The sequence below is a fragment of the Equus asinus genome, chromosome 5 (genome assembly GCF_041296235.1).
Source record: "Equus asinus isolate D_3611 breed Donkey chromosome 5, EquAss-T2T_v2, whole genome shotgun sequence".
NCBI classification, from domain to species: Eukaryota; Metazoa; Chordata; class Mammalia; order Perissodactyla; family Equidae; genus Equus; species Equus asinus.
The window spans coordinates 64,038,774-64,327,131 of record NC_091794.1 but is presented as its reverse complement, the minus strand read 5'-3'; the positions used below and the strand labels follow the sequence as shown (position 1 = coordinate 64,327,131).

Below are 288,358 nucleotides of genomic sequence, written 5' to 3'. Positions count from 1 at the left end.
TAAATCCTTTTCTTTCAGAGAAGAAAGTTCAAAACAATGTGTAAGCCGGACACCTCTTCTCCCTTTGGACACTCTTGTGTTTGGATGGGGAGTTATGGGACAGGCAAGGAAGCTAGGGATGAAAGTGACACACTGAGGATAGAGAGCAGAACGGAAAGACAGAATCTGGGTCCTTGGTGATCTGCACTGAATTAACCAATCCCGGAGTCTACTGTAATCTACTGGGTGTGCAAGGGCCTCGGTGACAACACTGTCAATGCCTGTGGCTTCCACATTCAAACACTTGGCACAATTGTACTATCACCACAGTTTGGCATGTCTTCTATACAGGATTTCCTATAAAACCCTAAAAGCGAAGAAAAAGTCAATGTTAATGATAAGATACATTATTATTAAGCACTGATAATGTACCATATCCTTGAGGCTACCCGAAGATGGATAGCCGTTTTGGACTTGAATTTTACCACCTATGGTCTTAAATATTTTCATTCACAAAATTATTGAAAGAAAAAAATGACTTCACTTAAAATAGCCCCTAATATATGTATAGAAGTTTATACTTTTAAAGAATAATTTTGACACATAAGTTACTATTCTAAAGAAAAAAATTATTACGTGCTAGCTACTTCAGAAATGCTGAAGAAATGAGTAAGACCACATACATTTGTACAAGGACTTTTAAATATATAGAATTACCAAGAAAAAAATTGTTTTTAACTTTGCAGGACAAAAAAATAAATAAATAAAAATAAAGGTAGGTGGAATTTTTTTAAAAAGCGTGAAACCACCTTTAAAATAAACTTATAATCACAAGTGTTGGAACTAATCTTATCAATATGTTTGCTGGTATTGGTGGAGATTCACGGAAAGTGACTCAATCTCTAACTGTTTTTCTCAAGTAGCCACAAAGAAATTTACCTATAACTAATATACAATGGCGACAGCTTGTGATTATTAAGCTCCATGGCTGTGCTAGGCGCTATATTGAGAACTTGATGTGCATCTTTTCATTTACTTTTTGCAAGTATCTTTGGAAGGGGGTACTATCATTGCCCCCATTTAGCTTGAGAAAAGTATAATCCCTGAGGTAGGATTTGAACTCAGACATGCTTGGTTCCAGAACCTGAGTCCTTAGCTACTGTGTTACATGCTCTTTCATTATATATGAAGAAATCCACTATCAAATGCGAGAACGATGCCTCGGCCATCTTTGAACAGATTTCTGTATTAAATATTCGATGTGGGTGTTTTAACACGGGCTGAGTGTTCTCTGACTGCAGGTACGCACGTCTGGTATTCCGCTCAGCTCTGGATTTCTCTTTGTGTTTAGATGTACTTCACCCTGGACCGGATATACCGTGTAAACACTGCTCTCATGTTTATTGGGGATTTTAATACCCTGTAGAATTCCGCTTACTCACCATATTGTGCTGTCTAGTTTTGATTTCATGTTCCCATAGACTTGCTTGTTACAGAGCTCTGTCGCAGTCCTCAGTTTTGTCAATCAATCATGCACTCACAAGAAAGAAAAATGAGTGAGCTGGAGGGGCTCAGTAAGGGGGAGGAGATGATCAGACCCCATTCTTGGAGCAGAACCTGGGAGCCATCTGAGCCAAATGCACGGGGGAGAATAGGCCCTTTTGGCACCAAACAGAGAAACACAGAGTCTAAAGTCTCCTGATATGGCCATTGCTGGTCTACCACCCTCTAAAGATATTTCCTTTGTTTGCCGAGGAATTGGTACAAAATGGCTTGTGAACAATGTCCCAGCATGCTCCTGACAAGCTTCGATATGGGATTGGAAACCATTAAACAGGATTGGATTGTCCATAAGTGATATGTAAGAACATCAACATTGAAAGCTTATATTTCTATTTCAATTATTTAATCTCTGCCAGGTCCACACGGGTCTTCCCTGAAGCAAAGCAGGCCGTTCCCACCTCCTTTGGAAATGGAAATGGAGGTGTCATGGGAGCGTGGAAACTAGAGATGGGGAAATGCTCTTCATCATAATAGCTGCTAATTAAAAATGCACAATAATACCACCAGGGACTTTGTGCAGTGGGTTTTCTTGATGATAAAAGTTTTGATCAGATGAGGCCTTTTGCTCTGATGGTGCACACAGCCCAGCTGCAGCCACTTTCTCTGTGGATGTTTTCTGAGGCTGGATCGTCCCCCAAATTTCACTTTTATGGCAGTCTTAGGAGTATGGATATTCCCTACTGGAAGGGACCTTAGAGCCATCGAATCCAATGGGTTTTTTTTTTTTGAGGGAGATTAGCCCTGAGCAAGCATCTGCCACCAATCCCCCTCTTTTTGCTGAGGAAGATCCGGCCTGAGCTAATGTCTGTGCTCATCTTCCCCTACTTTAGTTATGGGACACCTGCCACAGCATGGCTTGATAAGCAGTGTGCAGGTCTGCACCAGGGATCCAAACCAGCGAACCCTGGGCCACTGAAGTGGAATGTGCAAACCTAACCACTATGCCACTGGGCCGGCCGCTCAAGTCCACTGCCTTTGTTCCATGGAGGAGGGAATAGAACCCAGAGAGAGGAGGCAGCTTGCCAAGGTCAAAGTGATGCCTTACCTCAGTGTCCAGAACAGAACTCAGGCTTTCTGAGCTCACAGAGTCCTTTCCTCTGCTCTGCAAGGCCTTTCCTCCTAACATACCCTGTCGTCTGTTAACTCATTGACAAGAGACGTTGTCACAGGATGCAGGCGAGCCCATGGGTTAGTTGAGAGGACACGTCCATCCTGTGAACGTGTGTCCAGTCTTTCTCTCGGGCACCCAGACCCCTGGGGCCAGACATGCACAGCCTTGTTCTCTTATTGCTGGAGGGTGGCATCATGGGTGATTTAAATTTTCTCTTTGTCCCTTAAAAAAGTTATCAGTATTTACATTATTTCTCCTATGGTGAGTCCATATTGCTTTTGTGGGTTAAAAATACAATCAAATATTTTGAAAAGAATTTCAAGGTCCAAGATATGACCGTGGGAACGGATTGTTGGATCAGAGCAAATAGTGTTGAAAGTAGAGGTGGTGGTGGGGTCAAAAATTGAAGTCCAGGTTGTCAGCTGATTTGGCCATGTAGCTGTTGAAGTCACTCACGATGATGGGATGAGTGGGTCATGGAGAAAGCTGGGAGTCGTGGGCCAACGTCTTCAATAAACGGGCAGAGGTGGGGGGTGATTTGTAGAAATCAAGAAGGACAATGGGTGACTTAGCTCAATGGCGTGAACTTTAGTGGGAAACGAAAGAGTCATGCTGTGGAAGCTGCAACGAGGCCCTGAGAGCAGGGAGGGATGCAGACGAGAGCCAGAACTTCACTACGTCAAGGAGACCGAGTGAGTATTTTATGAAGATGTTGAAGGTAGAGGGAAGCGTCTTTTTCATTTTCTTTTCTTTTTATTATGAACTATAACACACATTTAAAAAAGGACATCAAAACCTACGTGTACAGTAGAATGCATAATTATAAAGCACGTGGCCATGTAACGACCAATCTGTTGAAGAACTAGAGCCTTGCCAACACTCTGGGAGCCCTCTGTGTCTGTTCACGCCTGTTCGCATCCTCTTTCCTCACCCCTGGAGTTAACTACTATCCTGACTTTTATAATAATTCCTTTCTTTCTTTTCTTTGTTTTTTTTTTTTGTGAGGAAGATTAGCCCTGAGCTAATATCTGCCACCAGTCCCCCTCTTTTTGCTGAAGAAGATTGGCCCTGAGCTAACATCTGTGCCCATCTCCCTCTATTTTATATGTGGGATGCCTGCCACAGCATGGCTTGCTGAACAGTGTGCGGGTCGGCACCCAGGATCAGAACATGGGAACCCTGGGCCGCTGAAGTGGAGCACAAACTTAACCACTAGCCTCTGGGCTGGTTCCAAGTTCTTCCTTTTCTTCATAGTTATTGAGTATTTTTTTTCATTCCACTTTTCCCTTCTACTTCTTTGGATGTTATACATTATTTTAGATACAACAACTTACAGCCTTAATGTATCAAATTCTAGGGTTACCCTCCTCAAGGACAATTTAAAAAATGTAGGATACTTTGATTCCATTTCCTGGCCTGTATGCTATTGTTATATGTTAATTCTAGATATTTTTAAAGCATCACGACATTCTTGTTCTCGGGGTGCGTTGAGCTTTGCACACATACTACTTTCTTTGTTCTTCTCTCCTTCTTGTAGCTCAGGCCTTTTATATGCCACCGTGCAAAGCAGTGTATCCGTTAGAATTTTCTTTCACATGAGTATGATGGTGGTAACATTTCTTGGTTTTTGTTGGTCCGGAATGTCTTTATTTTGCTTTTTTTCACGTAGGAAATATTTGTTGGGTATAAAATTCAAGTGCAGTAATCTTATGGCACTTGGGAGGTTACATTCCATTGTCCTCTGGTTTCCATTATCAGTCTGGGAAATGATTTCTCATCTTAATTGATGATCCTTTGAAGTTAATCTGTCTTTTTTTCTCTGGATGCTTAATAACCTTGATGTTTTATTTCTCTCTCTCTCTAATTTTCTGTGCTCTCACTATGATGTGTCTAACATTTTTAGTTATTTTGCTTGGGGATTGTAATAATTCTTGAATCTTTGGATTGGTGTCTTTTACTAAATTAGCCATTCTCTCTTCAGATATTATCTCTGCCCCATCATGTCTAGCTCCTTCCAATACTAATCAGGAATATGGTAGACCTTGTCACTCTGTCCTCTTTGTTTCTGACCTTCTCTTCTGTGATTTCCACTTTTTCTGTCTCTGGATACTTGGTACTGTGGATAACTTTTTTGACCCATATTTCAGCTCTGTAATTCTCTCTTCAGCTGAGTCTAAAGCCAGCCATTGAATTTTTATTTGTTACTGCACTTTTCCTCCACAGAAGTCCTATTTGGTTCTTTTTCAAATACATTATGTTGCTTTTTATGATTTTCTGTCCCCTACAGATATTTTCAAGCTTGTCTTTCATAATTTCAACATTATAAACATAATTATCTTACAGTTTATCTGATAGTTTCAATATCTGAAGTTGTGCATGTGACTTATAGTTTATTCTGTTGCATATTGCTCTGAGGTTGTTATCTGTGATTGTGTGCATGCCATTGTATTTGAAGAAAATATTTGTAATAACAATTGAAGGCCTGGGATGAATTCTCCAGAGAGAATTTTCTTTGCTTCTGCTTGGAATCGTAGGCCACTACTAAACTAGGATCATCTTATCAAATTTAAGGGTTGAGGCTCCCGGGATGAGCCAGTTCAGCCTTGCTCTGAGGCCACAGTCCTTTTAGGTCCTGGCTTGCTGTGGAGTATGTCTGTGTCTTCTGTTAGGCCCTGGGCTTGGTAAATGTTCCCTTCACCCCTCAAGGCCATTAAAACCAAATGCCCTGCGTAACTTCTTTAACTGCAAGAGTTACTTATTTGACTTTCTGAGTTCTCGTTTTTCCTTCAGTTTTGTAATTCCTCACTAAGTTTTTGGCTCTTTGATGCTTTTAAGAAGAGTTAAAAGAGAATTCAGCTCTTTTTTAGTTGTTTCCAGCAAGAAGTCATTCCAAATGACCTAGGATATTACTAGAAATGGGGAGTTTGGAAGTTTCTTTACATGGAGTGAGGACTCCAGGGGAAATGGTAGGACGTTTTCTTAGAAAAACGAATCATAGTGGAAGGAGATGGACAAAGACATTCTAAGGAATCTAGAATTAAGAATACATGAGGGACTAGAAACCCAGAAGGGCTTGCCTTTTGTAGCATGATTTAGGGATAGAAGGAATTATGGGATTAAGTGGCCTCTAATTTTCAGAGAGTAAAGGCAAAGACCCCAGTAACATCAGTCCAACAACCAGTCAGACTTGGAGTCTGGGCTCTGCCCCAGCTCTGCTGGGAATGTGGCAAAGCCCTGAAGATCCATTGTTCCGGTGGTTCTGGAGAGTCCTCTCCCTGGAAGGTTGGGAAGGGAATTCTTTAGTTCCGAAAATGCTCACCTTTTGGAAAAACCAGCAGTGGTGCTCAGTGGCTTGGAAGCCTCTGTTACCTCATTGTAATTCTGAATACTGTCTGTGGTAAGAATTGTGCACATTACTCACTTGAAAAGAATAAGTATTATTTTTATCATTTGAAATGGTTGTAGAAGTTTGTAGTTGCAGCTGTATTTTAGGGCACCTCATTTGTGGCTCCTGTGATGTATAAAATGCCGAAATCCAGATCAGAGACAAGCCTAGTGAGCACATTTTTCCCGTGGGAAAAGAGACCATGCTTCTTAATGTTGTAATTATAGACATATTCACAGATGTAGAGAAAAAATATCCCTAAGAAAATACATCAAATATTCCCAGAGAATTTTGAATTCTTTATTCAGACTTTGCTTTGCTTTCTAAAATTTATTTATTTATTTTTCTGCTGTATCTCCCCAAATCCCCCCAGTACATAGTTGTGTATCTTAGTTGCAGGTCCTTCTAGTTGTGCTATGTAGGACACCGCCTCAGCATGGCCTGAGGAGTGGTGCCACGTCCCCACCCAGGATCTGAACCTGCAAAACCCTGGGCCGCTGCAGCGGAGCACGCAAACTCAACCACTCAGCCACAGGGCCAGCCCCTAAAATGTATACAATAAGCATATATTATTTGTATAATCAAAAAACAATAGAGGTTATTTTGGAAGAGAAACAAGGTGCTGTCTACTCCACAGCTGAATGCGAACAATCCACGTACCTCTGTAGGGTGCGATCAGAATGCAGTTGCGCCATAATTTAAGAATAGAACATCTTAAACAGTCAGTTCCGGGGATGTGGGAGCAGGTGTCTTCAGTTCTCGGGTAGAGGAAATAAGGTCAAAGCCAGCAGCTCACAGCGGATGTGGCTGCTGTCTTGTCGACAGGGATTCTGTGAGTCACCCACTAATTTGAAGCGACTCTGGGACCATTTATGGAATCTAGAAAGACCTTTGATGGCTTTACTCAGTCCCTCTGGAAGATTCTGCAGGACAGGAACCCTGACCTCATCTCAGTCAGTAATGAAAGCCGTGAAAGAGAGAGAGGGGCTAACTTGCTTCTTGACTCAGTCTTACTTTATAGCTGCACCTGATGGAAACGTCTGCTCTTCAGATAAAGAGGAAACGTTTTAACTACTCGTGGGTCTGACCCTATCACTGCTTTTGGTTTAGCTTTTGGAAAGGAAAATTTCAAAGTCTCCTTTGGCAAGTTGGAGGGTCCCAATGTGCTGCTTTCGTCCCTCCAGCGATTCACTGAAGGCAGTTATGTCAGGAGCTTTGCTGCAGAAAGACCTTGCTGGATCTTGCTTCAGCTTGGCTCGGTGTCACCCCAATGACTCTGGGAAGTCACCTCTCCTGGTCTCCGCTCCCAACATCTGCTCTAAGAGCGCTGTGCTCGCTCTCCCCAGGACTCTTCGTTACTTCCCTGTCACAGCTGTTACCAAATGCACCGTCAGCTGCATGGTCAGGTGCAAGCCTGCTCCTGGTGACCACCGCGGTGGTCCCTCCAAGGCAGGGACATTTGTTTTTGATTTCTGTGTAGTTAGCCTCGAAACAAGGAGCTAGTGTGTAAAGAGAAGACCTGCTTTGGGTTCTACTCTGACATTAGCCAGAGGAAAGATTTTGGTTTTGCATTTTCATTCTCTTCCAACCACAAGCCATACACTGCCCACCATCACTGTTTCCGCATCATTGCAAGGATCCTCATTGGGTGACCATAAGGCAACAAAACAAATTAAAAAAAATAGTAAATAATGAACGTGGCTCTTCCAAATCCTGCCCAGAATCATCACGTAGTTGGTTGTTGCCCTTCCAAGGGATCACCCTTGTGCCTATACATTTGTCTTCAAGATCTTACAACTGCTCAAATCATTTTGAGAAGACTTCTTTTCTGAAACAGCTTGTAACGCACATGCGATAACTCAGTCTCTACTCCACAGTCATGTTGGTTGAACCTCCGTGGACTTGGAGCAAAAGCAGATTGCTCGGCTTGATCATCCACGTAATTCACCAGACGTGAGTTCTTACAACTTTGGGCTACTTCAGAATCTCTGCTGGATTTCGGTTGTCTGCAGTATGCCAAGTTAAAACTTCTTAGAATGGTACAGTGCCCTTAGAATCTGACTTCAGCCTGGGGCTCTCCCACGTGTCTTGCTCCTTCCCAACTTCACCGCATCTCTTACCTCCAGCTACTGATACCCTCTGTGCCCACTCCAGAAACTTCACTCTTGCCCACCTGCACCGTGTTCCTTCGTGTCTTTGCTCCTCTGCCCACAATCACCTTCCACACGTTATTTGCCTTCTCATTCTTCAAGGATGAATCAAATTTCATCAGATCCCCTTTCTCTAAGCTCCCCCATCTCCCTGAGAGTGTTTCTGCATCAGCCTTTCTGCTCTGGGGGTGACTTTTTTCTAACTACTCTGGCTTCCCTGCTGGAGCCTTTAGGACAGGCTCCAGGGGTGTGTTGGCGTTCCCAGAGCCTGACACTGAGCTGGGCACATGGTAGGGAAGAAGGATCAGAAAATTAAGTCCTCTTCAAAGGATCAGAGATGTTTTTAAACTTGTGCTACAGATTCTGAAGGCATTAAGCACGCATGTATTAAATACATACTACTCCAGGCACTGGGCTTACTGTGGGGACTCAGAGATGAAAATGACCCGGTCCTTACGCCCAAAGAGGTGCAGACTAGAGGAGGAGACACAGAGGAAGCAGGCAACCAAAAGCTGGGTGACAGTCGGGTATGTTGTGGAAGATTTGAAGAGGAAGGGAGTCAGCGCGATCAGGGCGCCCCATGAGGCGGCTTCTTTTGTCACTCACATGATAACATCTAGGTTTATCTTGGCTTCGGATAATGCTCCCTCGCTGCTTGTCACCTGTTGCCTGGTGTTCCCACTACAAGCTACCCCTTTAGACAATAGCATTATTTGCTCCAGAGAGCGCTGTTGAAATATGCCTGTGTGTTACTGAGATGAGCGAACCCTGACACCTAACCTCGAGGTCATCCTGATTCCTCCATTTCTCTTACCTCACACCTCTGGCCACTCTCCAAGTCCAGGGGATTCTTCTCCACGGTGTCTCTCACATCTAGCCCTTCTTCTGACTTTCATTGTCACTATTTTAGTTCAGGGAATGGCGCCTGGACTTATCTTCTCATCTTCAGTCTCTCCTCACTGCATTCCATCCCCTGCCAGGTTAATCTACTGAAAACAGTTATTTCCCTTTTCAAAAATCTTCGATGGTTTGCCCAAACTTTTAACCTAATATTTAGGGACCTTTGTGGACTGATTCCAGCTGACCTTTCTAATTTACTGTGGCAGTGAATTATTTAGAAGACAGATCAGGCAGCTGTATGAAAAAGACCCAAGTATGATGACATCAACAGGATGGATGTTTATTTCTTTCTCACGCCAAAATCTGATGAGATGATCCAGGGTTGATAAGGTGGCTTGATACTGACAGGGACTGTGGTAGGCTGCCTTCAAGGTGACCCCCAATAATTCCTGCCTTCTCCCATTCATACTCTTGTCTAGTCCCCTCCCACTCTTTACCAAAGTAAATGAGAAGTACTTTTATTTCTCTTATATATAAGAAACTGAGACGCAAAAGGGTTAAATGACTTGATTGGTATAACGGGCTAAAGGAACAAAGTCTGGTGTCACCTGATCCCAAATCCAAGACTTTGCTTATCTTCTTCCGCTGCCGTTCCTTGGAGAGAGAGGAATGGGATGAAGGAAGTCAGATATTTTCCCTTCATTCGAACGGTTGCTCACAGGGTTAAGCAGTGCCCTCACACCCAGAGGGAATGCACAAACACGTATTTACCCCTCGAAATTCTTTTCAGTTAAACACATTAATAAATGATGAGTAACATCAGGAGGGACGTGTACTCCCCTTTCCTCCTCTGCCTTTTTAATTCATCAACCCACTCCCTTCTCCGTTGGCCCAGAGATGGAAAGATCTGCATAATATCTGGGTTGCCATGGCTGATAACATCCTTTCTTAGTTAACTCTTAAGGGAGGAGTCATGTAAAAGCCTGTAAATGATCTCATGAATTATGCATAAGGGACTCAACTCAAGTCATGCATATAAAATGGGCATTAAGAACACAAACTCGACTCTTATTCTTTTATAAAGAGACCCACACAGGGCTTGCTGGCCTAGTCTGTAGCCCTCTCATAGCATGAAATGGAGTTTGATTTATTGGTTTGAACAAATGTACTAAATGACCATTAACCAAGAAAATCAAGTTTTATAAACACAATTGGCATCTAACAAATAATAATAATATGCCTTTTCAAATTTATGTGTACTTGTAGAATATTATATAGTCTTTTGTGCACACAGTGACTGATGAAATCTAACCCCTTCTCCAACCCAGCTAAGAAGAACCAGTTTTAGACTGGCGAGTGATTTGCTGAAGAGCTCAGAAGGTACCAGAGGAGATTCACATTCAGATCCCATCTCCTGTTCTCCACCTTATTCTGTCTGATGCCTTTGAAGACACAGCTGGGTCTCGGTGGGAATAATTCTACCCCAGGGGGACAGACCGTTGCTAATTTAGGAAGATGGAGATGAGGGTGGCACTGGTCTTCACCATGGCAACCAAAGGCCCTCTCAACTTCAGCTATCCAGGACCCAGTCCAGCTAGTTCAAACCCATCTTCTCATCGAATTCTCAGGCTATTAAAGATTCAAGGACACCTCAAAGGGGGTGTCTGGTCTGTCCTTATATTAGAGACTCTAACTAAATTCCAGCATAGTCTGTTGGAAAAGAACATCCTTACATGGTTTGGTTGACTCTTATTTGGGAGAATTTGTTTTTGTTTTTCAACTACACGTCATTTAAGAACTGCTTGCAGATGCTGTCCCATGGTGGCAATGGAAAAATCGGGATTTGGGTCAGCTGGCGTGCATACCTGGTGGAGCCATCACTCTCTCTCACCAGGCTACTGCCATGGCCCTGAGGTGGTCCCCCTGCGTCCCCTCTCACTCCATATAGCCCATTTTCCAAACAGCAGCTGAAACCACCCATGACTTTTCATCATGCTTAGAACAAAGTCCAAGCCCTGCCCCGGCCAGGAGGCCTTCGATGACGTGGCCGTGCCGTGCTTTCCTAACTAGTTCCACGCTGCCCTCCTCCTTGCCCACCACATTCCAGCCGTGCTTTCTCTCGGTTTCTTGAACACGTTAAGCTTGCTTCTACCCAGGCCCATCACGCGTGCCTGGAATGATCCCACCACCCTGTCTTTGCCATTGCAGCTCCTTCTTGTCATTTCCATTTCTGATTAAATGCGGCTTCCTCCAGAGAACCCTTCCCTGACCGCCCAATCTGCATTAGTGGTTCTAGCACATAACTTGGCGTTATTTTCATGTTATTACTTTCTGATATTTCCTTGTTGATTCAATCTGTTTCACTCTGTCTCTCCCCCACCAACCTGTAAGCTCTATGTCTTGTTCTCCACTGTGTCTCTGGTGCCTAGGACGCTGACTCGCACAAGCAGATGCTCTGTTTGTTGAAAAACAAATGAATGAATAAGTGCCTTTGTTTTCCCTTGGATCAGTCATATTAGAAAAATGTGTTGGTTTGTTTACATTTGAAATGATTGAGTCATTTTATAAAAACAAGTCTTTCCCAGTTGAAATCAATTCATAGTTTAATAAAAATCACAACGTGAGCCAGCTCAAGCTTCAGTAAGTCCGTGTGCTCCACCCTTGCACGCAGTTCAGATCCCGACTCACATGCCTGGAAAAGTCATTGGAGTTACAGCTCTTGGTCCTGGGACCACCTTACTGTACCTTTCCCTGGGCTCTGAGGACCCAACACGCGTCCCATGTCCTCTGAGAGATTTCTTTGACCTCACGGCTGCCCGCCCCCCCAGTCCCCGCCCACAGAATTGCTTTTGTAGCACTTAGCGCTCCTGCCACTTGTCAGGCGTGGGTAGAAGTGGATGTTAGACGCTCTGCTCTGTGGGATGAATGGGCAGGCGGGTTGTTAACTCTTTGCAGGCAAGGTGAGGGGCTGTGTCCCTTTATTTCTCCTCGGCTTCTGCTTGGACCCTTTCCCACAGCATTTGTCCTGTGGATATTCTGTTGACCTGCAGACCCAACTCCAGTGGCTTTTTCTCCAGTTTTGTTTACTCTGAAACGAGTGTCTGCTTCTAGCAGAGATGAGGCCCCAGGGCAGTCTGGCCCAACCTTGGCCATGGTCAGGGGCAGAGGGCAGGGCAGGATTCAAGGGGGGTTCTTTCCAGGATGCCCGAATGTGTAGGGCATTCCCCTTTCCTTGCGGTTGAGATCATCTGGTGAAGTCATTCTTAGCCAGAAAAGGGTTGTAAAAAGGCAAGAACTACATCACTTTATGTCCCATAACAGCTTTCCACAAAAGAGAGAGATCCTTCTGGAGGAGATGAAGCTTAGTTATAGCTGAGGCTACTGGGCAGACCCATGACAATCTCCCTGGTAGCCAGGAACCCATTAGCATCTCCTTAGCAGACAAATGATTATGTAGTTGCAAGAGACCCCAAAACCTCCTCTGAAAAGAGGTTTGCATCTTGGGAGAAGTCGTGTCCTCAGCGTGACGATATGGTAAAAATCTTACTTTTCTTAACAGCAGACAAACCTTCCCCAGACCATAGAGAAACCTGTGACATTAGGTGATCCTTTTGATCAGACACTCGGCATGGCGGGGGAGAGCATCTGAGTTACAGTCTTGGATCCTGGCACTGCCTTCTAAGGAAAGCGGATTCAGATGATGGAAAAGTGCAGGGGGAACTCCTCCCCCGATCTCTCTCACTGGCAAGGAGTTTCTGCCCCAGGCATTAACTTCTCTTTGTCTTCAAAGCCTTTCTGCCTTTCAGCACTTTTACTAAAACATCTCTCCCCGACAGGGGTAAACTCTAAGACCTTCATCGGGTGGCTGGTAACGGTGTGGACCCTCACGTCACTCCATGGAGTCCTGGAATCACCCAACAATCCCGTACTATAGAATTTACCATCTTCCTCTTTTGCATGGTTGTGACCCCACCAGGCAGACAGGGACCTTAGAGAGCAATTTATCTTATCAATCTTTTCACACCCAGGGCCTAGCACAGTGCCTGACACATGATAGACCCTTCATAAATATTTCTGAATGAATGATCAACATTGCTAGAAGCTTCCAAGTGTAGAATCCAGCTGAGCTGAGGAGTAGGACACGGATGCGGGTGCAGGAATAGTTGTGGGGGGAGGGTCTCCATAGAGGAAGGGAAGAGGATCTCAGGACCCCTGAACTTTTGGCCACACAGAACACAGCCAGTGACAAGGAGAGCTGCCTCAGTGTGGAGAAAGTGAAAGTTCTCAGGAACTGCCATGGATGTTTTTTAAACACTTTCTCTGTCCTACTGACAAGCCAAGACCCCTCCCTCTGTGACGGTGCCAACTGAGCAAAGCCGTCTCATGTCCCCACTAAACAGTAAATTCTGTCCCTGCTAAAGCATTTGAAGTGTGAATTCTAAAGATAACCTTGGGAACCGCTCCTTCAATAAACCGAGGGAATTAATGCAGGCTTCAGGGTTGGCTGTGCCCAAGAGAATGGCAGCTTGATTTTTCTCAGGTCACATCTCCCCTGAAGGAGAAGGCAGCGTTTCCTTGTCAGCCACATGCTGGGGGCTGAGGCTTGTGGTGACTGCACGGCTGGGGATGGTCCCCACGGTGCACGCTGTGATAGAACAGTGGGCCCCAGACCTGGGCAGCCCCTCGTGGCTTTCCCAACAGATGGTGAGGCACGACAGGAGCTGGCAGGATCTGGGGGCTTGGCCCGGGTGCACCATCCCCTAAAGCTGAGGACAGTCAGCTCAGCAGAATGCGTTCTGAGAAAGCGTTTCTAGCATGCTGTCAAGATGCATGTCTGTTACCCAGTGGTGTGTGTGTTCCTCTGGCAACTTTCTGGGAGCTGTTGCTGCTTCCATCCAGGGTTTGTAACAACAGCCTCAATAACTGACCCTTATTAAGCACTTCCTTTGCGCTCGGCCTCGGTCTAAAGTGATGACACAGGTATGAAGTCACCCGGTACTCACAGCAGCCCCACAAGGCAGGGGCTGTTTCCATCCCATTTTACAGACAGCATCTGTACAAGAAAGGCACAGTTTAAGAGCTGCACCTCAGCAGTCCTCTTCCCATTTGAGAGTGATGCTTAGCTACGGGGTCTCCCATCTCAGAGGGTCTCTATCTTGCTGGCCCTGTCTCCGGATTTGCCTCCCTCATCATAGCCCCCTCACCCTTCACGTCCCTTGTATTGTCTGGCAGTTGATTCTGACCTCTGTCTGTCTGAGGGCCCTGGGCTCTGTACTCGCAGCCCACAAACCAGCCCTGCCTCACCCCAGCACCCAGCTGGCCCCTGGAACCCCTACCTGGGGTCAGATGGGTGGTTCTGCAGGCTGCACAGGTCTGAGAGTAGAGCATACGGTTGGGTGAAAATACCAGGTCCTCTTGCAAAAGCAGATGCTTAGCACCAGGTAGGGCTCCATATGTAGGCATAGGAAGCACTCTGCCAGTTTTTGAGCCTTTAGAGAGTAAACACGAGTCCACAAATGTTAGAGTTTCTTTTTTGAAAAATCCATGTTCAGTACTCTCTCCAGAACATCACTCAGAATTCAGCTTTTCTAAGATTCCTTCACATGAATCCCCACCAAGATGGCTACTCCTCCAACCCAATTCTGCACCTTTTATCTTATCATCTGCACCTTGCATCATTCAACCCCCACTTTAACCACTTACTTCTCACACTCCTGTCTTACTAGCCAATCCACACCTAGCCTCAACCGCGACACATTTCAACAATCCACATCATCCTGGCTTGTATTAGTTGCTCTTTTGCATTCTCCTTCTGTGCTATGTTGTTTCCTTAAGGAGATTGTAGATCCAGGAAGTCACCTATAACTTCCGTGCTCCCAGCATCTAGCCCGAGGCTGGGCAGAAAACAAATAGCTCAGAAACAGACTTTGCCGTTCATGAGGTTACTGGCTCCTCATTGCGTGGGCATCGAGTATTCTGCCGTTGGATGTAGGCCCTCCTTAAAACTGTGGGCTCTTCCATTGCTGTCTACCTCTCTTCTATACAATCTATGACTCAATCTATGAATCTAGACTAACCTCCTCCTTTTTTTTTTTTAGGCTTTATTTTTTAGTTTTTTATAGACTTTTTTTAGAGCAGTTTTAGATTCACAGCAAAACTGAGTAGAAAGTACAGAGAATTTCTGGATACCCCCGTCCCCACACATGCTGTAATTCCCCCACTGTCGACAGCCCGTAACAGGGCAGTTCATTTGTTACGATCAGTGAACACACTTCAACACATCCTTACCACCCAGAGTCCACACTTTACATCAGAGTTCACTCTTGGTGTTGTGCATTTTACGGGTTTGGACAAATGCGTAATGACATGTGTCTCTCCATGTAGAGAATAGTTCCACTGCCCTAAAAATCCTCTGTGTTCCACCTGCTAATCCCTCCCTGGCCCCTAACCCCTGGCAAATGCTGATCTTTGTATTGTCTCCATAGTTTTGCCTTTTCCAGAATGTCACAGAGTTGGAACCATACAGTATGTAGCCTTTTCAGATTCACCCTCCTACTTTTCATCTTTCAACTGCTTCCTTTCTTGGACAATTTTCAAGTGCAGGGTTTGGGTCCCTGGATATCTTGGGTAATCACACGTGAGCACAGTCTGTAGGCTGTCACACAGAGAGAAAGACCAGGGACTACAGGAGTGCAGTTGTAGGGATCTCCGAGGGCCAGAAATCCCCCTCCTACTCCGCCCTATGTTGCGACTGCCCTTTAGGTTAGGGTGTTGGAGTTCCCTGTTAGAATACAAACATAATATCTGGAAGGGATGATGCACATTATTTAACATTAACATGCTGATTCAAATTAGACAAGCAGAATAGCCAAAGGACAACGTGAATCTGGGGGAATGTACCCAAAAGGTAAGACTTCTGGGAGCTGAGGACCAAAATGAGGGCTTCCCTGCGTTGTGTGTACTTCCACAGTCTGGACTCCTGGAAAGGTGGAGAAAGATAGGAAAACATGTGGTGTAGTGGAAAGAATACACTTTTGGGAGCCAAGGAATAGAATGAACAGTTCCTTAGTACATTAGTTATCTATTTCTGTGTAGCAAATGACCCCCAATACTTAGTGGTTTGAAGCAATAAATATCTGTTGTCTCGCCGTTTGTATGTGTCAGGAATATGAGAGCAGCTTAGCTGGCAGGTTCTGGCTCAGAGTCTCTCATGAGGTTGCAGTCAAGATGTTAGCTGAGGCTGGAGTTACCTGAACGGCCGACCGGGGCTGGGTCCCCTCCCAGGCGGCTCACTTACAAGGCTGTGGGCAGGAGCCTGAGGTCCTTGCTGGCTGTTGGAAGAGGGCCTTAGTTCTCTCCATGGTGCTTCTTGAGCCCTCCCAGCGTGGCTGCTGGCTTCCCCAAGCGGCTACTCCAAGAGACAGCAGGGAGAAGGCCACACGCCTTTGTGACCTGGTCGTCACATGGTCATTGCTACCATATTCTTTTCATCAGATGTGAGTCACTAAGTCCAGCTCGTGCTGAAGGGAAGAGGAATTAGTAGGCTGTGCTTTTTTTTCAAATGAGTTTTGAGGAATCTGTGGGCGTATTTCAAAACCACTACACCTATGCTGTATAAGCTGTATATACTTACACATTCTGGACTCCTGGAAAAGTGCAGCAAGAGAGAAATGTGGAGTGCCAGATCTTCCACTCACCAGCTGGCGACTCGTAGAAAAGCACAAGCGCCCTGAGCCTTAGCCGCCGTGATCAGAATTATATGACAAACGTGCCTTCCCTGCACGCGTGTGGAGCCTTGGCGAGGGCTAAGGGCGGCGTCTGTGAAGACCTGCTTGTGTGTCACACGGTGCTGTGCAGACTTACACTGCTCTGCCTGTGGGCTGGCTCGGTGCGTGGCTGAGGGAAACGTCCGTGGCAAAATTTCTCCCCACGAAAGCATTCCCTCTTGCCCTGTGGGCAGATTCAAAGCCCGTCCCTTTCTCATCCTAAGGTGCAGGAGGCAGCGTTCCTCCCAGTTTTGTTTCAGGACCGGGCTTTCAGAATGCAGCGAGGAATTCGCGGGGTTAGGCCTTCTTGTTCCACACCCTTGCCCGAACCGCCCTGGAGGCCTGGGTGAGGCGCCCCTCCAGGCTGCAGTCCTGTTTCCTGCAGAGGAGCTGAAGGCCCCTCTGAGTCAGGTCAGACAGACTGCAGTTCCGAAGGCAGATTCTGCATTTTGTGCCCAGAGAACATTCATGTGCAGCCTTTGGCCCCATTGCTAAGTCACACCTGATTTCTTGTTTTATTTCCTTACATGGTGGCAAAGTTTCATTGAAATGATGTACAGACAGATTCTGTATTGAGGATGCTATGATTTTTCTTCCTTTAAACTCACTTCCATTGGTTATTACATTTAAGATCCCTTCTTTAAAGAATTCCTTGTGAATGACTCATCAAGCACTGAAAAATGTGTATTTTAGAGGCTTGTAATGAGAAGTTCAAACGATGTATTTGTTCCACGGGACTCTGTGATTTCCGCCTCCACTCACCTAAATGTTTTCGTGTTGGGAAGGACCATGGAAATTTAAAAGGACAGACGTTCAGATTTCAGGGAGTGGTCTGTGAGAACAGCTCCAGCAGTGCGGCCACCCGAGCAGACGTCGGCTGAAATATCCTCTCCATGTACCCTAAAGAGGGAAGAAACACGCCTTGCAAACTGGAGATGGGCTCCTGCAAAGTGCACTGTACACTTTACTTCTCTGCCAGGCCAGAACCACCAGCTGATCGTGCGTGTCTCCCTGCGGTGTGATGTCTGGACACGACATTGTTTTTCTAGGTTCTTGGTCTGCCCAGCATTCCCACTCTTTTGGAGTGTGATGGGCATAGTTGGCTGAGCCCAGATTATCTTCAGGGCAAATCTTCCCTTGTAACACAGTCAGGGGCTTCCTGGTGTCTTAGGGCATTCAAAACTCTTACGGTAAAATCAGTTTAAATCCCCTGGAAATATTTAATAATAGATGATAAATAATTTTTTTAAAGTTTGGGAAAGTAGAGGAAGTGAGGGATTAGCATGGCTCCCAGTTGGAAATCATGAACTTCTCACCCCATCTCCTTCCTTGTCTATGGCAGAGATCACCCGCTGTCCCGATGTCAGATGTCCTCTTCTTTTACACTCTAGAGTCTACAGAAATATGCCTCTAGGTTTATAGTTGGACACGAGGTGGCTCAACATGGCTTGCAGCGAGGTACGCCATGTGACTAAGTTCTGGACAGTGGTACATTAAGCAGAAATAGTGCCTGCACTTTCTGGGAAGTTTTCTTGAAATGAGGGGTACATACTCTTCTCGTCTTTCCTTCTTCCTAATGACTGGAATGCAGATGTGATGGCTAGAATTGGAGGAGCCATCTTGGATCAGGAAATGATGTTAGAAGTGGAAACCACACACAGGAGAGTCACAGGATAAAAGGAGCCTGGGTTAACACCATGGAGAATGATGCCAGCCCTGGCCTATCCATCAACGCCATACCTCCAACTGAAAGGTGGTCCAGCTGGCATCTTCACCCTACCACGTTGCCTCTTGTGTCATGGCCACAAGAGCAGACACCTGGTGGTTATGAATGCTAGCTCTAGTCAGGCAATTTGGGGTTGAAATCCTGGTTTCATCACTTATTAGCTGTGTGACCTTGAGAAAATTGTTTAACCTCTCTGTTATGATCACATATTGCCATGTAACAAATTCCCCCCCTTTGCATCCTCATAGATTTTAGGGTCAGAAATTTAGACAGGGCGCAGCAGGGCAGTTTGTCTCTGTTCCCTGATGTCTGGGGCCTTAGCTGGAGGACTTCAAGGCTGAGAGGTAACTCGACAGCTGGGGGTTGAAAGCATCTGACGCTCATTCGCACGCAGGTCCAGCTGTTGATGCTGGCTGTCAGCGGTGACCTCAGCTGAGACAGTCAGCCCGAGTGCCTGCACACAGCCTCCTCATGTGGCATGGGCTGCTTCTACAGGGTGCCTGTATTCCAACAGTGAGTATCCCAAGAAAGACAGCCAAGTGAAAACTGGATCACCTTTGCTGGGGCTGGATAGCATCACTTCTGCCAAATTCTGTTCATTGAGACAGCCACACACGCCCACCCAGGTTCCAGGGGAGGGGAAGAAAGACACTAACTCTTGATGGGGAAGTGACAAGGTTCTTGAAGGGCATGCATGACTGGAAATATTGTTGTGGCCAGTTCTGGAAAAGAGAGTCTGCCATACTCTCTCCCAAGCTTCTGGTTCTTCATCTGCAAATGAGGATCACCATATCTAACTCATAAGCCGGGGGTAACATTCAAATATTTAACCCCAAGTACAGCATGGACACTGACCAACACAAAAGTCGCTGGCATTAAGGCTTTAGTCCTGGATCATGGACCAGTCCTGGAAGTCCCCAGGGGACAGCAAAGGGCGGACAGGGTGTTGTGTGCCCGGGGAGGGAAGGGCTGTCACTCAGTGGTCTCAGGGCAGTGAATATAGTCCCTCCACCCCCCAGTACAAAAGCATTTCAGTGGCCTAACAACCTACTCTTGCCTTCTGGAGGAATGTCAGCTCTGCTCACAGCACCGTTCTGAGGATTAGATAAGACAGTGCATATGAAGCTCTTGGCACATGGTAAATGCAGAATAAACAGCTATTATTGTTATAGCTCCTTGTGGTACTTTTCCATCTTAACATGTAGCATAGAAGTTAAAATCTTAAAAACATGAAACCCCTAATGTTTTCTGTCTCTTTTAACGTGAGGACACACTGTCTCCACCTCCCTAAGAGCTTACAGACCATGTGAGCATCGAAGGTCTTTAATGAAACAAGTGGATGACCGTTCAATGGATAGATTGTTCTTAAGAAATAAGGTATCTGTTTCTCCTTATTGGGAACCATGAGTCAATGACAGCATTGCTCTGTATACGTCTCTTCACGGTTGTACAAAGCTTGAAAATTTCCTACATGTTTTGGTACACGAATTGATGTGATAACAGAATAGAAACAAAAGAGTATTACCCAGCTGTAATTTCAGAAGGGATTTCTGTGGCTTCATAGAGAAGTGTGCTTTGCTCCATGGAACCCCATATCCTAAAATTAGAATAGGCCGAGAGAGACGGAGTCCGGCTCTGTAGTTCCTCATAGATAGGAACCTTCCTTAATAATGAAATTATGCTCTCAGGCCCGACTCACTCGCACATTTCCTAGACATGAACGAGGCCCCCAGGGTTGGGCTGGCAGATATCTGAATTCTCTGGAAACAGCCTGATTGAGGCGGAAGGATTTTCCACAACGCTGGGGAGCCATATTTTCTGTCCGGCCACGTCGGCTGGGGAGGTCAGAAGAGGGGCTGGCTAACAGCGGGGGCAGGAACCCAGGCTGCCTTCAGCCTTGAGCGGCTGCTCCCTGCTCGGCGGCCGGCGGCTCCGGCGGGCCCTCCGCGCGGGCCCAGGCGGGTGGGTGGCCTCCGGAAGGGGCCGTGTGCTCCGCGCTCCCGCGGGCGAAGGCGGGGGCGGGAGGGGCGCCGTGTGGGCGGCCTGTCCCCGGGCCTGCGCTCCGCCTCCCCCGCCCTGGCCTGGACGGGCTGGCACCCCCGCCCTTCCTCGCAGCTCTCGCTGGGCCGCCGTCTCCCCGACCCTTGGCTGGGACTTGGATCCCTGCACTTAACCCTGATCATCAGAGGAAGATGAGTTTTAACTGGGTTCGGAGCCAGACGTTTACCAAGCAAACAAGTAAACTCCTTGGTGAACAGAAGGCCTTAGCAGAGGGCGAGGCGGCGCGTCCCCGCGGCTCTCCCGGGCCGGGAGCCCTGCGCGCCGAGGCCAGCGCTGCCGGGGCGCGGCGGGGGCGGGACCGGGGCGGGGGCGGGGGCGGCGCGGCGGTCAGCCCGGGAGTTACAGAACGCCAGTCTGCATTTTGAAGAAACTTTTCACTTCAAAGCTCAAGGCTAGTGTTTCTCAAGTGTTTTGGACTAGGGTTTTACATCATGTTCTAGCGCACATGTATATTAAAAGAATGATTTCCAGCTGAAAGTTGTTTCACAAAATAGTGCTTACACTGCGTGGAATGCGCGCTATTTTCTCTCTTCCCTCCTTTCCCCCTCCCTTTCTTCCTCCCTTTCCCCCTCCGTCTCTCTTTCTCTCTCCCTTCCTCCTTTCCTTCCTTCATGCTGGTGACTACTCGCTAGATTGATGTCACAGATGGCTAATGAGTTTAAAAAGCGCAGCACTGGAGCCCTGAGCCCAGAGCCCTGCACGGCCAGTCAGCCCCTCCCAGCAGCTGAGGGGCCGCGGTCACGTGGTCTTCGGATCTTCAGCCCCGCGGGTCGCCTCGACCGCAGCTGCGCTGAGCCCAGAGGTCGAGGCGGGGCAGCCGGCCGCGTCGGGGGAGCTCTGCAGAACTGGTTGAATTTGTTTTTCTGCACATGGTTGGTGGAACTCGCCAGACTGGCCGGAGCACGCAGTTGGTTCGCTGTATCGTGTAACAACTTTATTCTATCATCCTCAGAGCCTTCTTGGCACAATAAACCTAAACCCTTAGAAATTACCTCAAATTGTATTTGGAGCCATTTTAGAAAAACCAACTTCAGAATCAGTTCATGCTCACAAAGAATAGTCAGCTCATGTTTATCGCATTCTCATGTCTTGCGCCGGCGGCTCAGCAGTTGGGAGAACCCACTGCGTGCGGAGCGGTGGTGAATGTGTGCGTGGAAGTCGGGCTCGCAGATCAGCAGGCTGAGCCGCAGTTTGCTGTCTGCTCAGTGGGGGGAGAGTTGCGAGGATTACAAGACGGTGCGACTGCAGCGTCCTCCGCAGAGTGCCTGGCGACGGGCAGGTGTGCCGTGGCCGCTGAGGTCCATGGGGTTAGCATCCTGGCTACTCGGCCGCCTGGCTCACTCGGCAGTCCCCACCCACGGCTGCCTGGCACTTGATACCTTGAGACTTCCTTGTTTGGATCCCGCTTGGCTCCTCCCCAGGGACCTCCTTCACTTGTTTAAAGACAGGAGAGAACGTTAGAATAACAAGGAAGTGAAACTCTCCGCTGCTCTTCAGGAGGACATGCAAATGAGGGCGCCAGGTTCAAACTTCCCAAAGGTATCTTTATCTGAATTTTCCTGGGGATGTCCTCCACGCGGGAGACTCGCCCTTAAGTGAGAGATACTGAGAGAAGACTCCTAAATCTGCCTGAATTCGGATTAAAGAATGACAGTAATGATCTGAGATTTGGGGAGGGGGAGAATGGGAGGAGATGGGGCTCCATTAATAACTGAAATCTGGAGAGCATTTGATACAACACATTTATTGTACACCTACTGTTCACATTATCCTGTACCAAAAACTCAGGCCTCCAGGAACTTGGCATATAATTGAGGGTTAAAATATATTTCTTCATTAACATCTAAAAGTAACGCAAGAAAACTCATAGGCCATTGGGTAACGGTGCGCCACATCTGTTACTTGACGCAGTGTGTTATGAGTTCTAGACGTTTTCCAAACAGGGCCTGTGGGAGAGGCTGGATAGAAGCTGAGACCTCCTGGGGTGAACTCTAGGTAAGTGAACAGGATGGTGAGGAAATCTATACTGTGAAGGGCGTGCTCTTGGGAGAAAGTGAGTGTCCAAGTGGCAGTGGAAAGGAACACAGAGGTGGGTCCGTGTAAGAAGAAAGACTGAGCAGTCAGACTGGAGCCACACTGCACTTGGCAGCCAAATGGCTCTTTGGATCCTGATGTTTCATGTTCCACAACAAGTAACCAGAGTTACTGACAAGTAATGAAAGGACCAGTGCTAGATGAAGGTTGACAAATAAAAATGGCAAGTAATAGGATATATTGGAGAATATGAGGAAGCCATTTGGTGTAAACCTAATTCGGCCTGACCTTGTCTTTCCAAAAGGGCGTGACAGAGGCCGTTGAGCACGCATTGTATATCTGCTTTAGAGATTCCCTATGGCAAGAGCAAAGGCCCTTGAGATAAAGGTGCAACTTCCCTCCCCCTCCCAACGTTGGCATTTCTTTAAGGATTAAGCATCTTTCCTTAGGCTAGGAACTGATCGCTGTGCTTACCTGTGACCACCCAGCTCGCCTCCTGCTGCGCCCTCTGAGACAGCAGACCCACTACCTGCTGTGTCCATCAAGAGCTGTGCCAACAGGGCAATCTTGTGACTATGGTGGGAGGGACATTTCAATCATACGTGAAACGTCCTGTTTGGGGGTATATAACTGCTCTGTGCACCTCACTTCTTCGGTGCCCTTTCTTCCTTTGGGAAGAAAGGGCCCAGGCCATGGTCCTCAGATTTCAGCTCAGAATCAACTCTCCCAAATTTTCATTATAGGTTGGTTCTGGATTATGTTCGTCAACAAGGTCAACTGATGCCCTGAACACAGCCCAGCAATGGTGCCCCCTTGACCCGTCCATCGCCTCAAATAAAGGATCTGTTATGCACATCTGCTGCGGGGTTGAAGGCTGCTGACCTGGCCCTTGTGTTTACACAGGACACAATTGAAACTCTCACACATGAGGTAGAAACAAATGAGATGTCTAGGACACCTTCAAACCAAACTGACAATTTAGTCACTTACTGTGCCAAAGAGAATGTTTTTTTAACAATGCTGATTAAAGTCGAACATAAGCAGATAAAGACAATTACAAAAAATTCCGCTGCAGTTGAGAGTGGCAGTGTAAGAGTTAAGGCCTGAGAGCTGAGGAGAGCCTCCCAGTTGCCCTTGCCCTGGGCAAGTCAGGATGTGCTTAGTTTCTGAACGTTGAATCCCGGGCTAGAGAGAAAAGGAGAGGAAGAAAGTGCCTGGACTGCTTCCCAGGTATGTAAAAATAACTGCAAGGGGTAGCTGCCAGGTCCTTGAGGCAACGTCCTTGTCTTTCTCATCTTTTTTTTTTTTTTCTGGGTGAGGAAGATTGGCCCTGACCTAACATCTGTTGCCAATCCTCCTTTTTTTGCTTGAGGAAGATTATCCCTGAGCTAACATCTGTGCCCATCTTCCTCCATTTTGTATGTGGGGTGCCACCACAGCATGGCTTGATGAGTGGTGTGTAGGTCCATGCCTGGGATCCAAGCCTGCAGACCCTGGGTGCGTGAACCCAACCACTACACCACCTGGCTGGCCCTGTTTCTTATCTTTTTATCCCCATGTCTGACCCAGGATCTGTCACACCGAATTCAAATTAACAAACTTTTATTGACTGTCTCCTGTGTGCCAGTTTTTGGAACTAGGAATAAAGAGATGATCAAGACTGGGTCCTGCCTTGAGGCTACTCACCGCCTGGGAAGGGTGGCACGTGTGTGAGTAAGTAAAATGCAGTGTGATAAACACAATGAGCAGTTATGCCCAAATAAGGCAGCTCCAAAGAGGTGACGTGCCAGCTGGCTCTAGAGGAGAGGAGAAGGCAAAGGGTTGTTGTAAGAAAGAAAGTGCATTTTAGGCAAATCTGACTCATTGTAGGAGATCTGTATGTATCTGCTGAATGAAGGCAGGCGTGACTGGAGAACACACGCATAGGCCTAGAGGAGTGTGCAAACTCAGCGGGCCAGGTAGACAGTGTAGAGAGAAGTCGTTCATCGTTTGCAGGACGTTTTGCACATAGCAAATGCCAAGAAAGCGAGCCTTGGCCTCGGATGCGTTATTGCTGCGGAAGTTGCCGCAAGTGGACTGTTTCATTTCCATGCACGCTGTCCTGGTGGAGAAGTAGTGAGCTAGATACTTTGGTTGGCCCATCAACAAAGAGGCGTCAAAGGAGCTGTCGAGGTACGTGGCGTCTGTGATTCCAGGGAGAGGAGTGGCGTGACGCCTCTACACAGCTCCTGATTTTATCTATCTCTGTCTTTTCTACAGAATACCTTATGTGGAAATACTTTTTTCATAGGAGCAAATATGGAGCAATATAAAAGTTCTGTCCCTATCGTGCGCCGTCCTTCCCCAGGTGTGTTGTTGCCAGAGCTGAGGGATGAGCCAGGCCTTGAGCTGCTGAGAGCTGTCCCGGGAGGGGTCGGTGTTAGCGCGGCCAGGCTCAGGAGAGCGAGAGCACACTGCATTCTTCTGTGGCCACGATTTTACTTTACTGTCTCTCCTCGGGGGCAGGCGGGGAAGCAGAGCTCTAGGGCCACAAGAAGTGGACAGAGGCAGGTCAGGTCCCTCTCACGTCCTGCCAGGGCGGGCCTGCGGGCTCTTCTGCGGCTGTAAGCCGTGGCAGGCCTGGCCTTGCGGGGCTTCCCAGGAGTCTGTCCCCGACCGCCAGGCCGCCCTGACCAGGGGCTGAGCTGGGATCCCCACCCCACTGGTAAAGATATGCCTGCGTTTCTACAGGTCTCTTAAAGCACATTTACTTTATTTTCACAGATGAGACAAATGCCACCCAGATCTCAACTATAAAAGGCTTCTGCGCTGAACCAGGCTGTTTGATTTGGCCAGCAAGCCAGGATTCCTCTCCACAGAGCGAGACACACATGACTACATGCCGAGAAATGAGCTCCTTTTTTGTTCATAGAGAAAACAGCCTTCATTTTTCCCTAGTGCCATAGAAACTGAATGGCTTGAGCATGTTTTTATATGCAAACATATCCCCATAGCAGAGAGAAATAAAGTTAACTCAAGAAGCAAAAATGTCTGCCTATAGGTATATTGAACAAAGGTCACCACATAACCCAGATTTTAAAGGAAAATTCCAACTTCCAATGTTTAAAAACTGTATAGCTGATTATACATAAATAATATAGCTGAATTTATTGCTTTATATTGATTTTGTTTCAATAATGATAATTTATTAAATGTGCGGCCAAATGTGATACACCAGTCAGAAAATTATTTGTCATCAGACTTTATGTCCTAATTTTTGGTTTTGAAAAAGGGAGTCATCATACATCAGCTTTCACATGAAAGTGTCCTAAAGGTACACTTGCCCCAAACTGACTTCACAGGGGACCAGATTGGTATAAGGCAGGGATGTGTCTCCGGAAAATGGCAGAGCTCAGTGATGGACCACTGGTACTACTGTGAGAGGACGCTGAAACCAGCGTGAGGCTGAGCCGCCGAGGAGCTGGCCCTGTGCTCCCCGTGCTGCCTGTCCTTCCCAAGGAGGATTGCTTCCGTCAGCCAGACTTACAGGTGTAAAGAGATGGAGCCCACAGCCAGCAAAATAAAAGAGATGCTAAGATGAGGAGTTAAGCAGATCATTGCCCTAGGGCCATTTGTACATCAAGCTGAAGACCCCCCCAGGCTACTGTTTTTGAAAAAGTTCTTAGAATTTTAAACTTGTTCTTAAACTTTTAAACAAGTTCTTCAACTTGTTAGAATTTTGTGTGAGAGAAAAATAAATTGGCTCTGAGTGAAAGTAAGAGGGTCACTGCAATGAGGAAGGTGTGTAAACTTCAGGGCACGATCACGAAATAGAAAGACTCTAGACACATGGCCACTCTGAGTCCATTTCAACTTCCTCATTCTTGTTTGCTGCCGATAGTGATTTCCAGGCGGGTACGGTTTGATTGTAACTGACTGTGATGGCATGTCAGCCACAGAGGTGTGAGGAGTTGCAGATTCCTTTACGTCTTTGGCTCAGATGTTTCCTTGGCATCCACAGAAGGCGGGAGGAGGCGGATGTCTCTAGTGAAGCATGGGAAACTGAGGCACAGCTAGGTTAGAGGCTAGTCTGGCACTCAAGCTTCCTGGGTACACACCCCTTAAAGTAAGCTACTGCATGAAAACCATATTGACATTCAAACTGTGGGTGCCTAATTTTATTTGAATCAGGTATTTTTGGCCAGAAAATAACAACAAATTACCAAATAGCCTGTGTTGTTTGGGATCCAACCAATCAGTCAAGATCTTGAATGCTCATGGCTCCTTTGAAGGGCCAAGAATGTCTACCGCAGTGCTTTCTGGGGGAGCCCATGAAAAACTGCACAGGCAGCAAAGTCTCTTTCATGGTTTGGACAAAATATGCATTATAAGAAATAGTTATTTATTTTTAAGTAGTTTTGACTCAAAAGATACAACTGGCTAAAACGTGGTGGATAAATCACATTGGAGGAGAAAAAGGAATGAGGTGAGCATTTCCCCAGGTGAGCCCCTCAGTGCAGCAGTGTTCTGTGAGGTGTTAACTGACACTCAGTGGAAAGTGGGAGAGGGACCCCATGAGCCAGTTTGGGGCAGATGGTCGCCCTCTTAGAGAGTGAGAAGGCACGGCAGCACTTGAAAGGTTTGGAGAAGTCTTGCGGAGATGGGTTTAATTCACGTACGCAATCAACAGTACTTATCGTATATTTGTTATGCCTCAGGCACTATTCTAGGCATGGGGTTGAGTGATAAACTTCACCCCAGCATTTCTCCCACTTATCTGACTGTGGAATGCTACACTTGATCTTAGTCAAAAGGCCGGGAAGCAATGACTGTGGAATCCTGATATTAGTGCCGTTGCCTGACACCACTCGTTCCAAAGAGCGCCATTTGTGAAAGGTTGGCTGGGCCTTCCTGCTCTGACATCAGCATTTCAGCCAGTTGTATTTGTGGCTTCTCCCCCGAGAGAATAGGAGCTTCCTTCAGGAAGCTGAACTGTGGTGTCAGAGCTCATTGGTAGTCGGATGGGATTTGCCCAAAGGCCTGTAAAATAGGAAACCGAAGATGAGACAGCAAATGAACTAGGGCTGAAAGAAAAAACAAAACCAAAGTTTCAGGACAACTGAGTCATCCGTCCAGAGGCTCTGTGGAGACTCCAAATTTGGGGCAACAGAACGGCGTCTTAGGAAATCAGACTAGAGTCAGAAGGCTTGAGTCCAAATGTGATGTGAGAGCAGTCCAGGAAGTTCTTGAAATCTCTGAGGCCTGCTTATCGTCATTTTTATAAGGCACCAAGACCTTGGCCGGGGGTGGCGAGGGGACTTTTAAGGACAGAAGTGATAGCTAAGATAATGTGTCTACTCATATGAAATCTTATATTTTACTAATGACTTCATATTCTGTTAAACAGTGGTCAAGAGTTGTTTGGCAGCCATTTTGAAAGCTGAGAACTACAGAGATAAAGCCGTAGAATGAGTTAAGAGAGTATACGTGGTTTTGAAGCACAAACAAACGTCAAAGTTCTCTAAGGAGCTTTAGGAGCAGAGGATAGTGGTTGGGGGAAGGGAGTGTGCAAAAGGGATTAGAAGGCTGAGCAGCCAGTGAAGTACATTTTCTCCTTTTCCTCTGCGGATTCGGAAATACCTTGCCCCCGTCTTTCACATGACTCTTCATGTATCTGACGACTGTCGACAGTCGTCCCCTCGTCCCCACAGCCCCGCCGGCTTCCCCAGGCTTTTCCTCTTCAGCCTATTTCTTCCCACCAAAAAAACTAACTCAGTTTCTGTAGCCTTTCTACATAATGATCAGTTCCCCAGCCCACTTATCATTTTTGTTGATCACCAAAAAAGTCCCTTGGTTTACGAACTTATTTTCAGAAGCCAGACTTAGTCAAAGCCGGCCCATGCTAGTCCATGTGAGTCTTGCCTGCATCAAGAAATACTCGACCCTTGGAGCCCAGAGCCTGTGTGAACCGCAAACATGGGCACTTGAGTTGGGGTGTTAGAGATGGGAAGACATACTTCCATGGGTCGATTTTTATTTTACGCACATCTGCAAAATAACTGCTGGTTTCTTGCTTGAGAAGTCTCATCATTCAAGACATGATTAATATTTACGTGTGTTTTACCACCGTACAAATATTTACAGGGTTTCATCAGGCTTTTCAAAATGGCCTTTCAAGGGTCAAGACTAACGGGAACTTGTGAGCACTGGGGCCTGGTTTCTTCCGGAGGGCCCCCTGGGGATGGAGCCAGGCACAGGCAGAAACAGGTGCTGAGGGGCTGGATCCTTCCTTGTCTAGACACCTGCCTCCTGAAACCCTTGTTCCTGAACAGCAAGAGGAAATTCCGCTCGCCCTGGCTCGGCTTGCAGAGCCACCGTTCACATCTGTGGGATTTTTAGTTTCCCTCTTTGTGAGGTGACCCGCTTCCTTCCAGCCAAGTCCCATGTTGGAGCTGCTTCTTTATTTGGGCTTCCAAAATGAGTGAGGAGCCCTGCTCTGTGAGCGGCAGTGCCGGGCTCCCTGCAGCAGCCCTCCCGGGGTGAGCTCAGTCTGCCATCTCTCACTTCTCTCACGGTGACTGCTAAGCCCGTGGGGTTTCTAAACCATGAGCACTGGGTGAGGAGTCTCCATTAGGCGGTTTGTGAAAGTAATGCTGTTTCTGGTGAAAAGGCTCAATGTTTTGGTGTTGCTGTTCACACCTGCCCCAAGGCCAAGAGAAGATGGAAGTTCCTGTTTACCTTTTTATGCGAAATGCCCACACTCTTCTCAAACTTCTTCGGCAAAGGCCTGGCTTTGGTTCCCTCCGGTGTTCACTACCACAGAGGACCAGCCAGTCCTGACTGTGTGGGACTGATTTCAGTGAGGACCTTCAAGCTGCTGAGTATAAGGTGGAAGGCTGTTGTTTTCTCTGAGAGCTATGACGACTGAGGCTTGTCGAGTCCCCCTTCAGGACTCAGTCCAGCCAGATCCCTTAACTCCCCACTCACAGCCCAGGTCAATCAGAATTTCCAGCTTCATTCAAATCAGGGCTCTGTTCCTCCTCGCCGTGCAAACTGAGGTGACACCTGAGCTGAAAGGCCAGGCCACTTACGGACTTGAATCACGGCCTGTGGTGTGGAGAGGGGTCAGCCAGACACACCTTTGCTTACATAAAGCCCAAGAATGGTGTCTGTTGTCTTCATAATCCTCTGCTTTGGCCCTTCGCAATCTCTCCAGCCTTTGTGCACACTTCTTTGCCCTCCTGCCCCTCACACCATCCATTCCTCAAAAGCCAAGGGTCTCTTCCCATCAAGGCCCCTACACATGCTTCTCTCTCTGCCTCGAATATGTTTCCACCCAGTTCTCCTTTCTTTGACTTCCTCTTGGTTAAACCCCACTAAGCCTTCAGACCTCCGATGAGATGTCTCTTCCTGCAGGAAGCCTTCTCTGACTGCCCACACCAGCTGGGCTCCCTAGCCCCGCACTCGTCAGCCCTGGTCAGATTGCCGTGTGCCCACTGGACCATAAGTTCCTTAACGGCAGGGACCATTTGCCTTATTCAGCCCTTGATCTCTGGCACTGAGCACAATGCCTGCCACGTGGGAGATGCTCAATAAATAGGGGACAAATGATGGCCTGAAGGCAGCTGCGAGTCCCCCAGCCTGCAGCAGAGCCAGGAGTCCCTCCAGGTCTGCTGCCTCGTCTTTCAGGGGTGTGAGAGGTGCTGGTGCTGACCCAGCTAGGGCCTGGAAACGCCGCACAGAGGGGACTGGAGTCTACTCCTCTCCGGCGGCAGGAAGGAGCTGCACAAACATACCAACAGGAGGAAGAGCGCGTCCCCGCAGCAAAGACGGGCTGGCGGGCTGGGGGGCTCCGTCTAGATTCCGCAGGCTGCCTTGCTCGGGGCTGGCTGGAGCGCGTTGCCTGAGAGCCCCCTGGAGGGGGTTTTTGACACCACATTTCATGAGCCCCCTGGATGCAGTCAGCAGATTTGTCTCAACCACCTGTTGCAGTTCCCCCACTCAAATGTCAGCCCGAATTGGAGACTCTGATTTGTTCCCTCAAAGTCAGGCAAAGGGCAAAGAAGCCTGCGGGATTTGAGAGGGGATAGTGGAGAGGGCTCAGGGAGAAGGGTGGGGGGCTGTTTGCTTGGTGGCCATTGTGTCTCAGGGGCTTTGCTGTGTGACCTGAGAGATGCTGAGAAACAACTCTCTCCGGCTGACTGAAGGCTGGAAAAGAACAGCGGAGGACGAACTCCTCTCCTCTTGCTTCTCTGGTTGTCACTGACGGCACATCTGTCCTCTGGCTTCAGACTGGGCCTGGTCTGGCCTGCCAGATGATGGTACCATACTGTTTTCCATAGTGGCTGTACCAGTTTGCATTCCCACCAACAGTATATGAGGGTTCCTTTTTCTCCACAGCCTCTCCAACATTTGTCACTCTTGATTTTGGATATTTTTGCCATTCTAACAGGTGTAAGGTGATATCTGAGTGTAGTTTTGATTTGCATTTCCCTGATGATCAGCAATGATGAACATCTTTTTATGTGCCTATTGGCCATCCGTATATCTTCTTTGGAGAAATGTCTGTTTATGTCCCCTGCCCATTTTTTGATCGGGTTGTTTGATTTTTTGTTGTTGAGCTGTGTGAGTTCTTTATATATTATGGAGATTAACCCTTTGTCAGATAAATACCTTGTAAATATTTTTTCCCAATTAGTGGGCTGTTTTTTTGTTTCAATCCTGTTTTCCCTTGCCTTGAAGAAGCTCTTTAGTCTGATGAAGTCCCATTTGTTTATTCTTTCTATTGTTTCCCTCGTCTGAGGGGTTATGGTGTCCGAAAAGATTCTTTTGAAACTGATGTCAATGGGTGTACTGCCTGTATTCTCTTCCAGAAGACTTATTGTTTCAGGCCTAATCTTTAGGTCCTTGATCCATTTTGAGTTTACTTTTGTGAATGGTGAAAAAGAATGGTCAATTTTCATTCTTTTACATGTGGCTGTCCAGTTTTCCCAGCACCATTTGTTGAAAAGACTTTCTTTTCTCCATTGTATGCCCTCAGCTCCTTTGTCGAAGATCAGCTGTCCATAGATGTGTGGTTTTATCTCTGGGCTTTCAATTCTGTTCCATTGATCTGTGCACCTGTTTTTGTACCAGTACCATGCTGTTTGGATTACTGTTCTGCTCCTGAGATTTTTTGAGTTTGTAACCTGTGAACTATCCTTCCCAAAGCATTCTGGAGCCTGAAGTCTCTGGTCACATTCATGATGTTCCCAGTCGTGGTCTTCCCATTGTGAAACCCAGCTTCCAGGACCGGGGCTCGTTGCTCTGCAGTGGGACATGGTGCTTTCACCAGAACAATTGTGAAATCGAAAGCAAAGTGAGTCCAGACGGATTCGGAGGAAGGATGCGGGGGAAGCTCAAGCTAAGGTGTGACTGTTTTAAGTCAGGAAGGGGGCAGGCGAAAGTTCAGAGAACCCCCAAACGTTCATTTAACGAATATCGATTCAGGTCCTACTATATTCCAGGCATGAAGGGCTAGAAATACGGTAGGTTACTTCCACCCACTTTCTACCATTACTATCTGCTTCTGCTCATCCCATGCTTCTGAAGTAGCTTTCTCAAGGTCATTCACAATGTCTACTATAGACTGAATTGTGTCCCCTCTCCCCGCAAAATTCATATTTTGAAGCCCCAAACCCTAAGGTGAGGGTTTCGGAGACGGAGCCTTTGGGAGACAGTTAGGTCTTGGGCCCTCCTGATGGGGTTGGTGAGCTTATGAGAAGAGACCCCGGACAGCAGGCTCTCTCTCTCTCGGCCGCGTGAGGATATAGGGAGAAGGAGGTCCTCTGCCAGCCAGGAAGCAAGTCCTCTCCAGAACCCAATCATGCTGGCACCTTGATCGCAGCCTTCTAGCTTCCAGAACTGTGAGAAAATAAATGTCCGCTGTTTAAGTCACCCCGTCTATGGAGTTTTGTTACGGCAGCCCTAGCAGACTGATACAATCTCCTGCTTGCCAAATCCTGCAGTTCTCATCTTACTTGGATTCTCTGCAGCCTCTGAGAGGGTAAACACTCTCCATCACTTGACTCCCCTCCCTGGGCAGCATTGGAACATTCTCCTCCTACATCTGGAGCTGCTTCTGAGTTGCCTTTGTGGACTGTCTCCAGTATCTACTTCTTGAGAGCTGGTGGAAATCCAGTGTGTATGAGGGTATGCGGGTGGAAGTACGGGGGAGGGTCCATCCTTGAGCTGATCTTTTCTTGGTCTGTTGCTTTTTCCTGGGAAATTTCATCTATTTCCAATGGTTTCAAACTCTTTCCTGAGCTCTAGACCAAATCTCCACTTACAGGCACATACCAACAGATAAACCACGGCACTTCCACCCAGAAATTGATTTCTTCTCCCATGTTTTTGCCTATTCATGCCGCCATCAAATCTATCTTCCAATCGAAAAACTAGGAGTCAGACTTCGTTTATTCATTAGACAGTTGTTTTTTGAACACTTACTATGTGCCAGGAATTGGAATAAATGTTAGGGACACAGCAGCACACGAAACAGATAAAAATTCCTGGTCCTCACGGACCTGCCATTCTTGAGGAGCGCTCCTGCCCTTCAACCCCACATCCACTTGGTCTCCATGTCCTTGATGCTTAAAACCTCTCCAATCCATCCCCTTTCTCCACCTCCACTGCTTTTCTTTCTTTTTTTTACAAAAGATTACTATTATTTTTTAACGAGGTCACATTGGTTTATAACATTATATAAATTTTAGGTGTATGTCATTGTATTTCAACTCCTGTATAGATGGCATCGTGCTTCCCACCAAAAGTCTAGTTGCCATCCATCCGTATACTTGGCCCTTTACCCCTTTCACCCTCCCCCACCCTCTCTTCCCTTCTGGTAAGCACCAATATGTTCTCTATATCTATGTGTTTTGTTTCTTTATCTTCCACATATGAGTGAAATCATGTGGGGTTATCTTTCTCTGTCTGGCTTATTTAGTTTAACATCATACCCTCAAAGTCCATCCATGTTGTTGCAAATGGGACAATTTTGTATTTTTCTGACTGAGTAGTACTCCATTGTATGTTTATATACACCACATCTTCTTTATCTATTCATCAGTTGATGGGCACTTGGATTGTTTCCACGTCTTGGCTATTGTGAATAATGCTGCAATGAACATAGGGGTGCATGTATCTTTTTGAATCAGTGTTTTCCTGTTCTTTGGATAAATAGCCAGAAGTGGAGTAGGCGGATCATATAGTATCGTTATTTTTAATTTTTTGTGGAATCTCCATAATGTTTTCCATAGTGGCTGCACCAGTTTGCACTCCCACTGGAAGTGTATGAGGGTTCCCTTTCCTTCACATCCTCTCCGAAACTAGTTATCTCTTGTCTTCTTTCAAGGATATATATATATATATATTTAAGATTGGCATCTGAGCTAACATATGTTGCCAATCTTCTTTTTTTTTCTTCTTCTTCTTCTCCCCAAAGCCCCCTAGTACATAGTTGTATATTCTATTTGTAGGTCCTTCTGGTTCTGCTATGTGGGAAGCCACCTCAGCATGGCTTGATGAGCAGTGTCAGGTCCACACTCAGGATCTGAACCTGTGAAGCTCTGGGCTGCCGAAGCAGAGCACGTGAACTTAAACACTCAGCCACGGGGCCAGCCCCCTCTTTTCTTCTTGATAATAGCCATTCTAAGAGGTGTGAGGTGATATCTCATTGTGGTTTTGACCTGCATTTCCCTAATAACTAGTGACGTTGAACATCTTTTCATCTGTCTATTGGCCACCTGTATATCTTCTTTGGAAAAATGTCTATGAAGTTCACCCGACTATTTTTTAACCGAGTTTTCTGTTGTTGTTGAGTTATATGCGTTCTTTATATATTTTGGAGATTAACCCCTTGTCAGATATATCATTTACAATATTTTCTCCCATTCTATTCTAACTTACATGAATTTGTTTCCCCAGCCCACTCTCGGCCCAGGTCTCTTTCTGCTTTCAGGTTTTTCTTTCCAGTCTCAGTTGTTTCAAGGCTTTTTTCTTTGATGTTGTAGTTTACGCATTTTTACATTACATTTCCTTTTGTTTCCTGATCATATATTTAACCTCATTAGTTTAACTCATGCCATATGCTTTTGCTAGTAATCCTGTTTACCCGATTAGCATTATTTATAAATTATTATATTTTATCTCTGCCCATTTTTTGATCAAGTTGTTCCTTTTTTTGTTGTTGAGTTGTATGAGTTCTTTACATGTTTTACATGTTAACTGTTTATTTGATATGTGATTTGCAAATATCTCCTCCCAATTGTTAGGTTGTCTTTTTGTTTTGTTGATGGCTTCCTTTGTCATACAGAAGCTTTTTAGTTTGATGTAATTCCATTTGTTTATTTTTTCTTTTGTTTCCTTTGCCTGAGTAGACATGATATTCAAAAAGATGCTGCTAAGACCAACGTCAAAGAGTGTACTGCCTGTGTTCTCTTCTAGGAGTTTAACAGTTCCAGGTCTTGCATTCAAGTCTTTGATCCATTTTGAGTTAATTTTTGTGTATGTGTAAGATTATGGTCTACTTTCATTCTTTTGCATGTGGCTGTCCAGTTTCCCCAACACCATTTATTGAAGACTTTCCTTTCTCCATTGTATGTTCTTGGCTCCTTTGTAAAAAATTAGCTGTCCATACATGTGTGGGTTTATTTCTGGGTTCTCAGTTCTGTTCCATTGATCCATGTGTCTGTTTTTGTACCACTACCATGCTGTTTTGGTTACTATAGCTTTGTAGTATATTTTGAAATCAGGGAGTGTGATACCTCCAGCTTTGTTCTTTTTTCTCAGGATTCCTTTGGCTATTCATTCCAAATAAATTTTAGGATTCTTTGTTCTATTTCTGTGAAAAATGTCATTGGGATTCTGATTGGGATTGCATTGAATCTGTAGATTGCTTTAGGTAATATGGACATTTTAACTATGTTAATTCTTCCAATCCATGAGCATGGAATATCTTTCCATTTCTTTATGTCTTTTTCAGTTTCTTTCAAAAGTGTCTTACAGTTTTCAGTGTACAGGTCCTTCACCTCCGTGGTTAAATTTATTCCGTGGTTAAATCTTCTTAGAATGTTTGGTCAAATTCACCAGAGAAGCCGTTTGGTCCTGGACTTTTGTTTTTTGGGAGGTATTTCATTACTGTTTCCATCTCTTTACTTGTGATTGGTCTGTTCAGATTCTCTATTTCTTCTTGTTTCAGTTTTGGAGGTTGTATGATTCCAAGAATTTATCCATTTCTTCTAGGTTATCCCATTTGTTGGTATATAGATTTTCATAGTATTCTCTTATAATCCTTCATATTTCTGTGGTATCTTCTGTCATTTCTCTTCTTTCACTTCTGATTTTATTTATTTGAGTCTTCTCTCTTGTTTTCTCGGTGAGTCTAGGTAAAAGTTTGTTAATTTTGTTTATCTTTTCAAAGAACCAGTTCTTAGTTTCATTGATCCTTTCTGTTGTCTTTTTAGTTTCTATTTCATTTATTTCCACTCTGATTTTTATTATTTTCTTCCTTCTACTGACTTTGGGCTTCATTTTTTCTTCTTTTTATTGTTCTTTTAGGTATAGTGTTACATTGTGTATTTGAGATTTTTCTCTTTTTTTTTTTTTTTTGAGATAGGCCTAAATTGCTTTATACTTCCCTCTTAGAACTGATTTTGCTGCCTTCCACAAGTTTCGGTATGTTGTGTTTTCATTTTCCTTTGTCTCCAGGTTTTCTTTTGATTTGTGCTTTGATCCAATTGTTGTTCAGTAGCATCTTGTTCATTCTCCACATATTTGTGACTTTGCATCTTTCTTCTTGTAGTTTATGTCTAGTTTCATACCATTGTGGTCAGAAAAGTTGCTTTATATGATTTCAGTCTTCTTAAATTTATTGAGGCTTGTCTTGTTTCCCAAAATATGGCCTTTCCTTGAGAATGTTCCATGTGCAGTTGAGAACAATGTGTATTCCACTGTTTTTGGATCGAATGTTCTATAGACGTCTATTAAGTCCATCCGGTCAAGTGTTTCATTTAAGGGCAATGTTTCCTTGTTGACTTTCTGTCTGGATGATCTATCCATTGATGTAAGTGGGGTGTTGAAGTCCCCTGCTATTGTTATGTTGCTGTCAATTTCTCCCTTTAGGCCTGTTAATAGTTGCTTTATATGTTTTGGTGCTCCTGCGTCAGGTCACATCTATTAAGTCTTGTATCTTCTTGGTGGGATGTCCCTTTTATCATTATATAACATTCATCTTTGTTCCTTGTTATCTTTTTTGGCTTGAAATCTACTTTGTCTGATATAAGTATGGCTACATCCGCTTTCTTTTCCTTGCCATTTGCTTGGAGTATCATCTTCCGTCCCTTCACTCTGAGCCTGTTTGTCTTTAGAGCTGAGATGCATCTCCCGGAGGCAGCATATTCTTGGGTCTTGTTTTTCTGCAGGGAAAGATTCGCCCTGAGCTAACATCTGTTGTCAATCTTCCTCTTTTTTTACCCCTCCCCAAAGACCCTGTACATGGTTGTATATGCTAGTTGTAAGTTGTTCTAGGTCTTCTCTGTGAGCCATCACCACAGCATGGCTACTGACAGACAGGTGGGCTGGTTCCATGACTGGGAAGTGAACTTGGGCTGCTGAAGTGGTGAGCACTGAACTTCAACCACTAGGCTATCAGGGTTGGCTCATGGCTCTTGTTATTTAATCCACCCGGTCACTCTGTGTCTTTTGATTGGTGAATCCAACCACTGCTTTTCTTAAGATCGCATCACTTCTTACCTGGACTGCTTCGTTGCCTCCTAACTGGCCTCCCTATTATCTGTTTGCTCCCATTCTCCACCAGAGCTAACTGGAAAAGATCAAACCCACCCCACAGCTAAAGACTGTTTCTGGCTCCCTTTTCACCAAGGAATCCTTTTGTTTGTTTGTTTGTTTGTTTGTTTGGTCTGGCCTCTTCCTACTTCTCCAGCAGTTTTCTTTTCTCTGTTTTTTTAAAAAAATGACTCTTACATTACACCTTTATTTATTTATTTATTTGGTGAGGAAGATTGTCACTGAGCTGACGTCTGTGCCAATCCTCCTCTGTTTCCTATGTGGGACGCTGCCACGGCAGGGGTTGATGAGCGGTGTGTAGATCTGCGCCCAGGATCTGAACCAGTGAACCCCAGGCTGCCAGGCAGAGTGTGCAAACTTAACCACTACAGCTGTGAACCAGTGAACCCCAGGCCACCAATGCAGAGTGTGCAAACTTAACCACTACCCCAGGCTGGCCCCTCCAGCTGCTTTCTAATGAAGTATGTAATATATAAGAAAAGTACCCATAGAGTAAATAAACAGTGAACTTTTTACTATTCCCTGGATATGCTGGGTTCTTTCCTGATCCTTTGTTATCTTTACACTCACACTTCCCTTTACCTGCCCTGCCCACTCCACTCTTTCTTGGTCTGAAGTGTGAAGAGCCAGTTCAGAAGCTATCTCCTTTGTGAAACTTTCTTAATTTTTCAAGGTAAGGCTAGTTGCCCACATTCCCTCCCTCCTCCCTGGCAAACCCACACAGACCTCTGTTCATGTTACTGTTGAGGTATGTACTGCATTCTACTGTTATTACCTGTCTGTCTTCTTTGAGGACAGAATCTATGTCTATTTCTAAATTCCTAGTACCTGGTGGATTAAGTAGTCTATAGGAGGCACTTACACATCACTCACAAATAAAGATGTGTTCTGTAATCTCAAAGGACTTTCTAATCTGCTAGGGAAGGAACACCTGCGCACACACACCAGGAAATTCATGGTTAGTGCTGTATAGGGTTAGATTTGTTCCTAAGAATCTTAAAGTGTTCATTGTTATTGCAAGTAGGAACTTTTATTCATTATGTCTTTCAATTAATTTCTTCTGGTGGGTACTATAGGACTGTGCGTTAGTTTTCCATGGCTGCTGTAAGAAATTTATAAAAATTAGACGGCTTAAAACAACAGAAATTTATCCTCTCGCAGTTCCAGAGGTTAAAAATGCGAAATTAGTATCATTGGACCCAAATCCATGTGTTGGAAGGGCTACACTCCCTCAGAGGCACCAGGGGAGAATCTGTTCCCTGCCTCCTCCAGCTTCTGGTGGCTGCTGGTGTCCTTGGTTTGTGGCCTCATCATTCCAGTCTTGGTCAACCTTCAAATCCCTCTCTGCTTTGTCTTCACATTGCCTTCCCCCATGTGTGTGTGTGTGTGTATGCACACGCATGTGTGTGAAATCTCCCTCTTGTGATACCTGTAATTGGATTCACGATTTACCTGAATAATTCAGGATGATCTCCTCATCTCAAGACCCTTAACTTAATCACATCTGCAAAGATCCTTTTCCCAAATAAGCAACCTTTATTAGAGTCAAGAGATTAGGCCCTGATATCATTGGGAGCCATTATTCAGCCTGCTACAGACTCCTATTGATTTTCATGTGTTAAACTTGGACTCAGCAACATTTAAAGAGTTTGAAGAGTCAACTTTTCTCTGTAGACGTATCATATACAAAGAACGATTTTGTTTCGAAGAACCTCTATTCCTCTTTTTCATTCTCTCCCTCTCTTCCTGTGTCCCTCTTTCTTTGCATTCTTCTTTTTAAAATTTTGGGCTTATTTTCTTATTTTTAAATAATTTGAATAATTTTTTGTATTTGTAACAGCTTTATTGAGGCATAATTCACATACCATACAATTTACCCATTTAAATTGTAAAATTATATGGCTTTTAGTATATTTACAGAGTTATGTAACTATCACCACAATCAATCTTAGAACATGTCATCACTCCATAAAAAACTGCATACCCCTTAGCCATCAGCTCTCAATCCCTCTCTCCCTCTGAGCCCTAAGCAACCACTAATCTGCTTTTTGTCTCTATAAATTTGCCTATTCTGGAATTTTATATAAATGGAATCATACCATACATGACCTTTTGTGACTGGCTTCTTTTACTTAGCATGATATTTTCAAGGTTGATCCATGTTGGAGCATGTATCAATATTTCATTTCTTTTTTTATTGTGGTAAAATATACATGACAATAGTTATCATTTTAACCATTTGTAGGTGCATAACGGCATTAAATTTCAGTGGCATTAAAGACATTCACAATGTTGTGTAACCATCAACACCATCTATACTCAGAAGTTTTCAACATTCCCAAAAACAATCTATACCCATTACACAGTGACTCCTTCTTCTCTTCTCCCGCCAGCCCCTGGTAGCCTCTATTTTACTTTCTGTGTCTATGAATTTGCTTATTCTAGGTATTTCTTGTATGTGGAATCTTACAGTATTTGTCCTTCTGTGCCTGGCTTGTTTCACTAAGCATAATGTTTTCAAGATCCGTCCACGATATAGCACATATCAAAATTTCATTCCTTTTTATGGCTGAATAATATTCCATTGTATGTATGTACCACATTTTGTTTATGAGTTCATCTGTTGATGGACACTTGGGTTGTTTCCACCTTTTTGGCTATTGTGAATAATGCTGCTACGAACATTAATGGGCAAATATCTGAGTCTCTACTTTTTAATTTTTTAAATTCTTTTAAATTCACCTGGAGTCGAATTCCTCGGTTATGTGATATTTGCATGTTTAACCTTTCGAGAAACCACCAAACTGTTTTCCACAGTGGCTGTATCATTTCATATTCCTACTAGCAATGCATGAGGTTTCCAATTTCTCCATATCCTGGTCAATACTTATTTTCCACACATACTTTTTTTCATTGTTATAGCCATCATAGTAACTGTGAAGGGGTATCTCACTGTAGTGTGGGCTTGCATTTCTCTAGTGATTAATGATGTTGAGCATCTTTTCATGTGCTTATTGGCCATTTGTGTATCTTCTTTGGGGAAATGTCTATTTGAGTAATTTGACCATTTCTGAATTGAGGGTTTTTTTATTGTTGAGTTTTAGGAGTTCTCTATATATTTTGGATAGTAATCTCTTATTGGATATATGATTTGCAAATATTTTGCCCCATTCAGTAGTTTGCCTTTTAGCTTTCTTGATAGTATCCTTTGATGCACAAAAGTTCTTAACTTTGATGAAGTCCGATTTATCTAGGAACGCTCATGAATTCATGTTCTCATGTGGACACACGTTTTTATTTCTCTGGGGTATAAATCTAAAGTAGAATTGTTAGGTTATATGGTAACTGTTTGAGGAACTGCCAGACTGTTTTCCAAACTGGCTGCATGTTTTACAGCCCCACCGTTAGTGTATGAGGGTTCCACTTTCTCCACGTTATTGCCAGCACTTGTTATTCTCTAACTTTTTGGTTATAATCATCTTACTGGGTTTGAAGTAGTAGCTCATTGCCATTTTGATTTTCATTCTTAATGGCTAATGATGTTGAGCATCTTTTCGTGTGCTTATTGGCCATTTGTATATCTCCTTTAGGGAAATGTCTATTCAGATCCTTTGCCCATTTTTATTATCATTGAGTTGTAACTGTTCTTTATATTTTTTAGATACAAGTCTATTATCAGATATATGATTTGCAAAACTTTTCTCCCATTCTGTGGGATGTATTTTCACGTTCTTGATGGTGTTCTTTGAAGCAGAAATGTTACAAATTTTGATGATTTATGTATATTTTTCTTTTGTGGCTTGTGATTTTGGTGTCACATCTAAGAAATCATTGCCTAATCCAAGGTCATTTATGCCTCTGTTTTCTTTTCAGAGTTTTATAATTTTCTCTCTTACAGTTAGGTCTTTGATGCGTTTTGAGTTCGTTGTTTTCCATGATGTGAACTAGGGGTCCAACTTCCTTCTTTTGCCTGTAGCTATTCAGTTGCACTAGCACCATTTGTTGAAAAGAATACTTTTTCTCCATTGGATCATCTTGGTACCCTTGTTGAAAATCAACAAACCATAAATGTGAGGGGTTATTTCTGGAACTTTTTCCTTTATTTAAAGATTTTATTTTTCCTTTTCTCCCCAAAGGCCCCTAGTACATAGTTGCATATTCCAGTCATGGGTCGTTCTAATTGTGGCATGTGGGATGCCGCCTCAGCGTGGCCTGATGAGCGGTGCCATGTCCACGACCAGGATTCAAACCAGTGAAACCCTGGGCCACTGAAATGGAGCGCATGAACTTAACCACTCAGCAACGGGGCCAGCCAAAGCCCTGCACATCAACACTCATCGGAGGCAGCAAGTGTGGCCGTGCCGTCCGCGGTCCGACACGCGTTCACTGGTAAGTAAGAAGTCTTTAGTGAATAAGAAAGGTTGAAAATAATCTGAATTTTAAAACCAGGCGATACTTACATGGGCAGTTATTACATACATATGTTTTTGGTGTTTTGGTGTTTTTTCTTTTCTGAGTATTTGGGATATCTCATATATTAAAACTTTCTAAGAACAATAAATGAGTTCACTTAGGAAGTATTTGACTCAAAGTAAAGTCAAAGAAAGCAGGAAAAAAGAAATAAAGGCAAAAGTAGAAATTAATGATCATCAATAAAATTAAAAGCCAGTTCTTTGGAAAGACAATAAATAATCCCCCGGCTACATCGACCAAGAAAAGAGAGAAGGCACAGCATTAGGCATGAAGGGGAAGACGTAACCGCAGAGGCGGTGGAAAAATGTAAAACTTTCAGAGAACAGCACTATAAATTTGAAGAATACACATTATGGAAATAAATTCAGAGAAATAGAAGACTGAATAAACCAACTATTTACAAACCTGAGTAAGTTGCAGGGGAATAAAGTCCCTCCTCCTCTCATGGCGGGCAGGTGGTCTTCCAGGCAGGTGCGAGCAAACATTCGAGCCCATGAGCAGGTGCTGTGATGACCCCCGTTTCACAGAGAGGTTGAAGTTCGTCGGAGCTCACACGGCTGCTCGGGGAGGAGCGAGTCTGAACTCTGCAGTCTGTGCTCACCGGCCGCCCTTGTAACCGCACACACGCGCCTTCCTAGGGCTTTGTTTCGTTTGATTTTGGTTTGTTTTGGTTTGGTTGTCTTAACCTTGACTTTATCATTTAAACCCACATAGTATAGGACTAAGTTTATGTTATATAGCATGAAAATGAGAATTCAACGTGACAGGAACTTAGAGTGTGTTGAATACCGAGCCCTCCAAATGGGGTAGGCTTATATTTCCAAGACATTAAGAATCATCTAAAATACTCTCTGGTGTCTCAAGTAGCACTACACAAGAACTGAGGTCAAATTTTGGAATAATTGTAATTTTAACCCAACCAAGAAGATAGCATATGTATTTTTTACTGACTTTGTCTTTATCAAGCTGATGGCTGATTATTTCAGATGACCAGAAAGGCAGACGCCTGCTTCTTGGCGGGGTTACGGGCCTCCCAAGTGTCACCTGAGGGAATGCTGGTCATTGCCTGGAGCCGGGCTGAGCTGGCAGGCCGGCCTGGGCAGTGCTGGCTGCCTGGGGCCTGGCCACAGGAGCTGAAGGGAAGGGCTCGGGGGGGTCCAGGTGGAAGACCTTTGACTCTTGGATGCCCAGCCTGCGGAAGGGAGGCGTGTGGCCCAGGTACAGTCAGGGCATAAAGGCCCAGGGCTAGAGGTGGGAGGCTCCGGAGGAGCTCCCAAGCACCTGTCTGAGGAGCACGTTGGCCAGTGGGTCATTCTGAGTGGATCCAGTGCCATCTTGTTGGGCACAGTTCTGCACCTGAAAGCAGCACACTTCCTAAGCCCCTGCTCTCATGCCGTGCTCTCTCCAGGGCTGGGAAGTGGATTTCACAGCCAGCAGCCTCTCATGAAGGCTACCCTGGGGAACCCTAGGACAATGACACTATTATTAATGAGAACCAATATCTCTTGAGCTCATGTGATGAGTTAGGCATGATTCTAAGACTTTCCACATGTACCATCCCTCTGAGGCTGGTATTGTGAATATCATCTTCTTCCCTGTTTTACAGATGTGGCCGGTGAGGCAAAGGGAGCTTATGAAAATTGCCCAAGGCCACAGAGCATGTAAAGAGGCAGGTGGAAAGAGGGGTTTCAAGGTGAGGCAGTTTGACTCCAGACCCTGCACATCAAGCTGTTATGCTGTCCTGCCTTCTTGGTATGTTGGTAAAGGTCCCTCTGTCTGGATATAAGAGGAGCAGTGAATTTGCTATACTGCTTAGAATGAAATCTATCTACCTCAAGACAATCATTTCTTTCAGCCCCACAGCTCTCTCCCAGAATTCTAATTGTGTACAGTCCTTTACGAGATCATCATTTATCCGATGGTCTTTACCTCTAGATTTTCCTCGGCTGGGGAAGCCTTCAGTTCTCAGCTTGTAGGCCACAAGAGGAGGTTTTATTTACTCTGTGAGTACTTAATACATATTTTTAACTGCTGCGTCTCTTGTCCTATTTGGCTTATTTTGCCCATTAAGTTGCCCCTGAAGAACCAAGACAAACTGTCCATGCTGAGTGATGTCTGGCTACTTCCTGAGTGACAAGTCTGGCATGGGGACATTGGGACCTGGCTCTCCCTCCAAAGGCATCATCTCTTAGAGGAGAATGTCCACTGACGGCCAAGGATCAAAGCTGTCGGAACACTGAGAAATCGAATAGAGGAGAGCCGCTTATCTTAAAACCCAAGTCCAGACTTCCAATAGGGCAGAATGAGCAAGTCAGCAGGTCACCTCCCTGAAAAATAATGATCAAACTAGACAGCATTCTCAGCAACGTCTGGAAGGTGACCAAAGGCAAACAACAAGCTAAGAAGCGTTTTTCTTCATGAAAAACTGCTATATTTCGGTAAGAATAGTGGGAGTCCATGGCATTCTCCCTGGGCCTGCTCCCATCCCTGTCACAGCTCAGTCTGTGCAAAGGTTCTAGCAGGATGGGGCTTTGCCGCTGGAGGAAGTGCCACTGAGTTTCAGCAGAAGGCGGAAAGCCCACCCCTGCAGTGCTGTCAGCCCAGCAGTGACCTTAGTGGCAGGTGAGCATGGAGGGCCAGTGTTTATTCGCCTGAGGCTGCAGTCCAGGCTGGGAAAAGCAGCACAATGGCTGACAAGCCAGAAATTTAATAGGGACATCCTAGAAATGAGACAACCACAGGGGCCTTGGAAAGTTCCCCGCACATCCCCAGCTAAGTGATTTGGTGAACCTGCAGAGGAGATGCTGATGGGCATGTGGGAGTCCTACCAGATTGGTGGAAATGCTCCAAAACTGGATTTTGGTGATGTTTGCCTAACTCTGTAAGTGTATTAAAAATCACTCATTTTAAATTCAAAAGGTTGATTTTAGGGTATGTAAATTATACATCAATAAAGCTGTTAAAAACATTCAAGTTCTAGTAAATGACTCTAAGAAATGCTGTTTTGAAATTGTTTCTTTGATATAATATGGCATTCCAAAACCAACTTCCATCAGAACAATAATTAACTGTTTTTGGTAATAAATATTGGTGATCATGTGATGAGTTAGGCATGATTCTAAGACCTTCCACATGTACCATCCCTCTGAGGCTGGTATTGTGAATATCATCTTCTTCCCCGTTTTACAGATGTGGCCGGTGAGGCAAAGGGAGTTTATGATTTCTTACAATGATTTCTTACATCCTGCATAAGAGCCCAGAAGGCTTCAACTTTCTAAGACCATCGATAACCAAGACTCATTTGAAAACTGTATTTAAAGAGAGAGATGTGTGCTCTAGGCCATAGCTGCCAACAGAGGCTAGGAGGTGTACTATTTAAATTTGGCCATCCTCAAGGGGCTTACACTGCTACGACAGTAAGTTAAAGAGTGAATAAGTACACACATATAATGTGCATGTTGTGTATTATATTTACCATCTCAGTACTGGGATGGGGCTGGTAAAAAATGAGATGCTGCCGACCACACTTAGTAAATTATAAAATATCTACTACATTCATTATTGCATTTAATCCTCATAACAGCCATGTAGGTATTGCCGAAAGACAGGAAAAGTGAAGCTCAGAGTGGTTAAGCGACTTGTTCAAAGTCAGACACCTCATGCGAAAGCTGTGATTTGAATGCTTGTGGCTGATTCTCGAGCGAATGTGGGCAGGGGTCTGGGATGACAGACACGAACGGCTGGGAGATGGAGCCCGCTTCCACGGAAAGCGGCTTGGCAAAGTCTATTAAATGAAAACCGCGTGTGTTCTTTGTCCCAGAGATTTCACCTTTAGGATGTGTGTGATGCGATAGAAATGACCATTAATAAGGAATTAGTTCAATAGAGCTCTATCTGTAAAATGAAATTCTGTGCAACAATTAAGAAGAAGGTGTACCTGAATATAGTGATGTGGAATGATCTGTAAGACATATTGTTAAGTGAAAAAAGAAAAGCTGTTCCCCACACTTTTTTTGTGCTTTAAAAGGGACTGGCTGCCTAAAGAGACACAGTATTGTGGACACTGTGATGAACCCAGTTGCACAATTTTCAGTGAGGTCTGTGGCTAATCTTTAACTGGTCTGTGGTTACCAGATTTGCAAGCAGCAGAGCAGTGAGCTGGTGACAAGGACATGAGACTGCCATGGAAATAGAAGTGAGTGACCGTTCTCATAGTATTGTGAAAAACGGGATTCTTCCTAGCCCTTCTTTTTTTTTTTTTTATTGAGTTATTGATAGGTTACAATCTTGTGAAATTTCAATTGTACATTAATGTTTGTCAGTCATGTTGTAGGCGCACCACTTCACCCTTTGTGCCCACCCCCCACCCCACCTTTCCCCTGGTATCCACTAAACTGTTCTTGGTCCATAGTTTTAAATTCCTCATATGAGTGGAGTCATACACAGATTATCTTTCTCTTGCTGGCTTATTTCACTTAACATAATTCTCTCAAGGTCCATCCATGTTATTGCAAACGGAATGATTTTGTTCTGTTTTGCAGCTGAGTAGTATTCCATTGTATATATGTACCACATCTTCTTTATCCATTCGTCTGTTGATGGGCACTTACGTTGCTTCCACGTCTTGGCTATTGTAAATAATGCTGCAATAAACATTGGGGTGCACAGGACTTTTGGGATTGCTGACTTCAGGCTCTTTGGATAAATACCCAGTAGTGGGATGGCTGGATCGTATGGTAGTTCTATTTTTAGTTTTTTGAGGAATCTCCATACTGTTTTCCATAGTGGCTGCACCAGTTTGCATTCCCACCAGCAGTGTATGAGGGTTCCTTTTTCTCCGCAACCTCTCCAACATTTGTTGCTATTAGTTTTAGATATTTTTGTCATTCTAACGGGTGTAAGGTGATATCTTATTGTAGTTTTGATTTGCATTTCCCTGATGATCAGCGATGATGAGCATCTTTTCATGTGCCTATTGGCCATCAGTATATCTTCTGTGGAGAAATGTCTGTTCATGTCTCCAGCCCATTTTTTGATTGGGTTGTTTGATGTTTTGTGATTGAGTTGCGAGAGTTCTTTATATATTAAGGATATTAAGCCTTTGTCAGATATATGACTTGCAAATATTTTTTCCCAGTTAGTGGGTTGTTTTTTTCTTTCAATCCTGTTTTCATTTGCCTTGAAGAAGCTCTTTAATCTGATGAAGTCCCATTTGTTTATTCTTTCTATTGTTTCCCTTCTCTGAGAAGGCATGGTGTCCAAAAAGATCCTTTTAATACTGATGTCAAAGAGTGTACTGCCTACGTTTTCTTCCAGAAGCCTTATGGTTTCAGGTCTCACCTTTAGGTCTTTAATCCATTTTGAGTTTATTTTGGTGAATGGTGAAAAAGAATGGTCAATTTTCATTCTTTTACATGTGGCTTTCCAGTTTTCCCAGCACCATTTGTTGAAAAGACTTTCTTTTCTCCATTGTATGCCCTCAGCTCCTTTGTCAAAGAAAAGCTGTCCATAGATGTGTGGTTTTATTTCTGGGCTTTCAATTTTGTTCCATTGATCTGTGCACCTGTTTTTGTACCAGTACCATGCTGTTTTGATTACTGTAGCTTTGTAGTATGTTTTGCAGTCAGGGATTGTGATGCCTCCCATTTTGTTCTTTTTTCTCAGGAATGCTTTAGCAATTCGGGGTCTTTTGTTGCCCCATATGAATTTTAGGATTCTTTGTTCTAATTCTGTAAAGAATGTCATTGGGATTCTGATTGGGATGGCGTTGAATCTGTAGATTGCTTTAGGTAGAATGGACATTTTAACTATGTTTATTTTTCCAATCCATGTACATGGAATGTCTTTCCATCTCCTTATGTCGTCATCCAATTCTCTCAGAAAGGCCTTGTAATTTTCATTATATAGGTCCTTCACTTCCTTAGTTAAATTTACCCCAAGGTATTTTATTCTTTTTGTTGCGATTGTGAATGGTATTGTGTTCTTGAGTTCTTTTTCTGTTGGTTCATTACTGGAGTATAGAAATGCTACTGATTTATGCAAATTGATTTTATACCCTGCAACTTTGCTGTAGTTTTTGATTACTTCTAACAGTTTTCCAGTGGATTCTTTGGGGTTTTCTATATATAAGATCATGTCGTCTGCAAACAGCAAGAGTTTCACTTCTTCCCTCCCTATTTGGATTCCTTTTATTCCTTTTTCTTGCCTGATTGCTCTGGCCAGGACCTCCAGTACTATGTTAAATAAGAGTGGTGATAGAGGGCATCCTTGTCTTGTTCCTGTTTTCAGGGGGATGGGGTTCAGTTTTTGCCCATTGAGTATGATGTTGGCTATGGGTTTGTTGTATACGGCCTTTATTATGTTGAGGTAGTTTCCTTCTATGCCCATTTTGTTCAGAGTTTTTATCATAAATGGCTGTTGGATCTTGTCAAATGCCTTCTCTGCATCTATTGAGATGATCATGTGGTTTTTATTCCTCAGTTTGTTGATGTGGTGTATCACGTTGATTGATTTGCGGATGTTGAACCATCCGTGTGTCCCTGGTATGAATCCCACCTGATCCTGATATATGATTCTTTTGATGAATTGCTGAATTCTGGTTGCCAAAATTTTGTTTAGAATTTTTGCATCTATGTTCATCAGTGATATTGGCCTGTAGTTCTCTTTTTTCGTGGTGTCCTTGTCAGGTTTTGGTATCAGCGTGATGTTGGCCTCATAGAATGTGTTAGGAAGTGTTCCATCTTCCCTAATTTTTTGGAATAGCTTGAAAAGGATAGGTATTAAATCCTCTCTGAAAGTTTGGTAGAATTCCCCAGGAAAGCCATCTGGTCCTGGGGTTTTAGTCTTTGGGATGCTTTTGATTGCTGTTTCAATCTCTTTCCTTGTGATTGGTCTGTTCAAATTGTCTGCCTCTTCTTGAGTGAGCTTTGGGAGATTGTAGGAGTCCAGGAATTTATCCATTTCCTCTAGGTTATCCATTCTGTTGGCATATAGTTTTTTGTAGTATTCTCTTATAATCTGTTGTATTTCTGCAGAGTCTGTTGTTATTTCTCCTCGCTCATTTCTGATTTTGTTTATTTGAGCTTTCTCCCTTTTTTTCTTTGTAAGTCTGGCTAGTGGTTTGTCAATTTTATTTATCTTCTCAAAGAACCAGCTCTTTGTCTCATTGATCCTTTCTACTGCCTTTTTCATTTCAATAGTGTTTATTTCTGCTCTGATTTTTATTATTTCTCTCCTTCTGCTGACTTTGGGCTTCATTTGTTCTTTTTTCTCTAGTTCAGTTAGGTGTGCTTTAAGGTTGCTTATTTGGGATTTTTCTTGCTTGTTAAGATGTGCCTGTATTGTGATGAATTTTCCTCTTAATACAGCTTTTGCTGTATCCCATATGAGTTGGTATGGCATGCTATCATTTTCATTTGTTTCCAGGTATTTTTTTATTTCTTCTTTAATTTCTTCAATGACCCATTGCTTGTTCAGTAGTGTGTTGTTTAGTCTCCACATCTTTGTGCCTTTCTCAGCTTTTTTCTTGTAATTAATTTCTAGCCTTATAGCACTATGATCTGAGAAAATGCTTGTTATTATTTCAATTTTTTTAAATTTGTAGAGGCTTGCCTTGTTTCCCAACATATGGTCTATCCTAGAGAATGTTCCATGTGCACTTGAGAAGAATGTGTATTCAGCTCTTTCAGGGTGAAGTGATCTATATATGTCTATTAAGTCCAATTGTTTTAGTTTTTCATTCAGCTCCACTATTTCCTTGTTGATTTTCTGTCTGGATGATCTGTCCATTGATGTGAGTGGGGTGTTGAGGTCCTCTACTATTATTGTGTTGTTTTTAACATCTTCCTTCAGGTCTGTTAATAGTTGCTTTATGAATCTTGGTGCTCCTGTGTTGGGTGCATAGATATTTATAAGCGTTATTTCTTCTTGATGAAGTGTCCCTTTGATCATTATATATTGTCCCTGTGTGTCTCTCTTTACCTGTCTTATTTTGAAATCCACTTGGTCTGATATGAGAATTGCAACACCTGCCTTTTCTTCCTTGCTATTTGCTTGAAGTATTGTCCTCCACCCCTTCACCCTGAGTCTGTGTTTGTCCTTGGGGCTGAGGTGTGTTTCCTGGAGGCAACAAATTGTTGGATCTTGTTCTTTAATCCATTTTGCCACTCTGTGTCTTTTTATTGGAGAGTTCAATCCGTTCACATTGAGAGTGATTACTGATGCATGTGGACTTAATGCTGTCAATCTGTCGCTCATTATCTTGTTTTCCTGTGTTTCTTTTCCTGTGTGCTTTAGACTACCCATTTAATACTGCAATTTCTTATGCTGGGTTTCTTAGATTTTTCCTTATTTATGATTTGTGACTCTGTTCTGTACTTTATTTTAGTGTCTACCTTGAAGTTTGTATTTAGAATCTCGTGTATAATATAGTCTATTCTCTGGTGGTCTCTTACTTACTCGACCAATACTGATTTAGACCCTTTGCTCTTCCCCTCCTAAATAATTATTTTCATTTTTTATTCCAACTCATCTTATTAATTTGTAGTTAGAGTGCTAAGATCGTCCTTGTTTTGGTAGTTTCCTTATTTTTACCCTAATGCTATAGTTGAATATTTGCTATCCTGTTCTGATTCTATCCATTGGTCTCCCTAGTCTGTGGATTGTGTCCCCTTTCTTCTTTTTTCAAGTATGAGAGCCTTCTTGAGGATTTCTTGTAATGGAGGGCTTTTAGTTACAAATTCCCTTAACTTTTGTTTGTCTGGAAAAGATTTAATTTCTCCCTCATATCTGAAGGAAATTCTTGCTGGATAGAGTATTCTTGGCTGAAGGTTTTTATCCTTTAAAGCTTTGAATATATCACTCCATCAGGGTTTCTGTAGAGAAATACACTGACAGTCTGATAGGGGCTCCTTTATAGGTTATTCTCTTTTTTTTCTTACTTCCCTGAGTATTCTCTCATTATCATTCCTATTTGCCAACTTTACTTCTATGTGCCTTGGGGCAGCTCTTTTTACATTGACAAATCTAGGAGATCTAAAACCCTCCTCTACACACATTTCTCCGTTGATCCCTAGATTTGGGAAGTTCTCTTCAATAATTTCGTTAAGCACACTTTCTGCTCCATTTTCCTTTTCCATATTCTCGGGAATTCCTATGATCCTTATGTTCTTACTCCTCATTGAATCCATTATCTCTCGGAGATTTTCCTCATTTTTTTTAATTCTTAGTATTCTTTCTTCCTCTGTCTGGCGCCATTCAGCCTGTCTGTCCTCGATTATGCTGATTTGTTCCTGTAGGTTGTCTACACGGGCATTCAGGGAATCCGTATTCTGTTTTATCTGGTCCATTGTGTTTTTCATCTCAAGTAATTCTGTTTGATTCTTCTTTATGATTTCAATCTCTTTTGTGAAGTAACTCCAGAACTCGGCTTGTTTGTCTATCTTTCTCTCTACCTCATTTTTTGATTATAGCTGCTCTGAATTCATTGTCACTTAGTTTACCTAATTCCAAGTCCTCAGGACTTAATTCTGTGTTTTTATTGTTTTCCTTCTGGTCTGGGGCTTTTATAAATTGCTGGATGGTAGAGGAGCGGTTTTTTTCCCATGGTGGTAGAATTCAGTTGCAGTTACAGCCTGTCGCCACGTTCCAGCGCCTCTGAGGGTGTAAGCAAGGTTTATGATCTCCGCCTTCTTGGTATTGTAGGTCTCTAATGAGCTGGCATTATGTTTATTCTCTGAAATTCAGTTCTTCCAATCTTTTGTTGTATTTTGGAGGGGAGAGAATCCCGGGTCAGCTCACCCCGCCATTTTGCTCCGCCCACCCTAGCCTTTCTTGTTATATTCTGGAAGCTCTTCTCTTTTCCCACTAGGCCTATCTAAATCTTCAGAGTTAAAAGGAAACTTCGAAATCGTGCAGTTCCCTACTTATCAACAGCGGGCCACAGCCTCCCAGTGTGTCCTGAAATCAATTTTGTGGGTCACAACTAGCAATATTTCATTCATCAAAAGTTTAAAAATTAAAAATACAGACTAAAACAGAAAGTAGCGAAGTATATTTTGCATAGAAAGGCTATGTATCCTACTGGGAAACTGTGTTTTTCCATATGATTTGTGTGTACGAACGTGTATCTGTGTCTAGTGTGTGAGTTTGTGTGTGTGCCGGTGCATGTGTGTGGTCTGCATGTGCATGGATGTGCCTTTTGTGTGTGCATTTTTGTATGTGCTGTGTGCCTATGTGTGTGCAATGTGTTTCGTGTTTCTTACTGTTGGTCCTGGACTAAAAGCCCATTGTCCTGGCTCAAATATCTCATTTTATGGATAAGTAAACGGAGGCTCAGAGGTCAAGTGCCTTGCACAGGATGAGTAGCAGGGCTAGAATTCCTACTCCTGTGTCCAGATCCACAGGCCTCCTCCTTGTTTCATCACGCTTCATATACGCCTCTGTTTCATCACAGTTCATATACGCCTCTGCTTCATCACCCTTCATATATGCCTCTGTTTCATCATAGTTCATACACGCCTCTGCTTCATCTCCCTTCATACACGCCTCTGTTTCATCACGCTTCATATACGCCTCTGCTTCATCATAGTTCATATACGCCTCTGCTCCTTCACCCTTCATATACGCCTCTGCTTCATCATGCTTCATATATAACTCTGTTGCTAGAGCCACTGAAGGCCTTTAAGGAGTGGAAAGGCAGGTAATTGAAATTTCTCTTTTGAAAGACCATGAGGAACAATGTGGCGGATGGACTGGAGGGGACCTGAGTGGAGGCTGGAACTCTCAGTAGGACGTTTTTATATCAGCTCTCGTGAAAATCAACGACTCCTCTAAAGCATTGTCTCTCGGCCTTCTGACGAGGAGCAAGGTGTGGAATTTATTTTCCTGATGGTGATGATTGAATTGGAAGTGGTATAGGAGAAGCAGTTAAGAAGTTCCAAGTTTCAGACTTGGGTACCTGGATAAATGGCTGTTTGCTGAACAAGAGAAAACAGGAGAAAGCCCAGTTTCCAGGATAAAGATAATGAGAATAGATTGGAGATGTCTTTGGAACACTCAGATGGAGACTTCCAGAAGGGAGTGAGAAATCCAGCTTAGAATGCAGAAGACAGCTGAGGGATAGAGCTAATGATGTGGGAATCATTGGTGGAGGCTTAAGGATAGCTGTGAAGGGAGCTCTTCTTTTTGGGTTTCTTTGGTCTCTACCCCTTCATGTGGTTTCCAGGGTTTCTTATTCGAAGGATATGAGCAGAAACTTCTCACGGCACATTACCTCAACCAAATGCCACAGAATTGCAAAGTGAAACCACGGGGGACAGACTCAGAAACCAACAAATTCTCCTCATAGGCTCTTTCTTTATTTACTCATTTGGTTCCCATTTGTGCCAATGTAACTAAACAACTCTTTCTTTTCCTTGGAACCTCTTTATTTGGCCACCAGGGACTTCCCCCTGGAGGGGCGGCAGCCTGTCCAAGGATTTACCCCAGAGACCTCAGAACAGAAGCAACTGCATTTCTACTTGACTGTTACTTCTCTGCCTAAGGAATCTCCTTGACCATTAATCCTGCTCACCGTTTATGGGAAATTTGGCCTCTGGGCTCCATTACAGATATTAAATTCACAGTGAAAGCATGGAAGACTCCCATTCATTAAAAATTCCATTCACACTCTCCAAGCTGAAAACAAGAAACCACATTTTGGGTTGTAGAGGTGGCCACTCTAAATGACCCAACTGACTAGTTGTTTCTGTTATGAAACACATTTCCTGTGAATTCCAAGGGAATTCGTAAATAGAAGGCAAAAGAAACATTTTTTATTTCACTTTTTATGTACATGCTAAGGCTTTGTTGGGAAGTTACCCGGGTATGGGGCGGGGACATTTCTCAGCGGCAGCTATCAAACTGGGACTACTATAAAGGGCAATGGATGTGGAATTTACCTGGACTGAAGGGAGCTCGAGATTTTCCACTGACCACAAACACAGGATTGTCATGGATTCGATTCGTGACCTTGACAAGTCGCTTCACCTTTCCAGTCTTCATTCTTCTTCTTTAAGAAAAGGAAAAGATGTGACCAGGTGGTCATGAAGTCTCCTTCTGGATCTAAAAATGTTATGATTTTGTGAATGAGTTTACAGTAGTCCTGATTTAAAGGACAATTGTAGCCGACACTTTAGAAAGATGAATACCATTTCTTTGACTTGCAACTTCACTCAACTAATTAGACACATATGTATAGAGAGCCCATTATGTGCCTGGCACTTTGCTTGGTGCTGGAGAAACTTAGGACAAAGGTCACAGCACCTTGCCCTTGCAGCTATAGGGGAGACAAGACAGCTGTGTTCCAGGGTCAGCCATGGCCTGAGCTTTCTATTTCTGGCTCTCTCACGTTCGTAGTTGGCTCAGTGTAAAACTGGAGTCAAATTCCAATCATTTATTGCCTATTTCCTCCACCAGAGTGGCAGGCAGGAATTTTGTCTCTTTTATTCATTGTTCTATCTCCAATACTTGGAAGAATGCCCAATGCCTTGCTGGTGATTGATGTACAAGCTGTAATGATGGGGCACCAATTTGAAGGATATATTTAAAAGTGGCGGGAGAATGAGCTAATATGATGATCTTCAAACTGCAGTATGTTCATCCCAAAGGAGTTTATAAAGACTTTCCAAGGGATGGATGGCATGGATAGCTTTAGGGGAATCAATTTCAAAATCCTCAACTTCCACTGAAAGCATTTTTCAAAGTTGATGTGCCTGAGAGCACACTGAGAAAGGTTCCTGCTGGCTTCTTTCCCATCTTCCCTCTTACAATGTTCTTCTCTTAACAAACGAGAGGCTTTTTTCTCCAGTTTTACTGAGGTGCACTCTCCCAGGTAAAAAGCAACTGAGAAGAAACCTTGGAAGTATAGGGACAGGTTTGAGACAGTAAATGGCTCTAATGTCTGGCTAACAAACTTTTGCAAGTCAAGTGGTTTCCAGTGCTTTGCTGTCAACAAAGTTCAAGTAGAACCGACTGGAGCTGTCATCTGATAGATAACTAAAAATAATTTTTGATAATAGATCACAATGTGATTTTTGGCGTATAATTCAAAGGGAACTCAAAGAATTGATTGACATTGCCGCAACAAGACTCCTTCCATTCCCACCTACTCATTTGTGAACAAGTTTTCTCAAGGTTTGCGTCTATAAACACAACTAACGGGAGTAGAAACGATGGAGAACTCTGTCTCATTCTGTCAACAAGTAATACTCATTCACAGACACACGAATAAACTGGAAAAAAGAACCTCCTCTCAATAAAGGGTGCATTTCCAAAGTAATTTTCCTTTTTATTCTATAATTCTTCATCAAAGTTTATAATATATTTATGTTTAAATCAATTAGTTAATAATAATTGTAACAGTAACAATATAGAAGAATTTTATTTACTTAGACTTTAGGTCATAAGAAATTTTTAAAAATCTAAATTGATATTTATGTACATATTTTTGTGTGAAGACGTTTGGTAGGGTGATCAACAAAACATTTCTAAAAACAAGACAAAATTACATTAGTTCTAAATTCTGAGGGGGAAGTGGAATGTAAATATAAGTTCAAGAATAAATAAATGATATAAAATTTCTAACAGTTAAAGAAGTTCTTGCTCATTTATTTTTGTTTAAATGGATACAATAGTCAAATTGCTTTGTATTTAAATTCCAATGGATACATCTATAAGATACATTCCATTGGCTATATCAGATATATTTTTTAAATGTTTATATTTAGAAAGTTCCGGAAATGTTTTCTTTGCAATTCTTTAAACACATTATGGACAAATTTTGAAGTCAGCTTAGAAATGTATGAGGAGTACCTAGTTTTACACTTTCTTCTGGGGGCTATGCAGGCAGCAAAGGTTGAAGACCCGTGGGCTGGACTCAAGAGTGGCCTTCTCTCCCTGGCTGCATGGTCCCTCTCAAGCCTTGGGAAATGCCCTTCTTAATCCCTCTGTGTCCATTTCTCTTTCTTCAAAATAAAAAGCACACCTGCTTGCTCTACCTTATTCTCAGAAAAATTGTGAGATCATATGAGATAATGAAATAACGTGAAAAGATCTAGATTATTTCCTGGGGGTAAGTTGGACACCTCTGGGAAGTTTCAATAACTTTTTCAGGCTAACAGGATACTGGTTAGTTCCCCAGAAAGTGTAAATGAAAGGTATTCTTATGCCTTTACAGTGGCCTCCCATTTCCCCCCCGCTTTGATTCAGCCATCAGTATGCACGAGAGCTATCTAACGTCATAGGTTAGTGTCTGCACCTCTGTGTCAGGGGTTAGCAAGAAGGGACCTAGCTCTCTTTCAGGGCTCTACTCTGATGGCCAGTAAGAGAAACCACACACTACACAACAGGAAAGCCAACAAGCCTACACTCCCTTCCCAAATGGCCATGGAGCATGTGGGTCTTAGCCCAGAGAAAACCGACTGAGGTTCTGAGAGTTGTCACTGTCACCACCTGATAAGGCAACCGAGGACAGTCAGTCCACACCGCAGGGGCCCCTTCAGCCTGATGGACCATCTGACGTATCTTGTATTCAATTCCTTTCCTCTTAAAGATGCTTATACTTTTGTAAACAATTAAGGGAAGTTAGGGCTGGAGCCTCTCTCCCCAGTCCACAACGTGCCTTCAGCCGTGGTGTCCAGCAAGCCCAATGGGCTTCAGAACTGGCTCTTGCCTCAGAAGCCTTATGAGAACATTAAATCTCAGATAAGGACTTTTAAGACACCTGTAGTCTTGAAAAGACACGGAGTTTTAAGTTTTGGCACAGGTTTAAGAACCTGTGGGGAAATTGGGTGGTGAGGAGCTGCGTATGGAGAGAAGCCAGGAGAGGGGTTTCTCTCTGAGATGGTGTTGACCCTTCGCTCATTCTCTCATGCACCATATGTTTATTGAGTGCCCATTGAGCGCTTTGCTGGCCAAGCGTGAAGACAGCAGAAAGATGCCTTCCCCTGCTCTCAGCGAGCTGATACTCTGTCACAGAAGGCCAAAACGAAGACATGCTATAAGATTACCCAAATGGGGACAGCGTGGGAGCAGAGGAGAATAAGCAATAAATTCTATCTAAGGAAGCAAAAGAAAACTTTCCAGAGGAGATGACATTTGAGCTCAAAGCAGGGGGAGGGCATCTCAGGAATACAGAACTGGAGAAAGGCTCAGAGGCCAGGGAGAGCTTGGGACCAGCAAGTTCAATGTCACTCGGTCAAAATCTGGGAGGGAGAGTGGCTGGAGACAGGCCCCACGGGCAGGAGGAGACACATCGTGGCAGGCCTGGAACGCCGTGTGCAGAGTTTATATTTTATCGTGTGGGCGACAGGCGTTTAGGACATTGAGCAGGGACATGTCAAGACCAGGTGTTTGTTAAGAACATCACAAGACCACTGAGCCCCGCGGGGGGCGGACTGAGTGACAGAGACGGGGCCTCAGATTAGACAAGAGCAGGCAGGGCGCCTTCAGTCCTGACAGAAACCCCACTTGAACTGGTATGAGCGAAATGGGACATCGTTGGGCGCTGTGACAAGATGTCCAGGGGAGGATCCGGCTTCAGACCCGCTCCAAGGCGTCCTCAGGCCGGGAGCAGGGCTCGCTCCTCCCCCGCTCGGCTCTACTGCTCTTGGGCCTCCTGACGCAAACTTATTCTCCACACGGCAGATGAGACGGGCTCCAGGCCCCCATTTGCTCAGGTTCGCAATTCCAGTGTCCATACAGCAATTCCAGAGAAGCTTCTGCTGGGGTCACATGCGCATCGATGAACCAGCTCCTAATGCAGTTAGATGACCAGTTAGCACTGACCTCACGGGGAACCCCTCCAGTCAGGGTCTGTGCTCCCCAGCCTTCCCGGTTGTCCTGCGCCCAGCTTGTTTCAGTCACTTGTGTTACCAGCCTCGTCCCTGAATTCACTGCATTTGTGACCTCTGGGAGAGACGCCATAAGCAGTGGTCGGAGCCCTGCCCTCCGCATGCCCCAGCCTGCGTATTCCTATGCTTTGGTGTCTTCTTGCCCCTCCTGGCTGCCTCTGACACCAGCTGTATCAAATACCTCTTTCCTCTCTACTCCAGTCTTCTCTGGGTCAGTCCTCACATTCACCCCCTCCTGCTTTTGGCTTCAGGGCCTGGGAGGGGACGCTACCATCTTCCTAAAGCCCCAGCACCCCCACTGGAAGGGTGGCGAGACTGGCCCACGTTTTTGGATGGTTTGCGTGACTGGCCTGGAAACTGAAGCCAAAGGAAATCCCGATGAAACTGCTTTCATCTTGAGCCAAGAAGCCTGGGTGACCTTGAGTTGGGAAGGACCATCAGTACTTAGAAGTCTCAGGGATCTGAAGTGGCCCTGAGACGGGGCTTTCATTTTCTGGCGTGATGTGAAAGCAGTGCCGCTCGCCCTGTTCATTGGTGGTGGAGGAAACTCCATGCAAGCACCTAAAATGAGAGCCATTTGTGTGTGAACTTCCTGTTTTCTTTGAAATTCAAAATTCTGAGGGTGAGTGAGTGTATTTGGCCCTGGGGAGGAACAGAGACGCCTAAGACACGAAGTCAACAGAGCTGTGCTGTGACGCAGGCGCAGTTAGCCACCTCGTATAAACACCAACTCTTGGATGATTTTATAGTCCAAAATTCTTGACGAGGCGTGTCATTTAGGAAGTGATACACATGTGTGTACTTTTAAAAAGAGGAAGTGGGCATTCAGACTTTTTATTTTAGTGGATGGGGAGGGCATTCCTAGCACTGTATTGGTACACCAGCTATGCAAATCAGGGGACTGTGCTGATTATAAAAGAAACAAGAGAGAGAATGAGGTTTGAAACACAAGCTAGACTTCAAACCACGATGGTCTATCCAGGACTCTTTCTCGTGAGGGGGAAATGGACAGTAAATTTCACGTGTGGCCAGAAAGGGTATAGTACAAAACTTTTATGTTTTATGTTTTATTGCTAGATTTTCCCCTCCCCTCCAAACCCCATTAATTTATGTTTCCCCAGTGATTCTCGCCTACGTTTTTAGGGGAAGCAGCCTCAGGATCAGCGTGGGAAGCAGGGAGCCTCAGAAGAGGTCTTTAATTGTTTATGTGTTGCCTGTGAAATTCATAAACTGGTTATTGAGCTTCTTCAAGGCTGCCTCCGGCGAGTCCTGTGGCCGGGGTGGTCCCGGGCAGCCTGACTGACGTCCCGCTCTCACTGTGGGGCCTGTCCACGAAAATAATCCATAACCAATCTATAAATGAAAATTTTGGAGAGTTTATTCTGAGCTAAAATGTGAGGACCGTGGCCCGGGGCCTTTCCCCCCAAAGGAAGAAAGGGCACTGAAGAAGTGGGGTGCACAGAGTGGTTATATACCCCCAAACAGGATGTTTCACATGATTGAAATGTCCTTTTACGATAGTCACGAGTCTGCTCTGTCAGCACAGTGATTGATGAAAACAGCAGGTAGGTCTGCTGTCTGGGTGGACACAGCAGCATGGCAGTTCTGTTGTCTCGAGCTGGGTGGTCACAGGTGAGCTGGTGGTCAAAGGTGAGCACAGCAGTCAGTTCCTAGCCTAAGAAAGATGCTTATCCCTAAGGAAATGCCAATGTGGGGGGAAGTTGCACCTTTTTCTTAAGGCCATTTGTTCTTGCCATAGGAAATGTTTTAAAGCAGATATACAATGCATGCTTGATGGCCACGTCAGGGCCTTTTGGAAAAAACAGGCCGAATTAGGTTTACACTAAATGGCTTCCTCATATGCTCCAATATATCCTATTGCTTGCCATTTCTGTGTCAGGCCCAAAGCGCGTCCTTGGGGGCGCCGATCGCGCAAAGAGCTGCCGCCGCCGGTCCGGCTGTCCCTCATGGTCGCCGTGGCCGGGCAGTGAAAGCGGCTCCTCCCCCCGAGACCCCCCAGGCAGGGAGCGAGTCCTCCGCCAGGGCCGCCCACCCGTGCACTGCCGCTCTGGGCGCAGCCAGAATTGCCACAGACGCGTTTATGACTCCCATGCAAAACATCCCTGCCCCTAATTCCTCTTCCTAAGGTGTTTCTCACTTCCCTTAAAGAGTACTTAGCCTGGGGGCTGACCCTGGCCCAGCGGTTGAGTTCGCGCGCTCCGCTTAGGTGGGCCAGGGTTTCGCAGGTCCGGATCCCGGGCGTGGACATGGCACCGCTGGTCAGACCACGGTGAGGCAGCGTCCCACATGCCACAACCACAGGGACCCACAACTAGAATATACAACTATGTACTGGGGGGCTTTGGGGAGAAGAAGAAGAAAAAAAAGAAAAAAGGTTGGCAACAGATGTTAGCTCAAGTGCCAATGTTTTAAAAAAAAAAAGGAGCCTGACAGAGTTGCCTGGTGCTGATCCTCAACGTGATTTGCGTCTAAGACAATGACATATGTTAAAATCAACCTTCTTAAGCAGCAAGGACAGGAGTCCTTCACATCACTGGAAAGAGGAAATGGATGCTTGTGATAAATTAGTGAAGTCCTTTCTCCCCGTTGCCTGTTAAGAGTCAACCCCGTTTTCACCTTGAACTCTCCATCTAAATTGTTCCTAAGGTGAAGTGTGGGCTCCTGGCTGTCTCTCACATGGCTTTTCTAATACCAGGGACTCTCTGTGACCTCTAAAGCTCTGTGACCCAAAAGGCCCCCTCACAAGGTGAGACGACACATCATGACACACTGTGATTTCTACTGAGAACTCACAGACGTCTGGAAGGAAGTAACTTTATGAGGCAGAAAATTAAAGAACTCACTTCCAGCCTGTCTTGGCTTTACCAGAGTCAGGATACACACCGCTATAGCCTGCAAAGCCAAAAAGCAAATAAGGTATTGATTGAATATAAAAGAAAAGAGACTCTGGTAGTAAATAACTGCTAAGAAAGTTTGAATGCCTCGTCTGGAAGGTGAAAATAAAATCACCTTCACCATAAGCATTGCTTTTCTGTCCTGTGCTCTTGTACAGCAGTTTTTAAAACAAGGGTCATGTTATAACCACAGAAAGAGCATTGTTCTAGAACAGAGAAATGTAGGGAGAGAAAGATGCTACAGGAAAGAATTTCTTACAACCAATTAAGCTACCAAATGAAAGGTCTTTGGGCTCCATAGAAATTAGGAGACACTTTCATTCTGCACAGCCAGACCCATTAATTCATAAAGTATTTAACATAATATTCATTTATACCAACAACCGACTACAAGCCTCAATTAAAGTAGCCTGAAAAACTCATTACCCATCAACCTATCTCCTAATGAATGTGTCATATCTTATTTAGAAAAAATAAATGAACATCAATGCAAAAGGTAATTATGTTTTCTAAGCATCAGAAAATTCAGCTTGGGTAGTAATAACCAAAGTATGGTCTCGAGGATCGTAGAAACCCAAGGCTCTTCCAGATGGACACCAAAGAAGTCTCCTGTAGTCACTTGATACATAATTATGTTTCTGGCATCATAATAAAATCCTTCCTGTTTCTGGCATGAATTGTTTGTCCATGACAAATCCAATTTTGACGTTCTCTGGTTTCTGCCTCAGTGGCTAAGGGAAAAGACAGAATGGAGGACAGGATTTAAACTAAACTGAAGGCGCCAGCCTGTGGCCGAGTGGTTAAGTTTGCACTCTCCGCTTCGGCAGCCCAGGGTTTTGCCGGTTCGGATCCTGGGTGTGGACATGGCACTGCTCATCAGGCCATGCTGTGGCAGCGTCCCACATGCCACAACTAGAAGGACCCTCACTAGAATACACAACTCTGTACTGGGGGGCTTTGGGGAGAAGAAGGAAAAATTAAAAAAATAAAAGTAAAAAACCTTGAACTAAACTGAAGAGGTCCATGAACTGAAAAAGGGTGAGTCAATGACCTAGAGAGGATTTTCTATCAGAAAAGAGGTGAGGCCTCTGGAAGCAGCGTTGCATGGTGGTTTGTCTTCAGAGACCTGAGTTTGTGTTCCGGCTCTTTCTTAAAGGACTATGGCTGTCCTTGTTAAGGACTGACATTAGTTACAGTAATGCTAGCTGTTGTAATAAAGACATTTGATGCAGTACAATGCCTCAAACATAATCATAGTTTATTTCTCACTCCTGTAACCATCTGAGGTTGCAGCAGGCAGCAGGCAGCTCTCCTCTGCAGTGGACACAGGGACCCAGACTCCTTCCATATTGTGGCTCTGCCATCCTCTAGGTACTTGTGATCACAGCTGGTGCAAGGAGAAAGAGAAAACATGGAGAAGGCAAACTCCTTTGAAGCTTTGGCTGGAATTAAGGCCCACCACACCCACTCACATCCTACTGGTGAGAATCAGTCATGGGTCACACTTAGATGCATGAGGGTGGTGGGTGGGAAATGCAGTTCCTGTCTGTTTAGCCGTTTCCCAGGGACAACTCTATAACTATGAACATGGTAGGGAGCATGAATTTTGGCAGACGCCTAGTGGCATCTGCCATAGGGCTGTTTACTAGAGACAGAAGAGACGACACAGTCTGTGGAAGGAAAGGCTCTGGATCATAGATCAAAAATTTGGTGAGGTGAGGAACTTAAGGAAGAGTCAACCAGAAACTGGGAATGAAGCTTGAGAAATGAGACTAAACCTGAGTGAAAGCCAGGCCGAGGGGCTCAGCCCTCAGCTGAGAGGAGAGGCACTGGATGTCAGGAAAAGTGAAGAGCACCGCCAGTTAACGGAGGGGACAAAAGGGCCAGTCCCAGCGAGCAGACTTTCTCCTCAAGAAAAGACTCTGCTTGTTCTGGGCTGAGGGCTCTGGTTACGAAGGCAGCTGACGTTTGCCTTTACCCTCAGGTAGGAAACAGAAAAATCTGTATTCAGGATGCAGATGACAGTCCTTGGAGGCTACAGGTGTGCGGGGGGTGTGTGTGTGTGATGGAGACAGAATGAGAGAACCAGTTGCGTCAAGGAAGTGACACTCATGCTCTCTAAAGATGAAAATGAGTTGGTGTTTGTCAGACACGGGGGGTTGGTCCAATTTGTTGCAAGGAATGGAATTTCTCTGCAGTAGCCTTCTCTGGTCTTCCCTACCTTAATCAGCTCTCTGTACTCTGAAGTATCTAAACACAATACCAGGTCATGGTTAAAGAAAAAAGTGAAGCGATCACACAATAAAAGTGCAAGTAGAGGTGAGTACAAGCATGTTTATTGTGTGTCTGTTTTCAGTGGCAGAAATGTGTAAAGATCCTTAATGTCCATCCTTAGAGGGAATGGCTGAAAAAAGTATGTACCACCATACTGGGGATTACTATACAGCTGTTAAAAAGAATGACTCAGATCTGTCTGTACTGACCTGGAAGGAGGTACCTGGATAAAGCAGGTTGCAAAGCACTGTGTTTTCTGTGACCCCACTTTTGTATAAGCAAGTTGAAACACAAAACCTACCTGTGTCTGTCTGTAGAATCATGGAGAAAAGTGTGTAAGAATACACTCCAAGCTTTAACACTTATTAGGAGGCGGGTGGAGGGACTTGAAGATTGAAGTTACTTTTTCCTTAATAATCTGCTTTGTAAATTAATGATTAATAAGCAGGAACAAACTCATAAGAATGTGTTAAATCTCAGAAACCGGTAAAACGCAGGATGCCTCCTCCACCCAAACCCTCATCATTACTTCTCCTTTCAATGATTATTTACTGAGTATGTACTGGGTGCCAGGTGCTTTCACAGACATTACGTTATTCAAGCTTTAGAATTATCCCAGGAGGTCTTATGTACAGGTGGTAAAATAGAATTTTAGTAACTTGCTCAAGGTCAAAGCACTAGAAAGATGGTGGGGTCGGCATCTGTGCCCAGGCTCTTCCGGCCCAGAGCCCTCGCGCTCCTTACACCTCACTCTCTTATGGTCAAGAAGAGGGCCCGCCCGCCCTGGTTTTTAGGTCAAGTAGTCTAGCATTCTAACTAAGCCTGGTTAACTAGGAAGCGTCCTCGTTTGCGCATGGAAGGGCTGGAAACCTAAGCAAAAGGACTAGACAGACCCAGCCTTGGGGAGAAACCCCTTGGAGGTGAGTCGCTTGGTGAACTCTCTCCTTGGGCAGAGAAGCGTGACAGGGACATGGGGACACTGAGTGTCAGCTCCTTTGAGGGTCTCGGGTGGTGGGAAGAACCGCTCTACTTTTAGCTGGATTTGACCCAGAGTCGTTTCGAGGGGCCCTTGTGGGTGTAATCTCACATTCCTCCTTCTCCAGTTGGGGGCTCTTCAGTTATGATAATGGGCTTCAAGCAACTGGAGAGCTTAGAGGCCATGGACTTCTTCAGAACACACTTCTAACCAGAGAGATTTCACTGCTTAAGACAAAGAGAAAACTCATTACTAAATTCTGACTGGAATTGGCAGTTCTGGAAAGGATGTACAGAATTCAGAGACTCTTTCTTGGTGGGCTGAGTTCTAGCATCAGGCTTCCAGGTCACGGGCATCCCAGAGGAGGTGTAGGTCCCACGACCGCTCGTACGTGGGCACAGGCATTTTTCGCAGTGCTCTTCCTAGCTCATCTGTCCCCCAAAGTTTCAGATTAACGGGAATATATTATAGTTAGAAAAAACTAGATGCTAAAACAATGGTTAAAGGAAAGCTAAAGCAGCAGAAAGTCTAAGGCAGTGGTATGCAACATGAGCATCACACCAAGCGGCCTTTAAAAAATCCTGATGCCCAGATCACACCCGGACCAATTAAATCACTATCTGTGGGGGTGGGACCCAGGCCCCAGTGGTTTCTGAAGTTCCCAGGTGACTCCACTGTGCAGCTAAAGATGACAACCACTGGCTTCCTGACCGCTGGTTTCCCCAGCTGCAGCAGCAAAGATCCGGCAGACGTGCCTGGATTCTCAGGCCTGGGGTCACCCCAGAGATCACGGACAGTGGGTGTGGGACTTCAGGGGAACTTTGGGCCCTGCCCTTTAGCTCAGTGGTGAGCAACCTGTCCTGCTCAACAGCCAGCTCACAAGAACCCGAGTGTGTTCATGCTGTGCTATGCTTCTGTTCCAAATGAAATAACTTGACTGAGGTCCATAAAGATGGTCACTGTTCAATTTAAGATGGCATATTTTGCCAAGATGATGATGAAAATTGGCTACTCTTAATTACTTAAAATATCTACCTGGGTATTTCTAAGAAAGGGAAAGGTGCACAGTTGTCTAAACTTTTGTCTTCAGACCACATCATGGACCTTAAAGCGGAACCAGGGGGGGCCTGTGGGTGGTTCTGGCACGCTGACAACTCCTTTTGGCTTTAGCTTATGGTTCTTGAATACCTACACGGACATTAGCTAATTACATCAACTTTCTGAAACTCTCTACTTATTGGGGAACAATCTGTAATCTACTTTAGACTTGCCATTTTTCTTCATGAGACCAACAGAAGCGGTTAAAATTTGAAATGGCAACAGCTGGCCTTAGGAAAAGTACAAAGGCAAGCATCATTTGTTCATGTGGCAAATTTGGTCAATGGAGTTTTGACACAGTAACAAGCTCTAACAAGACCAGCAGCTATTAAACAGTGAAGCGCTAACGTGCCAGATCGATACCTCTGAGCAACAGAAGTGCCAGCTCTGATGTTGCCGATGTTGTCTTCTTTGCATCACTCACACACACCCTCGCACACACCTCCCCTCCCACCTCCACCACAGACACCCTCATTCAGTCACACCCTTTACAACCTTCCCAGCATTTGCCGCCTTGCTGTCCTCTGGAGCATGCTGTGTTTGCACTGACAGAAGCTTCCTGGTGGGGCATTCAGTTGTGGATGAGTGAAGAGGGGAGAAATACAGCCAGGCTAGGGCTTGCTAGTGAGCAAAAAGACATATCATATGAAACAAAGTTTTAATTTTTATTTTACATATTTATACATAAAACGTTCAAAGAACCCTCTGAATCCAACAGAATGTTAATAGCACATCTAAAAATGAACTTCAGGTAGTCAACATTCACAAAATGTTGAAGACTGATTAAAATATATCAATTACGGAGAGCTACAACTTCACTACGAGGCAGGCATGTATGCTGGACTTGTATAGCACCGTCATTTACAGTTCTTCAAACTACAGGGAAGAAGGAAAGGAGCCAACGGTCAAATACTGCTCCAACTTAAAAGCTCTAAACCAATAAAAATAAAGTTAAAACTACCTTCTTTCATTAACCATGATTTGTGATGGTGTAAGTACTGTACATTTTTTGTAACAATATTTTATTAAAATGCCTGATATTCAGTGGCACAGTAAAAAAATTAAAATAAATTAAGAAGCAAAGGCCGATCACTGGACGTTAAGCTTCAGACATGATCAATGACTAACACTGGTGTTTGTCTCTGCGCCACCTTCAGCAACAGCATTTTTACAACCACAGAAGCAAAATAAATTCTAGCTCGTCATCTGGGTGGATGGCTTCTGCTCACTTTGCAGGCATTTTCTCTGCCATGTGCTTCTGTTGACTTTCGGCATGTCTGTAAAATTAATAATACAATTATTTAGTGCTAAGAAGAAAGACCCAAACTGCTTTCCAATCAACGGCTAAAACATCCTCCAAACTGAGGGTCAGAGGCACTCCGCGGAATGAAGACGCAGTGCTTAATTTAAATAGATGTGCCCTCTTCTGTTTTCTATTCTGCGTATGATTCCTTGTATTTAATGAGACATTGGATTGATCTGAGGCTGGCAGATGTCACTACCTTTGAGAAGAACAGTGTTGTTTTTAAAAATGGAAAGAGAGACGTATTTGGATAATTTACTCAGCAAATGTTTAGTAGGTGCCTTCTTGTGCCAGGCACTGCTCCTGGCCTGGGGACTCTGTGGTGGGCAGACCATGGGGACTTTGTTCTCACAGAGCATACATCCCAATGGAGAGAGACAAGAAAGGAACAAAAAGCAAACAAGGGGACAGTGGAGAGAAAATAAGCGTTAAGCAAAAAGTCAAAACAAGGTGTTATGATAGAAAGTAACTCTGTGATGACTTTACCCAAAACACAGGCACACAGACACAAATCTGAGTATTAACGAGGCTCCTGTTAATTCAGATTACCAATCTGAAGCCAGTGATCCAATTCCACTCTTACAGAAGCTAAAGTGGTAGGCCTTCATGGATGTAAAGACTTCCCATGTTTGCACGCTCCCCCATGCATTAGTGCTAAGCGCACGGTCACGGCAGTGAGGGTGGCATGAGTCTTCTTATTCATCAAGCCCTATTATGGCCTGTGAGCCCAAAGTTTGGCCAACCCAGCAGCCGGCCAGTGGAGACAGAGCGGGAGGAATGGCCAGGCCGCTCACATCCCTTGAACCGGCACTAATTAAACGTCTTGCCAGAGGGTGGGAAGGTCTGAAGGCAGCAAAAGACAAATGTTTTGAAGAAGGATTTTAGGAAATTATAAATTTGGCAAGAGAAAAGCATCTAAGGGCATGGTTTCCAGCTGTAATCAAAGGCTCAGGGCAGTTTGGGTGTGTCGCCTAGACTGGGTAGTCAATGACGTCAAGTTTCACTCACTAGTTCTTTGCAGAATGTCTCATATCTATGGTACGGGGAAAACAAACCACAAATACTTCCTGAAATAGGGAAGTGACAACAGTGTCCTTGCCACATTCTGCAGCCCACAGATACGTGGTGCTATGCATTTAACAATAAAGGGACTCAAGAAAAAGATGTCACCAGCCCTCTCTTCTAAGCAAAGTCACACAGCCCATCTCACGGCCCTGTTGACATGAATAAACGAACCTCGATCATTTTCATAAAGTAGCTCACGGGCCTCATTTAACAAATTCAGCTCAAGCAATATTTTGATGCACAGTGAGCTAAGATTCCACCGTGGCTAAGCCATAGCTCTTAGAGCAGCGTTTCAACGTGTAGCTGTGTGTACGTGTGTGCACATGCATGCACACCTACAGCAAGGGGTTTTTCTGAGGGGAGAAAAGAACAGACAGGAACTAGTTTTAGAAAATATTGAAAGTTCGGTGTTATTTTGAGACATACATAAAAGGGCAAATTTCATTAAAATTTTAAACAAAGGAGGGAAAAGGTTCCCATCCATAAAACTAAAAAGTTCTCATCAACTATTTATATGAAAATCCTTATTAGGATTTGTTCCACTCAAGCCCCATAGGACTCCTTTTTATCAACAATCATTAGTGAGGACCCACTATGTACCTGGCAGGCCCTGTCTTAGGCTCTGGGGACACAGCAATGAAGGAGAACGATGTCATCTCTGCTTTCAGGGCTTTACAGTCAGGTGGGGAGAGACAGCAGACAGATATAACACAGTATGCCTGGGCTCCACACGGGAGGGATGCCGTGTGTTGCCAGGAACACAGAGAAGAGATCCTACCCCAGTCTGGGGCCTCAGGGAGCACTTAGGCGGCGTCTAAACCAGTGGTCCCCCAATTCGGCTGTGCACTGGGATCATCTGGAGAGCTTTATGCCCAGGCCACTCCACAGAGTAACTAAGTCAGAACCTCTGGGGGTAAGATCCAGGCATCCATAGTTTATCAAGCTCCCCAGGTAGTTCCAATGTGCAGCCAAAACTGAGAACCACTGATCCAAACTGACCCTGGAACGGGAGGAGTTGGACAGGTAAAGGGAATAGGTGAACAGAACTTCCCAGAGGTCCCAGGGCCACGCTCTCAGCCTTCTGGGATCTGGCTGCAAACTCTGGGACTGCTACCTTTAGGAACGCCTAAGTATTCTCGATCACCCCATGAGCGAGGTTGTATTTCTGCAGCCAGGAATAGACAGAAACTTCTCCCCATCTGCTCCAATTTAAAGGGCTCCTCCAACACTATTCTATTAGGGACTCTTCTCCTTTTAACCTCATGGTTCTGCCTCCCCCACTTCCCAGGATCACATCTGAAAGGCCTAGAATGACACACTGCAAATCTAAGTAAAAGCTTCACACTCTGAGGGAAGGGGGGCCTCTCAGTGTCCTTGCAATGAGGAACGCCAGCGCTGCTCTGAGGGGCAGATCACAGGTCTCTGTGGTCACAGGCAAGTCACAGCAGTTACCCATGAGTCTACAGTCACGGCTGCAGAACGACATTTCGGTCAAGGACAAATCGCATATACAATAGTGGTCCCATAACATTAGTACCACGCAGCCTAGGTGTGTAGCTGCCTACACCATCTAAGTTTGTGTAAGCACACTCTATGGTGTTCGCACAAGGACGAAACTGCCTAATGATGCATTTCTCAGAACGTGTCCTTGTCGTTAAGTGACACGTGACTACATATTTTTCAGAAGATGCACGTCCTGGTTGTATATTTCACTATTGATTTCCCATGTAACACCTCTATGCAAACTTCTCAGACTAACAAAAAGGGACGTGTCTTGCAGGATTGGTGCAGGGCCTGAACACATCTGTAGAGGGCAGTGGTAGCGAGTGTGGCTGTGGTATTTCAGACGCAGGCAAATACGCTGAGAAGGTACGAGAAGGCCTACTGGGGTTTGTTTTTGTTTTTGTTAGGGGCATGGCAACATAATATCCAAGACTATTTATATAGCATGGCATCGAGAAAACCTCTTATGCAGTGTCACACACTGAGTGGAGTCCTGCGGCAGCTGCCGAGCACATTTCCACCACCTGCGTCCTCCGGCTTCTCTAGGATGCTCTGGGTCAGGTGGTTAACTCTTCGTGTTATTGTGACGAGCAGTGCTCCTTCCTTCCTCGGGGAGCCTTCTGCTCTCCGAATACCATTTCTGGGATTAACTCTAATTGTTCCCTCCCGGTGAAGGATGTCCTGTCTCAGGAAAGGTGCCCCAACGAATATGAGATAGTAGGGATGCGCACAGGATACAACACACTTTATATACCTAGGGGGACAGGCTTTTCTACAAGGAAAACTACTAAGAAATGCCAGCTCTCAACCAGCATTACCCTAGTTTCCTTACCCCCAGGGAAGGAAGCATTCTTTACCTCTTGACAGAGAGTGCTTGGAGCCGGGCCCAGCTAGAAAGTCAAGTCCTGGAGTGTCCCCATGGTGAGAGCAATCTGGTGGCACTGGTGCTGTGGAAAGATGCCAGTGTCTCTGCCTTCTGGGCATGGCAGATGCGATCAAGAGCTGGGTCACATAACAGCAAGTGCCACTATGTGGCACCCACCACGTGACTGATCCTGGGCTGGAAACACTCCAGCATGGAATGGCTCAGGGCCAACTCCTCGGGGGTCCTGCAGGATAAAGGCCTCCTAGGCCATAACTGCTGACCTAATGATTAGGTGGGGGTGTAAGAAGCGCTAATGCACTGACAACCTATCACAAGGGACAAGGTTGTGAAAAAACAAAGCACGTAGAAAGGAGCAGTTTTGGCTACTTCCCTTCCATCTCAACAGCTGAGCTCAGCAGCGATCAGGTGAGTTCCTCAGGGAAGTAAGGGAGGAAGTTCTCTAGGGCTCACTCTTGCCTCAGGTCTTCAACTCCAGACCATCCCAGGCTCCGTTCCCTCTTTGGAAAGGGGGAGGCAGCACTGACCTGGTCAAGTCCTCGATGTCCACCAGCATGGCATCCTGCTCTGTGTGCAGCTCATCTCGAATGAGAAGCAGCTGGACCAACTCTTCATTCAAGCCTGCGGCAAAGGAGAGAGAGCATTTACGAACAGATAAGACTGTATCTAAGTCCGAAAGTGTAACTATTTATAGATCATTATACACGTACCATAGATACATACACACACATATATATAAACGGCTTATACTGGCTTCTGATAAGCCCAGGATAGTCATCAATTTGACAATATGAGTAGTTTGCAAAATTATAGAAGTGTTGGAAGAAAAACAGTAAAGTGTTTTCAATTATATTCACATTAAACTGGGAAAAGAAACTGTTAGCTGTTAGGAAAATAGCTTGTTAGAAAAAGTGGGATTTTGTTTTGAAGAAACGTGAACAAAAAAGTTTGGGGCATATTAAGTTTTCCGCTGTTCATCTAGAGGATGCTCCTGCCACTGAGAGCTAGGGGGGCCCGCGCACCTGACAGCGCTCAATCATCCGCCCTGCAGGGGGGAAGGCGCCCAGGGATGTCACAGGCTTCCCGCGGCCCTGAGAGGCCCTCTGTGCAGGCTGTTCTAGGAAAGGCATATCTGAAGACACTGGAAAGCCAGCTATGCAAGACCTGAAGAAGCGACCCCCGAAACCTTGGGACAGTGGGTACCAAGGAAATATTCCTTAGGACTTAAACTAGGAATGACACAGACGGAGACAGTTCCAATCCTCGTGAACTCAGCGCTCTGGGTTAGTGTGGCTTCCGCCCCTGAAACACATGAACAGGTAATGGGCTCTCTCTTGCTTTTCCCCCTCAGATGGGCTAAGAATTAAAGCTTCTAGGTCCAAATGCACGAACACCGGGGGGAGGCGTTAACTGAGCAAGAGCTCTGGGCCCGGAAACAAAGGATGGAAGGATGTATTCAGCGGGGTCCTCCTTGCAAAGGCTTTGAGAGATCCCGGCTTAAAATGAAGCATTTATCTGCCTTTACATCAGACTAGTTTCCACTTAAAAAAGGGAGAAAAAGCAGCATACGGAGAGGTCTAAAACTTTATCTAGTTCAGAAAAGGACTAGATGGCCATTTTATTATTTAAAGTCTAAGGAAGGTGTTCCCATAGTGAAACATCAGAAAGCCTTTTAAGTCCTTGAAAGAATAACACTCCTAGTAATTTATTCTCAACTAAAATTAAAACGTAGCAGAATTTTTAAAAAATCCTCTGAATCTATGGTTTCCTAATTAAAATGTTAAAGCTTTCTCTTGCCTTTAAACCAACACTGGCTGTGTCACCCGACACAGTGTGTCTGGCTCCAGCCGTGCGCTCCCAGGGCAGCCTTCTGGGCTGGCTCTCAGTAGGTGCCATTATAGCGCATCGGAATTGTTTTCCCATATGAAGTTTTAAACTTTTTATTATGGAAATTTTCACACTGAGACAAAAGCAAAGAGAACAGGTTAAGGAGTCCCCACGCCCCGTGCATCTAACCAGCCTCAACGACTGTCAACTCACGGCCAATCCCGACTGTCTATCTCCCCTTCTCCTATTGGATTATCTTAAAGCAAATTCCAGACATCATATTATTTCATCTGTAAATGCTTCAATAGGTACCTCTAAAGGTTCTTTTTTTTTTTTAAAATTAACATAACTGCAATACCTTTATCATACCTGAATAAATAAATAAGTCTTTACTAAAACCTTCCGTCAGTGTTCAGATATCCCTGCTTGGCTCCTAAATGCTCTTCTATAGTCGGTTGGTTTGAATGCACTTGGTTGGCACGTCTCCTAGGTGACTTCTCATCTCTAAGTCCATAGGATTGTACGGAATCCCGTGTTCCAGAGGCTGGGGGCACCTGGGTTCACATGGACTGACCACACTGCCCCACTGGGCATGTTCTCTCTCATCGGCCAAGCAACTGCCCTGCTCTGCACAACCCGTCACCTCGAGTGAGCACCCACCCCCCGCCACTTCTGCTGGAGGTCCTTCTTTATTCTGGGGAAAAAGGCCCATACTCCGTTACCTCGTAATGTCCACATACCAGTCATGTGTACTTTCACCACCTGGAGCGCCACAAAATAAGTCGAATTTGATTTGATGTCCTAAAATGAACGGACATACAGGTCGAGGGGATAATCATCTAATAAATGACCTGTAACTACTGAACGTGTTCTAGAAACAGATGTTGTGAGCCAAATACATGCCAGGCACTGTGCTAGGAGCTGGGGATGTAAGATGAATAAAAAACCCTATAATCCCTGTGAACCTTGAAAAATTCTTACTGAACGTTTTACGGTAACAAAACAAGAAAAGAGCCATGTGATTCTCTTCCTTTCCCTGCAGGCTCACAGGAAGGACCCAGTGACACGCACAAAGGAAGCGGATCCAGGAAGCAGGCCTATGCCGTTCTGGTCTACATTTAGGACCCCATCTTCAAGCACTTCTTGCACTTACTTTCTATCTGGGAATGGAGGTCGTTGACTATCACTTGTAGCTGCCCAACAGTCATGTCTCTCAGGTCAGCGGGCTTCAAACTTCTTTTCATCAGGCATTCACTTATGTGAGGCATGTGTGGCAGCTGAAGATACAAATGGGAGGAAACAGAGGTGTGAGCAGAGCAGCAAGGACTCAACAGAAGACCCCATCCTCTCCCAGGAGACCCGCCCTCACTCACCGGCTTCAGTTCAGGTTCTGTGCTTAAAAGCTTTCCCAATCTGACGTTCCCAACATGAGGCCCTACACACACACGACACGGTCTAAAATGCTCTTGGCATCAAAACACTACACTACTCAAATCACAAGCTTTCGGATAGGTCTTTAACCCAGGCTGTGACAACCGTGAGTCAGTCTAACATCCACAAACGAATTCCCAGGGAGCTCAGGTGACATCAGTGATGTGGACTGCGTTGCTCACATCAGCGATTTATTAATTGATACCCTGCTACAAGCACAGTGCTGTGTGCTCTGGATGCTTTGGTCACCGACTTCTCACAGTTGTGCTCTGACACAGGTGTTATTATTACTCCCATTTTATAGATGAGAAAACTGGGATTTCAGTAACTTGCCCGGAGCCCTGCAGCAGGTCAGCAGCAGAGCCAGGCTTAGGCTCCAAGCCCCAGGGTGCTTACCCACCAGGCTCTATTTTCTTCTTTGAAAGGGTGAGAAAGAGAACAAAGCAATAGTGGGTTTGCCACAACCAATAGGTTCCTAAACTGTGCTTGCTTCAAAGGAATTAAAATATTCCCATGACATCTAATATTGACCCTAAGAAACACAGCAGCTATGAATCAAGAGCAAAGCTGACTTCTGTGAAAACGGCTGCCTATGTATCTCTCAGCGATATGGTCGGAAGGAAAAAGAAAAACTTAAATATTTCTCAATGACAGTGCTTTTTACAAAGTGCCTCGTATAAGCCCAGGTTGCGTAACTCTGGGCAGGGACGGGGGCAGTGTCCCCCACGCTGGCTGCACCTCAGCGTTCGCTGCTTACGAGATCAGCGACGGGAGACTTTTTCCTGTTCTGTTTTTCCACTTCTACTTGCATTTTGGCCATTGGTTTGGCCATGGCGAGGGCCATTTTGGCTTCGGCTTGCAGTTTCTTTTGCCTCGTGAGGAAATCCATGTCATCCAGGGATTCAGACTCCTCTTCAGTAGTGTCTCTATCGGAATAGGAAGAACTCTGTTTGCTCTGCGAAAGGAAAAAAAGAGCAGGCCTGAGCTCGCCGTGCTGGGCGCCATCTTTGGGGACGGGCCCCAGCATCCCGAGCCCTGTCTCAGAGCTGCCATGAGTCCCTGTCAACGCAGCTGTCTGCTTGATCTGATCTGTACGAATCTCAAGTAACATTAAAAAAGGTAGTTTATTTCCTCAGTGTCAACCATAGACTCTGATTTTAGCATAAAGAGTAGTGTCATTAATAATGGGGAGAATATATTTATGACAAACTCAAGAAGTTTTGATTCTTGGTCTCAACGCCTCCCTGAGGTGATGAGACACAGCAGAACACTGAACCCAGAGCTAAGGCGGCACAGCGCCCCCGAAGCCGACGGGGCCTCTGGTAGGCACGGAACTTCTGACGTCACAGTGCACGCACTACTGACACGGTTTCCTCTTGGTTGGTCTTTGGTAAGAAAGATGCTCAACAGACCTCACAGAAAGGAAAAGAATTCCAGCAACAGGCTCCCAGGATCATTAAGCCATCCTTAATATGCGTGCAAGGAATGAGGAGCAGATGCTTTACACACGTGATCTTGCTAGTTTCTCTGAGCAACATCTCGATGTGCTAGTCTTCCAACCCCTGCCCTCCTCCCATGCCCTGCCTTTCACAGTGTGTCCTGCTGCTCGTCTGTGCTCACATTTCTAACCCCAATGGGGAAGGACTGGTATACAGCATATTTTCCTTTATAATTTTTTAGGGCATATGTGCTTTTTCTTATGGTTTAATATGAAAGTAGTTGCCTACTTTAGCAGGGCTTATGTCTCCTTATTGTATCACAGTTTCGATTCTTCAATTGCTGTCAAATTTTAGGGGCCACGTCCAGGAATGTCAAGAGACACTTCCTTTTAAATTTCTGCAACGTTTGTTCCTGAGTAACGACAGAAAAGAGCTGAACACCCAAAAGAGCACACACAAGCGCCAGCGGCAGCTTCTGCACTCACCATGGGAGACAAGGGGGTGTCCACGCTGGTTTCGGTCTTGCTGTCGTCGGCGTCGCTGTCCTTATCGCTGCCGCTGTCGTTCACGAAGCATATCTGGAGGTTCATCCCGCTCTGCAGGCTGGGCAGAAGCAAGCGGACACCCTCACTCAGCCATCTGCCTTCTGCCGCACCCAGAAACACTGCCCAGTTTTGCTAACACAAAGTAGTTTTATGTGTTCTTCAAGTGGAGAAACGAGGGACCAATATTACTCCCAACTTATAAATGATAACTTTTACTAGAGGATAATAATGATAAGTTGATAAGTTGATAGATGATAAAATGATAACTTTTGCTAATATTGTATTAGTTTTTTTCACACCAATTTCATGTTTAGTGAAAAATAACTTAAGGCCACATATTATAGCACCCAGTACAATACCAAACACATCGTTAGCACACAAGAAAAATGTGTCGAGTCGTTGAGTTTACATTCCCGTCAATGAAGATGAACGGCGAGTCCGCCAAATAAAGCTGCCTGTGCCACGGGGGCCATCCACAGCAGCTCACTAGAGCCAGCAGCCCAGGCCACAGCCCTCTGAAGAAAGAGACAAGAATAGGTTCGTCTGCAAGAAAACTTTATGTAAGGCAGTTGCCAAAAGCCAACCAAAGGAGCTCAACTATGTCATTAAGAAAAAAACAGACCACAGGGTCACTCTAAAGAAACTTAAGGACGCCCCCAAACCCAGGCAGAAGGGCGCCCCCTCAGGACACAGCGAGGTTGCACAGGCTGCCGCGCGCACGGAGCGCCGGGGCGGGGAGACTGCTCCGAGCGCGCGGTGCCTGTCGCGAACCTGGAAGCTCCACTGGGGGCGCGGCTGGACATGCGGCCACAAAGGGCCAGCCGGCGGGTCCAGCTCTTTGCCCTAACCTTTTGAAGGCGCACACATGTCAGCACTGCGTGGTGACAGAGCTTTGAAAGCAGTCATTTTCTTGGCATCCCGCGCAGCCCCAGGGTGCGTGCGAACTCAGAGAAAGAAAACGCGCAGGAGGCCCCTTGGCCGCGAGCGACAAAAACGGCAGGGCGCGGCCAGCCCCGTGGGGACGGGGGCGGGGACGCGGCACCGCGCTCAGGGAGAGCGCGAAGAGCAACTCCGCTCCTCGCTGACGCTGGTACTGGATTTTTTTTGTTCCAGTGGGTAGATAAGCTATGTACAAACTGCTCAGATGACTCACATGAAGTGCTTCTTTGACAATGATGCAGAACCCAGAAAAACAAAATCCAGCGCCATCACGCAGGCCGCGGCGTGCATGCACTGCCACCTGCTGGCGGCTCGCAGCACGGCCGGGGCGGGGCGCGCAGGCGGTGGGGCTTAGGTTCCGAACCCTCACTTCTTCCCCAAGGCCCATCACCTCACCTCCAAGAACCTCCGTTTCCTCATCTGTAAAACGGGGGGGATAATTCAGTGTTTTGTAGGAAGGAAGAAAACAGCCAGCTCAGGGCCAGGCGCAGGCAGGTGCTCTGCACCTGTTCACCGTTCTCTACTTTCTGAAAGCCCCAAGGGACGCAGAATCCCCAAGGCGAGGCCACTTCGTACAGGGGCCTCTAAAGCCACTTCCCTGAGTATGTCCCCTGGTGGCGGCAGCGCCCTGGCCGCTGGCAGCTCTGAGCGGCGAGCCCGCTGAGCGCCAGGCAGCCTGGACTGCCGCTGAGCTGCCATTTGTCTCCGCCCAACCCTCTCCCGCTGAAGTTTTTCCTGGAGAAATCTAATATGTTCAGTTTACCCTTTGATCCCATATAAATAAAGTTTTAAAACTTATTATCTGTAGTTGGTCAAAAAATCCCCCAAATCAACCAATTTTTAATAATGAAACTCAAGATGTATGGATTGGAAGATAGTGGGAAATTAAACTGCAAATTAAAAAGAGACATGTTTTAAAGACATATTTTAAAATAAAAAAGATTTTAAATGCAACCTAATTCAAATGTAAGATTATGTAGCATCTTCTATTTATTGACTAAAGTCTTGAAAAGTGGTCACTGGATATACACATTATAAAAATATGAACTAACGTACAATACCATTACAAAATACGCTTTAAAACGTCCAAAGATAATGTATTTTCATTTTGAAGAAAGCGTGATCATAAATTTTGTTTTCTTCCCCCAAACTGATCTTTGTGCTAAGAATCAACCGTCCCGTCCCATACAGTGTTTTCAACTCAGGAAAAGGCAAAGAAAAAGAAAAGAAAGAAAGAAAAAAGGAAGGATTTAGTCGTCAGAGTGCAACGAAGAAACCCCTCGGGTAACTGCTCAGGGGCGCCTGAAGTTCTCAGAGTGCTGAGGGCGGGAATGCAACCCCAGGAAGAAGAAATCCTACGACAGGATACTAACGGCCCAGAGGGGACTTCAGTCAAGACATCAGAGAGTGGCCTCGGGTTTCCAGCAGGCTGTCTTTGCCTCTGGCCTCTGAGAGGGTTAAGATGCAGGCGGCCTGGGAAACGCGGCCCCAGCTCCCAGGCGGCGCCCACCCTCGGCCCGGTCTCCCTCCCCGCGCAGACGCCTGCTCACCAGCCTGGGAAATGCGCGCTGCCGGGCTCCAGTGTGCCTGGATCTCCCAAGTACTGTCTGAGGTGCAAACAAAACAGATCCTCATCTGGTTAATGAGCGATGTAATCCACGGTATCCAATTCAAGGTCACTTGATGTTTGCAGCAGCACTTAGCAGAGCACTGTGTGCAGAAGGTTGCTTGCTCTGCCCTACCTGTCGATTTTAGTTCCGAAAGTTCTGCATCCCGCTTACCCCAGGAACCCTCTGCTCCTTAGCACCATGCGGCGCTCAGGGACCACACCACTGCCCAGAGCTACTGACAGAGCCGTGAGGGTCTGGGAAGATGGTGTTCTGGCTGGAGAGGCTCGGCGACATAGAGATACAGACTAAGTATGACTTCTGGACATCTCAGTGTGAGCAGAAGTGGCCTTCTGAGGGCCAGCGCCTACTGGCCGGGGGAAGGCATTCAGTCCCGAGGCTGTTCAGCACCAGGTCTGCATGGTGTCCACAGTGAGGACTGCTACTTGGAAACCGCTGGTGCGACCCCCAGCCACCGTCACCAGGGATGCTGTTAAAATACACATGGAACTGACAGGAGGGAAGAGGTGAGACAACATATAAAAAACTGGCCAAGTGGTAATATGATTTGGTATAAAGATAACACTTTTTTCAAAATAAAAGGACAAGACCAGTTTATTCTCCGAGACAAACAATGCTACGGTTCTGAAGTTCACTGTGACTTCTAGCGGGGCAGTAACCATTGTGAATGGGGCCTTTGTCCTTGGCCTGGGGTTGTGGTGGCTGGGCCTGGACTGGTCTGACCCCAGCACGGAACCCCAGAAGTCTTTGGTGTTTTCTGATTTTATAAATGGGAATCTCCCAGTACCAGCTTGGACCACCAGTATCTACATATAAAGGCTTAAGAGTTTGGTTTGTACCCCCTGCACCGCCCCTTAGTTAACTTTACTTGAGCTGTTGCACTGAGTTTTAGTTAGAAGTATGTTCACTTACGTTGTCTCCTTGGGCTGAACCACGACCTGTGCATTACAGGCAAGGTAATGGTTACTCAGAGTGGTCCAAAAACCTGCCCCAGACCTGTGACAGCCTGATTATAAAAACAGCCCCAACCCTTCCCCTCCCTATTTCTGCCCCCTCTGCAATATGACTCTGTGGCTTCTTCCATCACGGCCTTCTTGGCCAGCAGAATGCAGAGGGAGTGACGGCGTTCCAGTTCCAAGTCTCCTGGGGACCCTGCCAGTGCCCTCAGAACAAGGCCAGGCTAGCCTGCTGGCAGACAGTGACTTCCTAGCACAGAGCTCAATCGGCAGTTGTTTCGACCGAAGACCCAGAGGCAGGAGAGCGCTCAGCCAAGAGCAGGAGAGGTGCTCGCCAGCCTGAAGCTGACTGCAGCCAGGAGCAAGCCCACGGAGCCCAGCTCTGATCAGCAGATCCGCTCGGCCCTCCAACACGCTCCTAAGTGGGTGTGCACTGATGTGGTGGCTTGTTATTGCTCATCATCACTGTGGCAACAGATAACTGGTACAAGTTCACAAAGCAAGAGACTACAGGCTGGACCTCTGGGTCTGGGTCCACTGCATTTAACCTCAGGTTTGCATTTATTAGGTGCTGCCTGTGATGGCAATATAATTTTAAAGGGCACACACCTTCTGTAGTTGCTGATAATTTCAAGGCAACTGTACAGTTTCCTTAAGAAACAGAGTGAGAAGGAACTTCTATATGTCTATGGATTTCAAGTATGCATTGCTCACGATCTCTCCACCACCAGTGTGGCTATGAGAGCCACTGGCGCCCTACTGTGCCATTCGTGACTCAATACCCCCAACCAGTGTGTGGCTGGGCCATTAAAATATATTATTTCCACTTATTTTAATGGATCTTTGATGCATTATTCAAAGGCTTTATATATAATGAATAATCACCCATATTTTCATACCATATCTTTTTCTGTTTCATGAGAATTTCAAAGGGGATGGGATGTAAAATGTGGTTGTAATTACCCAAGGGTAGCTGTAAACACATTCATTTTTCTACGGATTTGTTGTGAAGAATGTTGGGAACAGTCAAGGTTAGGGTGACCTCTGGCTGAGCCGCGTGTGTGAGGTGTCTCTATAGATGTGCTGAGGAGGGTCAGAAGGAGGTGCTGCCCTCCTTGCTAAGTTGTCAAATGCCCTCCCCACCCCCGGACCCTGCCCCTCCTCTTGTTCCACACTGACATTCACTCTGTGAGTTACAGAAATACCTGTTAGTATTAAAAAAAAAAAAGGAAAGGCAAAGTTTCTGCTTCCTAATACTTGTCATTGTACAATGTACCGCTATTTCTTATTTTACTTTAGTGGACTGTGTTAACTTTCTTTGGCTAGGGGGTGTGGAATGCATGGGATGATAATTTGACTTTTTAGAAAACAGTGGTATTCATATAACAGGTGCGAATATTGCTGGTCCAACATATATCATTACACACACACACCCACAAAGGTACGATTAATGACTTTTATAACTACATTAGGGAAAAAACAGATGTTTAGCTGCTCATCCATCCGCTCACTTGACGGTCAGGCAGTCGCACTCGGCATACCGCCTGCAGCGGGGCTAGTGCTGAGTAACTCTGTCCCCTTCGGCCAGGGCACCATCTTTCCAGTTTGCTACAGTCCTACCTATGCCTTTTATCTGGGGTACCTCACTCACTTATGTTTCTCGCTGGCCCCTCAGGGCATTTATAGTTCACAACCCTGTATCAAATGGATGCACAGTAAGAACCGAACCAGGAATGGAAATCAGGTCTTCTAACAGGTACCAAATGCTTGGATCATCAAATCACAATGTACAAATAGAAATGCGGAATATAGAGAGCACTGGAAGAGAACTCAAAAAACACTTAGCACACACTCCCTATCTTATATACAAGGAAAGAAACACTTTTGCTGCCTGGATATTAACTAGTAAGTAAGGTGCTAACCAAGAAGAGTGACTGAGCAGGGAACTGCAGAAGAAAGGTCTCGGTGAACTGGGAATGGGGAAGCCAGCCCTTCAGCAGTTATGTGCCCAGGGAAGTCAAGGGTAGTTTCAAACTCTGTGACAAAGAGAACGAGGGGAAAGGGTGACCTCATGTCTCTTCACGTCCTGTCCTGACCCGACATCTTACAGGACTCGGGCATTCGGCCTCCTCAGCAGAAGCCGAGGAAGGTAGCCCCAAAGCTGGCTGGGGTGTGCATGGCCCTCTCTGGGTTTCCTTTGCCTTAATCCTGCATATATTCTCTTCCTGCTCCCTTTTCTAAGGTTAGTTCTGGACCCTTCCATCTGTACATGTTCACACGATGGCTGGGAGGCATCCAACACCTCATGGCCACAGCATCTTCTCACCACTGGGGAAACAAACAGAAAAAGGGAACTAACGTTCAACAGCTTCTTCCGGTGGAGCATCAGCCCTGCATCCTCACCGATTCTGAGAGCCACGCACCATCGCGCTCCTCAGACAGCTGCTGTTCTCATCCCACACCCATGTCTGGCTCCTTCACGAACAACCATTTACACGTAATTGAATTTGGAATTATACGATCTTAATGTTGGAAAAAGGCATTTTCACCAGAAATATTTTCCAGTATGAACTGAAGACCAGGATGAGGCCTCTTCTAATACTGGAATAATGATGGAATAAAATGACCCTCTCTCCTAGGCACCAAATGTGGTCTACTTTTACCTTAATTAAAGCCAATTTCTAAGCAATCTAGAAATTATCATTTTGATTATGATTATCACACACATGGTTCATCCAGAAGTCACCCTAACCTCAAACAACAATGATTAATGTAAGAGCTCTCATGTTGCAGCATCTACCATGTGCTAGACACGTTCTGTATATATATTACCTCTAACCTCAGTTACACACCAAGTAAGTACTGTGACCCCCTATCTTACATGTGAGAAAACTGGGGCTCAGAGGTTCAGTTATACAAGGTCATAATGCTGGCATTTTACTCTAGGAGAGTCTGTCTTGAGAGACCAGGGCACTTTACGAAAGAAAGAATAAATTCATAAATGGAAGAAAAAGAAGATGAAAAAAAGAAAGCAAAACAAAAACTGAAAACAATTCCAATGTCTAATGATGAGAGACTGATTATGTATATCATGGTGAAATATACAGCGGGCCATTATGCAGTACTACAAATACATACAACAGACTAACAGTTATGAATATGGGCAAATGTTCCTGATGAGTGGAAAAAAAAAACAGGCTCTAAAACACTAGGTATAGTATGATTCCAACTTTGTAAACAAAAATGTGGAAATACATGCACAGAAAAAATGGCAGGAAATATACCTAGATATTTTCTGGTGGAAGAAATTCAGTTGACTTTCTCTCTCTTGACTGCTTTCTTAGTTGCCATGTGTGGGCACTTAGCAGGAATTAAAAAAGGAAAAGGAGAGAAAATGGGGGATGACTAGTGCTTGTATGTTGGAAAAAAGGTGAGTAGGATTAAAGGTTTGACAGCTGGAAGGGGCTGCGCTGTCTGACTCAGATGGTGTCTACGCAGGACCAGGACTCACATGTGAGCCAGGCTGGATTTTGTTTCTGGCAGAGTGCTGGGGTGGGAGAGTCTCTTGGAGGGCAGCAAGAAACATTCTCTTATATGTGAACATCTCTGTGGATGGACTCTGATTCAACTCTCGCCATCCCTTTCTGGCCCAGTCTCAGTCCCTCCCAGGATCTACGGTACATTATGGACTCTGAAAGTAATTGAGAGACATTTACCTGTTGTATGTTTAAAGCCAGCCTGCCTATTTATTCTGCTCAGCCCAGAGTTTAAACTTGTATCTGCCTGACCTGCTGATGAGTTTCAGCTGCTGGAGCTGAAGAAATGCTTGGCCCTTCCAGACCTGTGACAATGTTCATGCGGCTGGGGAAAGACATGGCAGTTGGAGTCCGTGCCTGTGTGTTTTTGAGGGGTATGGCTGGATTCAGTGAAAATCCTAATTGCAAATTCTTTTAACGCTCTTGAACACTGAATCACTGCTTTCACCACTTTTTATATTCATGTTTAAAAAAATGTTGGGGCTGCCATTTAGGCTTGGTTCCATAGTAAGCTTTAGCTCAAAGACATTCTTTTTCATGATTTAATTTGTGGCCATTTGAATTCTAAGCAGTCATTAAAAAGAACGCAGTAGATCTGCTGAGTTGCATCGATTCTATGAAGCCTATTATTCACATTTTGCCAGTCGTTAAAGTCGTCTCTCAATCGTGGCCATCCAGGCAGCTGGTGGTGCGACTGCTCCGCTGAGCTGTAACTTTATCAGCCAACAAATCAGGTAAGGACACTGAGGAGGAGGTGGCCACTGGGAGTGCACTGTTCATGCCTTCTGATAAGAACAACAAAGCTCCCACATCGAAACTTGCAGAAGAGGGAATGGTGGCTTGGAAGGTGATGCACTCCTGATGGCACAAAGGGAGACACTGGGGAAAAGCAAAGATTGACAGCTCCGATGCAGAGTGGGTAAAGGCGAGTTAGATTCTGAACGTAACAGTTTAGGACTATTTCACTTTTTCTTCTATTTTTGTATGCACAAAAGACACATATGATAAAAGTGTATAATCAAATAAGTCGAAAAGAATTCCTTCAATAACTAAAATAAAAAGTCTAAGTGTTAAGGAGGCATGTGTCAGCATTTAATTGACAATGGTTTTTCGAAATGTCTTCCGTGGGTTTTTACTGCACGAGATAAAAAACTTCACAAGATTGAACAAAAGGATTGTGTTAAACCTGTTGATGACACAGCTCACCCGCAGTCAGTGATGGTGTTTTCTAGTAGCGGCAAATGCTTCTGTAAACTCTCAAACGAGTCCAGTCTTCATATGAGCTGTGTGTCCAGGCAGATGTGTGGGAGCACTGGCCAAAGGGAGGGCAAAGCGCAGTAACAAAGTCATGATAACTTGTCAGAGATGATGCGCCAATGAAAAATCATTCCTAGAAGCTTTTAGTTAAACTTTCAGCTGCCCATTGGAGTCATTTCAAAACATAAAACGTAGCCCTGTGGCCTTGTCCTCCTGCTCCCACACTTCTGCAACAGCTCTGACAACTGAATTCTCATTGGTGATTTAAAAAGATTCGTAAGACAAGGTACAGCTGGCTATGCCTCTAGCAAGATGTCAAATTTTGCTTGCACAAAATTAATTGCACCTAATTAAACTGGGGTCATTGGCATTATTATAAAGCGAGGCTATTTATTAGACAAAGAAGATTTCACAAATACCAATTTGCTTTTCTTTCAGGCTTGTGAAAGAGAAGAATTGCTTACATAATTAAATTTGTTTTGCCATTTTAATCTTATGACTCCTCTAAAGAGCCACTTCAAATCTTGCTTCACTTTTAAAGTTGTGTAATACTTTAGAATATAAGAGATAATCCTTGGAGGAGAGCATAAAAAATGATAGGTTTTCTGTAGATTACCCAATGATTTTTCAAATAGTTTACAAATTCTTTTTTTATACTATCATTTGCAATGATACATACCTTAGAATTACTTATATGAAGGGATTTCTAATTATTAGTACAATTATGAGTACACAATAATTAGCAAATTATTAGTACACATGTATGAGATTAACATCAAGTTTAACAGATATGTTGTATATTATAAATAGGTTGCCATAGTATGCGCCTGTTAATCACTTCCAGAAAGATGCCACAGGAAGCAAATTCATTGCGCTGAACCAGGACAAGCTCTTTACTCACCCCTGCGGGATATATATGACCACTCTGCTATTCTTCCAGGAAATTATGCAAAAAGCATTACTGCTAGAGACAAAAGGATGATTCGCTTTCCTGGCAGAGTGATGCTGGTCTGACCTGTGACTCCGTAGCAGATTATATATACAGATCCCCAGTCCCTCGCATTCAGAGCTCCTGTGAACCCACTCTCTGTAGGGGCTCTCTAGGTCCCTGTGACCTGTCCAGCTGACCCAGCTCCCGGGGCTATGGCACCCCTCCCCCCCCACCACCAGCCAAACACAAAAGGAGGCGGTGGTATCTACTATTGGTCTTGTCTCAGCCATTCATCAATAAACCTATAAGAACAAGAAGAAATGAGTTTTGATCTGGGGATGTTGGAATGGTTGCGATAAGTCAACAGTAATCATTATTCAAACCAGCTGCTCAAAAGCTCTCTGGGGAATTTCTATTCTTCACAATATCCACGTGTTTGGAGAGAAGGGCATAGTCTGTTCTAGGTTACACCATCCCCATTGCATATTTTATGAAAAGGACTGTATCAGATTGTATTTACATGTATGTAAATAAAATCTACCTTGGGGTAAGGTAAGAAGAGAGGTGAGAGTCAAATTTATTTTGTGATTACTCTGAGAAAAGCAGACTAGAGAAGGCAGAGAAAAGTTTTCTCCACAACAACAGGTCAGGTTGTAATGTTTGACAAATGAGAGATTTCCTCGATGTCCATTACCAATGACCTCTCTGACTGGTGTTCTCGTAGCAGCAGGCCGGTGTCCATTTCTTTAACAGCAGTAAGTTAAATAAGCTCAGAATCTGAAATATAGTGCTGATTAAGATTAATTTGGTCACGAAAAAAGTATTTCATGTAAAGTATTATACTAATAAGAAAAGGAATATTTTTTCCAAGAACAAGAGTAAACCTAATATTCCTTAGAAATCTTATTTCAAGAATAGGTAATTCATTTTTCTCATTTCAAGCTTTTAAAAGCTTTTTGCCAAAACATTTTTAAATAGAAAAAAATGACAAAGTTCATACAGTCTCAGTTTGAAAAGGCTGATTATGAATTAGCAAACTTTGACAAAAGATAGGCACTTCCTCTATTTGTCACATTTCAGTATAAGTCAGATTTAATTAGCTGAGTTATGAAGCAATATCAAGAATTCTTTTGCTGCAATATCAGGCATGAAATGTCTTTATGGGATTATTGTAAGCCCAGCTTACATCTAACAGCCTGTCACTCTTAAAAAGTGCTTCAGGAGACATACCAATTAGAAGGACGGGGCTGAAACCCAGAGGACAACTGGGGGCTGACGCTCACGGCAGCAGCCCAAACGCGTCTTCTCGGAAGACCCTCGGGCCACTTCGAAACTTCTCACACAACGCGTGTGCAGTTCATGTTTACAGGTAAATGCACATTCTTTAAAATACATAAACTGAATTCCATTATTTTGCCATAGATCCCACTTAGCTGGGTAGGCCCCGCCTTAAAGGCGCAGCACTTCCGAGTCTATTGCTTGTCCACTTAATTTAAGCCCTCAGCCTCGTTTAAAATGAGTACTGAGCTCCTCAGAGTACGACACGCATGGAAGACTCGTTTCTGATTATTTAGCTAACTCGACACACGTGCTCTGGTGCACTTTGGAATGCCAACTGGTGGCCTGAAACTTCCAACCCCCCCTCAGCACTTTTTGTAGGGTAGAGGGAAGGTACTTCCAGCTCAATGAAAAATTTCAGGGATGGTGAGACGTTCAAAAAAAGTTAATTCTAATAGGGATGGGGAATACGGGTTACAGAGTTCCAACTAAACGTTTCCTAAGGCTGTTCTCCTACATTATTATTGATGAGGGGGAATGACAGTCAGTCTTTGATGGGATAAATTAAAGTTTACAGGGATAAAGTGATATTTTGTAAAAACATTAAGTCTCACTATTAACCATCATCCTAAGGGGGATCCAGAAAGTCATCTCGTTCTCACAGGGGATGATCTCATCCCAGAATGTGGAGATGGAAACATCTGAAAGAACAGGATATAAATAGCCTTCCTTATGGCAAGTCAACAAGTGCAGCTTGTTATGAGCTACTGTGAAATACCTACGTGTTGAGCAGCTGTGTCTCCAAAGGGGTAGATGACTCAGTGATTTTCAAATTCTGCTCTGCCAGAAGAGTTTCAAGTGGGCTTTGGGAGCTGGCCAGAGAAGGATGGAGAGGGGCACCGGAGGGAAATGACAGAGGCGGAATGTTCTGGACAGGGGTACCCCAGTCTCTACCCTTCAGTCTTTCTGAACCAGAGAAAGACGACTTTGTCTTACATACAGGGTTTCTGCACAGGATTTTATTTGAGAAGATATTTCTGCTATTAAACATAATGAAAACTTTCAGGAGACTTCTAGTTAAAGACGGCATATTGAACACAGGTATTTATCTACTCTCTCTTCTGAAATCCTACTAAAACAATATAAAAGGAAGAAAGAAGGTATAAATCCACATGGACAAAGAAAATGGAAAGGGACATAATGGCACACAAAAAAGCGTGAACAAATGTTGGAAGATAAAATGCAGATGGAGGAGAGGCATCCGACCCTGCCTCACTTTGCCAGGTGCCGCAGCAGGGCTGGCGGACGGAGCACACACTTCATGCAGGAGCCTGCAGTCCGCAGGTGCCTCTGAAGGAAGGGCGGCGGGGTAAGGCTGCATACAGAAAGATGGACTGCACACCTGAAAGGACTGTCCAGACCCTCTGACTTGCCCTGGCCACCTGTGGCCTGGCAGAATGAGCAAGTTTACCGAGTTGAGGGGTTGAATCAGAGGCGCGCCGGACTGGGGCACACTCAGGCACCGCTGAGGGGCAATGAAGTATCTTACTGAAATCAAGGGAATTAAGCAAAGTCCTACACGGTGACCTTCAACTAACCCCCGCTAGAGTCTAAGAGACTGGCAGCGAGGCTTAAAGCTGCTGAGGACGAAACTGGAGAGCTCTGCTTGTGGCAACTCACAGTCCAAAAGAAAGAGCTTTAGACACTTTTCATTGGATGTGCCCTAATAAAACCGTTGTGTTTTTATTTGACCATTCTAAAATGAAGTTCACCGTTCATCAATTCAACAACTATCTGGTGACTATCTATTAGGCACTATTTTAGTCACAGTCATGGTGGTGAACAGAACAGACAAAGACCTGCTCTCCTGGAGTTCATATTTTGGTGCTAAAGAAAGACTGGATTAAAAAATATATAATACAATGTCAGGTAGTGATAAGGACCACAAAGAAAAACAAATCGGGGTAAGAGGAGGGAGAGTGGCAGGTGTGCTGGGTGTTTCCTTTCTAACTGGTGGTCAGGGAAGGTCTCTGTAGGAGACAATGTACATACTGAGCCCAGCCTTAGAGTTTACAAATAGCTTTTAGGGTTTCACACTTGATTATTAATGGACAGAAATCAAAACGAACAAAAAATACACAGAAAAAAACATGGACAATGTAGAGATCAGAAGAAAACATTTAAAACAATTCAAAAGTAAACCCTCAGTGAAATGAGAAAGCATCATGCCTAAAATTTTGAATACAAACAAAATGGACAAATTCTTAGAAAAATACAACTCATCAGAACTGACTCAAGAAGAAATAAAATGTGTGTACAATCTCACAGCCATTTAAGAAATGGAAGCAGTTAAAGCAAACACACAAAGTAAACACCAGGCTCCAATAATTATTCCAATATTATGCAGACTTTTCTCAGACAATATGGAAGAGGGAATGGTAGCCAATTCATTTTTAAGCCAGCATAACCCTGATACTAAAGCCAGAGAAAAACATCACAAGAAAAGCATACAACAGACCCATGTCAGTCATGAATATCGATGTAAAAATTCTAAACAAAGTAACATAAATAAAATCCAATAGTGTCTGAAAAAGAAAATAATACCCCCAACCAATTTTGCTTTATACGAGGTATGCAAGGATTGCTCAATATTTCAAAAATCTGTAAATGTAATTCTTTAATTCATTAACAGATTAATACAGCAAATCATATAATCATCTCAACAGAAGCAGAAAAAGCATATGATAAAGTTAAATACCCATTTATCATAAAAATTCTTTGTAAATTATGGATAAGGGAACATCATTAATCTCATAAAGAGAAACATTAAAGAAAAAATTAACATCATCTTAAATGGGGAAATATAAGAAGCATTCCATTTAACATGAGAAATGAGTTAAAGATTCCAACTACTACCATTTTTAATCCTCAGTATATCAGGGTACCTACCCAGTGCAATAAAACAAAGAAGACAGAGGCATGAGGATTGGAAAGGAATAAATAAAATTGATATTTTTTGGATGATATTGTTTAAAAATCCCAAAGAATCGACGGACTTTATTAGAAATAATAGGATAGTAGAGAAATAATAGGTACAATAGTAGCAAGGTGGCCGGACATAAGACAAGTATACAAAGTAGGCTGCATTTCTGTTCACCAGCAGCAAACGATGAGAGAGCACTACCAAAGAGAATGTAATATCAGAATATCAAATATCTAGAAATAAATATAACAGAAAGTATACAGTATCTTTAAATGGAAACTTATAAACCTCTGATAGGAAATATAAGATCTAAATAAAGGAGAGACAGGCCCTGTTTACTGATAGATCTGATATTGTGAAAATGTAATTCTCCCCTAAACTGATCTATAGATTCAATGCAGTTCAATGCAATTCAAAATCCCGAGAGAGTATTCTGCTGAGCATGATTTGATGATTTAAAATTTGTATGGAAGAACGAAAAAGCAAGAAAAGGCAGTACACTCTGACAAAAAGAACAAACAGGAGGCTTGCCTGTCCAGGTGTCAGCATTTATTTTGAAGTTATAGTAATTAAGACCATATGATGTTGGTTCAGGGGATAGAAACACTAACCAATGAAAAGAACGTATTCCCATTAATGTATAGTATGTACAGAAGTGGTCTGCCAGATCACTGAGTAAAAGAGGGATCGTTTAACCAATATGATGGAAAAATGGTTATGTGGGGGCCGGCCCCGTGACCGAGTGGTTAAGTTCACGCGCTCTGCTTCAGCAGCCTGGGGTTCGCCAGTTCAGAGCCTACGCACTGCTCATCAAGCCAGGCTGTGGCAGCATCCCACACGGAAGAGCTAGAATGACTTGCAGCTGGGATATACAGCTATCCACTGGGGCTTTGGGGAGGAAAAAAGGGGAAGATTGGCAACAAATGTTAGCTCAGGGCCAATCTTCCTCACCAAGAAAAAAAAAAAAGGCAAGAAAAAAAATGGTCATGCATAGGGAAAAAGATGAAATCAGACTTCTCCTCCATACCCTAATCAAGAAAACAAATCTTGATTGATTAGACTTTAAAAAAATCCAACACTTTCAATTCTTGGTAGGAAATCTAGGTTACTATCTTTTGGAACTTGGCTTCAAAGATTTTTTTATATAAGACACAGAAAGCACTGACTATAAAAGAAAAGTCAGCTAAAAATCCCTATACTAAAATTAAGAACCTGTCATCATAAAAGACACATTGAGGAAGAGAAAAGACAAGTTACAACCTGGGAGAAGATATTTGCAATACATCCGACATACTAAGGATTAGTACCATGACCAGAGAACTCCAATAAGTCAATTAACAAAAAGCAGAATCTAACAGTAATCTGGACATAAGACCCAAACAGACATTTCATAGAAGGGAAAACAAAGACAGCTAATAACCACAATGAAAAAACCACTTAATACCTATTCAATTAACAAAAACGTAAAAGAAATTGGCAATACCAAGTGTTAGAAAGGCTATGGATCCACAGGATCTCTGAAACTCTGGTAACTTGCTGCAATCGTTTTGGAAAACAGTTTGGCATTATGTTCTAAATGTGAACATTCATGTTTTTTCCTAGTAATTCCACTCCTAGGTATACACCAAAGAGAAACTCTTGCACATGGAGAGCAGACATGCACAAGAATGTCTATAATTAGAAGCAGCAGTGTTTACCAGAGCAAAAGCTTTGGAACCACCCAGCGCCCGTTGCCAGAAGAGCGGCCGAGTGAGCTGGGACGCATCCACACAGTGGACAGCGGGCAGCACACACGGCCAGAGACTGGCCAAGGGGAAAATGAGGCCATTTTAATTTCAGGACAAACAATGAAATTTCCGAAGTAATCATAGTTTACTACACGGTTCAGTGTGAATAATATAAGATTTTAATAATGCAAACGTGGAGCAGGTATTTGACCCCAAACTGTGAAATAATTATAAAGGGAGAATGGAGGGGCGGATGGAATAAATAGATACATCTGGGAAGGCTATAAAAAGAGTTAAATCCCAATTTTCTATAGTTGGTCATCAACAGATACTTATTTAAAAGTAAAAGCTAAGAAGATCAGCATTTTACTTAGAGATATGTAGGTAAACACCAGAAGGGACTGCTTTTATTTTGTGTTGTCATTATACACCTTGTAGTTATTATTAATTCTAGCTTACTTTCAAAGCCATATATACATACACATACATATCTATATCTATATATATAAATAAACTTTGATTTTCAAACAAAACTCCCCATTCAGACCAGACAGATATGATGCTGCTGAGCAGAGATGGGGTTTCTAAGAGAAAACTTTTTGGTGCTTTGGGGATGAGAGCAGTAGCAGAGATCTGTAAGACTCTACAGTCCAATCCCCTTATTTTTACAAAAATGAGAAAACTGAGGCATGGTAAAACTAAGTAAACTGCTCAAGTCTCAAAATCAGAAGCTGACGGGGACGAATCCTCAGGCCTCCAGGTCGCTAGGCCAGAGCTCGCCTGCCACATCCCACTGGGAGGGCAAGGGCTGCTCCTACAGCTGAGGGATATGGGACGGATATGGGAGGAGAGCAAGGGCACCTGCGAGGCTGCGCTGGCACCCAGAGTGGAAGGCATGCTTTAACACGGCGCGGCCAGACTACTGCCCCTGCCTTGAGGGACGAGCCCACCTGCAGTGACTCCTAAATATGCATATATGTGAGCATGTGTGTGCTGATTTTTGCTGATTTAGATGAATCTCTAAGGATCAGACTGAAGTACAAGGCTTACTGAAAGCTGGATAGATATAAATAGATATTAAAGCGTCTAATTCCAGGCTTCCCATGAAGGAGAGAGTGGAAATCTGTTGGTTGAATGAATGCATGAATGCTATCAGGTGTGTCCCATACCTGGCTCAACGTGGTAAACATCCCTAGTCTTTACACAGGAAACACGTGCTGTCAGCGGGAAGGAAGACACAGACGTCCTGAGAAGGACAGACATTCGGGGAGGGATGAAGAGAGCACTGATGGGTCTTCAGTTCCTCCCATCTTCCTTAAAACAATGTTCTACGTGCTTCAATCACTCGCAACACCTGTACCCATATGAGTTAACGCTGCAGACTGTGTACACCCTCGCTAATCAAAGTGCGACCCGTGGACTGGCAGCATGGGCGTCAGCTGGGAGCTTGTCAGAAATGCAGAATCTTCAGTCCCACCTACTGAATCAGAATCAGCATTTTAACAAAATCCCCAGGTGATTCATATGGACGTTAAGGCGCTCTGGTTTACAACCTTGTTTTTCAGGTAAATTATATTTTAATTGGAATTAGAAGCTATGCAAACGACCGACAATATCCTGAAATAAATTAAGATAAAGAAACATCACCTGGAGGATGGGTTAAGCACTATGACAGACACTGAAAGAGCAAAGTGGGACTTGTATTTCTTAGTGATGGATGTTTACTGCAGGCACGTCTACCAGGGTGACGCTGGATGCTTTGGGACTGCTTAATGGGAAAGCTGGTGTCTGCACACTTCTCTAAGCATCAGCTGGCTTAAAAGTGTGCCTCGATCCCCCATCACATGCAAGGTCAGAACTGTATCTAGAAAAAAATGAAATATGGAAATCTGACCTTAAGTGGCTGGGCAAATGGGCCAGAAACTAAAAACCAAAAAACAAACCCAACAAACAGGTGGGGAGGGGTCTGTCTAGAACCCACATAAAGGTGGTGGTATTATGGGGAAAAAAAAATCTGGGGATTTAAAGGATATCTTTTATTAAACATAGTCAGATGACAAAACCAATTAGGAACATACCAGGAAATCAACTGAACGCGCACTCACCGAGAGGAGAGGCTGGGCTTCCCGCTCCTGCTGCAGCTGGTGTAAAGCCCGGGCCCGTCGTCAAAGAAGCTGCCGAGGGCCAGCTTCTGTCGGATCGATTCTCGCTCATTTTTCTGTGCCTAAAATTTCAGGAAAATAAAAAAATGCTGATGAGCGGGCTGCTGCATCAGAACCACAGGCAGGCTAACCGCTAAGGTTCTTAGAATTGTAACATTAGAGGAAAATAAACAGGCCACAGCACAAGAGCATGTGCATTATTAAGAGCTGAAGCTAAACCGCCCTCCGGGTTCCACCTCCGCAGGCACCTGCAACCCTTCAGAGCCTCTGTGATCCCCGGGGCTGGGAAATCAGCATCACGGGACCCAGCGAGCTGCACCAGCACAGACCCAGGCTACGTGGTGCTGTTCCCTCTCTTCTTTTCCCTGCTGGATATGACAAAGTCAGTAGTGGAGGGTGAGCGCTTTGTTCTAAATCAAATTGCTTTTATCCCATATGTGGCCTTTCCCTGGATCTTGTCTTCTCTCTTCCTTACATTGTCCCTTCAGCCCACTTACTCTATGGCAAGAACATTAATTCATTCAACCAACAGGCACCAAGCCTCTGAGAGATGGCTGGTGTCACACTACTGTGCTGGAGCCCAGCCGAGGATGAGCGGACCCAGGCCCTGCCTCCATCTAGCTTACGGTCTTTTTTCTTCTTGAAGATTGGCCCTGAGCTAACATCTGTTGCCAATCTTCCTTTTTTCTTCTTCTCCCCAAAGCCCCCCAGTACATAGCTGTATGTTCTAATTGTAAGTCCTTCTGGTTGAGCTATGCCACCTCAGCATGGCCTGACAAGCGATGCTAGGTCCGCATCCAGGATCTGACCGGGCGAAACCCTGGGCCGCTGAAGTGGAGCGCACGAACTTAACCACTCGGCCTCGGGCCGGCCCCATAGCTTACAGTCTTGATGGGGAATATTATTTCTGTTCAAGAGTTATCCTGATCTCACCAGGTTTAGAATGTGAGAAACCCTAACATTGTGTCTGGAATAACTGGAGAACTCTCACCCATGTGTTTCATATTTTGAAAGGACATCAGGTGGGTGTGCAGAGGACAAGGATGTGGTAAGCTACACGGCTGTGAGAATTTGGATATGTTTACAACACTTGGCTTCCCATAAAAGTCTCATAAAAACTCACCACGCTGAACTTTTAAACGCGTTACACAACAGGAGAGAAGATTATAAATGTTTCCTTAGTTAAAAATAAAACAACTCCAAAAGCAAACATACTGGGTTAGAAATCCTGGGTGAGAATTAGATTTTGGCGTTCTGTTTTGTGGGATGACGAAGGTTGTCAGAAGCACCATTTTATGTTCTGAGCAGGGGCAGAAGGCCAGGCGAGCAAATTATACTATACAAGTCAGCTCACAAGATTGGATGTGCCTACGGAAGCCATCACGGCCCCTGGACTCTCCCGGTAGGAGGTTCTGGAGCCACATCTGCTGCCACCAGTCCCCAGAAGTTACACGTGAAAGCCCTGAGCCATCCTCTGAGCATCACTGCGTCACAGTGATGAAATGCACCACCTGGAGGAAGAGCAGGCTGACACGGGGCTTCCTTTCCCCGAGGGGAAGGGCGGGAGACTGCAGGCGGAGGCTGCCCTGTCACACACGGTAGTCACCAGTCACATGTGACTATTTACACTTGAATTAAAAATTAATTAAAATTAAAAATCCAGTTCCTCAGCTAGACTAGCTGCATTTCAAGAGCTCCACAGCCACAGGTGGCTAGTGGATACCATATTGGACAGTGCAGAAAATACGACAGCACAGTTCTGCAAAGACAGTGGTTCCCAATTGCCAGCTTCAACAGGCTGCATCAGAATTTCCTGGAGAGTCTTTAAAATACACATTCCCACTGCTTCTCAGGCTTTTGGCTGAGATCAAGTGTAAAATACACATCCCCAGGCTCCAGCACCAGATATTTAGTTTCAATAGGATTGAGAACTCTATTCTCCTTTTCTCTAACATTTTTTAATCCTTGGACACCATAAGCATTTTTCAACCCCCACACTTAGTGATTATATCTGTCTATACAGATATTCCTCCATGGTGGCATGTACCAGTGGAATTGCGTCATATCATGAGCTATAAGAGTGTGTGTGCGCGCACATGTGCGACGCAGCCACAAAGTGAGAGACTGCTTTTATACAGTTGCAGATGTATGCTGGTTTCACACTGTTTTCTGGGCTAGCACAGCACGGAGTCCGGAGGGAGTGCCCATAAGGTTGTAAAGGGAAGAATGCTTTTAATTTCACCAAAAACTGGGAACTGTGCTGCTGGGAGCCTTAGTTAAGACAATCCCACCCCCCCCCCCCTTCCAAATATGCAGGGCTGGTACTTGTGATTGTCCTGCCCAAACAGAACCATATCCCTTGACGTCTTTAAAACAAATTCATTTCAAAATCTCAAAATCTGCTATGCAGGTTTAGTGTAGTGAGTGAGCCTATTTCTCAATCCATCTAACAGACAAAAGAGACTCTCACCCAACCTCCTCTGCTCAGAAAACTCAGGTGGAGTTGAACGTCCAAATGCACAGTCAGCAGGTGACAAGGCGAGTGCTGAGGACCGCCGTGCAACAACACGCTGGTGTCCCACAGTAGCCTGGGTCTGGAGAGGCTTTATTTAAAGAAAACACCTACCACAAATGTGGGCTGTGAGCATGCCCTTGATTCCACGTCGCTCTCTCCTGATTTACCGGGTCCGGCAGAGCCACAGATATGGGGGAAGGCCTTAAAAATATCTCTGTTTACATTAACTACAATCTTTATACCCCAATACATTAACAGCTCAAAGAGGGCTGTTTTATAACACACGATCTTCTTCCCGTCTCTGTCTCTTTCTGGATCCCACTGAACAAATCAAGACAAGCATAAAGAATATAAATGCCACCCCAAATCCCACCACTTAGACACAGATCATTGGTAACATTTTGGTATTTTTGGTGTATTTCTTTCTAGTTTTAAAACCTTATGTATTTGTTCCCTTTTTATAAAACTGAGATCATTCTGTTTATTATATTTTGAGAACTTCCCTCACATCATTTAACATTCCTTAAAAACACAAGTTTTAATGGCTGCCTATTATTCTATCCTATGGAGTTACCTTCTATTGTTAGCCTTTTGGGTTGTATCCAATTAAAAAACCCTAGAGGTTAGCATTTTTACATAACCCCTGCCCACCTGTCTGATGAATCTCCTCAGGGTAAGTTCTTGGAAGCGGAATCACGAGATCAGTGGAGTGTGACTGTTTGTGGGTGCTCTTGACACATTTTGTCACATTGCTCCAGAGAAAACCTGTTCCAGTTTACATGCCCCCCAGCCACGTCACAGAGTGCAGCTCTCACTATATCCTGGATAACACTGAGTATTTTCACTTAAAAAAAATGCTGTTGTTTTCCATTTAACAGTCAAAAAGTGGTATTCTTAATTTCTTTGATTACCAGTGAGATCAAATATTTAAATGTTTTTTAGTTACTGTACTTGCTTTTCTCTGAATTACTCTAGCTTTGCTTATTTTTCTATAAGGGTTTGAGAGTTCTGAAAATGTTATATTAAGGGTACTTAGTCCTTTTGAGTTTTAAAGCTAAGTGTTATGTCCTTAAGTCAATAGCTTGCGTCTTCTGTCTTGTCCTTAATGGCTGTGTGCTCGGAAAGCCCTTCTCAGTCCACAGGTAAAGAGCCTTGCTTGATACGGGGGACTAAAGGAGAGAGCTATGTGAGCTCCTCAGCAGCAGTACCTGGCCCATGGTGACGGAAATCCGCCACAATCGGTAGCTATTATGATTAACCCTCCAACAATTCCTGCTTTTTTTTTTTAAAGTTTTATTTTTTTCCTTTTTCTCCCCAAAGCCCCCCGGTACATAGTTGTATATTCTTAGTTGTGGGTCCTTCTAGTTGTGGCATGTGGGACGCTGCCTCAGCATGGCTGGATGAGTGGTACCATGTGTGCGCCCAGGATTCGAACCGACGAAACACTGGGCCGCCTGCAGCGGAGCGTGCGAACTTAACCACTCGGCCACGGCACCGGCCCCCAATTCCTGCTTTGAAATGAGGAAGCAGAGCGGGATGGAAGGGTGCCCTGCTGTTAGAGAGAAGAGCCAGGACTCAGGTCTGTCTTTCTGCTCTTCCACACTGACCAGTGAGCTGCCTAGGGAAATAATGGTGGACGCCATGTTTGGGACATAATTTGAGACTTAAAGAGTGATGGATCTTCTTCCCTGACATGGAAGTGACGCATTCTCAGAAAAGGGGAAAACACTTGACTGCACAGCACACATTCCAAGGCCCAATCAGAACAAAAAATATTACAAGGCCAATAGCTTCTCCTCCGAGCTGCTCTCCTTGACACCACTGCACAGTCTTCCTTTTGGAACAAATGCGATTCCTAACGTCCCAAGTAACGATGATTCAACTGACTAGTAAAATAGTTTTTCTCTCAAAACTCAACAACTGGAACCTAATTTCCTTTTGGTGGCTCTCATGTGTAAGAGTGTGTGTGCGTGTGCAGTTTCAAAGTTCTTGTGTTCTCTAAGGAATTACCCCAGCAGGGCGATTCTGTCTTCCAGCTGCCCGCAGCCCAGACGCCCCGGGCAGGAACGGGAAAGGGAGAGGCTGACCAACCACTGCACCGTCTGGCTGCTTATGGCACGCAGAGCCCCATCCACTCCTAAAGGGCCTTGGGAAAGACCCTCAGAAAACATCTAAAATGGTCACGGCTAGCCAAAAGCAGGAGGACAGCTGAGGGACAGTGCTCACCACTCAAGACAGAGAAGCCAGCAGGACAGATGAGCGTCAATGCTGCTTAGAAACTCGCCACTGTCCCCGCCCGACGCCGAACTCCCTGCCACCTCCCTTCGTGCCCGGGCGGATGAGGCTCGCTGTGGCTTCCAAGGGCGCCGTGCGAGGTGCCATCTCAGGACACAGACCGCTGAGCTCTCTCAGACCCCACCGCGACCGCAGCCTGGCCCACTGCGCCGCTGAGCTCTCTCAAACCCCACCGCGACCATGGCCTGGCCCACCGCGCCGCTGTTTTGCTGCAGTTCCGGAAACTTAACAAGAACAGGGCGCTTGGAAAAAGAAATAAGAAGCCGAATGTTTTGCTTGGGGAGATATTATCCATCTCCAAACCGAGTACCTCCCCAAGTCCTTTCCAGACTTTTTTCGGGCTGTGACGTGTATCCATCCCTGCACACTGATTACTCTCCTGAGCCCCCTCCTCAGGTACTGCCTTCATCCCTCCGGCTCAGCTCACCTTGCTAGCAGCACTGTGGTGTGTCTGGTCTCTGAAGCAGGCGCCCTCTAGTCTTTCACATGCTGATCTGCACATAAATTTATAAGCAGAAGATTGGGTATCTTCTGCATTTCTCAAATTTACTTAATTAAACTATTTTTTTATTGAGGCCATAATAGTTTATAACATTGTGAAATTTCAGTTGTACATAATTATTTGTCAGTCATCATATAAGTGTGCCCCTTCACCCCCTGTGCCTGCCCCCCAACCCCCTTCCCCTCTGGTAACCACTAATCTGTTCTCTTTGTCCATGTGTTTGTTTATCTTCCACACATGAGTGAAATCATGCGGTGTTTGTCTTTCTCAGTCAGGCTTATCTCACTTAACATAATACCCTCAAGGTCCATCCATGTTGTTGTGAATGGGACAACTTTGTCTTTTTTATGGCTGAGTAGCATTCCATTGTGTATATGTACCATATCTTCTTTATCCAGTTATCAGTCGATGGGCACTTAGGTTGCTTCCATGTCTTGGCTATTGTGAATAATGCTGCAGTGAACATAGGCATGCATAAGTGTCTTTGAATTGTTGATTTCAAGTTCTTTGGATAAATACCCTGTAGTGGGATAGTTGGGTCATATAGTATTTCTATTTTTAGTTTTTTGAGGCATCTCCAGACTGTTTTCCATAGTGGCTGCACCAGTTTGCATTCCCACCAGCAGTGTTTGAGGGTTCCCTTTTCTCCACATCCTTTCCAACGTTTGCTATTTTTTTGTCTAGGTAATTATAGCCATTCTAAGAAGTGTAAGGTGATATCTAAGTGTAGTTTTGATTTGCATTTCCCTGATGATTAGTGATGTTGAACATCTTTTCATGTGCCTGTTGGCCATCTGTATATCTTCTTTGGAAAAATGTCTGTTCATATCCTCTGCTCATTTTTTGATCAGATTGTTTTTTTGTTTTTGAGTTGTATGAGTTCTTTATATATTTTGGAGATTAACCCCTTGTCAGAAATATGCTTTGCAAATATTTTCTCCCAGTTGGTTGTCTTTTTGTTTTGTTCATGGTTTCCTTTGCCTTGCAGAAGCTCTTTAGTCTGATGTAGTCCCATTTGTTTATTTCTTCTTTTGTTTCCCTTGCCTGAGTAGACATGATATTTGACAAGATGCTTCTAAGACTGATGTCAAAGAGTGTATGGCCTATGTTTTCTTCTAGGAGTTTTATGGTTTCACACCTTACCTTCAAGTCTTTAATCCATTTTGAGTTAATTTTTGTGTATGGCAAAAGATAACGGTCTTTCATTCTTTTGCATGTGGCTGTCCAGTTTTCCCAACACCATTTATTGAAGAGACTTTCTCCATTTTATGTTCTTGGCTCCTTTGTTGAAGATGAGCTGTCCACAGACGTGTGATTTTATTTCTGGGTTTTCAATTCCGTTCTATTTGTCTGTTTTTGTGCCAGTATCATGCTGAACAAACTGCATTTTTGTGGGGGCAGCTGTGGGACCACTAGGGTTCTCAGGAACACACTTTGGGAAATAACATCCTAAAACTAAAGCTAGAGCCAGTTGGTGCTTAGGGCACTGCAGACAGCTGCTTCCTATGACTCCTGCACAGACAACGACACCCACGTAACAAGAAGGGCCTGTCTGATTAGGAGGAAGATGAAGAAGCTTGGCCTAGAGAATCAGAGGACCCAAATGATGGGAGTGGCCCCGTGGTGCCATGGGGAGAAAGGCAGTGTAAGCTGGAGCAGCAACAAGCAGGCCTGGATGGGGTTCAGCTGTGGGGAAGCGGAACAAGAGGAAGGAAACTGCTTCTCCCAATTTCCTGTCCTCCCTGGATCGATCGTCCCCAGCTCCATCTGTTTGTCACTTCACCTGTTCACCATGGGCACTGGAAGAACCTGTGGCGAGCGGATGTGCTTGATTTAGAACGCTGTCTCAGTACTCAATTCACAACTAATCCCGGAAGGTACCACTTCCAGCACCCTCCTTGCTGCATTGCTGAACTGTTGCCCGGTCAGTGCCGCTCACACTTCGGGGTGTATATGAATCCCCTGGGCATCTTGTTAAGATGCGGGTTCTAATTCAAGGGCAGGGCCTGAGACCGCATTTCTAAGAGGCCCCAGGAGCTGTGAGGGGTTGGATGCCTCACAGAAGGTCCTCTCTAAGAAGCCTCAAGGGCTCTGTAATGCTCTTTCTCCTGCTTCTACATTAGTGTTACACACAGGCTGCAAGAGATGCCAGCGACAGCAATGAAGTAAACACTTTCCACCAACGGGAAAGAGCAAAGCAAGGCGCCACTGAGGAAAAACTTCCTTAGGACTGGGGCTGCATTATTCCAGAAGCTGATGAAAACACTGGTCCCCCACGGACCATAAAGGAACTCAGGATGCTAGGAGGTGGCTGTGACACTGGTGTGCCAAGTGAACATGCACACACAAGGTGGCCCTCTCTTCATAAGTTTCTTTAAACCAGGAATTCTCAAACTTGATCATGCACGAGAATCACCTGGAGGGCTTTTAGGCAGACTATTTTTCTGATTCAGAAGGTCGGTGGGGGGGGCGGTGAGAACGTGCATTTTTAACGATGCACCCAGATGGTGCTGATGCTGCTGGTTCAGACAACCGAACAGGTCCAGCAGCTAGATGACACAGCGCTGATTCCTCTTTCACTGAGTGCAAATCTGTTCCAGGTGGAATGGCCAGGCCCTGGACCCAGGTGGATTTCATTTGCGGCCGTCTGGCCTTGGCCAAGGCCTTGCCAGGATCCTGTTTTGAAGCAATTAACGATCCCCTTGCTTCAGTGCAACCTACTGCCTGGTGATACGTGGCATCATGGCCACTAGCAGCACCCACCAGGGAATGCCGCTGGGGTCCGGGGGCCCCGCAGAAGTTCCTCCTTTAGGAACATGGGAGTCTCTCTCATCTCTCTCCTCAGCTTGGAAGAGAGAGCGCTTTACTCCAGCATCTGGGGGCCCACCTGCCGGCAGGGGCAGGGAAAAACCTAAGGTTCTTTGATACCAGGAACCAGAACCACAGAACTTATTTGTTCATTAGGCAGATTTTATTAATTTTCTCTAAAACAAAATCAGACAAAACCCAAATATATTGATGTTACTTTCTAATTGTTTTCTCACTGAAACAACCATGGGTTTGTCACAGATCAAAATATGAAAATGACATTATATAAGAAAATAAATGGTACGCTTTTGAATGTCAGTGCATAAGTACCGGCACCCTGCAGATTATTTCAAGTTCTTGCATCTTATTTTATCCCCTGGGAAGAGCTTTTCAATTATTAGTTGAAATCTAAGTTAAATAACCTGGCATCTTTCCACTGTATCACTGAATGGATATGAAGTCTGGACATTTTCTTTTCAGTCTGTATTTTTGATGTTTTCCATTTCAGACACTTACACTAAACCATCCAGAAAGCTTTCCTGAAATGCTGTTGAAATCTCTGATCTTTGCATTCTGGCACCGATCTGCCTAAACAAGTCCTCTGGACGAGTTGTCAGCTGGGCTGCCTGGGCAATGCTGAGGCCTGGGTTCAGCCTGCTCAGCATCAGCATCATGGGAGAGCTGGCCTTGGAAACCCCAAGTCCAGGAGGGGCCCCCACAGGGACGGCCTCTAGGGTCAGGGCCTTCTGACAGCTGTTTCACGTGAGAACTGGCCAACGTCAAAGGTGCTGGGATGCCAGCCCAGAGGATGGCCATGTTTGTTCACAGTTAATCCTGAGGATGGTTTTGCCTATTGACTGCATTCCTGCTCCTCATGCTACAGGAAGGCGATATGCACAGAAGCAGGCAGACAGAAGTGCTGCCGTGCACAGTCCCTGACACCCTGAAGGTCCTGGTTGTTAAGGACGGGAGCAAAGGTATTGGACAGACACCTTTGTTAGGTGCCGAAGTTCAGGACCACTCACCGGCTGAATGGGAACCTCGGTGAAGGAAGAGGAGCCCCAGGGGGAATCCACAAAGGTGACCACTGGAGTGGATGCGTTCCAACACTAAATCCTGGAAGGACACAGCTGAAAACTAATGCTTCCCTCCCCTATGGGCAGCACATCCAAAACACGACGTGCGGGCAGCATCCTGAGCTCTCTGCTTCTCAAATGACGGCCTGCAGAGGCTACAGCGGTGCCCCCTTCTCCTCGGGGGATAAGTACCGAGACCCCCAGGGGACGCCTGAAACCACAGATGTACTGACCCTGTATCTACTGTTTTTCCTACACATATATACCTATGAAAGTTTAATTTACAAGTTAGGCACAGGAAGAAGTTAACAACAAAAATAATAGAACAATTATAACAATATACTGTAATAAAAGTTATGTGAATCTGGTCACCCTCTCTCTCGATGCCTTCCTGTGCTGTGTGTTCGGCCTGAGGCTGGCCGTGGTGACCGAGCCCTCGCATGGGGCACCACTGCACTGACGCAGGGCAGTAACAGCCGGACACTCCATTTCCCACAGATGCCATTTTAGAAGCCTGTCAAACCATCGCAGTCATTCAGTGTCACTGCCAGGACACAACAGCCAAACACCTCCTGCGTTTTAGGAAACAGCCAACCCAACCAACCACTGGGAGCTGGTGTCCTCAATCTCCCACGTCACGGAGGATCTGGGTGAGCGGGACATGGGCGTGTGAGCAGAAAGGAGGCAGGAGTGCAGAGGGTCAGGGGTCAAGAAGAGCCAAGTAAACATCCTGATTCTGACACTTACTAGTGTAGATTATTGAAACTCTTTAAGCCCCAGTTTATTTTTTTGAAAAAAGATAATAATACCTATCTCTTAGGTTGTTTTAAGGATTAAACATTATATAGAAAGTACTTGGCACAGTGCCCAGCCCAGAAAGAAACTTATTAAATGGTAGCTGCTGTTAAGGTCCAAGGGATGGGTGCAGAAAGCTAGCGAGAAGAGTGTAGAAAAGGATGAGAGAGACCAGAAATGTCCAGAACAGGCAAATCCACAAAGATAAAAAGCAGATTAATGGTTGTTGGTGGAGAGGAGAATTGGGAATAATTGCTAATGGGCACAGGGTTTCTTTTTAGGGATAATGAAAACGTTCTGGAATTAGTAGTGGTTTGCACAACCTTATGAATATACTAAAAGCCATCAAAGTGTACACTTTAAAATGGTGAATTTTATGGTATATGAATATCTCAATTAAAAAAATAAACCACACACACAAGTGTTGTGTATGTATGGATTATTTTTTTTAATGGAGATCTGATTCACACACCATATAACTGGAAAATGTGGTTACTTGAAACGACCCATTTCTGAGCATGCTGGCTCACCGAGGTGTGCCCACGCGCTACAGCACGGAAAGAACCCTCAACCAGGAGCCAAGAAGCTTCACATTATCCCCTCGAAGACCAAACAGGCCGATTCCTCCCCTGAAGGAAGGGGAGCCCCTGGCCCAGAGAGCAGAAGAGACTGTCCCCAGGGGAGGAGGCAGGCGGGGCTCCAGGGCTCAGGAACCTAACAGAGCTCTTCGTGTGCACTCAGCCCTCACAGGCAGGGAGAGGAGGGTTAATGGGGGCTGAGGAGGCTTTCCCTCAGTAATGGTCTGGGGAGGGCAGAGCCCTCGTCTGCAATGGCAGCTGCCTTCTGTGTTCTGTTTATTGCAGTTTATCTCAAGCAGTCATTTCCATCCACCTTTTAAAAAAAACATGAGGCGCAGCTGTGGCTTCACTTTAAATATTGTTCCTTCCAGCCTTTGAATTTTTTCACAGGCTCCTCCCTAATCTTTCACCATAATTGGATGCACAATGCAAGAGACAGGACCTCGGAGGAACAGAGGGTAGGGCCAGCTTTGCTGTCCTCCAGGCTCACAAGACACGAGGCCTGGCCCCAGCTCCTTATTCTGCGAGTCGCCTGGGCACAGAAGGCAGGCCCATTTCCCTGTGTGTGCTCTGCTCTGGGACAAGGTGGGAGCCAGTCTTCTGCTGTCTTCTCTGTCAGTTTCCTGACGTCCTTCCTCCCTCTCCATCCATGGAATCGGGATCTTTCCTGGGCACCAAGGCGGTCCGGGCTGGCTTTGCGAGCGTCCTTCCAGGAGTACCAGCTCCATGGCAGCTGCTTCGAGTGCCTCCCGTTTGGGCCGTAAGCTCCCGAGGGAAAGCCCCATCTCCCTTCCGAGGTCCGGGCCCAACGCACAACGCCAGGGACACAGGAGGGCTCTTGGGGAGTGAGGGCTGAAGGAATCAGGCCCTGACCCGCCTGCTGCCGGCCACCGCGGTCCCGAAGTCCACCAGCTGTGAGGTCTTTACCAGAAGGTCAGAGGTGGCTCAGAAAGGCAGGCCAATAACGGGTGGAACACGCCCACCTCAGATCCTGCCAGGGTGCAGGCTCTCCTTCATAAACCCCAGGCCCTGCTTTCTGTTCACAGCTTTCCTCCTCCTACTGAATCAGCCAGCGGTCCTTAATGGGACCCCTTCCCCAAGGAAAAGAAACAGATGCCTGCTCCCTTCCTTCCTCCGCCTTGGTGGAATCTAATTCTAGTCATCGGAAAGTTACCTTTCCCCTGAAGGCTGTTTGTCTGACTTTAAAACAATCTTGTAAAATCAGCCCTATATGCACGTGCTGCGTGCAATTGGTAAAGGACATTATAGTGTACCTATGCAGGAGTATACCTTCTTTCCAGCTGTTTTTGACAAGTGACATGAGGCCAAAGAAGAAATTATTAAAACTTTTATTTTTACTCATACTCTAGACAATTTTTTAAAATATCTATTTGTATGCGTATGTATTTATTTTTTGCTGAGGAAGATTCACCCTGAGCTAACATCTGTCGCCAATCTTCCTTCTTTTTTTTGCTTAAGGAAGATCAGCTCTGAGCTAACATCTGTGTCAGTCTTCCTCTACTTTGTGGGTCACCACAGCATGGCTGACGAGTGGGGTAGGTCCACGCTCGGGATCCAAACCCATGAACTTGGGCCGCCAAAGCGGAGCGTGCAGATCTTAGCCACTACGCCACAGGGCTGGCCCTAAAATATCTATTTGTGGGTATGTTTTATACACATAATACATTTTTACAGTGGTTTATGTGTCTAATTTATGAATAAAATATATGTACATTAGAGGCATGGGTTCAAAAACATTTTACTGATGGATACCAGCTCAAAAAAAAGCCTGCAGACCACTGCTTTATGGCATCTAATTTTCTACTTAGTCAAGCAAACAGCAAAAACAGAGAAAAAAACTTAGAAAAGGAAGACTCTAATTGGGAAAAGTGATTTTTATACTAGTTAACTGTTTTCCTATTCTTTATACTTTAAAGAAAGCCTGTGTTGCCCTGATTCTCTAGGAGTGCTTGATAAAATTATCAATATTGTACCTTCATAGTACACTATCAATCAATGCCTTCATAGTGACCATGATATGCATAAATCTGAAAGTGCTCTGCCTGAGAAAGGCAGCTACAAAGCTGAAACAAGAGAATGATGCTCACAATTAGGGTCCGGAAGCACACAGCCTGGTTTCTGGGCACCCCACACATCCAGAAGTTTCATCTCACGGTCTTTTGTACCGACCGCTCAGACACAATCCTCAAGATCACGTGTGGCTGTCCACTGCCTGAGGTAGATCACAGATCACACATGCAGCTCTGCTCAGTTGGTGGTGATGTTTTAAAACTCCTGGAGCCTCACATGTTTGTGGCTTTCGTCAGTGCTGGTCAGGCTGCCAGCACATCACGGTTCCCTCACTCCAGGCATTGGGTCTCTCCCAGTTTCAGGGTGGGGTAAAACTACAGTGGTCATTACATTATCGTTGTTGCGTTAGCATTGGCATGGCTTTCGTTTTCCCTAAGTGCAAACTGACCTACACTTTTGCATCTCACAGGGAAACTGTGACAGGCTTTTGGCCCTGAGAGTGGAGGCGGCATGAGAGTGGTGCACTTGCTCTGCTGGGCCGGGTGGGAGCCGGCGCCGAGGGCCGAGGGTCCCAGCCTGGCCTGCTCTTCTGGACCAGGTAGGAGCCGGCTCCGAGGGTCCCAGCCAGGCCTGCTCACTGGCTGCCGGCAGGAGGGGACAGCTGAGGAGTGTCAGGGTTTCAGGACTCTGTGCACTTTGCACCTCAGCACTCGTTCCCTTCTTGAGGACCACGGAGGACAAAAACCACCCTGGGCCACCTGACAGGTCATTTAAACCTCTTTTACATATGTAGGTTTCAGCTCCTGGAGAAAGAACATAAACTCCTGTGAATGCTCTAAGGAATAAAGTACATACTGAAAACAGACCCAAACACAAAAGTGTGTATATAAGATATAAATGGCCATATTTTCTATTATTATACTTAAGGATCTATCGAAATAGAAGCTTCTTTCTACATCTCACTGTGGGGAAAAAAGTAAGTGACATATTTGATCAAATTAAGCATTTGGCAGCAAGTTTTACTGTTTCAGCAGACTGTATTTTTTGATGTTTGCCTCTGAGGGGAAAGAGGTCTTGCTCTCCAGGTCCATGAGGGAAGGGCTTGTTCTTGCTACTGTGCTGTGCCATGCCCGACCCCTGACTCGGGCCGGATAATGAGGGGGAGGACGTGGCGTGTTTAGCCTTCTGTGGACAGACAAGCATATACTTGTAGTCTATTTTCATGACCTCACGCATATAACTAAAGGGATTTTTACTTGGGCCTGTTATTACCAGACAATTACCATAGAAGACATTCCAAAAATATATTTACTGACTTTCAAAAGAAAAGGCAAACAAAGAATTAGCAGATACTTTATCAATTTTTTAAAACCGCACACTTCTCTTAGTAAAACTTTGTATTTTTCTTTGTTAAAAAAATCAAACTTAGAAAGACGGGTTAAACATGCTAGTAATTATTTACTGCAGGTGAACTGTCAACAGTGTCAATAATTTAAGAAATTACTGCTTTATACAAAAAGCCTGCCTAGTAACTAATTGCACAATAAAACTTTTTCAACTTTGAATATCAACATGTGTATTCCAGTTACTGCTACAATCCATTAAGGAATGCAAGCTGGGACAAGCAAAGGGAAGAACTCCCCCGCTTAACGCGGCTGATTCTGTGCATGTGGCTTTCCTGGATATATCACGGCAATGGCCACTGAGTGTGCAATCTGGCCCTCCTCAAGGGTGCTCTTTCTCCCAGTTAGAAAAATGGCCCGATTGTTTACAGACAAAGAGCCCTCCCTCTTACCTTTTTATAATTCCCCTCCACATCCAGCGGGGATTCTTGACTCATGATGTCATCCATTCCATCACTGTCCAAATTCATCCTTTAACTCTTTAGAATTTCACCTAAGAAATCGCCTCCCATGAATTCCGACAGGCTGATGTGCCCACCGCCCAGCACCGTGGTAAGCGTTCATGCTGACATGGAGAGCCAGCTGCGAGTGTGTGCCCGGCTGTGCGTGTCCTTGCCCTCCCTCTGTCCCAGAGACGCCGCCCTGCCCGGCCTCCCTGCTGAGTCCTGCACTCCGGCAGCGGGCAGCTGCCGTTCTCCGAGGCCCACTCCGGCCTGACACTCGGCTTGTTGAGGGCCCAGCCTTCCTGTCTGCTGGCACTTCCCCTGAAGGACCCCGCCTGGATTCCTCTCAAGGAAAAGCTGGGTCAACTCCCCAGCTCCCCAGTTCAGGCCTAAGGGCGGGCAGGAGCTCTGCGAGGACACCACAGCCTTACTCTGAACCAGGGTGCAGTGCAGGGCAAAAATAGATGCAGACTTCACCAGTGAGTGACAGGCCGGGTATCCCATGACAAAAGGAAAACAGGATAATTTAAAGGCAACCTGTAAGACAGACATTTACTCTTTTTCCTATAACCAATCATTTCTTAGAATCAGGCGTAAAGGTCTCATCTTCTGGTAGAAGCCCCAGCATAAGGATGTAATTTATTTCCAACATAGAGAAGGAGCCCTCTGTCCCAGGATCAGTGCTTTGTTCTATTAATATAGGCAAGAGAAAAAGATCCATCAACTTTTCTTTAAAATTCAGCCAGTGGTGGGTTTTTTTCACAAAAGAGAGCGTTCCTTTCTGCTGCTGCTTTTACCCTTTTCCCATGGCTTTTGGTTTTGTTTACTGGCTTTACATACAAAAACGGACAAGGCCCACAGCTGGAGGATGTTTTGGTACAAGAAGCAAACAGAAGTGTACACACTCATCATCATCGAATTACTACAGCCATAGACTAAAAAATATACCCACTATTTACTGAAAAAAATAAAGGTACTGTTTGCAAGAGAAATGGGCCAAAGAAGAATTCTAAGGCCAAGCCTCCACTTAGCAACACCATCTTATACTCTGTATGCTGAGACAGAAAGCCTCACAGATACTAGGCCAGTACATTTCCCAACATGAATCCTTGACTAACCTCAACGCTGTCAAGAACTGAGTTCTAAAGCAAAAATGCCATTCAATTAAAAACCTTCCACACAGCAAAGGAAAACCATCCAGAAATGAAAAGACAACCCACCAACTGGGAGAAAACATTTGCAAATCACATATCTGACAAGGGTTTAATTTCCAAAATATATAAAGAACTCACACAAGTCAAAAACAAAAAAAATGAACAACCTGATCAAAAAATGGGCAGAGGGTATGAACAGACATTTTTCCAAAGGAGATACACAGATGGGCAAAAGACATGTGAAAAGAAGTTCAATATGACTAATTATTAGGGAAATGCAATCAAAACTACAATGAGCTACCACCTCACACCCGTCAGAATGGCTATAATTAACAAGACAGGAAATAAGTGTTGGAGAGGATGTGGAGAGAAGGGAACTCTCATACACCACTGGTGGGAGTGCAAACTGATGTAGCCACTATGGAAAACAGTATGGAGAGTTCTCAAAAAATTAAAAATACAACTACTATATGACCCAGCCACCCCACTACTGAGTATTTACCCAAAGAACTTGAAATCAACTATTCAAAGAGATTTATGCACCCCTATGTTCACTGCAGCATTATTCACAATAGCTGAGACATGGAAGCAACCCAAGCGCCCATCAACTGAAGAATGGATAGAAAAGAAATGGTGTGTGTATATATATATATATATATATATACACATATGTATACATATAATGGAATTCTACTCTGCCATAAAAAGACAAAACTGTTCCATTTGTAACAACATGGATGGACTTTGAGGGTATTATATTAAGTGAAATAAGCCAGACAGAGAAAGACAAACACTGTATGATTTCACTCATGTGGAGGATAAACAAACACATGGAGAAAGAGAACAGATTAGTGGTTACCAGAGGGGAAGGGGGCTGGAGGGAGAAAGGGGTAAAGGGGCACATATGTATGGTGATGGATAAAAACTAGAGTATTGGTGGTGAGCACGCAGTCTATAAGGAAACTGAAATATTAGAAGGTACACTCAAAATTTACACAAGGTTATAAGCCAATATGATCTCAATAAAATAAAGCAAAAAACTCATACTCTCTAAATATAACCACTACCACAAAAAAAAGTGTACCACCACATATATCCAAGTTATTTCCACATCTATCAAACCTGAGGATTCTGGGATCTGGCTACCATGAGGCATTCAAGACAATAAATAATTCTGTATAGGTACAAAAAAAAGAAAGTGAAAACACAGGGCATAGCTTGGTAGAAAATACAATACATATTTCTGACAAAAGGACCTGTATCCAGCATATATAAAAGTTCTTACAACATAACAATAGAAAGACAAACAACCCTACAAAAAATACTTACAAAGGAGGTGCCAGCGCCAGCTAATAGTGTAAGCTCACACAGTCCATCCCTCCCACTGATGATGACTAAAAACTCTGAACAAAATACAGAAACCAACTACCTGAGAACTCTTTAAAAAAATGCCATTCAAGACAGCCTTTTGGCATCTGAACCTCTGCTGACATGCTCACATTCAGTTGTCTACTATTTCTCTCCACAAATTTTCTAAAACATCCAATTTGTGAGACTCATGGCATAGCTGCGTCTCAGCGCGGCTTGCTGCAGCCCCACTTCCACGAAGCGGGCAGCGCCGCCTGCGGCCCCCGGCCGGCATCCCAGCCCTCCCGGACCCGGGCCTCCCACAGAACGGCCTGCCCGGCCAGGCGGCACGAGGCCACGGCGCCCCTCGCCAGCTCAGCCGCTGCGGGCACGGCTCCGCCCCGGCCTCACTCTGCTCCAGACCCCAGGACCCCGCTCCAGAGCAGGCTCCCACGCTGCAGGCACGGAGCCCTGAACTGCTCCGGGGCCGCCCCCAGCACCGCAGAGCGCCCCAAGGAAAAGGCTTTGGGGTTCAAATGAAGTACACTCTACTGTGAAGGTGTGAAGCGCATGTTAAATTCTGCCACGTGGAGGAAGCGCGCATCTTATTACAAGACATGTCTGAGCGTCAGAAGAATAGTTACCCTTTACTGAGGGGTGCATGTGCCCGGCACTTCACATGTGCCTCTGGCACGTCTTTAGTCCTCACAGCGACCCCGTGGAGTACACAGTATTATCGATTGCATCTTAGAGCCCAGCGAGAGCTCAGTGAAGTGAAGGAACTCGTCCACGGCATGGCAGCTTGTCAGCGGTCAGGCCAGAATTTGAACCCGGGCCCTCTGCTTCTGTGGCCCACATTCTCACGGCCGTGCTAGACGGTCTGCCCCTGGCTGCCTCAGTAAGAAACAAGTGCACACAATAAAGGAATCGAGCACAGCCTTTAAAAGCCACGTTGGATAGAGAGAGAATTCCGGCAGCACGCGTGTAACCACACCATACATCGCAGAGCCCGTGACACACCTGGTGCCCAGCGCGGATGGCTGCTGCCCGCTGACCAGACCTCAGGGCACGAAATGGAGTGCCTCCACGGGTGCTCAGGACCCGCCCCGCGGCGCAGAGAACTCCCCTTTCCATCTCCCACGGGCCTTCAGCGCCACCGTGGCTGCTTGCCAACAGCCCTGACGGCTGCAAGCCTTTTTCTGAGAGCAGGGGTTGCGCTCATGCATCCTGTTTTCCCCACAGCAGCTGGACACCGCCTTACACACGGTAAGTAGACAATGAAGAGCCGCTGAATAAAAACACAGACAGAGGAGGCTCGTATGTGTTGTTTAAAATGTGCCCTCTAAACGCTGTCCACAGAAGAAACACTGATTAGTGCTTCCCACTGAAATCTTCTGTGGAAACCACGTACGTTCAAAAGATAAAAATGGGTCCACTCCTGTCCTAACTGATTCTTGGTAAGCACAGTATAGAGCAAGTGACAGAACACCTCCTCCTGGAACCGGGATGCGAGAGGCTGCAGAGCGGTCCCTGGGGGACCTCAAAGAAGCGCTCAGCAGGCTCATAGCCCAGCCCCTTTCCAGGAGGAGCTGCCCCACCGCCATCTGGACAGCTTGTACCAGCTTAAAACAGCTGATGCTTTCCTATCATGCAGACTGAATGTTTTCTAGAGCTTTGCTACTCAAAGCATGTCCTCTGACCAGAGCTGCCACACCACCTGGGAGTTTACTGGGAAGGCAAACTGGCCGCTCGCACTCCAGACCTGCTGAATCAGAAACTGCATTTTAAAAAGAGCTCCAGGATTAATCAATGCACCTTAAATTTTAGCAGCACAGCTCTAGACCTTGCAAATAATTCATTATAAGCCATTATCCTTCTATTTGGTGGCAAGACCCTGACTTTAGATGCTTGGGATCAACACTGTAAACAATTTCACTTCCAAGAAGCCCAAATGAAGACAGGAAAGGAAAAAATAAAACAAAAGGCCACCTTGGAAGATGTGAGCTGAATGTATTATTTAGTGGTTTTGCAACCGCTATACAAACAATGGGACGACGGCCACTCATGTCCTTCCTACAGAGAATGTTCCCTGCCTCCTCATTCTGCTACTGCCCTCTCTGAAATGAGCTGCGCTGGCATAGCATGGGCCAAGATGCTAATGCCTTCCCTCAGAAAACGAGCACAGAGCCACTTACAGTCCCTGAGGTCGGAAGGGCTTCTTCTTACCCCCTCTGCTAATTCAAGGACTCGAATGGAAAGCTTCAGTTTCCTGTTAAGATGTGCTCTGAACTGCGAGACACACTGGTCACATGAGCAAATGCTTTTAAATGACCATTATCGGGCGCTGGTGGAAATTAGTGACTCCGGGAGCACCAACCACATTCCTGGGAAATTACTTAGGCATTGTCAGTAGATTTTCCTATTCACAGGTGGAAACTCCATTTCGTCCTGAGTAACACTTCAGCCTCCCACTGCCTTCCCTTCAGCCTTAACATCCAAATTCCATGTGCTTTACAAAATGACAACTGATTTATAATCTCTTTCCAAAAAAGCTGTTTTTCCCTCTGTGCGAAGTTCACCTAAATTTGGTTTGCTTTTCAATTAGGGATTCTGATAGCCACATAAACCGTGAAAATATGCAAGTGATTTTTTTAATGGACTTTTTAGTGTAGGTCAGAAAAATTAAAATAATGGCCTTGGGAGTGTGAGGTGGAGGAGATGGAAGTGTTGGGAGTGGACAGAGTGCAAACACGCACCCATGGCAACAGACCGAGGCCCACAGGCCCAACCGAAAACCCAGGACAAGAAACGCAGCCGTGGTCTCGCTGATGGCCTGGCACAGCGTCCCAGTGGGGCCTGTGTTAGCGCCCTCATGACGCATCTCTATGTTCTCAGCATTCTTTCCCCATTAGTGACTGTCACCATGCTGACTGTCACTAGGCCTTTCTGATGGTTATCTTCTTCTGATTTCAAGCAGTTTTATCAAAGTACTTTCTATTTCAGGAAGCTTGGCAGTTTCTGATGCTTCTAGATAGGGCACAGGGGAATACTCAGTACACCAAGATTCCAGTTTTCCCTGGGTACAGAGGACGTAAGTAAACAACAGGATCTGGCCTCACTGGGATGGGGCTCTATTAATGTTAAGCTTCTGCATGTGAAACGGCGATCAGTTACCCAGACTGTGTGTGTGTGAATGTGGGCTCTCTCCTCTGCACAGGTCAGCACCACAGAGATGGTCCCACTTCCTTCCCTTCCCCAGCAACCCCTTCACCAGGAGAAAACACTGGAGGCGTAGCTTAAAATGTGTGTTACATACTTATTTCTTAAAAGCACTTGACGCTGGAGTCATGTTGTCTGGGGCCCCAAGTGCTACTTTAAATAGGAGTGACCTGCTTGTACTGAATTTCTATTTCAGATCGGGTCCATAATGAAGCCCTTTTGAAGTGATTTTTTTTTTCATTTGGGCATTTATCACTATGCTCCTTTTGTAGTAAAACACATAAATTAGATTTTCAGGTATCTTGGCTAAAAACAAGTGCAGATGAATTTACATGCAGAATTATTTTCTTAATTTTTAAGGTGGTAGATATGTTACCACCTCCTCAGAAAAACACACTGTGTCTCAAAGGCAAAACACAGCTATACTATAACCAAGCAAAACAATGAAGACAAAGTATTCTCCAACTCTACTAACGATGGGGAAAAATTTCCCAATCGAAAAAACTACAGAATAAGGTAGATGATTGTTTCATTGAACTTATATTTAAAAGCCTGTATCAAACAGTGCACTAAAATGCTTTGAAATTCCTTTTTCCCTGAGGTCAACATATTTTTCTCTGCTCTGGATGAAACCAGGTTTAAATTGGGTGGAATCTTAAATGAACTCAAATTTGATACCCTGTTCTCTCCTTCACAGGAAGGAGAGATCGGGAAATGAGCCCTCACTTGGCCTTGCGTCAACAGGAATAGAATCTATTTCCTTTCCTTTGTTAACCATTAAATGACCCACTAGAATCTGGGCATGAAGGCTGTTTACTACTTTCTCCAGCAAGAATTTTTAAAATATCTTGAAGTATTACTTCAATTTATATACTCCCTAGTTTTGTCATTGGGGACCAATATAGGGCATCTTTTATGTGCTGGGTATGACACTTCAATTAGGCTGACACATTTTACCCAAGAAAAATCTGGCATTTCAGGAGGCAGTAAAATTATCCCTCTATATGGTAAAAAGGTTTATTAAAACTTTGCAAAATTCAATATATTAAGAAAGGCGGCTGAGAGATGAGTACTTGCCTCAATGGACCACAGGTATTTTGAAAAAGTGCTTGGGAACAGACCATGAGGTTCACCTTGGGGAAAGTCTCTGGGGAGGAAGTGGGTACAGAGTATGTTCTCAACGCACTGTCTCTGGGAAGGCTGGGGGTCAGCCTCACTCATTTATTCCTACACTATGTCCCCCATTTTGGCACGTGGGGTGTCTGAAATGCTGGCAACTGGCCAAGCGGCTCGCCGCCAGGTACAAGGAGTCCTGGGGTCCGCTTCAGCACTCCCTGCAGCCCCACACGGATCTGAGCAGCTCTCTGGCGTTACGATGGGAAATTCTGATCCTACAGACTCAGAACGGCACCAACTGCAGAAAATGCAATTCAATCCAACAAACATTTATTGAACACACACTCTGTGCGTAGGGCAGGAAACGAAGCCAAGATCTCTGTCTTCCAGAAGGCTGTTGTCTAATGGGGAGACAGACCCACATGACCCTAGCTGTAAACGGGCTCTAACAGAAGTAGAAACGCAGGATGCTGAGGGGCAAGTTTCCTGCAGGAGGGGGCATTTGGGCCTTGAAAGCTGTACCAGCCTGCAACAAGTAGAAGTCAACAGTGCGTGAGTGGGACCCAGACCACGCTGAGGCCCCACTGCAGAGGGAGCACTGATGGCAGTGGGCAGGAGTGGGGGGGTTTGGAGGGACGAGTGTTTCTGCCCAGGGTTCAGATCATGGTTAGGCCTTGAACGCCAAGCAGAGGGTCCGGAATTTATCCTGGGGCCAAAGGGGAAGCAGTAAAGACGTGTACCGTGCTTCCTCAAGGCCAGCTGTGTGTTGAAGAGGACCCTCCTTAAGCTGTCGAGGGAGGAAACAGATGAGGGGCATTCACGTACCATTTCGCCTTTTTCCTTTCAAGTCTCCACTCCCACAGCAGGTAAGCACGTGAGGGTGTGGTCTATACCTGAGGTGGGCATACGGGAATCTGGCGACGGAAAGGAGGTGAAAGCATGTCACTGTCTTTCCATACACACTAATCCCCAAAGCCAACTGCAGGGAAACAGGAAAAAATGTTTGGGAGCTTTTAAGCAAAATGGACCTTTTGACCTAAACTGTGCTTTCAAGTTAACAATATTTCAAAGCTTTCTATCAGAAACCATTTAGAAGAATTTGGCCTCTTGAAGGCTGCCAGCCTGAAGCTGTGGGCAAAGTTCGTTCCTGAAGAGACTGGCTTCCTCCCAAGACTGGAAAATGGAGGGCGACGGCTCTCTCCTGGCTACTACCGAGAACGACACGCGTGCCTCGGAACAACGTCAGCCGCAGCGGGAGAGGAGTGCCAAGAGGACGACGACACGGGGACCGTTAAAACTAAACCACTGCAGACGCTCCGCCTGACGACTCCGCTCAGACCCGCCCTCCTCGGACACGCTGTCCAAAGCACAGAGCATCCCAACACCTCAAACAGGTTTTCAAGCTCTCAGTGGTGGCGAAACTCTCTTTCTCAAAGTCCTCTCTGGAAAAGCAGGAAACAATCACACTTCTGCACACGAGCAACCAACATGGGAGGGCGGCGACGCCTGGGCCCCGCGCTGCTCCCCAGCTCCACCGAGCCCGCCTGTGTCGGCATGGGAGCTGACCCGGTGCCAGTGAGGTGGCTCTGCCAGGGGCCTGCCAAGTCTCATGCCCACATGTTAACGAGGAAAAATCCCATTTCACAGATGAGAAAAGTAACAAGGAACTAGCGACAATCTGACCCAAAGACCACGAGAACAGTGCAGGTTAATGGTTCGGAGGGTAAGAATGAAAGCCACCACAGCAGCTATCAAAATACAGGAAACCACGATGCCGGAGTGTGTCTAAGATTCCTTTTCTCTCAGCCAGTTTTACACAGAGGAGGCATATCCATCCATATTTCTTGAGGGCTTGTTCTAGGCACTGGGAAAGCATACGGATACAAACAAAGATCCCCGCCCTCAGGGAGCTCACGTGGAGTGAGGGAGGCAGAAGATAAACAAACAAGTAAAAATATGTCCTCTCATAGATGGTGATGAATGCCAAGTATAAAAATAAATTAGAGAAGTGCAATAGAAACTTTGGGATAGAATTGCAGACGTGGAAGTTGGCACAGTAAGTCAAGAGAAGGCCTCCCTAAGAAGGTGACACCAGACCAAAGACCTGAAGAAAGTGAGGGAGGAAGCCATGGGGGTAACCAACAGACAGAACACAGGTGCCCAGCTGAATCAGAGCTTCAGATAAACAGTGAATAATGTTTTGGTATAAGCATGTCCAAATACTGCAGATTATTTGCTAAATCTGGCAACCCTTCACAGGGATTTCTGGGGGAAGCACGTGCCAGGGAGAAGGGACAGCAAGGGCAGGGCCAGGCCAGCCTGAGGGGAGGGAGAATGGGGGAGAGGAGGCCACCAGGCATCAGAGGCAAGTCGATGCAGGGCCCGGTGAGCCCCGGGAGGACGCAGGCTTTTCCTCTGATGAGAATTGTGGGATGGGTGACACGCTCTGACTTAGGTTTCAAAAGATCATTCTGGAAACTGTGTTGAAAACAGACTGCAGAAGGGGGCACAGGCAGCAGCCAGAGACCCGTGAGGAGGCCAGCACTGCTATAATGATGACGATTATGATAACAATAGTAACAATAATATACATCCAGACAAAGGCACCAAAACGTACCTTAACTTTGGGGGGGAAGGACCCTGAAGCCTCAGTCGTGGGCTCTCCATTAAGAAACCTTGATATACACTTATGGGAGGAAAGGAATGAGTCCTACAAATAAATTCTACCAACTCATTAAAAATGCTAACCGAGGAATTTGCTTTAACCGCTACATTATCCTCCTTAAAACTAGGTAAATAGCTAAGGCCTCGTGTGACAAAGGGGAGGTCTCAGAGAACATCAGACCGTGGGTCCTACCAGCAACAGTGGCGACATCAAGCCGCGCAACTCAGAGAAGCCGCCCTTTCTGAGACCAAGCGCCCGTGGTGCGACGTGGGCTCTAAAGCTGAGGTTTCTAAGCAGAATTGAGGCTTGGCTTCAAGGTTAATGCTTTTGTTTTTGCTGAGTTGTGAATAAAGAGGAAGCGTTTGAAAAGAACATACACCTGAAGGCAGCTGTGCTACAAAACCCCATGGAAAAGCAGGACCGACCGACTACCACTCCAGGCCTAAGGCTCTTCATGTTACTATGAAAATAAGCAAGACAAGTTCAAAACTGTTACACACAATGGTGGTGTGGTATATCGTAGTTCACATCAAATGAAATCCATTTGTCTTCCCTTGGAAGAAGCAGTAGGCCAACAATATGCCTCCTCTCTAGATGAAACTGCTGATACTTGGCCAATTTTTGACCTATAAAAACAGTGATTTTTATGTTCAACTTAATGAAAAGATACAGGGAGTAATCTTATACTAGCATGCCTTTCAAAAATTAAATTACATGGTTTCTCTGAAAAGAGAGAAGAAACATCATCTTAATTATGACAGTAACGCAGCCCCTGGAGCGGTGCCCTAAGCTGGTCAGGTCTCCGTGGATGGCTGCCACTCTCCACTCCCAGACTCTGTACTATGTGGAAGTGAAGTTCTGGTTGTTTCCTCAGCATCTTGACCCTTTTCTCATGGGAAGAATTCCTGTGAAGCGTAAACCTCGATATTTAGGATCTGTGGACCTAAATGTACTCTAAAATGAAAATACTACAAAACAAGTCTACAATACAAAATTCCAATTATTAAACAGAGAAAAAAGTGCATAAATATATGATATAGGCACATTTTACTTAACTGAGAAACCACTGCCTTGAGACTTGTGTGCAGGCAAAATAGTACATTTAACATTTACCCCTGTGCAATCTGAGCTTATGAGAACACCTGCTCGTCTCAGGCAGCTTGCTGTTAAGCTGGAGAATTGGTCTCAGAGCCTCTAAACTCCATCAGTTGAGTGACACCCCGACATTAACTATCCAGGACTGGGACTAGCCACGCTGGCTGCCACAAAGGGCAGTTTCTCTGAGAACATTCTCGCTGTCTGTTCACAATAAGGACACTTTCAATGCCACCTCGACAGCCGACATGGTAGCAAGGCGGATGAACACTCTAGAACTGGTCTTTTGAAATCATCTGTTTAATTCAAAACTCCAGTCGGCAAATTAGCACAAGGACGAATATATAGTACTAAAATTTTTTCTATTTGTTGTATTTTATGCATGTTGGTACCTTAATTCTTATTTAAGACAACATATGAGTAAAAGTAAGTTCAGAAAGGCAAACAAGCGCAACTTTAAACGTGAAGTGCATGCTGGCTGATCTCTGAAAATTTCTCAGATCAATTATTCCTAGTTACATAATCTCCTTACAGAAAATCCCAAAAACTGGATGTGAAGCAACTCACATCGTACGCGCTAAGCAGAAATCATATTTCCAACGTTCTCGCTGTGAAATCCCGACCAGATTTTCCCTCTCCGAAGCCCCTTAAATTCAATTACAGTTGAAAGCAGCTCCTCGTATTTGCAGCGACATACAGAACGTGCGCGCACAGCACAGATCACCTCAGTGGACTTCACATACGCTTTAAAGGCCAAGGAAGCAGTTTTTCTGCCCCATTACGCCCCAGAAAACCTAATTAAAATTCAGCTACTGTATGCGATGGAGGCCCGGGGTGGAGGAGGGCAAAATCCCTTGAAAATCCAGAGGCAACCTGCTGCTTTGGAAGGCGAAGGCCCCTCCCCCAAGGCTGCCGGCCTCGCACGAGGCTGCAGGTCTCACCTGGTAAGAGCAGTTCTCCTGATGGACCATCTCAGTGCATCCCAGGGCGCAGACCCCAAGCGGGACTGCTCACCGGGGCTGCGGCGGGGCGCGGAGCACCCACCGGCGGAGAGAACGCCCTGGGAAGGCCGGGGCTCCCCGCCGACGAAAATGGATGCTGCTCCGCCGACCAACCTGCGCAGTGGCGCCGCCTGTGCCGGGAAGCGGGCCCGCCGCCCTCCTCGGAGCCGGCCGCGAGCCTCCCAACATGGAGCCAGGCCCGGCGGGGCGGGGGCGCGCTCGTCGCCGGCACAATCAGCCAATTATGTTACAGGCACAAAGAAAAGGATCAGGCTGGGGCTGGTGTGACCTTCTGGTGCTTTATGAAGGCAGTGAACTGATGTGGAAACATTCTACTCCTCATTAAAGGGGAAAAGGGCCAGCGAGGGAGACGGAGAGAGACAGACACGAACCCACGTTGCAGCGGGGCATTGCTAGCCTCCCGCGGCATCCTCCCTGCCCACAGATGCTCCTGCACGGTGCCTGCCAAAACGGGGCCTGAGGGATCCGTGCGGAGCCTGGGACATGCGAGAGGGAAGAGCATCCATTCTGAATATCAGTATTCAGATGTTTTCTGCGTTGAGTTTTTGAAGTGTTTGTCAACTTTACAAGTAAAAGGAGGGTCTTCATTCTTCAAAAAATATTTTGTAATTCTTTTGATTCCCCACTTATTTTTGGCTCTTAGCTGCTTTTTAAGTCAAATAGAAATAAGATGAAATAATTATTCGTATACCTTTTTTAGTGAGAAAGCTTATTAAATTATTAAAGTCAGTATAATTCATTCATTTCATTTCATGAAACTAAACTGCAAGTCTTTTCGAAAGGCTTTATATAAGCCTTATATATAAATCCTTATATATATAAGTCCTTATATATATGTAATATATATAATTACCCAATGTTGTGGCTTGACTATATAGACACCCCCAGTATAGCACATATGATCCGAGAAACAGATCGTTCTACCTAACAGACAGTAACAGAAAGAATTCTGGACTTGCAGACAGTAATCAAAGGAACCTAAGTTGGACCCTGCATGTTTCTGGGGGGAAAAAGCCCATTTCTGAAATGCTTCTGGGCCACTCTAGGATTTTAGGGTAAATAAAAAGGAAAAACCAGGTCTATAAATTCTTTAATCTAATTTAAATGACAAAATTAAAAAAATAAACACAATAAAGTAAAATTTCCTTATCTATACTCCTCAGTTGCCACAGGTAATTCATTTTGCTATTTCTTAATAAATGGTCCTGAGCACATAAATGGTATTCAGTAAAATCTTGACTGAATTTAAGCCATCAAACTTTTAAAAAAATTCAATAGGGATATTATTTTTAAGCTATTCAATCTATCTTCTCAAAAACTCTTGCTAATAACCGCCCAGTCTTCATTATACTGCTGATAGAGAAAAATAGGTACGTTTTGCCCGAGGAATGAAGTCAACATGTTTGACAAGTTTTCACAGCAAGCTCTCGCTCAAGGAATGCTGGGAGTTCGTGTTAGGAATAGCTGGTGATATGTTTTTAATTGTATAACAATGTGTCTGTTACTTGAAAAGAGAAAAACCTGTTTTTATAAATACTCAATTTTCGCTATTAGAGATTCAAACAGGAGAGAAGTTTGCTACGTCAGTGCCACCCCAGTGACACTCCCATGCGTGGCCTCAGCCCTCCTAGTCAGGGAACAAGAGCGGCAGGGAAGGCCTGACTTCTGATCTCACGGGCTCGCGTTTTGGCCCGGGTTCACGGGGCTCCAGAGAACAGCACTCTGGAGATGCACCTGCAGGAGCTCACGGCCCTTCTCCCTGGAATGGGGCAGAAAGTAGAGGCCCCGCAATATGAGCACGACTTTTCAGGCCTGCTCATTGGCAGGTGGCACAATGAAAGCTTGATGAATGAAGCAGAAGCCTCAGCTAGATCGCGAGTCTTCTTAAATATAGGGTGAAGAAAAAAGAGTGCAAGCCCTCCAACAAAATGCAACACATCTCCACCCCAAACCCCATCCGGCCCCACTGAGTAATCTGTACAGGTCGGAGACAGAGACTTCTGTGTGGAGGGACTTGCTATCCAATCACCTGGATGAAGGTTCTGGAATCCTAAGTATGTGCAAGGAAAAGCGGGCCAAAGTAAAGCTCCTCTGGCAAGAAAGCAAACAAAATCAAACGGAAGTCGTGTGCCTGCTGCAGACGGCACAGCCCCTACTTTGTAAGACAGACGCTTTAACTTCAAAGGCCGTCAGAACTTCTCTCAAGTCAGTCCTTCGACAGTCTATGACCTTAAGACTGAGGAATGTGCCTTCAAGCTGGACAAGGCCCAAAAGCTGCTTCCTGGACTCTGTTCTCTTCTAAAAACTGCAGGCTCTGGGATATATTACATAAGCTCCTAAAGACATTTATCATGTGTTGTTAAAAAAAAGCCTAAACGTGATCCCAGCCCTCACAGTTGCTGTTCCATAAATAGTGGACCTGACTCAGAGGTGGCTCTGGGGAGAACAGACTTCTGACAATTGTGTCCCAAACCCTGTCAAAAACCGCCTCAAGTGGGATAAACAAGATTAAAAACAGGAATTTATTAAGCAAGTTTCCCTCTATAGTCATTCATTGGAGAGGACTTTGTGTTACAATTTAAATTATGATTTGCCAGTACAAAAAACTTTAAACAGAAACCAGCTGCTCCAAGAACATTTAAGCTAGAATAACTTGCCAAACTACAATAACATTTGCTATTTTTGGACTAAAAAATATTGACGAACTGTTTAAGTATGGTTTATGTAGCACAGAGATTATTTTTTCTTCACAGGTCTTCACAACTTCCCTTCCCATAAAAAGTACTGGGTTTCAGATTTAGATGGGACCTCAAAAGAGACACTGTTATTTTCCAGATATGGAAACTGAGGCCTAAGAAAGTTACGACGTGCCCAAGAACATAAATGCTGCAAAACAAAAAGAAAAGGGAAGCTCCATGATTCTCTAGAAGCAGGACTTGGAAGTGTGCCCAGTAAAACAGTGCTCAATGAGGGCTCATTAGACTTGGAGAAAGAAACCTCCTTTGACTGAGCCAGTGTAGACCAGCTTGGAAAGCAAAATCGCTCACAAAGTCAGAGCAAGGCTGCCACTGTGGTTCTACCTAAATCTGATCCAAGGTATGTTTTAAAGGAAGAAAAATTAGAGTGTTTCCTCATTAAGCTATTATTCCTATTTCTGCCACCAAGCAATCTATTGTGTCTTTGAGTCCATAAAAGTACTTGTTTTCAATTGTGGCAATTAATAGCAACAGAATGAGGGGGTTTCTGGACAGTAGATACAGTGGTAGAAAGTCACATCCGCAGGCCATCCCAGCACAGCGTCAAAAGTGAATGACTGGCTCAGAGACTGACGTGCAACGGGCACAGGCAACTTTCTGGTACAAGCTGTATGACTTGATAAGGGTTTGGCTTATGCAACTGTATACATTTGTCAAAACTCATTGAATAATATTTAAAATTTATGCATTTCATTATATGGAAATTTACCTCAAAAGAATAAAAAAGATCTGGTTAAATTGTGAACTCTAGTTAATACTATGCAGGCTGAAAGATTTAGGGAGAGGGTAAATGATGTCTGCAGCTTTGAAATGCATCAAATAATTGAGATGTATGGATGGATGGATAGAGGGATGGGTCAAAGGAGAGCTGTGACAGACAAGTTGAGTAAAGCATTAATTGTAGAGTCCGGATGGTGCATAAATGGGTTTTACCTAAACACTTTTCAGTTTGAAATGTTCATGATGAAACGTTAGGAAAAAAAGTTATTGGGGTTGGGCAGGATGAGCAGGGAAGTCATCGTCCTCAGCAATACCTCTTAAGCTTTTCCTTAGGAATTTGGGAAAAGCAGGTAGACATTTTACATAGCGTTAAGTTGTGCTTCTTCATAGGAAGAATAGGAATTCTTAACGGAAGGAAAGGAACTGTGAGGAAAATGAATCCTGTTCACGGCAGGGGAAACCAGGTCCTTGAATAACCCGCCCGAAGAAGAGCACAGCGGGCCCCACCTGCGGCAACAAGCCTGCGCCAAGGTCTTCACAGCGGACGGAGCACTTTCCCCACACGCCCCCTTGAGCCTCACACCCTTGCAGTGGCAGCCAACTCCTACTACGTGCCACGTGCAGACGCGCTTGTGCCTTCCGGGAGCTGGGAGAGAGGAGTCAGGCAGGATACAGACGGACCGAACGTGAGGACCAGTGAATTAAGTGCCTCCAAAGGGCTGCTGTTGTTTGCACTCTAGGAATTCAGGAGCGAGAACTCCAGGCTTGAGGATCTCGTTCATGTGGTCGTTCACTTCTTGAATGTCTGTTCTATTTCTAGATTAATGTAAGTTTCCTTAGAACTCCGGTCTTGGTTGGTGTATCCAGTGCTGTTATCCCCAGCATCTGAAATAGTACCTGGCATATAATAGGCTCACAATAAATATTTCCAAATAAATGGTTATGACCTTCAGAAAGTTACCTCATTTCTCTTAGCCTCAGTTTCCTCATCTATAAACTAAGGATGTTAATTCTTTGTCCACTGGGTTGATGACAAGACGAAACAAGAATAACATGTAAAATAGTTTTTAAGTGCTGAGGAAAGAAATGGATTTTTTTCCCCTCTCCTAATTAAAGGCGATAACAACAGTCCAGGGAATAGAGCCCCAAAGGATGGAGGTGATGGTGGGAAAGGAAAGGAAAAGACAGAGGGATGCGTTTCATGAAACGATGTAAAAAATGAACTCAAGGCATCGAGCCAGTGATCGACATGGGAGGTGAACAAGACAGGGCATCGTGAGGTTCTGAGACCACGGTGGGAGTGAAAATGGTGCTGTGAACAGAAACAGGGACCCAGTAGGAGGAGCCGACTCTGAGGAATGGGGTTGCAGTGATGAGGGCTTTTAATTTTCACCATGAAGTTTGGAGTTGAAGGTGCAGGAGGCACCTGGGGCTCAAAAGAGAAGTCAGCCCGATGGGTGGACTTTGGGGCCTTCGGCAGGGAGAGGACAGCTGAAGCTGTAGAAATAGGCTAGATTAAGGGAGAAGCTGTAGGGCAAGAGCTGATGAGAAACAGACATCCCTGTGGTAAGCACAATGATGACTCCCCAAAATACCTACATCCTAATCCTCACCCCAGAAAGGTGAATTAAGGTTGCTAATCAGATGACCTTGAGGCGGGGTGAGTAGCCTGGCTTCGCCAGGTGGGCCCAATGTAATCACCAGGGTCCTTATAAGGTAAACGGAGGCAGCAGAGAGGAAGAACCAGAGAGATGGCGGAGCGAGGGAGACTCAGCCGGGTGTTGCTGGCTTTGAGACAGAGGAAGGGATCACAAGACAAGAAATGCGGGCACCTCTAGGAGCTAGAAAAGACAAGAAGTGGATTTTCCCCTACAGCCTCCAGAAGGAATGAAGCCTTGCCGACACCTTGATTTCAGCCAGGGAGACTCGTTTTGGACTTCTGACATCCAGAATTGTAAGATAATAAGTTTGTATTGACTTACGTCACTGCGTTTGGGGTGATTTTTTATCATAGCAATAGAAAACTAATACAATCGTCTTAGTGACAGCCTGCATTTAGAAGGCAAGAGGAGGCAAAGGGCATGTGGTCCACAAGGTGAGAGGAAATTGAAAACCGAGGTAGCGAGGGGTCACGGAGAGGGGGAGGCTGACGGAGCTCAGCAGCTGCAAACACTGCAAGGAAGCAGAGAGGACTAACAGGCTGAAAGAGAGCTACAACCAAAAGTCATTAGTTTTGACTGTTGGGAATTCGTCAGTCTCCCTCGAGAGAATGATTTCAGGAGCAGTGTGTTAGGGGTGGAAGCCAGGTTATAAGAGGTTAAGAAGTTGAGGGACTGAGTAGACAGCAGTTTGTAAGGAAGTTGGTGGATGAATTTGAGCATTAGGGTGGTAGCTTGACTGCAAAACAATCAGAGAGGCTGTGGTTGTGGCTGTTTAAGATAGGGGAGACCCAAACGTGTCTGCGGTCACCAGGGAAGGAGCCAGCGAGAAGGGAGAGACTGACGACGGCGGTGGACAATCCCTGAAGGACCAGGTCCTGGAAGAGTCAGATGAGGAGCACAAGATGGGTGTTCATCGACTCGGCACTGAAGGTGTGGAGAGGAAGTCACAACGCACTGCCGAGCAAGGAGGCGAAAGACGCAGGAGCACCAGGAGGTGCGTATCCTCGACTGGATCCTTGAAGGAGCAGCAGGTGACCCCAAGGAGAAGGAGGCAGGCTAGAGTGGGCTCAGAGAGGCTGGGCCAGTATGGGGGAAAGCTTTTCCAAGGGATTTTGTAGGGAGTGTTGCTGTATTCAGAATATTCAACTGATGCTACGGAAGAACAAGAAAAACAAATGGGATGGATGAAACTTATGTGTTAAGTACAGATAATGAATATGTAGTAGCTTGTCATACATATGTGAGATGTTTAAGATGTATTAGATTTAGACAATGAGTAAGAAAGGCAGAATTCAAGAGATGCGCTAAGTATCAATAAACAAGTTAGTAACCTAGATGTCAGACCTGAATCAAGCACGGGTGTGGAGTATAGAAAGAAATGGAAAGACTAAGGAAGCACCTAATATTCATGACACACTAAATAACCTGAGGCCCTCAACATTCGTTACATTGTACACTGACTGCCTATTGTTGACGCCCATTCTCGCCCTATGTGTCCTCTGCTCAAGAAATGCAAATAAACCCATAGCTGCTCACCAGGCCAGGGGGCAAGCCGCAGAGGAAGCCAGAGGGACTTGCCACTGTGTCTCTGATAAAGCAAGTTGCAAGTCATTAGACCTTCCTGTCTAACTGGGCCTCCTTTCTCAAACCTCCACTCTGCTTCGTGACCATATCAGCGACAGGGAGGGCACTTGTGGCACAAAGGCTGCACATAAAGATATCGCATAACCTAAGTTTCAGGCAGTGCAGCCCCACCCGTGTCCTAAGTCTATGAGCTCATTCCTTCTCTTCCTCTTGCTTCTTGACATGTGTTTTAAGTTGATTCAATGAACTTGATTTGAGGATCTTCAGTTGGTCTGTGCTCTCTGGGGGAGAGTGCCGGCTGTGCACCTGGAGGCCAGCCTGCACCAGGGGCACTTCCCGAGCGGCAGAGGATGCTCACCAGCAGGATGTTCCCACAGCTTCTTTCCACCCACTCTGAGGCCCAGAAATGGGGAGTGAGAGAAGGATAAAAATGAGATAGTGTATACTTTTTTATCCTTGTAATTATAAATAAGATACTTACCTGAGAGTCTTACAAACTATGTAAATTACTGAGAAGTTTTGACGATTTTGACCCCAGTTACACTTGTGTTTATTATTTCAGATATTAAAAAATAGTTTCCTGAACAAACTATTAATGTGAATTAACAGTTGTCACTTTTTCTTTTTTTAAGTATTAGAACCTGCTTTTAAAATGAAAACTAATATGCAAAACAATCGACAGTGTTTTCAATCAAATATAAAATTTTTAGTTCAAATTTATAATGTTTACCTATTATATCCTTCAATGAGAACATGAGGCGGTTTTGTTATACACAAACATTTAAAAATAGGGTTGATGTCAGTTATAGTCTTGTTTCACCTGTATTTTTACAGTTATTTGTTTTGATTGTGCTGCCTGGAGAATCCTGTTTCACACAGATTAGTAGTTGGAAAGGGCAATAGCGTTTTTTAAGAGCTTATGCTGAGGCCAGCCCGGTGGCGCAGCAGTTAAGTGCGCACACACATTCTGCTTTGGTGGCCCAGGGTTCGCCGGTTCGGGTCCCAGGTGCGGACATGGCACCATATGGCAAGTCATGCTGTGGCAGGCGTCCCACGTATAAAGTAGAGAAAGACGGGCACCGATGTTAGCTCAGGGCCAGTATTCCTCAGAAAAAAAGAGGAGGACTGGCAGATGTTAGCTCAGGGCTAATCCTCCTTGGGGAAAAAAAAAGAGCTTATGCTGCAATCTCTGGATATTTTTCATTAAACATATCCAGAAGCTTGAAAGCAAAGCAATAAGAAATTTATTTCAAAATTGATTTACTAACAACATATGGCCATTGCTCACATTTCTTATTATAAACAAGAAAAGACAGGGTACCCAGACTTACACTAGGTTGTCAGCCTAGAACCGGCCCTTCTTGCCTGTCGCTGCACCATCCCCCTAAGTCGGCTGGAGGAGAGAAAGTGCCAAGCATATGTGCGCCCAAAGCTGGCAGTAACTGCGCCAGCCCCTGGCAACTCGGATCATCTTTCTGCTTGAACAGGCACAGGCATGAATTTCAGCAAGACCAGTACAAAGCGACCACCTTCGTGGTCCAGGACACATTTACAAGTTCAGTTGTGAGGACTATAAAAGACTACTTAACCTGGCAGGACAATATGCTGATCAAAAAAGGGGGTGGAGGGAAATATTTTGCATAGATATGAGCAAATAAATCACTACAATTTAGGCTGAAATGTTATACTCTTCTTACCACAGCTTTATAGGACAACTTTCCTCCAAAAGCCCAAAATCTCCCAGACAAGCCCATTTGTAGCTGTGTTCTGAATTATCTTCACATCTCAGAACTCTCCAATTTCCAATTTGAGTTTTGGGAGGCGGAGGACGAGGTGTTTAGCAGCTCACGTAACGGGTGCAACGAACCTCTAAGAACACGGCCTGGACCCGGGCTTTCCACCGACACGGTTTCATCGTGCAGCAGGCGGTGCTCCAGCGGCAGCCTCCCCTCCCTCTGCAATAACGAGATGGTTTATATTTCAGCAGGATCCCCCAAAGTGCTTGTTTACTGGCACAGTCCTGGTCCTCTCCCTATAGTATCTTCTGGCCAATGCCGACAGAAATTAACACACTGTAGAAAAATAGTAACTGACTCACAGATAAATTTGGGTGACATCTACGTGGTTTCATCCCAAATTTATGTCACTGTCTTAAGGACCATTTCTTTTAGTCTCTGTTTTCCAGCCTTTTGGAGTCAGAGAAAGCAGTGGCAGAAAAAGCGAAAGGTAATATGAACCTTCCAGAGCTAACACAAGACTTTCCAAATAAAATAAGTTGGTTTGTCAAGAGGGGCCACGTCAGGACTAGCACCAAGTGTGTGCATGCGTGTGTGTCTGTGGACGGGGTGCATCCCTTCACCCTCCAGGTCCTCAGGATCTCAGTGCACTGAGCTAAAGCAACACGCAGACTCCCCAGGGAGAGCAAAGGCTGTTTCCTCCCAGGTGGTGGGGGCTGATTTAAAGCCCAGTTAACCGAGCACCAGCGAAAGGGACGGACCCTCACCTTGAAGAGAGGTGACCTCTAGTGGACAACTGTTTTTCAACCATTTCAAACTGAATAGGATTAGAAAACAAAGATAATGTTAAAAGTAGGATCCACTGTCTTATTGACATTTTAATGATATTTTGATACCAATTATAAATACAGTCTTCATTTACAGTAATAAAAGTGTATAAAGGTCACACTAGTGCTAATACCGCCGAGGCTACAACCTCAGCCATCTCTGGGGCTCTGGCTCCACTTGGCCTGTTACTGGTGAATTCTCTCTGGCTACCTCCCATGTGAAAGCCTGTCTTCCCTACTCTATAAAATGGGTTAACACATAAACTCTCATCGCCCTGCCCCCTTGAGGCTGCCAGATGACTGTCTTTTAAAATCAAGTTTATTTCATATGATGATGTTTCCAAATCAGCAACGACAACAACAAAACTAAACAAAATAAATATCACATTATATATTGGCATGCATATGAGCAAAAGACTATCAGATTTCAATTCAAGGTCTTATATAAATGCAACGAAGGGCAACACACTGATTTCTTTTTACAGTGACTGCGGAAAAAATATTTCAAAAACTAACACCACTAGCTCATTAGTTTATTATGAAATTTTAGTTTATTACGAAAGAGCTACTATTTTCAAAAGATTATTTCACAGAGCAAAGCAAAATAATGATAAAAAAGGGAAACAATTTATGTAGCATATCTTTTCTGAAAACTATCTGTTCATCCACTGATGTATTTCCCTAGCTCATTGCTGAACGCAGGACAGAGGCATAATAATTTATGATTAAACTCTATTAACATGATCTCTAAGGAAATATGAAAATTTTTTAGTGGTCCTTGGGTCTCTTTCCCCCCCTGAATACAAGAGGAGTGTTGAAATGCCATTCGATGTATGGGCTTTAGTATTCACGGGCTTCCTCAGGTGTGTTCTCCAACCAGCACGTCAGGGACAGTGGGCAGCAACACGGAATGGCTTTACGGTCTTTCCCATCCTCGCCCTCAGAAGAGGCGTTCAAATGATGTTAGCTGCTAAACGGCAGGAGAACAAACACTGGTCTAAAAAGTTTTCAGTAGTATAATAATGCCAGAATATCATTCAATGATTTCATTAACTTGCTTTCTCTTAAAGCTGTTGAATTAAGAAAGTTTCTCATCTTCTAGTAATAAATTCTTTCAGAATAAAAAGGTGCTGGTTAAGAAACCATGCTGCTCCAAACAATGGACAACGGGTGAGCTCGTTCTCGGCGGGAAGGGTTCAAATCAGTCGTGGATTCCTCACAGCAGTGAAGTTCACCTGCACACCAACCCCACTTTCCTGAGACTCCCAGACTTGACCCCGTTTTCCTTTGTAAGCAGCAAAGAGAGCCTCTTTCGGACACGTAAGCTGGGCTGACAAAGCGTTCACTTCTCCATGCTTGGGCTTTCCCACCCCTTCCTAAGAAAGCCAAGACAGAAATCAGCAGTCCTGTCCAGGTCCAGGTCCAGGGCCTTGTGGACAGCTGTCTGCCTCACTCCCACCCCTCCTCTCCCTCAGCTGAGAGGACCCGAAGGGACAGAAGTGTTGGCTTGTTTTCATTCCTGACATTCAATCAAAGCTAACCTAAAGCACAAAACTAGGAAAATAAACACGGTCCATTATGCACAGACACCATGCCTCCTCCCCTCCCTGCCTGACTCCTGGGTAACTGGGGTGTGAGGCCACTGGCGAGGCACACGGCGCCTTTGCAGTGGGAACTCACACTGATGGTTGAAGCTACTTGTGTTTTGTTTTGAGGTTTTTAAAATCAAATTCATTTTCCAAAGGACAAAAGTGGTTTCTCCAGCAGAGCTGTCACTACAACTGAGGCGATTGGACCTTTAATCCTAATTTTAGATGGTGTAAGGTTATGAAACATTTTAAAAGAAATTTAGCACCATTCACTCACGGCTGCCCTGATTTGATAGTTTCAATAGTTGCTTGATTTAGTTCCCAAATTGTTATAAAAAAATGAAGTGCATGCAGCCTTACGCTTTGTGAATTAGAGGGTAAACATGTTCTAAAAACATAAATCAGATTATGTCACATCTTGACTTAAAACTCTTCAGGGGTTTCCCACAACATTTAGGATAAAATCCGAAATCCCTAAGGCTGCTGCGGGCTCTGATTCACCCTCCAGATTTCCTTTGCACCTCTCACAATCTTGTCGACTTAGCTCTGGGCACACTGGCTGCCTTTCAGTTCCCTGGAAAAGCCAAGCTCGTCCCTGCCTCAGGGCCTTCGCACGAGCTATGTCTCATCCCGGACACCCTTCCCCCTCCATTCGAGTAACTTCTCTTGCTTAAAGTTGGAGGACTTTCCTTAGCTCCCAATCTAAATAAGGTCTTGCCTCAAATTCGCTTAACGTACTGTGTTTTCTTTCTTAGCATTTACCACAATTTGTAACTATTAGGTCGTGGGACTTGTAATGTCAATCTGCTCCACTAGACTGCGTGCTCCCGGAGAGAGCAGGGGCTGTGTGCCTCACATCTACCACTGTACATTCTGCATCCAGCACATTGCCAGGCTCATGGTCGGTGTTCAAATATTTGAATGAATGAATGAATGAATGAATGAAATTCTTGGCGTTCTCTCACATCAGGACCTTGGGATGCAGGGTAGGGGCGTGCCTGCAGCTGGCTGTATGAGTTCCACTCACGGCTGCAGCAGAGCTGGTCTAGAGGCCATGTCCTCGTCTCTAGACAGGGTAAAGCGTCGCCTGGACAGCTAAGTGGCTGGCTGCCAGCTTGTGAGCTGAGCCCGGGGAGGCCTTTGGGCTGCGTCTCCCTCCTCGCCGTGAACTGTGGTTTCGGCTGGCTCAAGAGGCACCCTCGGCTTGCAGGTCTGCCTCAGGGCAGGGCTGACTGCCAGCTGGGCCTGAGGACAAAATGGCCATCTACAGCTGCCCGTTTAAGGTTAACACTAACCTGCATCCAGCAGACCACTGCCCCAATCCAGTTCAAAATTAGTAAGGAAAAAAAAAACAGCCTCGTGTTTTTTCCCTTCTCAGTTTGCCACCTTGTGTGGTGGATTTCTGGTTCCAGGAGATAGCCTGGCAAAAAACGCAGATAATCTGATACTCTCAACTTGTGTACCCCAAAAAAGGATGGTGATAGACGGTCAGATAATGGTGAGAATTCTTATATTTAAGGAATGATAAAGTGCCCCAACTAGTTTTCTAATCAAAAGAAAGGATGGAAAATGACCAGCAGGAAGGGGAACCGGGTTTGGGAAGGATCGGTACTTCTGCATTTGTCTGCCTACCATGGACATGCAGGCTGAGGGAAAAAGGCAAAAAAAGAAAAAATGAGCATGTTTGCTTTCTTAGAGGAAAACAAAAACAACAGCTAAAAACAAGCAATAACATAAAATTCAGGCTGTGGCTTTCCAGAAAGCATTCTAACGTTTGAGAATTGCTGGATGTGGCTTGAGTGTCTTATCCACATGCTTCTGTCTGCAGAACCATTTGCTATTCCCTCCTACAGCACCATGACCGATGTGATTTCCACAGCAGAAGTACTGACGTTTCAGTACTGCAGGTACTTGCTTGCCCTGTGCTGGTGAAAAACTAATCCTGAAGCCGGACCCAGTGGGAGGAGTACAGGTCTGGGGCTGCTGAATCCAGAAGGCCAGCAGACCCTTCCTCTAGCGCCAGGCACCGCAATCTGGGTGTGAGGGCACAGCTGTGCAGGCCCCTACCTTCCCAGACTCACTGAACGTTGACCATCCCCAAATGACAGGTCCGTCTGGAATGAAGCCCTGCCCTGCTAGTGTCATCTCCCTCTCTTTCCTCAGCCCAAGGCTACTGTTCTTACACGTGCGCACTAAGGAAACCAATGCCTCCTGTAAAGACAGTGAGAGTGCTCCTACATCCAGGTGCGAAATGCTCCTACAGAAGGACTCAATGCTCTGTTTCCATGAATGACAACAATTCGGTCATGCTTCACTTGGAGTTAAGAATAACTTTCAGATTTTCAACTTATTAATACATAAGTTGAAATGACAATAAATGAAGAACCCTCCTGAAAGTGATGCTAGTTCTTCTTGTTGAAAAAAAAAAGACTGAGAAATTGGGAGTTCATAAAGTTTTAGAGTCACTCAATTGTTTTTATTTACAAATGATACAGTTAAGTGTTTTTCATTATTTTCAAATACCCTTCATTGCTGAAATGTTGACACGTGGATGGGATGATCAATCAAATGACCTGACCCCGCCGTGGTCATGTTCTACTCATAATTTGTTTTTTTAGGGGTTGGAATAGGCACAGGGCCAGCTACACGCTTTGCAAGGCCTTGCAGGAAATGAAAATGGGGACCCTTTGTTCAAAAACTAAGAATGTCAGGATGGCAACAGCAGAGCAGTAAGCCAAGAGCTTGGCCCCTCAAAGCCTGGGGCCCTGAGTGACAGCAGAAGATACAGATCGATGAAGCCGGTCCTGGGTGGTAGATGGGGGAAGAGAGAGGAACCAGACATACAGGCATTTAGTTTGAGAATTAGTTTCAGTTTTGAAAGAAGAAAGTATCTTTGACTTTTGGCATGCAAACACCAATGGAAAGACATAACTTCCTTCAGTATGACAGGAAACGAAATTTCAGAGGTTGCTGAGGAGGAGAGGAGGGCAATGACCTTTACCAAGCACCTACCGTACACCTGCCGCTGGCCCCAAGCTGGCCCTGACACTGTCCCATTCTTTCTTGCTCCAGCATAGGACTAATGCCACAGTATAGAAGCAGAACCTAACTGAGGTCAGTGATGAGTTTAAGCTTAGTGGCTTCAGGCTTAGAAAGCACAGGTTAAGAGATGCAGACACTACAGGACACCTGGAGGCATTCTGTAATTCTAGATGAGATTTCTTTCTTGGTCTACATCCTCCACTTAAGACCACCTACCCCCTACTGCTATCAGCCCACAGACCCCAGAGATCCGTGTGCTCTGGGCGAGAACTCCTCCCCTCTCTCCGACACTAGCAGCTTCCCCTCCACTGTCTGTCTTGGAAACCATCTAGCCTTACCTCCAGAGGCTTTTTGCTCCTATTGATGCTCCTGCAACTCCCACGTCATCCGTCATCGACCTGCGTGCCTTCCTACAGGGCTCTGAACAACACCTCGCAGGCCCCATCTCCTCCTCCTCCCCCAGTCCTCCACCGCCTTTCCAGTGGGCCCTCTTCTTGGAACATTCCCTTCCCCGTCCTGCTCCAACAGGAATGTGTAGGCACTGTCTCCCCCATAGCTCTTTCAAGTGATGGCTGTTTTCTCTCCTACCTCCTTCTTGCCAAAGGGCCTGTTGGATGGGTAGGGGTCTTCCTTGCTACTCTTTCGTTCCCAGACAACTTTTCCTCCTCCCTAACACTCTGCTCTGACTCTCCTACCATCAGTCTCCTGACACCACCCCTAGTGAGCCCCCCGAGTTAGCCCTGCTGTTTGCAGTCACCCATTCCTGCCCCAGGTTACTATGCTTCATGCCTTCCAGAGTCACTTTCCATGGTGAATTCTGTTATAAAGCCTGGGAATTTCCATGTCTGCTGGATGATTCCTGCAATATCTTGGCCTGTGAATTTCTTGACTTCATTCTTCTTCCATTCTATCTCAGTTACATGCCCTCCCATAGTCACGTCCTGACCTCGCCATCGCCACCAACTTTCCGCCTTCCAAAGTTTCATCTTCAAGCCTCCTGTTCTCCAATCACCTCACCTTGTCATTCCGGCTAACTTTCTCCAGTGCCCTGATGTCAATAATTCTTCAACTGCACTAGACCCTGCATCCCACGTGCTGTCCACCTTTCCACCAGCCCTCACCCCCATATGTCCTCCTCGCTCTGCATCTTAGATTCCACGGCCCATCCTCACAACCACCAACTCCCGCACTCCATCTCACTTGGTCCTCTCACTTCACGCGTGCTTGGTTATATCCCAACTGCAGATGAATTCAGCTCTTTGCCACGCTGTGCCTGTTCCCAGGCTGACGTATGTGGCTGCAGCAAACACACACACACGCTAACTGCTCTCACTGTAAATCATGACCACTTGCCCTACCTGTGCCCTGGTGCTGGCGCTGCCCACTCTCCGTGTTTCTCAGCCCGTCCACTCCCACACTCTCTACACAACCACAACAGTCCCTGAAAGAGCTGTCGAGATTTACTGTCCACACTTTCTCTCTCCCATTTATTCTCGTTTGCACACCCTCCAGTAGGGTGTGTCCTCACCATGCCATTGAAACAGCCAACCTTCCTAAACCCCAAGAGCCATTCCCAGTCTTCCTCATGTTAGATCCACGAGCAACGTTCAACACAGTCGGCTTCCAGGACAACGTTCTCTCCTGTGCTTTCCCTGCATTAAAAGTCCGTCCTCTGCTGAGCCCTCCTCCTCTCTCCCACTGTTTACCCACTGGAGCTGTGATGTCCAATAGGGTAACCACTAGCTACATGTGGCTATTTAAATTTCAATTAAATATAAGAAAAAATTCAGTTTGTCAGTTGCACTTGTCATGTTTTCAGTGCTCAACAGCCACATCTGTCTAGTGGCAATCATACTGGACGGTGCAGACAGAGAACATCCCCATCACGCAGCAAGCTCTGTTGGCCCGCGCAGCACTGGAACGTGCAAGGCGCAGTCCTCCAGTTTCTCTTCTCTCTGAACTCACCCTCTCGGAAATGTCATCCCGGCTCTTGGCTGGTGACTCCAAAACTTCTCTCTCTAGCCCGGACTCCAGACTCCTTCATCTGCCTGCCTGCCTACCATTTACACTTGCATGTTTAACAGGCATCTTAAATTCATCATGCCTAAAACCAGCTGCTGGCCTCTCCCGATCCCTGGATCTCCCACCCACGTCTTCCCCATTTCCCTATACGGCAGCTCCACCCTTCTGGTGGACCAGGCCTAAGATCTGGGGGTCAGCCTTGACTCTTCCTGGCTCCTCACATCCCACAACCTGCCAGCAAATCCTCTTTGGCTGAACCTTCAAATGCGCCCAGGGCCTGCCCACTTCTCAGCTCCTCCACTGCTACCCTTCTGCTCTGACCCAGCACGGTCTCTCAGTGGGGTCACTGCAAAGCTCTGCGACCCGCACTGCTCTGTCCTCCCAGCCTCCACAGAACAGCCAGGGTGATTCTCACAAAAGATCGTCTGATTACAGCGCTTCTCAGGTCTGCTCAAAACCCTCTCATTGCCTCCACCCTGCTCTGAGCAGAAGCCAAAGTGCTGCTCTGAGTCTGCAGAGGCCTCTCCCATCTGCCTCCAGCGCCAAGGGAGCCAGCTTCCCGGGCCTCACGCAGCCCTCGGCCTCTGCGCTCTCCGCCCTGCCTGGGACTCTCCGGCCCCAGAGAGCCTGTGAGGTATGCCCAGCCTTTCTCCAGATCCCTCCTCACGCGGCGCCAGCAGCGAGGCCTTCCCTGACGCCAGTCCACAGCCGTGCTCCCGCCTGCACCTCTCTCCTGCCCCAGACCCCCACCTCTGCTCCGGGCTCCCCCAGGGCACTCCCCACACTGCACCCCCACAGCTGTCCTTGTGTGGCCGTGGTTCAACTCGGGCTCGCGTCGCCTAGGACGGCGGGCCATCCCCAGATCTCCAGCAGTCACTCCATGAACGCCTCTTGAGCCAACCGTCAGACACAGGCACATATTTCCCTTCTTTTCTTACTTTTCCTCAGGTTTTAGTTACTTTGCTTGAGTAACTACCTCCACCCCATTAGGGTAAAATTCATTTAGTTTCAGACAGAATCAAAGCTCACGATTTTTAAATATTCTATACTGATAGACTCATTTGAAAATATATACACATCTATATTTTTCTTTAAGAATGACTTGTCTGTAATTGTAATTTTTAGAAATTTTAGTCATTTCCTTTCACAGGAAGAAATCACAATTTTGAGTGTTTCATCTCGGCGCCTGACCCATCTTTAAGCGGCAGAAGTTCCGTATCTGATTCAGGTGGGTACGGGGAGGAAAGGCAGAAAACCTCGATTCTAAAACTAGTTTGCTCTCACTCTGAGAAAATCACTTTCAACTACAGAATTAACATTAGGGTTGCCCTCCTGGGGCCAGAGAAGCCTTCTCACAGAATGATTACCTGGAGTCTGCTCAGGGTTGAGAACGGCCAGCAGCAGAGTTCTCCAGGTCACCAGGCGTGCGACCCTGGTCACCAGCACGACCTGCATTCAAACCCCTGAGTAACTGACTGACCCCAAGCAAGAGCGGCTGGCCCAGGGAGAGGCGGCTCCCAGGAGGGGGTACCCGAGCCATCTGCCCTGAGCTCAGGGTACCAGGTAGGGGGCTAGGCTCCAACCTGAGCCCCAGGCCTCACCTAGGGAGACAGGAAGAGAAAAGCAAGTGGGGAAGAATCCGTGTGAGGGCCCCAGGCCCCATTCAGCCTCCTGGCGGCCTCCCTGTGCTACTGGCCTATGGGACAAAGAGTGGGAGGCAGAGCCTAGAGAGACTGCCTGGCTGTCTTTTTTTTTTGAGGAGGAGGATTAGCTCTGAGCTAACATCTGCTGCCAATCCTCCTCTTTTTGCTGAGGAAGACTGGCCCTGAGCTAACATTCGTACCCATTTTCCTCTACTTTATAGGTGGGACGCCTGCCACAGCATGGCTTGACAAGCGGTGCCACGTCCATACCCAGGATCCAAACCGGCGAACCCCAGGGCCGCCGAAGCAGAACGTGCGCACTTAACTGCTGCGCCACCTGGCCGGCTAGTTACAGCTTTTCAACTGGTTTTTATCCCTAGGACCCCACTGTTAGACACAGCACTGTGACTGGGGCCGTGGGATAGGAGCACTGAAGGTGCCGCCTCGGCGGGACATGCTTTCTGTACTTCGCATCATCTCGCCCTCGATCGCAGTCGCCCTTCATCCACTCCTGTCCTGCTGACGGTCTCCCACGGACTTGGGAAACGCTCTGTCGCTGGTTACCATCGAGGGGGTGGTCTGTCTGACTTTCGGGTGTATGTCGAGCCTTCAGCTGACTAGTTGCTGAAGGTCTCACCATCCAGGAGAGAGGGAGGGGACCACACCCGTGTTCTCAGCGAGGCCTCCCGGACGCGGCACGCTGTCAGGGGGTGTGCGCAAGGAGGACGACGCAATGCAGGCACTCGGGGAGTCTCGGAGGCTGCCCTCCTGACGCCACTCAACAGGCTTCGACGCCGAGCCCGCAGAATCCTGCGCACAGTACACTCAGTTCCTCGTCTGTAGTCATAAAGAAGCTTCAGTTGAAAAGAAGTAATAATCCGCTCTGTAATTCACCTTAGGGTCACCAGGGTTATGGGAAGTGTGATCTAATCGGCAGTAAGAAGGCGTTCTTTCTATAGTAATCCACGGGGAAAACAGGCCAGACTGTAGGCCTTCTTAAAAAGTCAGACCGGACGTACAGATACGGGCAAACGCTCAGAATGGCCACACAAAAGTGGAAAATGACTCTAACCCGGCTAAGCACTTCCCAGAGTGCCCTTCTTTCCCCGGGAAGCAGACCCACTCCAGCGTCCGTGGCGCTTCAGCGACAGCGAAGGCTCCTGGAACCTGCTCAGGGCTGCTCTCACGGGCGGCCCGCCCCACCCCGCCGGCCACCCCACCAGCCAGGCGTGGCAATCATTCTTAATCCGCAAAGGAAGTTTCTTCCCCGAGTATGAGTTATATTCTTGATTCCATGGACTGCTCTTAGCTTAGTTTTATTCATTATAGATATTTAATTCCTTCACATATTTATTGAGTGCTTAAGGTGAGGCAGGAATGTTAATAGGTACAAAGAATAGAAATGAAATAAGACATACCCCCACTATCCTTGGTTAGGGCACCTGCCCAAGCGTGGGGGAGGGAGGGTCAGCAAGGATTTTCTGGAGGGGGGTGGCTGAGGGGAGTTTCAAGGATGCGCAGGGGTTACCTGGGTAGGTGGAGAGCAGTGTGAACAGGGTGGAGAAAACATTTCAGGCAGATGGCACAGCACAAGCAGAGGCGCGGAAGCTAGAAACAGTGTGGATCAGGCAGGTCAGCACATTGGTTCTGCAGGAGCCTCAGAGAGCACCAAGAAATGAGACCAGAGATCAGCAGGACCCAGATATGGGAGGCCTCCAATGCCAAATTCAGGAGGTTAGTTTCACTCTGAAGAAGTCATTCCAGGATGTGAGAAGGAGACCCACCTGAATAGGCAGACAGATAGACAGAGGGAGGGACTGAAGCGAGCAGGGCTGCAGGCTGGAGGCCGGGTGGGAGGGGCTGTAGTGGCTGGGGTCAGAGTTAAAGGCATTTGTAGAACTGAGGAGCGTCACTCGACGGGAAGGGGAACAATTTGAGACATTTAGAAGGTACAAGTGCCCAGACTTGGTGACTGATTGGTTATAGGACATGAAGACCAGGCAGGAGTCACGCGTGCGTTGGTGGAGGCCACTGCCACTATCTGAGACGGAGGGTACCAGCACAGACCCAAGTTAGAGGAGAAGATGATGCTGAGTTAGTTTTGAACACACTGCACTTGAGAGGGTTTATATAATTCATTCTCTCACTGTCTTCAAAAAGTAAAGCAACATATAACTAACTATGGCCTAAAATAAAGGCAGAAAATGCTGTCCAATGGATGACATCACTAATCCATCACAGCACCCTCGCTCACACAGCCCAGACACACCTTCAGCATCCTTCTCAACACACTGCTCTATCCCCACAAGGCAGCCACCGTATGCTTCAGCACAACGTGGGGGCCACCACCAGTCGAAAGGAGAGATCACACCTTGGAAACCCATGTTTCCCCCAATCTAAAGGCTTGAGAGAGTGTCATTCTTTAAAAGATGCGTGTCAAGATTTGGAGGTATCCCTGAAGTGAATTGTACCTTCCAAATTTAAATAAGCAAGACCATATTGATCTTGAGTACCAGAGTCATTGGGAATTCCTAACATATTTCTGAGAAATTCCTAACTTGGTTTCAGGTCAGGCAGGGAGGCCATGGTGATCAACAGAATCCAGGCTAACATTTAACTGCCCGCTCTGTGACGGGCCAGGGTTTCTCAAGATGACTTCAGCAGCACACAAGCCTATTAGATGCTCCCTGGAAGGTGTCGGGTATGGCAAAGGTCTTCCTGATGAGTTAAGGTAAGACAATTTGGATTACATCCCTTCCTCGAGACCACAAGGCACAGCAGTATATTAAAGACTGAGAAATCCTACCGTAAAGAAATCCATTTATCCGAGTGTAGCCTTGCACCATCCAGAGTTCTTTTGGCCATGGAAGCCTCCTGTCACATGACACCAATGAAATGCCCCTGAAATTAGGAATATTTCAATCCTCAAAACATATCCATTTTCCAAATGAGGAAGAGAAGCTCTAAAATCACTCAGGTAGAAAGCTGGCAGGGACATCTTAAATTCCAATCTCCCCTTTCAGGCTTCAGAGCCTGAGTCACAGGGTCACTGTTAAAGGTCAGGGCTGATGTCTATTACATTCACCTTACAAAGGGAATGTCAAGGTCAGCTCCAGTATTCTCACTGGGCAACATCCACAGCAGGTGGGCCAGCTAAGGCTTTCCTGCGGCGTTCCCTATCAAGACTTTCAAAGTCCTCCGCCATCAGCCCCTTTCTTCTATGCTCTTTAAACACTCTACAGTCGTCCCCCCTTATCTGCAGGGGAGAAGTTCCAAGACCCCCAGTGGACGCCTGAAGCCATGGATAGTACTGACCCCTATATGCCTATACTGCGTTTTCCCTATACATACATACCTACGACAAAGTTTAACTTATCAATTAGGCCCTGTAAGAGATTAACAACAATAATAATCACCACGGCAGACGATTTTTTTTCTTTCCTTATTAAGTCGAGAACTTTCACCTTTTCACTTAAAGGAAGCACTTTACAGCTTCTCTGGCATATCCAAACTGCCAGCATCACTCCTCTTGAGCTTTGTGGCCATTAGGAAGTAAGATAAGGGTGACTTGAACACCGTGGATGAAGGGGTACTACCGTGTTCTGTTTCCTCTCTGCTGCACCCCGAGGCGAGTCCCTGCCTCCAGGCCTTTGCTCGAGCTTTTCCTCTGCCTGGAAAACTGGGAGGTGTCTGGTGCAGTTTGGTTCCCCAGGAAGTGGACTCTGAGGGGGCGCTCACCTGCAGGAGCTTTGTGGAGGGGTGCTCTGGGGACCAAGCCCGAGAGGGAGTAAAGGAAGGAAGACAGGGCAGAGAGGAGGCTGAATTCTGATGCGGCCTCACTGATGCTCTGGAGCTGGGCTGGCCCTTCCGAGTTGACCTAAGCTGGGAGGAAGGCCACGCCTGTATGTGTTAGCACCAACTAACACTGGATTTGGGCTGCCCCTAAGACGGGGCACGACCTTGGGCAAGGCCACAGGCAATCCCCAGAGAGGGTCTCAGATGAGAACTGTCAGCTGCCAACATTCCCAGCAGCTGAGGGGAATGGAAGCTTCACTTCTGTGGTGGGGGGGGAGGGGGGACGGAGGGTGTCTTGGGTCTGGGCTGCCTGACAGTGTCCTCTGCATCGTTCAGGTCCCACTTCCTACTCACTTACCCAGGTCCATACAGTTGTCTGCATTCTGTAGACACCAAGAGAGCTGAGTGCCTGGGCTGTGGGCTCTATTACACTAATTTCACTTTCAGCATGTTTCATGGCTTTTATCTCCCTACCTAGACTGCAAAGCCCCCCAAAAGTTTTATATTTCTCTTATGTCATTAGCAGGGGTTAAAAAGTGATCAATAATCAATAATATATGTAGCAAAAAGAGTAAAGAATTGGGAGCCTGCAATCTTAATTTTAAATCCCAGAATTGCCACTGACGTATGTATAAAATTACACACATCACTTAATTTCTGTGAATCTTAGTTTCATCATGTATAATGCGGGAATAATAAAAATCCTTATTTTACCCAAGCTCCAGGTTGCTATGAGAACAATAAGATGGTGAATTGAAAATTCTTTGCAAACTAATAAACTAAACCAGTGATTTCCCATGTTGAATACTAGACACTCATTAAAGGGAAAAAAGATTGGGCCAACACGAGTGGTTAAGTTCGCACGTTCCGCTGCAGGCGGCCCAGTGTTTCGTTGGTTCGAATCCTGGGCGCAGACATGGCACAGCTCATCAAACCACGCTGAGGCGGCGTCCCACATGCCACAACTAGAAGGACCCACAACGAAGAATATACAACTACGTACTGGGGGGCTTTGGGGATAAAAAGGAAAAAAATAAAATCTTTAAAAAAAAAAAAAAGATTGGGCCAATAAATGTAAAACTAGGTCTAAATTCTTCATGCTGATAACACATTAAATATAAACAAATTTACAAATAAATATAAACAAAAATGATATACAATTGATTTCAATCAACAAATATTGAGTTATTGTGGCAGATGCTGCTGCTTTATTGGCTTTTATACATATGGTACTAACTATACGACAAAGATTCCTTTGGGCTGGACATGCCTGTATTTGGTGTGCCATTCAATAATTCCATTTTCTCAACACTTATCTCCACTTTCGACACTGTGAGCCGATCATTTCTACAAGGCACCATGACATCATCTGCCTGCACATAAAATATCATTTATGTATGTTAAGTCCACTTCTATTCCTTTAATTTTCTATTTTATTTGCCAATTAGAACATCAGGATTTCAATTTAGCAGAAGTCCATAAAACAGTGACCTTAAAAATTAACGAACAAAAGAAGTACGAGACTTAGACACTGAAAACTACAAAATATTGCTGAGAGGAATTAAAGAAGACTGAACTAAATGGAGAGACACTCTATACTCACGGGTCGGAGGACTCAATATTACCAAGATGGCAATTCTCCTCAAATTGATCTATAGATTCAACACAATTCCTATCAAAAGTTCAATTGGCAGAAATTGACAGATTGACAGTCTGACCCTAAAATTTATATAGAAATGCAAAGGACTCAAAAAAGCCAAAACAATCTGGAAAAAGAGCAAAGTTGGAGAACTTACACTTCCCAATTTCAAAACTTACTATAAAGGTACATTAATCAAGACAGGATGAACATATGGATAAATGGAGTAGAAGTGAGAATCCAGAGATAAACTCTCACATTTATAATCCATTGACTTTTGACAAAAGTGCCAAGGTAACTCAATGGGGGAAAGGACAGTCTTTCCAAGAGTGCTGGAACCACTGGATACCTGCCTGCAAAAAGGTGAATTTATGTACTTACCTCCCATCATACACAAAAATGAACTCGACACTGATCACCAACTAACGTTAGGGCTAAAACTATAAAACTTTTAGAAGAAAATATAGAAGATCTTTTGTGGCCATGGGTTAGAGTTCTTAAACACAACACCAAAAGCGTGATCCATAAAAGAAAAAACTGACAAAACAGACTTCATTAAATTAAACCTTTTGTGCTTCAAAAATTACCAATAATAAAATGAAAAGATAAACCCCAATCTGGGAGAAAATATGTACAAATATTACTTCTGATAAAGGATGTATATCCAGAATATATAAAGATCTCTTACAAGTCAATAAGACAAACAAATCAATTTAAAAATGGGATAATAAGCACATGAAAAGATGCTCTGCATCATTAGTCATTAAGGCAATGAAAGTCACCCATGAGATACCGCTTCACGCCCACTGGAATTGGCATAATCAAGAAGACACGATAATTATTGGTGAGGATGTGGAAAAACTGGAACTCTCATACATTGCTGGTGGGAATGTGAGATGATGCAGCCACTTTAAAAAACAGTTTACAAGTTTCCTAAAAAAATTAAATATAAATTTACCGTGTGACCCTGCAATTCCATTCATAAGTATCTACCCAAGAGAAATGAAAATGTGTGTCTCACAAAGACCTGGATGGGCTCTTAGCAGCATCACTCATAATATCAACAGAGTAGAACGCACGTCCATCAACTGGTGAATGGAGAAACACAATGTGGGGTAGCCATATGTGGAATGCTATCCAGCAATCAGAAGCAACCAACTACTGATACGAGCTGCAGTGGGACGAACCTCCAAATCAGAAGCTAAGTGAAAGGAGCCCGATGCAAAAGATTATGCACTGCACAATTCCACTTATGGGAGCTGTCCAGAACAGCCACCTGTAAGGGACAGAGGGCCGACCAGGGGTTGCCTGGAGCCGGGAAAGGACTGGGGATTGATGGTCAATGGGCAGGCAGGACCTTTTGACAGTGATGGAAATTTTCTAAATTTGGATTGTGGTGATGTTAGCTTATCAAAACCATTGAATTGTATGTTTAAAACAGGTGAATTCTGAGCCAGCCCCAACAGTCTAGCGGTTAAGGTTTGGTGTTCTCACCGCTGTGGTGCCCAGAACCACACCACTCGTCTGTCAGCAGCCATGCTGTGGTGGTGGCTCACATAGAGGAACCAGAAGGACTGACAACTAGGATATACAACCATGCACTGGGGCCTTGGGGAGGGAAAAAGAAGACTGGAACAGATGTTTGCTCAGGGCGCATCCTTCCCTGTTTTTTTTTAAAAAACAAAATCCTGATTTGTCTTCTTGGATGTGGCCAGGTCATGGAGATTTAAAAAACAGGAGAATTTTATGGCATGCAAGTTATATCTCAATAAAGCTAATTAAAAAATTAGGGAGCATACTATTTCTATATAACGAGGTATTTGTCTATAGATAGCAAAGGCCAGGGCTGTTAGGATTTTTTTTGTAATCATTAGAGACCCAGACTCTCCATCTTAAGCCATCCCTAGCATGCATCCTTGCCCTCAGGGTCCATAACTTGATCTCCTTCAGGCTAAGAAAGAAGAAAGAACAGAGAGTGCAAAAGGTAGGTGCCTGCTAAGTCGGTTGCCTTTTTTTTTTTTTAAGATTGGCACCTGAGCTAACAACTGTTGCCAATCTTCTTTTTGCTTTCTGCTTTTTCTCCCCAAATCCTCCCAGTACATAGTTGTATATTTCAGTTGTGGGTCCTTCTAGTTGTAGCACATGGGAAGTCACCTCAACACGGCCTGACAAGTGGTGCCATGTCTGCACCCAAGATCCGAACCAGCAAAACCCTGGGCCACCATGGCGGAGCCTGAGAACCTAACCACTCGGCCACGGGGCCAGCCCCAGTCAGCTGCCTTTAAGGATCTTTCCAGGGAGGTCCACCCAATAACTCTCTTACATGTCATTGGCTAGAACCATGTCACGTGACCATTCTTAACCTCAAGGGATTCTGGGAAATGTAGGAATATTGCCACCTCCAGTCAAATCACAGGGCTTGTGAATAAGGAAGAAGAGTAGGTACTGGGTAGAGCAGCCAGCCATCTCTGGGGTGGAGAGACACTTCTTAGCTTCAACGCAAATAGAACCAGCACTGCTTTCTTCATAGGAGTCGCACTGGGTTATAAACTGATAATCCAGGTGATGCAGCGTATATTTATTAGTAATGGTTTCTTATCAAAATGAAAACAAAAACAATCAAATTCTCAGTGAAAACAGAAGGGCTCCAGAGAAACTGTTACTCTGTTGAGAAAATGTTCATTGTTGAACATTGTTGAACACTGTTGAACATTGTTGAACAAATGTTCATTGTTGTTCTTATTTTTACTTCTAAGACACAACTTAAGCGCTGAGCCATTTGGTACGGTGTAAAGAACAGGGGCCTTAAGTTCAGAAAAGTCTGAATTGGGAACTTGGCCACGCCCTTTGTTAACCACGCCTCGGGCGAATTCCACATGGAGCTAAGCCTCAGTTTCCTCACCTGTGCAAGGAGCATCCTCACACCTGCTTCAAGGGCTCACTGGGGGACTTAATCAGACAGCAGGTGTGAAGCAGGCACCTGTGCACCAGCTTCCCTCCCTCCCAACCTCACTGCGGAGTAGCACAGTTGGGCCTCAGACGCCAAACAAAGAAGTCCTGTGTTTTTTCTTGCCAAAATTAAACAGCTGCCTGGGCGTTCTCCAGCCATGGTTCCCACATTTCTCAAGCTAAGAATTTTTTCTCAAGAGAATTCCTAATTATATATCGTCTATTCAGCACACACACACAAATTATAATGGGGGTGCAGGAAGCAGATAACAAAGAAAACACACTGAAGAGAAAAGTTAACCTGTGGAGAAGAAAATTCTAAGAATATTTTTATTTCTGTACCGAAAGTGTCATAATCTTGCCACAGTTAATTCTTCTTTTACAGAATAAGAGCACTCAGAAAACACACCAACAAAACTTATGTACTTGGCAGATTTAAAAACCGAGGGGCCTGTGTAGGCAGGTGTGCAGGTGGGTGTGCCGGCAGGGACCCCAGTGCACATCGCTCGCTATTATTCACACAGCAGTTCGATGAAGCTACCGTGCGGCCTCTCCTATCACTTCCCCCCTGAAGCACAAATACAGCTGAATATAGGACACTGTTCAAACCAGCTGACTGGGATCCATTTGCAACTTTAGCAGCTTTTTAAAAGTCTCCGTTAAACACTGATTGAATAAAATCTATACGTCCGTAAGAACACTGTGCATCTCAAAGAAGAAGGAATTCAAAGCAGAACTGTGAAATATGTCAATTGAATGCTAGAATATTTAGTACCTATGTTCATTCTCTACAAAATACCAAAATTGAATTAATGATGATAGTCTGAACAACAAACAGACTTTCCTTTACTTAACAGAGAAGAGCCAGCCAGCAAAACTGATACAATACTTTAGGACACACTGATACAGTCTGGTTTTTCCAGTCACTTTGTATCAGTGACAATTCTTTTCCTATCCCATGACCCATCTGATCACTATGCTACTTACCTGGACATTTGTCTTCTCCCTGTGAAAAGAGGAAGAGCAAGACGTGTGCACCTCCCCTCCTGCAGGAGCTCTCCCAGGCTGCGTGTCAGGAGAGGGCCCCGATGGGGCGCACAGCTCCGCTCCAGGAGCAGCAGCAGCCCCGCCCGCCAAAGCCCAACAGCTGTGGGGCCTTCACAGCTGTGGCTGCCGCCACTTCCCGAGACCTCAGATGGAGAAGTCCTGTCTGTCCTTCGGTGCCCTCCACCGCGAAAGGCAGTTCACTTCTACTCATGGGTTCCTGCAAAATTTCTCTTATCCTGAGAGCGGCCATATTTACACTTGAATTAGAAGTCAAGTGATGGCAAAACAAAGCAAAAACCTTACCCTCTATTTTCTTGAGAGTCATCCTATTTTATAATTACTATGTTCCTGCCTTTCCTCTTCACTCCCACCCCAAAGCATGGAACACAGGAAAAGTCCTGCTACCCCAAATGCATAGACCCAAGGAGGACCCCACCTTCCACAGCTTCATGTGAAGCTCACAGCAGCAGTACTTGCTGACTTGGTTCTAACAAAAAGCCCTGCACAATGACCGCCTTCTCCACTATCCTACCAAGCAGTGGCCATTCCACCTCACAAAACATGTATTTTGGGTTGCTGGAATATTTTCATATTTATATGCATATATTCCGAACACAATTTGTTGCTTAGGTTTTTTTTTTTATTGTGAGTACAATTAGGCTGAGATATATGATATTTATAAGTGAAAGTAGTGGCTAGGGAAGGGGACAGGAGACCTGAGCAACATCTGGGTTCTTCATTTACTCACACAAGTGTTTACTACGCACCGAGGTGCTCCGGGCTTTGCACCCAGGCCCCCCCTCAGAGAGCACAGCCTCGGCCTAGGGAGGAAGGCCCACTTTGGAGGCCTATTTACAGGTGTGACAAGCGTCACCACGAGTGCCCTGAGGGTGCTGCCTGCAAGGTCAGGCAAGGACAGTGTACTGGTCTCAAAGGGTCTTTGGAAGGTTTGTAATTAAACTCACGTACTCATTAAAGCACTTGTAGAAGTTGGTTTTGCTCGCACCCTCGTTGTGTGCGAGGGGTAGCACACTATGGCGATTCTCGTTTCGAGGGTTACCAAACCTCCATGCAGCGCTCTGCTCCAGGCCCCAGGGGCCGCCAGCCTTCCAGGAGCCCCGAGTCACGCTAAGGGCCAGTCCCTGGGGTGCTGCTCCGAGTGGGGAGGGGCGGATGCTAAGGGCCAGTCCCCGGGGTGCTGTTACGAGCGGCGAGGGGAGGATGCTCTCAACTGCCAGAGTCCAACAGACGCTGTGGGCACTCGCCCAGGCGCCCCCGGTCTCCTAGAGACAACTTCAACCTCAGCGGTTCCTGCGAGCTCAGGTGCTGGGAGCAGCCTTGCGGCACCGCCTAAGCGACTCTGCATCATCCCGCCCCTGGCTCCTCGTATTGGTTCAGGGTACACACATGACGCCATTTGGGCCAATAGAGACCGAGGGGAAATTTGCAGAGCATGACGGGGAAAGTAGTTTCCTTGCTCCTCTGAGAGCGCTCCTGCGACTAACTGTCCATCCCTCTCTCTCTGTCCCTGGATGAGGATGAAGAAACCCAGAGCCTTAGAGATACAGTCATCGGCGACCACCAGGTGTGGAGGGACAGCGGTAAGATGAAGGCGACTAAAGAAAACAGAGCAGAGCAGTGAAAGCAGACCGTTGCAACGCAACAAGCCAGGGAGGGAGCAGGGCTCCAGCCCCCCGCTGCGGCCTCCCCGCCAAGCGGCCTCAGCTGCCCGCATCCTCCCAGCTCGAAGCAGTGGCTCCCTTGTGCCCCGGGACGAGCTTCCCTGCGGCCACTGGCTCAGGAGAGGGCCGGCGGGAGAGCCAAGCTGAGGAGCGCCAGCAACTGCAGCGCCAGGAGGAGCTGAGGCGCATCTCTACTTTCCTTAGGCTCTTACACGAAAACAAACACTCAAGAGGGCCTTAGACCTTGTTGTATTTTTTAAAGATGAGAAGCTATGATGACAGAGTATAGATTTTGGAGTCCATCAAACTCAAGTGCAAATCTCAGCCACTTCCCTTACCAGTTCCATGACTTTGTCTCTGAGCTTCTCCGTCTGTGAAATGAGAAGGAATAAGGCCCCCCTTTCAGAGTTGCTCTGAAGTTTAAGCGTGGTAACATATGCAATGGGTTTCGCATTCAGAAAATAGTGGCTAGCATTATTATTTCAAGATTCCTTGGGAGGAAAGAGCACTCTGACAGAAAAGCAGCCGGCTCCCTAAACATCCTTCCCCATGTAGATATTTACTTCCCGCCCGTGACAAGAGTCCCTAGGTGTATGTGTGACGAGGAGAGCAGGCTGCAGGAGCTTCGAAATCCATGTTAGGCCCCTTGTGCAGAGTCTGTATCTCTGTCAGGGAGCTCAGACCTTCACGTGGAAGTCGCAAGCTTCTGAAAGTAATTGCGGGTTTGGAGGTAGTGGCTCATTCATGGCGTAATTCCTCCAGTGAAGCAGTGTGCAAAGGAGCTACTGAAAAAAATAAAAGTTTGTCATCCTTGCTTTTCTTAAAGACATGGGCTCCTAAAGATTTCCATCGTTCACTCAAAGGCACGTACTCAGAGTAACTAAGTTTAGGACCCATATCTGTACGTCTGTTCCAGGATGCCTGTCCTAGGAAAGGGTACGTAAGAAATCGTAGAACAGAGGCTGGACAGGAGGCAATCTTTCTCTGCTCCCCGGCTATCTCCTTTCCATTCTTTCTGTGGCAGACTCTCCCAATCCCTCAATATCCGCTCTCTCCCTCTTCTGTGTTGGTAGAACACCTGCCACCCCAATATCCGGATGACACTGCATTTCCCAGCCTCCCCCACAACCAGGTGTGTGTGGCCACAACAATGTGACCACATTCTGGCTAACTGGATCAAGGCAAAGCTGTCATATATGACATCTGGAAAGTGTCCTAATGAGAGAGAGACATGCCCTTCCTCCTTCCTACCAGCTGGATTCCAAATGTGACAGTAGGTGTTTAGGCAGCCTGGAGCATGAGGCAGAAAGCCATGTCTTGAGAATGACAGAGCAGCAAAACATTAAAAAATCTTCAGTTGTCTTGAGATTGCCTTAGATTCCTGATTTCCACACTTCTTTTACATGCATGAGAAATAAAATTCTATCTTGTTTGAGGCACTGGCATTTGGGGTTTTTTGGTCACTCACAGCTAAACCTAACCCGAACTGCTCCTTCCTGTATCCATCGTTTAGGTGTTCTCCATTCATCTGCGACATCCCAGCTGCACTGTTTTTACCGTGACGGGCCACTAACAAGCAAGGGGTGGATTCATCAGTCATTGCCATCATACTCCCCAAATCCCACTCACATCCCACAGAACGGATCCTATCATGGTGTAACATCAGAAAGGTCACTCCCAGACAAGGAAAGAAATACTTTTTTTTAACCAAGAACAAAACCTTTTTGTTGATTTTACAGAAAACCCTATCTGTTCAAGATGAGTGCTTTCTCCAATTTTAGCTGGCAATTTTATGAAATGATGACTACTTTCTTAGTGGCACAAACCTCTCAAATGCTTACTATCAGTTAAAAATCAAATACTTGTTACTTGCAAGCATGGATTAGATACAATGTGGTAAAAACAGTGTACTATGGAAGGCCAGGGTCCTGGGATTGGCCACTCACTAGGAACACTTTGCCTTTGCCACTTACTGGCAACGTAACCGTGGTAAGTGATTTCACCACTTATTAGTTCCAGTTTCTCAATCTATAAAGGAAACCTCATGCAGTACTTGCAAAAAAAACCAATGACTAATGTGCAATGCACCCAGCAATAAACAGGTGCTCTAATAACAAAAAGCTCTTTTTATTTGCTCTTTCATTTTTATTGTTATAAATGAAAGGCTATGGAGTTTAGGTCAGTAGAACTGTATCTTAATAAGTTTTAGTCTCTGAAACTTACTAGTTTTATAACCACAGTGGACTTAAGTTATTTAAGATTCAGTTTCTTCTACTGTCCATCAGCCTTATATGAAAAACAGTGATGTTATTAACAACTGGTGGCATGTTGCATGATTATCAAGTGTTCAGGCACTACACCAAATTCTTTATTTTCATTGTTCTATAAAAATTTGGTTTTTTCTACCTCCTCGAGATGTATTTAAGAATAAATAAAAATGAGAAAGTGATTATAAGGATACTGCAGATAAAAGAAACTTACAAAATTGTAAGGTACATACAAATATAGTAGTAGTACTGATCAAATAGATTACTTATTTTAGAAGAAAATACCCTAATTTTTAGAAAGCAAAAGATTTCAATCATAAAAGGAGGTAAAAAAAAAAATGTTCCTTCCTAAAATTTGTATTTAATTTAAAAAGTAATCTAAAGCTATATAATGCCAGAATAGAGGTTCCTGCTTAGGTAATTGCTTACCAGAAAAGTGATAACAAAATATCTATGCAGAATACAATGATTTTCTTTCTTTTTCACTTTAAATAGTCCTCATCATTTGATGCATGAAAACGTATCTAAGTGCTAAGAAAAATACATTATGCACTCACATGCATTGTGTGTAAATATATATTTAATACATCTGCGTGTACTTTTTTATTTATAAATAAAAATTTCTGTTCCATAACACGTGTTTCTAAATCAACTGGAATTCAGAAATTTCTCTCCCTTAGAGAAACAACACTTACAATCATATCTTACTTATAGTAACTGCTACTGGCCCCTACCGAAAACTCTTCCTTATGTAAAATCCTTGTATACATACCCTTATTTTGTATATAACTTCCTATAAATCCAAGAACCTTTTGGCCAGTTTTGAGTCGCCCCTACAGGACACAGTGAGGGACTACAGAACTGAGTGGGCAGTGAGAGGGCAGTGAAGCAGATGCCACAAGTGGAGGTTTCTGCAGGAAAGCTTTGCAAAGGCTAAGGCAGGATGCACCCCACACGTGATTACAAACTGCAAATTTTAAAACATGGACTTAGTTGCCAACACTTAAAAATGGGGGAGTGACATCAGCATCATGGCAGCATGAACTTTCCCGGTAATCTTCCGCCTCCAACATACAACAAGAAAACATCCACACTCTAACAGAGGACATCCAGACACAACACAAATAACATTGGAGACACCATGCAGCCATACGATGGAGTGGGGAGAGGCTGGAGCCCCCTTGGAGGAAGTGGAACAGGGTAAGAGAGAACTGTGCTCCCTCCCCTAAAGACTGGTATCGAGGAGAGCAGGTGGCCTCTGAGAGGAAAGGAACAGGGGAGGGGATGCTCCTCTGCGTAAACATCAAAGATCCCCAAGAGCCCTCACAGTCTGGGGGAAAGCCCCCACCAAGGTGAAAGCTAATGCAGGGGCGACATCAAGCCAACACCCCAGGAGAGTAGATAGTGAGGGCAGAGCAAGAAAACTCTAAGAGCATGTAGAAGCAAGCACCCTCCCCCCCACCTGCTCAGTGCCAGCTTCACTACTGGAGATCTTGGCTAAAGGCAGAGGGCTCAAACTATGTGGCTCTTGACCCCCACTCAGTGGAGATAGGAGGTAGCTGTGACCAAATAACGCCAGGATGCGAAAACACAGAGCCACCCCTCTAGCAATATCAAACATTATATTAGATCTCCAGATCACAGAGAAAATGACAAGCACCCAGAATTCAGTCCTGAAGACACAGAAATATGTAATCTAAATGACAAAGAATTCAAAACAGCTATCATCAAATAACTTACCGAGGTAAAAGAGAATGTAGAGAAACAAGTCAATGAGTTCAAGAGCTACTTCACAAGAGATTGAAACTATAAAGAAGAATCAATCAGAAATATTAGAGATGAAAGACACAGTGGAAGAGCTAAAACAAAATATGGATTCCCTGAACACTCAAGTGGACATCATAGAGGAGCATATCAGCATAATTGAAGACAGACATGTTGAAATGCTCCAGACAGAGGAGGAGAGAGAACTAAGACTAAAAAGAAATGAAGAAAGTCTCCAAGAAATAGCCAACTCAATGAGGAAATGCAACAGAAGAATTATAGGTATTCAAGAAGGTGAAGAGAAGAAGATTGGAGCAGAAAGCTTGTTCAAAGAAATAATAGCAGAGAACTTCCTAAACCTAGGGAAAGAGAGGGAAATCCATGTGGAAGAGGCTTCCAGATCTCCTAGATATGTCAGTGTAAAAAGACCTACTGCAAGGCATACAGTAGAACAACTGGCAAAAGTGAATGACAAAGAAAGAATACTAAGGGCAGCAAGGCAGAAGAAGATCACCTACAAAGGAATTCCTACCAGGCTTTCAGCAGATTTCTCTGCAGAAACCTTACAGGCTAGGAGAGAAGGGAATGACATATTCAAATCTTTGAAAGACAAAAATTTTCAGCCAAGAATACTCTATCCAGCAAAAATATACATCAGATATGATGGAGAAATAAAAACTTTTCCAGACAAACAAAAACTAAGATAGTTCATAGCCATGAGACCCGCCCCACAAGAAATCCTCAAGAAGGCCCTCATACCTGGAAAAAAAAAAAAACAGGGAGAAGGGGTTACAAAGCATCAAGTAAGGAGATAAATAGAAAGAGAGAATCAGAATAGGATAGCAAACACTCAAGTATAGCACTAAAGATAAAGGAAAGGAAAACACCACAAACAAAGATAATCTTGTCATTTTAACTGCAAACTCATAACACAAGATGGAATAAGATGTGAGAAAAACTTACAAGGGAGGAGGAAAGGGACTGACTCAGTTTAGACTAAGGAAATAAGAGGCCATCAGAAAATGGACTATCTTATACACGAGATTCTGAATACAAACATCATGGTAATCACTAAACAGAAAAGAACAGAGTCACAAATAATAAATAAGGAGAAAACAAAGAAACACATCATGAAAAAAAAACTACATAATTCAATGGGTAGACCAGAACACACAGGATGAGAAACAAATGAAATGCAGGAGAGCCAGAAAACAGTGATAAAATAGCAGCACTAAGCCCACATATATCCATAATCACCCTAAATGTAAATAGATTGAATTCTCCAATAAAAAGACACAGAGTGGCAAGATGGATTAAAGAACAAGACTCGGGGCCAGGCTGGTGGTGCAGTGGTTAAGTTCGAACATTTTGCTTCTCGGCAGCCTGGGGTTCACTGGTTTGGATCCTGGGTGCAGACATGGCACTGCTTGGCAAAAAGCCATGCTGTGGCAGGCATATAAAGTAGAGGGAGATGGGCATGGAAGTTAGCTCAGGGCCAGTCTTCCTCAGCAAAAAGAGGAGGATTGACAGTAGTTACATCAGGGCTAATCTTCCTCAAAAAGTAATTAATTAATTAATAAAAAATAAAAATAAAGAACAAGACCCAACAATATGCTGCCTACAGGAAACACATCTCAGCTCTAATAACAAACACAGGCTCAGAGTGAAGGGATGGAAGATGATACTCCAAGCTAATGGCAAACAAAAGAAAGCACATGTCACAATACTTATATCAGACAAAGTAGACTTCAAGATAAGACAGGTAAAGAGAGACAAAGAGGGGCAGTATATAATGATCAAAGGGAGACTCCACCAAGAAATAACACTTACAAATATCTATACACCTAACACAGGGACACCAAAGTTCATAAAGCAACTATAAACAAACCTAAAAGAAGGTATTAATAATAACACAGTAATAGTAGCGGACCTCAACACTCCACTCACATCAATGGTTAGATCATCCAGACAGAAAATCAACAAGGAAACAGTAGAATTAAAAGGAAAGCTAAACCAGTTGGACTTAATAGACATATATAGCACACTCCATCCAAACACAGCAGAATACACATTCTTCTCAAGTGTATTCTTCTCAAGTGCAAGAAACATTCTCAAGGATAGACCATATCTTGGGAAACAAGGCAAGCCTCAATGAATTTAAGAAAATCGAAATAATGACAAGCATCTTTTCCGATCACAATGCTATAAAGCTAGAAATGAATTACAAGAAAAAAAGCTGAGAAAGGGACAAAGATCTGGAGACTAAACAACATGCCATTGAACAAGCAATGGATCATTGAAGAAATTAACAGAGAAATCAAAAAATATCTGGAGACAAATGAAAATGAAAACATACCATACCAACTCATATGGGATGCAGCAAAAGCTGTATTAAGAGGGAAATTCATTGCAATACAGGCTCACCTTAACAAACAAGAAAAATCCCAAATAAACAACCTCAAATTACACCTAACTGAAGTAGAAAAAGAAGAACAAACAAAGCCCAAAATCAGCAGAAGGAGAGAAATAATAAAAATCAGAGCAGAAATAAATGCTATTCAAACGAAAAAGGCAGTAGAAAGGATCAATGAAACAAAGAGCTGGTTCTTTGAGAAGATAAATAAAAGTGACAAACCCCTGACCAGACTTACAAAGAAAAAAAGAGAGAAAGCTCAGATAAACAAAATCAGAAATGAAAGAGGAGAAATGACAACAGACTCCACAGAAATACAAGGGATTATAAGAGAAAACTATGAAAAACTATATGCCAACAAAATGGATAATCTAGAGGAAATGGATACATTCTTAAGACTCTTACAGCCTCCCAAAGCTGAGTCAAGAAGGAACAGACAATCTGAAGAGACCAATCACAAGGAAAAGATTGAATCAGTAATCAAAAGCATCCCAAAGAATAAAACCCCAGGACCAGACAGCTTTCCTGGGGAATTCAACCAAACTTTCAGAGAGGATTTAATACCTATCTTTTTCAAGCTATTCCAAAAAATTAGGGAGGATGGAACACTTCCTAACACATTGTACGAGGCCAACATCACTCTGATTCCACAGCCTGACAAGGACAACACAAAAAAGGAGAACTACAGGCTGATATTGCTGATGAACATAGATGCAAAAAATCTCAACAAAATTTTGGCAACCTGAATTCAGCAATACATCTAAAAGATCATACATCATGATCAAGTGGGATTCATACCAGGGACACAGGGATGGTTCAACATCTGCAAATCACTGTGATACACCACATCAACAAAATGAGGAATAAAAACCACATGATCATCTCAATAGATGCAGAGAAAGCATTTGACAAGATCCAACAGCCATTTATGATAAAAACTCTTAACAAAATGAGGATAGAAGGAAATTACCTCAACATAATAAAGACCATATATGACAAACCCACAGCCAACATCATACTCAATGGGCAAAAACTGAGCGCCATCCCCATGAGAACAGGAACGAGACAAGGATGCCCTCTATCACCACTCTTATTCAACACAGTACTGGAGGTTTTGACCACAGCAATTAGGCAGGAAAAAGAAATAAAAAGAATCCAAATAGGGAGTGAAGAAGTGAAGCTCTTGCTGTTTGCAGATGATATGATCTCATATAGAGAAAACTCTAAAGAATCCATTGGAAAGCTAATAGAAATTAATTAACATCTACAGTAAAGTTGCAGGGAACAAAATCAACTTGGAAAAATCAGCTGCATTTTTATACTCTCATAACAAACTTACAGAAAGAGAACTCAAGAATACAATGCCATTTACAATTGCAACTAAAAGGATAAAGTACCTAGGAATAAATTTAACCAAAGAGGTGAAGGACTTATACAATGAAAACTATAAGACATTACTGAAAGAAACAGATAATGACATAAAGAGATGGAAAGAGATTCCATGCTCATGGATTGGAAGAATAAACATAGTTAAAAATGTCCATACTACCCAAAGCAATCTACAGATTCAATCAGAATCCCAATGACATTATTCATAGAAATAGAACAAAGAATCCTAAAATGCATACGGGCAAACAAGACCCTGGATTGTAAAAGCAAGACTGAGAAAAAAGAACAAAGCTGAAGACATCAGAATCCCTGACTTCGAAATGTACTACAAAGCCATAGTGATCAAAACAGCATGGTACTGGTACAAAAACAGGCACACAGATCATTGGAACAGAACTGAAAGCCAAGAAATAAAACCACACATCTATGGACAGCTAATCTTCGACAAAGGTGCCAAGAACATACAATGGAGAAAAGACAGTCTCTTCAATAAACGGTGTTGGGAAAACTGGACAGTCACATGCAAAACAATGAAAGTAGACCATTATCTCAAACCATACACAAAAATTAACTCAAACTGGATCAAAGACTTGATGATAAGTCCTGAAACCCTAAAACTCCTGGAAGATAATATAGATAGTATACTCTTTGACACTGAACTTAAAAGGATCTTTTCGAATACCATGTCTTCTCAGACAAGGGAGAAAAAAGAAAAACTAAACAAGTGCGAATTCATCAGACTGAAGAGCTTCTTCATGGCAAAAGAAACTAAGATCAAAACAAAGAGACAACCCACCAACTGGGAGAAAATATTTGCAAATCATATGTCTGGCAACGGGTTTATCTCCATAATATATAAGAAACGTACACAACTGAACAATAAAAAAGCAAACAGCCCAATCAAAAGAGGATATGAACTGACATTTTTCCAAAGAGGATATATGGATCTCCAACAAACACATGAAAAGATGTTCAACATCACTAATCATCAGGGAAATGCAAATCAAAACTACACTAAGATACCACCTTATGCCTGTTAAAATGGCTATAATCACTAAGACTAAAAATAACAAATGTTGGAGAGGGTGTGGAGAGAAGGGAACCCTCATACACCGCTGGTGGGAATGCAAACTGGTGCAGCCACTATGGAAAACAGTACGAAGATTCCTTAAACAACTAAAAATAGAAATACCATATGACCCAGCTATCCCACCACTGGGTATCTACCCAAACAACTTGAAATCAACAATTCAAAGTAGCATATGCACCCCTATGTTCATTGCAGCACTATTCACAATAGCCAAGGCTTAGAAGCAACCCAAGTGCCCATCAACCGATGATTGGATAAAGAAGATGTGGTGTATATATATATACACACAATGGAATACTACTCAGCCATAAAGAAAGACAAATTTATCCCATTTGCAGCAACATGGAAGAACCTGGAGGGAATTATGCTAATCGAAATAAGCCAGACTGAAAAAGACAAACACCAGATGATTTCACTCATATGTGGAATATGAACAAACACATGGACAAAGAAAACAATTCAGGGGAAGTGGGTGGGGGGTGGGCACAGGGGGTGAAGGGGAGCAATGTGTGGTGCCAGTCAAGAAATAACGTACAACTTAAATCTCACATTGATGTAAACTATTATGAACTCAATTAAAAAAATAAAATAAAACAAGGTATTTCAAGGTATTTTTAATTTGCATTTCTTTTATTATGAAAGTAACTGAGCTTCTTTTCATGTTTAAGAATGCATTAAATTTATATATATATTATTATACATTGATAGAAATTCAGCAGTTTGGGACACACATGCCTCAGCCAGAGACCAAAGGCAAATAATCTCTTATGAATATTGGGTCCTATTTTCTATCAATAATTAGCCATTCTAATTAGCCTTTGCACTATATATTGTCATTATATATATTTATATCTTTATATCTGCACTATAGATGGTCACTATATACATTCACGTCGTTATATCTGCACTATAGATGGTCACTATATACATTCACGTCGTTATATCTGCACTATACATGGTCACTATATACATTCACGTCATTATATCTGCACTATAGATGGTCACTATATACATTCACGTCATTATATCTGCACTATAGATGGTCACTATATACATTCACGTCGTTATATCTGCACTATACATGGTCACTATATACATTCACGTCGTTATATCTGCACTATAGATGGTCACTATATACATTCACGTCGTTATATCTGCACTATAGATGGTCACTATATACATTCACGTCGTTATATCTGCACTATAGATGGTCACTATATATATTCACGTCGTTATATCTGCACTATAGATGGTCACTATATATATTCACGTCGTTATATCTGCACTATACATGGTCACTATATATATTCATGTCGTTATATCTGCACTATAGATGGTCACTATATATGTTCATGTCGTTATATCTGCACTATAGATTGGAGAACTCTGCCTTCTACCTTCCTACAGCCAAAGAAAAAACTTACAGCTAATAACTATTTCTCACTAAAAAAGTCTAAGAATATTTAAAAGTTGATATAGCATTATTTTAAAGTACTATATATAGTCAAGCTAAATTGATAAAAAGTCAGAGATAAAAACAATGATAAAAAAAAAGCTCATTGACAGAGAACAGATTGGTGGTTGCCAGAGGTGGGGGTGGGGAGTGGGTAAAATGGGCGAAGAAAGTCAAATGGCACAGACTTTCAGTTGTAAAATAAATAAGCCACGAGGATGTAATATATAGCATGGTGACTATAGATAAGAATACTGTATTATGTACTTGAAAGTTGCTAAGAGTATAGATCTTAAAAGTTCTCATCACAAGAAAAAAATTTTTTGTAACAATGCATGGTGACAGATGTTAATTAGACTTATTATGGTGATCATTTTACAATGCATATAAATATCAAATCATTATGGTGTACACCTGAAACTAATATAATATGTCAATTATACTTCAATAAAAAATTGCTTCTGCATTTGCTATAAAAAAAGGGGGGGGGAATTTTCACATACAAATCCCATGACCTGCATTTCAGCAGAGCCACAAACAGCTGGCCGTGCACAGCGCTGTCTAGGCCCCCTCAGATTAAGTCCATTCTCTCCCTCCACTTGTCGGGGTCTTCCCTTATTAGAAACGTGACTGGCCTGTATTTAAGGCACATGACTTCGAGGTATCCAAGTTCACACACGCACCCTGCCCTCTGTAAAAATGAAGGACTGTGCAATCGCACGTCATGGGCCTACGGCAACCAAAGAAAGATCTGGACTCTTCAGTTCTCCTTCTGTCACTGGGACCCTCACAGCCCCCCAGTCAAAGACCACGTGGGGAGCATCACTGCCGTAGAGCCGCACAGCAGCAACTACCATGGAAGGCGGTGTGGCTCAGACCCAGCGGTCACATCGCAAAGTTCACCTTCCAGCACCAGATACTATCTGTGAAACACAAGGCTGATAATGATATTCTGCCCCTGTAGGTATTTCAGCTTGTGACCCTTGCTTCCAGTAGCTTTGAATCCGTCCCTTTCCTATATCTGTCAGTGGGAGGCAAGAAGGCTCCTGGAGGAGATGAGAAAACTGGCTGCTGGGACTCGGGCATGCCATTATCGTGGTCAGAGATATGCCCAGAGAGCCCTGCGCATTGGGAGGTTGGTACACCTGCTCAGCTATACTTGACCTCTCCTTCTAACAGAGGACTCAGGGAGGTAAACATCAACGAGGACATAAAGTCAGACTGTTGCATGTGTTTCACTGATAGTGATTTGTGTTATACGCGGAATGTAGCTCCATGAGGTGGAGACTGTGTGTGTTCCTGACCATGCCCTTGGCAGTTAGAACAGTGCATGGCACACAAAAGATGCTCAATTAATGTGTGTGAGACAAGCAAATGAATGAAAGCACCACTGCCTCTTCCTGGAAGCCTCCTCTTCCCAAGACCAGGCCTCCATCATCTCTCACCTGGGAGACTGCAACTGCCCCAGCTGGACCAGAGCCCAGGCCTCCATCATCTCTCACCTGGGAGACTGCAACTGCCCCAGCTGGACCAGAGCCCAGGCCTCCATCATCTCTCACCTGGGAGACTGCAACCGCCCCAGCTGAACCAGAGCCCAGGCCTCCATCATCTCTCACCTGGGAGACTGCAACCGCCCCCAGGTGAACCAGAGCCCAGACCTCCATCATCTCTCACCTGGGAGACTGCAACTGCCTCCCAGCTGAACCAGAGCCCAGACCTCCATCATCTCTCACCTGGGAGACTGCAACCGCCCCCAGCTGAACCAGAGCCCAGACCTCCATCATCTCTCACCTGGGAGACTGCAACTGCCCCAGGTGGACCAGAGCCCAGGCCTCCATCATCTCTCACTGGGAGACTGCAACCGCCCCCAGCTGAACCAGAGCCCAGGCCTCCATCATCTCTCACCTGGGAGACTGCAACTGCCCCAGCTGGACCAGAGCCCAGGCCTCCATCATCTCTCACTGGGAGACTGCAACTGCCCCAGCTGGACCAGAGCCCAGGCCTCCATCATCTCTCACCTGGGAGACTGCAACTGCCCTAGCTGGACCAGAGCTCAGGCCTCCATCATCTCTCACCTGGGAGACTGCAACTGCCCCCAGCTGAACCAGAGCCCAGGCCTCAGTGTTTCAGCTGAACCAGAGCCCAGGCCTCGGTGTTTCCCCCTCAAGTCCAATCTCTACCTTGAGTTCTCTTTCTAGAATCCAAGTCCATCTTATCATTTCTCCACTTAAAACCCTGCAATAGTTTTCCCATTATTCTCAGGATAAAGGCCAAATTTTTAAATGAGGCCCTTCCCCTCCCTCCGGCCCTGGCCAGCCTTATTGAACCTCCCTGCGCCCCACACTCCCCTGCGCAGCACTGCTCCATCTCCCACCAGCCTGGGGCAGAATCCCCAGTCATCCATCAGGTCTCAGCCTCAGGCCTGCACGTGCTCCACCCCTGCCCTTTATTCCCTCTTCCCTGTGCTCCTCCGCAACCACCTGCCGGACTGGCTGGCTGCTAGCCAGTAACGGTCAGGCTTGTTAGTCCTGTCACCTTGGTCACCTGTGTCCCTGGCACCTGGCCCACAGAGGGTAGGGCACAAAGGAGGCAGTGAGGAGACTTTTACTGGATAAACATGTTTTGCGCCAGCCTCGGGCCATCCTTTTCGTAATCCTCCATTTCACCATCTCACAGCTGAGACAGCCGAGGGGCAGGGAGGGTAAGGGCTTTGCATGGGGTTAGGCCTCAAACTGAGCCTGCTTTCTCTCCGTGCCTGTGGGGCATGCAGTCCGCCCTCCTCAGGACAGCAGCCCGGGCAGTGCACCTGAGCTGAGGCCCCGCACCCGTGGCCGCCACTCAGGAAGAAGGCGGCCTGGGGAGACGGCTTGCTGGTGGGCGATCGAGACTGCACACACAATGGAGCAAAGCGCCTCGGCACCAGGAGAGGGACGCGGGTGGAGCGCACTGCCCTGCCTGCGTCTCCCTCTCCTACCCAGCTCTCTCGGCCCATGTGTGAGGCCACACGTGGAAGATTCCATGAGCTTTGTAACTGTCACTAAAACAAAGGCTTAAGAAATCAAGGAAAGGATTTTAAAATCACTTTCTGTTTTAGCTCATGATCATTCTAATTCAAAAGTTCAGATTCATTAATTTGTTAAGAGCCAAATGGGTACAGAAACCTGCAGTAGGCCTCTGGAAAAATAAGCCTTGCTTGGCTGTTATGAAACTGGAGTAAATGATGATAAAGAAAAATAACTAACACATAATAACAATAACTACACATCGCAATTTAATCCTCTAACAACCCTGTGAAGTTAGGTGCTATTAATATCCCATTTTACAGATGTAGAAGTCAAGGCACAGAAAGGTCAAGTAATTTGCTCAAGGTCACACAGCTAGAAGGGACAGAAACTACTGGAATCAGCCCAGCTGGCTCCAAAACCTGCTCTTACCCAGTATGCAATACCAACTTTCTAGTTGGCACACAGACTTTCTAGTTTGTGTAATACTAATACAAATGACCCTTTCTAGCGGTTAGATTTACATTTTTAGGAAAATGTACATCATTAGTCTAACAACATTTCAATGCTAATTTGTATTTTACAAATGTGCTGTCTACAATAGGAAACTTCACAACGTTGATACGATGCTTAATTCCTTTTACGGTAACAAGAGAAGAGAAGAAAGAGAAAAATCCCTCAGAGGAAGAATCTGAAGGAAAGACCCAGGAAACAAGTGGCTGTAGGAGTTCCACATTTTAACCTAAGAGAAATTCAAGGACATCTAATATAGTCAAGTTTTACAGTGACCTGCTGGATACTGTTACCAACAGAGGCAAAATAAATATTCAGGTTCAGAAGCATACAGGGACCTTACCAACTTAACACCAAGCTGCAGAAACGAGTGGTACCATGGCCTCCCACCCATTGAGAGGAAACTGAAAAACGGTCCTTCACGTTAGCAATTTTGAAGGATTTGAGGTTGGACAAATAGATGTGGATCTCCTGAGCAGCAGAAAGCCAAAGACCAAACACAACAGGAAAAGCCACTTAGTCACAGAAAAGCGCACCGTTCGGTAGCTGGCCGGTTAAGCCCTTGTTCTACCTGCATGGCACCATCTGGAAGAGAGCACAGCGGTGCTTGTCCAGAGGGGCTCAGTTGGTCCCCTCCCTGACATGGGGTGCACGGCTTTAGTTTTTATCTCCCTTTCACAATTTCATGGCCTCGGGACACTCTCAGAGTGATAATTCCTTCATCTCTCCATGGTCAATGGAAGGCTTCTTTGTCACGAAAGTGTTCTCAAAGATCAGTACTTTAATACAATGACTCGCAACTCTGCATCACAACTGACGTCCCGAATCAAAACTGCAAGCCTTCTTTTACTGGTGTTCTCTTTACCTAACAAGTGTCACAGAAGAGGGGGGACTGCAGCTTTGTGCAGGTTCTCTCCCTGCCACCTCCGCACGTCGTCACCCAGTCCTGCTATCTCTACATGCTGCTTTCCTCTGGGGAACCTCGGGGGGAGCAACTCCACCCTGGCAGGTCTCCTCCGCAAGCAGCCGCACAGCAAACACTCACTGGGTTCCAACAATCACTGAGTGCCAACGCACCGCCCCGCCTCCTCTCTGACCCCCGCCCACACGCAGACTGCCTCTCAGCACAACATGCTTCATGGGGCTCGGATGTCTGCCCTTCTCTCCTCCGCTGCCACCCTCCCTTACTTCAGGAGCGTTTTCACTCAGGACCACGACCTCCCTGCCAGGACGCACTCTCGCCACCACCAGACGCCACCCCGCCACACCCCTTTCTACCACCTCTCACACTGTGTCCAGAGTGCTCTTTCTGAAAATGCAAATGTGACCTGCAGTGGCTCTGCCCCAGTCCAGACACCTCGGTGACACACGAGTCCCTCTATGATCTATCTCTTGCCTACATCCTCTCACCAACCTTGAGTCTTCATGCATTCATTTGGTTGGCTTCATTTAACATGCAGATTGCCAGGCTCTAACCTCAGTGATTTTGACTCATTATGCTGGGAGAGGCCCAGAATCTGCCCAGCCAATGCCTCTAATACATATCTGATGCAGCTGGAGGCCCTGCTCCACAGGCTCCCCTCCCGCCAGCCCCCACACATCCCACTCCACGGCCACAGGTCCCCACCGCAGTCTCTCCGGAATCTCCACCATTTTACACATGCTGTTCCTTCTGCCTAAAATGCCTTCTGCCACATCCTCCTGGCAGATCCACGAGAATTAATTGTTTTTCAAGACCCAGCTCAAGATTCTCTTCCTCGACCTACTCAAATGAAGTGAGTCCTTCTGCTGGACCACCTCTGTGCTTAGCGCACACTTTCCTCAAATATATTACTCAATACGGAGATGGTCTGCATGTTAGGCACCCCTGTTTGAGAATCAAAGATATGGTTTCCAATCCCAGCTCTGCCTCCCCACCAGCCGTCTGAGTCCATCTCGGCTACTAAAACAAACTGCCACAGACTGGGGGGCTTCAACAACAGACATTTCTTTCTCACAGTCTGCAGGCAGGGAAGGCCAAGATCAAGGTGTCGGCTGATTTGGCACTTCGCCAGGGCCTTCTTCCTGGCTTGCATATGGCCGCCTTCTCACTATGTCCTCACACGGTGGAGAGAGGAGCTCTGGTCTCCCTTCCTCTTCTTATAAGGTCACTGATGTCCTCATTAGGGCTCCACTTTCATGACCTCATTTAAACCTCATTACCTCCAAAGGGCCGTCCTCCTAATACACTGCACAAAGGGTTAAGGCTTCACCATATGCACTTTGGGACCACACACACATTCAGGTCATAACACCAGCTGTGATGTCTTGAACAAGTTACTGATTATCTCCAAGTCTCTTCTGTAAAAAGAGCGAATAAAAGTATGAAGCCTACCCCATTCAGCTGTGGGCATCATCCTGGGAAGTCCTATTATCAGTGAGGAAACTGAGGCGATGAGAATGAGTGAATCTCCGAGGATCGTAAGGGGAGGGGCGGGATGAGGCCCAGGCAGTCTGCCTCAAGCTGCCTTCCCAACCCCGGGAACCTGGCTTCGCTACTAGATGAGCTGGCAGAGGAAGGAGCAACGTGTGTCGATTGCCAGGCATCTAAGTTTGGTTCTATCCTGCTCAAAGGTCACAGCGTCTTCAGCAGACAGCCTCTGGCAGAAGCCCTGGGGCGGGCTGGGATGAGTCAGGGCCTGCCTGCCACGCCTATGCCCCAGCTCTATGAGCTGCTCACAGCTCGTCTGCTGAGCCCTGACCTCGGCCGTACTTTCATAGGTCTTCCCATTCCACTCCACTTCTACAAGACTGAACTCAGCATCCCTTCTCCCAAGACGGATGCTGGAGTTCTCCCGGGAACAAACAAATGGGAACCTGTCAGTGGGTCCTAGGCACTGGTGTTCGTAAGGACACCACCCACCTCCTGCCCATCATTCCAAAAAACAGCTGGAGTTGAAAACGACTGCCAGGAGCTTCCCCTCCCTTGAGCACCTTCCGGCATCTGCGATCCTCCCCTTGGTGAGACCCACCACTCAATTAGAGTCCTGTTTGCTGGCCTCTCATAGGGGTTCTTAATCATTTTTACGCCATGAGGACCCCTTTTGCACTCTTGGCGAAGCCTGTGGACCCCTTCTCAGAACCATGTTTTTACATGCACATAGTAAAAAACAGGATTACAAGGAAACCAATTATATTGAAATACAAATATTGACCACTAGGGGTGAGTTCTTCGACCCTGACCTTGAGGTCAGGAATCCAGTCTTCTTGTGTCCAGGGGTCAAACACACGCTTGGTGCTCAGCAAATGCTTGTTGGAAGAATCAATTCAAGAATAAGTCACACCCTGTTGAGAATCACTGTTTTAGCAGCAGAAAAGTACCCCACCTGGGGGAAAGCATAGCCACGCACCATTTCAGAGCTGACAGATTCAAACGTTATACTATCTATTTCTGAAACAAGTTCCTAAGGTATCAGAAAATTTAAAAACTGGTAGCCTTTTAAAAAAGTCAAATTTCTGAACGTGGTATCATTACTTCTAGCCTTTGCAAAATGTTCCTGTCTTTCCTATCAGACAAGAGAAGCTGTGGCTAACTCCGAGGTCTCTGTACTCAAATGAGAAAAGTGGATGAATCTGAATGTTTTCCCTGCTGTGGCAGGAGAATGACGGTCTCTCCCAAGTATGTCCATATCCGGATCCCCAGAACCTGTGATTATGTTTCCTGACAGGCCAAGAGGGGCTTTGCAGAGGTGATTAAGTGAAGGATCTTGAGGTGGGGAGACTAGCCTGGGTTACCCAGGTGGGCCCAAAGCAATTGCAAAGGTCTTCAGAAGATGGAAGCAGGGAGAGTCAGAGGAGATGCAACGGCAGAGCAGAGGGAGGGATATGGGGCCAGGACCTGAGGAGGGCGGGCACCCGCAAGAGGCTGGGAGAGGCAGGAAACAGATTCTCCTTGAGAGCCTCCAGGAGGAACTGGGCCTGCCAACCACTTGATTTTAGCCCTGTAAGACCACTTCACACCTCTGACCTCCAGCACTGTAAGACAATGCACATGTGTTACCTTAAGCCACCGAGTTGGTGGTAATTTGTGACCGCAGCAGTAGGAAACTAGTACCTTTGCCCGTAGCCAATACGCAAAGAAATGGGCGACAGGCACAATGTAAGAGAAAGGACCAAGCACACAAGTTGGCTTTATCCTCTATGCCAGTGTTTTTCAGCCCAGGTTGCATGTTAGGACCACCTGGGGAGCTTGGATAGATAGACATACCATACATGCATGCACACACACACACACGTGTGTGCCATTGCTAGGGTCCCACCTCAATCAGGATCTCAGCCGGGGGGGAGTGATGCCTTGGATGTGAACATGTTGAAGGCTCTCAGGGATTACGACACAAAGGGAGGGCTAAGAACCCTGTCCCGCGCCAACAAAAGCAGAGTAAGAGCCAGTTTGTACAAACCTTTTCATCCAAGGTAAATAAACACTATTTATAAACCTTCTCATTAATTCTCACAAGGCTATTGTGAGTCAAGGAGATGGTAAACACAAAATGAAAATAAGCAGAGCATCAAATGGTTTGCCTATGGTTAGGGGCAAATCTCTGACACGGGTCAAGGCAGAAGCCAATCCCTTCTGAAATGTCCACTCAGGACTGCAGTCACTGGAACAGAACACGTCTGCCCCAGCCCCATACCGTGTCCATCTGACAGACAGGCTATCAGCCTGTGGTCTGAAAACCAAAGACCTGAAAAACAGCTAAAGTACTTGAGCTATTTATTTTAAATTCTCTTATTAAAACCTTAGAAATGACAAGCCAGCCACCACACATCCTTTCTGTAGGGAGGAAAAGGAGTTGTATAAATCCTAAGCAAATAATTTTGAAATCAAAATTCCCTTCTAGGCCAATGACAACTAACGCTGATTAATTGTGCAAATGAAACACAAATATCTAAGCAATGAAAAGTTTATTATTAAATTTAATAATGTCTAAAAGCCTGACAAAAACGATGAATGATTATCAAAATACTAACAGCAGCACGTTACCATTCATGGAGCACTTACTGTGGCCCAGACACGTAGCTCGGCGTGTTCCCCACCTCCCCGGGCTATGCCCCAGCCACATGAGGCACCTCCTAGGAAGATCCTAGTAGCACTATCTCTTCCCTGTTGTCACCTCAATCCTAGGGGTGGTGGCTGCTTCTTGCAGTCACTCGTCTCTAGGCTGCCTTGCCATCCACGTTGCTCTTTCAGCCTCCCATCACTGTGCAACTGGTTCCCTGCATTACATCTGCTCCCTGAGATTCCAAGGATGGTTCTGTTAGCTGATATGACAATGGGGCTGGAAGGTAACCGTGAGGATGGACCTGCATTGTGCCACGTCGCTGAGCCTGGTGTGGCTCCACTTCCTCTCTGCACTGAGGCCCACGTCCAGTAATCCAGGGCGGTCCCAGGGTCACCTGGCCCTATGCTAAGGCTATTTATTCAATTGTCTTTTACGAGACGCTGGAGGCAGACCAGGTGTGAGGGGTTCTGCAGGCTCAGCCCACATTCTGGTTTCTCAGAACCAGTTTTAAGGGTCTATCTTTATTGAAAAGGTCAACTTTTCATGCTAAGCAAGGCAGTTGCAGGATTCTAAAAAAAGAACACTAAAATAGATAACATAAACACAACTTTTTTGCAAGACAATTTGGTTCAAAGGTCTTTGTTAAGAAAGGAATCTCATTCTTAACATAAATCCAGAAATAGCACGATGGAGGCAGAAAGCCAAAGTTCAGGGAAAAATGGCTTCTAAATGGACATGGGACATATTGAAAATACGAAATGTAAAAACGTTTTTTCAAAGGCAAGTCCCCTTAATGTGCAAAGAAGGATGGAAATAGTCTTTGAAGGGGAAATTGTAACTTCACTCAAATTATAACCAAGAAAGGAAACCCAACACATAAAGGGCCCACATTAATAAATTCTAATGTTACTCAAGTTCTTCTTTCATAAAAACTGTATATGTTACATCTAATGAAAAGTTACTTTAAAAACTAAAATTTTAATGATTCACTACAAGTTTTTTCGATCTCTGAGGACTTTGAGCCCCACTGCTGAGCAGAGTATGCAGTACAGAGACAGGTACCCTTTCACACCAGTAAAAATGGACGCTTTCCACTTAAATCCTTCATTCCCCGAACAATGGCCCTGTCTTAATGCACATGCAGAGCCCAGGGAGAGAGGGCTCTGGCCGGTGGGCCTCCAGAGCACGAGTGTCCCTGTGGTAGGGCCGGGTGCAGTCAGTGGTCCCCATTCCCTGGCTCTCATTCCTGGTTCCTGGCCATGACCACCCCTCTCAAGCTGAGGCGATTATTCTGCTCACTGTGGTGGTTTTAGTTCTTATTATAAATCAATACATTTGCGTTGATATTTCACACATCAGTTTGGTAATTTTGGTTTATTTGGGTCTATCCCTGAGACATAAAACTACCTTTCCCATGATCACACAATCTGTTTCTGAGCCACGAGGCTAAGGGCAGACCCTGGATCACAGAAACAGGCAGTTCGCAAAGCATGGTCCCCGGGCCAGCTGCCTCGGCAGCCCCGGGACTTGTCAGAACCACAAGCTGTGGAGCCCAGCCCAGCCCAGCCCTCCTGCACCACGGTGGTGGAGGCCAGCACTCTGTCCAGCAAGCCCTCCAGGGGATTCTGAGGCCTGCTCCTCCAGGAGCCAGGAAATTGAAGAGACACCATCATATGTGGATGGGTGGGGCACAGATGGTTAAGTTTGTGTGTCAACTTGGCTGGGCCGTGGTGCCCAGTTGTTTGGTCAAACGCCAGTCGAGATGTTTCTGTGAAGGTGTTTTTTTAGATATGATTAACACTTAAATTCATAGACTTTGAGTAAAACAGAGTACCCTCCACACTGTGGGTCAGTTTCACCCAATCAATTCAAGGGCTTTAAGAGAAGAGACTGAGGTCCCCTGAAGAGGAAGACCTCCGCCTCCAGACGGCCTTTGGACTCAAGACTGCAGGACCAACTTGCCAGGCTTTTCTGCCAGCCCGCCCTGTGAATTTCAGACTTGTCCAGACAAGAGCCAATTCCTTAAAATAAATCTCTCTGCACACGCGCGCGCACACACACACACGCATCCTATTGGTTTTGTTTCTGTGGAAAGCCCTAATACAGGAGGTTCACAGGTTTAACGCATGTGTCTACATTAGGACTAGGATTCTTTCTACCTGTTTTTTTGTACTGTATGCTCAATGCCTAGCACACAGTAGGCTCTCTCTATATTTTTGATGAATGTATGAACTGTGATATGACTGAAAAAGGGAAGTGAAAAATTGGGCCCTCAGAGGGGGCACTTAAAAACAGCCAACCCTGAGGACACCTCCACTAAGTTCCTGTGAGCAATAAACCTCTCCTCGGGAACCTTCCAGAGTGTATAGATGAGCCATCAGGAAATCACATCCAGGAACTGTGTTTAGGTTTCCTGAGTTTCATTTCTTACAAGTGAAGGCACACTCAGCAGTTGGCAGGCCATCCTAAGACTCTGTCCTCTGCACAGGACCCACTGTTTTAAGTGCCGTGAGCACCGCAACTGCATGTCGTCATTCTGTCACGCCCTGTATCCAGAGCACACTCTTAGAGTAGATTCTTATCAGCACACAGTTTTCCTGGAAAGCGTGAAATTGAAAACTTAGTCTCAAATATTGACTATTTTAATGTCTGCCTCAATACACTAATCAAAAGCATGCGCTTTCCTGAGTGGCAGGAACAGGACTCAAGGTCAAGGACACTTGCACACTGGACGCTGGGTGGGGCAGCTGACTAAGAACACAGGCAGGGCCTGGTCTCCAGGCTGAGGGAACTGTTCTGAACACAGGTGGAAAGTCATTCTGATTAGACCCTTGGACACCTCTGGGATGGTAATTCTGTCTGCCACGTGAAAACAGAAGAAGTAAACATTCCTCAGCTAAGCTTCTCCACTGCCCCAGCGGAGCCCAAGGCCCAGGTCACTGAAGCCATGCCCCATTTTCCGTGCTGGCTGAGCAACTCGGCCTGAGCGGAGGGAGCTGGTCCAAGGGCCGAGAGTGGCGAAGTGGCAGAAAGGAGGACTCGGGGCTGACAGCACAGTCCTCAGGTTGATGTTTGAAAGCCCAGTAAAACCACAAAGATGTTTTCTTGGAGGGGAAAACCACTAAGAAGCAGTGCTCTCCCTTAACCTAAAGAAGCAGAACTTGAGCAAAGGGATTGGTCACTTCGCTCTGCATCAGCTTAGCTCACTGAGCGTCAGCGAGGGGCAGACAGGGGCAGGACAGGCGGGCCCGCAGGCCTGAGAGCACGAGCGTCCTGTGTGGGGTGGTCGGGATGGGAACCAGAGGAAGGGGCCTCAGCAACTTCTGGAGTTTACAAGACAACCCAACCCAACCCAAACCCATCCCAAACCCAAACCAAACCCAAAAAAAAGGGCTGGAGGCTGGGCAGTTCATATCCTACACTCAACCCAGATGGGAGCTACTCAGAAACAAATGCCAGGTATTTGCTGCCGAGTTTAAAAGTCTTCAGGATAAAAATAATTGGACGTATAATGAATCTTATTGACAGGAAAAAATGGAATGAAAAACTATTTTCTTTCAGCAACTAAGCAAAACATCTCATTTCTCTCCCATAGAGAGAAAAAACTGTGTATTTTAAATGTTGACTGTTTAAAACAACAAAAAAGAAAATACACACACAACAAAAATATAGATGTATTGAAATTTCCCAATCAAATGAGTATCACAGAAATAAGCCTGATGATTTCAAGCAGTTTGTTTCCTATAAACCAAGTTTATACGTGAAGCTCAGCATCTGTGAAGGAGCACGATATCCCAGTGACAGGCAGCGCTTTTGTTTCTGTGAGCCACGGTGTTCAGTGGGGACTCTTGATGTTTTGTTAAAACTTCTGACTAACATCCTCTCTTATTTGGATTGATTAGGAAAATATATTTTTCTTTTGTCAGAGTTTGGTTGCTTTTTAAGGAATTGCTTGTTTCAAACTACATCCTTATATTGTAGCACTCAAGTTTGATATCTCCTGTGTAACTCTCAACTTGCCCGCTCCCCACTTCCCGAGAAACCCAGGGCCCTGCGGGGTGACTCTGTACCGGAGCCAGCCTCACACACCAGCGTTCACCAGGGTGAGGCCACTGGCTGTCCACCCCTGGCTCTGAGTCACTATTTAATCACTGTGCAGTTACGTGGGGAGAAGGAAACATTCCATCTCCCAATAACATGCCTTTAATATGAAAAAAGCTTCCATTACATTTATGGAAGCCTGGTGACGCTTTTTGGAAAAGGTATCAAATTGAGAAGTTGCACAAATCTTCTGATATGGCATTTTAAGTGTGCTGCCATTGTAGGTGTATAAACTGAATAATAAATAATTGTAATTTTTTTAAAGTATTAGGGACCTTTGGGTTCACTCTAAAACCTTTTCTTTTTTCTTTAATAGATAAGGGTGTTTAGAGAAAAACCCACAATGCCACTGGTTCATAACCTCTAGCCCTGGTTCAGTCTCCAGGTTACAGGGCAAAGCAGCCAAGCTAAGGAGAAATTTCAAGTTGGTTTTTTGACTTTTACTTAATATTAAAGCCTTCAGTTTTGTTTCTGATTGAGATCTGTGAATAATTTTCTCAGACCCAGCGTGATGCTATGCAGCCTTTCACTCTTCCCTTGATTCTATAGGGTACCAGAAAGAAGGGAGGCCATCAGTTAAAGGACCAGAGCGCTGGAGACGGAGGGCAGACACCCCCACTCCGGGGCAGCCTTGGGCTCCACCCCACAAGAACGTTTCACGTGTCTAATGTAGGGACCGGGCCTGTGCTGGAGACGTTTCTGCCATTTGAAGGAGACCTGCAATGGGGAAGGTTCAGGCATTACGTACAGCGTCGAGATGAAAGGAAAGCTGTGGTGAGGGGAATGCTGGAAAGTGACTCAGCGTACTAAGTATTTAAAATGCCTTGGCACAAACGCACACCATTCGTCTCTTTCATTCCTTCCACCAACCAAGGACCAGACGAAGAGGTGTGGACTCGCTCAACCAGATGACATGTGGCAGGAAACATTTTCACTTCAAAGTCGCCAAGCATCCTTCGCATTTAGCAGCTCCCAGTGTGGATGGGCAGAGGAGAGGACTTCCCTTCACCTCAGCTCCTGGGATCCACCGGTCCTCCTCTGACACCATCCTCACAAGTCGGGGGGGGGGGGGGGGGGGGGGCGGGGGCTTCTCCATGCTCCTGGAGCTGCCCGCATGGCACTGGGGACGGAGTGCTCACCTGGCTGGCATCAGAACACCTGACTTTCTGTCCTCAGTGCCGTCAGCATCTGGCATTTCAACGTCCCTGCCCCATCCTGGGCTGGTGTGCCTAAAGCTTCAGATGAGTCACAAATAGCTCATTAGGAAAAAGGCTGAGACCTGTTTTAACATATTCCCAGCCCACAGCATCCAGCAAACCTAATCAGAAAACCCCACAAATATGCCAACCCCTTTAAACCCAAATACTCAAGAAGTTCCTGAAGCCTGAGAAGTCTAACATTAATTCACTACTGCATCCAAAGAGCTGCTTCCCACGAGTTTCCTACAAGGCTCCCTTCCCCACAGAACCCCAATTCTCTGGGTGCAAAGGAATGGCATTTCAAGCACTGTACCTATTATTAAACTCTCTGCAGCACAAAAATTTTTTTAAAATTTACTAGAGGAAAATTGCAAAGTGATTTTATTGTTTAAAAGACAGCTTTTACGAGTGGCGGAGGCACGTTCCATAAACGAGGTACAGACTCCAACGCCTGCGGCGTGTCTGCTAGGAAACAGTGATTTTGGTCAGGCGTCTCCTGGCCGATTTCCACACACCCTTCCACACCCTGCCCCCCCCCCCGCCGCTCGCGCCGGGCCGCGCCGCCCCTCCCGCCAGGTGTCCACGCAGCGCGCTCCCCCAGGGGCCTCTGCAGGTGGCCGCGCCAGAGGCTCCGAGGCTCCTGGACCTCGGATATTAAGTGAGCGAGGGAGCTGCTGCATGGCCGTCTCCCTCACCCGGTCGCTATGCTATCGGCGCAGAGCACAGCCCTGCCGGCGCCCTCGTGTCCAGCACAGCGCAGAGCTGAGTCAACGACTGTCCAGCGAGCAAGCACATGAATGGGCAAAAAACATCACCGGAGGCAGTGGGCTCGGCAGCAGCTTGAGCCCCCTCTGCTCCACCCTATCCAACCCTGTCCCTCCTCCTGGTCCTTTCAGTCACTGTCCCTTTTGCTAGACATACTGCCACGGGGGAAGCCACTGCTGAACGTGGTCCCAGGACTTCTGGGGTAAAGCCCTCCGACGCCCACCAGACGGCAAGGGCCCCTGAGGCATGCCCCATCCCGTCGGGGCTGCTGGGGCCTCAGGACCCACGGGCCCATCCTGCACAGGAAACGACTGACGAGGAGCAGCTACCTCAGGGCCGCGGGCCGAGGGCAGGAGGGCACCGACGAACCCCTGCGCCTCCGCTCCCCCGGGCTGGACCGCCCTTCAGGCCGACGGGCGGGGTGCGGTGTGACGGAGCCGCCAGGGACTGGGACGGGCGGACCGATCACTAGGGGAACGCGCGGGGGTTGGCAGGGGGCCTGAAAAGCAAAGAAACAAGGCCGCACGCTTATGTTCGAGTGAACTTTTAATTAATTCATTAAAGAAAAGTTCCTGCTTATGAAAAGTTCTGAAGCAGCAGCACGAGGTTACGTATAAGGAGATGTTGTATACCCAGAGATTAGAGACAGTCAGCCGTGGCCGGAGCCATTAGCAAGACAAGCCGTTACTGGGGGACGAAGGTCAGAGGGGCTAATGCTGAATGTGTGACGTCGGGGCTTCCAGCTGAAGGCGGGAGCGCAGGCCCGAGTCAGAGCCCGCACCGCGGAGCCGCGCGCCCCGTCCCGGGGGGCACTGGGCCCAGCGGACGACGGGCGGCCAGCGGACGGGCAGGGGTGGAGGGGCAGGGGCGGCCGAGGACGGGCAGGGGCGGCCGAGGACGGGCAGGGGCGGCCGAGGACGGGCAGGGGCGGCGAAGGACGGGCAGGGGCGGCCGGGGACGGGCAGGGGCGGCCAGCCGAGGGGCAGGGGCGGCCAGTGGAGGGGCAAGGGTGGACAGCCAAGGGGCAGCGGCGGCCACGGCCGGGCAGCGCCACGTGAGCGCCTGCGCGTCCCCATCCTCCGCCCAATGTGCGGCGCGCCTTCCCACGGGGTTACTGACTCAATAAAACGATGGAGACAAAAGGACGGCACGTTTTAAGGAAATTCTTGGCAGACATCATTTTGTGGACTGTGCTTTGTGGAAAAGCTTCACGTAAGCAATTTTAAAATATAGCTCTTGCTCCAAAATGAATTCAGAAAGTCTACCCTTTAAAAGCTCAGAGACTTGCTACACTTAGACTATATAAAAGTGGTTTCTACAAAATAAGGAATGTTTAGAAGGCAATCTTTAACTCAGATTAAGAACATGACATTTATACCACAACACTAGCTGTTTTTACCCCCAACCATAAGGAGGCTACTACCACTATTCTGGGCCACGTCTGCCTGCTTCCAGAGCTGGCCCATAACCACTTCCTCATACAAAGTCTGAGCTGCATCAGGAGGACACATCTGGACTGGCATCAGAGGGCACTGGGGTGACACCCGCGACTGCAGCTAAAAGCTGACATCTTAGCTCAGTGTTTGAATCTTGGTAGTGACACCACCCTATGTGGTCCAGTTAACTTTGAGCCTTTCCAAGGCCACCGTTGGTACCCTTAGTTCTGGACAGTGACCCCATAAATGGGTATGAGGGGTCACAGGGGCAGGGAGTAGAGTGAGGGTGTGTGACAAGACGCCCTGGGCAGATGAGCTGTGAGGTCTGTGAAGGATGTCACAGCGGCACGTTTGGTGTATGGCACCTTGACAATCTCCTTCGATTTGTGTGGTTATTTCCTCACCTGTAAACTGAAGGGGGCTGGGCCAGATGGGCTCTAGGGTCCATTCCACCTTTGATATTCAAGGATTCTGTGAAAGACTCAAAAACCTCTAAAGACTTCTATCTAGTGATATTGGGCCTAAAACTGTCATGTGTGAACTTGAGTCACAAGTCAAGAGACTGCCTGCTGTTGTCAGTTAGGGTTTCTGATTTGAAGCAATAAAACCAACACCAGGGCTTAAACTCACAGCATCAACAGGAGATGGACACAAGCAGCAACTGGAAACATGAGAAACCAAGCGAGGCAGGAAGGATGAGGAAACAGCAGCCACACCGTGTCCTTCATGGGAAGGGTTCAGGTGCAGCATCACAGCAAGGCCTCCGACCGCTCCTGGCAGCCCTGGGGCGCGCCCTCTGGAGTCAGTCCCAGGGGAGCTCTTCCACCGGCACAGAGCCGGGGGGGCAGGACCTGGGGCTGAGGTTCCCAGAACGTGAGTCAGCCACTTGCAATTACCCTCCCACCAAAATCACACCCACAGGGAAGAGGCAATTCCCTAAAGGAAGCTGGCTCTCAGGAAGGGTAACGCGTGCTGGGCACAAACCCATAAACACCCAGCACAGGAGGAAGAACCCAAGAATACAGAGGTCTGTGATGCCCACGTGTCCGGTCCTCGAGCACAGCATCCAGTGAATTTCAAGAGTACACAAATTGAAGCAGCTATCCAAAATATTTTGGTCTAGACAACACTCGGTTTTCAATCTGATTATATGGGTTTTGCTGAAAGAAATGTTTAGTTAGTAGTATCATAATCCACAATACATTGAACACGTAATTAGTAAAAGAATCCTGGGAAACGTAACAAACCTTAAGAGGAAATCACCGACCCTGTCAACCAAACCAGGCCATCCAAAGGCAGAGAATGAAGACCCAGGAAACCCTCTTACGAGCATTCACTGAGGCACGGGGACATCCTTCTGTTGCTGACAAAACCACACCTGGTGGCCACTGGTAGTTTAGTTTGGAAAATTTGGTCAATCAGTCAGTCAGCAAATATTGAACATTCTGATATGCCAAATTCCTTTCCTTTTCCATTTCTGCAAGAGTCTCAACCTCTTTCCTCATCATTCCCAACCTGTGAAATCTCCCAAATGCATTCATGACTTAGCTCTCATTTTACATCTTGAGTGGCATTTGTTCCCTTGTCACTTACACCTCCCTTTAGTCAACTGTAACATACTCCCTTCTTCTGGAACTTTCATACCACACACTCACAGAGCCTTCACAATTCCACCCAGTAAGAAGGAAATTCCCAAGGCCAAAAGCTGCTCTCTGGTTAACAAGAAAACAAACGAAAGATTTCGTTCCATATCGGCGAGCCAAATAGCATTCCAAAGGACAGTGACAACTCGCAGCCGCCCACAGCCCACAGGAAAGCAGACGAGGGGCGAGGATGCATTTATGTCTCCACTCTGAGCCCCTCACTGCCGCCCTCCTGACTGGAGGAGCGGTACCCCCCGGGCCTGGGCGTGGGTTTCTCTCTCCGCCTGCCCAGCTCCTGCCCCTTCCTACAGGCCCCTTTCCCACAGCGGCCGCTGAAGGGTCCCCAGGGGAGGGACTGAGGGAAAGCACCCTGGTCTGCAAAGTGCCTTTACACAGCAGACACGCGGGCAGGATTCTGCTCAGGATGCATGTTCACTTGGGGTGATTCTGTGGGAAGTAAGGGAGATCATGGGGGGACCTCATTCTCTCCTCTCTCCTCAAACCACAGCGACAAAGATGTATTATTTATTACCTTTGTTGAACAGTTTTAATACAACCTTTTAATTTTAAAAGTCAATGTAAATTTAAATTAAGCCTGTAGTTTAGATAATAATATTGTGCCAGTGTTCATTTCTTAATTTTGACAAATGTCCCACAGTTATAAGGATGCTCTGTGACCATTTACTAGTAAAAGAGAGTTCTAATTTGGCTTCCAGTGCACTCGAATTTCTGTAGAGGTCTCACTCAAGTGTTAGGACAAGCATAACAATTGTATATTTGCTTTGTTGAGCATTTTCATACGAAACACAGGAAAAATAAATCTCAGGTTTAAATCACTATACCACAGTAGAGCAGATGTTCAGAAAGTTTTAAAATTACTGCTGCCTAAAGCTGTTCTTCCACAGCGAGATCTTACTTTAAGGGCTGTCAGGGTCAGACCGTAGGCATTGCGGGCTGGATAACAACTCTAACAGGACAGCGCTGGCTACATAATTTAAGTTCAAAAACAAAATCCCCATTGTCCTCTCTCTTACTCCTTACAGAACCAATTCTAGAGGGGAAAGAAAAAGGACACAGCACTTGAGATGTCACTGCTCATAATAAAATGTCAGACCAGATCGAAATGGACCAAAAATTATGTGAGATTGCACAAAGAAAAAAACTGCAATTTTCATAAGTGTCATAATTTTAGCTACTGGTGCCATGAGGAGAAAACCAGAAAGCTGAGTTGGTTTTGAAACTATTTGAAAACGTGTTATTTTTATAGGAGCAGAGATTAGCCTTCAGTTCTTTTCTAAGAAGACACTGTGCCAGGTCCCCAGAAGTCCAGGCCCTTCTTACTTGGGAAACACGTTTAACACTATTATGTTGCTGGACTTGACATTAAAAATGCTCTGGCATTTCATAACACAGCAGCTTCTCTGGTTCTGTTTTTATTTTTTAATTCTCTAACCTCAAATCTAAATTTACAACACTGCTGGAGATCTTAGGAATTATGAAGAAATTACCTCACTCCCTTTAAACTTTTTTAGACAGCAAAATTCTTTCCATACATGGCAAACCAAGAAGGACGCAGAATCACGTTACGTCCGTTTAGTAGCTTTCCTGTTTTGTTCCAGGCACGCCCACAATCGATTCGCGAGCAAGCGGACCCTGGCCACAGCTAGCTGGCCAGGGAGAGTGCCTGTCTTCAGTCTCCACCACCAAGTGGTCCATGAGGGGGCCTGGCCAGGAGCCCTGCCACAGGTGCCCAGTACTAGGTGAGCCCCTTTCTTCTGGCCTTTGAATTGGTTCTTACACAGACAAGCAACCTGCATGCGAGTAAAGGGGGAGACAGGGGCAGGCTGAGGACCGCAGCAGGGGGAGCCCCGAGGAGGAAGGAAGGCGCACGCACTACGGAGGGAACAGGACTGGCTTAGCTGCTGTGCCCACGGAGGTGCTCACAGACAACGGCTGCCTAGAGGCCTGGCCGTGAGGCTGGTGATGGTGCTGTGTTCTCTACCCTTCCCCAAGCACCCCGAAAACAAGCCCCATCCACCGGGCAGCGGCCCCTCACCTGGAAAAGCCCAACCCACAGACTTTCTTGACAGAAACTTTTCGTAATATTTTGTAAAATACAAAACAACAATTCCATGAATAACTAACGCTTATTTCTCCACAGAAGAGTTCTAAAGGATCAATCATCTCTGTTAGGACACAGGCAAGTCCTAACAAGTCCTCTTGATGTGATGAATTTGCAGAAATCAGCTGCTGACTAATGCACTGCTTCTTGTCATCCATGAAAACCCAAGCTTTCCTTGGTATACCATGCTAACATCCAGGGAAGGGAGAGTCACAATCACTTTCATGAACCATAAATACTAAGGAGAACTTTGAGAAATGGAAGGAAAAACAATAAAAAGATGAACAAGATATTGCTGACGATGGATATATCAAAAAAGGTGATTCAATAACAAATACATAGAAAATATTTGGGTGGAGTTGCAGGGGTATCAGTAAAATACACAGATACAAGTGGCAATTATTAGGAAATCTGATATACAAAACTAGACTAAAGAAAACTGGTAACTCTTTGCTTCCAGTAAGCTTTGCTTTAATACAACCTCACGGCAGGTAGACGTAACCAAAAAATATCTTCCAAGTACGTTTAACCCCATCGACCTGGCGCTGATGCAACCCTAGCTGAGCTCATTCCCATCGCCGGGGCACGTCCTGGCCTACGCCACCACCTTTTGAATTATACACGCTCCATGAAGAAAACGTCATGAAGGTAGGAAAAATGTGAATAACCTAGAATGACACAAATATTGAAAAATAGCTCAGGTGGAGAGAATAAAATAGGTTAAGTATACGCATGAATGAAAAACAGAGAAAGACAAGTGAAAAGACTGGGGATAGAACATGCCTGACATAACTCTTTAACAAATATATAAGGAAAATAAAATTATTCACAAAAGTAAAGTAGTAGCCAAAACCAAAACGCCACCACAACCAAGAGCATGAGAAACAAGGAGGGTTCTCACAGGTCTGATGAGACCTGGCGGGTGGAGGACAGTGATCGCCAGAAGTGTCCTGGACCCGACAAGAACCAGTGAGGGCGCAGCTCTGCCTGTTTCATGGGAACGAAAAACCCAAACACATTCCCCTCTCCTGCCGCCCACGTCCTACTCCTGTCCTCACCGCGCTGCTGAGGCCTGATGTCCTAACGGAGACTATGTCTGGGCTACCTTTCTTTCTAATCTTTTCTTGGCATTAAAAGTGGGACTTGTGAGGCAGGTGACTTGAGGCTGGGTCAGGCTGGGCTGAGAAAGTTGGGTGAAGACATTTAATCTCCACAGACCTATCTCCTCCTTTGAAAATGGTAAGGATTTGATGAGATGACCTCTCAGATCCTTCCTACCTTTTAAAATCCTGTTACTTTTCTATTAAAAATCCTCAATTTCATAATTGACACTTGAATTTCTACAGAAGTTGTGTGCAAAATAACCTCTCAGTCACTCACAGTATAAAGTGTCATCTGTCCGAACAGCTCAAGGAGCAGAAAGCAGCTAAAGAGAAGCATTTGAAAAGGCTTCTTGTTAAAATACTTAGGACGGAATTTCAAAAGTAGGAAAACAAAACCGTCCATGTCTTTAGGTGCAGAGGTCCGGGAGTAAAATACTTCTATTTTAAAATGCAAATGTAATGTCACAGATAAGCCTTTAAGAAAGGACCTGGAATTACTATTGTCAGCACTAACAAGAAAGTTCACAGTGTAGCAGCTTTGGGTAAATTTAAAAACTTAACAGCAAGAGTGGGACAAAACAATGTCACCAACCAGATAACAAGCACTCATCAAATACCTATTTCTCAGGCAGTGCCTGAGCCTATATTATGTATGTGTTTGAGAGGGGCGGAGGCATTTAAAATGCCTGGGTAGAAAACAGACATACCCAGGAAAAGATAATTGAGAATACAAGACAATGTCACTGAGAGAGGCTGCAGCAAGAGTCAGAACCTGACAGGTCTGGTCTGAGTTCTGCCAGGGGAGACATCAGGCAGGTCCCCGACCCTTGCTGGGCCTCAGTCTTCTCATCTCTAAACTGAGAATAATAACTGCCTTGTCCAATTGTCAGGCATCATGAAGATCAAATGTGATAAGGAACATGAAGACACTCAGAACTTGAAAGCCTTTAAAACTAAGCACGAGGAAGCGGCACACAGTGGAGTAGGAAGTTCAGAAGGGAGGCTGTGCGGGGCCGAGACGAGCGGGTACAGCTTCCCTAGGAGGTAGGCCCTGAATCAGGGCGGGCCTGGAGAAGCAGGTGCTGGGCGGTTTCGTGGACATAGCATCTGGACCTGCTACTGAGCAAAGGGCTCCCACTGGGTCTTCCCGAGTGAGAGTGACCCGCCAGGCAAGGATCTGGAACTGAAAGTGTGGGCGGAGCAGAGAGGGAGGGAGGAAGGTACCATGATAATGAGGGTGAGATGTTCAAAGAGCCCAACGAATGTCTGATGAGGATATCTGCATCTGTTTTCCAGATATGCACCCTGAAGATTTTCCTTAGGATGCTTTAAAGGAGCACGATGTGCAAACCAATTGCTAGGCAAAGATCTCGTTTAATCAAACTACAACGTTTTCAAAAGACTGTTCCACCAGAGGATGAACCATCTGATGGTAACTTACATGCACACACAGCCTCAGAACTTGTGGTTTACCTGCAATCTAATTTTTTTAAACCCAACCATACTTCTTTCAGGTCTTGAGTACATACTAATAGGTAGAGCAGCCCTTGCCGTTGTTAAAAATCAGCATAAACTAGAAAAGCAGGCAATGACGGCACTAAACATTTCAAGGTCAAAGGCTCAAGCACAGAATCCATCCAGCCCTGGTAATTTCTGGTTATGGTTAAAAAAAAAAAGATTTTCAGTGTCACGTAGTGTTCTCTAACTCACAGGAATGAGCGATAACTGCATACCACACAGAGCACGCTCCCCTCTGTGTCCTGGGCTGCAGACCATGTAGCCACACTGGCTCTAACTCTGACATCAAAGGCACCAATGCCCAAGACTGGCCTTTCCTCCTTAACTGTGTGTGATCCTGGAGCGCTCCCACACGGGAGGCGACCAGGACGGAACTGCGAGGAACACCTGTATACCAGACCAGTGGGGGGCCGGCCACCTGGAGGGGGCACTTCTGGGAGCAGATCTGGCTGTTGGGTTGAACCTCTCCCCATCGCCACAGATGTCAGACGTTGGTGGCAGGCACACTGAGCCACTGGTGATAAGGCAGTGGGACAGAGGAACCTGCACCAAGGCTCCACATCAAGGTGCAAGTTGGGCTGGGATGCAGGTTGCCACAGGGCAGCAGCTCTGAGAAGACGGCAGGAAGTCAGGTTACCAGAGTGACCTTCAGGACTCCTCAGTCCTCCAGGCCCTGCAGCAATGGCGGTTCCTAGCAGCATCCAAACTCATGCCCTCCACTGGCACGAACGGACAGATGGGCTGCTTAAACCTTTCATAAAGAAAAGGTCAGCCCTAGGTTTTCAATCCCATCCTAATGTTGTGTGTTTTTAAATTTGCCTCTAAATCTTCCCTGGTTATGGACGGCTGACGGTCAACCCATTCTGAGCCCTCAGTCCTTCCCTGAGTGCATCGCTGCAGGAGAAGAGAGGCGCACTGGACAGGGAGCCGGGAAGCCTGAAGTCTGCCACAGTTTTACTCAGCAGAACTCAACGTTATTCCATTCGAACCAAACCAAACCCTGTCTGTGGGAAGAGGCTTGTCAGCACGGGGATCTGGATCATTTCCCAGGTGACTTCTGTCCTTCATGCTAAGGAAGTATAAGAGAGCACCAGCCATCGGGAGGCCCTTTATGCTATTTCAGGGACGTGGGAGCTCTTTCCTTTCCTTTTATTTCAAGTTATCTTAAGCATTAAAAGGAGGAAAAAACCTAGTCTGGTGTCAGAAGAAAGGACAAAACCCCTTTTGTAGGTTTCTTGCTGGCACCTTAGGCAAATCACTTCACCTCTCTGGGCCTCAGTTTCCTCAACTGTAAAATGAGAGAGGTGGCTTAGGTCTAGGTGTGTGGGCCTTAGAAACCATTCACTGGTTATCTGAGACCCCACTACCTGCCAGGCACTGTCGCAGGCTCTAAGACAGCAAGCCTTCCACAGTCCAATTAGATTCCAGAGAAACTGAAAGTGGAGGAGGACCCAACAAGACACTGTCAGGCAGTGACAAGCACTGAAAATACACACGGAGGGCCTGGGCAGGGGTGGAGCGCTGACTTCACTCTAAGGAGTGTGTCAGGGATGGCCTCTCTGAGGAGGCGAGAGTTGAGGAGAGTGGAATGACGAGGAGCCAGCCCCTTCATTCCAAGCATGGTAACAGCATGGACAAAGCCTTGAAGTAGGAATAAGATTTGGTTCTCTTCCCAGACCCTCTTTTTCATTTTAGACCCGCCCCCCCAGTAATATGCATTAATTCCATTTAAATGTACTTACACATAACTTTTTAAAGAGTAGCAAAAATATTTGATCTGAACTACTCCTTCAAGACAGCCTTTCTCTTCTACACAACTCCTTTGTTATTCTGTCCTCACGGTTATAAATTCTCCCACATATTCCAGGCAGGAGTGAGCAGGATGTAATGCAGTGTTTTCCAAACTTTTATGACAGTCACTCACAGTGACAAAGAAATCTTACATTGTGACCTAGTGCATACATAAAAACGAAACACAAGTTTTAGAAAGCCAAGTTTATTGCAACTATCTGCAAGGCACTGTAGTACATTCAATTTTTTTTAACGCCAATGTGATTTCATGGGTAACTTATAGTTTGAAAAACAGTATTCTAAACCAACATTGGCTACGAGTTCTGTTCAAAGAGGAACCAAAACATGGAAAACTTCAATATGAAACAGTCTCAAAGGCCACCTTCCTCTCTCCCTTTTTTCTGTCCACATTCCTGCCTTGAAGCAGTGGGACCCAATTCCTCTGTGTGGCTGATGGAGGAGATGCCCAGAGGAGACACCTTCAGGGGGGCTGGGCGGGGAAAGGAAGCCAATGCATACGGTTCACAAGACGAGGAGACACCTTTGGTTTCAAAGATGGCCCAGGAAGGACAGGGTCACAAAGTCTTCACCATAGCAAGAAGAGAAGGGGGTGTGTGCTGGGGGGCTGCCAGATTTCAGGTTCCTACAGGGTGTCAGCCTGCCCCCTCCTCCCTCACTGGAACTCCAGTCCCACGTGGCAGATGTACAACTGCAACTCGTGCAGCGCACCTCGCAGCAGCTCACACAGAGCAGACGGGCGCTCAACAGCACTGTTAGGAACTTCTCCATAATGGAGCTCGTTGTCACCGTCAGACCCTAACTTTGCTAGTATATCCAATTATTACATTTTCCTAGGATGTATAAATGCCATACAATAGTAAACGAAACTCGTTTATCTTCAAGTCATTGTTTAAGCAGGGAACTCAATCTGCTATTTTTCTCAAGTACTCAGTGGGAAAAGGATGTTGTCTACTGCAAGGTACCAGAGACAGTGTTGGCTGCAATGGAAAGAGGCCGTGTCTGCTAGCGGCCACGGTAAACAGCTGAGATTAACACGAGTGTGTTAATTTAATAGGTAGTTTCTCAAGGGGCACTAACCAGTGGGCTCTGTCAGCCAAGGGCTCACTGTGACAGAAACGGTGCCAACTTCTCTGTGAAATGCACCTACCGTCCTGGCCCCAGAAGTCAGAAGTGCATGCACCCAATTTCCAGTAGCCACCGGGCCCTGGAGCCGAAAAATTACCCCTCCAAGCAAGCATTTCACACACGGCCACATGGACAGAGAGCAGCTGGTCCAGACTGTGCCCTTCAGCCCCATTTACGGACATCATTAATGATTTCAGATTACAACTGTTGCTTCATCTCAAAACAGTGATAAACAGGCGAGCTCCCTTCTTGATGCCTTTAATTCTTTATCTGCTCTCCTCACAGGAGCAAAAGAGATGGTGAGACAAGCGAGAGCCTGCCAGAGCTGCTCGTCACAGACGCGGCCTCCTTCCTTCCCTCTCTTTTCCGCCCCAGCACCCTCCCTCCGGACTTCCCGAGATGAGGCAGTAGCCTCCGGTAAGGAACTGAAGTGGCTCCTCATCAAAACAAGGAGGGACTCGCCACAGAGGGAGTGAGTCAGGCGACAGAGGCGAGAACCCCTCCCCCACCCCAGCAGGTCAATTCACCCCGTTCCCCCGGGGCAACAACAGGTCGCCTTTCAGAAAGGAAGAAAGTCTTAGGGGAGGGCGGTCAACCCACTCAAATTAAGCAGCATCCGCGTAAAAGCGAGATGGAGCAAACCCTGCTGCCAAACCGGAGGTGTGGGCGGGCGAGCGCTGCCTGTGCACAGGGACAGCCTATATACGGGCGAGACATCAGTGGCAACGAAGGGAGACCCACCACGGCTGACAAAGCCACAACCATGACGACTTGAAATATCACCCGCAGGCACTGCCTTCGGTGCCAAAATCTCGGATTTATTTTCAGGCAAGTGACTCACAACCTCGCCTCCATCAGTAATTCCATTAAAATGAGACGCCGGTTCCACTCACCCGACTTTCCACTGCCTTCTGGCGGCCCCCCCGCCCATCCTGCAAACCCAGACAGCTCCCAGACTGAGCAACCATACGCCAGGGGAGCAGGAGACAGACAGGCTCTCCGGCCCGGCCCGGCCCCTGGGGGAGGATGAAGGGGGTCGCAGGCGGGCGCGCGGGGAGGGCGCGTGTGGGCTGCGCGCGGGGTGTGTACGTGTGTGTGCGCGCGTGGGCACGCACCCCGGCCAACTTACGGAGGTGGAGTTGGTCCTTGCCTGGCCCTGGTTCCGCACCTCCTGCTCCCGGAACTGCAGTCCAGCCAGATGCTTCTCTAGCGCCTCCCAGTCCATAGGAGGCACCGGGGGCTCCTCTGGGACGCACGTCCCGCCGTCCGTGGGCTGGAGGCAGAGGCCCCCCGCTGCCGGGCCTGGGCCGCCGCGCCGGCCCCCTGCCGGCTGGGGCTTCTGGGTCGCCCGGCGGGGGCCCCGGGAACTGCTCGGCCGGCCGGCCACCACCACGTTGCCATTGTGCCTGAGGTCCTGGGGGTCGTGCGGGTGGAGGTTGCCGTTGGGCACCGGGGGTGGCATGGCGGCGGTGGCGCTCCTGCCCCCGCCGCCGCCGCCACCGCTGCAGGTCCTGGCGCTCACGTCCCCCGGCTCCCGGGCCGGACAGCGGTCATCCCGGTACCCTCGCCGGTCAGGGTCGTCGTCGTCGTCCTCCTCCTCCTCTTCGTCCTCCTCCGGCGCCCACTCATCAATCACCTTCTTCTGGTAGACCGGGAAGGGCTCCTCATAGTCCTCAAGGGCAGACACCAAGTCCAGGCTGCCCCCCGGCGACGACGAGGATTTGCACTCGGAGCAAGGGGTCACTTTGGTGGAGTTGGACTGCGAACTGGCGCGGCTACTGCTGCTGCTGCTGCTGCTGCTGCTGCTGCCGGCGTCACTGCCTAGATCCATCCCATCCTCTCGGTAATCCTGGGGGAGGAGGCAAAGAGAGTGAGCCGCCGGGCAGACCTGTCCGGCGCCCGCCCCCCGCGAACGCCCCGGCCGGGGCCCCGCGCCCGCCTGGCCCGGGATGCGCCCCTAGGAGGCCTGGGAGCGGAGCCGGCACCAGCCTGGGCTGCCCTTAGCCCGCCGCCCTCCCCTACCACACCAGACTGCCCCCCGGGAACTAACCCTCAAATTAGCAAGGGGGGGGCCAGCCACCAGCGCGCACACTTTCCAGACGCGGGGCCCCGGGGCGCGCGTGGACTTTGTTTTAACCATTTTGAGCCGGGCGCGCCCCTGCACCCCGCCCCAAGGATTCTCCGGGAACCAGACACTTTCCCGGAGAATTCTAATTCTCTGGGGGCGGGGACCGACGGGAGGGTGGGCGGCTACTAATTTCGCCCCTCGCTCGCGGCGCCGAGACCACCCCCCGCCCGCCCGCCCGCCCCCGGCGGCGGGAGCCGGCTCGCGGGCGCGCCGAGCCTGACTTCCTGAGGCCCCGCCGCGGCTCGCAGGGCTCGCTGCGCCCCCGCCCGCCCCTCCGCCGCCCGCCGGAAGGCTCTCGGCTCCGCCGGGCGGGTGCCCCGCCGGCCCGGGGGAGGAGGGCGCGCCCGCCCGGCGGAGCTGGTCCCGCCACCGAGCATGCCCAGAGGCTGCCGGGCGCGGCGCCGTCCGCTCGCCCCGGCCCCGCGGCTGCGGGCGGGGGGGGGTCTCGGCGGAGGCCTGACGGAGGGGGCGCGGCCGCCCGCGCGCAGAGCCGGCCCGGCGGCAGGGGCGGCGCCCCGGGCAGGGGGTGGCTTCCCCGCGACGCTCGCATTTCCTGGGCGCGCCCCAAGCCCTCTCCGCGGGTTCGTCCCCGCCGCGCCTCCCCGCACCGCCAGCGCGGCTCGGCGCCCCCTAACGCCCGCAGAAGTCCCCGAGTGACCGGGGAGGAGCCCCCCCGCGCACAGACACAAGCCCACGTGGGGGCCTGCGTGACGCGCGCTCCAGGGTCGTGCACCGTCGCCGCTGCCGCCGCCCCACCCCCGGCTCCGGTCGCCTGGCCGGGTCCCCTCCAAGTTCAGGCAGGGGGTGGAACCTGTTGCTGGAGCTCACGTTTCTCCCCTCCTGGCTGCTCGCCGAGGACGACCTCCAAGAGTCGTGGGGAATGGAGGGTCAGCGTGCGGTGGGACTGATACCTGGCCTGGTGGTGGAGAATCTGTTCTAAACGTTTGGACAAGGCTCCACAGTCCCCTTTGGCCAGCTCTAATCCAGGAGGCGTTAAAAGAAGGGAAGAGGTGGATATCGGGTGCCATGGTCCTGGCACATTCGCTGGCTTTGCTTCCGTTAAATTTTTCAGGAAACTGAGTCAAAGAAACCTATGCTGGGTTTTTCAAAACACACTGGCTGCCTGAGTTTGGCAGCTCATCGTATTAGGAACAAGGTTCCATGAAATAAAAGAAACCAACACATAAGGTGTAGATGGGTCACAGAGCACCGTTTTTATGTTTGTTTTTTGGTGAGGAAGATTGGCCTTGAGCTAATAGCTGTTGCCAATCTTTCTCTTGTTTCTTTTTTTTTATTGAGGAAGCTTGTCCCTGAGCTAACATTCGTGCCACTCTTCTGTTTTGTATGTGGGATGCCACCAGAGCCTGGCTTGATGAGCGGTGTGTAGGTGGGCACCCCCACATGCGAAGGGGCCACCAAAGCAGAGCACAGGAACCTAACCACTCCCCACCCACTTGGTCCCACAGATCACCTTTTAAGGATAAAGAATTTCCTGTGAGCAAACCGTGCTGACCTGTCAGAACTGGGAAACTAGGAAATGCCCTCTTCTCTGGTGATTACGAACAACAGCATTTAAAACTTAAATGTTCTCGCACGCACACAAAAGACCAATCTGTGAGGTGATGGATGTGCTAACTCACGGGGGACTCCTTTCACAATGTATATGTGTATCACATCATCACGTTGTACACTTTAAGTATCTTACAATTTTATATGTCAGTTATAACTCAACAAAGCTGGAAAATTAAAAAAAAGAAAAACATTTAATTTTACAACAGATTGGGGAAAACCAGTTTTTCTGAACTTGTAGATCAGGACCTGCTACCAATTATTCCCAGTGGATCCCAGCCTGGACCGCCGCCACTCTGGCCTGGCACCCTTGGAATGCTTGGAATTCTTGAGTAGGGAGTGGCCACCAGGCTGACATTTCTTCTAGGTCCCAATCAGGGCTTGGCGCAAAGACCCTTTGTTTAAGTGATTTCAGGCAAGTACAACTCTCTCTCTCCTCGGTGGCCCGAGCCAGGGAAGAGAAGCTAATCTTGTGCCTCCTCTGAAGCGGCATCTTACGAATGGCAGGAACAGGGGCCTGAGCAGGCCTGTTTACAGCTCTTCTGTAAAACAGTGCTGATTATAACCTAAAATGTCGTTTACAGGAACATCTGTAAGCAGCCTGCCTTGTGTTCCAAGTATGGTTTGATTTCGAGGTTGCTGAGAAGCCCTGGGTCAGCTAGCTGCCCCTCTGGGGTGGAGGTGGCCTGTGAACCATCAGAGATGTGGGTAGGAAGCACTGTGTGCTGGGAGCTAGAGAGCTGCTTTCCAAGTCACCATGGGACATGGCCTAGGGCCCAGAAGGCCCCCTGCTCTGCAGGACGCAGGCAGACCGGCGAGCAGCTGCGCTGGGCACGGGGAATGGCGGTCTCTGGGCAGTATTTAAACGTTAGGACCTCCTTCCTCAGCCTCCCAACGCGACTCCCTCCTGGGCCCGGCTCATCCCCTGCTGCCCAGATGGTCTGTGTTCAGGGAATGCAAAATAAGGCCTTAGAAAAACATGTGGCAAGGCAAATCCACTGCCAAAAATGCAGGGCATTTCAAAGCCAAATGGAAACATCTTTGAATTATCTGTCCTTGTAAATTATTTTGTGACCAGATATTCTGGATCAGATGGGAAAGTACCAGGTTGCCTTTGTCTTTTCTCTTCACACAAGGTGCCTGGCTAGCCCAGTTTCCATTCTGTCTCCAGCTTTCCATCTCCTGCCAAGAACCATCCCACTCTGGAACAGAAAGCTCTGCCAACTCCTAGGCCGGCGACAGTCTACAGACACATCCAGCAGGAGAGAGAGATGATCTGCAAAGTGATGGAAAGCTCCTGTCTTCCTGTTTACAGGACGGTGTCTCCAACTTAGAGGCTTGGGCCCGACAGACTTAGATTTGTGCCCTGCAACCTTTGTAAATTAGACATCAGAGATGTGAGGCGAGTGGCTGTCATCCCAGGCCAACACCTTCCTCCGTCCATCACAAGTCCTGTCCCTCTTGAATGTCCACTGTTCCCACCCAGTCTGGACTGCCGCATCCTGAGGCTGCTCAACAGTCTCCTGCTCTCTCTGCCATTCTCCACATGCAACCAGGGCGTCTAAGTGCAAATCTGAGGAAGTCTCCTGCTCTCTCTGCCACTCTCCACATGCAACTGGCGTCTAAGTGCAAATCTGAGTAAGTCTCCTGCTCTCTCTGCCACTCTCCAAATGCAACCAGGGCATCTAAGTGCAAATCTGAGCAAGTCTCTCCTGACTTCATTAGAACTCCCAGGGCTCCTCATTGCCCTTAAAGGAACTTCTACTCATCCTGTAAGTCTCAGGTTAAATGTCACTTCCTCCTGGAAGGCTTCCCAGATTCCCTCTGCCTGTCCGAAGTGGATCTGGTGACTTTCTCCGGCTCCCATGACACTCACTGCATTTATTACACACACCATACGAGGTTGCTGTTGAATCGCTTATCTTCTCTACTAGACTCAAGAAATTCATTTTATATCAAGACCTAGGCCACAGATACATATAAAAATATTTTAAAGTTTCATAAAACTCTTATTTCGTAAAATTCCATCCTAATTTATTTGAATAAAATCTGATCACACTTTGCCATTGACTTCACAACCCTTAAATGGGTCAGGGCTCCCAGTGTGAAAAAATACTCCAAAGTCTGGGAAGGGAGGAGCCATTCCTATCTTGTTCATGGTAACTGGAATGGAATAGGAGCTTCACTGATATTTGTTGCTGGAATTATTAATAATAACACTTAGTTCATTTAATCCTCAAAAGTCCTGTGAAGAAATGAGCATCCCCATTTATAAGTGAGCAAGCTGAAGGCAGTAAGGTTAAGTAACTTGCCCAATGTCATGAAGCTGGAATGCTGGGTGGCAGAGCCAGGATTTGAAGCCAGGGAGTTTGGCTTTGGAATCCTTGCTGTTGGTCACTCAGCTAAAAGCTCCATACTCCTTGGTCCAGATGCATATAGATGAATTTACCAAGCAAAGATGTCAGAAAGGGTCTCCTTGCAGCAACCTCAGATGGGTCTCAGTCTCCCAGCCTGCAGAGGCTCCCTGGGCAGTACTTCTGTCCATGTGGAGAGGGCGGCAGCTGGCAAGAGCAGCTGTTCCCCTCTGCTCACATGTGCTGCCTCCTCAGCTGTCACCAAGTCCAGCAATACTCAGCAAGCTGGGAGATTGAATTGTGTAAAGGAAGCGTAGAGACACCTCAGGAAAGGAATTTCACACTGTTGTGAACTACATAAACTCATGCCTTAAGTTCCCCCCAAAACAAGTCCTTTAAGAAGGTGGCCACCGTGAGATGGATATTCACTTTGTCACGGATAGGAAACTGTCTGGAATAATTCTCAAAGAGCAGGGTTAAGGTCGTGTTCCTTAGGGGTCAATGTGATTTATAGGATTTTAATCTGTAAAGGCAACATTTGAGAAAAGACATGATGAAGTATTTAAATCATAAAGAGTATGAATAAGTGGGAAAAAGATTTATTTGCAAAATTCCCAAATTAATTCTAAAATTATTAGCCCTAATGCTGAACCCTCTCTAAGTGGTGACATTTAGAATAATAAAGAAATGGCTGGCAAACCATTTCGTCTTTATTACATGAATCACCAGCAGGTCGCATGCAGTACCCAGACGCTCTCCTATTTCATCTCCCGCTCCGCCTGATGTAACTACATGGGAAAGTTTAGCAGCACTGTGGGCGAAGGAACGTGTGGCTTTGCGTCCAGCCCTGCCTCTGACCAACTCTCTGACCTCACTTTCCTCAGGAAGGGGCTGGACTGCATGATCGCGGTGTTCAGCAAAGAGTAAGAAGGAATTGAATGAATGTCTAAGTGAATGAACTAAAAGGCTTCTTCTAGCTTAAAGGCCCTTTGGATTTCATCCTAGAAACTATGGGAAATATGGTATAAAGATGTCTCTGAATGGTTTCACCACTTTCCTTAGTGGGAGAGGTAAGGTTGGTTCTTCCACTCATTCAAAACCGAGGCGTGTCTCCTGCAGGCAGGGTGACCGCGTGCTGTTTCTCCTTTACTCCTGTAGAGCGGGGGCCCGTCCTAACTGGTGAGTCTGTATGTGTAGAAATTTGGGAGCTGCATCCTATATGCCCTAAAATAATTTTTTCTTTCATTCACTTATAGACCTATACTTTGATGAAAAAAAATCCCTTAAAAAACACTTACATCTTGAAGGTTTGATTCTCTAGAAAACCACAGATTGCATTTGTTTTCCTCAATAAAAATGAAATGGCAAAATCCAGGCAAAACTCAGCCCTTAGAAGATAGTGGCAATGACCTATTTCCCAAACCTGAAACCAGGACACTTGGCCTGACAGACGACAGCTCACGGCAGCTGGACGAGCGCATGTTTGACGGGGGATCTCCTGGAGAGTGCAGCGTTGGGCGCTGAAGCAACTCTCCCCAGAGCAAAGGGACAGAACCTTATCGGAGAAGGCCACACAGAGGGTGCCAGCGAGGACCCCAGCACGTGGCCGCACAGCCTGTGCCCTGTGCAGTGCAGGGGTCTGTGAACTGCGTCACAGGTCCTTGCAGGAGACACCGCGTGGCACGATTCGCCTGGATGGCGATGCCCAGGGCGCCCCTGGAGGTGGTCAGTGCACAGCAGGGCACAGAGGCTCAACTGGGAATTCCGCTGGTAGGAACTTTGTTCTCTATTGACAAGACTGGAAGAGGAAGGCTGCTGTTCTTTTCCTAAAAAAGTCATACTTCAGGCTGGATGGCGCTGACAAACAAAAATTCAGCTTATCTAAACTCTCCCAGTCCTTCTTTTTCCAGAGGGTTTCTGTCATGTTCTACTTTCCTTAAGTTCCTAGCAATTCTTGAAAACGCAAGTCTGTAAAGAACTCTGAATTTACTCTTTGCGCTTCATTGAAGGGCATGAATTCCATAAAAGGCCGTTTAGGAGAAGCTGGGAAGGGGTGTGGATGGACGCACTGCAGGAGCACTGGGGTGGCACGAGCCCCACTGCACGTGACCCAGGACCGGATGGGCTCAGCGCCTCGGAGGCCGCAGGCCTTGTACTTGGAGGGGCAGCGCTCGTTAGAGAGGAACCTCCTTGCAGGATGCTCTGGGAAGTGAAAGCTGTTCTGGGCGCTTCTTGACATGACTTTGGAAGCATTATAAAATCAGAAAATAGCTGCTGGCGTTGTCAGCGCCACGCAGGGAGGAGGGACACATGCGAGGGTGAGGACGCAGGCGCCTGTGGAGGGGCTCTGCCTCTGACTGCACCGCCTTCACGGGCAGGGAAGTCCCTGCAGCAATTTGGTCCCCTGCCTCACTATGGCGGGAGGGCTCGTGAAGCGGTCAGATGCCTCCACGGGTCAGCCAGGTGAGCTCAGGAGGGAAGGATGCAGCGTGGGCGACAAGGAATTCCAGGGTGAGTCACTGAGTCCCTGAACAGCACAGCACAAGGGCATCCATAGTAAACTTCAGAACAAAAGACAGGTTTATCCCCAATTTGTCCTTGATCACCACTCGGACCTCTGCTCCCAGCTCTGGATAACCAGAGTTCTAAGTCAGCATGAAAACAAGTGGGGAGACCGCACATCTCGGTTTGTGCAGGACGGTCCTGCTTTATGCCTGTCGTCCTGGTGCCCTCCTTTACTCTCAGCAGTGTCCCCGTTTATATGATGAGATATATGGTCACCCAAGGTAGGGGGCAGTCACCCATGACCAAACATACACCTGGGGGAACAGTATTTCCCAAATTCACCCAAACCTGCAAATGAAGTGAAGCGGGTTTTGGAGTGTTGTTTTACAGGTAGAAAGACAATCCAAACAAGCTCCCAAAATATCCCAACAAAAATGGTCCAATAAAAACAGTATGTCCTGAATTTAAAAACCACAGAAGATACATAAGAGGCTATCAATTTGTGAAAAACGTCCAACTTCACTAGTAATCAAAGAAATGGAATTTCAATAATAATGAGGTAACATTTTGCCTGTAAAAATATTTACAAATTATTTTAAACTGTAATAGTGTCAGGAAGCGTGTGACCAAAGGACACTCACCGCTGGGGTTATAAATTGGTGGATACAAACTTTCTGGAATACTATGTGATAATATGTTTTAAATGTCTTTACAAAGATTACACCCCATGACCTGTTACTAATTCCACAAATATTTATTGAGCACCCACTCGATGCCAGGCTCTGGGGGATGTAGTGGTGAGAGGGACAAGCACCAGGTGCCCCAAATGGACCTTTGGTCTAGGGGTGAAACAGACATTTCAGAGAAAAAATACACACCAGTGCAGATGGCAAGTTGTAATAAGTACCCACAAAGTAGAGTCACGTGATGCTGGGAGAGCGTCAGGTAGTGTGTGTGCTGGGGGAGAGATCAGGCAAGGGAGCGTCTGCTGAAGAGGGAGGACGGGTGTTACAGGCTGCGGGAACACGGTGAACCTCCAAACATCAAAGGTTTTGAGGCTGGAAGAAGCTTAGCACTGTCGAGTAGCTAAAAGGAAACCACTAGGTTGGAGCAAGAGAGTACACAGAAAAGTGCTGAGATGAGGTGGAAGGATGCGGAGGGGATAACATTACAGTCTTTATCCTAATAGCCACTTAAGAGTTGTAAAAGCAGGTTGACATTTTTAGAAACTTTTTCCATGCAAAGGGGACAGCAGGACAGAGCAGGGCAAGAACGGACGCAGAAAGACCAATTAGGAAGCAAACACAGTTGTCCTTAGTGCAAATATAGTGGGCCTTAGGTGGGGGTTGGGGAGATGGAGAGAAATATCAATATTAAAGACATATTTAGATGGCAGAATCAGCAGGATCTGGTGACTGAATAGATGGGGGTGGCGAGGGGAAGAGAGATGTCACTGATGGTCTCCAGGTTCATATCATAAGCAACTTAGTGGAATGATGATGTCTCTTTCCTGAAATGGGCAATAAGGAGGAAGGGGTTTTGGTAGGGGAGAGAAGGAGGGCAAATATTGAATCGGTTTTGGACATCTATTTGAGATGGTGTAAGGCATGAAAGAGGAGATGACAAGTAGGCATTTGGATATGCAGGTCTGGAGCTTAGAAGAGCAATCTGGGGCTAGAGATGTAAAGATGGGAGCCACAGCACATGGATGGCATTTGAAATCTGGGGTATAGGTGGCATCTTCTGGAGACAGATACAGAGAGCGAGAAGAGAAGGCCACGTTTCTAGCCTGAGGAACTCCATCATCTGTAGATCTAGGAGAAGAATGTGTTTGTAAGGAAGACAAGGAACAGAATGGGGCCAGGAGACAATAGTTACTCTTAAAAATCTAGCCTAAGGAAACAGAAACGAGGATCTAGATTCAGACAAAAAGACGCCCATTGTGGCATTTACAATAGTGAAAAATTAGCTTCAACCTAAATGTCAAAAAATAGAAAGATGTTTAAATAAATTGTGACATATTCATTCTGTGGAATAAATGCAATCAAATGAGACGCTTTTGAAAATTATAACATTAAATGAATAAAAGAGGGTACACTATTACACATACAACGTGATCCACGTGTTAGAAAATTAGATGGTTATATGCCTAGAGAAAGACGTGGCCAAGTGTCAGCATGGTCAACTGCAGGTGGTAAGATTGCTCGTGAAGTCTTACCTTTGTATCTATTTGTTTTTTTCAATTTCTTTACAATAATCACAAAATACGTGGTAACCTTTTCATGAAACAGGGAACAAATTATGCATATTTATTTTACTTAAGATGAATGGTTCTGAATTTGCTGAAGAATTCCATTAAAAATAATTGTTCAGATGAGCTAGAATTTATATAAATTCTGATGAAGTCTTTTATAAAACAAGTAATTTTATGGTTCCATAAATCAGTTACTATTTGAAGTTTTTGAATATCGGATTTTCTTTCAAAATATAGATTGAGTCAGGACACTTCTGAAGAAAGTTTGGCGTCGTAATGGACTGAAACAGAGACAGCAAACTTTTTCTGTAAAGGGCTAAATAGTAAATCTTTTTGGCTTTGTGGGTCATACAGTTTCTGTTCACATTGTTATTTTTAAGCAACCCTTTAAAAATGTAAAAACTGTTAGCTCACAGGCCACACAAAAAGGCAGCAGGCCGGATTCAGCTCGCAGGCCACGGTCTGCTGCGCCTGACCAAAGGGGGACGCACAAGGGGAGCGCATGGCTACTTTCTCACAAGAGCCAACGTAGTGCTGAGATTGTAACCGGGCACATCTTCAGTTATTAGGGTTCTAGAACCAGTTTGGATCTATTTTTAACAGGAAACAGAATAAATGAAAAAAGTCTAAAATGAGCAACGCTTTTTTTTTAAGTTCATATATTTTTAATAGAAGATCGATCCTATGCAAACATGTCAAGAAGTTAGTATTTTTACCTAAGAGCAGAAGCTAAAGGAAACTTTATTTATTTGTAAAATGAAGAACCTTTTCATATTTCTTCTATAGTCTTAGTTTTTGGCATTTTGAGGGAATGTTGTTGTTCTATACCAGAATCTGTTCACTTGTTCGTGCCACAACCTGTCCCCGTCGCCAATCATTGTCCTCCCAAGTCACCAAATGTCCTAAGTGCTGTTAGAGCCCCCAGGACACCCCTGCTCCTGGCTGCCACACCCACCACCCAGCGGCTGTGACTACGGCTTACAGCTCACAGCTACCTGCTGTGGTGAATTCATCCCTCACCTGCCTCAGGCGGAGGACAGACCCTCTGACCCACATCCTACCTGTCATTCCTCCTCCCGGTCTTGCTTCTCCCACTTCCTCACAGGTTTGCCCTCAGATCCCCGCCTCAGGCTCTGCTTCTAGGGAACGGACCCAAAACACGGAGGCCCAGTGAGTCTGCTTCCTGAGGACGTGTGCCCTGCTGACCTCGACATCTGCTTGGAAAAAGGGTACTGGGCCCACTTACTCTCACAGTTTATTCTCATCTGTGAATAAATTTTAAATTTTAGTGTATGATGCAAATAACTTTTATGAATACTAGGAAATAGTTCTTATAAAATATGCAGCAATGATCTGATAAAGAAACACTCCTAAGGATAAACAAAGAACATGGAAGAGGGTGAGCTTTCAACTGACGTTACTAGATAGAATGATTGCTAGTATTATCAGTACTAGCAAGGGAAACAGCTGCATCTCCAATATTATCAATTTTGCTAATTCTTACTGATTATATTTTTAAAATTACACTAATAACTAATATCTTATAAATAATCTTCCAAGACCTTCCCATTTTATCATACTGTAATAGGTTCATTGATGCTTAATATGATGTATTTGCTGACTCTGAAAAATACCTTTATTAGGATATATGTGTTCAATGTATCTTCTCCAGTACACCTACAGTAAAAGCATCCAAGTTGAGTTTGCAAAGCAGGCCCCTTGCAGTCAGCAGAGCCCATGTGACACGTGACCTGCTGATTGCCTCTGGTTCACGACTCACACTAGCATGCAAGGGCAAGCACCGGGCAAGTCAGGGCTCTGCAGGGTTCACAGGGGATGTTGTGCCCAGTGCCCAGCAGCCCAGGACTGGACCAGCGCAGGGAGGGAGCTGGAAGCGTGATGAACGCAGCCACCGCAAGGCTAGGGAGAAGGTGTGCGGAAGCACCGCATTCTCCCAAAGGAAACTGCACGGTTGATCCCGAGTCCATCTAAAGTGATTCTCCCTTCACTTTCCCCATTCTGCAAGTGGGAAATTAACCACTTCTGTACTTCCTCAATGAAATACATCGTGCTTCAAGTCATTCATATTTATTTTCAATTGGTAAATCTATTATGAAAAACAAAGTAGACCACTCTTTGGTTTGATAATCATTGAAACTAAGTGTTTAGTGTTTAGTTAGCCATTATTAGTAAATAAATTACCCCGCAACAGAGACTAAGATGCTCTTTTTCCCTCTTTACTTCTTGGAGAACAGGTTAAAAACAAAACAAAACAGAAACCTCTGAGTATGCTGTTATTTAAATAGAGGCAAGCCCAGATTATTCCAATACCTTTAATGACTCTATCTGTTAGGAATTTGTTTTCACTCTCATAAAATGACTTCTGTGAGTTATAGCCACATTCTTCAACCTGAGCAGAGGCACAATTGCCCAAACTCCTCTGGCGTGCTCAGGGGAGGAGCCAAGCTCGGCCTCAGGTGGGATCTGGGCCCAGTGCTGGAGGGCGGAGGGCAGAGGGCAGAGGGCAGAGGGCGGAGGGCGGAGGGCGGAGGGCGGAGGGTGGTGCAGGGTGCTGAGCTGGTAGGGGGGCCAAGCAGCAGTTAGGCCAAGTCACTGGGCAACTACCTCCAGGATTTTGCCATATATTCTTCCTCTAGTATGTAATATTTTTCTTTAAACCAACTCATTTTTAAATTAAATTCATTCAAAAAAGAAACTTTCTATCATTATGATAAATGGAATCTAAATATTATCTGCTAAAATAGAAGTGAAGTGAAAATATACTGCATTTCATCAATTTTGACACTTTTAAAAATAATTTTAACACCTCTGAAATTGACATGTGGTTTCGAATCAATGGCATCTTGCGATCATAATTGGCGACGTCTCTTATTCTTGATAGTGCATAAAATAATGATGTTATTTGGGAAAGGGGTGAAATAGAATAATTTATAAATAATGCTAATCTGGTAAACAAGGTTACCAGCAAAATCACATGGCATGAATTAAACCAATGAGGTTAAATATAGGATCAGGAAACAAAAGGAAATGTAATTTGATGTTGTAGTTTACACATTTTTAAAGCAATGTGCCTTGAAATAACTATGAGACTGGAAAGAATAACGTGAAAGTAGAAAGAGACCTGACCTGAGGGTGGGCTGGGGAAACAAATTAATGTAAGTTAGAACAGAATGGAAGAAGATATTGTAAATGATATATCCAACAAGGGGTTAATCTCCAAAAGACATAAAGAACTCAACAACAAAAAACAACCCTATTAAAAAATAGACCGATGAACTTCGACATTTTTCCAAAGAAGATATACATGTGGCCAACAGGCACATGAAAAGATGTTCAACATCACTAATTATTAGGGAAATGCAAATCAAAACCACAATGAGATATCACCTCACACCCATTAGAATGGCTATCATCAAGACGACAAGAGTTAACTAGTGTTGGAGAGGATGCAGAGAAAAGGGAACCTTCATATACCGCTTGGGAATGCAAACTGTTGCAGCCAGTTTGGAAAAACAGTATGGAGATTTCTCTTAAAATTAGAAATAGAAATACCATATGATCCAGCTATTCTACTATTGGGTATTTATCCAAAGAACATGAAATCAATAACTGAAAAAGATATATGCACCCCTCTGTTCATCGCAGCATTATTCACAATAGCCAAGACTTGGAAACAACCTAAGTGCCCATCAAGGGACAAATGGCTAAAGAAGATGTGGTATATATACACAATGGAATATTACTTGGCTATAAAAAATGATGAAATCTTGCCATTTGCAACAACATGGATGGACCTAGAGGGTGCTAAGTGAAAGAAGTCAGATGGAGAAAGCCAAATATTGTATGATTTTACTCATATGTGGAGTCTAAGAAAACAAAACAAATGAACAAACAAAACAAAAACAAACTCATAGATACAGAGAACAGATCGGCGGTTACCAAAGGGGAAGGGGAGTAGGGGTGGGTGAAAAGGGTGAAAGGGGTCAACTGTAGGGTGATGGATGGTGAGTAGGCTTTTGGGGGATTACTTTGTAGTGTATACAGATGTTGAACTACAATGTTGTACACCTGAAACTTATGTAATGTTGTATACAAATTTTACCTCCATAAAAAAAGTCATAAAAGTATTTATACACTATGGTTTCATTTCTAGAAAATACAAAAACAGGCAAAACTAAAAAACATATTATTTAAAAATGCATATTGATGGCAAAAATATAAAGAAAAAATCAGTACTAGACATAAAATTCAGGGGAATTATTTTCTCTGGGAAGAAAAGAAAGGAATGGAATTGGGGAGAGGTGGAGGGGGCAATTCTAATCCACTCCCAATGTTCTGATTTATAACCTGGTTGATGTGTGAAAGGGTATCTGTTTTACTATTAAAAATGTACACATATTTTTAAAAAGTGCGTAAGTTAGAATATGGTCTTGCTCATTTAAAAGAGATCCTGATTAATCCCTGCATTCCGCACTTACTTACTGAGCACTTGCCATGCGTAGGGCACCATTCAGTCTCTGGAATGTCACGTGCCTTCAGTAAACCATCTTTGCTGCTTAAAGAGGAGGCCACAAGTGACCTGGGGGCAAGCAGCTGCATCTACCTGATTCTGCCTGAACCTCATCCGGATTCTTTATTAAACACCTGGCTCCTTGAGGAATGCAGGCAACTGGAAGGGGTTCAAAGAAGCGTAGCAGAAAATAATTAGAGAGAGATTGATTTTAACAGAAAGATCAAAGGAACCAAATACAGTGAACGTGGCTAAGCAAGTGCTCAGGAAAAAGTGAGGTATTTGAGGCATGTAAAGAGTGAAGCAAAATAAGAAACATTGAACGGATGCACAAAGCATGATGAGAGCCGAGGACACAGATCTGTGCAGGGAAAAGCAGGCCAAGGCGCTCAGGGGCGCGGCCAGACAGCAGCCCCACTGAACACCTGCTGCCGGGAAGCAGACTCCTGTCCCGTGGCTGCCTTGTTTGGAAGCACCAGCTTCCAGAGAGTAGGCGTTTCTCTAACCTTTCAACTTCAGAAAAGAAATATCCTAATCAGGCCTGCCTTGGTGGGCAGGCTGGGAGTCCGGCAGAAAGGACGTAATTCACAGATGAGTTCTAGCGCTCTCACTCCCACAAAGCATTTTCCAGTCAGCAGAAATGTTTACCAGTGAAGGCAGAGAGCTGGGCCGGGGTGGGGGTTGGGGGGTTGGGATGGGTAGGGGAGTTGTGGGGGAGAAGGTCTGTGTTGGTTTTATGGTTTATGTTTTAAATTTTCACTTAAGGTCTTACTGGCCTTATTTTGGCAACTTTTTTAAGCTCTTGACCAGTTTCTTTCAGACACTGGGTCTTTATTTTTTGGAGGGAGTTAAATGTATCTTTTTATTTAAAAACATATATATACAAAGTAAGGTATCAAAGCACGTATGCGCAGATTGAAGAATGATCAAATGCACACCAGCACCCCCACTTCTCCATTTGAAGTCAGACTGTTCTGGGCCTTTGACGCCCCGGATGACCCACCCAGATTACATTTCCCTCTCTGCGTGTCCCTCCGACCCCCCAACATTATCCTAAAATTTCGCTCAGCCTCTTGGCTTTCCTTCTGGTTGTCTAGAACGTGCTGTTGAGAGGTTAGGTGAGCTGCTCCACACCCACTTCTTTTGGCCTGGAACCCTGTGGGGCTTTAAACTGATGCCAGCTCCTCAGGCAAGTGTGCCCTGGACAGCAGCTCCCAGTGTCACAGCAAATGTAAGGCCTGGTGCCCTTGTGATCAAGTCTCCCCTCGCGCCCAGCGCCTTGCCCTTGAGCGCTCTCAGATAACACCCTACGGAGCTTACCCAAACCTGCTCTTTTTGCTTGAATAAGGTTTATTACTGTTGTTAAACCTATAGTTGTATCCTGGTCTCACAGTGGTCTCTTCCCCTGGTCCCAGGACAGCGCTAATAAGGGCCAAAGGGACTTGCTTCTTTACACAGAGGACAGGAAATTACCAATAATTGAGTTCCTGACGCCGGCGAGTCGAGTCGCAAACAGGGCTTAGGAAACTGTGTGGAGGAACCATTCATAGCACATCCCCATGATGAAGTTGGGGGTGTTCGTTCCTGCTTGTCTTGTGGACGATGTCTTGGAAGAAACTCTCACTCAGTATCTCTTGGGGACACCACTGGCGATTCTACACTTGGGGATAGCGTCTTCCTGCCCAGCCCTGAGGGGGCTCCAGTGTCAGCATCCACTCAGCAGAGGGCCTGGGGCCAGGAAGATGCATAATCAACAGCGTTTCCCTTTTCTTTTGACTCCTTTCCTGAGGCTGGAATCACTCATGCCTGATCCTCCCTGATTAGGTGGAAACTCATCACACATCTGGCCACTGCCCAATAGTTTTGACAGCCCCCTCGCACCAAACTCCTGGAACTGGACCAGGCTTGAGTTTGTTATATTCAGGGCCACCTCTGCTCTGAGTACCAGCTCCCTCCCTCTTCCCATCACCACACCCGCAAAGCTCTCCCATTTGGGCTAGACAGGCCAGGGGTTTTATCCCATATGTCCTTCCCAACATTCTTTAGCAATTCTAATTATGAGGCCATGGTGGTTACGAATTCTAAATAAGTGAAAGGGTCAAAGCTATGAAGACAACATGCAGGCAGTTTTAAACTTTCTGATTTGGGTTTTATTTTCTGGGGACAGCTTAAAGAGGCATGATGTCATGGAGTAAGGGATCTGGAAACTTCTACTCTGCAATTTTATACTAGTTCTTTACAAATATAAGACACTCTATAAAGGCTAGGTAAAATTCTTGTATTTCTAAACTCCTGTGAAACTGGTGCATCTCAGTGGAGACACAGGACATTAGAAGCTGTGATGTCTGAAAATTATTGCTATAATATCTAAAATCCCCTTTCTCTCTCTCTCTTTTTAATTCTAAGAGGTCCAGGATCTTATGGGCAAAATATATGGTTTTAACCAAAAGCTCTTGAGCTTTGAATTGGCTTGGGCTCATTCTTCCCTCTTTTGTACCCTCCCTGTCTATTAATTCAACCAGAAACACTTACTGAACATCGAATGAGCGTCAGTCCAGCACCAAACACTGGGAATTCAAGGAACAAACTGATATCGGCGCCTCCTTTCAGGGGAGCATGAGGGCTGGCAGAGGGAGAGAGACGCCAAGAAAGAAAGAAAAGCGGTGGTGTTCTAGGTGTGCAGGTGGGAGCGTTTCCAGGGGCCACTGGGCACAGCATGAGGAGAGTTATTAATTCAGAGCAAGAGAGAGAAACAGGAGTTGCGTGAGGTTTGGTTTGCGAGAGACTTTTGGGGAGCAGTGAAGGTGTTGAGCTAAAGCATGCAGGGCAGCCTCAGAGCTGTCAGAGTCCCAAAGAACTCCTCATCACGTCCATTTCCAAAGCCCAAGGAGGTGGCCTTGCCCAGACTCACATGGTAGTTGGAAGCTGGGACAGGATTTGCTAATGTAAAACCTTTGCTCTTTCCTTTCTAGGACCGACTCTGGCTTCCCCCTCTTGTAGCCAGGCAGTGGAGTGGCTGGCCTCGTGCAGGACCACACTGGGCCTAGGAATGAAGGCAGAGTTTCCTCTTCCTTGGTTTTTACAGCTGAGTGAGACCGCTTCCTTTTTTAATCCCTGGCAGCTTGGCTTATATAGATCGGGTGATGGGTTTAAAGAATTTCATTTGGTTTGGGGGATGTCCCTATCTGCTTCCTGTTTCTCTGCTTCAGTCTCATCCTCAGCTGGAGGCAGGCTGTGGGTTGGTGGGTACCTGACTCCACCAGCTCCAGCTGGAGGCTGAGGTGGGCTGCTCTGCCTGCCCCGCATCCAGTCCCCAGTGTTACTTTGGGGGCTGCCCCCTCTGCTCTCAGGACACAAGATTCTGGTGGGAAGACCCACCTCCTGGCTGCCACACTCAGTGGAACCATTCCAATGCAGGATGGCCTGATGCCAGCTGCCACCTCTCTCTTCTCCTGCGACCCCCTTCAGCTCATCCTGGGGTCCAGGATACTCCTCCCCCCAGGTATGTGAGGACTGGGTTCTTCTGCATTGTCACACATTGTCGCTTTGTGGATCCCTTACAGGGACACTCTGAGGGCAGTCTGGGGGCCACTTGCAGTGGGGGTACAGTGAGAAGAGACGGTGATGAGCAGGGAGAAGGGAACAGCAGTGAGGCGGGTTCTCTAAATTTGTGGAAGCTGAATTGCCTTTGTAGGGGAGGAGCTGACGCACCTGGAAACTATTTGCAAGGCTGTCGTGCTCCAGTACTCAAATGCCTGCAATCTCGTCAAGGGATTTTGATGTTCACTTAACGTTCCTCTTTCAGCAGAAAAAACATAGACTTGGTCCCTGTTACTCATGTGATTAGGCACCAGCTTTGTAAAATGATGTATGTAAGCTAATTCCTATTGACCCTTCAGAGAGAGAAATCACATATTCTTATTCAAGGAGCACCTGGAATTTCATCTCTTTTTACAAGCCCAGATCAAATAGATTGCCTTCCTGAGCTAGGAAGAACTTGCACACGATCTGCAAGGTGAAAGAGCAAGAGGATAAGGGCTTGTATTTGAAAGAGCAAGGTCTGCTGTAATTTGGTGCTGCAAAGATACTATTATTTGAATACAGAGGAAACCAGGGGATTCTGAAACTGAAAAATCTCTCGAGAAGAAAAAAGATAAACAGAAGGGTGTCAAGGGAAACAGCATTTTATATTCATCTAACGGGCTTCTTCTTGAAGGTAAAAACACGTCTTAAATTGCCACTGTTCCCCGTGCCGGGCCCCCATCGCCTCCACGTTGCGCTTCCCAAACAGCTCCGGGGAACCTCCCTGCCTCCACCTATGCCCCTTATAAGTCTCTGTCCACTCAGCAGCCAAGGTGATCTTTCAAAGATCATCTTTTAAAGCTTCCAACTCTCCAAGAGCTTCTCACTGCTTCAGATAAGATCCAAACTTCTGAGCCTGGCCCGGGGTCCTCGGATGTCTCGGTAGAGACAGCACTTGCTGGAGCCGATGAGCAGAACATGTCTTCTCTGGGGGTCCACCCAAAGCAACGAAGATGTTTGGATCCCTGGTCCTGCCCACTAAAAGCCAATAGTGCTCTGTCCTCAACCCCAGTATTTTACCTCCAACTCACCACCTGCACATCTTCCAACACCCTCCAGGCGGGGGTGGGGGGTCGCATCACTCCCAGCTAAAAACCCCTCCTAGCCCCCTGGGATCTGGCCCCTGTCCTCTTTCAACTTCAGGGTCTTCACACGGGCTGTCTTCCCTGCCTGGGCTGCTCCAATCGCACACTAGCTATGTTTGGCTCCTTTTCCACATTCAAGTCTTAGCTTAAATGTCACCTCCTCAGAGAGGCCTTCCCTGACCACCTCACCTGAAATAGCAACACACACACACACACACACACAGAGTCACTCTCTGTCACCATGCACACACCACTCTACATAACTCGCTTTGGGGTTTGTTACTGTCTGTGTCTGCCTCCCCTCGAGAATGTCAGCTCCAGGAGAGCAGGCTGTTTCCTTTGCTGCTTTCTCTCCAGTGCCTGGGACGTGTTTTTTATAAATATTCGTTGATCGAATAACAGATACCATAAAGTTATATGTTATTTAATCACATATATAATAAATGTTAGGAAGAAGCAGAAAAGCATTATCAAACTCATTTTTCAGAAAAAGCACTGAGACATTAAACATAACAAATCCCACACTGAATATTGGTGACAGAGGGAGGACCAACACTGGAAATGTCATTGCCTCCTTATGAAGTCACAGTGGATCATTTCAGTATAAGGCAATCCATGGGAGAGGTCAGAGCAGAAGACACAGAACACACTGAGACTACAGTTAACACAATTCTCTTGTCCCCACCACTTTAAGGCTAAATGTCCACAGTGGTTACTGCTACCTATATACCAGGTGCATTTCATTTGACTTACAGTTATTATACCTTCTCAAATCTAGGCTCAAACACTTAGATTCATCCTTCACAGAAGGGGAGGGGAAAGGAAACAAGTTTTATTGTTCCCTATGGAACGAATTTAATATCCACCCCTCATCTGCTTCTAGTAGCTAAAAAAACTGACCCATGAACAAGGCATAGTGTGGGGCTGGCAAATACAGTGCAGCCAGCGGCCGCTCAGCACTCCCCCACCCCAGCAGGTGCAGCGTGCCAGTTCTGGAACTCCCTCCTGCTGAGTCCCTTCCCCCTGGGACTCCTCCACCAAGGGCTCCAGGCTGCCACCCAGAACCAGAGTTGACATACAAGTTACGATCTATTTGCCAGCCCTAGAATGCCGGAAAGAACAAGTCTTTCCAGGTAAATCTGAGTTTGGATCCACATCTGCTCATTGTAATTTGTGAGGTCCTCCTTGCCCACCCTCTTTGTGTTTGTTTCATGATCCAAACTTGCCAGGTTATTGGGAAAATTACTAATAACACGTGTGGAGTGTTTAGCACTGTGCTTGGTACAATCAGAATTCAATAAATAGTAGCGTTTAACTGGTGAGGAGAAGGCTCTGTTTCACTCCAAGAATGGAGGTGGCATTATCTTGGAAGGTAGGAGGAGGTGCACGTTACTGGAGCCTAGAGGAGATTTATATTGAACTGGAGGAGTGGTTCCCAAGGTGTGGTTCCCAGGCCACCTGTGAACTTGTTACAAACTGCAGTTATTCAGGCCCCAGTCCAGACCTACAGATCGGAAATTCTGGGCACGGGTCCTAGCACTGCATGTGTTCACAAACCTTCCAGGGAATTCGGATGCACACTCTCTCTGGTTTGGGAATCACTGCACTAGAGAGAGGGAGTGGGAGGGAGTACAGAAGAGTCTGGGGAGACGGTGTCTGCTCCCCTGGTGATTAATCAGAGAGGGCAAGGAGTGCTGCCCGCAAGGAGTGCTGCCCTCACGGAGGCTGTGGCTGTCCAGGCCCGAGGGCAGTTTGCTACAGTGTGACAGACAGCCCCAGAGCACACTGAAAGGAAACGGGCTCGTATCAAAGATTAGGTGGAGGGACAACTCCCCAGACACAGCCCCAGTGCAGTGGACAACAGAGGGAACCTCGCAGGCTCCTTCCCTGCGCAGAAGCAGGCGGCCATTGTTCGGGATTGTTTCGAGTGCAGCTGTGACTGAAGGCAAAAAGCTGGTCTAGACGCTTCTTCAAGCTTCTCCAGCTTGCTGATTTCACGGATGAATTGCATCTGACAAGCTTAGGGTGAATCGTGGTGGGCAGGGAGAAGGGGTTCAGGAGGGTCAACCTCACCACGATTCCTCTACTCCACGTGCTCAATTGAGACCACTTGCTTTCCCCCTGCCAGCTCTTCCTACCAGGGTACCAGACACAGAAGATCTTCCCATGGGGTCAAAAGTAAAAAAATATTTTTAAAGAACATGGATCCGAAGCCCTGTGCGACCAGCCGATTTTAAACCTGTTTCCAGGGTTAACACCTGCAGCAGATCAGTTCACCTCAGCACCCACTTCTCTTGGGTTCTACCTAATTGGAAACATAGATGTTCATTAAACATTTCATTTACACACCCTTAGACACAAACTCCCACTTGAGATTGTTCGGAAGGGTGTGGACAAGATCTAAGGCCAGTATCTTACTATTAAAGTACAAGGATTGTCAGATACCATCAGGCGTTCAGCTCCAACACAATCACTGAGTGTCTCCATGGCCAACCGTCCTGCCTTTCCCACAACCATGTGCGTGGGTAGTATTATCATCCCAGTATGCAAACCGTAGAACTGAGGCTCAGACACATAAAGGAACTAGCTCACAGACCCACAGCCACTTTAAATGGCCAAGTGTGGACTCTCAACACCAGACTGAGGCAGTTTCAATCCACCACTACAAGAAGGGCTGGGGGGTGACCCACCCATGCATGGTTAAAAACAGCCACTCTCGACGTCAGCAACAGGGCAGAGTGAGCAGTTTTCTTTGTCTCTCCCCCTTCGAATCTACAACTAACTGGACATTCATCAGTCAACAAAGGATATCCACACAGCATCTCAGGATGCCTGAGAGACCCGTGTTGCTATACATCGGAAGGTGGACAGACTTCCCCCCAAGAGGAGGGGGAGATAGGTGAAAACTCTCTGACCCCCGAACCCCGGACAGCCTAGTACCTGCAAGTAACTTTCTTCCAGCGGACACACTCATAGCATCGCCATGCACCAAGGGTAGATGTATGCACGCATCGGCAGAGTGACGGTGGAAACAGGTGACTACAGCCCTACCTAAGCCCCCGCAATTGCCTCGAAACCTGGGGGGAATATCCACGGCCCCACAGCAGCCACGGGCAAAGCCTCTACTCAGCCTTAGCAGAGAGGCCCTTCCCAGCATTCAGAACGCTAGGAGGCTCTGGGACAAGAGGATCCCGGGCGGCGCAGCAGCCCACCAGCCGCCTCTGACTCACGGACTCTGGCAGTGACCCAGAGGAGGCAAGGGACACCCAGTGATCCTGTGTGAGTGGGTGGGGGCAAGTTGGGGCCCCAGCCACCCTGCTCCATGGGCCAGGGGGAAAATCCAAGCTCCCACAGTAGCCGCAGGGAAAGCCTCTGTGCAGGGTTAGTGGAGAGGCCCTGCCCAGCAATCACAAGGCTAGAAGGCCCTGGGGCAGAAGTAGCTCAGCTGGGTGAGCTAACCACAGACTGCAGTAGATACCCATAGCTCTGCTGTGGCCCATAGTGGACAAGTGAGGTCTTGCAGGCTGTGAGGGTGACAGAGCTGCGAATCTAGGTGAACCTGCTCCCGGCTGCTGTGAAAGCCCATAACACCACTGCAGACCCTAAGAAGGCAGCGTGTCTAGGTGGTCTGCGACAGTAGGCACCAGCAACCTGAGGCCCCCTTGCGATTGTCCCCACAGCTGACAAGAGACCCCACAGGACCACTGTGACTACGAGGAGGGGCCCAGGTCCAGTCAGCAACAGCTGACAGGGATCCTGGTTGGTGCAGATTAAACAGCTGCTCCCCCCCCCATTCCAGTAGAAGCAAGTGGAAGCAGTAACTAAACTCTATCTCTGTGCAGAGGCACAAATCCACACAATCAAGCAGTATGAAAAAATATATTAAATCTCCAGAACAGAAGGAAAATGACAAGTACCCAGAAAACAATCCCAAAGACAATGAAATCTATAACCTAAATGACAATGAATTCAAAACAGCCATCATTAAAAAACTCAACGAGTTAAAAGAGAATACAGATAGACAACTCAATGAGTTCAGGAGCTATGTTACAAAAGAGCTTGATACTATAAAGAAGAACCAATCAGAAATATTGGAGATGAAGAACACAATGGAGGAGATTAAGAAAAATCTGGACTTTCTGAACAGTAGAGTCAATAATATGGAGGACAGAATTAGCAATTTGGAGGATAGGAATATAGAAATGCTGCAGACAGAGGAGGAGAGAGAACTAAGACTAAAAAGAAATGAAGAAACTCTCTGAGAATTATCCGACTCAATTAGGAGATGCAACATAAGGATTATAGGTATCCCAGGGGAAGAAGAGAAGGAGAAGTGGGCAGAAAGCCTGTTCAAAGAAATAATGGCTGAGAACTTTCCAAACCTGGGGAGACCAACCCCAAGGCATATAGTAGTGAAGCTTACAAAAGTTACTGACAAAGAGAAAATACTAAGGGCAGCAAGGCAGAAGAAAATAACCTACAAAGGAACCCCCATAAGGCTGTCAGCAGATTTCTCAGCAGATACCTTAAAGGCTAGAAGAGAGTGGAATGATATATTCAGAACTCTGAAAGACAAAAACCTGTAGCCAAGAATACTCTATCCAGCAAAAATATCCTTGAAATATGATGGAGAAATAAAAACTTTTCCAGATAAACAAAAGTTAAGGGAGTTCATTGCCCCAAGACCTCCCCTACAAGAAATGCTCAGGAAGACCCTCATACCTGAAAAATCAAAAAAAGGAAAGGGGTTACAAAACCCAGAGCAAAGGAGATAAGTAGAAAGACAAAATCAGAAAGTTGCAGCTCTCCATCAGAACAGGTTAGCAAAAGCTAAGTATAACATTAAAGATAAAAGGAAAGGAAACACCAAGAATAAATATAATCTTGTCATTTTAACCACAAACTCACAACACAAGATGGAAGAAAAAAAAATCTGACAATAACAACCTAGAAGGGGAAGAGGACAAGCACAGAACGTCTTAATCTAAGGAAATAAGAGGCTATCAGAAAATGGGCTATCTCATCTATGAGATGTTTTATACAAACCACTTGGTAACCACTAAACAAATAACAAGAATAAAGACACAAATTACAAGTAAGAAGAAAGCCAATATAGAAATCTACCTACCTGAATAAGTAGTCCAAAAATCATGGGACGGGAAACAAAGGAAACGCAAAAGAACCAGAAAACAAGTGATAAAATGGCAGCGTTAGGCCCCCACATTTCAATAATCACTCTAAATGTAAACGGATTGAACTCTCCAATCAAAAGACACAGACTGGCACGATGGATTAAAGAACAAGACCCAACAATATGCTGCCTCCAGGAAACACACCTCAGCCCCAAAGACAAACACAAACTCAGAGTGAAGGGATGGAAGACGATACTCCAAGCTAATAATGAACAAAAGAAAGCAGGTGTCGCCATACTTATATCAGACAAAGTAGACTTGAAAGCAAAACAGAGAAAGAGAGACAAAGAGGGGAAGTTTATAATGATAAAAGGGACACTCCACCAAGATGACATAACACTTATAAATATATACGCACCCAACACAGGAACACCAAAATTTGTAAAGAAACTATTACCTAAACTAAAAGGAGACATCAACAACAATACAATAATAGTAGGGGACCTCAACACCCCATTAACACCAATGGATAGAACATCCAGACAGAAAGTCAACAAGAAAATTATAGAATTAAATGAAAAATTAGAGCAGATGGACTTAATAGATATATATAGAACACTTCATCCAAAAACAGCAGGCTACACATTCTTCTCAAGTGCACATGGAACATTCTCAAGGATAGACCATATCTTGGGAAACAAACCAAGCCTCCACAAATTCAAAAGGGTTGAAATAATGTCAAGCATCTTTTCTGATCATACTGCTATGAAACTAGAAATCAACTACAAGAATAAAGCTGGGAAAGGGGCAAAAATGTGGAGACTAAACAACATGCTACTGAACAAACAATGGATTATTGAAGAAATTAAAGAAGAAATCAAATATTATCTAGAGACAAATGAAAATGAAAACATACCATACCAATTCATTTGGGATGCAGCAAAAGCAGTCCTAAGAGGGAAATTCATTGCAATACAGGCTCACCTCAATAAACAAGAAAAATCTCAGATAAGCAATCTCAAACAACACCTAACAGAATTAGAAAAAGAAGACCAAACAAAGCCCCAAGTCAGTAGAAGGAGGGAAATAATAAAAATTAGAGCAGAAATAAACGATATTGAAACAAAAAAGACAGTAGAAAGGATCAATGAAACAAAGAGTTGGTTCTTTGAAAAAATAAACAAAATTGACAAGCCCTTAGCCAGACTAAGAAAAAAAGAGAGAAGACTCAAACAAATAAAATTAGAAATGAGAGAGGAGAAATCACAACAGATACCACAGAAATACAAAGGATCACAAGAGAATACTATGAAAAACTATATGCCAACAAATTGGACAACCTAGAAGAAATGGATAAATTCTTAGACTCTTACAACCTCCCCAAACTGAATCAGAAAGAAATAGAGAATCTGAATAGAGCAATCACAAGTAAAGAAATCGAAACAGTAATCAAAAACCTCCCCAAAAATAAAAGTCCAGGACCAGGTGGTTTCTCTGGAGAATTCTACCAAACATTCAAAGAAGATTTAATACCTATCCTTCTCAAACTATTCCAGAAAATTGAGGAAGATGGAGCACTCCCTAACACATTCTATGAAGCCAACATCACCCTGATCCCAAAACCTGACAAGGACAACACAAAGAAGGAAAACTACACGCCAATATCACTAATGAACATAGATGCAAAAATCCTCAAAAAAATTTTGGCAAACCGAATACAGCAATATATCAAAAAGATTATACACCATGATCAAGTGGGATTTATACCAGGGACACAGGGATGGTTCAACATCTTCAAGTCAATCAACATGATACACTACATTAACAAAATGAAAAAAAAAAACCCACATGATCATCTCAATAGATGCAGAGAAAGCATTTGACCAGATCCAACACCCATTTATGATAAAAACCCTCAATAAAATGGGTATAGAAGGAAAGTACCTCAACATAATAAAGGCCATATACAACAAACCCACAGCCAACATCATACTCAATGGGCAAAAACTGAAAGCCATCCCCCTGAGAACAGGTATAAGACAAGGATGCCCTCTATCACCACTCCTATTCAACATAGTACTGGAGGTTTTGGCTAGAGCAATTCAGCAGGAAAAAGAAATAAAAGGAATCCAAATAGGCAATGAAGAAGTAAAACTCTCGCTGTTTGCAGACGACATGATCTTCTATATAGAAAACCCCAAAGAATCCATAGAAAAACTATTAGAAATAATCAACAGCTACAGCAAAGTTGCAGGGTATAAAATCAACATACATAAATCAGTAGCATTTCTATACTCTAACAATGAACTAACAGAAAAAGATCTCAAGAACTCAATCCCATTCACGACTGCAACAAAAAGAATAAAATACCTTGGGGTAAATTTAACCAAGGAAGTGAAAGATTTATACAATGAAAACTACAAGACTTTCCTGAAAGAAATTGATGATGACATAAAGAGATGGAAAGACATTCCATGCACATGGATTGGAAGAATAAACATAGGTAAAATGTCCATACTACCTAAAGCAATCTACAGACTCAACACCATCTCAATCAGAATCCCAATGACATTCTTTACAGAAATTGAACAAAGAATCCTAAAATTCATATGGGGCAACAAAAGACCCCGAATTGCTAAAGCAATCCTGAGAGAGAAGAACAAAGCCGGGGGCATCACAATCCCTGACTTCAAAGCATACTACAAAGCTACAGTAATCAAAAAAGCACGGTACTGGTAGAAAAACAGGTGCACAGATCAATGGAACAGAATTGAAAGTCCAGAAACAAAACCACACATCTATGGACAGCTAATCTTCAACAAAGGACCTGAGGGCATACAACGGAAAAAAGAAAGTCTCTTCAACAAATGGTGCTGAGAAAACTAGAAAGCCACATGTAAAAGAATGAAAATTGACCATTCTTTTTCACCATTCACAAAAGTAAACTCAAAATGGATCAAAGAGCTAAAGATTAGACCTGAAACCATAAGGCTTCTAGAAGAGAACATAGGCAGTACACTCTTTGACATCAGTATCAAAAGGATCTTTTCCGATACCACAAATCCTCAGATGAGGGAAACAATAGAAAGAATAAACAAATGGGACTTAATCAGAACTAAAGAGCTTCTTCAAGGCAAGAGAAAACAGGAGTGAAACAAAAAAAACAACGCACTAGTTGGGGAAAAATATTTACAAGTTATTTATCCGACAAAGGGTTAATCTCCATAATATATAAAGAACTCACACAGCTCAACAACAAAAAATCAAACAACTCGATCAAAAAATGGGCAGGGGACATGAGCAGACATTTCTCCAAAGAAGATATACGGATGGCCAATAGACACATGAAAAGATACTCATTGTCACTAATCATCAGGGAAATGCAAATCAAAACTACACTAAGATATCACCTTACACCTGTTAGAATGGCAAAAATAAACAAAACAAAAAGTGACAAATGTTGGAGAGGTTGCGGAGAAAAAGGAACCCATATACACTGTTGGTGGGAATGCAAACTGGTGCAGCCACTATGGAAAACAGTATGGAGATTTCTCAAAAAATTAAAAATAGAAATACCTTATGACCCAGCCATCCCACTACTGGGTATCTCTCCAAAGTATTTGAAATCAGCAATCCCAAAAGTCCCATGTACCCCTATGTTCATTGCAGCATTATTTACAATAGCCAAGACGTGGAAGCAACCTAAATGCCCATCAACTGATGATTGGATAAAGAAGATATGGTACATATATACAATGGAATACTACTCAGCCATAAAAAAGGATAAAATTGTCCCATTCACAACAACATGGATGGACCTTGAGGGTATTATGTTAAGTGAAACAAACCAGACAGAGAAAGACGAACTGTGTATGACTCCACTCATAGGTGGAATTTAAACATAGAGACAAAGAGAATTGATTGGTGGTTACCAGGGGAAAGGGGGGGTGGGGGGAGGGCACAAAGGGTGAAGTGGTGCACCTACAACATGACTAACAATAATGTACAACTGAAATTTCACAAGGTTGCAAACTATCATAATCTTAATAAAAAGTAAAAAAAAAAAAAAACAGCCGCTCTCGATTCCCAGCTGCAGCGTGTGCTGTGCCTTGTGCCTCCAGTGGAATATTCCTGCTTCTGAAATGCATGTTTTCTGAAATGAATGTTTTCAGTTTGAAAGTGTGTCAGCACAGCCCCATTGCAAGTATGGCAAGCCTGCTCTTAAAACGCCCTGAGCGAACGATGAAAACCCTGGAAGGAACATGAATCGCATCTTAAAGACAGCTGTGCGAATGCACGAGGAGATTTTACAGAAAAGTAGCACTTGGTTGTTGCTGAAGCACTGGTAAGAGGTGCCTCAAAATAGCAAATAAAAAGTCGTTTAAAAATGCCTTTCAAACTTATTTCTGGAATAGACCACCTTTGCTGAGATTCTAAGGCCTTATTATTGTTCTTCAAGCATATGGAATATTTTTACACTAAAGGAAAACAACCAACTATTCTTCGTATCTCTGATCACAAAATAAGTGGAAGTGGGTTTGCTTTAAGAACTTCTGAACAATGAACCTGGTTAGTTACCGCGGGCTTCCCAGGGGGTAGGGCGTCCCTCCTCGAAGGAGGGTGGGGTGAAGGGGGTGAGCCAGCAGTGGTTATAGGGTTGTGCTTCAGAACTGGTTTCCGTTCTCAAAACTCATTCCACCCACCCGCCCCCAGCCAGGGAACAATAAAGTTTCTTTCCTAAGTCACAGAAAAGAAAGAAATGAAACCTAACACTTATGGAGAGTCTCCCGGGTCCTAGGGTCCTCCAATTCTAACGACATTGTTAATTATTTGCTCTTCTTACAAATACAGAAACTAAGGTTCAGACTGGCTTTGTAACTTGCCTGAGGTTATGGAATAAATGGACTGGAAATTTAACCTAGATCTGCTCTATTCCAGGTCCAATTGATCCTTCCACTTCATTGGAAAGTCCTTCCCAACAATGCATAATTTTAACGGTGAGGAAACTGAGACACAGATACAATAAACAGCTTGAGAGAGGTTGTGCAGCCAACATGCGACTCAGGGTCCCCGTGGGGATGCTCAGGAAGCCTTGATTTAGCTTATGGAAGATCACAGGATGTTACTTTCAGAGAGCTTCCAGCACTGGGCGTGGGATTTTGTTTCCTTGGCAGTGTTCACATTGGCCAGGAGGATATGTGACACTGCTTTCTGGATTTAGCTGGAAACAAAATCAAGCCAAGTTGGACTCATGCACTCTGCTCCCTCCCAAACTGTGAACGCAAAAGTGAATTTTTGCTGCGGATGTCAGCGTTTCTGAATGGGTGAGGCCCAGTGGAGTCCTCAGTGACTGTCAGAGTCAAGAAGAGGTCTTTCTTTTCAGCAAGCAAGAGTCACCACTTGCCCACCCATCAGAAGCCAGAAGAGGACCTTTGCACTCACAAATCCCTGTTGATTAAACAAAACCTTTTCTCATGAACATTCTGTCTTTAGAAAACAAGTGGACAGAGCACTTGCTGGTTAATAATAAAAAGAATTCTTCAGTGACTACCTAGATGAATGAATATTTTTTAAAGGCACAGAGTATGTAAGGAATTTTAATCCAGCCTATGTGTTTACTCGCCTCCACAACAACTGGAGAGAAACCACTGGCCTCTGAAAGATGAACAGCCGCAGACCCTACGGGGTGGGGAAGACAGCCCCAAGCCTGTAATTTGGCATCTCTCTTTTTAAATTCCTGGTGGATTTCTTTTCCGGTTGTAGCTGGTGAATGGGCTCAGTTAAAGGGTTTTGAATATACTGCAAAACAGCCAAGTGTTGCCGGTCCTATGCCATGCCCACTGCTTCATTCTATCAATAAAATCCCAACCCCAACTGTATGTATCTCATGCTTTCATAGACACACACTTTTGCTAGCACATCTTTAGCTGCTAAAAAGTTCTATTAGTTAATTTCAAATTAATAGTTTAGGGGGTTCCCTGCCATGGGGGAAAACAAATCAGGAAACTGAGTTAGCAAATGACTGCAATAATCAGCTTAAATGAGACTTCGTCCTTCCAGCCTTTTGCTTGTGGATGACACACAATTTCTGAGCTTAGAAAATCTCTCTTCTCTGCAGATGGTATTGCGGGGATACCAGAGATGTGTTCCCACAATCAGAGTCTTATTCATTTATTTAGTCTGCTACCGCAGTACTCCACGCAGGCACCCCACCCCCACCCCGCGCTCTGTGCGGTCAGACTACCTGCTAACCAGCCAGGCTGCGCGGAGCCGGCTGCAGCCTTCCGTGCCAGCAGACGTTGCAAACATCCCCGGATACTTTCTCCTCTGCAGTCAGCCCTGTAGCTCCAGCTCCTGCAAAGCCCTCAGAGCTTGCAGAAGCGTTATTTCCTCCCAGCTATGTTTGGTTTAAACTTGCAGTTCACCAGGTTCTACAGCTCAGGAGTCTAAACTTACCCCTGCAGGGTCTCACCTAGAATCTGTCCCTCTTCCCCTGCTGAATCGGTTTCCCCTGCCCAGACCTGGAATGCCTCAGGGCCTTCTGTAACCTTGATGTCTCTTCCTCGCTGGAAGTTAGAAGCATCCTCACTGGCTGCATTATTGCACATTTCCCTAATAACCTTATTTTTTCCTTCAACTCAAACTTGTCCGAACAACACCAGCTCTGCAGACCCTGAAATTCTCCAGCCCTCTATAACGGCGTTTCCAACCTGCCACGCCGCCAGAGAGCTGGTTGAGGGGAAACTGCGAGAGAAGGTTGGGAACTCACCTGCACAGCTGCGAGGATCAGACACAGGATGGGGCTGCCGGCAAACTTCCCAGGGACCGTCTGCAGCCGTCTCTTGGCCTTAAAGGGACAGGGCGGTTTTCGCCATATAAGGAAGACAATTTCACGCTTCTGCTTTGGGACCTGTTTGGGCAAAGCAGCTCCTTCACTTGGCGTTGCGGAGGCTTAAGCCCTCTGGGGGATCTGCAGCCTCCCAGTTTTTGAGGATTCGTACATAGTGGGCAGCTGAATAACTGCTGGATAAGGCACAGAAAGAGTGTTTGCCAGGCCATTTTCAAAGGCCAGGAAACACTTCACATGGGGCTTGTCCGCCTGCAGAAACGGTTTCTGTGACTGGGAAGTCTTCCTCAGTTACATGAAAGGGCGCTGCTTCTAGTTCAGGTTTGCTGCCCGGAAGCAGTGATCCTGCTCCTCTGGAAGGGGAGCGGCAGTGTGACCCCTTCCTCCAGACAGGGGGCGAAGGAGGGCAGGCTGAAGAGCGGTGACACTTGCGCTGTGAGATTCTGATTCTTTAAGACACATTAACAGTGCACGTTGAAAACGAGTGACATGGGAGTGATACTCTGTTGGCTGCCAGAGGCCCCTCCTAAACAGATAAGCACACAATTCTCTCCCAAGGCTAGTTCCACTGCTGAGCGCCCCTCTTGGGCTCCCTTGGCTGAAGCACACTGCGGAAGTTAGAGGGCTGCTTTTTTGGTAAATTATTGTGTTGAGGTCATATTGGTTTATAATTCTGTGTAATTTCAGGTGTACACGATTATATATCAGTTTCTTTGGAGACTACATCTTACCCCAGTAGTCTAGTTTTCATCAGTCATCATATAAATGTGCCCCTTTGTGCCTTTCCCCACCCTCCAGCCCCCTTCCCCTCTGGTAACCACTAATCTGTTCTCTTTGTCCATGTGTTTGTATGAGTGAAATCATGCAGTGTTTGCCTTTTTTTGTCTGGCTTATATTGCTTAACATAATACCCTCAAGGTCCATCCACGTTGTTGCAAATGGGACGATTTTGTCTTTTTCTATATCTGAGTAGTATTCCATTGCGTATATGTACCACATCTTCTTTACCCAGTCATCATGCGATGGGCACTTGGGTTGCTTCCGTGTCTTGGCTATTGTGAATAATGCTGCAGTGAACATGGCGGTGTGTAAGTCGCTGTGAATTGCTGACTTCAAGCTCTTTGGATAAATACCCAGTAGTGGGATAGCTGGGTCATATGGTATTTCTATTTTTAATTTTTTGGGAAATCTCTATACTGTTTTGCACAGTGGCTGCACCAATTTGCATTCCCACCAACAGTGGGTGAGGGTTCACTTTTCTCCACACCCTCTCCAACACTTGCTATTTCTTGTCTTGTTAATTATAGCCATTCAGGCAGGTGTAAGGTGATATCTCCTTGTAGTTTTGATTTGAATTTCCCTAATGATTAGTGATGTTGGACATCTTTTCATGTGCCTGTTGGCCACCTGTATATCTTCTTTGGAAAAATATCTGTTCATATCCTCTGCCCATTTTTTGATCAGGTTGTTTATTTTGTTGTTGAGTTGTATGTGTTCTTTATGTATTTTGGAGGTTACCCCCTTTTGGGATATATGATTTGGAAATATTTTCTCCCAGTTGGTGGGTTTCTTTCATTTTACTCCTAGTTTCCTTTGCCTTGCAGAAGCTCTTTAGTCTGATGTAGTTCCACTTGTTTATTTTTTCTTTTGTTTCCCTTCTCTGAGTAGACATGGTATTTGAAAAGATGCTGCAAGACTGATGTCAAAGAGTGTACTGCCTATATTTTCTTCTAGGATTTTTATGGTTTCACGTCTTACAGTCAAGTCTTTAATCCATTTTGAGTTGATTTTTGTGCATTGTGTAAGATAATGGTCTACTTTCATTCTTTTTTTGCCTGTGGCTGTCCAGTTTTCCCAACGCCATTTATTGGAGAGACTTTCCTTTCTCCACTGTATGTTCTTAGCTCCTTTGTCAGAGATTAGCTTTCTCTATATGTGTGGTTTTATTTCTGGGCTTCCAATTCTCTTCCATTGATCTGTGTGTCTGTTTTTCTGCCAGTATCAAGCTGTTTTGGTTACCATCGCTTTGTAGCGTATTTTGAAGCCAGAGATTGTGATGCCTCCAGCTTTGTTCCTTTTTCTCAGGATTGCTCTGGCTATTTGCGGTCTTTTGTTGTCCCATATGAAGTTTAGGATTCTATGTTCTATTTCCATGAAGAATGTCATTGAGTTCTCTTTCTGTTAGTTCATTATCAGAGTATAGAAATGCAGCTTATTTTTTGCAGGGGGTGGGGGGGTGAGAAAGAGTGGCCCTGGGCTAACATCTGTTGCCAATCTTCCTCTTTTTGCTTGAGGAAGATAGTCGCTGAGCTAACATCTGTGCCAATTTTCCTCTATCTTATGAGGGATGTTGCCACAGCGTGGCTTGAGGAGTGGAACTAGGTCCCTGCCCTAGCAAGGATCTGAACCTGAGAACCCAGGGCCACTGAAACAGAGCACACGAACTTAACCAATATGCCACTGGGCCACCCCTGCAACTGATTTTTGTAATTTGATTTTGTAGCCTGCAACTTTGGTGTAGTTGTTGATTATTTCTAATAGTTTTCTGATGGATTCTTTAGGGTTTTCTATATAGAGAATCACGTCATCTACCAACAGTGACAGTTTCACTTCTTCCTTTCCAATTGGGATACCTTTTACTTCTTTTTTTTTGCCTAATTGCTCTGGCCAAAACTTCAGTACCCTGTTGAATAAGAGTGGCAAGAGTGGGCACCCTTGTTTTGTTTCCATTTTCAGTGGGATGGCTTTCAGTTTTTCCCCATTGAGTATGAAGTTGGCAGTGGGTTTGTCGTATGTGGCCTTTATTATGTTGAGGTACTTGCCTTACATACCCATTTTGTTGAGAGTTTTGATCATAAATGGATGTTGGATCTTGTCAAATGCTTTCTCAGCATCTATCAAGATGATCATGTGATTTTTATTCCTCACTGTGTTAATATGGTGTATCACATTGATTTATTTGTGGATGTTGAACCATTCCTGTGTCCTCTGTCCCTGATATAAATCCCACTTGATGATGGTGTATGATCCTTTTAATGTATTGCTATATTTGGTTTGCCAATATTTTATTAAGGATTTTTGCATCTATGTTAATCAGTGATATCGGCCTATAATTTTCCTTCTTTGTGTTGTCCTTGTCGAGCTTTGGGATCAGGGTGAACGTTGGTCCTGTAGAATGAGTTGGGAAGTATTCAGTCTTCTTCAGTTTTTTGGGATAGTTTGAGAAGGATAGGTATTAAATCTTCTTTGAATGTTTGGTAGGATATTCCAAGGAAGCCATCTGGTCCCGGACTTTTATTTTTTGGGTGTTTTTTGATTACTGTTTCAATCTCTTTACGTGTGATTGGTCTATCCAGATTCTCTACTTCTTCTTGACTCAGTTTTGGGAGATTGTATGAGTCTAAGAATTTATCCATTTCTTCTAGATTGTCCAGTTTGTTGGCATATAGTTTTTCATAGTATTCTCTTATAATCCTTTGTATTTCTGTGGTATCCATTGTAATTTCTCCTCTTTCATTTCTAAGTTTATTTGAGCCTGCTCTCTTTTTTTCTTAGTGACTCTGGCTAAGGGTTTGTCAATTTTTTTAATCTTCTCAGAGAATGAGCTCATAGTTTCATTGATCCTTTTTGCTGTGTTTTTGGTTTCAATTTCATTTATTTCTGCTTTAATTTTTATTATTTCCCTCCTTCTGCTGACTTTGGGCTTTGTTCTTCCTTTTCTAGTTCTCTTAGGTGTAGTTTAAGATTGTTTATTTGAGACTTTTTCTTGTTTGTTGAGGTAGGCCTGTATTGCTATGAATTTCCCTCTTAGGACTGCTTTTGCTGCATCCCATATGAGTTGGTATGGTGTATTTTCATTTTCATTTGTCTCCAGATATATTGTGATTTCTTTAATTTCTTCAGTGATCCATTGGGTGTTCAGTAGCGTGTTGTTTACTCTCCACATAATTGTCATTTTCCCAGCTTTTTTCTTGTGGTTGATTTCTAGTTTCCTAGCATTATGGTGGGAAAAGATGCTTGATATGATTTCAATTTTCTTAAATTTATTGAGGCTTGCCTTGTTTCCCAACATATGGTCTATCTTTGAGAATGTGCCATGTGTACTTGAGAACAATGTGTATTCTGCTGATTTTGGATGGAGTTTCTATATATGTCTATGAAGTCCATCTGGTCTGGTTTTTCATTTAATTCCAGTATTTCCTTGTTGACGTTCTGTCTGGATGATCTATCCATTGATGTAAGTGGGGTGTTAAGGTCCCCTACTATTATTGTGTTGTTGTTAATATCTTCTTTTAGGTCTGTTAATAGTTGCTCTATATATTTGGTGCTCCTGTGTTAGGTGCATTTATATTTATATTTATAAGTGTTATGTCCTCTCGGTGGAGTGTCCCTTTCATCATGATATACTGCCCCTCTTTGTCTCTCATTGCCTTTTTTATCTTGAAGTCTGCTTTGTCTGATACAAGTATGTCAGCACCTGCTTTCTTTTGTTTACCATTAGCTTAGAGTATCATCTTCCATCCCTTCACTGTGAGCCTGTGTTTGTCATTAGAGCTGAGATGTGTTTCCTGGAGGCAGCATATTGTTGGGTCTTATTTTTTAATCCACCCAGCCACTCTGTGTCTTTTAATTAGAATTCAACCCATTTACATTTAGAGTGATTATTGTTATATGAGGGCTTAATACTGACATTTTATCACTTGTTTTCTGGTTGCTCTGAATTTCCCTTGTTTCTCATCCCATGTGTTTTGGACTGCCAATTTGGTTTGGTGGTACTTTATGATGGTTTTCTCTTTATTTATCATTTGTCTCAGTTCTGATTTTTTGTTTAGTGGTTACTCTGAGGTTTGTAGGAAAGATCTCATAGATGAGATAGTCCATTTTCTGACTTTTATTTCCTTAGTCTAAACAGGTTCCATCCCTTTCCTCTTCCCCTTCTAAGTTATTGTTGTCACAACTTATTCTGTTTTGTGTTGTGAGTTTGTGGTTAAAATGGAGTGATTATAGTTATTTTTAATGTTTTCCTTCCCTTTATCTTTAATGTTATAATTAAGTGTTTGCTAACCTGTTTTGATAGAGAGCTGCAATTTTCTGAATTTGTCTGTCTATTTATCTCCTCCCTCAAGGCTTTGTAAACACTTTCTCTCTTTTTTTTTTTCAGATATGAGAGACTTCTTGGTCATTTCTTGTAAAGCAGGGTTCTAGTGGTGATGAACTCCCTCAGCTTTTGTTTTTCTGGGGAAGGTTTTATTTCTCCACCATATCTGAAGGATATTTTCCCTGAATAGCATATTCTTGGCTGAAAATTTGTCTTTCAAAATTTAGAATATGTCATTCCACTCTCTCCTGGCCTGGAAGGTTTCTGCTGAGAAATCTGCTGAAAATCTGATAGGAGTTCCTTTGTAGGTTATTTTCTTTTGTCTTGCTGCCCTTAATATTTTGTTTTTGTCATTGACTTTTGCCAGTTTTACTAATATGTGCCTTGGAGAAGGTCTTTTTACATTGCTCTAATGAGGAGTTCTATTAGTTTCTTTTAGTTGTAATTCCACCACCATTCCCAGGTTTGGGACGTTCCCAGCTATTGTTTCTTTGAACAGCCGTCTGCTCCTTTCTCCCTCCCTTCTCCCTCTGAGATACCTATAATCCTTATGTTGCATTTCCTAATTAAGTTGGATATTTCTCAGAGAATTTCTTCATTTCTTTTTAGTCTTAGTTCTCTCTTCTCCTCCATCTGAAGTATTTCTATATTTCTGTGTTCTAAATTGCTAATTCTGTCCTCCATAATATCAGCTCTGTTTTTTAAGGATTCCAGATTTTTCTTTATCTCATTGATTGTGTTTTTCATCTCCAACATTCCTGTTTGGTTTTTAAAAATAGTTTCAATCTCTTTGATGAAGAATTCCCTCTGTTCATTAATTTTATTCCTGATTTCATTGAACTGTGTTTCTGAGTTTTCTTGTAACTTGTTGAGTTTTTATGATAACTATTTTGAATTCTCTGTCATTTAGATTGTAAATTTCTGTGGCTTGAGGATTGATTTCTGGGTGCTTGTTATTTTCCTTCTGGTCTGGAGTGTTAACTACGTCTTCACACTATTTGATGGAATAGATTTGTGCCTTCGCATAATGGTAGTATCTGGTGGCAGATTCCACCTGCACCACCAAGGGGGATGGGAGCTGTGTATTCTGAGGTCACACAATCCCTGGCAGATGTACCTGTCCTCTGGAAGCTGTGCTGACAGGGCCCATCTGTGTTTGTTCACTTGCCGCTGCTTCTTTACAAACGTATGTACAGGTGGGGGTCCTTTGCTCTGGCTGACTGGCCAAGCTGGTGTGCCAGGCACGGGGAGGGGTGCTTTGTTTTGCCTGCATGGTCCCAGGGCCTCTCCCACTCTGCACTCGCTGTCTGCCCTCCTGGGATGCTCAGTGTGCTGAAGATGCCTCCTGCAAGTGCTTGGTTTCCTCAGAGTGGAGCTTTCCCATTGGCTGGGGGGCAGCTCTGAGAGTGGCAGCGTTCCCACAGAGAGCTGCCCTTCCCCGCTCCTGTCACAGCCATGCACAGTCCCATACCCTGGGTCACTGCCACCTGGGGAGGGAGAGGAGAGCTGCTCACCTCCTTCCACTACCTTTGGGGGAGTCCAGCACCCTCACCTTCAGCTGTATGGCTGCATGGATCTCTCAGACATCTGTTGTGCTGTGTGAATGTCCTCTGTTGGTTTCTGAATGTTCTTTTTGTTGTATCTTATGGGAAAGAGTCTAGGGGAAGAGCTCACTCCACCATGATACTGATGGCACTCCTAAATTGCATATTTTAAATGTGCCCTTGGGGGCTAACACCAGGCAGAGGCCTCTTTAAATTACTCTTAGGTTATAGATTGCCTTCCTTTTAAATACTGGAATTTTAAATTTGGTGATGCCTTGGGTGTGACCTGGGGTGAGAGGACAGAGATGGGAATTATCTGGAACTGTCTGGAGGAAGGACATGGCGCATGCCACAGGCAGGGTACAGGAAAGGTACTGAGCAAGGCTTATTCATTTGTTGACTATCATGAAGGCTTTGCTAGCAACCCTTCATTTCATCTAAAGTTGTAATTGTGGACCCAATACTCCCTGTGTGCTCCCCCGTACAGTTTGCCATGTCCTCCAGCCCCAAACTAGCCCAGGAAATTGAAGCTCAATCTAATTACTTCCCCCAATAAACTTGATTCTTTCAGTAATTTTATAAGATTGTTCAGTTCTTCAAGCCCTTTTTGCTTTGTTTGAGCTCTTTTTTCCTGAATAAATACAGGAATATTATTGATATTTGGGGTTTTGTTTTCTGCCCTTGTGAGTCCATGCTCCTCTTGAAGGTGAAGATTTACACGTTCTTTGACAAAATTTGTTGAAAGTCTACAATGAGCTGGGCTCTGTTCAGAACCCTGGGGATGCAGCAGTGGACGAAATGGGCAGTCTCCGCATTCACAGAGATTCCACTCTTGCAGAGAGAGTACAGTAAAGAAACACAGGAGAGAATGTAAGGGAGTGGTAAATTCTGTTATGAAGATAAAATAAGATATGTGAAGGGGCTGAGTGGGTGTTGGTCAGGAAAGGACTTTCTGAATTCTTGACTTTTAAGCTGATCACATCTTTCTTCTTAGTCCCCGCAGCACTTCACCTTACAAATGGTTGGTGCTTAATAAGTATTATAGAATTGTTGCGTTAGTTATTTTTTGAAACTTGACAAAGATTTCTTTTTCATGGCTTTTAACCTCATTGGTTCAGAGAGAGTAGAATTTACTTGTAATCTCCAGACCAGATGGCATCCTCAATGGCCTTCAACGTAAGCCTCTCTCTTGTGGTCACTTATACCAGTCACAAAAGAGCAGGTGAAAAATAAAGGGATCTCAATTCCAGTCAAGAAACATCTGCTGGGCATTATCCTCAGACAGCCTTTCCTTCAAGCACGTTCGGAAACCCCCTAGCTGCTCTTCGGGAAAGGTTTTCGCCTGGGAAACGGCCTGGAGGCTCTTACAAGGAATGTTCCAAAAGGCCTCGCCAGAGCTGAGGGAGAGAGACTCAGGGAGCTCCATTTTGTGGTACAATGAGGTGAGCCATCTCCTGGTCCCATAGGCTATTTCACTTGCAATAAATGTCAACGGGCCTTTTTAGGAAGCAGAGCTGGACCCCTGTGTAAAACTGTCATCTGCAGCAGTCAGAAAGCCAGGCTGCTTTAGATTCTTCTGGAAAGTGGCAGGATGTTTATTCAGCTGGAGAGTGGTTCAACATGACCAGCTGATGAGCAAGGCAGAGAGAATTCACCAACTTCAGGGCAGAAGACTTAAATCCTGAGGTAGTCTAACTGCAAAGCTAGGCAGGGCGTGGCTGACTGTGGGTCTGGTTGTTACCCTGCTGTGTGAACTCTGCCAAGAAATACACTTCTCCACTGGGAACCCTCTATCCCCGGACTTCCTGGGAGGCCAGTGTCCTAGCGATGGCAGTTTACAGCCCGTGGCAGCTGCCGGCAAAGTTCAGCAGAAGCAGTCGCACTAACAATTTGTTTTTCTTTTTTTCCTGTTAGTTTTTTTTTTTTTTTTTTTTGAGGAAGATTAGCCCTGAGCTAACATCTGCCACCAATCCTCCTCTTTTCGCTGAGGAAGACTGACCCTGAGCTAACAGCCATGCCCATCTCCCTCTACTTTCTATGTGGGACACCTACCACAGCATGGTGTGCCAAGTGGTGCCATGTCTGCACCCAGGATCCGAACCAACGAAACACTGGGCCGCCTGCAGCGGAGCGCGAACTTAACCACTCGGCCACGGGGCCAGCCCCACATATAAAAGTATTTTAATAAGAAAACAACATTAAGTTTCAGAGCTAGTTCTCCAATCTCTAAGAGAATGAAAAGAAATAAATTAGAACCTAACATCTGGATGAACTAAGGTCAAGGACTCAGACAAGAAGCTGCAGATATTACCCGGTTCCCTGAGCACCAGACTTCCCCGAGCTTTCATCTTCTCTTTCTGCTCCCTGCTTTCCTTCAGAGGACAGATGTGGACTCTAACTCTTCAGTTTTATTTTATGATTTCTGTATGAAGACATATGGTTTAGGGAAAAGAGAACTAGACTCAGACAGAGAGGACCCAGATCTGATCTGATGGTTCGCTGGTTGAGTTATCTTAATGAAGCCAATAACCTGTCTGAGCCTCTGTGGAGATAACCGTACATGACCTACTTTCCTCTACCACGGTTGTGACAATTAAATGAGACAATACGTGAAAGTGCTTGAAAGAACAAAATGCACACAAATGAGTGCTCACATATGCGCACACATGAAAACACACACATACTGGTCTCTCTCTCTCTATGTATACACACATATATACATACTATCTATACAGACACATTATATATATATAAAAAACAAATGTATCAAATGTACGTATCAGACTGTAGTAGAAATGAAAATTAGGAGCCTAAATCCCTGATTTGACCTTGGCTAAATGTAAATAAAATTTACACTGTGGATCACTGTGAATTTGATGAGATACCTTGAGAAGGAAATGTCGAGTTGACGCAAGTACTGTGAGAAGTGCTGGTTATTACTCTGCTCCATGAGATAAGAAAGAGAAGGTTAGGGAATAACTACTTTCTGGTGAAAACGCAATAAACAAGGAACATTGTTGAAAGAGAAGCTAGGGGAACAAGGTCTTATTTAAATTGAAATATTTGCCTACAGCGTTTTAGAATATACTAAATTATAGCTCCTCTCTTTCAATGTTTACTGAGAAGAGGGAGACGCTCTTTAAGATAGTCAAATGTTAGCAATAAGTATGACCGTTAACCATAAAGTCTGAGATTACCACAAAGCTTGTCAAACGTGTCTGATATAGGAAATCGTATCCGTCTGCTTGGCTGTAAAACACGTTATAGGAATCACGCGTGTTCCGGGCTGAATCTGACCTCCCCGCCTCTGAGCGTTATCCCGCCCCTCGGTAACACACCCGCCAGCCCGATGACAGCCCCACGAGCCGTGTGGTCTCCAACGTTCTCAGAGGAGGCCAATCCCGACACACACTTCAGCTCTAGATTTCTCTTGGGAGGCAGCTGAAACAAAGGCTGCTTCCAGAAGATTCAGCTTTAAACAATAAGGTCTGATTTATTTCACAATGTTGGTCGAGGTTACATCCGGGGAGTGGCAGTGGGAAGCGAGAAGAGAAAGAACGAACTTCTGCTGTATGAAGGTGTTTGCTGTTGGAATATTATTTCCTTAAGCACTTACTACCATTGTAATAACTAATACAATTTTGAGTGCTCCGAACACGGCTCAGCACTGTACAAATTGCTGTTCACATGTGGGCTGGAGGTGGGGCAGGGCTGGATCGTCTCTCCCTGCGTGTGCTGGAGAGGATGGAAGACTACTTTCCACTTACTTTCCATGAAGCTGAATCTGTTGACCAACATCTTTTATTGACTCCCACGGTATTGGCTTGCCCATTAATTTTTTAAAAAATTGATTTAATTACCTGCATTAAGAAGCTCAGGGGATTTTTGCATAAAAATACAATATGGTGGGTAAAATTGATTATTAGTCTGCATACATTCCACACACCCTCCTTCCCCCATGGCCCCCAGAGGCTGGGCAGCTAAAAATGACTTTTCTAAGCCGGGCATCCAGAAATGACTTAACCTTTGCTCTGACCAATCAGATGCATTCCAATGTGGTTTAAAAGGCAGAGGTCCCGGCTGCTCCTGGTGGCAGACACCATCAAGGATGCTTTGGGTTTTTCTGTAGCAGCATTTCTGTTGCCAGCTTTGTAGGGGTCAACAGGTGAGGCCAGCAGCATCTTTTAGCTGTTGTTATTATTTTTATTGCCAGTGTGGACCTAACAGGTAAAGTATACCCCTGAGCCAAGAGTAGCAGCATCATACCTTCCTAATCTCTAGATTGTTCCTAGAGCTCAGAGGAAACTTCCTCATTTCCCATCTTCCTGACTGCGGCTAAGCTGGCAGCGTCTTTGGGGGCGGGTTCTCCATTGTTCTTCTGGTGCTCCGTCCTGAGGCCCAGCCTCAACCCAGTGCAAGCACCTAATTCCTTGCTGGAAGCGCTTTGCCCTTCCTGCTTCAAATAGCTAGAGTGGTTTCTGTTTTCTGTAACAGAACTCTGACTAATACACAGGAATAATAAGAAATCTGGTGGCACTGGGCCAGCTTTAGTCACGGCAACAACAGGCTGGTGATGCGCTGCGACTCTAGGTCGCATGGACCTAACAGAGCTCAGTCTACCCCCAGATGGAGCCATTTGTCAAATGCCATGCTTCATGGTGTTTGTAGCGTGTGTGTGTGTTTGTTTTTACAGACGTCCCACTGTCCTTCCTGGCCCCTGCAGAGATTGGAGTTTGCACCTCACAAATACTTACTCAAAGCTTGGTTGGAAAACATTCTTTGATTTTTGAAAGGCTGTAATTCTTTCATTTTGAATATACTCCAAAATGCCCCCAATCAAAATCCGAAAGCTGTACGCCTGAGCTGCATTATTTATGCTCCTGGTAGAACTGTGCCTACTGAACTATGACGCTGTTTTATTCATCCTAAGGACGTCACTCAGTAATTGTGATGCTACCTCCATAAGGACACAGCAAACACGTTTCTTTCAGGTCAAGTTTTGTTTTATAATCACATAATAGATCACATGTTGCCTTTGCATTGGCTGTTAGAAAGGCAGGGTCAAGGCCACGGGCGGCTGACCCCTCTTAATGCACGTGACCTCCCGTGTGTGTGCTGTGCACTGACCTGACACCTGAGTGTGTCCCATTATTATTACTCTGCTTTTCTCTTCACCCAGATTGTTTTACATATTAAAAAGAATCGTATTGTATTATATTTGAAACCCATTTTAAATCCTTCTTGTAACATGATGGAGAATAAATAAATACTTAAATAAACTGCTTTCTCTTCTCCTGCTCTATTCCTTTTTTTATGTCTCATAGAGACCTGGTCCTCAGTTCTGCCTGAGTTCACGTGCTTCTGTCTGACTTCATGTATTTCTGCCAATGTCTTAACAGACCTAGGCTGTTCATGGATGTCCTCGGGATTTCTCAGTCTAACATTCTAAAGATGTGGTCAAGTTGAAGCGTGAGGAACTTTGAGCAAAAACCAGTTTGTTCAGTGATTATTGCTGAGTGAGATTCCCAGAAGCTACAGATTGCTCTGTGAACCCAGTGGAAGACTCAGTGTTTTTGAGAAGCAAATAGTTTTACTTCTTTTGATGATATCAGGCCAGGAAATATCCAGCATCTGATCTCAAGCTCACCTGTGTTTTCTTTTTTAATTAAATATTTTATTTTGAGATAATTATAATTCACATGCTGTTGTAAGAATAATATGAGAGAGCTTTGTACCTTTTACACAGTTTCCACCAATGGTAACATCGTATAACCCTGGTAGACGCCACATCTAGGAGCTTGACTGCAAGACAGTCAAGATACAGAACATCCCATCATCACAGGAAGCCCTCCTGTCGCCCTTTTATAGCCACACTCCACTCCTTCCCTCCCAGCCCCATCCCCCGTTTAACCCCTGGCAGCCGCAGCCACTCTTTTCTTCATTTCCACCCTTTCTTTGTTTCAAGAACAGCTAATCTCTTCTGACGGCATAAACGTGCATCACAGGTGACTACAGTGCATTTACCGCACCCTCCCCCACTTGAATCCATCACCTACCCTCTGCTAACCTGCTCTGCGCCTGAGAGGACCGCACCCCTGGGCTCCCTTGTTCTCTGGCTTCCAACTGGGGTCAGCCAGGGGAGGCACTGGCAGAAGATGGACGGAGTGGGAGAAGAGTGATGCAAGAGTATTTATCCCCACGTGCGCACCCCTCCGCCATGCCTCGGTGCGGGGAGGAAGAGGAGGAGGAAGAAGAGAAAAAGGAGAAGGAGGAGCAGAAGAGGAGGACGAGGAACGTCCATCGCCAGGGGAGAGAGTGTCCCAGATGAGGAAACGGACAGAGACCTTGGCCAGTGAGTTGCCTGCTTTCAAGGGATGAAGCTATCTTGGACAATGAATTCATCAGTAAAGACTGTGATAGACTGAAGATTAAGGAGGGTGAAAGGATCCAATCATAGCTGAGACTGAATTCCTTGATCTAGCACAATTCTTTGATCTGACAAACACATTCTTCTGAACGTGCGCTCCTCACGTTCGGGATTCAGGACAAAGATCTGAACTTTAGATATGTTCTGAGCAGATTTATTAGATCCTATTATGCTAACCTGATCTCACCTCTGATTCACAGAGAGTTTGAAGAAAACCCCAGCTTCCATTTAAAATATGTGTAATGGAGGCAATTATTTGGTCACTGTCCACTGTTCCCCAAGGACCTGTGCTGGCCTCTGTCTCCCATGCCACGCTACCCCCTGCCTCACTGGGATCAAGGTTCTCATTCAGTCTGTTTGAGGGACAGGTACGTTGGATAATGGAGAAATGGGGTTATTCACCTGGGGCGGTAGGGGTGGAATGCAGAAAATTCTTGGGAGAGCAGTGAACGTTCTTAGGCTGGACAAGCCACAGGTGGTCCGGGGTCGCCTGCTGACGGGAGGATGGGCGGAGCAGCACTGCCTGCGCCTCTTGCAGTGCTCTTTGCAGTGGCGATGGGTGCCTCCGCTCCCCCGGCACTGAGCTCCAGCAGTGCTGGGCGGTCTTCTGATGTTGACCATCCTCACCTCCACTATGCCTCTTCCTTGTGGTACCCTACAGGTACCCTAGGTCGCCTTTTCTCTTCCCTTCCCCGACCCCAGACGCTGCTCCATCTCCACATCTGCCGGTCCTCCTCGGAGGGGCGGGGGCTGCTAGCTTGGCCCTTCATCTAGTCTCTTTCATCTAGTCTCTATTTCTGTCATGATCTTTGGGCTCCCTCAAGATGTCCCTTTGATTCTCAAAAGCCTGCCTCCGAGTCACAAAGCTGAACATGAACCATTCTTCTCTCTTCTTCTCAATCTAATCATCCTACTCTCCTGGAGATGATGTGGTCACAGAAGAGGAAGTTGGGAAAAGAGAAGCACAAAATTAACCTTTAGAGGTATTATCTTATTACAAATGTGTTGCTGCTAAGCCCCATCTGTACTCGTGCCATTGATTCTTTTGGCCTGGAGAACAGGATCCAAAGACTTTTAAATGGAAGACAACACTAAAAACTGTTAAAGAGCGAGCTTATTTTCTGTAAAGGAAATTGCCATTTTAATTTCCAATAAAATTGGCTAACACAAAAAATAGCCTTTTGTTAAAAAAATGTTAATTCATACAAAAAAATATTTATGAGGTTACAGTTAGATGCCAGGAAGTTTGCTTTTCCACTTTCCTTGTTTAAAGAGGAGGTGCCTGGGAATCCCAGGAATCAATATACTGGCTGGTAACAAGCAAGCGTCTCTGTTGTAATGAGCTAACACTCCAGTGGGATGTTAGTCTGGATATAGTCCTTCAGTCCGTTATTCATTCCACACGTGATCTGAGCCCGGGCTCAACTTCCGGCCTAAACATGGGAAAGACGTGGCACGTGCGTTCACTGTGCAGTGGACAGAGGACAACAGGCACGTAAAGTGGATTTCAGGTTATTGGACGTGGACAAAGAGGGCCTTGCGGGAGGGAGTCATGGACTACTTCCCAGAGAAGGCGGGGCTGGGGCTTTCCCTGTGGGCAGCCTGGAGCTCGGGGAGCAAGGCCACCAGGGCGGCGCTCCAGAACAGGAGGCCGCAGAGGCCAGCGCCGCCGCAGCGTGTTGGAGGATGACAGATTGCAAGGATTTAGGCCAAGGAGAACGCTTTTGTCCAAACACAGCGCAGCACACAAGAAAGAACTCAAGTTCTCTGAATGCCTGTGTTCCACTCTTTTAGGAACAAAAGCATGACTGTGTGACTGGATGCCGTTGAGACGTGCTGCTTGGACGCGCCGCACCATGCTGGGACTCCCGTGCCTCAACGCTGCCAGGCGCCGGACAGCAGGGAAGCGTGAGGGGCTGGCTCTAGTGGGAAGACTGCTTGTGGACCCAATTTTTGTAAAATATTGTGGTAGGTCCTGCAGTGAGATGTCTAGTTCGGTCCTGCAGTTTTTTTGTGGCATAGTGTACCCATATCTCTACGGTAGGTCAGCTACAAAGCTTGGGCGCCATCCGTCCCAGGCTGTTAGCAAATAGCACTTCCTGTCGAGCTTTAACTCAGCTTTCCCTCTGCGATGTGTTCTTAGGTTAATAAGGGGGAATGATTTTGGAACGGGAACACTTACGGAAGAAAATTTTGAAAACCAATTTTCTTTAATGCAAATGGTTAAAGGAATGAAGTTTTTGTTCCTTCAATCTATAAGCAGCCTGGAATTCCACTTGATACTGCAGCTCAAGTTCTTAAATCATTTGACTCTTTATGGCTGAGCCTCCTTCGCTGCTCCCATCCAAGCAGAAAGACACCACACTGGATTCTAATCACTTGGCTGAAGTAAGATGAGAGCTGTGAATTCAGCTCAAGGTCCCAAAGAATAGCCTCCTCCTTGGCACTTCAGTACTCAGAGAATGACAAACAGATAAAGGATAAATGCGTATACTCTGCCAATTATGCTGACAATTGTTGGAGGAAGATTGCCATTTCTATAAATAGAAATGCAAGAAAAATGATATCATTGACCATTTTTGACAGATACGTCTACAGATCTTCCTCGACTTACAATGGGGTTACATCCTGATAAATCCACGGTAAGTTGAAAATATCATAAGTCGAAAATGCATTTAATAGCCCTGACTCACCAAACATCAGAGCTTAGCCTAGCCTATCTTATGCTCAGAAGACTTATTTTAGCTTACAGTTGGGCAAAATCATGTAACACAAATCCTATTTTATAATAAAGTGTTGACTATCTCATATAATTGATTGAACGCTGTACTCACAGTGCAAACAGAAAGGTCGTGTGAGGGCAGAACGGTTGGAAGTATAGCGGTTGTTCACCTGTGAGCATAAGCGCGGGGCTGGCTGGGAGCTGTGCTCGCTGCCTCTGCCCGGCATCACGAGGCAGGATCGCACCACACATTGCTAGCTCAGGAAAGATCAAAATTCAAAGTACAATTTCTACTGCACGAGTACTGCTTTCACACCATTGTAGAGTAGAAAAATTGTTAAGTTGAACCATCCTAAGTTGGGGACAATTTGTACTTGTTTCAAAAGGTCATCACAATCTCTTGCTACACTTTGGTTTTGCAAATAATCCTTTCATTGAACTGGAAAAAATATTTTTAAAGTTTTGAAATATATAAACTGTGTATGGTCAAGTTTATGTAGTTGAACCTTGGAAAATTAAATGCAGGAATGCAATTACATTTTCAGTTTCAAATGCTGTAACTTATTTCCTGAAAATTTCAATCAGAAACTAACATCAGGCTCTAAATTCCCTTGCTAGGAGGAATGTGGGCAGTTCATTTTCAGAGCGCAGTTTTCCTTTCAGAATCCAGCTTAGCTTCTTGCTCTCGGCGGCTGACTTTTTCAGATACAGAGAGCTCTGCACCACACATTTGAAGTTAGGGAATGACCGGGCAATCACTTTACAGAAGTTCTCTGCTTAATGGCAAAAACTTTTTTCTTTGCCCATGTACAACACTTAGAGGTTATTTGCTGGAAAGATTTCAAAAACAGTATAAACATGCAGGTGGCCCTTGTGAAACATCAATTCAGGAATCGCTCTTTCGTAGAGTAATCTGGTCCAACCGACTGTGGGTAGTTTTATATACTTAGTACCTTTTTGTTTTAATCAAAGAAGCCTCAAGATCACTCCTTCTGCCCTAGGGCCTGCTACAGCCTAACTAGTAATGACGCTGCGTGGGTTTTTGTATTTATTACAATCATTTTATTTAGAATCTTATTTTTATTTTTTATAAAGATTTTATTTTTTCCTTTTTCTCCCCAAAGCCACCCAGTACATAGTTGTATATTCTTCGTTGTGGGTCCTTCTAGTTGTGGCATGTGGGACGCTGCCTCAGCGTGGTTTGATGAGCAGTGCCATGTCCGCGCCCAGGATTTGAACCAACGAAACACTGGGCTGCCTGCAGCGGAGCGCGTGAACTTAACCACTTGGCCACGGGGCAGCCCCTAGAATCTTATTTTTGGATACAAAGAAGTATCAAGATACAGCTTGTAAGTGCTGTGAAGTGATCACTGGTTATTCAGAAAACCATCTTGTTTGTGATTATTTGGTACAAGACCAGGGTCACAGGCTTCCGTTCCTGCAGCAGCCGGACAGGCGGCCCGTGTATGCGAGGCAGGCTGGGTGCAGTTGGCGGTCAGGGAGGAGAACGTGTCCTTCCTAAAGAGAGCAGGTCTTTAAATTCTGGCTGACTGCAGCCAGACAGGAAAGTGAGTCCAAAATGCTGTACTTTCTGTATTTGCTTACTCTGCCACAGGGCCCCAGACTCACATGTCTATCTGAAATCTCTGGATTAAAAATAAAAATGCCATGTGGGCCAAATGTCTGCAGGCTGTCTGTGCCCACCCTCTGGCAGAAACCTGTATTAATTCACCGCTCTACCTGTTTCTTAAACAGACTGCATTCCCTTCACCACGGACCATGTCTGACCAATTTTGGTTTCCCCAAAGCCTAGGACAGTGCCTGGCACGTAGTAGCCACTCAAATATTTGTTATAAACTGGATAAATGAGGGCCAGAGAAAGGTGTTTTTTTAGAGCCGGACAAACCTATTAAGTCTTATGGACACTTTGGAAAGTCAGAACATTCACGCCCATTCTCCACTGTGTTCAGTCCGGGCAGCACTCCTTTTAGCCGCCTGTAGACTCCAAAGCTCGCTTCTCTGGGTGCATTTGCTCAGGAGACAGTTAGGTTTGGCTCTCTGTACTTTTATGGAAAAAGAGATGGACAGAGGGTCTTAAATAACTTCTACATGAAAGTGAAAGGAATAGGTATTGAGTCAAGTCCCATTATGAGTTAAACTATTATTAATTTCTTGGGATATTAGAAATATTATGACTGAATTAACAAATTATTTTGATTACTCACAAAGTGAGAGCTGAGGACAGCTTTCCTTTTGCCTGTGGAACATGTAATGAAATGAAGCACTCGGAGGGTTTCTCCTTCATCCGCAGCTCCTCTGCGGCCTCTGAAGACCGAGCTGATGAGCTGAGGATGCAGGAGCACTCACCTGCTGCACTCCAATTCCACAGGGAGCGTTGGCTGTCATTTCCTTGTCACTACGGTACGTAGGGAAACTCTCTCAAGCCCATTATTACTCAAAGTCAACATTGATTTATTTCCCAGTTAGAACTTTTAGGACATTTGCCAGGATTCTGCAATGCCCTGACCTGTACCCCAAGGCATCTCAAAGGGTGGATTGGATTGGGGTAGGTACTGTTCTCGTCACCAGCCATATTTTACAGAGGAGTAAACTGAGGCCTAGGCATGATCGGCTTCAGAATCTGGCCTTTCGTCAAGATCAGTCTTCACCCTAGGAGCATGCTGGTAACCACTACACTGTCTGACTCCCAAACCGCTGAAGTCTCCCCATCTCCCTATTACTCCTTCCCCTACGCTACTTACGTAAACAGTTTATGGAAGAAAACAGAATAGAAGGCAAAAAGATCAATAAGGATTAAGAAGGCCGCTGTGTAACCTTGAAAACACAAGAAAAATTACAAGAAAAAGGGACGAATCCATGATCGTAATCAGAGATTTTTAAATATACATTAAAAATGATGGGGGCCGCCCCTGGGCCGAGGGGTTAAGTTCGCGTGCTCCGCTTGGGGGGCCAAGAGTTTCGCTGGTTCAGATCCTGGGCGTGGATATGGCACTGCTCATCAAGCCACGCTGAGGTGGCGTCCCACACAGCACAACCAGCAGGACCTACAGCTAGAATATGCAACTATGTACTGGGGGCTTTGGGGAGAAGAAGAAGAAGAAGAAAAAGATTGGCAACAGATGTTAGCTCAGGTGCCAATCTTGAAAAAAAGTTAAAAAAAACGAATATCATATCAAAAATATATAGACCTCTGCATATAAACGATATACCAGAGGCCAGCCCCGTGGCCATGTGGTTAAGTTCACGCGCTCTGCTTTGGTTGCCCATGGTTTCACCGGTTCAAATCCTGGGCGTGGACATGGCACTGCTGGTCAAGCCATGCTGAGGCGGCATCCCACATGCCACAACTAGAAGGACCCACATCCAAAAATACACAACTATGTACTGGGGGGCTTTGGGAGAAAAAGGAAAAATAAAATCTTTAAAAGAATAAATAAATAAATAAACAATATACCTTCTTTTCAAATATTTACCATATATTAGGTTACCTAGAAAAATGAAAGTTTAAATATAAATTCTTATAGAATCAAGATCATACAAACCATTTTCTCTGATGACAGTGCAATTGAATATCAAATTATCAGTTAAAAATTCCCTTTTATTTGACAATTAAAAATCGCACCTAAATAATTCATGGTTCTGAAAGAATACATGGTTGAGGGGTCGGCCCAGTGGTGTCATGGTCAAGTTCGTACACTCCACTTCGGTGGCCTGGGGTTCCCAAGTTTGGGGCCTGGGCACAGACCTACACACCGCTCATCAAGCCATGCTGTGGTGTCATCCCACATACAAAGTAGAGGAAGACGGGCACAGATGTTAGCTCAGGGCCAATCTTCCTCACAAAACAAACAAACAACAAACAAACAAACCAAGGATACATGGTTGATAGGGAGGTTCCCATGAGTGGGGTCCCGGGGTACATGGGAACTCTGCACTCTCCACTCAGTTTTGCTGTGAACCTAAAGCTGTAACCTCCAGCCCTCCAGCACCGGTCCATCTGACCCCATCTTCTCAGCAGAGTAATGGAGAATGCTTTTTCAGGAACAGAGGCCCCTCGTCCAGTACAGGCCGGTTAAGACCACAAACCCATCAACTGGGCCTGTGCAACTGCTCGATATGTGACCTTTTTGATGTCAAGCAGCTAAAAACCCCACCCTCAGGTCGTAGTAACGCGTCCCGTGAAGAGACGTGAAGCTGGACTGCGCTTGCGCAGATCGTCAACTCCCTCACCTCTCCTTACCTGCAGTCATCCACCTCCACTCTTCAGAGCGCCCTGCTCTGGATCTGCCGGCACACGCCCCGTCTCCCTGCAGCTCCACCTTGCAGTACAGCTGATTTCTTTTCCCAAAAGCTGATGCCATAATTAATTGGTTTTTTAATGCATATCCGGTAGGAGAACCCCATTTGTGTGGTAATAAAACTGCTCTAAAAAATAGAGTTTATTAATGTTTTTTAAAAAATATGCACACGCATATACTCTCTTGATGAAAATGACAAAAATTTTAGTCAAATGACAATGAAAGTCTATTTAAAATAGAAAAGGGGAAAAAGTCCATAATTTCCTCTTTAGACAGCTACCACCACTCTAGGAATTCTGGTGTATATTCTAGAAGGATATATCGAATGTTTACTCTGCTAGGCCATGAGCTTAATCTTATTATATTTAATTCTCATAGCATCTCTTTGAGATAGGAACTATAATCACCCTTATTTTAAGATGGGGAAACTGAGTCTCACAGAGGTTATTTTGCTCAAGGCTCAACAGTAGTGTGATACTGTGATTTATAATAAGAAATATATATTTGGTCTTCGTCCCGTTTCTGGCACAGAGCTCCTAAAACCCTTGGAGTTTTCCAAGCGTTGAGAGTGATAAAGCTGTCCTTTGTTACGTGAATGAGGTGACGTTTGGAAAGCACCTGAGGATGGGGCTGGGTGCCAGTGGAGCCAACCTGTGGTTGGAGGGTTGAACTTTCAGCCCCGCCCCCTGATTTCCAGGATGGGGATGGGCGCTTGAGGTTGAATCACTTGCCAATGGTGAGCGATTGAATCAATCATGACTACGTAATGAAGCCTCCATAAAAACCAAAAAAGGGGGGTTTGTAGAGCTTCTGAGTGAACACGTGGAGGCGCTGGGAGAGTGGTGTGCTTGGAGAGGGCACGGGAGCTCTGTGCCTTTCCCTGTGTCTTGCCCTCTGCACCTCTTCCATCTGGCTGTTCTTGAGTTATACTCTTTTATAATGAACCAGTAATCCAGTAAATAAACTGTTTTCTGAATTCTATGAGCTCTTCTAGCAAATTAATCAAATCCAAAGTGGAGATCATGGGAACTTCTGACCGCTGGGTCAGAGGCACAGGTGCCAACCTGGAATGGTGATTGCCATCTGAGGCGGGGCAGTCTTGTAGGACTGAGCCCGTGACCTGTGGAATCGATGCTCTCGCTGGGTAAATAGTGTCAGAATTGAGCTGAGTTATAGGTCATGCAGCTGGGATGAGAGCATCGCTGGTGATGGAGGAGTACCCCCCACCCTCCCACAGATCGGAATTGGGTGCAGAACCCTCTTGAGGGGGAAGTAGCCTCCTGTTAAATCTAGGTTTTCTGATTATCCTACCAGATCATACTATACATACAGCCTGTAGCCTGCTTTCTTCCTCCTCCTTAATTTACTGTCCTGTCTCAATTCTGCATCTTTTTCAATGGTTGCATGGTATTTCCACCATTGCAAACAGTAGAGCTGGGGCCACCCACACACACAGCTATACTGTCTTGTCCAATTATTTACTTGAAGTGATTAGAAGTAGTATTATTACATCAATTACTGCTTTTTAAATTAATATTTATTAAGTATCTTTTATTCTACCATCCATCTCCTCTTATTTCTTGCCATTAATTTGTGGAGAAACTGGGTCATTTGTGGTGGGAGAAACTGGATCACTTGTCCTATAAAATATTCTATATCAGGATCTGGCTGATTACTTTCTTGTGATATCATTTAACCTATTTCTTTATCCGCTCTCTTTAAGCTGGTAATTAATATAGAGTTTTGATTTGGAATAATTTTTAAGAATTTACATTTAGATTCAGATTTATTTTATAAACAAGAATATGAGTCAGCTGCATCTTTCTGATGAAAGCAGTCCACTTACTTTTGAGGCTCAATATCACCTTTTGTTTGATTGAAAACTCTCTAAACCATGGGCATGGTTGCCTCTGAGGTCTTCCCCATGTGAACTGAATGGCCTGGCGTTAGAGAACGCCAGCACCGATGACGCTCGTTGTGTGTCCTAGTTGTAAGCATCAGGCACGTGAGAGCTCTGCCTAGCACGTCTTCTCCATCTCTCCTTTCCTTCTTTGGCCAGTTTGGAAAGCTTCTCTAACGTGCCTCTCATGAGCCACTGAGAGAAGCTCCAGCACAAAATACTTGCCGCTTCTTTCCTGGGGTCCATTTGCATTGTCTTATAGATGTTTTCACTCTGTTTCCTTATGTCCACTAAGTCTTGTTTGAAGGAAGATTTTCACACAATCCTGTTGTACCTGGTCTTAGGGATGAAGACTCACAGAGAATTCTGCTAAGATTCTTCAGGCTGCCAATCGCTGTTCATTTTCGCAAGTCCATCCTGCCTCTCCCCTTGGATGTGATACTCCACGCAACCTTACACTCACAATCTGAGCAGCTGTCGAGCACAGTTTTGGCTCTCCCTTCCTTGCTCACCTCTCAAGTCTGCGTTTTTGTGGATAAACACCCTTGATGACTCTATTCATCTCTCCCCTGCAAGTGCTACCTGCTTCCCCTGAGTCCACCCCAGCTCTGCGTGGGACCCAGCCCAGATCCAGACACAGCACAGTGGTTCCGAGCACAGGCTCTGGAGGCCCGCAGGCCTGGGGCTGACGTCAAGTGACAGCACTTTCTAGCTGTCAGGTTGTCAATGTAAACAAATGCCAGTTTCATCTTCCATACAATGGGGATATTAGTATTCACTACAGAGGGGCGGTTGTGAGGATGAACTGGGCTAGAGCAAGTGCCCGGGCTGTGCCTGCCTGTGTGAACGCCCGGAGAACAGACGAGTGGTTGTCAGTGTTGTCATATGCCCGCTCTCATGCTGTGTCCTGAGCCCTTTAGTTTCACTGGACATGAAGACACAGTGTATAAAAAATGTTATTTAATAGAGATCAGGTATAATAAAATAATGAAGCAAAGTCAATGACTGCATAGTCAAAAGTAATCAAATGTTCCAGAGGGTGGTGGAATAACCAACTTAGAAAGCTATAGTGAGTTTTAGGAGCAGCTACATCCAGTCCCCCCCTTTACAGACGAAACGAGCGAGGCCTGGAGAGGTTGGCTGATCTTTCCGAAGCTCCTCCACCTACAAGCAGGTGCATTGCACCGTGAACCTGGGTCTGACTTTGGTGAGGATGTTCCCTCCACAATGCACTCACTTGATAATGACTCATTTGAGATGTATCTTTTGGCCTTGTACTAATGACTGGAAATATGATGCAAAAATTGAAAAAGACCTCTTGAGTTGTACCTCCTAGGTTTTCCAATGATGTGAAAGAATCAAGGGAAAAAAAGAGCATGCCTGACAAGTAGTGGGGACACACTTTCCGCAGTGGAGTGATGTCCATTACCATCGCTGGCAGATACTGTTTGGTTCCAGAGAATGTGTTCCTACTTACGTTCAATAAAAGAATAAAAAGATTCAAAGAGTTCCCTTTGAAAATAATTACAAAATTACCATGATAACACACAAGAAGAGTTTTATTGTACCTCACATGTAGGCTCTGTGAGGGGAGCAGGTGGAAAATGAAATCAAGCCACCGTGACGGCCATTGTGGGAAGAGGCTCGTGTGGGCCCAGGGTGTGGTTTCAAGGCTGCTGGTTTTTCATTTCTCTTTAACTATCCTTTTATCTGTTTGTCTCTTGCTAATTATTATGCATAGACAAATATGATTATCAAATTTTAATTGCACTGTCACAGACACTGTACAAATGGTGATAATAAAATAGCATTTGCAATCTGCTTTGGTAATTTTTGGACTGTAACTGTGCCTTAATTTGTACAAATGACATGCATTTCATTTGTTTTCAAAGTAGTTATTATTCTAAACAACTTTTTTCAGATGATCCATGCCAGTATTACTTCTCTAAAAACTTATTTGGTGCATATCGATACCATAATAACTTTTCTCTTTCAACGTTTTGTATTCAGGCAGTTTTTTCAGTTAAACTTGTTGTATTTCACACTGTTATTCACTCATCATTGATTCAATAAGATAATCAAAGCTCCCAGTCTGTTCTAGGCACAGCATTAGACCCTGCGGATACAGAGGTAAATACTGTATGGCTCTTGCCTTATTAGACTTACAGTCTGATGGGATCATATCCATCCTCTTGGTCTTAATTACAACCTCTGCAGTAATGACTTTCAAATCTCTGTTTCCAGACCTGTCTCCATCTTCTCCTCTGAACTCTAGTTTCACGCACATTCAAATACCTATTGGACAACTCTACTGGTTTGTTTTAAAGACACCTCAAAATCAACATGTCCTAAATTGAGCTCATCATCTTTCTCTTAAAACTGCCTCTCCATCCAAACATTCCCAATTACAGCAATGGCACCCATAATCATCTCAATCCAGAAATTTGGGATTATACCTGACTCCCTCTCCCTCGTATCTTTTTGCTAATGAGTCAACCGATCCTGTCAATTCTGCCCCTGAAGCAGCTTTCAAATGAGTCCACGTTTCTTCATTCCTACAGGTATCATCTGGTCTGGTCTGCTCCCATCTCTCCCTCGGGTCAGCATCTGGCCTCCCCCTGCCTCCCAACCACACTGTTCTCATGAGCAGCCACAGTGATCATTCTCAAAGGCAAATCTGATCTCATTCCCTTCTTATAACCGTCCAGCAGGCTTCCTGTTATTTTGGGGATAAAAATATCAGTTCCTTAAACGGGGTTTCCGCAGCCCTCCAGTGGCTGAGCCTCTATCACCTTTCCTTGTCGTTGTCTTCCCAGCCTCCTGTCTGTCTCCATGCGTAATGAACTTCTGACACCGACAGAGAGTTAGCCATTGATGATTAGGTAGCTAGGAACTAAAGTGTTTTTTTCCTTTTTGCAACTACTGATGATAGCTTTTAGCTGTTTAACCCGCCCATTGTTAACTGTGCTGCTGAGGCAATATGCTTTCTGACTCCCACTGGGCTCCTATAGAGAGCATCTCCCTGGAGCCTGGGTCACCATGGTAATGGGTGTGTGAGCTGTTCTTCAGGAATTAGAATTCCTTGTTCACTTCAGGCCAGTTGAGACCACCAACTCATCAACCAGGCCCACGCAGATGTCCGATAGGCAATCTTTGATGTTAAGAGGCTAAAAACTCCACCCTCAGGTCATGCTAGCGCCGCCATTTTGTGAACATGGGTCCTATGAAGAGGCATGGAGTCTGACTACGCTTGCGCAGACCATCAATTCCCTCACCTCTCCTCACCTCCAACCACCTATCTCCACATTTCAGACCATCTTCCCCCATCCCATAAATATCCCTGAGTCCCTATTTTCGGGGAGGCGGATTTGAGACTCATGCCCTCGCTTCCTCACATGGCTGCCTTGTGAGAAAACGCCCTCTCTGCTGCAATCTCGTTACCTTGGTGTTTGGCTTTCTGGGTGGCGGGCAAAAGCAAACCTGGTGCGGTAACTTCTTTCGGTTACCTGTTCAGAGAGGCCCCATGCGTGTGCTCTGTCATTTCTAGACCTTCAGTGGGCTACTCTCTTTTCCTGGAACGTGCCTCAGCTTCAACTGAAGTCCGGCTCCCTGGGAAGCCTTTCCTGACCTCCTGGGTGCTGTTGAGAGCTCCACAACCCACAGCACTTTCTTTTTCTTTCTTTCTTTTTTGGAGGAAGATTAGCCCTGAGCTAACGTCTGCTGCCCATCCTCCTCTTTTTGCTGAGGAAGACTGGCCCTGAGCTAACATCCGTGCCCATCTTCCTCTACTTTATATGTGGGACGCCTGCCACAGCATGGCTTGCTAAGCAATGCCATGTCCACACCCGGGATCCGAACTGGTGAACCCCGGGCCTCTGAAGTGGAACATGCGAACTTAACCGCTGAGCCACCGGGCCAGCCCATGGCAGCACTTTCTACTTCCTCTGCTATGCTACTCTCTTTCCTGCTATGTCTCAGTTGTCTTTCTTCCTTGCTAGACTATAAAACTGGAGAGTAGCAGACTTGTCTATGTTGCCCACTGCTGGTGACATACCCTAAATAAATATTGGTTGAATAAATGAATGAGACTGACAAAATAAGTGTTATCTGATGAGGATTATTTTAGGCTGGTTACTTTTAAAACTGCAGATGAGAAGGGGGCTCTGAGGAGTGGAATTTGCTTGCTGTTTGATGAGAGACATTTGCATTTGTGAAGGAAGTCTCCATCTGTGGGGATGCCTCCCTCTCAGCGCCAGGAGGAAGGCGGGATGGCCTTCTCTCTGGAAACTCTTAATGGGGACAGCAAGGACTTAAGTTGTTTGCTGTCTGGCAACCTTATGTAACTGACCCCCCCCAACATCCTCCTTTGTCTTTAGCTGAAGATGATATTTAAGCAGTGGCTTCTGCCATTTACTCAATCCAGTTTGATTCTTATCTAAAAGTTATAGGACCACCCAATAACCAGACCCTACCAGCACTGATACCATTTTAACAACTCTTTTTACATATTCTTTCCTTTGTCTTGTAAAGAGATAACTCACATGCCTGTGCCTTAAATTTAGCCTTACTCTCCACCCATGTTCACAGCAGTAGCGACGGCAGCAGCGGCTCCTCCTGCTCGTGGGTCCTGTCCCCACACAGCAGCTCTGACTGCCCGTGGGTCCTGTCCTCATGCTATTCCACACTATTCTCTAAATAAAAGAGCACGACTGCCAAACCTTGAGAGTCCAAGAAACCTTTCTTTCGACTCCTCAGCTCACCAACCCCACATCATTACCTATGATAGAAGCTCTAAGAGAGATATTCACAGAATTCTAAGGAACCCAAATGAGGCACATTTAAATTGAAGTTGGTGTTCAAGGAACACGTACACTGCTCTTAGCACAGTGCACAACACATGGCAAACTGAGTTTGAAGGGCCATTAAGATCAATAGGGTTAATTTGACTATTCATGGTGAAGGGTGGCAAAATGTGCTACCCCAAAAAGTGCCTCTTTGGCATAAGATTTATTCTAAGAAACAGCAAACACAGGAGAAGCTTTGAAAACAGAGTGGAAGTTACCCTTTTTTAAGGTACATTTATATTTATAAAGGAAATCTCCATTTGGAAGGGCCTCCCTCTCGCCAAGAAAGAGAAGGATGCCTGTAAGTCATCAGGCTGTTATGGATGGAGTTAAGAGAACTTAAGTCTGCATAACAAACCCTACTTCTGGGGTCCTCTCCCCATAACTGCCCTCCCCCACATCATGTTTTTTTTCTTTCAGCTTAAGATGGTATTTAAGCCTGAATTATAAAGTACCTCTTTGAGAGTTACTCAGTTTTCCCTGCAATCTCCCATGTGTACGTGAAGTAGACATGTTCATAAACTTCTGTTTGTTTCTCTCCTGTTAACCCGTCTTTTGTTACGGAGGCCCAGCTGAGAAGTTAGAAGGATAGAGGCAGTTATTTCTTACTCCCCTACAGCGAGAAGGGCACTCCAGGTAGAGGAAACAGCACACAGGAAATAACGGTGGTGTGATTCAGCAGAAGTTCCAGGAGATGCTCATCGTCCTGTCTGGTGGAATGAAGAGGGCATGGGTGGATGCTAGGTGGTGAGAAAGGGAAGCTGCAAGTGTAGGCAGGACCTGATCACGCACCATGTGTTATAAACCCAGGAGTTTGAATGTTATTCTGAAAACTATGGGGATTCAGGCCAGGAAGTGACACATATTTCGGAAGAGGCGCTGACTGGATATGGAAGGATGAATTTGATGGGGGGAAGTGGAGGCAGCAGTGTGCTGCATGGTGGTGGGAGGTGGGATATTTGACTAATCAGTGGGGGGATAGAATGATAATTCAGGCCCAAAGTGATAAGAACCTACACAAGGCAGTGGTAGTGAAGATAGACTCAAAGGGCTTGGTAAAGGAAGGATGAGGAAGGGTTATCCTGGAGCAGAGAGGGCCTTTCCTCTCAGAACCATCCTAAGAGTCTGCTTCAGGCGGATGTATGGACGGTGGTTTCTTCACTGAGCGTTCAAGCCAGAGTGGGAGGAAGATGAAGAGGGGTTGTGCGCAGCATGGAGACATTTTCCAATAAAAGAATTGGGACAAACAGTGGCTAGATCCTCATACAATGACACAAGGTTTATTTAACCAGAATGTAGGCACGGAGGCTCAAATCTGAATCCAACACTGATTCTTGGAATCCCATCAAGCCCTGAACTACTCAGACGAAAGCCACATCGTGCCTTGGTTCTCCCTTCCTCTTGAACACTCCAAAATCCTCTGTGAGAAGAGGGGTGAAGGCAGAAAAAATCAAAGTAAGTATGGGATGGAGCAGCTGGGTGGTTCTGGGAGTAAGAAGCTAGGAGGTCATGTTGAAGTGAGAGTGGGCATCAGGTGGCAATCTATGTGGCAACAGAAATGGACAAGGAGGACAGGGAGGAAGGACGACTGGAGGAAGGGTGGGTAGTCGGGCAGGACCTTGGAATGTGAGGTGACAGCCTGTAATGGAATTGGAAAACATGGTAGTGGCCATTTTAAAGCCATTTGAAGGGTTTGTCGCTGAGAATGGCCTATGAGTGGAAACCTTCCTCTAACACTGTTCACTCTTCTGTGGGTCCTTATTAGACCCCATTCAAGGTGTTTAGTTACGGGGTCAACATAGGGCCTCCAGTTCCCAGCGAACCCCTTGCATATGGTAGGCATTCCACAAATATTTGTTGGATGTACCTATAAATGAGCACCAAAGACGCAAACAGTGATTTCACGTAGGAGGAAATCTTGCCGTGGAAATAGTGGAGCAAAAGCTCTAGAGTAGTTGGGATGGAGCTTGTCTTTCACGGTGGACATCAACCTCCTGAGTAACTTAACGGCCTGTTAATTGCACTCCAGAGCAATCAGTCAAGCACTGGCACCTAGCGTGACAGACCAATTTAGCCCAATCAACCAATCTTTCAAGAATCACAAAGCAATTGAGAAGCTCAGCTGAAGAGGACTGAAGTGCTGCTGCGTGAACCCCAGATACTCGGTCTCGAGGCAAATTGAGCTGAAATATCCCCTTATTCTATCAGCCTACTTTCCGGAATAAGCAGTGGGCTCAAGAGAAGTTTTTTCTCTCTTGAATTAGTGATAGGGCTGTTGCTCAGCTGTAAACTTAGGAGATTTGGGTTATTCCAACATGTGGTCATTAATCTTTTTAATATGCAGTTGGTCATAATTCTCATTACAAAAATATTTTAGTAGGATGCTGGGAACTGAAAGCCTTGCAAAAGGCTTTGTTGATTCCAAACTTAGGGTTAAGAATATCATGACATCAAAGGAAAACCGAGTTCGTATGGAAAATACCCTATGCACACCCAGGCGTGCATGTGCACCTGTATTCACCTGCTTGTACTGACCACGGGTCTGAATTTACTAGCACACGCTGAACAAAGCACAAAGTGAGGATTCAAGCGAGACAGAGCTCTAGTTGCTGTGGAAACCATAGCACCAATCTTTACAGCACTCGTGCCCTGAGCTCTAACATTCTGCAAATGACTTAACAGTGGATGGATTCACCTTTTGGAAACAACCTCTATAACTTATTAACTCAAATCTTAAAAACTGAGAAGACTCTGTAGTTTTGTTTTTGTAAATTTCAGTTCTAGGTGAATGTTTCTGCATACCTAAATCTCTGAAAATTAGAGAATTTTGTTTGCTGTTTGCTTTAAACGCAGATGTACAGAATAGATGCTGACTCCACAGGACTGAAGTGGGCTCTATCTGTAGTCACAGTCAGGGCCATGCAAACCAAGTCATGGACATCTCAGTGTACTCCTCCTGCGTTTTCCAGGTGGTCTTTGGGAACCTCTCAATTCCAGCTGACAGCGCTGCTACAGTCTCTCACCTCAACACTGACGGCCAGAAGACCAGAAGCGGCCGCTCGGTTCCATGTGGATTGAAGCCCGATTAGGCCTTTCTGAGAACTTTATCTACTCGGTCTGCATCCGAGATTGCTGGCAAGAGAATCATCTCTGAATTCCTTTCCAAATACAAAGTTGGCAGACATCATCGACTCCCTCGTTATGTATTTTTTTATCCTTGAAGGAAAGAAAGCCCTTAGAATTTTCATTCTTTTGTGTGAAAACAGTTTCCGCATCATTGAAACCCAAACTATTTTTAATAATGTCAAATATTGTAATATTTTTAGGTGATAACTAGAGTCACTTTTGAACTATCAATTTACGGCATGAATTCTCATTCGAAGAAAACCCCTCTCTACTGACATTTAGGGGTGATACAACCACGGTAAAAGTATAGTAGTCTTAATTTCAAGATTGAAAGAAAATTGAGTCTGTCTTCATAGCTGTCAGTCAGAGTAAATAGAAGTCTCTGTTTCAACTCTTCAATTATCTCAATAACACCGTCTTTGGCCTGTGTTGTGAGAAGTGCTGGTGAATTAGTACAATCCGCCAGCTGTTGGTATGCTGTTGAAACCTATAGGTTGATCAAATCCTTGTGTAACAAAACTCTGTGGACCACACATTTTTGACACAGGATAATTTTATTATACCAAGTTCATTGTTAAATATGTTTTCTTTTTGTAGAGACTTCATAAGAAAGGTTGTTGATGCAGCAGGATAATATTTTGAAATCTTATCAGATGTATTTTTCCTTCTTTACCCTCAGCCCTAGAGAAATATACATCTCAGAGAAGGGAGAACACAGGCTGGTGAAAACAGAGTCTTAGCTCTTAGCTTTGAGTTTGCAAAGCCAGAGCTTTCAACTCTGAGAGGAAGACTGTTGATAAGAGAAAAATGTTTATTGTTATTATTTGTTTTTATTATTGTTATTATTTTTTTAATTTCAAAAGCTCGAGTATCAAGACAAAGCATGGAGAGCTCAGAGACTAGAGCTGATGCAATAAACGTAAAACAGGAAGAATTCTTCAATAAACACAGTGTTTTCCTGCAACGTGAGAGGAGACAGAAGTGTTTCTGGGACAGAGGAGAAGCTTGGCAGAGAGGGAGAGGAGGCAAGTGAGCTCCCTTCCCCAACGTGCTTGAGTTTGGATAGGGAGGCAGCTGGGGTCACGAAAGAGAAAACCCCCAGATGAGTTTCTGGATCTGCCTGTAGAGGGGATTTTTGCCCCATTTCCCACCTGGGAAAATACAGCCGACCAGGTGAGGTTTCAGGCAGAGAGCACTTGAGGTGTCCCACACAGATCATGGGGCCCCAGAGGGCAGCCCAGCAGCCGAGGGTTTCCATGTTTCCCAGAGGCTCAGGCTAGGACTGGGTGCAGGTCAGCGGACCTAAAGAAGCCTTACAGTTGGGATGAAGAAGAGTTATGTGAGTGACCAGAGCACAGGAGTGCGTGTGGGGCCTTCTGTAGTGGGTACGTGGGGAGGCAGGCCAATGGATGCCCAAGAAGGGGACAAAGCGGGGCTTGTGCCCAGGACAGAAGACCTCACAGGCCAAGCCACCCTCCAAGAATGTGCAAAGCCCAGGAACTTACATTAGTTCTGACTGACTGAGTACTGATGACTGAGTATTTACCCAGAAGAGACTGAGTGTAACCTGGAGGTGTAATCAAGACATTTGAAATTCCCGCCATCAGCAGAAATAAGGGCTCAGGAGCTAAGTTCAATGATAGAAATAAAGACATTTAATGTTTTATATTGATTACTGTATTTTTAAATTCTGGAGATTCTATTTGGCTCTTTTTAAAAACTGCTCTGACAATTTTTATAAATTCTTTTTCCTTTCAGATATTTTCAGGCTTTAAAAATTTCTTTAAATATAACAAGCATTTTCTTTTAATAATCTGAGTGTGGCAATTTCAATATTGGAAGTTTCTGAGTGTCTGATGCTGCTGTCTGTTCTCTCTGCTGGTTCTTGCTCATGGTGCCTTGCTTCTTTGTGTGCCTGGTTACCTTACATTCTGTGCTGCTCACACCGCTTGAGAAAGGATATGTGAGGATTCTCAAGGGCTAATAATGATGCGGGCTCGGTGAGTCAAGGAGTCGAAAGAAAGATTTCTTGGACTCTGAAGTTCTGGCAGTAATGTTCTTTTATTCAGAGAATAGCATGGAGTAGTATGGGGACAGGATCCATGGGTAGTGAAGGGCTGCAGGCATGGGGACAGGACCCATGGACAGTAAGAGCTGCAGGCATGGGGACAGGACCCGTGGGCAGTAAGAGCTGCAGGCAGGGGGACAGGACCCATGGGCAGGAAGAGCTGCAGGCATGGGGACAGGACCCATGGACAGTAAGAGCTGCAGGCATGGGGACAGGACCCGTGGGCAGTAAGAGCTGCAGGCAGGGGGACAGGACCCATGGGCAGGAAGAGCTGCTGCCATTGGGACAGGACCCATGGACAGTAAGAGCTGCAATGTGTTGAGGGTAGGGCTAAATTTAAGGCAGAGGTATGTGAGTTATCTCTTTACAAGACAAAGGAAAGATTATGTAAAAAAGTCATTAAAATGGTATCAGTGCAGGTGGGGTCTGGTTACTGAGTGGTCCTATAACTTTAGATAAGAATCAGATCTGATCAGGTCGGGACATCCTATGCTTCCTGGAGGGTGATATAGATCATCTGTAGGGCAGGAGGCCTTGGGCTTCTCTCCCTGGGGCAGCCTTGATCCTCATCAATAATACGAAGCTCCCTTCCTCTGCGGAAGGTCTGCGTGTGCTTCTTTCTGGGGCGTGGGCACCCTGTCAGTTTGACAGCACTCTTAACTAGATTTGCAGCAGTGATACAAATTGGGGCTGCACATTTGGGCTTCAAATGCTCCTGTGGCTACAGCCTCTCAGGGCTGGGTTTCCTTCTCTTCTCTTCCTGCCCTGCTCTGTCCAGGGCTAAAGCAACTCCCTGTGGCTCTGTGAGGCGGGTGGGAGGGGAGGGGCTGACCTCTGCGGTAGCCCTTTGTGATTCACTTTCATAAGGGGTTCTCCCATTGTATTGGTGGGCCTGGGGATCTGACTTCCATCCCTCTCACCCCAAGAATCCACTGAACCCACAGCTCAGTTTCACAGTCCACGTTAAGTTTCACATTAAGCCCAGAGTGTACGGGGTTAAACCCCAAAGCACCCTCCCCCTTTCCTTGCCTCTCTAGTTCCGTTCATATGTAAATATCGGTTTCTTTAACCTCTGACTCTCTGAGCTTCAGAGGCAAATAGAAGTTACAAATTGTTTAAGCCCAGGTGGCCACATGCTGGGCTCACACTGAAGTTTTGGCTCATTACTGGGCCTTGAAGTTTATCACAGGGAAACTGATGTCCAGAGAATATCAAGAAACTCAAGCTCCCCAAGCCCCAGCTGCTCGGCTTCCTGGCGCCAGAATCCATCACCCATCATGGAGGTAGACAGCCAAGGCTCCCCCTGCAGACTCCCTTATCTCACCATCTCTCTCCCTGCAGCAGCCCCACAAGGCCAAGGGCAGGCTGGCGGGAAGGCGCCGACCAGCAGGGCCAAGGCTGCCCCGCCCCTGCCTAAAGCCCCAAATAAAAACCCTACCGTTTTCCCTTCAAGGAAGTGGATCTGAGTTTTACCTCCCATCTCCTTGTCTGGCTGTCTTTCAGTAATCAAGGCCCCTTTCCTTGCCACAAGGCTGGCATTGGAGTTTTTATTTTGTGTGTTTTTATTGTTGTGTGGTGGGTAGTAAGATGGGTGAACGAACTCGTGTTTGTGTTCGGTAACATCCTTGGAACAGAAACAGCTTCTAATGCTTGGCCTGCTTTTCCGTGTTCTCATTTATTCTAGGTTTTGGCCTGGTAATGCCTTACTATGTTTTGGCTTATTGATGTTTCTAAAAAGAAGAAAGCATATTTTATTTGGTATTTTTAGTATTTACTAGTGGGATATTTGGTCTGAATAAATTAGCTCGGCATTGGGGACATCAGAAGTCATATCTGAGTTACACGAATGTGAAATTCATGCTATCTATAGTGAGGAAAGAGAAAAGTGTGTTCTGAACTCCAGAAGGGATAAAGAGAACTGATGGAGTAGTATCTTCCCTTTTTTAAGTCCTTTATAGTTTTCTCAAGTAGAGCCAATTGATTGGGTAAATTTTGGAATTTAAGAAAGCTCTTTCCATAAGGGCAATAGAGCTATTTAAGACTAAAGTATGAGAAAAATTTAATGGTATCATGTTGATTATAGATGTCGACAAAAATAATCGATAACCAATCTATAAATGAAAATTTGGGTGAGTTTATTCTGAGCTTAAATCTGAGGATTATAATCCGGGAGAGTCTTTCCACAAAGGAACAGAGCACTCCAAAGAAGTGGGGGTATACAGGGTGCTTATATACCCTCAAAGAGGATGTTTCACATATGAGTGAAATGTCCCTTTTACAATAGTCACGAGGCTGCTCTGTCAGCACAGCAATTGATGGAAACGGCAGATAGGCCTGCTGTCTCAGTGAACCCCGGTGAACCCCGCAGGGTGGCATGTCTGTTGCCTCGAGCTGGGTAGTCACAGATGAGCGCTGCAATCAGTTCCCAGCCTAAGGAAAGATGCTTAATCTTTAAGGAGATGCCAGCGTTGGGAGGGGGAGGGAAGTTGCACCTTTATCTCAAAATGTCTAAGCAGATATACAATGCATGCTCCATGGCCACAGTCAGGCCCTTTTGGAAAAACAAAGTCAGGCCAAATTAGGTTTATACCAAATGGTTTCCTCATATACTCCAATATATCCTATTGCTTGCCATTTTTATTTGTCATAGAATTAAAGAATTGTAAATAATTGCTGTTGATTTTTTCCCCCTAAATTTTGGGTCTTTGATTCTAAACAGAATCTGAAACAGAGGTAGGAAGCAGATAAAGAAACTATTCTTCATAATTATTTTTTAAATAACCAGAAAAATAAAAACCTTTTACTCTAGGTTTTGACATTAAGACATGAAATAGCTTTGTCCTGAATTTTGTATCATGTTTCCTATAATGGATTTAATTTAATTATTTTTAATAAGTCCTATGGAAGTGAGCAAAACTAACAGGAGATCAAAACTAGTAAGTTCCTACTGTGGCATTTACAGTGTCCTTGGGGAGGACACCCACACCTCTGTGTAAGCTCCCTGAGGGGTGTGGAGTTCGGTGCTTTGCTCACCACTGTATTTCCAGGGCTGGGCGCAGGTCCTGCTGCATAGCGGTGGCTCAGTAAATATTTGTTGAATGAAGGAACTAACTGAGATGGGTATAATGTAACAAGTTGGGAAGGAAACTGACCCCACTGGCAGGGAGTTCACCTGAGTTCAAGACGATAAGAACAACCCTGAGGGTGGCAGGTTAGGGAGGACCCAGCTGCCTCTTGAGGAAGGCTTTGAAGTCTGATGGACAGATCTTGGATTGCTTTGAAGTGGGTGAGAGGGGGAGGGGTTTCACACAGAGAAAATAAAGGGGTTTGCAGGCAGGAAAGGGCAGTAGTAGATTTAACGTAGGATAGTGTTTTTAAAAAGTTGATCTTCAAATGAATTTTATCAGGAAGCACAAGCAGAGCTCTGGTCGGAATGGAGATGGAGAGCCCTTGGGGCAATCCCACCCCCCCCCCCAGCCTCCCCCAGTGGGGGCCCTACCATTCTCTGCGGAACCTCGGGCCTCGTGAGCACTGTTTGGAGGCGGCCTATGCTGGCCCAGGCAGACAGCTGGCTAGGGGAGGAGCGGGGACAAGGCCCGTTAGAAGGCACTGGGAAGGGGGCGGAAAGCCTTTCACCATCAAGGGACAGGTCTAAATGTGATGAGGAGATGGAAAGCAGCCATGCTGGCTTCTCACTGAAGTGCTGGCGCGATAACCTGGAACCTGGAAGAGGAGGATTCCAAAACGATGGAAGGAAAACACAAGGGCAGGAACCCAGCTGAGAGACAGCCGCGGTGACCCGGCAAGAGCTGTGAGGGTCTGAACTTCAGTGTTCATGTGAATTATTCAGGTAACTTATTTAAAAAGCCGATTCCTGAATCCCATTTCCAGAAATTGTGACTCAAGAGGTTTGAAACAGGGCTCAGGAATCTGAATTTTAACAAGGATCCTTGATAATTCTGATGCAAGATCAAACTTGGAGAACTATTTCTCACATCTACTTCCCTCCTCTTTGTTAATTTTCTAGTTAAAAGTCTATCAGGAATAAGGAGGAAAGAAATACTGAGTTCTTAAATTTAAGGCATCAGTGGAATATACGAATGAAACAATTGTTTGAATGTCAGTTGTGAAGTTTGAGCCTAAATAATTTTATGGGGAGTGTGTTGGTACAAATAAGCCCAGTTGCGGAGGGACCCAGATCACGCAGGGTCACGCACAGATGCCAGGCTCTGTCTGGGGTGCTAAGGTCATTTTTCTCCGATACTGTCCTCAGGGGATGTCTAGAGAAGTACATATTTTTCCTCTAAAACCTAGATTTTCAAAGATTCAGCATGTACCCCAATCATCTTCTGTTTTGAATTTTTCACTCACAAATTCGTTTACGCTCTTCTTGATTTTTGGTTTGTAGTTCATTGATGTCACTGTGAGCCACGTGTGGATGGACGTGAAACAGCCGAGCAGCAGACTCTGCTGAGCGCAGCAGCTGCTGCCTCCTGTCTCCTGGCTGGAGCTGAGAGTTGGTTCAGGCTCGGCTGGCTCCTCTGGGAGCAGTTGCTGACCCTCAGCTGTTGTCTTCTGCAGTCACTCGGTAGGTATTTACTTAACACGGGAAAGAAGATGGAAGGAGAGAAAACTAATATTTATGGAGTGCTCTCTATATACGAGTCCTTTAAATAGGTTATCTCATTTAGAGGTTGGATTATTTTTATTTTAAAGATGAGGAAACTGAGGCCCAGAAAGGATAAGTAACTGAGGTTTAGAGACGTGAGGTGAGTTGCTTCACGGTCCCTCATAGCAAGAGGCAGTTAAATGGGGACGGAAGGAGCAAACAGTTTGGATGCCTCGCGGCCGTGGAGAATGTCCCGGCTCTTGAGAACACTGTGCGTTCTGCTGGGGCGCCTGGGCTCCTCGGCGGCTCTGGGCGAACTCCGGCAGGCCCTCCCTGGACGGGCAGAGGCCAGCTCCACGCCTGCGGGCACACACGACAGCGCCTCAGGCTGCGCCCTGTCTGCCCATCATCTCCCCGGGCGCTTGTGCCTGCGCTCAGCCTCAGCCTCCCGGAAAGCATCTGGTCCAGACCTGTCTTCCCAGATGGAGGGAGCGGCAGGGCAGGGGGCGTGGTGACCTGTCCACAGCCGTACAGGAAGACTGTAGCAGGTTGGGAACAGAGCCGGACCTCCTGCTCCTGAGCACCTCCCCTGTTACCCACCTCTAGGCCCAAACCCAGACAATGTGGGCTTCCGTTTGCTCCCTTGGGAGTCCAGCTATGCATTCACTGGGGAGTGCAGAGACACTTTGGAGCGGGAGGGAAAGGCTAGGGAAAGGTCCCTGGCTGCAGGTCTCCGCCACCAGGCCGTGGGAGCAGCTCCACGCACCTCCAGGATCCTGCCGTGCTCCGCGGCGGGGATGGCCGGCTGAAGGTTACAGACGGACATGCCTTTTCTGAAAGGCCTCCCAGAGCCTTTAACCCATTAGCATAACGCCCAAACTCCAAACTTAAATACAGGGCTTCCCACACCCTGCGAGGCCCGAGCGCGCCTCCCCGGCCCCAGCCTGCACGCGGGGCGAGCCAGCGGAACTGCTCTCAGAACACCCGGCGATGCCAAGTCACGTCCCTCAATTGGAAGGTTTTTCAAACTCCAGCTAACGACAGCTCCAGTGACACGAAGAGCCCAGAGAAGGCCCCGGCCCCCCAAGTGAACCGGGCACGTCAGCGACCCGGGGGAGTATTTCCAGCACAAAAATATGATAGTTTTGACAACACTAAGATAATGTGAGTAATGTTGATGGAGTATCATTAAGCAGGAAAACCCCCTAAAAATACAAAATTGTATCTATACTATGATTGCAGCTATATGAAAAAGTACATGTGAGCAAAACTGGAGGGAAATATGAAACAATGAAATCAAATCCATATTAGGACCGAAGACTCACGAAAGGCTTTAAAAAATTCTATTACTTGCGATGATGTTAGTTTTACAGTAAAGAGGTAAATAAAGGGGCTGACCAGTGGCGCAGTGGTTAAGTTCGGACGCTCCAATCCTTGGTGGCCCAGGTTAGCAGGCCGGATCCCAGGTGCGGACACGGCACCACGTGGCACGCCATGCTGTGGTAGGTGTCACACATATAAAGTAGAGGAAGATGGGCACAGATGTTAGCTCAGGGCCAGTCTTCCTCAGCAAAAAGAGGAGGATTGGCAGCAGTTAGCTCAGGGCTAATCTTCCTCAAAAATAAACAAGTGTCACCTGAAGATTTTATTTTTTTTATTAAAAAAATGTTTTTTTCTCCTCCTCCTTGTCCAGGAACCCAAACTGTTTACAGGATAATAAGTCCAGGAAGATGCTGATATGCTTGCTTCCCCCACCAAACAAAAAAAATAAGCTGCTTCTGATTAAACTGCGCTCTCCCTTGCGGGAGAGGACCCGCGTCCGGGTGTCTGACCACAGCGCTCCACCTCCCTGCAGGTGAGCTGGACAAGCCAAGGACCGGCCAAGTTCTGCGAGCAGACATCTGCACGTGCTAGGTATATACTGGCTTTCCGATCCTTAATCATAATGATACAAAATAAACATAAAGTTTAAAAATACCTATTTTTAGAGCAAGCATGCAGAAGAGAGGCAGGAATGCTGTTCCTCCCAGGTCGTGCCATTCATGCTGTCTAGTAACCCCCCAAATACTAATCATTACAATAACTGTAATAACATGTGGCGAGGCAAGGCATAAGCTGTTTTAACATTTTTATCCAAAAACATTTATTGCGTGCCTGCCATGTGCCAGGTGCTAGGGGGACACGGCGACAAGTCCCTGTCCTGGAGTTGATTCTGCCGGGAAGACACAGTCAAGAAGGTGGACAAGGACAGTGGTGCCGCGTCCGCCTTGGCGAGCGCCCACGGAGAAACGAAGCACAGAAGGGAGCCTGCATGCCGACTCCCTGGGGGAGGGGCTCGGGGCTCCTGGGTCTGGGGCGGGGCCTGCAGGCCGAGGGCCCAGCCAGTGCAAAGGCCCTGGAGCGCGAACGCCGGTGCCAGGGCGGTGCCGGGGCGGCGGCGGAGGCCGGGCTGCTCCGAGGGGCGGTAGACGATGCAAGGGCAGTCGCGGAAGGAAAGGCACACTCGCAGAAGCAGGTGAACGACGCTGGACTTCCCCGGAGCCCTGCGCTCCTGGAAAGCAGCGGCAGTTCAGAAGTGCCCTCCCCTTTTGTGTTCCGGGAAATGGCTTACTGCGAACAACCAGCCTTCCTCATAGGACTCAGATCAGGCACACAGATGACCCCTGTGCACCTAGGATTGGGACAGACACAGACCCTCCACACGCCCATCTTTGTCTCACAACTGATTGGGGGAACTGTTTATCCCCTCAAAACTAGCCGCACACAGAGGGCAGCACTCCCCGCTCCTACTTGACCCAGGCGACCCCTGCCCCCAGGAGTCCCCCCAGCTGGACGATCGCGTCGCTACAACTTGTCCCCTCCTCCCTCTGCGCGTCCAGGGCGAAGCCAAGATGCCCCGACGTTCAGATCAGGGTGCTCTCCTGATCGCAACTGGAAGAATACACGCCGTTTTCCTTCTGTCTTTGACAAGGTACTAGAGATATTCTAAAACCGTTTGAGGGCTTTCCCCCTCATAACGCACGTTGGCCAAAGCCCTCTCTAAATTTAAAAGTAGCTCTCGGGTTGAAATCACCTTCATGCAGGCTTGAAGGGCAGAGACAGTCATGATTCAAATTTAATTACTAAATTCTAGAGTCATATTCTGTGAGAACTAAGTTGGGAGTTAGAGGAAATACTTCATCGGTAGACTCCTTTGGGCAGTGTTCACTATTGAGAAAGTGTGTTTCTCCTCTGCTTTGCCAGCCAGTGTCATTGATCCAATAAATAACCAATTAAGTTTAATTAGTCTATTTTCTTTTATCGGGATACTTATTATCTGGAGCATTTTACCTTGGTTTATATTGGTCTCAAAGATAAATAGATAAATTATTAAATTAAAAATATATTTTACCAATGTCAATAAATTTTTGTTGATAAAAATTTTTACCAATAAAAAAGCAAAAATTATTACCTCCCTTGTTCCTAAAATATGTCTACAACAGCTGGCAGCTGAAATCACTCACTTTGTTCAACTAGAGTTTTTTGAAGTAGGAGACTATCAATCATTCATACTATAGTATGAAGTAATATGTGCAGACTGCTTTTCTTTCACTTGGATAAAATCATCTTCAATGAGGAAATGGGTAACAAAATTTGGGTGAAGAGAGACTAGGACAGTTGACGGGAATGCAGCCTTGGGTGAGAATGCTGCTGTGTAGCGGAGGTGCTGGGTATCTAGAGACAGCACACAAGACACAGTTCAAAAGAGGAGACGAGACGGACACCAAAGACAGGTGGGATTTATTCGGTAGTCTTCTCGCTCCCATTCCTATTGCTTTCACAGGTTTGTGAAACAACTAGGGTAATAGGAACACATCTGTTAAAGGTCCTTCTTTCCGAGATGGACGGGGAGTGATTGCAGATGCATGCTGAGAACTCTGTGGTCAGCATAACTGGCAGGCTGAGTGTGGTCAGGGAGTAGCCTTAGGTGCAGACTCAAGTGATGCTATAAAAAAAGGATCTGCACCAGAACTGCAGGCTGCCTCGCCACTCCCACTCCCTAACGCTGGCGGCCCCAGGGCAGGCGCGCAGATGGAGGCCACATACCATATGTCTAAATATTTAGAAGTTGTCAATTAGGCTGATAAACTGTTAAACAAATATGTTCTGGACTCATATCTTGATGAACATACCTTCATAACTACCTGGAAGATCAGGTTCAGATTTAGGCTTCAGCAGTGCAGGACTGGCTTGCTGGTCCTCAGCTGCAGTCTGACGCACTTCTCTTCCCACCTCCACACCAGGAGGCATTGTGTGTGGGGGGGCCTCCCGCCCTTCCTATATGTCCAAATTCTGTCCACGTCCCGCGTCAACAGCTCCCCCTCCACCAGCCACTCCTTGGGCCTCTGAGCACACACACTGGTGGCAGAGTCTGCCTTTGGGAGAGAGGACCTGGGGGACCCCTTGGTCCCTTGAACTCCTTGCTATGGGAGGTGGGGGATGTGACTGGGAAAGTGGCTAGAGGATGGCCAGAGAGGGACCCTCTAAAGCATGTGGCCCTTCTACAGGTCAGAGGGCAGTGCTGTTGGTAGGCGTAGCCCACTGCCGTTATGCCTCTAGAGTGTGTTTGCTTTATACTCAGTAATTGTTTAATAAATAAGCTTCATTCCATAGCATGGATTTAGTTCTTTTCAAGGAATCCTTGTTATTGACTCTATAAAATCTTGAGTAGAAAGCCTTCCTTGGGGTTGTACAGAGGCTGGCTGGCCAAATGATGGCAGAGCTTGCAGCACACAGCCCAGGCGGCGGCTCCCTGGAGAGTGCTGCGGGGCTGGTTTACCGCAGCTGGTGGGCCACACCTTCCCATGGCAGCCCTCTTCTCCTCTCCCATCCTCTTGACACGTGGTTTTTGAAGGTCTGGCCACAGCTAGAGATACTGGCAAAGTCTTTCTTTTTTTTTTTTTTTGAGGAAGATTAGCCCTGAGCTAACTGCTGCCAATCCTCCTCTTTCTGCTGAGGAAGACTGGCCCTGAGCTAACATCTGTGCCTATCTTCCTCTACTTTCCATGTGGAATGCCTACCGCAGTATGGCTTGCCACCTGGTGCCATGTCCGCACCCGGGATCTGAACCGGGGCACCCTGGGCCGCCAAGAAGCTGAACGTGCGCACTTAACCGCTGTGCCACCGGCCGGCCCCGAGGTCTTTCTGCTTTGCCCAAGAAACTCCGTGTACTAAAGGAACGCCCACTTAAAGACTTGAAGTTTCAAAAATGATTTGTATTGTTTGTTTATTTTAGGGGATCTGAAAAAAAATTTCTTGTCACGGATTCAGGCCAACTAGATAATATTCTGTGTAATAAAAAAAGAAAGCTCCTCACAACAGGAATCCTTAAAGCGTTCATTCTGACAGGGAAGCAGACAGGTCTGAAGTACTCGGTGAGGTTAATTTGCTCCATGGTAATTCGCTATGATTTAAATCGAGGATTGTTTGAAGAACTAAACAGAATAACTCTGTTTATCTTCAGCATAACCTCAGCAGTTTCCTGCTCTGGGATTTTGATGTAGATGGAGGGAACTGCCGTCAGTCTCCTTAGGAAGGGTATTTGGAGAGGAAGAACCGTAAAGGGCAAACCCCTCTGGAGCCGGGTGCCCGCATCCGCAGACACCCTGGGCCGCAGGTGGACTTGGGGCTCTGCGCCGTGGGGGGCCTGTGGCCACCTCCCTTGCACAGGTCCGAGTTTCTGCTGTCTCTCAGGCCCGCTGAGGAGGGTTTTTTTGTGAAAGTAAAACTGGCACTAATTAATAGATGAAGGTGCTCAGGGATGCCTGCGTCCCTGACCTGCCCTCACCGAGCTGCCCAGATGGGTGGTGCAGAGCAAGCCCCTGCAGGCCACGGGCAGTGCCTGGCCTCCGTGAGACTGTCCCCGAAGATTTCATAGAGACGCATATCGTGTCCCTTCTATTCACGGTAACTGTTTTTGGAGCGTGAGAAACAAAGACCACGACTTGACACGCCCACGCGGAAACACTCGCCGTGCACGATGGGGGTGCCGCCCTGCTGCGTTCACGCACCTGAGGGACTCGGGGAGCACGGCGCTGTGTCTGGAGCTGTGCTTTTCCTTAACCTCCAGGGGCTGTGTGATGTAATATTCCATCTTCCTCCTCACCATGATCATCAGCCATAAGAGACACGGGGCTTGCGGACTCGGAGACGCGGTGCCCTGTCATCCTAACAGTCTTCAGCCTTGGACAGGAGGTGGACAAGCACGTCAAACCAACAAGTTCAACATCTCGCCTCTGCACTTCTAAAGCACATACGAATCAGCAGCCTCTCTACTGTTTCTCCAGCGCGGCTTCTGCCCTTGTTAATCCCTCCAAAGCACAGACCCCCGGAGACAAACTCGGGGCTGGGGCTGGGGCTCTGGTCCGAGCCCGTGGGGTCTGACTAGGGTGGGCCTCACTGGTGTCCTCCTTGTCCCTCCTGCCGCTGTGGGAAAGCAGTCGCTTCCACACTCAAGCTCTGCAGACCCAGCTACCACGGTGGGGCCCTTCATCGTCTCTCCCTGCCCCCTGCCCCCACCTCATGAGTTACTGGTGCCAGTGAGACCTGGGCGTGCCCGGGTGGGTCCAGGCTCCCTGGAGTCACGTTCTGATTGGAACCTGCCCAGGCCTTGGGATTGCACTTTTTCTAGGTTTTATTTACTGATCAGCGGCCTCGCTTAAATGCATCCTTCCTCCTTCTTTATCCTGCCTCTATTCAAATCTGTTTTTCTAGAGGTAGCCTGTCCCACCCCTTTCTGGAAATTTGAGTCCTGACCCGCACCTAAGGACAGTGGGTCAGAGTCCTGCTGGGCACGGACAGTCTCCTGCAAAGACAGCTGCTCTGAGTCTGGCTTGACTTTCAGAGGCCGCATGGGCTCCCAGTGTTGTGTCTGGCGCCCCTGACAGGTGTGCCAGGAACCGGCACTGAGGACCAGGCCCTGGGCACTCTGCTGCGGCCGCTGCACTGCCCTCTCGGGGGCAGCTTCTGTGACTGGGCCAGTCCCCAGGCCCTCTGGCACCAGCGAGTGGCTTCGCTGGGAGCCCTCCCTGGCCCCTTCCAGCCCAGTTTATTAGGGTCTGTGGTTAGGCCCTGTGCCCAGTTCATGACGTAAGGAGGCCCGATTGTACATGCGTTTGCAGGGCTCTGTGTGTCTCTCTGAAGGGGCGGCAAGGGCCTATGGAGAGAGCGCGAGCTTGGGGAACTCTCAGGACACTTGTGACCTTGGGCGGGTTTTGCAGAGGAGTTAGATGTGGAACAGATTGTGAAAGACAAAGTAAGCGTTTTGATCAAAATATGTAAAAAGGGTATTTCAGGTAAGTTTGAATCAGCCCCTCGGAAAGGACTCGGCAAATAATTTTACAATCCCAGGCGCCAGGGCAGGAGGCACTTCCGGGGCAGCGAGTGCTCACTGAGCATGTCCTGACGGCAGGCGCGTGGTTGTTGGTTGCTGTGTCCTTCGCTCGGCCAGCACAGTGCCCCGAACGTGCTTGGCACGGGGTCGATATTTCTCCACCGAATGAATGCTAAGTGAGGGCTACGCATGGTGTCTTTCCTATTAAGCCATTTCCTGGTGGGAAACAGCATGTTAGACAATAAGTAACTTTCTCGCTCAGCTCTCCCTTCTGATCAGGGGCAAGCTGGCTTATGCACCTCTCAAGATAAACCTACTGTCTTTGGGGGATCTGGGAGGATTTGGGGTTCATTTGCCTCCTAGAGGAAAACCCTGTCCTCGTGGCCTATACGGTTTCCCACATGAGAACTTTCTGAAGTTCTTCCCTATAGGAACCTGCCAGCCCACCGACAGCACCACCAGCAGATCCGGAGTCAGGGGAGTAATGGCCAAACCAGCCTTAGCTCTGCCCTTCTGATAAATGTCATCAATAAAGTAGAAGCAACTGCGATACGTGCACGCTCGAGTCAGCCAACAGTCTACAGCAGTGCGAGGAGTCCCAGGGACATGTGTGGTTGGGGAAGGTGGAGGATACACTGCTTTCCACTTTGAAGTGTGGACAGAAACCCGGGCAGGACCGTGCTGCCTGCGACACCAAAATACCCCCTCTCAAACTGATGGTTTCTCTCTGAGGGTGTTACCTCAACGAAGCCGGAAGAGGGCATGTCAGTGATCACTGAGTAGACAGCAGAAGGGAAAAATGGGATTGAATCTACACCACCGAGCAGTTTGGATCTTCGTGTTTGAAAAGGGATGGAAATAGTGAGCCAAGAGGAGCCCTGCTGGACGCCTCTGAGCAGCTCAAGGAGAAACAGAAGGAGGAGGGCAGATTTTTGTTACTTTTTTCTCATCCTGGTAACAAAAAAGCCGAAATCGTTTTGAGCCTCCCTCTCTTCCACCTGGTTTTGATGGAGAACCACGGTCCACACGCTGGAGGAGGAACGAGTCCTTCCCGCCACCTCTCTGAGTACCGGTGTCAACATGGGGGCCGCCTGGGCACCAGGGGTCTGCTGTGCACCATTCATCGATGCTTATTTCCAGGATTTATAAAAACCTTGTAAGCAGGATGTTATTTGTCCCCCTTCCTGAAGATGAGGAAACAGGCCCCAGAGGTTAACTATCCCTCCAACTCTCTCCAGAGCAGAGTTTCTCAGCCTCGGCACGAACGGCATTTGGGGCCAGAGCATTTTTTGTGGTGAGGCGAGGGGCTGTCCTGTGCACCTAGTTGTTTAGAAGCGTCCCTGGCCTCCATCTACTAAAGGCCAGGAGCACCTCCAGGAATCGTAACAGCCAAAAATGTCATAGCCAAGTGTCCCTGGGGGGTAAAACTATCCCTCATTAAGAAGCACTGTGCATAAAGGGAGTGGCTGACCGGGGCTTTGGGTCCACATCTGCCTGTCTTCACAGCTGACTCCTCCCTCAGGTAGAAACTAACTGAGCCCGGGAGCATCAGCACTCTGTGGAGAGGCTCCCTGCACGGCGGTAGACTGACGCCATGGACCTGCTTGTCACAGCAATTAACGTCATTTCAAAATAAAGGAGCAGATAATAATAACAGCAGCTAACACGTATTGAGGGCTTGTCTGTCCCAAGAAGTGTGCCGCGCTTCATACACATTTGGTCATTTGATCACGTCCCAGCCTTGTGAGGAATGACCTGCCTGCAGACTCAGCATATGATAAAGAGATTCAGAAAAGGAAATCTTGCCATTGCAGCAGCATGAGAGAATCCTGCAATAGCTAATGATTTTCCAAAGTTCAACTTTGAAGTTCCTGAGAGGTATTAGACTTTAGTGACATCTGTGGTTCCAATTATCCCCACCTGTGGAAGGCACCTGGTCAAGCCTGAGCTGTCGGACAGGGCTGTTCTGAACAGTTTTCATGGAGCCACCCAATTAGGTGATAGGATCACACATCCTTTTTGGTACCAAGTGCTCTCGTGGTGTGGAACCACGTGCCACCCCTCCCACGGGAGTGCATGGAGCCTGCTGGGAAAATGGGATCAGTTGAAGCCGGCTTCCTGCGTTTCTCACAGTCTTGACTCCTTAGCCCCTCTGTCCTAGGAAGCCATCGGTTTTGAAGGTGCTTTCCAAATCAAAGTCACAGTCCCAGAAAAAATGGGATTATGCACTCATTAGTTTGAGTACAGCCAATGACTTAACAGTAATCATTTCAGGGAAGGAAATTAAAGTCCAGTGGCAGCAGAAAAGTCAAGGCATCAGCACCATGCTCCGGATGGATGAGGGCTGGCTCAGAACTGGGTAATAACCATACTGTGCTCTGGTTCACGTGGAGGAGTCTCACTTCCAGCTCAGTTACTACTCATGCTGAAAATCTTTACTGAGTGTCCTGATGGGGGTCGGTTTACAGAATAAAATGGGTTGAACGTGAGACGGGGAGAAAGAAGAACCTGGGATGCTAATTCTAAAGCAGAAGATGCCTGGACAGGTAAGGAGGAGGAAAAAAGGAACAGAAAGAACCGGTGAGGAGAAGAAGTCCAAACTGGCCTGGGCTCAGGGCCCCATCGGGAGGTCTCCTGAGCTTCACTAAGCTTCTCCCCACCCTCCCGGAGGCAGAGGGGCCAACTGGCCGTGTGTAGAATTAACAGACAGCGTGGGAATGTCAGGTGGGAGGCAGCTGTGGGCGTGAGATGGAGGAGCTGGACCGTCAGGGAGGGCCGGCTTCTGTTGGGGGGACTTGTGCTGTGTTTGAAGCTTGGCACACCCTGCTCCTCTGGCCATTGGTGGGCCAGCTCTGTGGACGCAGGATCTGTGAAGCTGCCCAGGGCCTGTGCTCTGAAAGGCCCACACTTGCTTTAACGCTCTGCTGTCACTGTTGAAATTCTCAATAATTTTTGAATGAAAGTCGCCATATTTTCTTTTTGCACTTGGATCTGCAAATGACATAGCTGGCCTGATACATCTTTGGAACAGGCCACCTCTGCAGTCCTCTGGGACCCTTGGGAGGATGAGGCTGTGCAGGGAGGCGCTGGGAGGGCCAGCCGGCCTGCACGCCAGCTCCCATTTCTTTAAGGATTGAGATTCAGGGAAAGAGGTTTTTCTCCTAAAGTTCTGGTATATTTTTATTCATCAGCTAAAAATGATATAATTGTATTTCTCTATTTTTGCCTTGGCTTCTAGGAGGCTCACAAAGTTAAATGTAATCTTTATAGTAAGTGTGTTCTGTTGTTGGCACAATTCCTTTCTATGTTTCACTGCCTTGATCTTTCACTTCTATTTATGTGAATATGTGTACATTTATAACTTTACCTCAAATTTGTAACAAGGAAGGAAATAAACAAATAAGCATTCTATTCTTTCAGAAAGAAAGACATAATTGTCTTGAGCATTTGAATTACTTGAAAGAAGCCTTGATAATATCATTACGGAAAATTATGTCCAGCAGGGTCTTCCACTCCCGTTTTGCCTTGGGAAACATGGGCGTACAGTATTACGCCTTACTATTTGGCTTGGCAAAGCCTCGGGGGTAGTTGGCAGGGCTGCCACATACGGCTGTGCAGTTCACGCACTGCACAACGCCAAGGGAGCTGTCCACGTTGCAGTCTGTGGAGCTGCTGAGTGTGCGCCTTGCACATCTGTGAGCAGCAGCTCAAAGCGTTTAACAGGGCTCGTGCCGCTATCCGCTTTTCGTCAACCAACTACCGCCTGGGACTGGAGCAGTTTAAGAGGCAGTGGCTGTGGAGCAGGGAGGTGTTCGAAGGCTCCTGTTTCTCCTCCCAGGAAAAGCTACTCCTCCCCGCCCTGGATTAGGGTCCCCGGAAGCGTGGGAGAGGGCGCTCCCCCGCCCTCTGCGCATCGCCAGGCGCTGGGCGGCCGCGGGAGGGGACCCAGCCAGGGCCACGCCGCCTGAGCGGGCAATCCTTCATCTCCGCAGCTCGCTTGGGTTTCTTCTGGCTTCATCTTGGGCGCTAATTGGAAATGCCTGCCCCTTCACAGAGTCTGTTTTCTCGCCAGAAAGGAAAGAAGGTTCCAGCTGAGCCTGGGGATGCTGAGAAGAGAAGTGATAACTTTTCAAACTGTGGCTTCCCCGAGCCGCACTGCGGCGGCCTGTGTGTGGCCTGTCAGCGGCGGGGGGAGTCTTTCCATCCGGGGTCCCCTCTGCAGACCCCCAAGCGGGGAGCGGAGGGCATTTTATAAGGCTGTCAGATGGGTGGCCCCTTTTTGTTTATTTTTATTTTTCAGTTCTATTGAAGCATGACTGATATATATTTAAGGTGTCCATCGTGATGACTTGATGTGCATATTCACTGTGAGAGGATTCTCCCATCTAGTTAATTAACACATTGTCACCTCACAGATTTGTTCATCAATTTTTTTGGTGAGAACATTTAAGTCCTTCTCTCTCAGCAAACTTCAACCATACGACACAGTGTTGTCTACTGCAGCCACCATGTTTCACATCAGATCCTCAGACCGTGCTCATCTCACAGCTGAAGGTGTGGCCCCTTTACCAGCCTCTCCCTAACCCCCACCCCCAGGGCCTGGGAAACACTTTTCTACTCTTTCTATGAGTTTGCCTTTTTTTAGATTCCACATGTAAGTGATACCATGCAGTCTTTGTCTTTCTGTCTGACTTATTTCAGTTAGCATAACACCCTGAGGGTCCATCTGTGTTGTCACAAATGGCAGGATTTCCTTCTTCCTTATGGTTGAATAATTTCCGTTGTGTATATGTTCCGCACCTTCTGTATCCATTCTTCCACTGACGGATGCTTGCGTTGTTTCCATCTCTTGCCTCTTATGAGTAATACTGCCGCAAACATGGGGATGCAGTGTCTCCTGGATGTCCTGTTTTCACTGCCTTTGGGTACACACCCAGAAGTGGGACTGCTGGATCGTGTGGTGGTTCTAGTTTTAATTTTTTGAGGAAGGCCCATGTTGTTTTCTATAGCGGCTGCACCAATTTACATTCCTACCAACAGTGCGCACGAGTTTTCTTTTATTCCAAATCCTGACCAACGCCTGTGGCCTCTTTTTAGATATATATGTCACTACTTATATATATATATATATATATATATATATATATTTAACTACTTATATGTATATGAAATATAAATATAAATATATGTTTTTGGCCAATATGAAATGGGAGCACAGGCTCTTCTGAGAGCTGGGAAGGGGTGGGAGGGAAGGGACCGAGTTCTGCCTTGATCCCATCGCACTGGCCTAACAACCCTGCTGGCATCATAATTAATGGCTAAGAAGAGGTTTATTGTTGGTGGAAATGAAATGAAGGTAAAAAGACCTCATTAAAAAAAAAACTACTTTAAATTGGCTCCTGTTTAGAGAAGCGGTGGATCTGAGTCTTGTGGCTGCATGCACTCACTGGATGCTAATCTGGGCTCCAGTACACGACCTTGGGCAACTTACTTTTCTAAATCTCAGTTTCTTCATCTGAAAATAGAGAAATACAGATAATAATAGTAATAATGATATCTGCATCATGGGGTTGTGATGGAGATTTAGAGAGAATTGTGTGAAACGCCAGCACAAAGTGCAGGGGCCACTGGAAGCAAGCAGCCGGTCCACGCCGCCCCCCGGGAGCTCCCAGGCTGCCAGTGCAGACGTGGCGGGCTGATCTCGCCGGGACTTGGTTCCTGTTTGCCTCTTGTATCTCAGCCATTAATGGATATTCAAAGGTGATTTTGACTGATTTTCAATGTATGTTCTGTCTTTAGAACCTAAACCACCTCCCCCAAGAAGTGATCCCACCGTCAGTGCTAATAAATGTAGGTATCGTTATTGAAGATTGCCCCACTAACAAGTATCCAGGGGTTTGTGATGAATGAAGATGATATTTGAAATTTAAGAAATAGCTGCCTATTAGACCAAAGGGACTATGGCTACTTTATTTCCTGAATTCATAAGGTAAACTATGAAAGTTTTATTTTACTTCATATATGCTGACTGGCGTCCCTCCCTTTCCCGTCACCTCCCCGCCTCCCCCCATTCACCTCACCCCCCCATCACAAATAATTGCTTTGTAAATTCAATTTTAAAAATCTTGTTACTTTGGACCCACTTCTCTGACTGTTTACTTGATTTCCTCCAAGCTAAACAAAAGTTTACCTCATGTTATCTATGCAAAGAGGACTCTGTTACGAGGAGTCATAGAGACAGGGTTGCCAAGGGCACGGGCAATTTAGCGTTGGCCATTAGAAAACAGATGATGTTAATTACAGGTCAGCGTCCCCAAGGCTTAAACTAGAAGAGAGTCGGTTATCAACGAATTTCCTCTGAGAGTAAACTTTCCCTATAAGATTACAAAACGTTAGTCTAAACCAGTGATCCTCGACCCTGGTCCTGTGTTGGAATTACCTGGTGAGCTTTCAGAAAACACCAACGCCAGAGCCTGGCTCCCAGATTTAATTGGCTCGGGGTGGGGATCAGGCAGCTGTATTGAAAGTTTCTGGGCTGGTTCCAGTGTGCACACGAAACCTTTCAGCATGGTCTACACTCCTGGTTCTCAAACCATCAGAATCAAAGCGCTAGAACCACCTGGAGGGCTTGTTAAAACAGATCGCTGACCCCTCCCCCAGAGTTTTCGCTACAGTGGATCTGAGAATGGGCAGAGAATGTGCATTTTTAACAGGCTCCCAGGTGATGCTGATGATCCAGGCCACACTCTGAGGACCACTTGTTGCTGATGATCCTCATTCAGGTGTCCCCTACAGCCTTCGAGGTGCTCCACAGAAACAGAACCAATAGGACACGTATAGAGAGATATATATACGAGGAGATTTATTGTAGGAATTGACTCACACGGTTATGGAGGCTGAGAAGTCCCCTAACCTGCCGTCTGTGAGCTGCAGACCCAGGAAAGCCGGCGATGTGGTTCAGAACGGGTTGGGGGGCGGGGGGTGGGGATGCTGGTGTAAGTCCCAGAGTCTGAAGGCCAGAGAATGCGGAGCCCTGTTTCCAAAGGCAGGAGAAGATGAATGTCCCAACCCAAAAAGAGAGAATTTGTCCGTCCTTCCTATTCAGGCCCTCAAGAACTGGAGGATGCCGCCCACTCTGGGGAGGGTGATGTTTTTGCTCAGTCCACTGGCTCGAATGTCAGTCTCTTCCAGAAACGCCCTCGCAGACACACCCGCAAATCACATCTTGCCAGCTCTCTGGGCATCTCTCAGGCCTGCCAAGTTGACACATCAACTGAACCATGGCAAGCCTTATTTTTGCCTCTTGCCGTTTTTATACTCTCTTCCACCATCCGGAACTCCTTACCTTCCGCTAATAAATACATTGTGCCCCTTCCACCCTATAGGTCTCTGTGCCTTTCTTTTTGCCTGCAACACTTTCCCATATCATAAAACACACTTCTTGAGAAGAGGCTATAATTCAGTTTTCACTAATTGGCATTAGGTTTCCTCCAGCAAACATAAATTAGGGAACTTGTATTGAATTTGTTAACGTTAATATGTATACTTTCACAATGTGTGGTTTTTCATTAAATAAGGTTTTATTTTCTACATTGAAATGAATACAAAAATAAACTAAGGCTGATGAGGATTTTTAGGCTGCTTAATTTTAAAATGGCTTATGATGAGGATTTTTAGGCTGGTTAGTTTTAAAACTACAGATGAGATTCAGGCTCCAAGGAGTGGAATTTGTTTTGCCCCTTTGTTGGGAAACATTTACATTTCTAAGGGAAACCTCTATCTGTGAAGATGCCTCCCTCTCTGTGCCAGGAAGAAGGGGGAATGGTCTTATCTCTAGAAGCTCTTAACGGGGAAGGCAAGAACTTAAGTTGGTTGCTGTCTGGCAATCTCATGTAACTGGTTTAGGGTGGTGGCGTCTAACCTTTCTAACCTTTACTCAATCCGGTTTGATTCTTATCTAAAAGTTGTGGGACCGCCAAATGGCCAGACCATACGGGCGCTGATACCATTTTAACTTTTTTTCATGTTCTTTCCTTTGTCTTGTAAAGAGATGACTCACATACCTATCCCTTAAATTTAGCCCTAACCCTCAACTCGGGGCAGCAGCAGGAGCTCTGACTGCCCGTGGGTCCTGTCCCCATGCCAGCAGGGGCAGCAGCAGAAGCTCTGCCTACCCATGGGCTCTGTCCCCATGCCAGCGGGGGCAGCAGAAGCTCTGACTGCCCATGGGTCCTGTCCCCATGCTATTCCACACTATTCTCTAAATAAAAGAGCGCTACTGCCAGATCTTGAGAGTCTAAGAAATCTTTCTTTCTACTCCTCGGCTCACCGACCCCGCATCAAAGGCTATGCTTTTTTTTCACCACGGGATGTTTTAATACATTTTACATTATGTCATTATAACCCTTTTTTAAAAACGCATCATTTGTAAGGAACAAATCAGGAAGTAGAGCTGCTTTGTAATTAGGATTGAAATCCCAGTCCTGACGGTGAGCAAGTGTGCATCAGTCGAAGTAAATATGGAATATACTCTCGGTCTCCCCGCTCTCTCACACACCAGCTGGAGACTCGTTTCTCTTGTGGTGACTTTGCCCCTGGGGACAGGGCACTGTGCCGAGTGGGAGAGACAGGAATGAAACGCCCTTTTCCCTGCAGTTTCCTGTGCAACTTCCCCCGGTGCTCAGCGCCTCCTGGCCCTCCTGGCTCCCGTGGCTTCCCTGAATCCCGTCAGAAGGACCAAACAGAAAGAGAGGAGCAGAGAGGCCTCCAGTGATGGAGCAGGAGGTACTGCCCCATTCATACTTCGCTTTTTCACATTGAGTCAGTGATTTTGAAAGTAAGGAAAACTCTTGTAAGATCTGTCAAAACTGAAGTCTAAAGCAACTGTTTTTGCAACTTAGATTCCACTATAGCTTGTTAAAATGAACAATTTTGATTTTATGTGTGTGTGTGAGCAAGAAACTGCTGGAAATTGTCATTAAAGCGTTCTAGCCACTCTCTCTCTTTTCCCCCTCCCTCATCTATCATGTAGATCCCTCTTGTTGCAGTGAAGCTGGCTTAATTTTCCCGTCCCAGGGTTTGTCCATCAAGAGAGAAGCAATCTGAAGTGGAGAATTAATATTTGAAAGACTTTGTCTGAACAGTCAAAATAGCTATTGCATGTCGCAGTTATTAATGTGCCATTGTTCTAAGCACTGTACGTGTGCATGTGCACACATATATTACCTTATTTAAGCTTCACAAAACGGTACTGTTATTACACTACTGTCTCCCCATTTTGCACACGAGGAAACTGAGGAACACACGTCAAGTAAGCAGCGTACCCAAGGGCAAGCAGCTAATCAACGGCGGAGCTGGCAGATGAACTCAGACCGTTGATCTCTATCATCTGTGCGCTGGACTACTGCTCTGAACTGCTCCTTTCGTTATCTTAATCTGTTTAACCAAACGGTCATTGAGTGGAAAGAAAAACAGTAGAATGGCCCAGATAACAGGATTGTCACTTTTCCTGGAAGTGGCTTGCTTTTATCGAGATCCCCATCAGCTGGTCTCCCTTCCACCTTGAGTTAAGCCCCATGGGGGTAATGTTGTGGGGGACGTGTGTTGGGCAGAAAGGTTATAACGGCCTCTCAGATGAGGCCTTCCTGGAATCCATGGGAAGGTGGGGCCTGGGAGTGGGATTTCTCTGTCACTGTGATGTTTGTGGTCAGAAAGGCCCTGTCTGACCTCCAAGAGCTCTAGGCTCTAGTGACAAGTGAGCTCAGGGCCTAATCCAGAGAGACGGGCCCTCTTTGTGTGAGTGTATATTAATGCCCTTGGGATCATTCACTCAAATTTAACTCAGTCGGAGCTGAGGTAGGACTTTGAAGGTGGGGAGAGAAGAGAAAGCGTGCCTATCTTGGCGTATGTACGTGAGTGAGCGTGTCAGTAGGACAGGTGGGAGGAGGATCAGGGTGTAGTTCTGAGGTGAGTCCTACAGGGAGTAGAGGACAGATGGCCATGAGGGCAGCTGAGCGCGAGGAACCCCCGCCTGTGAGCTCGGCCTTGCAGGGGTCTGTTTTTCACACAGCTGAGGACAACATCTCCCACACCTCTCCAGGACCCGTTGTGTATCTAACTCCTTAACAGTCCGCCAGCTCCAATTTAGTAACGTCTCCAGAAAGCTCCCTCAGGTCCCCGCCATCGCCTCCTTCCCTGAGCACCACTGAGGCTCCCTCGCCGCTGGGTCCAGGTGGGATGCACTCAACTCCCACTGGAGATTCTGCACGAGTCCGGGGTCTCCAGGTTCCCAGCCACAGATGCTCCGATTCTGTAGGCCTGGGACAGGCCCCCCACTTCAAGAACCTCCCCAGACGAGCGTTAGTTATCTTTACGGGCAGTGGCGAGCTGGTAAACTGGTTTGCCAGAAAAAAAAAAAAAAAATTGAAAGACCAGGTTTTCATAGTATAAATACTCTCACCATAGCTGATTTCAAACTATAAGCAGTCTACTAACTTACAAGATTCTTGAATATTTAACAATTGGCTATTCTAGCTGGTACAAGCTGGTTTCAGTACACCAATATTAGGCAATTTAGAAATCTCTGTCAATTTTTTTTAAACACATTTCCTTTGACTCAGAAATTCTAAGATTTTATCCCATCAATATATTTACATATTTAGGCAACGATATGTTACAAAGCTATTTGTAATAACAAAACACTGGAAATAACCTAAATATCCTTCCGTTGAAGATTGGTTAAATATATTATGGAAATTCCAATCAATGAAATACTATGTAGTCATTAAAAGAGTAAGGCGGAACCACATGAACAGCCAGGAGGCTCGTAACTATTCACAGGGTACGCTAAGAGAAAGAAGAAAAACCCTGTGGGTGTCATTTGAGTTTAAATAAGAGGGAAGACAGGTACATGTGTTTACTTCTTTGTGTGTGGAAAGTTTCCAGAGGGATGCAATTATTAAGAGTTTTGACCTAGAGGGTAGAGGACTATGATTTTCATTATATACCCCTTTGAATGGTTTGATTCTTCTAAAGCAAGTGTATGTATTATTTTTTTTATCCCATTAGAAAGAAACAGAGTGTCCTTTTGATTTTTTTTAAATCAGAAAACAAACAAAAGCTGCTCAGGTGATGCTGATGTGCTCTGGTTCGAGCCGCACAGGGCTGCCTGGCCGTGATGGCTGCTGATGCTCACGTGAGCGAGGCTGTCTCCATGTCCAGGTGCTGAAGTCCTCCAGCAAAGGCCACTGACCACTGTGACTTGGGGAAGTGAATTAACTTTCTTGGGCATCATTTTCCTCACTGGTAAAAGAAGAGGCTTATACCAGGATTCAGGGATTAACTCAAAGCATATAGGATCCAGTCGGGAGTGGGTGCCCTGGACAACTGCAGACGGGGGTTCTACCCCCTCCCCCCACACACATCCAAGAGAAACATTCAAATTCAAATTAAACTACAAAAACACTGTGCTAGCCAAAAAGGGACACATTTTACTTGCAGGCCACCCTGAATTAGACAATCTTTAACGTCTTTCTAGACAATACTTGCCGTGGGTATATTATGTTGCAAATTATTAGTGACTAAAATATCTATCTGTAATATACATTATGATATACATGGTGATGGTGAGATAAAATGACAACGATGATGATGATGACAACGATAATAATAATGATAACAAAAAGCTGGACTTGAAATCAGAAGCTCTTAGGTCAAGTCTTAGTCTTCCTTTCAAGGAGACCTGTGACATCTCATCTCTCATAATTGTATATATATATATGTATATATACTATAAAATAGGGATCACAATATCTTCTTCACCAGAATTCAGAAATCTTCAGAATTTCTGCAATATGACCATGTGAAACTTCCTAGTACAGACTTGGCACATAGTAGGTGCTTAATTAAAAGGTCTGCAAATTAGTTGATTATGGGCACAGTCTAGTATTTTTAATGAAATTTATTCTTATAGTTTACATATAGCTTGGCATTAGCTTGAAAAATAGTTATTTATGTCAGTTCTTAATATATGGAGAGATACCTACATTTAGAGATTGCCTCTAAAACACATAGAAATGATTATGTAAGCTATGTGGTATAAATAAGGAAATAAAATAGGAAATTCAGCTTCCATGTAGTTTAATCCCTACAGAAAGGAGTTGCATTCTGACTCCTGAAAGTCTGAAATCTCAGATGGCTTTCTGATGAATAATAGTTGCCTCCTCTCTATATACCCACAGCCCCCTACTCCTCCCTTGCCGTAGCTCAGCAGTTGGCAACCAAGATTTTGGGGTTCCTTGTTTCTCTCATCCACTGGGCTGAGAGCTCAGTGAAGTGAGGGGTTCTGGGTTTTATTTCATATCCACAGCACCTCACACAGTGCCTGACATTAGTATACACTCAGTATATGAATGGATGAGTGGGTAGGTGGATGAGTGAATGGGTGGATGGCTGGCTGGGTGTGTTAATAGATGGATGCATGGATGGATGGGTGGGTGGGTAGGTGGATGAGTGAATGGGTGGTTGGATGGGTGGATGGGTGGGTGGATGGGTGAGTAGATGGGTGGATGGGTGGGTGGGTGGATGGGTGGATGAGTGTGTTGATGGATGGGTGGGTAGGTGGATGAGTGTGTGGTTGGATGAGTGAATGGGTGGGTGGATGGATGGATGGGTGGATGGATGGGTGGGTGGGTGGATGGATGAGTGGGTAGGTGGATGGATGGGTGGGTGGATGGATGGATGGGTGAGTGGATGGATGGGTGGGTGGATGGATGGATGTATTGCTCTTTCCCCAGTTGCTGCCTGATCCTGTGGGCTGGTTTCTCTCCTTTTTCTTGGTTCCAATCCCTTTGGGCCTTCTAAAAGACAACCTGCAGCAGATAATTTTTTTCTTTTTTTTATTTTTGAGGAAGATTAGCCCTGAGCTAACTACTGCTAATCCTCCTCTTTTTGCTGAGGAAGACTGGCCCTGAGCTAACATCCACGCCCATCTTCCTCTACTTTATACGTGGAATGCCTACCACAGCATGGCTTTTGCCAAGCAGAGCCATGTCCGCACCTGGGATCCGAACCGGCGAACCCCAGGCCACCGAGAAGCAGAACACACGAACTTAACTGCTGTGCCACTGGGCCAGCCCCTGCAGCAGATAATTTATGGATTGACTCAAGTACCTATTGATTTATCTTCTCTACTGAGTCTCTGAAAGACAAGTTTAACTTCATAGTTTTCCTGAGGTTTAGTCTTGGCTTAATCACTTAGATCCTCATTCTTCATTAATTTGAGGCTTGAGCATATTTTCAGCAGTTTCCTTTTAAAATATGTTTTCCTGCACTGTTAAAATATATTCATTATACGTGCGTGTATGTATTGCATGTATGTGTGTATGAGTACACACAGTATAGAGATTTAACAGAAATTCAGTCTTGCTCACACGTGAAGTCGTGACAATCTGTGCACAGCTAAAATTGTCTCTGCTCTTCTTCAGCACACGATAGCTGTGTTTTAAAAAGTAGTCTAAGGAAAAAAGGCAGCATAGAAAAAGTATTAAAGCACAAAGGTAGCTGTGCCGGCTTTTGTTCCTGGCCTACGCGCAGTCACCGGTCCTCCGAGCCTCCTTTCGGGCCATCCCGCCAGCTTCCTATCCTTGCTCACGTGGAGAGAAGGAGAGAGGGCCCCAACCACGGCCCCAGAGCTCTTTCCTGCTCCCCTTTCTTCTCAGTGACCATTCCTTCAGGATTTGGAATTTGAGTTCAAAAACAGACTTTGATTCACTGGGCATCAAACATTCAGTCTTAACTCTCTCAAGCAGCTGCCAGAGTCAGAGGGAACGAAATGCGGTGTCAAAAGATTTCAGTATAACCCCTTCAAAATGACTGGCTGGTGTCCTATGTTGCTTGAACTTGCATTAACCCTCCAAGTACAAGACAGTCACTGGACAACACGCTAGATGACTCTGTCTTTCCAGAAGCCTCCCTCACTCACTTTCCGTGCTTCAACCTTTTGCAAGAAGGAAAAAAAGTTGGCGTCGTATTTGAATTATTCATGACACTTTCTGTTCTGCCAATCCCAGCACACATTTGAGATCATTAATATGTCATGACTTTCCTTTATCTAGTCTTCTCAGATTTTTTAAAATCGGGAAGCACCACAAAAAGGCATTATGATTCTTTAACAGGGATATTATTTTTATATTTTTGGTTCCCTATTTTCAGTCTTCTTAGCCTAAGTTCAGAAGTATTGAGTGTTCAATGAGGTAGGCCCTGAAAATTGTACCCGTTCTGGGGGCCCTTGTGAACAATCTTGTGAGGCCCATGGTGGCACTTTGAGGTGGAGCCTCGCAGCATGACAGTGCTTGGAGCAGTGCCATGTGGGTAAACAGCTCATCCACTTGGCACCGTCTGGTAACCATCAAAAAAAGACACGCCATTTAGATATGCTGAGGGCCCAGTCTTGCCGGAAGGACACTTGCACTCACTCACTGGCGACTTCCCTTCTCTGGTGAGCTTCCTACCAGCCCATTCTGTGCCAGGCCTGGGGCTGGCACACAGCAGAGAGAAGGGCAGCCACGGTGTCTGTCCTCACGGGGCCCTTTCCTATGATCTGTTGGATCACCGCAGCTCACAGGGTCCTAAACTGACCCCAAAGGCATGAGACAGCGGGAAAGGCCAATGAGGATCGATGAGGTGTTTGGCTCATGCAACTAAAATGGAATTATTTAGAGAGCCAGAGAAGGTTCTAGGTAGAAGGAGTTTGTAGGGGAAAGATTAGAAACTTGGTTTTCGCTTGCGTGATAGTCCAGGAACACGGAGTGGAGGTGCCGAGCGAGCAGGTGGACGCGCATCTGGGCTTGCGGTGGGTGTTTGGAGAACTGAAGATGCCCATTTGGAAGTAGTCAGCGTGTGCATGGGTTTAAAGCCATGAGACTGGATTAGATCTCCAAGAGAGCGAGTGTGGACAGATAAAGAACAGAGGCTCAAGCACTTAACGTGGAGCAGGCCAACACAGAAAGATGGGGAAGATGAGCAGAAGCCAGCAGGGCTGTTAGCAGTGGGGTGTTCTGGAAGCAAGTGAACACAGGGCACCGTTCCTTCCTTTAATCTAACTCATGCATTCTCAAACTTTAATATACATCAGAATATCTGAACAGAGTCTATAAAACTGGGTGCACTGCACTTGATTCGCCATTTCAGGGGTTTTCAAGTTATTTTTAATACCTGACGTTTCTCACCTCTCACTGGCTGGAGACGCTAACTCCTGTTCCTCAGCCTCTGATTTGGAAGTGAACCCATGCTATTGTCATCTGGACATCACAGTCATAGAAAGGGGACCGTGAAAAAGCCAGATACCAAGTTTTTTCTCTGAGTCAGAAAGAATTGTCAGTATTAGGAGCTACAGAGTTTTGTGAAGCAATTCAGACACCGCCCATTATGATGTCAGGGCTCATGTCCACACTGATAGGCAATTTGCTGCCCTTTCTAGGTGAGTCACTGTGGGAGGAATTAGGCCAGGCACCTCTCTTGAAACATTGTCAGACTTTGGTGGCATTACTCCCAAGCCACTGCTCCTGCCAGGACAATGCCGGGAGCAAAATGGCCTTTGATGAGATGCTGGAAGCTTCATAGTAGAAGGTCAGGGTGAAGGGCTTCCTGGGACAATGACATCCTGCCTCCATGCGTCTCTCCTGGGTTCCAGCTTCTGTCTCCTGGAGAACAAACCCATCACCATGGTAACTGCATCCACATAATTTGCCTCCAAATGCCCCTCGGATCCTTGCGGCTGCTTCTCCCCCATTGACAGCACCTATTAGTTTAAAATCAGATCTCGCAGTTAGCTTGTCTTCAGGAGGCTAGGATCTCTGTTAATCCCCACTGTTGCACTTATGACCGGAGGGCTTAAGACCCTCAGCACTGTTTCCTGAAGAGCTAAATGGCATTCAGGCAGCCGGAGACTTCTGCCGAGAAAATAAAAATCTAAGCTGGTTGCCTTTTATTATCACTTCAATTATTTTCTCCACTTGACGTGGATTTATTGGTCAGTTTAGACTCTGTGACAGATTTGGTTGTAGTCACATGAAGCGTGACTGACAGCCTTGACTACCAGCCTGTAAACTGTGCTCGATGTCTGTGTATGTTATTGCCATCTAACCACACCTGTGGGCTGATGGCATAACAGCTGATGAGCATGCCCTCCACGGCCTGCCGTGCGCAAGTCGGGGGACAGCCAGTCACACGCTGTGCACCGGCCTGGGCGGCCAGGGGCAGCGGGGTGCCTGGAGAGGTCACGGATCCGGGCCTCGTACCCTTTATTGGCACCGTCTCTGCTTGAGGATGGTCACTTGCCTCTCTTTCGTGGTGATTCTTAATCTCCTTGAAGTTTATTTTAGCCAAAATAATTGATGTGATGTTTCTGCACTTTCGATACATATAGGCTTATAAAACACGTGTGGTAATACAGAGAAAACCACTCTGTCTAGCTGTTTACTTGGTGTGTACACTTGACGTTGGCAGTGTGTTCAAGGGAGGCCCCGTCCCCACTCACAGTGCCAACATAACAGGGCCGTGTGCTGGAAGGGAGCAGGTGAACAGGCGGGCACACGTTGCCGCAGGGCTGTGTGGCGGGGAGCAGGAGGCCCGGCCTGGGGTCCTGCTCCGGCACTCTGAAGCAGTGCAACTGGGCAGCTCGCTCACTTCTCTGAGCTTCAGCCTCTTCGTCTGTGAAATGGAGACAATACCTTATATTTGAAACCTGAACAAGCTAAAGAAAATAGTTTTATGCCAGATGTTTAATATCCAGTTTTCATAAAAGCTATGAAGTAGATATAACTGTGGTTCCTACCTTATAGATGAGAAAGCTGAGGATCAGAGAACTGAAAGAATTTTACTCAAGGTCACATAGCAAATAAGTGGTAGAATCAGGATTCGAACCCAGACTCACCGTCTTATCTACCATATTGCACTGCCCTGAACGGGGGCTACATGTGGTGGGCAGCGCAGCTTTCCTGTCCGTGAAGGAGGCATCGGGGCAGCCGGTGCTGATACGACATGAAGGGCGGGGCTGTGCCTGGGTCCACGTCTGGTCAGCACTGCTCACTGTCACCGATTGGTGACAAATCAACGTGTCACTTTGAATGTGAGTAGATCATCTTGGCATGATTTATGAGGAATTTTATTTCTTAAAATAAAGTCATAGACCATGTAGTAAAGTAGCTTCCTTTTTCAAGGAGGTACTTAGTGACATTGAAGTGTGTCATCACTCCATCCACACCCACAAACCAGCTCCACAGGCGACCTCACCGTCTCCTCCTGCATCCTGAACTCACAGCGCAGAGCCCCCCTTCCACCTGCTCCCTTCTCCCCTCACAGACCCATCTCCTCAGGGGACGGGCGCACGCAGGTCTCTGCGCTCAGTCAGGGAGCAGGCGGCGGCCGGCCAGGTCAGCTGGGCAGGGTTTGTGGACAGTGAATCGTAGACCACAGTCTGTTAGAACTGAAAGAGACTTTAGAGACAGTCTGGGCCAATCGCCTACATTCATAGATGAGGAAACTGAGGTCCGAGGGGAGCCAGCAAGTTCAGTGGGTCTGCAGAGTCAAATGGCCAGTGAACAGCCAGTGTGAATCCGAAAGAGAGCAGGGAAAGGGAACTGGCCACCGGAGAGAGGGTGCGCGGGCCGCTGTGGGGACAGAGCACCCGCCAGAGGGGAACAGGGGGGCGCTCGCTGCTGTGTAAACACCTCTAACTCAGAAGGCGTCTTGGCAGCTGGAGTGGGGAGTTTCTCTGACATCTATATGGGACTGCATGCGAATATCTCCCTAATTATGGATGTTAGCAATCTAGAAAACAAAATTCTATAATTGAAGGAAGAAAACAGCAGGAAATAGTGACCGACACCAAGTATCTAGAACAACTTCCCAGGAACACGTGCGAGTGTATTTAGGCTTCTCGAGCAAAATTTGAGATTAGACTTTGGAATTGCCCCTTTTCGTAGAGGTGAGAATTAGTGATCATTAGAAGCTAACCTCAGCCGTGGATTTGAGAGGTCGCCTCCCTTTGTTTTGACCATGATTGCCACGTCCTCTCCTTCTGCGTGGCTGCCTCTCTCTTGCCCTTCAGGTTTCGACTGAGAAGCCACGTCCTCTGAAAGTCCTTCTGACAGTGGTCATTGTGCACTCCCTAGCCACCTGGTCCCTGGCCCACTCTCCTTCATGACACCCGTGGTGGCCTTCATGACATTTCTCATTGGCTGCAATGATCTTTGTACATATCCCTCCTCTCTTCCCCATTAAGATGCAAGCACGCTAGGTCAAGAACCACCCTGGCTTACCACCAGGCAGGGCAGACACCCAGTGAAAACACAGAGCAGGTTGCCACTGGCTTAGGTAAAGCTAATTTTCAAAACCTGAAAATTAGTGACTTTGTTGGTTTTATTTTCTTTTAAGTGTATGCACTTTTTTTTATTTTTTATTTTTTGCTGAGGCGGATTTGCCCTGAGCTAACATCTGTGCCAGTCTTCCTTTGTTTTGTATGTGGGTCGCCAGCACAGCATGGCTGACAAGTGGTATAGGTCCTCGCCCAGGAACCAAACCCACGAACCTGGGTTGCCGAAGTGGAGTGCGCCGAACTTAACCACTACACCACAAGGCCAGCCCCAAAGTGTGCGCAGTTCTTAACAGAGCTATCACACTTTGAATGTGGTGAAGACTACCTATAATTGCCTTAGGAAAAAATAATAAATGCAAATAAAATTTTTCCTCAGTAAATATGTTGAGGACTCTAACAGATCCTGATGAAGACAGTAGCCTAAATAACTGCTTAGATTATGTAAATACGGGTCAACCACACGAGAAAAAGCAGTTTTACTAGCGTCCTCAAGTTGAATTGTAACACTTGTGCAAACTGATGCTAACATTCTGAGCAGTTTAACAATGAAATGTTCTAGGCTTTCAAATTTACTTTGTGGTAGAGTTTTTGGTAACATATAAGTTTGCTTACTAAACAGTAACAGAAAATGATACGAAGCATTAGGCCCACGGCCTGCGCAGTTACGCAGTTTGCCTGTCATCCCGCAGCGGCTCTTTAGGGAGATGCTAACGGGAATCGTTAAACCTGGGGTGCACTCATAGAAACAAAACGCAGTTTACTGCGATCGAGGCCATAACCAAACCACTGCAGATCGTCCCTGACTCACTGCGGGGTCACGTCCCCATAAACCCACGGACGTGGAAAATGCACTTAATCCCCTAACCTGCCCATCACAGCTCAGCCCCGCCTGCCCTAAACGTGCTCAGAACGCCGACGTCAGCCTCCAGGTGGGCCAGATCGCCCGAGGCACCGCCTCTCAGAGTAGAGTGTGGACTGTCTCTGTGAGTGATCGAACACTGCGCTGCGGGCGGCACTCCGCGCGGGGCTGTGGGCGCAGAGTGTCCCGCCTGCTCCCCTCGAGGCGCCGGCTGACTCGGGGCCCGGCTGCTACCGCCGCCCCGCATCACGAGGGCGGGAGCGCACCGCGTGTCCATAGCTTGGGAGAGAGCAAAATTTAAAATTCAGTGTTCAAAGTGCGCTTTCTACTGAGTTCATATTGCTCTCACACCATCATAAAGTCGGAAAATTGTAAGTCGAGCCGTCGTAGGCGGGGGACCGTCTGTCTGTTAGTGTTAATGGTAGAGGAGCCGCTTAGGACGTCGTGCTCTTGGACATGGGAAGCCATGGCCACGGTCTTTGCTGTAAAAGGCGTCCAGGAGTTTGACTGTCTATAGTGTCCACCTGCGGGACATTCAAATACGTGCTGACATTTCGAGATTTACCCTTTAGAAAAAAGTTCTCTCTCTTGTTTCTTTTAAAAAGTTTCTGTTACCTGAATGGCAAAAGTAACACAGATTTGTTGCAATAGTTAAAAGCAAAGTACCTATGTGAAATTCATAGTCTTTGCTTCCTCCTCTAATTCCATTCTTTCATATAATTCATGCTATTTAGGTTATAAATTCCATATTTCCTCCTTTGTTTATATGAATGTAAACATTAAATATAACAGTACAAATAATAGAAGTGCATAGGATATGTGTGGTATTTTTAAAGGACTGGACAGATATTATGCTATACATATAACTCTATGAGATAAGCACAAGTATTAGCCCCATTTCATAGATTAGGAGGCTGAGGCACAGAGAAGTCAAGTAATTTTCCAAAGGTCACACAGCTAGTGTGTGGCAGACATAACGTTTAAACGCAGATAGTCTTAATTGTTAAGCTATACTGCCTCTCACGCTTAGCTTTTTTGGTTGCTCTATGTAAAGGGGGTTGTACCATATATCTCCTATTCCTTTTTCAAACACCTAACACAATATCATTGACCTCTTTCCAGTGCAATGAAGACAGATCTAAGATAGCCTCGCGTGTGGCAGCATCACTTTCCATCCTGCGGATGTGCTGTACTCTGTTCAACTACTGTCCTGTGAGGAACATGCCGATTCCTTTTTTTTTTTGCCACTATAAACAATAAACTGCCTTATACATAAATCTCTATGCACTAGCACTTTTATTTTTCCCAGAATTGGGCTTTTGGGGTCAAAAAATATGCACATTTTAAATTCTAATAATACTACCCATTTTTCTTCCCTTGAGGTTGTGAAAATCCATCGCTGCACCAAGAGTGTATCCCGTACTCGACTCCCCACCCCCAGTCCAGACCTTCCTCATCCCCTAATCCGGTGACTCAGAGTGACTTTGTAACTATGTGACATTTGTAACAAATCTTTCATTTTAGAGTTTTTGATATTACGTCCTATTCCTGGGAAATTTGTGGGCTAGTCATAAAATGATTATATAAACACAAGTAAAATAGTTAAATAGTGGAATTATGAATGGCAGTTTGGAATTCTCCCCTTTTTTCCGATTTCAAATGGATGGTTTTGTTTTTCCCTGCCAACAGTGTTCATTTCTTATTATCTGTTCTCTTCCATGTCTGTCATGTTCTAGGAAGGGCCAAGAGGGGACTGACCGCCATCTGCCCGGGACGGTTTCTGTCAGATGATCTCTCAAGTCCCTTCCAGCTCAATGATTCTTTGAGAAAATGAATTAAAAACATCGATTTACGACCTCCAGGATGCTGGCTTGTGATTTTATAGGGCGTGTGCGTGGTTCTAGAAAATGCAGCCATGCTATCAAAACAAGTAGATGGTACTCATGTCTTGGGAAAACAGAATTTCTGGAAATACGGCGCAACCAGAACCCTCTGGGGGCTGTGTTCAGGGTAACTTTAGGCAACACAGGATGCGTGGACACTCTCCACTTTGGTCCTACTGTCTTGACGCAACGGACACTTTAAACAAATATCTTGATCGGAGCTATGACATTGATGAATTTTCACTGAGGAAGCTATTCTTGAAACGGACTTCATTAAGCCAATATAAATCTCTTAATTTTCCATATGACGTATTTACATCACATTTATCTTGTTATTTAAATTTTTGTCTTATTGAAACTATTTGCATTGAATTGTGTTCAATTATTTTCTGTTTAAATTTTACAGATTTGGCTCATCAGTTTTCTGTCTATATAATATTGTATATATAAAGTTGTACTGATTCTATCTTCTGTCATTTTTTGATGGCCATTATTTCTGCAAAGTTCGTTTTTTGAGTTTTGCAGGTCTAAATTTTGTGATGAAGATTTGGTTCTTTTGTCATTTTTATTCACTATTAATTTTACAGTGTACAGTTTTAGCCATTGTCAGTTTTGTGTCGATGTTTCAACCATTAACGTTCATTGTTGATTATGAATTTGAATACGACGCCGCTGGTTTGCGTTTATCTGCTAGCTCACGCACGATAAAATTGTGAGCACTTTGTGACAGAGAGCGAGCAGCAGAGAACGGAGATGAGGAAAGGAAGACCCATGAGGGGACCGGCGCAGTCCTGAGGAGTGGCTGCAGAGCTCCCGATGCTCAGAGGGGCCGCAGCATCCGCAGATAGCAAGCGAGCAGGGAAGCACCGTGGGGTCAAGCGGCAGTCAGCCCTCGCGTCCTCCGCGCCTCCGCCCCTCGGAGCCCTCGCTCCAGGCTCCTGTCTTCCATCCGCGGGCGTGGGGCAGGTGGAGGTCAGGGTGGTTGGTTAGGGTTAGTTTCAGGACCGAGTGACGGAAGAGCCAGACAAAGCGGGCGGCACTTTTTCCTCCCTCTCTCCCCTTCGAGACGTCCCGAGAGAGATGGCGAGGGCGCGCTCGGGAGCCCGAGAGCTGGCGCTGCGGGAGGGCGCTGGCCCGGGAGCCGAGGAGCCGCCAGCCCCGCCGGCCCGGCCCGCCGCGCCTTCCCGTCTGCTGCTCACGCTCGGCCGCGGTGGCGGGGTGCCGGGGCGCAGGGGTGGTGACGGCGTCGCGGGGCCGCTCCCGGGGCACAGAGAGCGCGGGGAGTGCGCGCGCGGAGCCTGTGCGCCCCGGGGAGCCGGGCGCCGTGCAGTAGCGCCCGCAGCGCCGGCGGGCTCCGTGGGACACCAGGGGCGCGGCCACACCGTGCGGCCCGGGCCCGGGGATGCCGCGCGGGCCTCAGGACCGTCTCGGGACGTCAGCAGAATGGCCCCGAGTGTAAGAACTGGGGGCGAGCTTGCTGAAGTTGCAACCCGGGCGCGCGGGACGGGCCCTGACCCAGCCCGCTCGGCCCCGGGCCCGGGCTCCAGCGCTCCTCCCTGCGCCGCTCAGCGACCCAGACTGGCCGGGGCTGCGGCGGGCCCGTCTCCACCCGCCGTCTTCGTGCCCTTCAGGAAGCTCCTGGAAGCTCCTGCCGCAGCCCCTTGGCGCCGCCCCGGAGGCCCGGGCGAGCAGGCCTGTCCTGCGGGCCTGGCGGGGCCTGGGGCTGGGGTCGCGCCCTCCCCGCCTCGGCAGCGGACTCCGGGCTTCCCCGTGACCTTCTAGGAAAGAAAGCTTCCTTGTCGGGCGCGGGGGACAGCTTCTTGAAGAAGAGGAATGTATTTAAAACTGGAAAATCTTCCTGCTTCCCAAAGAAACCAAATTGGAAGAAATGCTGATTTAGTTGCAGCGGTTTTCCAGCTCGGTTTTTGTCAGCAACTACATGCAACTGAGCTTCCAGACGGGACATAGGAACACGAACAGTGCTGAAGAATTGTACTGTCTCCGGCCGGTCCCCTGGGTACAAGTAGTAAAAAGCACCAGAACGTTAGCCATAACGGTTGTCCAGGGCAAAGAGCAATGGCTGTGAAGACGCACAATTAGCAGAGTCATTGGTTCTGACAGACACTGCCGGCCAGCGCTTCATCCAGACAGAGCTGTCACAGAGGTGCTTCTCCGTATGAAGTTTACTGTCATTGCTGAAAATTCTCACAGGCGCTTCAGGTCCCTCCAACCACGGAGAACTTGAGGAGGATCCACACTCCTTTCCCCCAGCCCCGTTTCTCTCGTTCAGTTCAATGACAAGCTTCCTGAAAGAGCCCTGGGCACCTGGGGTCTCCACCGCATTTCCCATCCAACTCTCAACTCTGGGCAGGTTGACTGTCGCCTCCCCGTCCTCTCCATTGCTTGACCTCAGAAGCATTCATCATTGTCCACCTCTTCCTTATTTCTGGATTTCTCTTTCCTCATGGCTTTCTCTGACAACACTCTCTTCTGATTTCCCTCTGCCTTTCTGCCTTTTCCCCTTTCACTATCTTCTCTTTTCTCTCTGCTCCATAAATGCTGACTTACTTTCTGGCTCTTTCCTTGGCTGTTGTCTCTCTTCCCTTAACACCCTCTATTTACTCAGTCTGTCTTCTAGTCTTCACCCTGTAGCCACACGCTGATAGCTTCCAGTCTCTGGCCCAGATCTTCGTCCCGTATTCCAGACCCACATAGACACACAGCTTCCTTCTGGCTGTAGCAGACCTCCTCGGCCTCCTGGTCCCCGTTTAGTATTTCTGTGTCCCCCAGCTCCCTACTCCACCCCTCAAGCCTGCCTTTCCAGAGAGCTGTCCTCAGATCACCAGAGTAGCTTTGCCTACCTGCATGGAGAGCTGCAGCTCCCTGGGAGCTTACGTGCGCCCTTCCCACCCCCAATCTGCCCCATTGTCAACTCTCACCCAGTGACTCTAGGGGGCAAAGCATGAAAACTCAGCTCCCTTGTACTGAGTGTTGTGTTGGGTCTGCCAGGAAGCAGATGCCAAGATGGAGCTGGAAGTGCAAGTACTTCTTGGAAGGTAATGTCTGTGAAAGACAGAGAAGATGGAAAGCAAGAGCAGGCAGAGAAGGCCTTTAGACATTAGATGGATCTGACACCTGTGAAAGAGAGAAGGAAGGAGGCTGGGGTAGAGTGAGCCTCAGACTATAGTGCAGAGCTGAGAGGGTCTCAGCTGGTCTCATGGGTGCTCCCATGCAAAGACCGTGGAGAAGTCCCAGAAATGGCGAGTCAGTATAATTACAGTCGTGCGTTACTTCACGACGGTGATACGTTCTGAGAAACGCATTGTTAGGTGATTTCCTCATGATACGAACATTGTCGAGTATAATGAAGGGGAATAAAATTTTCCAGCCCAAAATGTGCCTCTGTAACATGAGGATCATTTTAGGCTGATTATTTTTAGGAAACAATAGACTCAGAAAGTCTTTCCTGTTACCTCCCCCTTAACCGCCTAAAAGAATTCAGAAAGAAAAACCTGTCTCAGGAAGTGAGCGTTCATCTCAGCATAACATGAGCTAGGTGGTAGGCAGGAGGAACCTAGAAAAGCCTGTTTGCTGGGCTTCCCCCTGTGTTCTTCTGTTTCTGTGTGCCCAAACACACACTTGTTCTCTGAACATTTGCTTCTTTTCACCTATCTGTGGATTGCCTTCCTTCCCTTTGAGCTCCCTGACTCTCCCCACCCCAACATCTTTTGTCTTCAGCTGAGGATGTTATTTAAGGTGAGGGCTTTGGCCATTTGATGAGTTTCTTAGTTTCCCTGCGTTTCTCAAATATGCATGTTATTAAACTTTTGTTTGACTTTCTCCTGATAATCTGTCTCATGTCAATTTAATTCCTTATATCAGCCGGAAGAACCTGCAAGGGTAGAGGAAAATTTCTTCCTCCCCTGGAGTACTTACACAAACACAGATGGTATAGTCCACTGTGCACCTAGGCTGTATGGTACTAATATCATGGGACCGGTGTTCTGTATGTGGCCCATTGTTGACAGAAATGTCATCATGAGGCCCGTGACTGTGTACCTCTATGCTTGGTTGGCTAGAGGCTCCTGGGAGGTACCTCTCAGCTGGGAGCTGAGGCTGAGAGCACCAACAGCTGACAGACAGCCAATTCCTCTTTGAAGCTTCTCTCTTGAAGAGCGGTCTGAGCTGCTCTCTCGACTCCATGGCTGCCCCAGGCTGCCAAGCTGTGGGATGTATCTCGCCCATCCCAGTCTTCCCTAAAGCTGTGTTCTGTGGAGTTTTGCCTGAGATCACATCCTTGTTTGGCTCCCTCCCCGTTTCTGTCCTGTTTCCCCTACTCTCTTATTCATCTCCCCTGGGAGAACTTCCTTTATAAATCACTTGCACATGAATTCTTGACTCATAATCTGTTGGAAGAACCCAACCTAAGACATAGACAAATCCATTTTGATATTCTACAGAATCTTTAAGTACAATGTTATCAAAACTGAACACACTGTCTTTTCATTTAGACTCTCCCTTCTCTACAGCAGGTGGCAGCTCCACCCCCAGCCACCCAAGGCTGCAATCTGGGCACTACCTTTTGATTCCTGTCCTTATTCTGCCCATCCAGTACACAACCAAAGGCTGTTTCTTTTCATTCATCAGTGTTTCTGAGGTTCGTATGTCCTCTCCACTCCTGTGGACATGGCCACTATGTCACCATCTTTTTGCTGGATTACTGCATGGCTTCCTCACTGGTCTTGGCCCCCAGGATGCTGTGCCCCGATCCGTCCTCCATGCTGCAGCCAGAATGAGCTCCCTAAACAGACGAGATCCCTGGTGGAGGCAGATCTGGACATTGTTGGAAGAGGACAGGAGTCATTCTGGAGTTTGCGAGCAGCCTTTTCATTCTAGAGTGGGAAATGAGATTTACGTCGAGAGTAGACTATCCCTTTGTTCTGGGAAGAACCTTTGAGTTGTTTCTTTTGGCGAGAGTCAACCCACTGTTTTTCCATGCAACAGGCATTTTTTTGGCCTACCATGGTCCCAGGGCATGGACACTGTCGGCGAGGAGAAGAGGCAGCATTCCTTGTTTCAGGTGAGTCTGACCAGAGGGCCGAGCTGGGGTGGAGGGGCGGGGAGTCTCAGCTGGAGGCAAGGATCTTTCTTAAGTCCACACTTGAGTCATGACTTCTCCAACTCTGGCCTGTGAGAATTGTCTTGTCCTCTTAGGAATTTCTAAAAATGAAACAACTACCTCAGCCTTTTTTCTCCAGTAAAATAGTGCTTTATTTGATTAAACAGAAAACACAATCAAGGCAATCTGTATGTGTGTGTTTGGTTTAAGTGGATGTTCTCTACCAGAAACTTTTGGAGGCTGCTGGCCTAGCCGTGCTCAAGGGACCAGTGAGGGGGTATCAAGATTCAGTTCAATAGTCTCATGACAGTCTTTTTCCCAACTAGAATTAGAATGTAAGTTTCTTGGCGGCAAAATCTTTGTCTGCTTGTCTATTCTCCCAAATTCCTAGCATACAATAATTGGTCAATATTTTTGTTTGATTGGTAATCTGACTCTTACTGCCTCATGTTGCAGAATGCTTTTATTTCAAGTGCCACAATATAAAAACCGAACTTGAAAAATAAGGAGAGCAGATAATCTTGTGATTTTGTAAACTAATGAAGTTAGCTTTTAATTTGAATTTAGTTGGCATTATTCAGTCTGCAGAATTGTGTTCTGTCTTGTTTACTTTTGGAGCGATAAGTACCTTTACAGCCCTGTTTACTGATCAGTGTGACATGAGTGTTTTAGCTAATCTTGTTTCAATCCTTCTGTGGTCACCACTGCAAAAGAGCAATGGCTCACACAAAGTGCCAATGGACAAAGAGAAGAAGGTCAAGAAGGAGTGTGGTCGAGGCCATTGTGTCACACCAGCGTTATAGATAGTCTGGATAAAGTAGAGAAAACAGTCACTTGTAGAAATTCACTCTACAATGTGTACCCGTGTGTCTCCATAGTTCCTGATCAGTGACAAACCAGTTTTAACATGTCTGGGAGGCTGTCGTGATGGGCCAAAGCATGCGAAATGAAATTTAATGGGAACCAATGGAAAATACCACTCAAAAGCCAGGGATTTTTAGTTTATTTGAAGCTCAAGATAAACCAACAATGCAATTTTGCTATGGAGAAAACCAGTTCTATCTTGGAGTGCATTACCGAAAGTAGAGTGCCTGAGGAAAATAAGTGGACGGGTTGTAGTTTCTGTGAGCACGTCAGACTGTACCCGGAATACTGTTTAATTCCAGGTGTGGCTTTTTAAGGTTGACATTGACAACCTAGAAATGTTCCCTGTTGAACGGGGAAGGGGAACAGCGTGTTCATGGTTTACACAGGGCTATTTATATGTATTAATATGCATTAAACAAATTTAAGGAAGAAGGAATCAGAGAGGTGGAATGTGGAACAAATGAGTCATGGAGAAAACGATCAGTTGTCCCTTGCCAAGCCCAGGCCAGGGCAGAGGGAGCTAGAGTTATGGAGTTTTGCGGATAGTTAAGGCCGTTCCTGCGATGGAAGCATACAGCCAGCTCGTGTAGCCTGATGCTGTTAAACATTCGAATCATCTGTTTCCTCGTGTTGTGATTCTGTGCTCACCCAGCTACCTTCTGGTTACAAATTGACTTCCCAGATAGGCCTGCCTACAGGAGAGAATGTGCCGTGTGCCATCTGAGTGTTCTGGATGTGTGACAGTAATGGCTCTCACCGTAAATGGGTCTCTTGGCACTCTCTATCTCACGGGCTTGGCTAATTCTAGTCTGTCCCAGAGGGTCAGAGCCGCTCTTGGTGTGCTTACAGAATCCGGTTTTAGAAATTACGAAGCTGAGCACAGACTCTGGATCACAGAAAATTCTCCACAAATTCTATTTTATTGAGATTTCTTGGGAAACAAGAAATTCTTCTGGAAATCAGAACAATCACCTTCTTGTGAACACGTATAGCAGGTACTGTCATTTGATTCTTAAATATCGCTTCGTTAAACCTTTACTTCTCTCCTTCAAGTCTGAATTTGATTGGGCTAAATTTGATTCACTCTGTGTTATTTACAATACCCAGCACATAGAAATTTCACCAACCAACAGCCCATCCCTGACCAGCCCGCACCTGACTGCCACCCTTCTTCAAGTTCAGGGCTTACCCACCTATATGTCCCTCCACCCCACTGAAACGAGCAGGACGGGCCCCTGCCACAGCCATTCTACTGAGTGTCGCAGCCGCCTCTCCCCTCTCCTCACACTACACACCTCACACTCTGCCGTTTCTGCTCCTGATTCCTTCTACTCATAGTCTCTCCCGTCTGCCAGGTGCTCTTGGCTGGCTGACATCTATAGGATGGTCCAAGATACCTTCTCTCTCGTTGGCTCCGCAGTCTGCAACCCGTGGGCAAGTAGCGCTCTGTCCCCGTGTCCAACTCAATATTTTATGTCCTCACATACTGCCTTTGGTTTTTATTTTCAGCCGCGCCTTAGAGCTTCTGAGCCTCTGCTTGTCTGGGACAAGCAATGGGGCAGTGCCCTCCAGAGAGCCCTGCGCATGGTAACCCTTGTCTGATGTTTGTTGACTGAATAAATTAACCATATAATTTGAATAATTCATAAATCTTTCGGAGAAAGTTAAACGGCGGTGAGTAGGCTTAGGAAGATGTGGTTGAAGTTTTCATGTGTTGGGTGTTACGCTGTGTGAATCAGGAATTACACTTGTGCTCTGAACCTGAGGGCCGGTGGACAGCAGGTGCACGGAGGCTGAGGTGGGGGCGTGTCTAGGGGCGGGGATTCGGACTGGCTCCCTCAGACTCCTTTAGAGTGCGGCACCAGGCTGCTGTTATCACCGTGCACGGTAATATGACCACGTTGACAGGGAAGTTGTTTAGCACTTTACAGTATCAATGATTATTATTATTTTTTTGATTATTATTATTTTTTTTTGAGGAAGATTAGCCCTGAGCTAACTACTGCCAATCCTCCTCTTTTTTGCTAAGGAAGACTGGCCCTGAGCTAACATCCGTGCCCATCTTCCTCTACTTTATATATGGGATACCTACCACGGCATGGCATGCCAAGTGGTGCCATGTCCTCACCTGGGATCCGAACTGGTGAACCCTGGGCCGCTGAGAAGCAGAACATGCGCACTTAACCGCTGCGCCACTGGGCTGGCCCCTCGGTGGTTATTTATATGTATCGTCTCATTTACTCTTGTAATAAACCATGAGGCAATTTT

At 45.8% G+C, this 288,358-nt stretch overlaps 1 protein-coding gene and 1 long non-coding RNA gene across 20 annotated transcripts; one reads left to right on the top strand and one right to left on the bottom strand.

The window, feature by feature from the left end:
• The first annotated feature begins 21,993 nt into the window (after nucleotides 1-21,993).
• LOC123285531 (uncharacterized) lies at nucleotides 21,994-25,637 on the top strand. Of its 2 annotated transcripts, none has more exons than XR_011503762.1 (4): nucleotides 21,994-22,120; nucleotides 23,359-24,787; nucleotides 24,875-24,962; nucleotides 25,379-25,637. It is a non-coding gene; the product is annotated as an uncharacterized lncRNA (long non-coding RNA). The 2 variants fall into 2 exon arrangements; XR_011503761.1 differs by lacking the exon at nucleotides 21,994-22,120 and adding an exon at nucleotides 22,440-22,576.
• Nucleotides 25,638-65,710: 40,073 nt separating this feature from the next.
• On the bottom strand, nucleotides 65,711-215,014 carry SCHIP1 (schwannomin interacting protein 1). 18 transcript variants are annotated; one of them, XM_070509744.1, is made up of 10 exons: nucleotides 145,472-145,576; nucleotides 138,908-139,002; nucleotides 127,110-127,197; nucleotides 92,401-92,519; nucleotides 75,001-75,118; nucleotides 73,834-74,031; nucleotides 72,799-72,922; nucleotides 70,346-70,439; nucleotides 69,793-69,882; nucleotides 65,711-66,341 (listed from the first exon to the last, which is right to left on the bottom strand). In XM_070509744.1, exons 2-9 carry the CDS (start codon nucleotides 138,964-138,966, stop codon nucleotides 69,834-69,836), a joined length of 849 nt encoding a protein of 282 aa, XP_070365845.1. In that variant the 5' UTR covers nucleotides 138,967-139,002; nucleotides 145,472-145,576; the 3' UTR covers nucleotides 65,711-66,341; nucleotides 69,793-69,833. The 18 variants fall into 18 exon arrangements, with proteins under 18 accessions (XP_070365845.1, XP_070365844.1, XP_070365846.1 ...); XM_070509743.1 differs by lacking the exon at nucleotides 69,793-69,882 and having other exon boundaries at nucleotides 145,472-145,589; XM_070509745.1 differs by lacking the exon at nucleotides 138,908-139,002 and having other exon boundaries at nucleotides 145,472-145,553.
• Nucleotides 215,015-288,358: the final 73,344 nt, after the last annotated feature.

Bases quoted from the DNA above. Each gene is read 5' to 3' on its own strand.
- SCHIP1 (XM_014830249.3), bottom strand. From the start codon at position 185,110: ATGGTTAAAACAAAGTCCACGCGCGCCCCGGGGCCCCGCGTCTGGAAA. The intron at 92,520-184,099 runs GTAAGTTGGCCG...CTGAAATTTTAG, and splicing joins CAAGGACCAACTCCACCTCC to GCACAGAAAAATGAGCGAGA. The intron at 72,923-73,833 runs GTAAGCAGCGAA...TTGTATCTTCAG, and splicing joins AGTCTCCCGTCGCTGATCTC to CTGCCACACATGCCTCACAT.